The 288,358-nt window shown below is 38.9% G+C and overlaps 1 protein-coding gene across 1 annotated transcript; it reads left to right on the top strand.

The window, feature by feature from the left end:
* Positions 1 to 53,520: 53,520 nt before the first annotated feature.
* Positions 53,521 to 248,814, top strand: LOC124545801 (RIMS-binding protein 2-like). Its single transcript, XM_047124746.1, has 9 exons — positions 53,521 to 53,590; positions 53,688 to 53,971; positions 83,821 to 84,064; positions 102,255 to 102,386; positions 167,808 to 167,816; positions 208,613 to 208,774; positions 248,265 to 248,410; positions 248,543 to 248,574; positions 248,667 to 248,814. The coding sequence occupies exons 1-9, from the start codon at positions 53,521 to 53,523 to the stop codon at positions 248,812 to 248,814; spliced, it is 1,227 nt and encodes a 408-aa protein (XP_046980702.1).
* The last annotated feature ends 39,544 nt before the right edge of the window (positions 248,815 to 288,358 follow it).

Below are 288,358 nucleotides of genomic sequence, written 5' to 3'. Positions count from 1 at the left end.
GAAAGGGCCTGAAATGTGGCAAGGCAATTCATGGCTCTTGTGTCATGACAATGCACCCACACATTCATCCCTGTTGATGCATGACTATTGCACGAAAAATGAAATCATTGTGCTACCTAATCCTCTATACTCTCCAGACCTCTGTGGAATTTCTTTCTTTCTCTCTGTCTCTCTTTTTCTCTTCTTTTTTTTCTTTTTTTTCCCCCAAAGTTGAAAACCCCATTGAGAGGATGAAGATCTACACTGACAGACAAGACAAAAGAAAATTCAGAAACAGTGCTTTGTGTGATCCAGCAAGAGCCATACCAAGACTGCTTCCAAAAGTCCAAAAGTGGAAACAGCATTGAGAGTGATGTATCAATTGTGGAGGAGAGGATATCGAAGGAGTCTATCTAAAATATATAAAAGATAAGCATAGAAAAGTTTTGTAGACAAAGTCCGATAATGTTTTGAACAGACCTCATATGCAGTAGTATGTATTTACTGTCAAAATATCTATTGAGTGGACAACAGTAGAATGAACTGAATTCTCACGTAATACAGCTCATGGGAAAATACCCTAAAAACAACATAGTCAATGAGTATTGTTCAGGGGTCTCATGCATATTGGAAGGAAGTGTGTGTGTGTGTGGGGTGGGGGGTTAAAACTTGTAGAGGGAGACCAAAAGATGAACTCAATGACCAGATTCATAAGGATGTAAGTTGCAGTAGTTATTTGGAGATACACGGGATACAGTAGCATAGAGAGGTGCATCAGACCAGTATTTGGACAGAAGATCACAGCAGCAGCAGCAACAACAACATGTACAAATGGTACAGGGACATTTAATAACATTTTGTCAAGGTAGTTCGTAAACCAGTTTTGCTATTGAAATGTGTCTACTATTATACTTATCTGTGTATAATTTCACGTTGTATGATGTATTCACAGATCTGAAGATGTTTACCGGAGCCGGTAATCAACAGTAAAGGTTGTTCACAAGTGATATTGGCTAAGAAGTTCACCTTTTCTTGAGTCGGCATGGATTGTTGTAGTATTTTTCTCCTTCAAACACAGAACACAAACTTCCACACAATACTCCATGTTATCAATGCATTACATAATTTTGTTTTGTTTGGTTTAGAAATGTGCTACAATACTATGGCACAGAGATTTCAATGTGTATCAGGACTACAGACATGTACCTGCAAACAAATACAACATTAATTATGTAACTATTTTTTGAGGTGATAATCAGAACTCTGTGACTATCTGTTGAATAAGTATTATCATTTTTTACAAACAACAGAAACACCAAATTAGAATAGCAATAATATGGGGAAAAAGTAGATTGCTGCTCACCATTAAAGTGACACATTGAGTTGCAGAGATGCACAACAAAAAGATTGTTACAATTTAGCTTTCAGCCCAAGCCTTCTTCTGAAGACAGACATGAATGCATGCACGTGTGCGCACGCGTGCGCACACACACACACACACACACACACACACACACATATTCATTTGCACAAGCAAGCACACCTCGTGCACACATGACTGCTGTCTCAGGTAGCTCAGACCTTTGCATACCCCCAGGTCTGGGTTCCGCCCCCTACAAACTATCATAATGGGCACCCTGGCATCCATGATGGTTCACATTCTCATTATCATAAACTAAAACTACTAAATACTGTAGTATCTTTGTACTGTGTTCCAGCATTAAGTCTTTATGAACATATCAGGATTGTCTTCATGTGCACACTCTGTATAAAAAAATATATTTTTCATATTGTATCATATGGTATTTGTTCACTTTATACACTCACTAGGACATCTGTCATCATTATTCAATGACTATATCGTAAATATAGGTCTAACATGAATACAAGGATTAGATTCTGTCTGGCCTAAACTATCAGATATGGTTTTGAGTGATTTATTTGTTTCTCCAAAATGGTAAATGTTGGCTGGAGTCTAATCATTAACCATTGAATGCCTAGTCTGTCTCAAAATGTTCAACTTCACCTTGTTGTCTGAGACTTGTTCATTAACGTTGTTAAATTCCTGCTTAGTTAATTCTTTTAATTGTTTCAATTAATTCACGGAATCGCTCATTGACTTCATTTCGCACCAGCTCACATTGATTGTTCCCATCTGTATGTAACACCATTGTACTTATAGCTGTTCACAGTTCATCTTAACTAGTTTCTATCTTATTGCTTAATTCATTTTTAAGTCTGTATTAGAGTGGTCAGGTTAGTGATGTGGTACTGCTACAAGACTAATCTAATTCTTATTACAAGCACATTGTAGAATTTACTCTATCCCCATCATTACCCATAGAAGCTTTCTAATTTTTCAAATGTTTCCTGTAAATTGCTCTCCATTCTATGGGTAATGATGGGGATACAGTAAATTCTACAGTTACAGTAAATTCTACAGTGTGCTTGTAATAAGAATTAGATTAGTCTTGTAGCCATATTAAAACACTAACATGTAATACCAATTTTAAAAAATCATTCATCATTAAATTGCTCAATGTTGAGTAAGTATCACACAACCACACTCAAAATAATAGAAGAGCAAATCATTTACCACAGATACAGCTCACCCAAGTTGTGCAGCAGTGTATCTTGTTGTGGTGAACCACTGTTGTGAAGGTAACCCATTGGTGTTTACAAGTCATTGCCTGACTTGAACGCGTCACTGAAGCGGGAACAGTGGTGGATTGCAACAAGGCATCACAGTAGGCCATACTGATGTGTCAGAGTGAAGCTTTTGTACTACCCACTTTTCTCAGATGACAACCTGAATGCGTGCATCAAGTCAGTCAGGTAGATGCAGTTATTTCTTGATCTCCAAAAAGCAAGTGACTTGGTATCACACCTATACTTACCATGAAAGTGTGATTGTAATTGTATAAAGCAAAATTTGTGACTGGATTGAGGATTTCTTGGTAGGAAGGGCACAGCATGTTACCTTGCATGGATTAACTTATGGTATGCACCAGACAAGGGATTGGGACCATTGCTGGTCATGTTTTGTGCATTAATGACTTTGCAGACAACATTAGTAGTAACCTCAGACTTTGGTAGATGTGAGAGTTATCTAGAAACAAGTACTGTCTGAAAAAAGTTGCACAGAAATTCAGTCAGATCTTGATAAGATTTTGAAGTAGTGCAAAGATTAACAACTTGCTCTAAATGTTGAGAAATGTGAACATTAGATAACAAAAAAATGTAGTATCATATGACCATAGTATCAACAAGGCACAGCTGGAATGTGTCAATTCATTTATGTATCTGTTTTCCCGCATGGAATATTCATTTATGTATCTGGTGATATGAAACTGATTGATCACATAGACTCAGTTGTAGATAAAGCACCAGGCAGACTTTCCTTTATTAGTAGGATACTAGGAAAATGATGCTATAGAAAGACAGCTAAAAACAGAAACACAGTGTTTGTGCAGTGAATAAACGACATATAAAATTCCTGAAAAGGAACTGTGTAACAATAATGGAATTCGTGGATGGAACGATATGTAAAACAAGGGAAAGTCAATGACTCACCTATACAGGGTGGTCCATTGATCATGACCGGGCCAAATATTTCATGAAATAAGCATCAAATGAAAAAACTACAAACAACGAAACTTGTCTAGCTTGAAGGGGGAAACCAGATGGCACTATGGTTGGCCCGCTAGATCATGCTGCCATAGGTCAAACAGATATCAACTGCATTTTTTTAAATAGGGACCCCCATTTTTTATTAGATATTCATGTAGTACGTAAAGAAATATGAATGTTTTAGTTGGACCACTATTTTTCCTTTGTGATGGCTCACAATTTTAGATGAACAGTTGGTAACAGGTAGGTTTTTTAAATTAAAATACAGAACCTAGGTACGTTTGAACATTTTATTTTGGTTGTTCCAATGTGATACATGTACCTTTGTGAACTTATAATTTCTGAGAACGCATTCTGTTACAGCGTGATTACCTGTAAATACCACATTAATGCAATAAATGCTCCAAATGATGTCTGTTAATGTCAATGCATTTGGAAATACGTGTAACGACATTCCTCTCAACAGCGAGTAGTTCGCCTTCCGTAATGTTCGCACTTGAACTGACAATGCGCTGACGCATGTTGTCAAGCGTTGTCGGTGGATCACGATAGCAAATATCCTTCAACTTTCCCCACAGAAAGAAATCCGGGGACATCAGATCCAGTGAACGTGCGGGCCATGGGATGGTGCTTCGACGACCAATCGACCTGTCATGAAATATGCTATTCAATACCATTTCAACCACATGCAAGCTATGTGCCGGACATCCATCATCTTGGAAGTACATTGCCATTCTGTCATGCAGTGAAACATCATGTAGTAACATCGGTAGAACATTATGTAGGAAATCAGCATACATTGCACCATTTAGATTCCCATCGATAAAATGGGGGCCAATTATCCTTCCTCCCACAATGCCACACCATACATTAACCTGCCAAGTTCACTGATGTTCCACTTTTCGCAGCCATCGTGGATTTTCCGTTGCCCAATAGTGCATATTATGCCGGTTTACATTACCGCTGTTGGTGAATGGTGATTTGTCGCTAAATAGAACACATGCAAAAAATCTGTCATCATCCCGTAAGTTCTCTTATGCCCACTGGCAGAACTATACACGACGTTCAAAGTCATCGCCATGCAATTCCTGGTGCATAGAAATATGGTACAGGTGCAATCAATGTTGATTTAGCATTCCCAAGACCAACGTTTTTGAGATTCCCGATTCTCCCGCAATTTGTCTGCTACTGATGTGCGGATTATCCACAATAGCAGGTAAAACACCTACTTGGGCATCATCATTTGTTGCAGGTCATGGTTGACGTTTCACATGTGGCTGAACTCTTCCTGTTTCCTTAAATAAGGTAACTATATGGCAAACGGTCCGGACACTTGGATGATGTCATCCAGGATACTGAGCAGCATACACAGCACACACCCATTCGGCAGTTTGATCACAATAGCCATACATCAAAACGATATCGACCTTTTCTGCAATTGGTAAACGGTCCATTTTAACACGAGTAATGTATCATGAAGCAAATCCTGTCCGCACTGGTGGCATGTTACGTGATACCACGTATTTATATGTTTGTGACTATTACAGTGCCATCTATCACAAAGCGAAAAAAGTGGTCCAACTAAAACATTCATATTTCTTTGCGTACTACACGAATATGTAATAAAAAATGGGGGTTCCTATTTAAAAAAACACAGTTGTTATTTGTTTGACCTATGGCAGCGCTATCTAGCAGGCCAACCATAGTGCCATCTGGTTTCCCCCCTTCAAGCTAGACGAGTTTTGTTTTTTGTAATTTTTTTGTTTAATGCTTATTTCATGAGATATTTGGCCCCGTCACTATCAATGGACCACCCTGTATAGTAGATACGCTATGTCATCAAAAGTATTTGGACACCTGGTTGAAAATGACTTACAAGTTTGTGGTGCCCTCCATTGGTAATGCTGGAATTCAATATGGTGTTGGCCCACCCTTAGCCTTGATGAGAGTTTCCACTCTCGCAGGCATACCTTCAATCAGGTGCTGAAAGATTTATTGGGAAATGGCAGCCCATTCTTCACGGAGTGCTGCACTGAGGAGAGGTATCGATGTCTGTCGGTGAGGCCTGGCACATTCAACATTCCAAAACATCCAAAAGGTGTTCTATAGGATTCAGGTCAGGGCTCTGTTCAGGCCAGTCAATTACAGGGATGTTATTGTCATGTAACCACTTTGCTACGGGATGTGCATTATGAGCAGGTGCTCGATCATGTTGAAAGATGCAATTGCCATCCCCAAATTGCTCTTCAACAGTGGGAAGCAAGAAGGTGGTTAAAACATCAATGTAGGCCTGTGCTGTGATAGTGCCTCACAAAACAACTAGGGGTGCAATCCCCTTCCATAAAAAACATGACCACACCATAACACAACCACCTCCAAATTTTACTGTTGGCATTACACACGCTGGAAGATAACATTCACCAGGCATTCACCATAGCCACACCCTGTCATCAGATGCCACATTGTGTACCAGATTTGTCACTCCACACAATGTTTTTCCACTGTTCAATTTTCCAATGTTTATGCTCCTTACACCAAGTGAGTCGTCATTTGGCATTTACCAGCATGATGTGTGGTTTATGAGCAGCCGCTTGACCATGAAATCCAAGTTTTCTCACCTCCCGCCTAACTGTCATAGTACCTGCAGTGGATCCTGATGCAGTTTGGAATCCTTGTGTGATGGTTTGGTTAGATGCCTGCTATTACACATTACAATCCTCTTCAACTGTCAGCCGACTCTGTCAGTCAACAGACAAGGTTGGCCTGTATGCTTTTGTGCTGTACATCTCCCTTCACATTTCCACTTCATTATTACATCAGAAACAGTGGACCTAGGGATGTTTAGGAGTGTGGAAATCTCATGTACAAACATAGGACACAAGTGAAACCCAATCACCTGACCACGTTCGAAGTCAGTGAATTCTATGGAGCACCCCATTCAGCTCTCTTACAATGTGTAATGCTACTGAGGTAGCTGATATGGAGTACCTGGCAGTAGGTGGCAGCACAATGCACTTAACGTGAAGAAACTGGTGCTTTGGAGGTGTCTGGATTCTTTTGATCACATAGTGTAAATGGGTGAAACACAGCGTAATGTAACAGCAAACATCATTCACACTAGCCTTAAAGCACTAGCTTTTTTTCTTGCAGTAGTAGACACATTCACACAGACAACCACACTGACACCAAATGGACACTCCTGTGACTCAGCATGACTAATTATTGTTAGTTGATTATTGAAGGCATTGTCTGAGTTGATGGAGATGAGGGGGTAGGGATGGACGTAAGGAGGGATAGTGTGAATGAGACAGGTCTTTGAACAATGACTTTGTGGCCATACAACAACTTGAAAAAAGTACATAAGGTACACCAAAAAGAGATGTTAGAAGAGTAAGGGAGGTGGGGGAGGGGGAGACTGAGAAGGTAATGGGGGAGAGAGGAAGGGAGAGAAAGGTGAAGTGAAGAGGGGGGAAATTGATGGAAGAGAGAAGGGAGATGGGTTGAAGAGGTGGAGAAGAGAGAGAGATGCCAAGGGAAAATGCCTGCATGTGAGGAACAGGGGAAGGAAGAATGGTGGAAGAAGGCAGTGCATGATCATGATGGGGAAAGAGTGGTGTGGACAAGAGAAAAGGCAAGGTGAAGCAGTGGTAACAGGTTAGTGGAGGTTTATACCAAGGGCGATTTAGAGACTGCAAGATATGTTGGAGAGATAATTCCCATGTGTGTAGTTCAGAGAAGCTTGTGCTGGAAGGAGAATTGACACTAAAGCACATATGTGTTTTTGCGATACCCCTGGCCTAAAGCCCTGCTAACCTTTTCCCACTGCCTCATCTTGCCTATTTCTGTCTCTCTTCTGTCCACACCACTCCTTCTCCGTCCAGATCATGCTCTGCCTTCTCTCACCCTCTTACTTTCACCTCCCCCACCCCCCTCCATCATGAGCATTATCTCTCTCCATCATCTGCCTCCCTCTCTCCTCTCCCTCCATTTTCAACCCATTTCCCTTTTGCCATTTCAATAGTAATACTAAAAATATGTTAGTGATACTAAAATTATGTGATGTATAGAAACCTGAAACATCTTATGTTTATTTAGTATATTTTTTACTTGACAGTTCATACAATGCTGCTACTTATTTAAACTGGTTCATAAAGATAAGCCACTTAATGTTATACACCAGAGCATCTTTGGTTCACCACTTTAAATTATTTGAATTAATATACATTTTTTATAGATATATATTTATTTTTGTGTTGAAATTATGTCTTTACATGTCTTTTTTAAGTTAATTTTGTGTCAAAATAATTATATTTTATTCTGGTGTTGCAATCATGTACATTCATACATTTATTTGGTTCATTACTGTGTACTTGATGAAAAACAATTTAAACTTCAGGCAAGCTGTGTAATTAAATCAAAACAGTATTCTGCATCACAAAAACTGTATTTGAAAACGGTCTGAAAACAACAATTCTTTGTCCATACAGTATTTGATGAACATACACAATATTGACTACCAGATCATAGACAGCTTCTACATGCAACAAAAACTGATTTTTCATAAAACCGTAATGAAAATGTTGGGATAAAATAATAACAAGTATTTCATATTAATATGTAATTTAATTATCAATTGTTCTCATACAGTGGTTACACATTGTAGTGCAATGATTATGGAACAGACAAATCACAGATATTATTGCATTTAGCAATGGTCTGTGAGCTCATGAACTCAATTAAGTGTATCAAGGGGTGTTTAATGGTCTGCATAGTATCATCCTTAGTGAGATTAGTGTGATCAGCTGAGGCAATAGACAACAGCCTGAAGCAGATCACAAGCATACATAACATGAGTTTAATGGGCTCACCATAATATTGCATGATGATATACCCAGTGGGCCGGCTAAGTAATCACTTTTTGCTATGTTTTCATTTCCTTTTTGATGCTTCTTTAGCTCTCACCTTCGCTCAGCACTGGACTTTTTATACTTTTTGGATTCCTTTTGACATGAGTTTTCATCTGACTTGCATTTTCTATAATGCTGATTATATTTACAAGTCATATGAGACAACAACTTTCATCATTTCATAATTTTGAATTTAATTGCTATTTTCACTTATATTATGATGAATACTTTTTCTGTCTCACTTTTTCTTCTAGTAATACTCCTGCAACCTCTTCTCAATCACACCCAGCTAAACACATTTCATGCTACACCAATTTATAACTGTACACAGAGGTAATTCATAACACTCAAGCTCATGTGTGTAAACTGGTGTGATGAGTCGCAGTTAAAACAAATGCTGCATGACAGACTTTACAGATATGATCTATCCATTGTGTGCTCAATCATCCTTTATGCATTATTAGTCTTGTAGTTATAAGTGATTCAGAGCCCATGGTATTTTGCCACACAAGAAAGTTTGACTGACAAGAGAAAAGATGTTTTCACATCTAAAAGTAAAAGCAAGAAACTAAAGAAAAATAACTGTGACTTCACTGTAGGAAGTGACAAAATACTTCAAGAAGGACAGCCTTAGTATGTTTTGTATGTATTGATCATTGAACAATGGGAAGTTAAGGATGGAATACTGACAGTATTATGAAAAACATAGATTACTATTCGCCATATAGAGGAGATAGTGAGTTACAGACTGGCACAATGAAAAGAGAAGCACAATGAAAAGACTACTATACATTTAAGCTATTGGCCAAAAGGTCTTCTTAAATAGAAAACACACGCACATTCACACAAGCACAACTCAACACACTTGACTGCTATTTACGGGCTGCAACTGTGCCTGATGGGAGCAGCAATCTCATATGGGTGGTGGGGATAAGGAGGAGGCATGAGGTTGGGACGGGGTGGGATAGCAGGCGGGAGGTGGGGATAGGTCTAGTGCTGCTTGTGGATCATGGAAGGACAGACTAGGGCTGCTAGGTGCAGTTGGGAGGTTATAATGTTCCATTCTATATTCACATCTACATTTACATCTGTACTCTGCAAACCACTATGAGCTGAATAGCAGGGTATACATCTCATTGTACCAATTGTTAGGGTTTCTTCCTGTTCCATTATGTAAAGAACATGGGAAGAATGATTGTTTGAATGCATCTGTCCTTGCAGTAATTATTCTATTCTTATCCTCAATGACCCCTATGTGGGCAATACATAGGCGACTGTAGGATATTCCTAGAGTCATCATTTAAAACTGCGTCTTGAAACTATGTTAGTAGACTTTCTTAGGATAGTTTACGTCTATCTTCAATGAGTCTTCCAGTTCAGTTCCTTAAGAAACTCTGTGATACTCTCCCATTGATTAAAGAAACCTGTGATTATTTGTGCTGCCCTTCTCTGTATATGTTCAATATCCCCTGTTAGTCCTATTTGGCACAAGTCCCACACATTTGAGCAATATTCTAGGATGGGTCACATGAGTGATTTGTAAGCTATATCCTGTGTAGACAGACTTAACTTCCCCAGTATTCTACCAATAAACTGAAGTCTGCCACCTGCTTTACCCACGACTGAATGTATTTGATATTTCCATTTCATATCCCTACAGGGCAACTGTATGAGTTGGATGATTCCAACTGCGACTAATTGATAGTATAGTCATAATATACTACATTTTGTTTCCTTTTTGTAAAGTACAGTTTTAAATTTCTGAGCATTTAAAGGAAGTTGCCAATCTTTGCACCACTTTGAAATCTTGTCAAGATCTGACTGAATATTTATGCATCGTCTTTGAGATAGTACTTCCTTATAAATATCTGCAACATCTGCAAAAAGCCTGATGTTACTTTTAATGTTCTCTGCAAAGTCATTAACATACAACATGAACAGCAAGGATCCCAACACACTTCCCTGGGGTACAACCAATGTTACTTCTACATATGACAATGACGTTCCATCCAAGACAACAGGCTGCATCCTGCCCACAAAAAACTCCTCAATACAGTCGCAAATTTCACTTGATACTCCATACAACATACTTTTGGCAATAACCATAGGTAGGTACTGAGTCAGATACTTACCAGAAATCGAGAAATACTGCATCTACCTTATTGCCTTATTCCAAAGCTTTCAGTGTGTCATGTGATGAGAGAAGTGATGTTTGGTTTCTCAAGATCAATGTTTTTTGGAATCCATGCTGGTTGGCATTGAGGAGGTCATTCTGTTCAAGATACCTCACTATGTTTGAGTGCAGAATATGTTCTAAGATCCTGCAACAAATCGATGTCAAGGATATTGGATGGTAGTTTTGTGGATCACTTCTACTACCCTTCTTGTAAGTGGGTGTGACTGTGCTTTTTTCCAAGACCTGGGCATAGTTTTTTGTGGGAGGGACCTGCTATAGACTATAATCAGAAGAAGAACAAACTCGGCCATAAATTCAGTGTAGAATCTGTCAGGGATTTCATCGGGCCCTGGATCTTTGATCTATTTTAATGATTTCCACTGTTTCTGAACACCACTGACACTAAAATTTATTTCATACATCTTGTTAGTGATACGAGGATTAAATCAGGGCAATTCTCCTTGGTTTTACTTTGTAAAGGAAAATTTAAAAATGAAGTTAAGCATTTCAACCTTTGCTTCATTACCCTCAAGTTCAGTTCCTGTCTCATTCGCGAGGCACTGGACACTAACTTTGGTGCTGTTAACAGCCGTTACATATGGCCGGAATTTCTTTGGGTTTTTTGAAAGATCATTTGACAATATTTTGCTATGGTAGTCATTGAAGGCATCACACATTGCTCTCTTGACAGCTATATGCATTTCGTTCAGTATCTCTCTGTCTATAGCCCTAAGCTTTGTTTTCCACCCATTATTTTTCTTTGCAAGTTTCTGTACAGTGACTGTATATCATGGGGATTTCATGTCATTATGGAATTTTCTACTGCATACATATCTATCCAGTGCAAGGTCAACTGTTCTTTTAAACTTGAGCCATAGTTCCTCTACGTGCTCCTGCCCTGCCCTGAAGGTTTCAAGTTCCTCATTGAGATATGACACTACTGAATTTTGATGTAGTTTACTGAACATATATATCTTTCTGCTTGTTTTAGTTGTCCTTTGTACTTCAGTAATAATTGTTGCCAAACCATGATATGGTGACTGATACCAGTTTCGATGTTTAGTAATGTTTCACAGGATGTCTATATCATGCCCACTTCTAGCAAAACAGTAGTTTTTGCAATTAATTTTTGGATAATTTACGTCTTCACCAATGATTACAGTATGATTGGGGAACTTATGTATTAGTGATCTGAGGTTTTCTCTAAAGTTTTCAGTTAGATCAGGAGATGAGTCTGGTGGGAAACAGAAGGATCCAATTATCTTTTTGTGTCCAACTCGGATACTGAGTTTTGCTCAAACAATCTCACATGCACATTCAATTTCTGTCTCAGTATATTTAAGTTTCTTATGTATCCATTTGGGATACACTTAAATGTTCCCCAAAAATCTCACTACAATCAATTTCAGGTTTCAACCATCTTTCTGTACCTAACATTATGAGAGCTTCACTGCTTTTCATTTGTGTTTCAATCTCTGATGCTTTTTTGCTAATGCTTCGCCAGTTTACCATAGGGCCTTTAATACTCTCTCTTGTGGGAGGAATTTCTTTCGATCTTACACTGATATTTCTGGGTTTCCTGCAGCTATCATTATCTGAATTAGATGGAGAGTCATCTAATCTTTTTTTTAACACAGTCAGCTATCTGAGTAGCAGCCTCTGCCGCATAGTGCACTCCTAACCTGTTTAGGAGTACCCTTCAGTTCTCAATCCTATGCTACAAGTCCAGGAAGTTGTAGCCTAGCTTGTCTCAGAACCTTCAAAGTCTCTGGTTCATTCCTTCCACTCTACACAGAAATAATTCCAGATGGCAGGTTTCATTTGTTCCATGCACAACAATCTGCAGTTGGTTGCACTGCATTCCCTCAGTAGCTGCTGGAATAGCTTATTTAGCATGTTGAATGAAGTCCCCAGGCACACACACTGAGAGCAGCTGGTGTCCTTTCCTGTTGCTTGCTACCATTTCCATAAGGGGTACCATCAATTGTCATACATTTGAACTGCCGATGATTAATTGGCCCCTATCCTTTTGTGTTTGCGTCCTCTCGACACTGGACAAAACAGGTTTCCCCAAAACAGATGAAGAGAGTCTCATTCCTGTCCTATACCTACCCTCAGCCCTGCAGTTCATGGGGAACTTCCCAACAGATAACTAACATTCAAGACCATCCCTACATATACTAGGGGCATTGGAGAAAACATGATCCAACTGCTGTAAAAATAAGTGTGATCAAGCTGGTGTACAGAAAGGGAAACCAACCTGAAGTCTCAAATTGGAGAGCATTGTCTTTAATTAGTCATTCATTTGGAAGTGTTATCCTGTCTCAGCTTAGTGCCATCTTTATATGACACACTGCTCAAAGAATCACTATCACATCAATTTCACAAAAGTGTATTGTCTGGTGGACTACAAATACAGGTTAGAGGTATATATTTAGCCCAATAAAAGCATTTGACTGAGTGTTACTTCTCAAATGCTGCATCCATAATATAAGATATCCTTCTATACCATCTGCGTGCACAGGATTAAATGTAAGCAAAGTATAAAAATGACATATAAATATAAGCTAAGATAAATTTCCAATCCACCAGTAATATAGTACTTGGTTCTTGGTTACTTTGTATTCTTCCTATATTTTAACGCATTAGCATCTCTTCTCAACTCTCACAAAGAGAGGAAAACCTCAATCGTACACTTTGCAAAAGAGGGTCAGGATTTGAAATCTTTTGCAACTAATTCAACAAATGAAATACAGCAAGTAAATATTCCAGCAGTCAACTAAAACATATTGCTACTCACCATATAGAGGATACAGTGAACCTCAGACAGGCACAACAAACAAACTGCTGCATATTTAATCTTTTGGGCAGCCTTTTTCTGAAAAAAAAACCCCTCACACACACACACACACGCACACACACACACACACACACACACACACTACCACTGTCTCTGGCCACAGTGCCTGAAGTACAGACTGAACTGTGTCTGATGAGAACAACAATGTGGAATGAGTGGTGGTGGCAAGGAGGCAGCATGAGGTGGGGAGGAGGATGGATAGCTGGATAGGGGTGGGGGAAGGTGTAAGCTGCTTGGAATGTACAAGTATGTGGTATGTGGTGGAAACAGAGTAGGCCTGCTAGGTGCAATTGGGAGAGTTTCTTCAGAGGGGGGGGGGGGGGGGGGGGGGGGGAAGGATAGAAGTAGAGAAGGGGTACTGGAGAGCAAGCAGGGAAGGGGATAGGTAGGTGGAGGACAGGGTCTACTGAAGATTGAGAGGCCAAGGCACTTAAGAGAATATAGGGTATTTGCAAGCAGAATTCCCACATATGGAATTCAGAAAAGCTGGTGTCGGTGGGGAAAATCCATATGGCCCCAGGGTCTGAAGCAGTCACTGAATGAAGCAAATTGTTTTGGGCAGCACATTCAGCAACTTGTTGGTGCAGCTGGTTCACTGGTGGCCATTCATGCTATTAGACACCTTGTGAGTTGTCAGGCCCATGTAAAAAGCAGCACAGTGGTTGCAGCTTAGTTTGTAGGTCACATGGCTGCCTCAGCAAGAAGCCCTACCTTTGATAGAGTAGGAGATACCTGTGACTGGATTGTAGTAGGTGATGGTGGGAGGATGTATGGGTCTTGCATCTAGGCCTGTTTCCGGGATATGAGTTGTGAGGCAAGGGGTTGGGAGCAGGGATGGAGTAGGGATAGATAAGGATATTGTATAAGTTCGATGGTATAATTGGAGGTGGTCTGCTTGACATTACAGATGTGAGGACTATGGGTGGCTAGGCCATATGGAATGGACTTCTTGGTATGAAATGGGAAGTGGAAGGATAATGGATGGTGGTACTGATGTAGATTCTTCAAGTGGAGGTCAGTATTGAGGAAGGTGGCTTATTGGATTGAGGAGAACTAGGTGAAGTTGAAAGAGGAGAATTTGTTGAGAAGGTTCTAGAGGAATGCGGATAGTGTGTCCTCACTGTAGTCCAGATCTTGAAGATATCAGTGAATCTAAACCAGGCAGGTAGATGCCACCTCCCTACACACTAACATCCTCAATGCCCATGGTCTTGCCACTATTGAACACTGCCTTTCCCAGTTCCAGACTGACTCCAGACCTACAACCTCCTTCCTGCTCACTAAGACCTACTATATCCTCACCCACAATTACTTCTCCTTTGAAGGCATCACCTGCACACAAATTCATGGTACGTCATAGGTTCCCACAGGGCTCCATCTTATGCCACCCTATTCATGGGCCATCTGGAGGAATCCTTCCTAACTACCCAGAATCCCAAACAACTCAACTGATTCACACCTTCAATCTGAACTGAGGTTGAGGACACACTATCCATCTTCCTCCAGAACCTCAACATGCTCTCCCCCTTCATTTAGCTGATCCTCCTCACCCCAACGAGTCATCTTCCTTGATGCTGACCTTAATCTCAAGGATGGCTACATCAATTTCTTTGTCCATATAAAGCCTACCAACCACCAGCAATACTTGTGCTTCAACAGTGATCACCTGTTCCATAGCAAGAAATTTTTCCATACAGCCTAGCCACCCATATTTGTCACATCTGTAGTGCCCAGCATTCTCTTACCGAATATACCAAAGGTGCCACTGACACCTGCACAGATTGGAATTACGCACCCAACCACAAACAGAAACTAATCTCCCATGCCTTGCCACTCCACTCAGCTGCCACCTCTTTGTCCAGCCACAAAGGAGCACTCTCATGACTCACAGTACCATCCTGGCCTGTGGCAGCTGAATCACAAAGGAGCACTCCTCTCTTGACTCAGTACCACTCTGGTGTGGGGCAACTGAATCACATTCTACTATCCCTTCTTTTGCCCTGAAGTGAGGAATACCCATTATCCTTCCAATCCTTTACACTCTGATATTCTGCCACCTCTAGAACCTACCCAATATCCTTGTCCATCCATAGTTGATCCCTACTCCCAACCCCTTGCCTCATGGCTCATATCCCTGCAATAAACCTAGCTGCAAGACCTGTCCCATACATCCTCCAACCACCAGCTACTCCAGTCGAGTTCAGTCACAGGTATCTCCTATTCCACCATAGGCAGGGCTAGCTGCAGAAGCAGCCATGTGATCTACAAACTAAGCCACAACCGCTGTCTGATTTTTACATGGACATGACAACTAAAAAGGTTTCTATCCACATGAACGACCACCAACAAACTGTGGCCAAGAAACAGCTGTACTACCCAGTTGTCGAACATAGTGTCCAAAATGACTTGCTTCAGTTCACTCTGTGTCATTTGGATCTTTCTTACCAACACAAGCTTTTATGGATTCTGCATGTGAGAACTCTCCCTATAACATATCCTTTGTTTCTGTAACCCCCCTCCTCCCTGACCCCATTTTTCACTAGTTCCTACCTACGACTATCTATTCCCTTCCCTGCTCTTTCTCCAACAGTAGACAGCCTTCCATTTTGCCAAAGTCCCCACTAGTCATTTTCCTCTTCTCTACTTCTCTCCTCTTCCACTTCATCAGATAGTATACTTCTGTGAAATTGCTGTGGCAGTGTGTAGCTCTTTCCTAAAACTTTTCTTGTGATCCTGTGAGCAGTGTGTGTCTTACAAAGATGGCACTAAGCTGAGGCAGGATAACACTTTCAAATATATTACTAAATATTGTGATTAAAGATATTGGTATGTAAGGTGAGGCTTCATCCTTGCTTCCCTTTCTGTACACATTCATTTTTATAGCAGTTGGATATACATTTTCTGTAATGCTGCTGGTACGTGTGGGGATGGTCTTGAATGTTAATCACCTGTTGGGATGTTCCCCATGAGCTGCAGGAGTGAGAGTAGCTACAGTATAGGGATGGAACATTCAATTCCATACATTTGGTAGGTGGTGGAATACTACTTTAGGGGTTGATGGTAGGATTTGGGTACTGGTACAATATCTCTTCTCTCACTGAAATAGGAGATGGCTAAAACATAGCAGACATTGCATGTTTTTGAAGTCTAGGTGATATGAATAGTATTGATCAGAAACTGGTTTACAGCGATGGCTGCTTGGTTGTGTCATAGGACAAAACTGCAGAATAAATGTGATTATGATACATTTTAGACTGTTAAGACTTTGGTAAACAATAATTATTAATTTCTGCTGTTGATGTAGTGTCCATAGGTACAAAGGCTGTAGGGAAGGAACATTTTGATTGAGAATAGATAACAGCTATTAAAATTGTGGTGTTATCAGTGGCTGGTGCTTTTCAAATGGATAGAGGTATTTTTTGAAGCACATGGGAAGTGGAACTGTACATCCAGATAAAGTGTATTTGGGAGCAAAGGTTGAGGTTCTGGAGGGAAGTCCAGTGGTTGACTTTGATTTGGATCCAAGTCTCAAAGTTATTGTCAAAAAATCTGAACAAGACAAGGGCTTCAAGGTGATACATAAATACTGATTCCCCAGAGTAGTCCATGAATAGGCTGGCATACAAAATTGCTCTGTGTGTTTCCAGTTCCACAGATTTATTTGACCAAAGAACAAAGAAGTAGGTAGTTGGGTTTGGATTCAGTAGAAATTTGGTATTAGTGGTGTTCTGCAGTAACAAAACTGTGAGCATGGGAAGTGTAAGTTTTCAGGTAATCAGCATTTCAGCAACAAGCTAGAAATGTAAAGGTAGCTGTACAGACTGAGGGATAAGAACAATTGATGAAGTAATCAGTTTCTTGGGTGCAGGAAGCAGGGACTGCAGAGTATAAGTTGAGGTATTACATCAAGAAAAGCAGAGGATATTTCTATGGCCACATGGACTGACGAGCAGAGCAGAGAAATTTCAGATTTGGTGGTGGGGGGCCTCCATGGTGAGGAGAGAAAATATTAAATGTGAGGGTTTGAATCTTAGTTGTAATGATTGCAAGCAAGGGAAGAATCCTCAGCCACCTGTTCATGACCACAGTGGTGGAGATATTTTTCACAGGAGGAATGATGTGGTTAGTATTCATTTGAAAGTCATATATAGCTGTTTGTAGCTGTGTTACAGAGCTTTGTAAAAAAGGTTTTGGGGAAAAATATCCAGCTGAGGGAGTCCTCAAAAGTTACCTTGCGGTGTGTGGAAAGCTGAGTTCACAGCTGAAGGAAAATTTGAACAGTTTCAAACAAGATTCGGTATAGACTTTGGGTTGACTATGGTCTGTAAGGTGTGGGTGAATAAATGCTTCCACTGAAGAGGCTGAATAAAGGAAAGACAAGGGCTGAAGGGAGGCCTTCTGAGCAAACAGGTTATTGCAGTGGTGAAGTTACAGCTGGAGATATGTGTGTGTGTGTGTGTGTGTGTGTGTGTGTGTGTGTTTGTGTGCGCCTAATTAAACTAAACAATAAAAAGTCCAGGTTGGGCTACCAACAATATTATGAAAGGGATAGAGTGCTACTCAATGTAAAGATGACACATTGAGTTCAGACAGACACAATAAAAATATTGTTACACATTGAGCTTTCAGCCAAAGCCTTCTCAAGAAAGGAAAGGAAATAATCACATACTCACCCAAGCAAGGACACCTATTGCACACATGACCACTACCTCCAGCTGCTCTGGCCAGAATGCAACTGCATCAAGTGGAAGCAGCAACCCAGAGTTCGGTGGGAAAGGAGGAGGGATAGCATGGTACAGGTGGGGGGGGGGGGAGGGGGGAAGGAGGAGAGAAGTAATCACTACCTGGCAGAGCATGCACGGGCTAGATAGTGACAAGACGAGGTTGCAAGGTACAGCGTGAGAGACTGTGAGGATGAGGGAGGGGGGGGGGGGGGGGACAGGAAGCAGAAAGGGGAAGTAGCAGAGAAGGGGAAAAGACTGGTGGGTGTGTTGTCAGAGAGTGGCGCACAGTGAGGATGAGGGGACGTGAACTGGGAAGAGGTGACGGGGCAGAGGAGTTAAAACTGCTGGGTGAAGGATGTGGGATAGTAGGTTATCGTAGGTGTGTTGTAGGTATAGTCTCCATCTGTGCAGTTCAGAAAAGCTGGTAGTATAGGGGAGGATCCAGATGACCTTAGTTGTGAAGCAGCCACTGAAATGAAGCATGTTACAGTTAAGCTGCATGTTGTGCCATTGGGTGATCCACTTTGCTCTTGACCACAGTGTGGCGATGGCTGTTCATCCTACTGGAAAGCTCATTGGTAGTCATGCCATATAAAAAATTGTGCAATGATCACAGCAAAGCTGTTATATGACATGGCTGCTTTTGCAGGGGATCCAGCCATTGCTATGGTAGAACTGGAATAGGAAGTTCTGGGTGGGTGGGTTGGGCAGGTCTTGCACATGGGTGTTTACAGGGATATGGTCCCAGTGGCAAGTGGTTTGGATTGGGAGTGGTGTAGGGATGAACTAGGATGTTGAGGATATTGGGTGAGCAATGGAAGACCACTTTTGGAGGGATGGAAGGATCTAGGGTAAGATATCCCTTAATTCAGGCATTATGATAGATAGTCAAAGCCCTGGTGAAGGATGTAATTCAATTGTTCCAGTCTGGTGTGATATTGGGTAATGAAGGGGGCACTCCTTTGTAGCTGGTCCGTGCAAGTGGTGGGAAGATTGGGATGTGTGGGGCTGCAGCATGGGAAATCTGTTTATATATTAGGTCTGAGGGATACTGCCTGTTTTTGAAGGCCTTTGCGAGACCTTCAGCATACTAGGTGAGGGACTCCTTGATACTACAAATATGATAAGCAAGGCTGTATGTGAGGGGTTTTTTGGTGTGGAAGGGATGGCAACTGTCAAAATGCAGACACTTTTGGTGGCTAGTGGGTTTAATGTGGACAGATGTGAGGATGGAGCCATCAGAGAGAAGGAGGTTGGTATCCAGTAAGGTGGCATGCTGAGTTAAGGAGGACCATGTGAAGTGAATGGGGGAGAAGGTGTTGAAGTTGTGAAGGAATGAGGATAGCATATCTTGGCCCTGAGCCATGATCATGAAGATATAATCAATGAACCTGAACCAGACCAGGGGTTTAGGTTTTTGGGGTGCTAGGAAGATTTCCTCTAGATAGCCTACAAACAGATTGACATAGGAGAGTATCATGCAGGTGCGCATTGCCACACCACACATTTGTTTGTATAATTCTCTTCAAAGGGAAGTAGTTGTGTGTTAGTATATAGTTAGTGAGGTGTATGAGGAATGAGGTAGTGGGTCTGAAGCTTGAAGGTAATTGGTAGAGGTAACATTCAACAGCAACAAGACTATAGGCATGAGGGATGTTCGTGCATGGGGAAGTGGTGTCACCAGTGACAAGTATTGATCTTGTAGGTAAAGGGGTGTGTATGGTGGAAAGTCAGTAAAGGAAGTCGTGGGTGTCTTTGACGAGAGAGGCTAGATTGATCAGTGAGGGTCAATATTCTTTCAGTGGGAGCACAACAGCCAGCTACAATGGGATGTCCAATATTGTTGTGTTTGTGAATTTGGAGAGCTTGTAGACAGAACGTGTGCAGGGTGTCATAGGAGTAAGGAGGCAAATGGGTTCAGCGGAGAGGTTGTGGTATGGCCTAAAGCTTTAAGCAGGGACTGAAGGTTATGTTGCACTTCAGGTATTTGATGTCTGTGGCAGAGTCAGATAATAGGCAGAGGCCTTCCACCATGTAGTCTCTGTGACACATAATAACAGTGGTGGAACCTTTGTCTGCAGATGGGATGATTAGGTGAAGATCTGTTTATTTCTGTTCTTTCTTCTACTGAAAGGCTGGTAAGCTCACGAAGCAACATGGTGAAGGTAGATGAAGCCAAGATGGAGGTAAGGAATTCCTGGAAGGTGACAAGGGTTTGGTTAGGTTGGGGAGGAGGAGGAGGAGGATGACAGTTGGATGGTGGTGTTAATTGGGAGAGACAGGGTATAATATTTGGATAAGGTTGGGTTTGGTTGGAAGGATTAGTGGCAAAGAAGTGTTTTCATTGAATGGATGAGGAAAAGGAGAGGAGGTCTTTGATATGCCCAATACAGTTAAGTTTTGGTGTTGGGCTGAAGGTGAGACCTTTGGATAGGACTGAGACCTCTGTGGGGCTGAGGATTTTGGTGTAAAGATTAACCCAGTGTTCTGTGATTGTTTCATTTCTGAAATACCCCCTTTTTACCCAATACCATCCTGGCCTATAACAACAAAATCCCATTTGGGCTATGATTATCTCTCACCATGCCCTGAAGTGAGGGACATCCTAGCCATTATCTTTCCCTCCACTCTGAGACTGGTGTTCTGTCACTCACCTAACTTCTTCAACATCCTAGTCCATCCATTTGCCATTCCCAATCCCAACCCTTGCCCTGTGGAATAGCCAGGGGCAAGACCTGTACATACCGTCCACACGACACTTCCTATTCCAGTCCTGTCTCAGACGTATCCTATCCCATCAGAGGCCAAATCACCTGTCAAAGCAGTCAAGCAGTATGCTGAGTAGCTATTTATCCTATTCCTAACTAAATTAAAGACACAGTTAAAGTTTTACCTTCCAAAATGTTTAAAAATACCAACAACAGAAGGTAGGAGAAGATAGTGTTTTGTCATCCAGATTGCATTAAATTAAAAATACAGAAGTGTGTGTTCGCTACCACTATCATCGATAAGTTGCACACTGTTACTGGTTTCGACAATGCAGTAGCCATCTTCAGAACATAGAATATTGCAGCAATTTATTCAACATGTCATTCCAGTTTGATGGTTTATATGTTTTTTGAACATACTACTGCAACATTTTATGGTCTTGATGATGACCATAGCACAAATAACACTATGAAATTAATTAATAATTTTGATGATGAATAAAGACTTTCGAATAGTCATGGGTCCTAATATTCTCACATTTGAGTCTGTTTCATACCTCACTTTATTTACTTAAGTTTCTCCTTTCTTTACTTAAGTTTCTCTTTTCTTTACTTTTTCCAGTTCTTGCTAAAAACTTTCCTACATGTCTTTTTTAATTTGAGTTTTAGATTTTTTTCTGTCTCTCTCTACATGTCTGTCTTCTTTTCCATTATTGTATTATTCAATATCTTTCTCATTTGTTCTTTTTGCTCCTTTCCCTGCCCATTTTCTATCTGTTTAATTTCTGTTTACTTCATGGGACTTAAGTTAATTTCGGCACTAGTTTGTATTTATCAGTTACTGGTAAGTCATTATTTCTGCTCTGGGTTTTCAAACTTTGCTGTTAATTCATTACCTGTGTCTTATCCTTCTCAGATCAACATTTTGCTTAACTTATTCTTAATTCCAAATCCTGTAAATCTTAAGATTTTCTTCCACCTTCCTCTGTTTCATTTAATTTCTTTTCTTCTTGCAAAGAATATACTATACAGTTTTAGGGTGCGGTGTTTGATCTCTGTGTCCCTCCAATGATATCTGGAACTATGTAATGAAGTGAATACAAGAGAACTGGTGCATATGATGATCTAGTCAGTTCAGACAACAGTTTCCAGATGGAGTGTAGCAGTAACATGATTTCATAAAAAACATTCTCTTTTGAGAGTGTTGCAAGTAGCAGATGGTAGGGACTAGCAGGCCCAGTCTATTTTATTTTATTATTTATTTATTTTTTACCATTCTATGTAAATGATTTACCATATAATATCAGCTCCCCATTAGTTCTGTTTGCAGATGATACTTCTGTAACTGGTGAAAATTAGAATGCAGAAAAGAATCCCAAATCATTGATCAGTACCTCCATTATCATATAAATGTTTTTCAGCTAGATGGGTTTAATCTAAACATATCTAAGGCTCACCTGATGCAATTCAAAAGCAAACCATCAAGCAGATTAAGATTATTCACAACAACCAATATTGAAGAAATTGACTCTGTCATATCCTTAGGATTGGATTTGAACTATGCGGCACACATTGAGTACCTAGCTAACAAACTGAGGAGCTTTGCAGCTGATACTGACATGGACACAAAAAGTAGAATATGTAAGTTACCTTGACTCTGTTATTAAATATAGTTTTGCTTTCCGGGGGAACTGCTGAGATAGTGTAGATACTACGTATACAGAAAATTACCATTTGTAACAGGTCCACTGTATGTCATAAACAAGCTGTTGTCAGTTAATTAAAACGCTTCACCTATTAACCCCCCTAACACTATATGTTTATGAGATTATGTCAAGCACATCAATAAACGGGAATGAAAATTTATAATAAGTTAAAAGAGAACAAGTAAATTGAGATGAATTTAGATTGAATGAAAAGAAAACTCTATGAGACACTGATACTGAATTGATGGATTCATGCAGGACAAACATGTAATTTGAGCAGGATGCAACCTGTTACATATCCTACTAACTATAGAACTGTTCATGGAAACATCATTTTAGTGTTATATTATTATTCATTAATGAAAAATTATTGTAACTTTGATGTACCTGTCCAACATGCCTCATTATGCAAACCAAATGGGATGCAGATGTCATCGTGAGATTAATGAGCCACAATCATTCTACCACTATTTCAGGACTGTTTTACTATTAAAGGCAGTTTATCAAGCATATCAGATCTTCATTATAAAATCAGTGCAGTATTACAAATTACAATTAATGTCTCCAGATAATCTGTTCTTTAGTTTTCCTCGTCATCATCATCTTCTTCTTCTTCCTTTTAGACCCTGCAGGACCTATAGCACTTTCTATTCGACACATTTAATGATAAACCAAGTCCCATCCATAAATAATTCTTCATAACTTACTGTAGTAAAATTGAAGAGAACAGAAATGTGAAATGAATCTGAATTCAAATTAGTCATCTGGTAAGAGCAGTAAAGTAAGAAGGTTTAGGCAAGCAGTTATTCAGAGAGTGGAAATAGTATAAATATTGTTGAGTGACAATGATGTGTTTGTTAAAGACTGAATCCAAGTTGCGTGCCAGATGACTTTTGTCTGTATGTGCACAGTGTGCAATGTATACATTTTACACTGAGCATGTGTACTGTCATTCTGGCAGTAATGGACACCTTCATTTCAGTCAGCCATTCCGATTGGTGGGAATGCATATTGGGCATGCAATATTGTGTGTGTGTGTGTGTGTGTGTGTGTGTGTGTGTGTTTTAAGAAACAAAAATACTGAAGATTACAACCATGAAATAAAAGATCATCATGTTGTTGTTGTTGTTGTTGTTGTAGTCTTCAGTCCTGAGACTGGTTTGATGCAGCTCTCCATGCTATTCTATCCTGTGCAAGCTTCTTCACCTCCCAGTACCTACTGCAACCTGAATCTGCTTAAATGTATTCATCTCTTGGTCTCCCTCTACGATTTTTACCCTCCACGCTGCTCTCCAATACTAAATTGGTGATCCCTTGATGCCTCAGAACAGGTCCTACCAACTGATCCCTTCTTCTAGTCAAGTCATGCCACAAACTCCTCTTCTCCACGATTCTGATCATTACCTCCTCATTAGTTCTGTGATCTACCCATCTAATCTTTAGCATTCTTCTGTAACACCACATTTCGAAAGCTTCTAGTCTCTTCTTGTCCAAACTATTTATCATCCATGTTTCACTTCCGTACATGGTTACACTCCATACCAGTAGTTTCAGAAATGACTTCCTGACACTTAAATCTATACTCGATGTTAAAAAATTTCTCTTCTTCAGAAGTGATTTCCTTGCCATTGCCAGTCTACATTTTATATCCTCTCTACTTCGACCATCATCAGTTACTTTGCTCCCCAAATAGCAAATCTCCTTTACTACTTTAAGTATCTCATTTCCTAATCTAATTCCCTCACCATCACCCGACTTAATTCAACTACATTCCATTATCCTTGTTTTGCCTTTGTTGATGTTCATCTTATATCCTCCTTTCAAGACACTGTCCATTCCGTTCAACTGCTCTTCCAAGTCCTTTGCTGTCTCTGACAGAATTACAATGTCATCAGCATACCTCAAAGTTTTTATTTCTTCTCCATGAACTTTAATACTTACTTCGAATTTTTCTTTTGTTTCCTTTACTGCTTGCTCAATATACAGATTGAATAACATCAGGGAGAGGCTTCAACCCTGTCTCACTTCCTTCCCAACCACTGCTCCCCTTTCATGTCCCTTGACTCTTGTAACTGCCATCCTGTTTCTGTACAAATTGTAAATAACCTTTCGCTCCCTGTATTTTACCCCTGCCACCTTCAGAATTTGAAAGAGAGTATTCCAGTCAACATTGTCAAAAGCTTTCTTTAAGCCTACAAATGCTAGAAATGTACGTTTGACTTTCCTTAACTTATCTTCTAAGATAAGTTGTAGGGTCAGTATTGCCTCACATGTTCCAATATTTCTACAGAATCCAAACTGATCTTCCCCGAGGTCAGCTTCTACCAGTTTATCCATTCGTCTATAAAGAATTCGCATTAGTATATTTTATTAAACTGATAGTTCGGTAATTTTCACATCTGTCAACACCTGCCTTCTTTGGGATTGGAATTATAATATTCTTCTTGAAGTCTGAGGGTATTTCACCTGTCTCATACATCTTGCTCACCAGATGGTAGAGTTTTCTCATTATTGGCTCTCCCAAGGCCGTCAGTAGTTCTAATGGAATGTTGTCTACTCCCAGGGCCTTGTTTCGACTCAGGCCTTTCAGTGCTCTGTCAAACTCTTCACGCAGTATTGTATCTCCCATTTCATCTTCATCTACATCCTTTTCCATTTCCAAAATATTGTCCTCAAGTACATCGCCCTTGTATACACCCTCTATATACTCCTTCCACCTTTCTGCTTTCCCTTCTTTGCTTAGACTTGGGTTTCCATCTGAGCTCTTGATATTCATACAAGTGGGTCTCTTATCTCCATAGGTCTCTTTAATTTTCCTGTAGGCAGTATCTATCTTACCCCTAGTGAGACAAGGCTCTACATCCTTACATTTGTCCTCTAGCCATCCCTGCTTAGCCATTTTGCACTTCCTGTCAATCTCATTTTTGAGACATTTGGATTCCTTTTTGTCTACTTCATTTACTGCATTTTTATATTTTCTCCTTTCATCAATTAAATTCAATATTTCTTCTGTTTCCCAAGGATTTCTACTAGCCCTCGTCTTTATATCTACTTGATCGTGTGCTGCCTTCACTACTTCATCCCTCAGAGCTACCCATTCTTCTTCTACTGTATTTCTTTCCCCCAATTCCTGTCAATTGTTCCCTTATGCTCTCCCTGAAACTCCCTACAACCTCTGGTTTAGTGAGTTTATCAAGGTCCCATCTCCTTAATTTCCCACCTTTTTGCAATTTCTTCAATTTTAATCTACAGTTCATAACCAATAGATTGTCGTCAGAGTCCACATATGCCCCTGGCAATGTCTTACAATTTAAAACCTGGTTCCTAAATCTCTGTCTTACCATTATATAGCCTATCTGATACCTTTTAGTATCTCCAGGGTTCTTCCATGTATACAACCTTCTTTCATGATTCTTGAAACAAGTGTTAGCTATCATTAATGTATGCTCTGTGCAAAATTCTACCAGACGGCTTCCTCTTTCATTTCTTACCCCCAATCCATATTCACCTACTAAGTTTCCTTCTCTCTCTTTTCCTACTCTCGAATTCCAGTCACCCATGACTATTAAATTTTCCTCTCCCTTCACTACCTGAATAATTTCTTTTATCTCATCATACATCTCATCAATTTCTTCATCATCTGCAGAGCTAGTTGGCATATAAACTTGTACTACTGTAGTAGGCGTGGGCTTCGTGTCTATTTTGGCCACAATAATGCGTTCACTATGCTGTTTGTAGTAGCTTACCCATGTTTCTAATTTTTTATTCATTGTTAAACCTACCCCTGAATTACCCCTATTTGATTTTGTATTTATAACCCTATATTCACCTGGCCAAAAGTCTTGTTCCTCCTGCCACCAAACTTCACCAATTCCCACTATATCTAACTTTAACCTATCCATTTCCCTTTTTAAATTTTCTAACCTACCTGCCCGATTAAGGTATCTGACACTCCATGCTCCGATCCGTTGAACGCCAGTTTTCTTTCTCCTGATAACGATGTCCTCCTGAGTAGTCCCCGCCCGGAGATCCAAATGGAGGACTATTTTACCTCCGGAATATCATCATTTAACCATACAGTAAAGGCGCATGCCCTCGGGAAAAATTACGGCTGTAGTTTCCCCTTGCTTTCAGCCGTTCACCGTACCAGCACAGCAAGGCCGTTTTGGTTAGTGTTACAAGGCCAGATCAGTCAATCATCCAGACTGTTGCCCCTGCAACTACTGAAAAGGCTGCTGCCCATCTTCAGGAACCATTTGTTTGTCTGGCCACTCAACAGATACCCATCCGTTGTGGTAGCACCTATGGTACGGCCACCTGTATCGCTGGGGCACGCAAGCCTCCCCACCAACGGCAAGGTCCATGGTTCATGGTCTGATAAATGGTATAATTCTTACTACATATAGATTTAGTGTCATGGAGAATTGTTTGTGATTCACATGAGCTAAAAATGTTCATGTAGAGACTCACTGCTCCTTTCCAATATTTACACACATGCATAAAAAAACTAGGTTCTTGTACCAGTCCCATTTACTGTATTTTGTATGAAAGGAAAATTTAGTCAAGAAAATTAATAAATTATGATACAACGGTGCTGGGTAGTACTTATCTTCTGGAGGCAAAGTGTATAATTCTGCCAGTAGACTCAAATAAAAGTAACAGAGAGACACAACTCCACTTTCAGAACTAATAGCTTCCATACTGCAAAGGAAACAGGGATAGGTTGGGGAAGGTTAAAAAGGAGGGGCAAGTCACTCAGATTGCGGGATGAGAGAGACCTAACTGTAGTAGGGACAGGGGTAGATGAAGATGAAGGCAGAAGCATCAGAGACCGTAAATCAGAGGTGGTACTTAATAACCTGACAGCTTCTGTCCAAAGGAGGAGGGGTAATATGTTAATGCAAATTATGTCCATGAAGTTGCCAAGATATTGTAGTGCAAGTTCTCATCACTAGATTTCAAGGAAACTGCCATCAGGATAGAGAATCCAAATAGCCCATGTGATGTAGCAAACACTCAGGTTCCTTCAGTTGTGTTGTAGAGCATGCTGAGGAACCAATGCTGGGTGTTCCCAGAAGTGGGTGGACAGTTCTTCTATGCCCATTTTGTGCAAGAAATAATTATAATGAGCAGTAAATAAAATAATGGAAAGCAGCCACTCACCTACAGTGGATCAATGCATGGAGCACAGAAACATGTAACAGAAAAAAATCATTCACACTAGCTTTAGGGCAGTAGCTGTTCTTCTAGCTTTAGTACACACTCTCAACCACACAACCACACACAGACCCACATGCACCCACACATCCAGTTTGCATTTGGGTTTCTGTGTGGTTGTGTATGTGAATTTGTGTACATTTTGCTAGAAAGAGCTAGTGCTCAAAAACTAGTGAGAATACCATTTTTTGTTATGTCTTTCTGTCCTCCATGCATCAATCTGCTATAGTTGAGTGGTTGTCTTTCCCTTATTTTATGCACTGCACCAGTCAGGAATTTCAGATATTGATATTCATTGTGAGTAATGTTAAGCAAAGGCTTTAATAATATTAGAACTTGTCTTAAAGATCAGATGTTTTACAATTGCTGTCTAGACTTTATTTCTTTACTTTCTGAGTGATGACAGTATGTTATTCTTGATTAAAACTGAAGTTATCAAAAGTTGTCACCAAAGGCCTTTGTGGTGTAAGTGGTGTTAGCAAATACCAAAGTTAAACTATAAACAGGGCTGATTTGTCTTGTTTAAAGACCTAGAAATACTCATGGGAGTATCTTCCCCTCTCCTTTCTTAAATTTTTCAAGCTGTTATCGACCTAACAATTTATTTCATTCCATATAAATAACACAAACAATTCTAGTTCAGTAAACCTCATGGTTTATGTTTGTGTGAGAGATTAATCAAAGCAGCTATTTGCAGTGCTTTGCTTTTTGTGAAATACTGTTTTACTAGGGAAAAAACAAATTCATGAAATTTTTGTCAGTGCAAGTTATGTTTAAAAATACAGCCACTTAATTTTTTTAAAAATTATTATTATTAATGAAAGATCACCACTGACGATCCAGTTAATATTTGTGGTACAGCTTCTGAAGTGCTATATCAAGCTTTGATATACTTATAATATAGAGTTTTTTGTAGCTTATATTCATTATTATGTTATCCAGTGTTGATTTTTCTAGCCACCAGCATGTCTGTTGATGACATTATATCAGAACATTTTTGTAACTGTTAAATATGGTTGCTTTTGTTATTTTATGTAGAAGCTTGCATGTGCCTTCAAAGTTATCATATAAAAAAGTCTTGAGATACTAATCAAATACTAATTTGAATCAGAGAGTTCTCCAAATTTCACTTAGATTTATTTTCATTATTCAGAATTTGCTATCAACTATTTAGCAGTTTGAAAATTTTATTGTTTTTAGAAAGCTGCTTTTCAAATATGAAGTATCTCAGGGAGGAACAAGAAAAGGAAGGGAAAAGCTTCTTAATAACCTACTGTTTAGGATGTATATTACAAATAACTGTATAATGAAGGCATTGCAACTTTACATTATACTTATCACCTCTGAAAGTAATGCAGAAATTTAGAGGCCAGTCAAATATTGTGCATCTGTTAGGTTTTATGTATGAGTAGATTAACATATACTTTGACTATAAACACTGTTTTAGTTTAATTGTATTACTTAATTTTTTTATTAGTTGCTTACACAGTATGAAACAATCTTTACCATACATGAGAACAGTAAGTATTGTCCAGTTCATTCTCTGAGTTCTTTATAATTTGCAGACTTTCTGTTATGTGCTGTAATTTTCTTTTTAATATGGACCAAAGTGGTGCACCAAAATTTGAGATAAATGAACTTATTTGGGTCAGAATCAGTGAGACAAATTGGTACCATATTATGATAAGTATATTGTTAATAACTGCAGTTTCTTTCCTCTTTCCGTATGGACATACTTTTTGCATGAGCCTTGTATACAAGCAACTTCCATTACATCTTTTAACACTGTGTTTAAATGGTTCTGAGCATGGAAGATACAATATTTGGGTAGAACTTTTGTATACAAATATTTCTGTTCAGTTGTAGCTTTTGTCCAGTGCTATGATAGAGACAGTCTGGTCTCTGCTGCACACAATTTTGCATTATTATATTCAGTACTATCTCACTGGTTACAGAGAGTTGATTATTTTCACCCCAGTTCTTTGTACCTCTGTAGGTACCAGAAGGTGACTGTAGGAAATATATTTATTTAACAGTATTGTGACAATGAGGAAGAAAAATAAAGGGAAAAAACCCAGCAAGACAGGAGCAGCACACACAAAAATTATAAACTCAACAATTCATGTACACACAAAACTAGGTGATATATAAGTACACCAAAAGTTTAGATACTTGATAGATTTTGAACTATTATTCTTTTTCTTTTCTCCAGAACCACACCACCTACTCCCAAAACTCTTTCACCTGCTTCTTTTCAGCTCAGTTGTGAGCCTTCCCAAATGTTGTTTTTCACTTCTTGTTATGTACCACAAAATAATCTGTTCATTTGAAAACCACTAACAATACCTAAATTTTGCAACAGCTGTAGCTCTTTCCTTATCATAAAGCATTTCCCATAAGGACTGGGCACCTCTGAACAACATATCACTTGCCCACTGCAGATGCGATGGCCATGGATACAGAAAGGACTTCTTGGTGTGGAATGAGTGTCAGCTGTCGAAGTTGAGGTATTGCTGGTGCTTGGTAGGTTTGATAATGATAGATGTAGCCATCTTTGAGATGGAGATCAACACTGAAGAAGGTGGCTTGTTGGATTGACTTGGACCAGGTGAGGTGAATGGAGGAGGAAGTATTGAGGTTCTGGAGGAATGTGGGTAGGGTGTCCTCACCCTCCATCCAGAGTATGAAGTTGTGATCTATGAATCTGAACCATATGAGGGGTTTTGGCTTCTGGGTGTTTAGGAAGAATTCCTCTAGATGTCCTATGAAAAATTTGGCATAAGATAGTGCCCACAGCTGTATTCCAAACTTGTCTGTAGGAGATGCTTTCAAAGGAGTAGTAATTGTGGGTGAGGATATAGTTGTTCATGGTGGCTAGAAAGGAGGTTGTTGGTTTGGAATCCATTGGGCATTGGAAAAGGTAGTGTTCAATAGCAGTAAGGCCATGGGCATTAGGGATGTTAGTGTAAATGGTGATGGCATCAATAGTGATGTAGTAAAGGAACAGGGACTGTGGAGTGTCAGTGGAGGAAATGGTTGGTGTCTTTTATAGTGGAGGGTAACTTGCGGGTAGTGGGCTGAAGGACTTGGTCTATAAGAGAAAAGGTTTTGTCAGTGAGGGCACAGTACCTGGCCACAGTGGAGCATCCTGGGTGATTGGGTTTATGGACTTAATGAAGCATGTAGAAAGTAGGAGTGTAGGGAGTGATAGGTGTGAAGAAAGAGATGGACTCCAGGGAGAGGTTCTGGGATAGGCCTAAGGATTTGAGGAGCGACTGGAGATCCTGCTGGATATCTGGAACTGGGTCACTGTGGCAGGATTTATACGTGGATGAATCTGACAGCTGGCAGAGTCGCTCTGTCAGGTAATCCTTGCAGTTCAAGACAACTGTGGTAGAGCCTTCATCAGCAGATAGGTTTATAAGGTTGGAATCAGTTTTTAGATGGTGTTTGCAGTTCTTTCTGTAGATGTAAGGTTAGTTTCCATGTTGAGGGATTTGGGGAATGATGTTGAGGCAAGGTTCAAGGTTAACAGGGTGTGATTTCGGGGGCAGTGGAGGTGGGTTATGGTAGGTGCCCATCTGCAACACAACACCACTGCTGTGTGGTGGATAGCAACTACCCTATTCATAATATTTTCTTCTGACATCTTTATTTCAATAGGCTCCACAGTTATGTTGCCCAAGAAAGGTATTGCTGGTGCTTGGTAGGTTTGCAAGGTCTTTGCACCAAGGTACTGGGGTCATCGTATTTTGTTTCATGGTTATATTTGAGGCAGTGCTTGGTGAAGGTCAATTCTACCTGCAGGTAAGTGGTGAGTGTCTTCTATGACTGCTGTGCAATTGTTCATCAACATGAAGCACTTCTATACACAAAGTAATTCATGCATCAAAATTGGAGATTATGGCTGAATGCACCTCAAGAGCACAGCCTAATTTGCAACCATCAGCTTTGCACCTACTGCAAAGTAATGTGTATCCTTACATCGTGTTAACCAATGGTTATTGAAGAAGAGTGTTGACTGTGTGGCCTCGATACAACTTAGGATATTTCCCCCTAATTTTTTTCTAACTCTTGATTTGCAAACAGAAATGCACTGATGTGCCTGAACAAACTTATCATTGTCATAGCTACATGAAGTGTTTTAAATCATCCTAGGCCATTATGAAGTAGATAAAGATAACCTGGGTGTAGTATATAATCTAGCATTGGGAGACATGTTGGCTTCCTGCCTATGTCTAAATGGGGAGTACTTTGACAGACAAGTTAATCCAGTTACACAAGCTATTTTATCAATATGAAATTTATTCTCTCTGTACTGCCTCATCTGCATAATTTTCATATGTAGGGGGGAAAGCCATGATCTCCTAAAAGCTTGCAGTTCTTCAGTGATCAACAAGAATATACTCCATTGCTCTGTTTTGTGCCAATGGACGTCACAGACAGATTATTTGAATGTTTTATTAACATACCATAACTCTGGATCCCTTTAATGTGGGGTTTGGGACAAGGCTTTGTGTTCTGTTATTACGTTTCTCTGGAAAAAAAAAAAACTGCCTTAATTTTTGCATTACTTTCAAAGATGGTTCAATGAAGATGCCTTCATTTGTCTCATTGTAGTATTTATTTATGACAAAATTAATTGCTACTTGCAAGACAGCTATATTTAATTTACCCAAGCTCTTTACTTGATGAACATTAACCAAAAAAATTAATCACTACTCACAGTTCTATCAGTATACAGTTAGGTTATTGACTTTTGATGCTCTAGTATTTGCTTTCTTTCAAAATTTTCAACTTGAGCTGAAGGCCATTCTTATTTGTTGTGAATAATTTTTATTTCCAGCCATGGTTTACTCTGTAGTTAGTGGTCATACAAGTGATCTTGAAATATTCTGCATTAGGAAGCAGACAGCATGGTGATGAATTGAAAATACTTTTTTTTTTAATTTCTAGAAATTACAACATGTATGCTGACTAATTTTTGTAGAATAGATACTAGTCAGCAAGTGACTTCTTTCCAATTCTGAAGTAATATATTATAAGACATCTTGTAAATTCTATAAGTAGTGACAACAATTACTTCCCTCAGTAAATTGCTCTGAATAATCTGGTTTTATTGTTGTGGCAGTTAACTTGCTGTGCCTGTTAGAATCAATTGTACAGTTGTGCAGTTTAAATTGCATTTCATGTTGTCATTCACATTGCAGTAAAGAAATTTTCAGGCATTATTTATGTTCTGAATGCTGCAAACATAGTGTCCCATTTTTTGCTGTTTTTGCCTGTATTGTGATTGCTCTGTGAATTGCTCTGTGCCCATTGATTGTACAGGAATAAATTTGTTCGTATTAGACTTACAATTACAATTTTTTTTGCAGTGATAGTGTTCCAAGTGGCAGTTTTAAGTCTGCAAACCTTAGAGATTACTAGAAATAAATGTTAATTCAGAAGTTTGATAGAGAATAGATATTTGATTAACATAGTTTGTTGTTCTATTGTTCAAATAATGGAATGCCTTATTAGTCCAGATATTTCGAACCCATGAATGAAGCAAAAGTTTTTAATGATAAAAGAATGTGTATTCTATTATTATATTCCTGCAATCCAGTATTATTTCATTTGTCCAAATTCTATGCTCGTTGCAATCTGTTAATATTGTATGCTTCAGAATTTTACATATTTGTTGATTATTCCACACCATCTTTAAACAATTAGAATACTGTGAATGACAAGATCTTGAAACTCTTTCTAAAATTAAAATAAAGTTGTTAATGTGCAATAAAATGTCCTAAAAACTTTTTGAACTAATTGAAGCTGTATGTTAATTTGTTTTAAGGTAGAATCCGCCTTGAGCAAACAATTTTTTTTTCTTTTCTACCTTGACATGTTTTTCTGAAGTTACAGTGTCAGTGGTGTTGTTATTATTATTATTACTATTATTTTAAATTTTTTCTTGTTGACACATGCTGTGGCTTTTGTGGCTTTCTGTATTTTCCATTATAGCTATTTTTCTTTCACAGTTTGTCATTTTTTCAGGTTTCCCCATTATCTTCACTGTGAATCTGCACTTTCAGACTTGCACTGTTCGTAGAAAAGAAGAAAACAAATGTGTGTGCTCAAGGTGGAACCTATCCAAAAACAAATTAATTTGTAAGCCAACAGAGACACAAGAAGGAGCTCCACACCCATGATAACTAAAACTATTATGATTCATAAATTTTGTGGCAGTAATATTTTTATAGATGTATCCTGGGAAGAGTTTGGGAATAGTAAGAAAACAAGTTATGCAAAGCAGATATTTGTATTGTGATGCATTATTTGAATGAAGACATGCCAGTTTACACAGGAATCCATAGTATTATGGAATATAATTCTGTTTCTCCTCATCTGTGATGTCTCAAAGTCCACAAGCTTTTGGATCAGTTCCTTTCACCCACTATCAAGTATTGTACGCTGATTGCATTTGTTGGCACAAGCCTGATGTGCTTGTACTACTAGTTTGCTGCCATGAAGACACAGTAGGTTCCTGGCTGTCATAATTCTATATGATGTGCGTGAGCTTACATTTTCAGCTAGAAATGTACAAAAATATTCATGTATCAAAGACTTTATATGCTTCTGCCTGTATTGACACATCTATCTATGATTAAAAATGTCAAATTTATGATGATGCTATGTCAGAATACATTTGTCCATGGGACCACAAGGATTTTTTTCTTCATCTCAACAGATATTTCACATTAACGTACTTTCATGCCCATTTTCTGAGGAGCGAACTACGGATGAAGACATCATAATACATTCATCTTATATTATTCGTGAAGTTATTTTATGATGTCCTGTGCCAGCCTCATGCAACAGTGTCTATATTCACATGGTAATTTGCAAAGACCATATGTTTTGAATCCTGTATCATTTTAACCAGCACTGAGAGAGTTGGCACATTTTTTTGTATGGTTGCCTGAAGACAAGTATAATATGCTGTCTCTTGAAAAATGTGCTGCGTTTACTCAAAACTAAAACTTCATATGGAAGAAAAGTGAACTTCATGTCTTTCTTCTCATCATTGCTGTATGTGAATGCATGTCCTGAAAGTCCTAAAACTTGTTTTACCCATTACTTATGAAAACTTTATGTAGATTCTTGGTATAGCATTACACAGAAAATCAGATGAGAGTCTTTATCATCTTATCATGTATAAAAAATCTATTTATGGGGGACCACATCTGTTACCCATAATCAGCTGTCACTGATGTACAGTTCAGAGAACTTAACATAACAAGTTAGATTGTTATTTGAACTACCTACAACAAATACAAAGATGTAATGGAAACCAAGGCATGGCAATTAAATAATGAGACTGCGCACCTCCTTTCCCACGGCCACATGGTGGGAGGTTGGTATTGGAATGCAGCACCTTCAAGAACAGCCAACATTAGTTTCGTCTTCCTTTATACTTTAGTTTACTTTTGGGTCTTGATTGTAGAGAGATACTAGCGCCATGAGAATGATGAACGAAAAATCGAGCAGCATATTAATCTCAAATTCCTCATATGCTTTAAAAAAAGTCATCAGTGGTATGTTTTCATTTGTTAAATGAGGTGTCTGGTGATAATTTTATATAATATGTGTTAGGTTTTGAATGGCATAAATGATTTTCGGGAGATCAGGAAGAGATTGAAGATGATGAATGTCCCGACCACTCTGTGAGTTCAAGAACTAAAGCAAATATTCAGAAAATTTGTGAAATTGAGTAGAATGATCTATGTTTGAGCATTTGAATTAATGAAGACATGAACATAAAAAAAGTGACAGTAAGAAAAATTTACACAAAACTGGATCCGAAAATTCTGTGCCATATCTGTGACACAGGTTGTAGGAGACAAGCGCATCCTGTGTCCAAACATCCTCCATATTCAACAGATCTGGCTCTGAATGACTTTTATCTGTTCCCAGAAGTGAAAAATGCCCTGAAGGGAATACATTTTCAGTCTGTTGAAGAGGTAAAAGTAAAATGGCAAAGTTGTTAAACAGAGTGAGGATGGATGACATACAGTGTTGGTCTGAACAATGTAAGATATATGCAACAGTGTGTTGTTAGGGGAGGTGAGTATGCTGAGGGGATAGAAGTTAGTTGTAACTTTGTTTGCAGTAAATCTACTTGTCTCATTATTTAATTGCCGCACCTTATATATCCCAGAGAAATGATGAATCTCCACTCACTTTCATAAGTGTATGAGAATTCTGTAATGAGCAAAAACTCTGTACTGCATATTTCAGAGGAAGGCTGCTGCTGTTTAAGGGTTAATTTGATCAAACATGTAAGAACATCAATTTCTTATTCACTCTCCAGGAAGCAAACAGTATACCCCATTTGCCTATGTCTAGAGTAAGTCATATGGGCAAATGTGATTTCGTTTTCTGAATGTTTGCGTAGCATGCATCTGGTATGGGACTTGAGTGCCAGCCAGTTATTTACATAGTTGAATGTGGAAAATTTCCTAAAAATGAATCTAGTATAGCCGGCTCACCACCCTTATTGAAATCTTCTAAGTGGATTCAATTTGGGGTTGAGCTCACTGTAATTGTCCCAGAACAAGCATGTTAATATGCTCAACTGTCTGAGCAGGTTTAATGGTATTCCCTCTTGCCCCACTTATAAATGCTTGTGGTAGCCATAAACTTAATAATATAATAGGAAATGCAAGTGTGGTAGGATGGTGCTAACGGCTGAACTTGACAATACCTGTAGCGAACTCAGTCAGAATTTTGTGCATACTTAATGTCCTGATATAGTTATAAACCAGAACAACATTAGCTGTTTCATAGTTTCAAGATTTAGTACTTATGAATTGAAAATCAAAATAAGAGGAAAGAAACTGAATCTTACAGAGATGAGAAGTAATCAAATTGAAATTAATTTGAAATTAAAGTAAATTTTATAGAACTAAAGATGACTGGAGGTACTTTTCCCTGTTATTCCACTGTAAACAGATATTCATGTCCGTATTTTTATGACCCCTCAATTTCTTCTTCTTAATCTCAGCGCATTCTCCTATACCTTACCCATTCCATCCTCTTTCTCACAATTTTTGAACATATACTACATACCTGTTCACATTTTTTTATATTATTACATATTTGTGCACATTTTTAGATATCTCTACTTATTTTTGTGTCTTTTCCAGTTATCCGGCTCCCTCATAACCACCTAACACCTTTGTTTCACACTCCCTACACCATTTCCTGTCTCCCCAACACCATTCCTGCCACGATGGATCCCTGCTCATCTTTCTATGCCAGTTCAGAAAAGTTTCCTTTATCTGGCTAAAACCCAGACCACATTCTTTTCCTTAAATGCTAGCTAAACCATGGAATCTCACCCAAAGACCTAAGTTCTAAAATTCCTTCCTCTGGAGTCCCCCTCCTTTCACAATGACTTCCACCTTTTCAGATTTCACTAGTCCCTGTCCCTCACAAACCTGTTTCAGCAAAAACACATCTCCAGGGCTCAGGCATCCAAGAGCCTCCTCTGTTCCCTCTGTAAGATACTGCTGTTGTGCAATTCTCACTTTGTACATCATATCTCTGAAATCAAATCCCTTGCACACCATGATGTAGAAGAGCATTCCAGGTACCACCTCCATAAGTTGTCCAATCTGCTGACTTCCTACTGCCACCTTGAAGCACCACTAACCAACACCTATCCTACCCAGAGTGTTCCTCCTTGTCAACCCCTCGCAGCACCCATACCCTGCCTAGCTGACCTTTCCAACTTGCTACTTCCCTTCCAACACTCCACTAAATCCAGAGCCAAAACAATTCCAGAATTCTGTCATTGATGTTCACACCAAAACCCAAGGCCTCACCTTCTGCCATACATCCAAATTTAACCATGTTGATCATGTCAAAAATCTAATCTGGTTCTCCTGATCCCGCAATGGGAACACTTCTTTGCCACAAATCCCTGCAACCAAAGCCAACCTAATCCCAACATTGATCCCTGCCTCTACCAGTTCACACCATCATCCTATCCTGACCCTCCCCTCCTCCCATCTAATCTCCCCCAGTAATTTCTTACCTCCAACTTGAGATCATCATCCTACCCCAGGTCTGTTCCTAAGAACACTGACCTTTCAGCAGAAGAAAGGACAGCCATACACACCCTCAAAAGAGATCCTGACCTTATCATCCTACCAGCAGACAAAGTTTCCACCACCATCATTATGAATTGCAGTGACTACCTGGCAGGAAGTATCTGCCAATTGTCTGACACCTCCACCTATAAACTGTTCCAGAGCGATCCATCCCAGAAGTCCAACATAATCTCCAGTACCTGCTTAAAACCTTAGGCCTTTATCAGAACCTTTCCACTGAATCCATTTCCCCCCTCACTCCTATGACACCCCACCTTCTACATGCTCCAAAACCCCACAAACCCACTTCCCTCGATACACTATTGTAACTGGTTGTTGTGCTCCCACTGAAAAAATTGTGCCCTTCATTTACTAACACCTCCAACTTGTTACCTGAAATCTTGTCTTCCACATCAAAGATACTAACCACTTCCTTCGCCAACACTCCACCATCCTCCCCCCTTTACTACCTGGATCCCTGCTTGTTACTGTTGACACCACTTCTCTATACACCAACATCCCTCATGCTCATAGTCTTAGTGCCATTGAACACTATCTTTCCCAAAGTCCTTCAGAATCCAAACCTACTACCTCATTCTCCATACCACTTTTATTATAATTCACAACTACTTCTCCTTTTAAGGGAAGGCATACAAACAAATGTGCACCACAGCCATGGGCACCAGCTTTTCACTCTCTGATGCCAGAAAGTGTGGTTCATTTGTAACCAAAATGGATTATAGAACACTAGTGGAACCCATTGTTGAGTAATGTTCAAGTGTTTGGGATTAAAGGAAGACATTGAAGCATTTCAGAGAGGAGCTGCTAGATTTGTTACCAGTAGGTTCAAGCAACACACAGGTATTATGGAGATGTTTCAGTATCTGAAATTGGAATCACAGGAGGGAAACTGACATTCTTTTTGAGGACCACTATTGAGAAAATTTAGGGAACTGGCATTTGAGGAAGGTTGTAGAATGATTATATTGCTGTGAACGTACATTTCATCTAAGGATCAACGAGATTTGATTAGAGAGATCAGAGCTCATACAGAGGCATATAGACGGTTATTTTTCTGATGCTGAATTAGTGAGTGGAACAGAAAAGGAAATGACTAGTAATGATACAGGGTACCATCTGCCATGTACCATATAGTGGCTTGTATGTAGATGTAGATTTAGATCTGAACTCAAGGGTAGGTCTTTCCTTCACAATCTCAACACCTTCTTTCCCATCCATTTCACTTGGTTTTTGTCAACCCAGTGTGCCACCTGCTGGAAATTAGGGTACTCCTTTCTGATGGCTCTGTCTGCACATCTGTCCACATCAAATTCACCAACCACCAACAGTGCCTGCATTTCAGCAGCTGCCATCCCTTCCAAACCAAAAAAAATCCCTCCCCTACCCACCTGGGAAGGCATATCTGCAGTGACAGAGCTCCCTTGTCTAGTATGCTGAAGGTCTCACTAAGACCTTCACAGAAATACACTATCCTAACTGCAAACAGGTTTCCCATTCCATATCTCCAAACACACCCAATCCTCCCACATTCCTCAGGAACTATCTACATAGGAGTACCCCATTCGTTATCTAGTATCACCCATGGCTGTTACAACTAACCACATGCTTCATCAGGGTTTGATTATCTGTTGGCCGTCCGAAGTGGCCGTGCACTTCTAGGCACTACAGTCTGGAGCCGAGCGACCACTACGGTCACAGGTTCGAATCCTGCTTTGGGCATGGGTGTGTGTGATGTCCTTAGGTTAGTTAGGTTTAATTAGTTCTAAGTTCTAGGCAACTGATGACCTCAGAAGTTAAGTCGCATAGTGCTCAGAGCCATTTGAACCATTTGATTATCTGTCATCATACACTGAACTTACAGACATCCTACTCAAGATCCTTACCATCCCTCCTAAAGTGGTGTTTTGTCGCTAACCCAACCTCCAAAACATCCTAGTCCCTCCTTATGCCACTCCCAATCCCAAATCCTTGCCACAGAGGCCATATCCCTGTGGAAGACCCTGTTGCAAGACCTGCCCAATTCACCTCAACATGTAGCTGTACACAAATTTCTTGATTTCAAAGTCTTCTTCACAGCCCTTGCCATCTGGATCCTCCCCTCCACCTCCAACTTTTCTGAACTGTTCAGATGCGAGTTTTTGTTACAACACATTCTCCTATCCCAAAATGATCCCAGCCTCTAGCTACAGTAACCTAGTGTCCCAACACCCCCCACCCAACTTTTCCCCTAGTTACTCTCATAACATTACAATTTGTCTCTCATCATTCTTATTGTGTGTTGCTCTCTGCCGACACATTTACCAGTCTTTCCCCATCTCTCCTCCTCTCCTGTCCACTTCCTGTTACCCTCATCCCCCATCCTCTCCCTCCATCATAGCCTCCCGTCGCTGTGCCCTGTCCTGCTACATCTAGGCCCTGCAAGCTCCACCAGCACTGCTGATTCTTCTTCCCCCACCCGTACCCCTCTATTCCTCCCTCTTATTTCCCCCTTTCCAAATTGTTGCTCCCATTTACCATGTTTGTGTTGCAATCTGGCTGGAGATAGTGGTCATGTATGTGTGTGAGGTGTGCTTGTTTGTCTGAATGTGCATGTGTTTCTGTGTTCTGAAGAAGGTTTTGGCTGAGAGCTTATATGGAGTAGTCTTTTCTTCATGCCTGTCTGCAACTCAACTTGTTATCTTTTTGGTAAATAGCAATCTATTGTTTGCATAATATTGTTGATATTCTAACCTGTATTTTTCATTGTTTTATTTTCTCTTTTATTTTCTATTGATGTACCGTCACTCATGAGGCATGCAATTTCAGAGATTGCATGTCCATACAGTTCACAGGCTCACTCGCATAGGCCACTTGCGTTGGCCCCATGACGTGCTCTGGTGAGCCACCAAAGAAATAGTATTATTTAAGTGATTGTTTGTTCTTGCTATAACCCCTTGGAAACACACGTGTCATGAGTGAAGGTACATCAGTTATGACAACCATCCAAAATCAACACAGCAAATAGATGCTGTGTTCTTGAGGATACTAATTCCGATAACAGTCTAGACATCATGGCTCATACATCCCACAATTTTTAACTGATGTGTGTGCATTTTTTGTTGAATGACACTTCCCAAGATGATTTCTGAGCTTTTTTCTAGTGGTAATGGCTACAGTTTTTCACAGGATAGTTAGCTTCTATTACCAGTTCATCATTTTTTTTTTTTTTACATTAATAAATACTTTTGGAGAAAAATGAAATGTCAGTAAGTTGATAATGTCTTATTTATCCTGTAAAAGTTAAAGTAATGTAATTTGAAAGCATTTATGATTACCATACTGCTGAAAACTTATCTGGAGTAATTTCAGTAAATTGCTGAAACTCTGATAATGAATGTCTGGAATGAAATTCAGAGCTTATTTTATCTTACACATATTATAATTTTTGCATAACAAATATTTATACGAGCCTATATCCATGAAAAGTTATTACAACAGTGTTGAGATAGTGCTGAACTAGTTTATTTCTGATTGTGCTACATCTGGAGTAGTACTTCCAGTAGCCAATAGTAACAATGTTTGACTGGAACAGAACACAATCACTGTCATTTTTAGCATTTTGGAATTAATTCGCTAACTGCAGATCCGTGACACCAGCTGTATTAGATACAGATTTATTGTCCAATAGTGACAAATGAACATTTCATCCAGACTAGGACTCAAACCCGGATTTCCTGCTTATCACAAGTGGTCACCATAACCACTTCGGCTCTCCTTCATGTCCCCCATACTGACCCAAACCTCCATATGTACCCTGTCTACATTCTTATATTGTAAAAAAAGTCCACTAAGTTCATTGCATGCTCACAACAGGGAGAATCAGACAACAAGGTGAATCAAGACAAATGTTGTTGATGTCACGTGCCCTCCTAGGCTTGTAGTACAACTGAAAGAACAGATGTGTTGAGGATCCATAGTTATTTGAGAGACTTTGAAATTAATTCCCTGGCTGTTAATTCCATGACATCAGCTGTATTAGGTGTGGGTTTACTATCCAATAGTGACATATGAAAATTTATGGCAGACTGAGACTCAAAACCGGATTTCCTGCTTATCACAAGTGGTTGCCTGAACTACTTTGCCTACCCATTCACACTCCTCAGACCGACCTAAACGTCCAAATGTCACACTGTCTACATCCTGATGTCATAGCCAAAGTAGTTCAGGCAACAACTTGCAGTAAGTGGAAAATCCATGTTCAAATACCACTCTGGCACAAATTTTCGTATGTCACTATTGAGTGTTAAATCTGTACCTAATAGAGTTTATAAATTACCTTTCATGTTGGTTAACTGACAATAATAAAAAAAATGTGCATTTTGCATTTTAGTAAATCTTTGCATTTTAACAAAATATAAGTAGCTTGTTCAAAAGTAGTTATTTGAATGCAAGCATAATACTTGTTACAATTTTCATCACATTTTACTTGTTACATTCACATAGTTATTAAAATTAGATTTGTATTTTTAATAAATGACATAACTTCACAGAACAGAGACAAAATAAGACTTAACCAAGCAGAGCCATAGCCATGATAGCAATGTAACACAGAGTGCTTCACATGGTATCAATTTTCAACCATAGATCTCATGCGCCAGAAGTAATTTTCAAAAAAATTACATTATCTATATTTTGATATCAGTTTTGAACTCTAGTAAAATTGAGGTTCATGAATGATGGATTAACATTAATAATTATATTCATCCAGTGTTGTTTAACTTGAATGTAAAAATGCCTGGATGAATAGATTTTTAGACTGCACATGCTTTTGTATAAAAAGCATACTGAACATTTTAATAACTACCCATTCGGATAAAGAATATTACGAAAAGGGTGGATTGTTACTCACTATGAAGATGACATAGTGTGACTCAATATATTGCAAACAGGTACAACAAAAAGACTGTTTCATATTTAGCTTTCAATCAAAGCCTTCATCAGAAAAGGAAAGGAAACAAAGAAAAACAACACACACACATTCACACAAGTGAGCAAACATCACACATACATGACTGCTCTCTCCAACCACTGTGTGCATGAGGTGTGCTTCCATGTGTGAGTGTGTGTGTGTGTGTGTGTGTGTGTGTGTGTGTGTGTGTGTGTTTCTTTTTCTTCTCTGAAGAAGGCACTGGCCGAAAACTAAGTGTGCAACAGTTTTCTCCTTGTGCCTGTCTACAACTCAGTGTGACATGTTTATGATGAGCAGCAAGCTATCCTTCCCTTAATATTATTGATACTCTAAACTGGGATTTCCATTGTTCAGCAGGATAAATAAATAGAAGTAGTGGGGAAAAATCATCGCCAGCAAAAGCCAAAAATTATGCAAGTGTCGACCAAAGGTGGTATCAGGCAATTTAATAACAGTTGGACTGACATTGTTAGTGTCAGTTTGGAAGAGAAAATATTACCCCTGGGTTGTTACAAGCTGATGCAAGGAATTCACAGACAGTGAATTAGTTTTAAGGTATTTCATATATCTGTGGATTGTCAACAGTGTCTGTTCTTTCAGATTTGTGTGTAAGTATTTTTAACATTATTCACTGATGATGTAAACACAAAAAGCAACATTCCAAGAAACACAAAGAGGAACAGTAAGAGTTATTGGGGGGGGGGGGGGGGGGGGGGGTTGTATGGAATAGTGTAAAACTGGAAACACCAAATTTTGTATTTGAAAACATTTAACACTGCAAATATTATTTTCATTCCTTAGAGTAATATGTACCAATAACTTTTGAGAATACATGATGTTCTCTCCTGTAGAGAATATCTGTTTTGGTTCCAGAGAAGTCTGTTAAACAGCTCTATAACTCTTGGCAGCAAAGTTCATGTCAAGTTAAAGAATTATATCAACTACATGTCCAAATGGGCTGCTGTAGGCACTGCTAGGCATAGGAAGAACTGATGGGCCATTCGGAGTGTCTCAGCCATTCTTCGATTTCAAAAATGTTGAAAAAAAAAAACTCGAAGTTAGCTGGCTAATGCTTAAAAATTATGCAAACAAGGCAACATCCATCAATATGACATCTTTAATTGTATACAGGGTGGTCCACTGATAGCCAGATATCTCACAAAATAAGCATCGAATGAAAAAGCTACAAAGAAAGAAACTTGTCTAGCTTGAAGGGGGAAACCAGATGGCGCTATGGTTGGTCCACTAGATGGCACTGCCATAAGTCAAATGGATGTGAACTCCATTTTTTAAAATAGGAATGCCCCATTTTTTATTACATATTCATGTAGCACGTAAAGTTATTTAAGAAAACAGGAAGTGTTCAGCCACATGTGAAACGTCAACCACGACCTGCAACAAATGATCATGCCCAAGTAGGACACACTTATAAAATTGCAATTTAATTATGTATCCTCTCCACTACACACTTATAAAATTGCAGTACACACATTAAAACTAAAATTTCTACATGCTAGTGAACATCATCAAATAATCATCCAAACAGAAGGTAACACAAACACTATATTTTGAGATTAAAGGTTTCAGTATAAGCAAAATAGACAAAGATATAGAAAAAGTAAGCATATTGAGGGACTAAATATGTATGTATACTTGAATATTTCTGGCATCTCAACTGCAGATTTTTCAGTGCTCTTATAACCATTGGACTGTGCATCTCAGAATGAACAAAAATGGACTTGTACCACTATTGAAATAAGCCCTTCATATAAGAGTCATGCATGGCCCTGGATGAGGGGAGAATAGTACAAGACTAAGGAAATCACCAGTGAAATACCAGCACCAGCTGGGATTAATACTTAGAAGTTAGATATAAAATAGAGCAAACTCAGTAATACAGAGACAATGAAAGACAAATTAAATTTAGAAGAAATAAGAAGGAAGATTGAGTTTTGTGTTCAATGGACAACAAGGCCATTCAGAGATGGAACAGAATATCAGTTTGGTCTAGGATGAGGAAGGAAGTCAGTCATCTGTTTAATCAGTTTAGATATATTACAGAAAACCAAAATCAGGATGGTTAGCCTGGGATTTGAGCCCTACTATGTTGTTCAGTCTTGCTTGGTGTGTGTGTGTGTGTGTGTGTGTGTGTGTGTGTGTGTGTGATAAATCTGGGCTGCAGCAGTGCATGAGGGCCAGGCGTGTAAATGGGATAGATGGAGCAAATAGTGGAGAAGAAACTAAAGGGACGAGAATAGAAACTACTAAATATAAAAGGAGGTTAGGTAAACAAGTATAAAAATTAGTAGAGGACAAAAAGAAAGGGACATGGTAAAGAACAATTAGAGAGACACCATACTTTTACATCAGTGTGACTGATGGGAAACAAGCATTTGCTGTAAAGCAAGTTCATATGTGCTGTGTTCCGAGCCACCACTACTAGAATGAAAAATGCAAATTAACTTCTTGCAAAAGCAGCTTCAACGTCATGTTTATGATGTTGCAGAACATGCTCTGTGACAGAAAAACATATGTTACAAGTATAGATACTTTGAATGTCTGTATTTAATCACACTCACAGCTTAGTGATTCCTGTGCCAGCATAGAAGCCAAGATGGCCATCTTATGTACCAGCTATTGTACAATCATTGTTCAGCTTTTTGTATAAGCATGGTGACCACATAGCTGCCAGGAAGAACAGACACTGATTAAAGATTTATTCTGATTGCATTATATCTCACAAATAAAGCACCTTAATCCAATAACCATGAGGTAGGAATGTGATTCAGCACACAGCGACCTTACATTCTTCCTATCAGAAACAGTGCTTAAGATTACCACAGATGGTAACATGGTTTGTAGCAATGCTTGGTTCCTTAGTCTGCATTAACTCAAACTATATGTGTGTCGTGTAGTACTCTACATTCCTTTGAAGCCTTGTGAGCAAAAACAATAAGAAGGATTTCGCCACACCATCAGTAACAAGCAAAAATAATCAATGGAAACATTTTCTTTGCAAAAATGACAAACATTCCGTCACACACATTTACATTGTTGTACAGGTTCTCCATAGCTGATGTCAGGAGGACTTGACAAAACTGTGACCACTGTTGGTGTAATGAAAGTAAACTTAGGACCACCATATTTATTTTTTGATTGTGAGTTTCTATCTGATGAATATTAAACCACTGTTAAATCCTCAGGCATGACACTCTTTTGGACTGGCTACACTTTTCAGCATTACATCTGTTTATTTGATTGAAACCAGTAACAAAGATTTAAAAATAATAACAAAAATAATATACTGATCCAGAAGGTGTTTCCTTCCATCCTGTAGGTTGTACTTCATTGTTGGACAAGAAGCTTACTCGTACTTCACATACATTAAGGAGATTACAAGTTAGCAACAGATATAGCCTAAGAAATGTAGGCTTACAAATGTGGTTTACTTGTTTGTAGAAATTTTTTCTCCAATTGGTTGGTTTAATTTCATTTTCTGAATTACAACCTCAATTGCTGCCTAGATTATGTCCATTACTAGAGCCAATTGATCTCATAACAATTGTGCTCATTGGGACTTTAGCATGTCTGATCTGAAGAATGTTTTTTTTTTTTTTTTTGTATTGGTCTGTGGGGCATGGGGCGTTATGAATGGTAGTTGCTGGCTTTCTGAAAGTTAGATGATTATGCTTTTGGCTGTACTAGAGATTTTTAAGTCACGATAGTTCTACAGCTAACAGAATTTTGTGGTGTTGCCGATGATGTTCTTCTGTCAGAATTTCTATTTCTTGTGTTGTTCCATTAATGAAAATAAGTTTGTTATTGTGGAATAGGTTATCTTTCAGTTGTTAATTGTTGTAATGGATAAAATGTCTTCAGTTTTAAATCCATGTCAATTGAGACAACTTCTGAATGTTGGGATAGGCAAGAGGTCTGCAGATAAAGCCTTCCCGACAGTGATAAATTTTAACCCCTGAAGATGATGGCAGTTACAGATCTACTGTACATCTACATATATACTATGCAAATCAATATAGAGTGCATGGCAGAGGGCAGTTATTGTGGCAACACATGCTGGGGTTTCTTCTCACTCCAATCACATATTAAACATAGAAAGATTGATTGCTTAAAAGCCTCTGGGCATGATGTAATTGTGCTAATCCTTTCTTCATAGTCCTTATGGGAGCAGTCCATAGGGGGCTGAAGAATATCAATAGATTTTTTACAAAATTATTTAATGGAATAGTTAAAAAATCTACTCACCAAATGGTGGTAGAAAACACACAAAAAGACTGTTGTGATAGGCAAGCTTTCAGAGCTTTCCTTCTCATCCTGTACAGTAAGTCTTCCCTGACCTGCAGTTCTGGGTGACTTTCCCAAAATCTACCCCTTTTCCTAGACCTCTCCAGTCCATTTCCTTCACCCTTCTTCCTTTCCCTTTATTTATCCAATTAAATAATTTTATCAATAATTGATTGTTTTCATTTTTAGATTTCTTACATAATACTGATTTATGAAACATTATTAGTAAGCTTTAGCAGAACAATTGGTACCTATCTTGAAGTGTCTAACAGTTCAGGTTTTACAGCATTTCATGACACTCTCCTGTGGGTCAAACAGACCTGTGACTGTTCATGCTGCCCTCATTTGTATACTTGTAATCCTTTCGGCTAGTCCAATTTGGTATGGGTTGCAAACACTTGAGCAGTATTCTAAGGTGAAACTTACAACGGATTGATAAGCAGTCTCATTTGTAGATGATTGCATATTTCCATTATCCTGCCAGTGAACTGAAGTCTGCCACCATCCTTACATGTTACTGAACCCAAGCGACCATCACATTTAATTTCCCTAACATTGTTGTACCTAGGAATTGTATGTGTTGACTGATTCCATTAGTGACTCCATGATCTTGTATTCAGAGTATAATACTTTTCTGCATTTTTGAAGGTCATTCGTTTTAGATTTCTGAACATTTAAAACAAGTTATGCATATTTGGATTACTTTGAAATCTTCACAAGTTGTAACTCAGTTAGTGATAAAAACTATGATTCAGGAAGTGTAGAACTGTTTCTCTTATTCCAGTCTGTGACTGCAAAAATTTTTGTGAGATTTTATTAGCCTGAAATCAAAAGTCTGACAACAATTTTTGTGACCGTAGACTGGAATAAGAGAGACAAATTTTACTTTGGAATCTTCTCACGTTCTGACAAATAAATTTGCAGTTCTTAGAAGTTGTATTTCATCATAAATAGCTGCATCATCTCCAAAATGTCTTAGGTTACTAGTAATAATGTCTAACAGGTTATTATTGTTTCCTTGGACACTCCCTTTCCCTTGGGATGGGAAAATATCCCTGAAGGTGGATGAGCTACCATGGCCAGTGCATGGAGATGTGGAACGCAATTGGAAACTATTTCATTAAAGATCCATTTGGATATTCCATGTGTAACAACCATGGCAGAATCTAACAATATATGTATCTGTGCTAATCATAGGTTTTGGATCCCAAGGCCTGGCAGGAGCAATGATGCGGTTTCTCAGGTCATCATTCCTCAGAATCTTCACGAAGTAGAAGCAGGTAGTCTACAAAAAGAAATAAATGATAGGTCTAATATTCACACATGGAATTTGTGAACATTGTTAAATCTTGGAAAACTGGATGAAGTTAAAAAGGCTATGACTAAGTGTCATCTGGATATTTTAGGATTAGGTGAGACAAGATGGACTGGAAGAGACAACTTTAGATCAGATGATAAGTATAATTCATAGTGGAAACCAATAGTTGGGGAATACTGGAGTAGCTGTTATATTAATAAAGAATAGTATGTAGTGAATATCACCATATGAGGGTAGGGTATTAAGGATTAAGCTAAAATTGAGCCCAGTTGAAATAATAATAATATATCAAGAACAAGTAGTAGTAAGGAATAAATGCAAAACATTTACGAGTCCATTGAAAAATTGATGGAAATGATAAACACCAAGACCATGTTGTGTTCATGGGAGATTTTAATGTGTCACTAGGCATACAAGAATACCACAGGTGTGCTGGTAAGTTCAGGTTGGGACGGATGAACCCATGAGTTGCGAAATTATTGGATTTTTATGACTATGACAAACAGTTGTTAGGTAGCTACAAAGATAAGATACTACATGTGGAAGATACTTATGACTAATGGGATATATATATTGACTAGCTTAGTGCCCACTGCTTCACTTGTGGAGATTGTATAGTCTGCACAGTTTTTTTAAACAAATTTTTGTGTTGTAAACAAATTTTAACATATTCCAAACTTTTCATGCTAGTTAATGCCACAGAAGCATGATCTTTTCTGAATGTGCTTCTGAGCTTCTGACCTAAAAGCAATTCTGGTAGCTGGAATCAGAGATCTTTGTTAATCATGCCTTTTGAGTTGTTGTGGTGATATTTCCATGAAAACTTCCATCTCGTGAAATGTATTTCCTTAGAAGTCAAATGCCAATTTTCATGGATTCAGGTTTAAATGTTTTAATATAATAAAATATTTTCATGAAATTTTCATCTCCTATTTCACCATCTTAGGGTTTGCATTTCAGAAATACACTGAAACACATCTTTCTTTTATTTCTAGCCAAGAAGCCAAATACATATTTTCAGAGATTTAGTTTCAAACATACTATGAATAATTCTGAGTATATACAAAAGTCGGATTACTGAATTGGATATTAATGCTAGCAAAAAAACAAAAATCAGGTGAATGGGATAGGATTGCCTTCTGTCTCCTTATTTATTTATTTTGTTCATCGAGGAGACAATAATAATAATAATGAAAGTAAAAGTAATCATATGTATATTCATTTCATCAGATTTATCATGACTTTCCAGTAATGGAATACTCAGGGAAGGAACTAAATAGAATGCTTGAAGGTTTAAATCAAGAAATAACAAAACCAAAACTAAAAATAAATACCAAGAAGACAAAAGTTATGATTGTAGACAAGGAAGAAGGTGGAGACAAGACTGACATAAGAATTGGCAGTGACCAACCCAAGGCTGTAAGCATTTCCACTATCTTAGTAACATTATGGAGAAAAACAATAGAAATCAAAATAAGAATAGCACTAGCCTAGAACACCTTCCACATTAAGAAGAACGTCCTGCTAACAAGCACCTCAGCTTCCTAATCAAGGAAAGATTTGTGAAGAGATTTGTGTGGAGTGTCCTGACATAAGGATGCAAAACCTGGACTTAAGCAGAGCAGGAGTAAGCTGACTTTGAACCTTCAGACATGTGGTTCTGTAGGAGAATTCCAAGAATTAGTTGGATTGGCAGAAAAATGAATGAGATGATTCCACAAGAAATAGGAGAGAAGCAAGAACTTCTGAGAGTTATAGGCCTGTGCAAAACAAAGGTCATTGGACACATAATTAGATATGATATTTTTGTACAAAATATTTTTGAAGCCACAGGGAAGAAAACTAGGGGATGACTGAGACCAACCGATTTAAAAAATATTGTTGGTGAGATGAGATATTCTTCAACGTATGGATGACAAAGACTACTGGAGAGAGGAAGCTGTGGTTGAAGAGATGAGACTTAGACTTTTGAAAGAAAGAGGAGATCATTAACATACAACATGTGCAAGATGGATCCCAACATGTTTCCCTGACACTCATGTGACTTCCCATCCAAGGTATGCTGTGGCCTCCTTACCAATAAATCTTCTGTCAAATCACACACATTTTAATTGAAACACCATATGATCATATTTTTGGTAATAAACATTTGTGTGGTACCAAGACAAAATGAATTTTGGCCATACTGAATCAGCATGATTACCTCAATCCATGGTGTTCAGGATGTCACTTGAAAAAAGCGAAAGTTGAGTTTTGGATTATCAGTGTTTCCAAAATCCATAAGTTTCCATGGAAGAGCACATTTTGCTTGAGATCCCTCTTTAAATTTGAGCTCAAATGTCAAAAGCTCAAGAATTTTATGCCAATTTATATGGCTTGAAATTCGAGAACACTTATTATATTGATTGTTCCTTTGATAGGTGTGTTGGTATACAAGTATGTCAAGAAATGAAAATTTAGCTATGGTTAGGGTAGAAATGTATTAAATGTTATTGATGAGCTCACAACTGTTCTTTACAGAGAAGTTATCTTCAGATTCATATAATTTCAGATTATATCATTAAGTTATTGATGAGCTGACAGTTGTTCTTTACAGATAAGTTATCTTCAGATTCACATAGTTTCAGATTATATCACTAAGTTGATGGTAATTTCATAAAATGGGCTATTGATGTTTTGTGTAAGGATATATTTTGGATAGTGTGGTTTGTAGATTTTTGACTGTGCTCATAATTTTGCTGCTGCCCTTTCATCACCGAGCAATACTTAATGTTATTAGGGACAAAAGTAAGTTTCAGTGTTGTCTCAGAACTTGTTCTGTTTATTTTATTGTATTATATCCAGGAATCTTTCTAATTTAAACTATGGAAGGTCCAGGTTACAATATTAACAGTGTTATGAAAAGAATAGATTGCCTTGTTCAGGAAAGAAAGAAAAACACACACACACACACACACACACACACACACATATGCACTAGCAAGCATGCCTCATGCACACATGACTGCTGTCTCCGGCCATTCCAACATTCTGTGTGACTTTTTTCTTTTCTTTTTTGAAGAAGGCTTTTATTGAAAGATCAATGTGTAACACTCTTTTCACTGTGCCTATCTGCAACTCAGCATGTCATCTTTATAGTGAGTAGCAATCTATCCTTTTCATAATACTTAATTTTCCTAGTTTTGTTTATTTAATCTGATTCAAAGACAATAACAACTGTGTATCCCTTGTCTGCTTTACTAGTGAGAGCATTGTCCTTTGAAAGTTCTCTATTGGTGTTTTACAGTGTTCATGTTCATCATTTATGATGTTGTCCACTGTGTTTTAGTGTATAATCCTCATGATAATTTTCTTTGACTTATGGGCTACAGCATTTTGTTCATTGTGTCTTAACATGGCAGTCGAACATACTGTTTTTGTACTCTTTATTAGAACTATAATGGTACGTGTATTTAGTTTGGGAGCAATATTGGACTTAAGGCACTTACTCAGCAACTTGAATTCATTATTGTTGATACATATTTTAGTTGGACTGTTTGGTTCCCAGCCCCTACTGATTTCTGTTGAGTCATTTGCTCTCCATTCCCTGAAATTTGCTGGTACTGAAATTGAACATATCACTGACAATCTATTGACAAACAGCAGTCCCTTTTCCTTAGTTGCTAAATGTTTTAACCAGCATAACTATAATTTCAGAATTATAATCACATCTCAGTTGCATTTGGAGATCCTGTAAGTCTCATCCTGCAAGTGTTGGATGCAAGTTTGTGGACTATACACTTGAAAAAGCCTCCATCTTGTTAAACTGTGCTATCTGTACTTCCTATGTATTGGGCAGATTGTAAATCCAGACTGCAAGTTTCTGAAGACATGCTCAAAGATGAAGTTCAACTTTATAGAGCAAACGCAATAATTCAGAGACAATGAAAGACAAATTAAATTTAGAGGAAATAAGAAGGAAGATTGAGCTTTGTGTTCAGTCGACAACAAGGTCACGTAGAGATGGAACAGAATATCAGTTGCATTTTATGCCAATTTATATGGGTTGAAATTCGAAAACACTTATTATTTTTATGTTTCTTTGATAAGTGTGTTGGTATACAAGTATGTCAAGAAATGAAAATTTAGCTATGGTTAGAGTGGGAATGTATTATATGTTATTGATGAGCTCACAACTGTTCTTTACTGAGAAGTTATCTTCAGATTCATATAGTTTCAGATTATATCATTAAGTTATTGATGACTCTTCCTACCTTTTCCAGAGTAACCATTCATTGTACATCACCTCATTTGCACAACAAGCAAAAATTAATGAAGGAAACCACTCAAAGTAGCAGCTGCAACAGCAAGGTCTGACTGGTGCATTTGGATGTGTGTGTGGTTGAGAGTGTGTTCTTGCACTAGAAAAAAATGAGATAACTGAAAAACTACCACAACCTCACCAACAGATATAATAACTTATATTGTTTTTCTTATAGACTCTCAGTAGCACACTTGCTAAATAAGTGTCAACAATTTTGCTGTAGCCAATCCATCAAGGACCATTTATTAGTGGAAATTTTGTATAATTACAATGAGCATTAGGTAAAGTCTTTTCTTTCCACCACTGAACATATCCAGTTGAAGGTTTTTCTAAGAATTTATAATTATTTTCTGAAATTATTTGCAGATACATGTCAGTCCCACAATATGATTTATACTAATTTTCAGTTATTTTCTCACTATTTTTGTAAACAGTTTTTCAAACAACTCTGAGTTCTGCATCATCAATTATACCAATTAGTTATAAACCATATGTAAATCCACATTTTACATGAAAACTTCCTTATTTTGTTTTCACTCTCTCTCTCATTTTTCTTTGAATACATAGACAGTGAGGGTCACTAAAATGCTACAAATGCAAACTCAAAAGTTTCACATCATTCTACGAATGCAGGGATCTACAGTTATTTGTCATTGTAAATTAGCTGTCTTCAGTTCATGAAGAGAAATATCAATACAATGAGTGCATTCCACTATTTGCAACAAACAGCAGGTGTCTGTGAATTCTGATAGCCGTGGTGCTGCAGCTGCCCCCTTACAATGCTGTTCTCTTGCCCTGGCCCCTCTGCTTGGTTGAAACTGCAGCCCTGTTCTTCTCGGTGCTAGTCCCAGCCCCCAAGCAGCTCACGCTGGAGCGACAGCTGAACAAGAGCGTGCTCATCGGCTGGAATCCTCCAGACAATTGCCCACCATCTGCTATAGAGAGCTACCACGTCTACGTTGATGGTGTTCTCAAGACCACAGTTAAGGCAACAGAGCGGACGCGGGCACTCGTCGAGGGAGTTGACTCCACCAGGGTAAGGAATAATTACATGAATTGTAGTATCTGACTGGACTGTTTTTGATTATTGCTAAGTATGTTGTTGTTGCTGTGCAGATGGTTAAGTGTTTATTAGACTACATAATGATTATCAAGCTATAACTTACTGTAGAAATAATGTTATTCAGTAAAACTTGGTTTATATGTTTTTCAACGGACTACAGAAAAAAAAGTATAAGTGTGAGAAATGTATATATGAAAATAGCACCATATTATCAAATTAATTGATAAACGCAAATGTAAAATCCAATAAATAAAAATGTACATTCTAAAAAACGTTATATAGGCTTACTAGGTACCATACTTAACAGATATATAAAGAAAAATGGAAGCCTCTACATAGAAGAAAATGTCATTTCATACAAAAGTCATTAATTTTTGCTAGTTTTTTATTTGACACAGCAATAGTGTACATCAAAATGTGATAACTCTGTCATTACTTCATCAGAAACATTGTGGTGCGTCACAAATTGTTTAATTATTTCTAACGCATTTACTGCATCGTTAAATGTCACAGAGGACTGCTGAGGCACTTCTGTATCATCCTCATTGTCAGTTACTTCCTCATCCAGGTCCCACAATGCACATTGAACTATCTCAGTCATAGCCATGTGTTCTGTAGTGACGAGGTTCTCATCAACATTCACATAACCCTCAAGTGATGCCTGCTCTTCAAGTCGATTCCATTCTTCATTAATAGGTGAAATATCATCAGTATGATCATTTCCACCATGATCATGGAGTTCATTTCCAAATCTGGCTTTTAAGAAACATTTCTGAATGGTATTGTCTGAAACTCTGTGCCTTGAAGCTGTAATGTAGTGTATTGCCTATCAGAAGAAACAAATTCATTAATAATTTCTCAATGTGTTCTACGTCTCTGGTAGCACAACATGAAATAAATGTCAAATAATAATCTTACCTGTAAATTGTTTATTTTCATTGCTTCCTTTTTTCTTTTTTTTTCAATGTTTACGCACTTGATGCTATGCTGCATGAGCATTTTGCGATAATGCAACTTGAAATTACGTGTTACTCCAACGTCAAGGTGCTGGAGCTCACTTGTGCAATTCGCTGGAAAGAATTCTGCAGTCACATTTCTCAAATAGGAAGTAAGGGGAGGATGTGCTGCACACCTGTCTATGTCAGACAGCTGCAGTGATGCTAGTGCTCCAAGCAGTTGATTTCTCCATGCAGTAAACAGAAGATGAACGCTTCCTTTGATCGAATCTAAGATGAGGCACTACATTTGATCAAAGAAAATTTGACCAATGCCTAACTTTGACAAAGTTCCTTATTACATTATCAAATTTTATTATAGTCTAATATTGGCCTTACCAATCCAGTTCCCGGCAACCCACTCTGAAACACTGCATCCTAACTTGTGCATACTGTGGATATTTCGTTGCGGGGGACGCGGGTGGGGGGGGGGGGGGACGCGGGTGGGGGGGGGGGGTGGGGGTGGGGGGAGTGAGTATAAATGAGAAAAACGTATAAGTGAAAAATGTATAAATGAAGTTTTACTGTAATTCACATTAATTAGCTTGATATGTAATGGCTTGTTGATATTTACATCACATGGAGTGGAGTTTTATTTTGTTTTGAAGAGATGCTGCCCTAAAGTTTATTCTGGCATTAGGAAGAAAGATAATTGACGTTATCTTTCTACCCACATTGTGAAAGTATATATGGGACTTACTTTTAATTTAAAAAAAAATAGATTTTGTGTGACTTGAATACCTTCTTACTTGTCTGTTGTGGTAGTATCTCTGAAGATTAACCACACATTGTTTGTAAAGGGAGATGGATGTTTATTCACATTTAACAAAATGTTTAGAACTTAACTTTCATACCTTTTTTATGTAACATGTTGGCAAAAATCTGTCAGCTTTGTTACTTACCTGGTTTGACGTATACCTTAAATGTTGTACAAACAAAATGTGATTTAATATCTTCACCAACAATTTTAGTTGGAGAGGGAGTACACTTCACCAAAATTGTGATCAGTTTCAGTTTTGAGGAATTAAATGTGAATCATCCTGAAAAGAATCTTGATTCAATGGACAAGAAATCCTTTGAAACCTTTTATGAAATTTTTTGTTGAACAAATATTTATAACATTTAATATCTATTTTGTACCTTTTTTATGTGGCAGCTTGGCAAAAATTTATCAGCTTCATTGCATACCTGATTTGACTCGTATAATACTTCACTACAATTTTTGTTGGAGACGGACTGCATCTTTTCAACTTTGAGTAATTAAATATCAGTCATCCAGAAAAGAACCTTGATTCAATCGAAAGAAATCTTTTCAAACATTTTATGAAATTTTCTGAAAAACAATCCCATGAGAATAACTCACAGGTGACAAGTAAGAAGAGAAAAGCTGGATGTAAATTGTGGTTTATGAGACTCTTCAAGTACATTTACAAAACGTTACATATGGATGCAGGGATGTAAACAATTTTTTGGGGATAAAGGCTTCACCTTTTACAAAGTGTAGTATTTTATAGTGTGCTATTAAAATTAATCTAACACTAATGTAGTTTTATAATGGAGAAACAGTTACCTAATAAATTTGATATCAAGTTACAAACAGGGTAAAGTCCAGGATGGAATATCAACAATTATGAAAAGAGTAAGCTGCTACTCACTGTGAAGATGACACACTGCATTGCAGATACTGCAAGAGATAGTGGTTCTCTCTCTCTCTGTCTGTCTGTCTGTCTGTGTGTGTGTGTGTGTGTGTGTGTGTGTGAGAGAGAGAGAGAGAGAGAGAGAGAGAGAGAGAGAGAGAGAGAGAGAGAGGTGTACTTGCTTATGTGAATGTTTGTGTGTGTTTTTTCTTTTCTTTTCTGAAAAAAGTTTTGGCTGAAAGCTCAATGTGTAACAGTCTTTTTGTTGTGTCTGTCTGCAACTCAGTGTCTCATCTGTATGGTGAGTGGCAATCTATACATTTCATAACTGTTGATGTGAAGTTACACTCTGCTCAAATTATACATTTATTCTATTTAAATTTTTCCACTGAACAGTAGCACTTCTACCAACACTATATGCTATAATCTTCTCTAAACCAAGCAATGTTAAACATTGGTTAGCAAACTGGGCTTGCATTTGAAAAGAGCATGGTTTGAATTTGCTTCTGGCCATCCATGTGTTTCATGGTTTCCCTAAATCTATTAATACAAATCTCAGAATAGTTTGTAACAGATGCAGCCAATCAGCTTCCAGGTGACATATTAAATCCAAGCTTGTGTTCTGTCATTGAAAGGGTGTTGAACCCTAACTTTGCTTCCTGCCTTCTTCCCTATCATTTTGGTGTATCTGACTTCATGTTGAGTATTTTTTGGAAGGTCTTCATCCCAGTACTCTGCAGAGTTTGAGCATATAACTCTAATTGGTGTGTGTGGGAAGCATAAAATGTTCTTCCTTCTGTGTGTTACCTATTGTTTAAATTATATTCCTAGAGTAATTTTAGTCAATTGTGTGAAATGACTGTAATTTCATAAATGTTCTCAGTGGAGGAAGCCACTCAGCAGCATTGTTACAGTTTCGCAAATAATTGACAACAACATAGTTTTGGCTATGAAGGAAACATGTAGCTAATAATGAATATGCCATTTAAGCTTTCCAAGAAAGAATACCATACCTAATGATACATTCAGAAGTATGTAGGAGCACTACATAAAATCCAAATCATATTATAACTATAGAATGTGCTTGAAACTATAGATATTTTACTTCATTCACACAGACTCATGCAACTATTCAGAGAAGCACCTTTGCGTTCAAGAGCTCTCTCTTTTCCTTATCTAAGTATTCCCTCCCCCCCTTCCTTCCCTCTCTCCCTCTCACTCTTTCCCTCTCCCTCCCTCCCTCTCTCTCTCTCTCTCTCTCTCTCTCTCTCTCTCTCTCTCACACTCACTCTCTCTCTGACATGAGCACACACACACACACACACACACACACACACACACACACACACACAAACAAACAAACAAACAAACCATCAAAATGCTAAACTCTATGGCCACAGATGTGTGCATTTTGCTGTGTGGTGTTTGTGTGTATGTGCTCGTATTTTAGAGAAAAAGAAAGAGAGAAGAAGGATAGGGTACTTAGACTGCAAAAGGACAAAGTCTAGAAATAACGTTGGACTTACTGAAATGTTATAAGATTGATATTGGCAACAGCATAACAGAAGAAACAGTAACATTAATCAATGATTTTGCTTTGAAATTGATGCACTATAAGAGCAGAATCTATATTAATATTCCATGTAGTTCATGTCTGCTACTTTGTACTTTGAGAAATGTAAAAATACAAGGAATCAGAATGGCTGTCTAGACCTTGTGTGAGGCAGACATAATCCATACTACCAACAAACATATTTAAAAGCAGAAAATACTACCTAAGAGTTCAGAACTGTTAGTTCCTTCCTCAGGGGGAAAAGAGTAATAAGCTGAGGAAGGATGGAAAGGTGGAGCAGGTCAGTCTGGCCCAAAGATGAAATGGGGCAAAGGGAGAGAAAGATTTTGGAGCAAAGCCATTAGAGAGAGTGTGAGGTCAAAGATTAAGCACTGCGCCAACTGTGTCATTTCACAAATGATAGAAAGAACAGACAAAATGTGTACTACATGATATAGAAAATGGGGAGAGTGGTCATTTAGGCAAGGAGGCCTAAATAAAAATAGGAATCTTGTTTTGTAGTTCCATAAAGCTGTTCGCTAGATACCTGAAAGTTTTTTTTAATTTCTGAGGTCTCATTATGATTTATTTCACACAACTTATTGACCCTCTGTATCTTTCATGTGTAATTGTGTGACCAATTTCTCAGTGAGGAACTGGGGGTATCATGACGGATTCAGGCATTATTTACCACAAGTTTGCTGTAGCAAAACTGCATGCTGAAACATCTGGATGCACCTAAAATAAATGCAGAATGTATCTATTTAAGAAAACAGATAAATCTTGAGGGATTTCTAAGAGACAGTCTCCACTCCTTTCAAACTAACTATGTGAGTGTAGGCCAGATGTGGCTTAAATTCAAAGAAATGTTATTGGTGGCTTAAATTCAAAGAAATATTATTCACAGCAGTTGAGAATATTATACCAAATGAATTAATAAGAGATGGAACTGATACATGAAACTGGTCACAGCACTGTTGCAGAAGGAATGCAAAAAACATGCCAAATTCAAAGGAACACATCATCTCCAAGATTCGTGATGTTTTACTGAGGCCTTAAACTTAGCATGGACTTCAAAGTGATTTGCTTTTACCAATTCCTACAACAAAATTCTGTCTTGAAATGTGGCAGTAAATTCAAAGATATTCTGGTTGTATGTAAAGTATACCAGTGGCAAAACACAATCAAGGTCTTCACTGCATGAGAGCAATAATAATGTTACCAATGACAGAGCCATTAAACCAGAGTTACTAAACCTGATTTTCTGAAATTCCTTAAGCAAAGAATATGAATTAAATATTCCAAAACTTGAATCACAACATGAGTAACTTAGAAATAGATATACTCGGTCTAGTTAAGCAACTTAAATCGTACAATATAGGCAAGTCTTCTGGTCCCAATTCCTATCAGAGCATGTTGACACTGTTTGTTGTTGTTGTGGTCTTCAGTCCTGAGACTGGTTTGATGCAGCTCTCCATGCTACTCTATCCTGTGCAAGCTTTTTCATCTCCCAGTACCTACTGCAACCTACATCCTTCTGAATCTGCTTAGTGTATTCATCTCTTGGTCTCCCTCTACGATTTTTACCCTCCACGCTGCCCTCCAATACTAAATTGGTGATCCCTTGATGCCTCAGAACATGTCCTACCAACCGATCCCTTCTTCTGGTCAAGTTGTGCCACAAACTTCTCTTCTCCCCAATCCTATTCAATACTTCCCCATTAGTTATGTGATCTACCCATCTAATCTTCAGCATTCTTCTGTAGCACCACATTTCGAAAGCTTCTATTCTCTTCTTGTCCAAATTATTTATCGTCCATGTTTCACTTCCATACATGGCTACACTCCATACGAATACTTTCAGAAATGACTTCCTGACACTTAAATCTATACTGGATGTTAACAAATTTCTCTTCTTCAGAAACGCTTTCCTTGCCATTGCCAGCCTACATTTTATATCCTCTCTACTTCGACCATCATTAGTTATTTTGCTCCCCAAATAGCAAAACTCCTTTACTACTTTAAGTGCCTCATTTCCTAATCTAATTCCATCAGCATCACCCGACTTAATTAGACTACATTCCATTATCCTTGTTTTGCTTTTGTTGATGTTCATCTTATATCCTCCTTTCAAGACACTGTCCATTCCATTCAACTGCTCTTCCAAGTCCTTTGCTGTCTCTGACAGAATTACAATGTCATCGGCGAACCTCAAAGTTTTTATTTCTTCACCATGAATTTTAATACCTACTCCGAATTTTTCTTTTGTTTCCTTTACTGCTTGCTCAATATACAGATTGAACAACATCGGGGAGAGGCTACAACCCTGTCTTACTCCCTTCCCAACCACTGCTTCCCTTTCATGTCCCTCGACTCTTATAACTGCCATCTGGTTTCTGTACAAATTGTAAATAGCCTTTCGCTCCCTGTATTTTACCCCTGCCACCTTTAGAATTTGAAAGAGAGTATTCCAGTCAACATTGTCAAAAGCTTTCTCTAAGTCTACAAATGCTAGAAACGTAGGTTTGCCTTTCCTTAATCTTTCTTCTAAGATAAGTCGTAAGGTCAGTATTGCCTCACGTGTTCCAGTGTTTCTACGGAATCCAAACTGATCTTCCCCGAGGTTGGCTTCTACTAGTTTTTCCATTCGTCTGTAAAGAATTCGTGTTAGTATTTTGCAGCTGTGACTTATTAAGCTGATAGTTCGGTAATTTTCACATCTGTCAACACCTGCTTTCTTTGGGATTGGAATTATTATATTCTTCTTGAAATCTGAGGGTATTTCGCCTGTTTCATACATCTTGCTCACCAGATGATAGAGTTTTGTCAGGACTGGCTCTCCCACGGCCGCCAGTAGTTCCAATGGAATATTGTCTACTCCGGGGGCCTTGTTTCGACTCAGGTCTTTCAGTGCTCTGTCAAACTCTTCACGCAGTATCATATCTCCCATTTCATCTTCATCTACATCCTCCTCCATTTCCATAATATTGTCCTTAAGTACATCGCACTTGTATAGACCCTCTATATACTCCTTCCACCTTTCTGCTTTCCCTTCTTTGCTTACAACTGGGTTTCCATCTGAGCTCTTGATATTCATACAAGTCGTTCTCTTATCTCCAAAGGTCTCTTTAATTTTCCTGTAGGCGATATCTATCTTACCCCTAGTGAGATAGGCCTCTACATCCTTACATTTGTCCTCTAGCCATCCCTGCTTAGCCATTTTGCACTTCCTGTCGATCTCATTTTTGAGACGTTTGTATTCCTTTTTGCCTGTTTCACTTACTGCATTTTTATATTTTCTCCTTTCATCAATTAAATTCAATATTTCCTCTGTTACCCAAGGATTTCTACTAGCCCTCGTCTTTTTACCTACTTGATCCTCTGCTGCCTTCACTACTTCATCCCTCAAAGCTACCCATTCTTCTTCTACTGTATTTATTTCCCCCATTCCTGTCAATTGCTCCCTTATGCTCTCCCTGAATCTCTGTACAACCTCTGGTTCTTTTAGTTTATCCAGGTCCCATCTCCTTAAATTCCCACCTTTTTGCAGTTTCTTCAGTTTTAATCTACAGGTCATAACCAATAGATTGTGGTCAGAGTCCACATCTGCCCCTGGAAATGTCTTACAATTTAAAACCTGGTTCCTAAATCTCTGTCTTACCATTATATAATCTATCTGATACCTTTTAGTATCTTTAGTATCAAAGACTTGTTGACACTATAGCTTCATATTTAGCAGGCATTTACAACTGCTTACTCAGTGAAAGATCTGTACCTAAAGACTGGAAAAGTTGCACGGATCATACCAGTAATCAGAAACAGAATTAGGAGAAATCCACTTAATTACAGACCCATATTACTGACATCAGTTTGCAGTAGGATGGTTCAGACAGTAAAAATTACCTCAAAAATAATGATCTACTGACACATAGCATGGTTTCAGAAAATATCATTCTTGTGAAGAACAAATAACTGGGTGCTACCAACAGGGACTCTTGATTTGATTCCACACTTCTAGATTTTGCTGAGGGTTTTGATGTTCTTCCTCACAAGTGGATTCTACAGAAGCTGCATGCCTACGGAGTGTTGTCTCATTTGTGCATAAATTTGTGTGTAAATTTTGTTTACATGATGAAGTACTCTAATCTAAAGGCTGTTAATTCAGTTAAATACATAGAAACTAAAATTATGAACAATTTAAAATTGGAACAATCACGTAGGTAATGTTGTAAGGAAGGCAAACCAAAGACTGTGTTTTATTGAAAGAACACTTAGAAGTTGCAACAGGTCTATTACAGAGACAGTCAGTGACAGGCCTGTCCATACTGCTATGGAGTAATCCATGTGTTTTTTGGGATCCTTACCAAATAGTAGTGCAGAGGACGTTGAAAAAGTTCAAAGAAGGGCAGCTCATTTTGTATTATCATGAAATTGGGTGTAGAGTGTCACAGATATGATACTTGAGCTGGGGTGGCAATCATTAAAACAAAGGCATTTTTCAGTGTAGCCAAATCTTATCACAAAATTTTGATCACAAACTTTCTCCTCAAAATACAAAAATATTTTGTTAATGGCAACCTACATAGGAAGAAATTATAATTAATAAAATAAGAGAAATCAGATCTTGCATGTAAAGACTTAAATGTTTGTTTTCCCCATGCACTGTTCAAGAGTGTAATGACAGAGAAATAATCTGAAGGTGTTTTGATGAACCCTTTGCAAGTTATTTAAGTGTGAATAGCAGTGAAGTTTTGTAATAGATGTAATAAAGACACCAGATGTTGACTGACCAGTTTTGTTGCACTCTCCAAAGCTCACATCACTGTAGTAATCCAATATTTTACTGAACTAATATGTATGATAGGTTATACCTAGGTCACATGAAACTGCTTCAAAATGTTACACATTATTACAGCAGGCCAAAAATATTCTATTGAATGCTCCACTATGCCTCAGAGTGACACAGATATGTGAAGCTATTTTTCAACATTGTCATTAGGTCTGTAAACAGTGCTTGAAATGTTCTACCAATTGTTCAGCTCATTGACAATATAAATCCTCTCCTTGGTCATGGAGCCATACAGGAACTGCTGTGTGGAATTCCTTATCGTTGAAAAATCTGTGATTGTTGCAAATCAGTTCCTAAGTTGACCAGATATTATCATCTGCTGTTGATATTGATGTCCCCTCCTTCCCATTTAGTATCATCCATGTCTGTGACATTGTGCCAATATTTCATGGTGAATATGTGCGCAGTTTGAAGTTCTATCCACAAGAACCTTACTGTCCTGCCTACTTCAAATGTGGAATACATTTTCATTGCTGTGCCATTTAGCTTACACAGTATCTCACCTCTCCTCCATCCAAATAGGCCTGGGAAGGTTCATTGGTAACAACCAACCTACCTGTCATCCTCAGCTGACAGGTGTCACTGGATGTGAATGTGGAGGACATTTGGTCAGCACACTGCTCTCTGATCTGCTGTCAGTTTTCATAACTGGAGCTGTTGCTTCTCAGTCAAGTAATTCCTCAATCAACCTCTCAAGGGCTGAGTGCACCACCGCACTTGCCAACAGTGTTTGGCAGGCCCAAGTGCTAGCCAAACCTGACAGCAATTAACTTTGGTGATCTGATGGGAACCAATGTTACCATTGCGACAAGGTAGTTGGTTGCTTCCACCTTATGATACACCAATTATCCATACTGCAGCAGAACTGTGTGTGCAGGAAATGAAGAACATTTAATATTTTCTGACAGCACACCACTCTTGTTTTACACTGGTCTTCTCAGCTGCAGTAACCCTTTACATTGAATGGATTGTGTCAGCTTATCTCCTGGACAGAAAATTTCACTGTAGTCTACACCTAGTGTTTATTAAACCTCCTGATGACAATTCTTGGTTCATATTCCTCAACACTTCCACTGGGAGTGATACTTACATGAAAAGTCCACTTAAATGATATAGCTCTTGGTCATTTTGGTACAATAGTTAATTCCCATGTCTTATTCTTTTGTAGTGACTTCATTTCCTTTTTCATAGCTTCTGAATTTCCTTTTGTTTCATGAAATGTTTCTTTAGTGATCACTTCAAATCATTCAGCCATGAAGGCTTCATTAATGTTGAATAGTTGCGCAGTTGTTGATGAGGTGAGATAAAAATTCCTCTTATCAGTTACCAGCAATATGCTCTCCAATCCTCGATTCGTCAGACTCTTGTTTGACTGAGTTCATCTCACCGTGTCTTCTTGAGGTGGATACTTTCCCTGGTTATTTTCCTCAACATACTGCAATGGTAATTTGATTCATTATTCAACTTCCAGGCCCTTCAGGGCTACTGGAGTCGCTCTTTTCTTCTTGAACCCAAACTCTGTAAAACTCATCTCCATCATGCCCCACAAGATCCCAGGATAGAGGTCTTATACATTGTCTGTTTTATTTGAACAGGGATGTTGTCATCTTATGTAGAACCTATTGTACATAAATGTTTTGTTTTTGGCTGCTTATGCAACTGACAGTGAGAAAGGCTAATTTCATCCACAGATAATTTTGAAGTTCAGTGTAGAATGTACAGTTATGCTCCATCTAGTTCTGCCCACATCACCGCAGGATGACCAGATTCTTTATTTGAATACTTGAAAGTTATTGCTACTTCAACTATAGTTAGCATTTCATGCTCCCCTCAACCATGCCTTTGGCGTGTGTAGGGTACTTTTAGCCTCTGAATGACACCTGCTACATGCTGCAATTTCTGAACTTCCTTACTATACAACTTTTTGATGGACTGATCTACTGTCTTTGAAAAATTGTTCAGTTGCGGTAAGCGTGTGTGGTGCTCATGCTCAGTATACAAGTCCTCCACAGTCCCAATGGTCAGTCAGTATGTTGGGACATGCCATATATAGACAACCAAGTCACAATGACTTGTGTCAACAGGCAGATAGTTGTCATGATCTGATTCTACAAGAAGGAGTACTTCATACCTTGGTTCACAGGGCCCATGTTATTCCATATCCTGAGAGTTTGTCAGCTGAGCTAGTCCATCTTGAGGTCATCTTCCATAAGAATCAACCAACCATGCAGCATGTGACATGGCACCAAAGTCTATGGCCTTTTTGCCTTGCACAGAATTGGTCATATTTCGTAGAAATGTGTTGTGAAATATATTTTTTGACCATATCTAAGATTCCGTAATCCTTTATGATCCATAAAAGATGATCTTTTTTTGCGTAAAGCAAATGCTTAGAATGCCAAGCAAATCTGCTATTGCAGAGCATTGGTTTGGTACAGCTCATCATAATAACAAAATGGGGAGTCTGGTGTGCACTTCCAGTGTTACTAGGTTACTAGGGAGGCAGATTAAATTAAAGTGGGATCTGACCTTGTAAATAAAGATAAAGATTTTTGCTCAAATTCTACATACAATCATGCTCTATCCCTCACATTAGTTTTCACTATTGATGTTGGCAAGCCTTGGTTTTGTGTGGCACCAGTGTTTAGAGAGTGTGTGTGTGTGTGTGTGTGTGTGTGTGTGTGTGTGTGTGTGTGTGTGTGTGTGTGTGTGTGTGTGTCTTATCTTTCCAGAAATGCTCTGCATGTGAAGGTTTTAAATCCCTTGTACAGAGCTTCCCTGATGTATTTGTGCCTTTTAAATGACAGGACATACACCTGTTGAAATATTGGCAGTTGTTGAAGACGTCACAGCTGCACTCCATAAGTTATTTGAACATTGTATATGCCAGTAGAGACTCAGATTTTATTAAAGAACGTGTCTCAATACATCTTTAACTTCATATTTTGTCTTAGGCAATAGCAATATTGAATTTTGTGTAGCTGTCCTTGATCACAACCATATAGTTCTTCTTTTTAAAATATTCATTATATAGTTCACAGACATCCACTAACATCACATCACCAGGCTTGATTGTCTTCTTTATTTGACCAAATACTCTACAACATGCTTTGTCATAAACGCATTGTCCACAACATTCCTCTTCCAAAGGAAACTCTTATGCTTAATCCTCTTTATACCATTTCTTTCACATAGTGTTTATCCTAATGTCCCGTGTTTCATGATGCAGGTGCAATAATGGATTTTCTTCAATGGTGTTGAAATAAACATGTTTTTGTATAAAGTAGGTTGAATGTCTGCCTTGTAAAATGTTTGAAATGGTTTCCAAGTTACATGCAACACTTATTTTGTCACCAATTTTAAGCCAACTGTTAGATTTTAGAATCTGTACCTTTATACTAAAGAATCTTTTGTGTTGCTATGGCATGACTATGGATGCTCTCTGTCTTTGCTCCTGGTAATATATTCTAAAAGAGTTGGTGTTACAGTTTTACAATGTTAATGTGTATGCAGTGAATGTATTTGTTCCAATCGGATAACAACAGGAAATTATTCTGCCGAAAGGTTATGGGCCCAGGCTGCATAATTCAGTGTAATATTGTTAAAAAGTAGAAGATTATTGGGTAATAGAAATTAGCAGTTATGCACATTGATTTGGAATTATGTAATTACTAATACAATGGTTTATCTAAATACCAAATCATTTCCCTGATTGAAAAACTGATGGGGAGAGAAAACTATAATATGTGGCAGTTTGCTATGTAAATCTATCTAGGACACTAGCAGTTCTAGGACTGTGTCAGTTGTAAAATAAAGGATGTAACTAAGTGTGCATAGCAAGTGCCAAAATTTGTCTTTTCATCCATCTGTTGATAAATGTCCATTTGCAAAATATCTCAACAGCAAAAGAGGTGTGGATCAAGCTAAAGCAAGTCTCCAAAGAGTCTGGTCTCTTCCAACAGGTACAGTTATTAAAGATACTATTGACAACCAGACCAGAAAATTGTTCATTAATAGAAAATCACCTGTCAAAGATAATTGCCAATTCACATAAATTAAATGGCTTGAGGTTTGATATTAAAGGAGATTGCACTGGGTGTACTCTACTTGTGTGGCTATCAGATGAATGTAGACCATTGATTATGAGCTTAGAAAATTCAGTTTTGCCAGTCTTGGAAGAGATACACAGGATGTCCATGGATAAAGTTCCAGATTCAAAATACGAAAGAAAGAGAAACATTGCCCAGAATTACATCAAATTTGAGTGGATTATTGTTAATGCATAGGGAAGAAATAGACAACAATGATTGTAATAAACCACCAACATCTGACATTGCTCTGAAAGTCAACAAGAAAAAGAATGATATTATTATGTTTAACAAAGGACTGAGGTACTGTAACTGCAAAGAGGGTGGGCATCTGGCAAAAGAACTGTCAGAGCAGGGTCAAACTGATGGAAAATATACAGCTAATGCAGCAAGCTACCACATGTTTTTTTAAACACAGCTGTACGTAAAGATACATGGATGGAATGGTACAGACTCAGATGTGTAGGCATACATCTCCAAATGTCCATGTGGTGGAAATAATGTTAATACAGTGATAGGCTTGCAACTTGTAATAGCAAGTAATGACAACTTACTTATAAATGGAATAGGATCTTTACAAATTGCCATAATCAATAAAAGCACATTCTGGGGATCCATTTATAACTAAATTAAAAACTTTTCTTACAAATAAATGGCACATGCCATATACAGGATGTCCATAAATAAAGTTTCAGTTTCAAAATGCTGAAAAAGAGAACCACTGCCCTGAATTAACATCAAATTTGAATAGATTATTATTGATACACAAGGAAACATCATGGAGCAAATTTAATGGCAATTTTACCAATAGATGGCACTGTAAGCTTTTTAATGTAATTGGGATTGGCTACAAATGACAGATGAATCATAATATGATGGCTATGGCATGAGAGGCACATGATACCACCCATGTTGTTCAATGTGCATTACACACAAGTTTGGTAGTCAACAGCTGTAACACTATTATTTAAGTAAGCCTATCCACCATAGCAAGGTCTTACCAAATCATATGGAAAATTTTCATTGCCCTGAAGCCAGAAACTACATAAAATGCAAAATGGTATCATTTTTAATTGCCCTGGGGCAAGAAACTGCATAAAAAGCATATAAATTATGTATGTTTTTAACTGTTCTGAGAGAAAAACCAAATAAAAAACAAAAAGGCATCCTTTTTTTTCATGATACTGGCACAAGACATTTTTAGTATGCTGCCCACTGTTTTCTGCCACAAATTGAAACTGCAAAACAACATGATCCACAACAGATTGGGGTGCCTCCAATTCAGCTGTGTTTGTAATAGTAGCACTGAGCACAACATCTTTCTGGTAACACCACTGCCAGAGTAACACATTTTAATTTCAGATGATCTGGATAGCCAGGCTCTAGGGAAATGCCAGCTGATCTAGCATTTCTGAAATGTCCCTGCAGCAGATGCTTCACAGGCTCTGCAATGAGCAGTGGAGTGGGGAAAAGAAACATCAATGCAGAGCACATAGTCACCTTGACAGAATGAAGTGTTACTAATTCATGTGCATCCAGACTTTCCGATGCAATTATGTATACTGATATATCCTTGGAGATGGAAGTGGGCTTTGCTTGTCTACAGAATTTTCCAGGAGCATTCATTGTCCACTTTCAAAACAGCAAGCAATTTCAGAGCAAATGTTTGTCTTGCTAGCAGGTCATCAGGAAACAACTGCTGAACATGGGTGATTTTTGTATGGATAGTAATGCACCATGCTCACAGGAATGTCCATCATTTGGACAATTTCCTGTGCACTGCATGTTTGCACACCACTGCTCGATCCTTCCTGCACTGTTGTGGCCACATCATCAACAGATGTTTTTTCATCTCGCTCTGCCACTCTGCACCTCAGAAGAATATCTCTTTTTGAATTTTGTCATCATTTTCTCCAGATGCTTTGCAGACTTTGGACCAATGCCTTTTTTCAATGTCTTGAGTGTCCTGAACTTCTGCAGGGCTACTAGCACACAGTCACTCTTCTAGTAAAAGTACTTTACCAGAAACCATTGGTGTTGCATAGCTTTGTCCTTTGTTCAGAACTGAAGATGTCTTCCTCACTGATGCTATTCTGTGGCACTGAGGACTTGTCTGGTAGTCGTAGTTGAAAATTTCTCATGTGTTCCATATGATGCTGTAAGATACAGCACTATGTCTTCTGATATATTCCATCCTATATTCGCACTCTGTACTGTAAACACTTGTCATCTGATGTCCTGACCAGTCTCTGGTTGAGCCAAGCATGGCCTGCCTATAGAAGTGCTCACCAGTCCAGTGGCTATAAAGATATGCAGAATGTGGAATACCTATACTTCAGCTGAAGGTAGTGGGTATGAAACTTATTGAAACATTGTGACAAGATGACGTGCACCACTCAACACATCACCTGAGAAGACCTGATCTTTGGAATATGAGGAGACCTGATATAAAACTGAGCACTTGGTTACACGTCTTGTAGCTCCATTGCTCATCCAACGTGTTGCTGTATCTGCTTCAAACTAATAGGCCTATTCACCACAGTATAGCACTGGTAACATCTTGACAACTATCATTACTTCTGTTTAAACAATGGAAATTCCGGGTTGGAATATCAGCAATACGAGATTGCTACTTACAGTAAAATGGCACGTTGAATTGCAGACAGGCACAGCAAAAAATGGTTACACATTTATCATTCTGGTCAGAACTGCTAGGGATGGTGGTCTTGTGATGTGTGTGTGAGGTGGTCTTGCTTGTGTGAATGAATGTGTGGGTGTTTCCTTTTCTGAAGAAGGCTTTGGCTGAAAACTAAATGACTAACAGTGTTTTCATTGTGTCTGTCTGCAACTCAACATGTCATCTTTACTGTGAATAGCAATCTTTCCTTTTATTGATGATTATTTCTGTTCAGATTTTTTTCTTGGCTATCCGTTCCATTTATTCAGGCCTTCATCTAGTGGCCCCTTCTTTTATAGCAGTTGCAAATGTCACTTTTCCTTGACTCCTTAACAAATTTTCTTTTGCATCTTTATTTTGCTTCCTTGTATTTACCATTAATGCATCTGTTGGTGTTTCTTCACTGTTTGAATTCTTCATTAAATTCCCTTCAAACACACACACCTGGACTGTTAATGCATTAAGCATTCTCTCTCAATCCTGTCTTATTAAAAACCAACTTGACTGAAAGGCTTCGAACTCACTTGGCAGAATATACAAGGTTTTGCAAACTAAAATGAGATCTGACAAAATATTTACGTTTTTAGGAGCAAATCTATTGTTCACCTTGTTCCATGAGAATTCAGTCGTGCTATATTGGTTGAAATATCTTCATCCATAGGCATCCCATGTATCACTAGCTGTTTGCTTTTCCATTACCACTGATTCATTTCATAAATAATACCATATGTTATCGTACACATTGCATAACTGTTTGCCTTACAAAACAAATCAAACTGTTCTTTGTGCTTTTAGACTTGTTTTTGTGTAGCACCTTCTTCGAGTGGCTGGATCTTCAGCAATGCCTTGTCAGTTACATCCAAAACACCTTCATGATAATCCAATAAGTCATTTACTTTCCTTTTCCCACTTGGTCAATCAAGTTCCTCACTTAGTAATTTTAGTGCAGTATCATTTCAAGTACCCATTTCTGCAAATTTTTGTCTAAATATACACTACAAGATCAAAAGTTATTTTCTGAATGCAAATATTTTAACCTAAAACTCAGCTGTTAGTGTTTCTAATCTCAAAACTCAAGTGACTGTGCTCATTTGACTACACTGTAACCTCAGCTTGCAGCTGTATTTGCTAGCATGCTTGACATTTTTTTCTTTTTAATTGCAATAAATACAGTTCATAAGAAGATTCACCAACAACAGTTTATCAAAACAAGACACACAAACTGTTAAATTTAATAGATTGCTAATTAACTGTAATTAGCAGTTTGTAGTTTTACACTGAAAATTTATTCTCAGTCACACATTGTCCTAGAAAAAATATAAATGGATATGTTTTTCTTATCAGTAACTGCTACTGACCTTCCTTGATATATAATTAATTACAAATACATTTACAAAGTAACAGTTATGTAACTTCTTTATGTCCTCCACAAGTTATTTAGCTGTGGTTTGCATTGATGATATTTACAATAAACATTGCCTGTAATTGTTATAACCTTTAATCACCAATAATTGCATGGATATTCAAACACACTCACTTAGAAACAATAGCTGGTTACATGATAACAACTCAGTATCTCTCATTCGACTGCTGTGCCGTGACATGTGGCTGGCGCCGTTTGTAGCTAGGTGGCGCTCCCGCGCTCAGCCGAGTTGCGGAGTGCCTCTATCGCTGTTTGCGCGTACTGTCGTGGCGGCACTGTTAAATGTCGTGGCACTGTCACAACACTTTTCCCCCCCCTTGAAAAAAAAAAAAAACACTCACTTCCCTGGAGACATGGACAGTGCGGAGACATCCATGGCCTCTTGTGAGGCCCCGAGAAGATCCCGCGGAGCGACAAGAGAGTATGGTCGAAAATGTCCAGGACGGAAGCTTGTGCATGGAACGTGCCTCCTGGATGAGATGATGGGTGAAAACTCCGGATCAGCATCCATAGGTGTCGTGGACCTGGGGGTGTGCTCCAGCGAGATGGGTCCCGGAGAAGGCGGCGTCGCAACTGGGGCCGGTTCCGGTGTACTCGGAAGCGGTAGCGACGTCGGCTGCACCAACAGATACGGTTGATCGGCAGCAGCGACAGGACTGGCTTCTTGGGCTGGTGGAGGTGAAGGAAGGGGCGGTGGCACCGGCATGGCCACCACTCGTGGGTGCATCTGGTCGTAATGGCGAACAACCATGCCGTCGTCCATACGTATTTCACAAAGCCGGCAGCCGCAAAGAGCCTTGACCACCCCTGGAATCCATTTAGGGCGAGATCCATACCCTCATGCCCACACGTCGGCGCCCACCGAGTACTTTCCCGCACTAGGGGACACAGCACAAGGCCTGACAGGGTGAAGCAGGTGCAGTAGAGTGCGCGGTTGGCGGCCATGCAAGAGTTCAGCAGGGCTGCGTTCACTCAGAGGCATGAAGCGATAAGAACTCAGAAATTGCAGCAGAGCGTCATCTGTGGAAAAATCACTAAGGAATTTTTTCATCTGGATTTTGAAAGTGCGGACAAGGCGCTCGAACCTCCCCATTCGATTGCGGATGGAAGGGCGGTGCTGTAACATGATGAATCCCTTGTCCAGTACAAAAATCACGGAAGGCCTGCGAAGAGAACTGAGAGCCATTGTCCATGACGATCGTGGATCGAAGACCTTCTAGCACAAAGATTTTTGACAAAGCCAGCGTCGTCACCGCGGTGGTGGGCGACGGACATTAAACAACAAACGGAAACTTCGAGAAGACGTCAATCAACAGTAGCCAATAAGTGCCGAGGAAGGGGCCGGCAAAGTCAGTGTGCACCCGTTCCTATGGCTGCGCCAGATCAGGCCACAGAGAGGGCATTGTACGAGGTGCAGCCAGTTGTTGAGCACACTGACCACACGCAGCAACCGTGTGGGCGATGTCCGAATCAATACCGGGCCAATAAACGTGCCTGCGGGCCAGGGACTTAGTCCAAGAAATCCCCCAATTGCCTTCATGCAACAGTTTGAGAACATCTTTGCGAAGAGAGGCTGGCACCACAACCCGTGGCGATGCGCCATCCGTGGCCAGAAGAACAACACCATCACGAACAGACAGACGAAGGCACAAGGCTTGGTAGTTGCGAAGGGGATCCGATGCCCGGCCCGTGGTCCTGTCCAGCCAACCCCATTGAACAAAACCGATCACCTGACACAGGACCGGGTCCCGCGCAGTAGCCGACGCGACCTGCGAACCTGTAAGTGGAAAACCCTCGACCACGCGACGTTCTTCCTCATCAATGTGGAAACAGAGTAGTTCATCATGATCGAAAACCGGGTCGGGGCCCATCGGCAATCGCGACAATGCGTCAGCGTTGGCGTACTGGGCCATGGGGCGATAGTGAAAACGAGGCAAGTATAAGGCCCAACATTGCAGGCGGTGAGCTGCCTTATCTGGAAGCGACACCGATGAGCTGAACAGAGAGACCAGCGGCTTGTGGTCGGTGATGAGGTGAAACTTAGAACCATACAAAAAAACGCTGAACCTTTTTAGAGCATAAATGATAGCGAGTGCCTCCTTTTCGATTTGAGAGTAACGCCGTTGCGCATCGTTGAGGGTCTTGGAAGCTTAGGCGATGGGTCGTTCCAACCCATCCTCATACCGATGGGCGAGAACAGCCCCTAGGCCATACTGTGACGCGTCAGTCACCTGAACCAAGTGCTGACCTGGACAGAATGTGGCAAGACAAGGCGCCGACTGCAAATGAGCCTTCAGGCAGACAAAAGCCTGCTCACACTCGTCGGACCAACAGAAAGGGACGTTTTTGCGTAAAAGCTGATGCAGAGGATGAGCTACCGCCGCCGCGGATGGAATGAATTTGTGATAGTAAGCAATCTTGCCTAGAAACTCCTGAAGTTTTTTGACCATAGACAGCCGCGGTAGAGCATTAATGGCCGCAACGTGCTGACATAGAGGACGTATACCCTCACGGGACAAGTGGAAACCAAGATACACAATGGAGGGTTGGAAGAACTGTGACTTGTCCAGATTGCACTTCAACCCAGCCGAATGCAAAACCCAAAATAGTGAACGCAAATTGCGAAGGTGCTCCTCAGTGGAGGCCCCCGCGACAACAATGTCATCCAGATAGTTTATGTAGCTGGGAACGGAAGCCGTGAGCTGTTCCAAAAACCGCTGAAAAATGGCCGGCGCGCTAGCGACGCCAAATGGTAACCACTGGTACTGATACAACCCACAAGGAGTGTTGATGATGAGAAATTCCTTGGAAAAAGCATCCAACGTCAACTGATGGTACACCTCCGATAAGTCAAGTTTGGAAAAGAACTGGCCCCCAGCGAGCTTGGTAAATAACTCCTCAGGACGGGGAAGAGAGATAAGTGTCAATGAGGCTCTGAGCGTTGATGGTGGCTTTAAAATCACCACACAATCGCAGACTCCCGTTTGGTTTAGAAACCACCACGATTGGCGATGCCCATTCGATGGAGGTAACAGGAAGGAGAATCGCTGAAGCTGTTAACCTGTTTATCTCAGCCTTGACAGGTGCACGCAACGCCACCGGAATAGGGCGTGCCTGGAAAAACTTAGGGCGAGTTGTAGGTTTAAGAGTAATGTGGGCTTCAAAATCCTTGGCACAACCCAGACCAGCAGAGAACATGGACGAAAATTCAGAACACAATCCATCCAGCTGATGATACGGAATATCCTCAGATATGAGGTGCACATCACCATCAATGGAGAACCCGAACAACTGGAAAGCATCGTAACCGAACAGGTTTTCAGTGCCCGCATGATCCACCACATAAAACGTGATGGGCCTAACAACAGACTTGTAGGCAGTGGAAGCATCAAACTGACCAATGATAGGAATTTTCTGTTTATTATAAGTCCTCAGATTTCGCGTAACTGGAGACAAGGGAGGGGAGCCCAACTCCAAATACGTGCGAGAATTAATGAGAGTTACTTCAGAGCCAGTGTCCACTTGCATGTGAATGTCTTTATCCAGAACACGGACAGTAACAAACAACTTATTTGTTTGAGAAAGCACACAGTTAACATCCATGTCCGATGCCTCGTCCTCGTCGACAGGAACTTTAGGGGACTGACACACAGAAGCAATGTGGCCTTTTTTCCTACATGAATTACACATGGCCCAAAGTTTTGGACATGCGGCCCTGTCATGCTGTACGAAACAACGTGGACAAGAAGGAAGTGTGGAATGAACCTGCTTTTGTGGTTGCTGTTTACACTGCGAGCGTTGCGGCCCAACGCGACGTTGTTTACACGAGTGAACCGCCGCCACATCTTCGTTCTCCTGTGAAACAGGCAAATTGTCCTTGTCGAAAGTTGACTGTACAGCGCCTACATCACACCATGCATCTATTTGCGCGCCAGCAGCGTGAGACACTTCAAAGGATTGAGAGATGCTTAGAACTTTCGACAACGATGGGTTTGGCAGTTGTAGGGCACGTTGCTGAACTTCTTTATCAGGAGCAAGCCATAGAATGGCATCCCTAACCATTGAATCAGCATAAGACTCATGATGAGTGTCCATGACAAACTGACATTTCCTACTGAGACCGTGTAGTTCCACCACCCAAGCCCGGTAAGATTGATGGGGCTGTTTATGACACCGGTAGAACGCCACACGGGCGGCAACAATGTGGGTGTTTTTGTGGTAATAGTTAGACAATAAGTCACACATTTCTTGGAAGGACAGGGAGGCAGGTTCCCGCAGAGGGGCTAACTGAAATAGCAGCTGATAGATCCGTGGAGAAATCCAAGATAGAAATAACGACTTACACATAGGAGCGTTGACAACGCCAAAAGCCAAGAAGTGTTGCCGCAAACGCTTCTCATAATCCTCCCAGTCTTCAGCGGCCTCGTCGTAAGGAGGGAATGGAGGCGGAGAAGAGGAAGATAGACGATGAGTAAGCGACGTCGACAACGCCTGAATAGCAGCCGTCAGCTGTGTTTGTTGTGCCTGAATAGCAGCCGTCAGCTGTGTTTGTTATTCAATGAGCGGTTGCATAAGCTGTTCGATGTCTACCCCGTCACGAACACACAAATCCACAACACAGTGAAAATATCCCATCCTCGTTGCCAAAAAGTGTTATAACCTTTAATCACCAATAATTGCATGGATATTCAAACACACTCACTTAGAAACAATAGCTGGTTACATGATAACAACTCAGTATCTCTCATTCGACTGCCATGCCGTGACATGCAGTTGGCGCTGTTCGCAGCTAGGTGGCGCTCCCGCACTCAGCCGAGTTGTGGAGCGCCTCTATCGCCGTTTGCGTGTACTGTTGTGGCGGCACTGTTAAATGTCGTGGCACTGTCACAACAGTAATTACCCTTTTCTGCAGAAGAAAAATAACCAGAATAGTGTTTAAATACATACAAGTTCAGTTATAAAGAAAAAATCACACCATTTATAAGTTGCTGACAGCTCCATTACACTGTGAATATTCCTATGATGGGATGTAAAATTTTTTAAAAAATTATTTTTATATTGTGTTACTGTTGGTAAACTTTATCAGAGTGTTATAATTACAAACTATATCCTTAACGTTGACACATGACCTTGCTGTTTGCACCGATAACCTCGCTGTTTGTTCCCCTCCCCCAGATCAACCAACGAACATACCCTTGACATTGATGTGCTACAGAATTCTTGAACACATTCTGAGGTCAGATGTAATAAATTTCCTTGAAACAGAAAAGCTTCTGTTCACGAATCAGTATAGATTTAGAAAGCATCACTCATGCTAAACTCAGCTTGCCCTTTTCGCACACGGTATCCTACAAATCATGAATGGAGAAAAATAGGCTTATTCCTTATTCCCAGATTTCCAGAAAGTGTTTGACACAGCACCCCATTGCAGACTGTTGACAAAGGTCAGAGCATATGGATTATGTCCCCAATATATGAGTGGCTTGAAGACTTCTTAGATAATAGCTGCCAGAATGTTGCCCTTGACAGCGAGTGTTCACCAGAGACAAAGGTAGCGCCAGAAGTGCCATAAGGAAGTACGGTAGGAACACTGTTATTCTCTTTGTACATAAATGATTTGACAAAGTGAACAGCAATTTACAGCTGTTTGCTGATGACATTGTGTTGTATGGGAAGCTGTCATTATTGAGTGACTGTAGGAGGACACAATGTGACTTAGACAGAATTTCTGTTCAGTCTGATGAATTACAGCTTGCTCTAAATGTAGAAAAATGTAAGTTAATAAGGATGGGTAGGAAAAACAGTCCTGCAACATTCAAATACAGCATCAGTAATATGTTGCTCGACACAGTCATTTTGATTAAATATCTAGACTTAACCCTGGAAAGCAATATTAAATGGAATGACCATATCAAGTTTGTAGTAGGGAAGGTGAATGCTCGAATTTGTTTGAGTGGAAGACTTTTGGGGAAGTGTAGCTCATCTATAAAGGGGATTGCATACAGAATGTTAGTGTCACCCATTCTTGTGTACTGCTCAAGTGTTTCGGATCTCCAACAGCTCAAAATAAAGGGAGACATTAAAGCATTTCAGAAGTGTGCTTCTAGACTTGCTACCAGAAGGTTCGATCAGCACAGATGTATTACAGAGATGCTTCATGAACTCAAATGAGAATCTCTGGAGGTAAAATGACATCCTTTTCATGAGGCACTGTTTGGAAATTTAGAGAACCAGCAGATCAATTCTACTGCTGCCAATGTATGCTTTGTGTAAGGACCAGAAAGATAAGGTGTAAGGAATTTGGGCTCATACAGAGGCTTACAGACAGCTGCTTTTCCATCACTTGTTTGTGAGCACAACAGAGAGGGAAATGACTAATAGTGGTATGTGGTCCCCTCTGCCATGCACTGTACAGTGGCTTGTGGAGTATATATGTACATATAAATGTAGATGTAGTAAGACAGGTGGACTTGCTCAGAGTACAGCTGGTGGTGCTGAGATCAATGTAAATTTATATGCTCAGAAACCCCAGTATATGAGAATGAATGTTTACAACAAACTAAACAGCTAGAACAGACTGGGTATGAAGTTAGGTTCACCAACGAAAAGCTACATGATATTCCTCTTCAGAGGTGCTAATACTCAGTTGAAGAGGCCATGAAAAAAATGAACTGTTCTTGAGCAGCACATAATTTTGAAAATTTTGAAGGAAAATTTACATTAGTATTAAAATACTGAAGTCTCTCATGAACTGTAGGTTTATGTCACTGCTGATGTTTTACCCATTTTTTGAAGTTTCTCCTTAACTCTAGTTAAATGAGTAGTATCTGTACATTATAAGACAAATAGATTACAATTCATTGGTAAAAGGTATGTTGTCTACCAAGTTGAACAGGCATGTGTGGAAAATTAGACTAATAACATGACAGTAAGCAGTGGCCTTCTTGCCTTTTTGACAGATGTGCCAGTGGGATGGATTGGTGGCTTGCTGGTGTTAGCAGCTGGTGTGAATGCTGAAGTGTCTGTGGCCACAGCAAGTCTTTGAGGGGAGCACACTTAAGCTGCTCTGCAATTGGTTGTTGTTATGTATGGAACAACAAACAAAATATAAGAGTCAATCTAGCATGTCACTGAGGAGAAAAGTTCCAGTCATTATCCAGCAGCAACATTCTGTGAGCATGCTTCAGTGGGACATTTGTGCTTTGAACCATGGAATATTCATAAAAAACACTTTCATTATCATGGAAAATCCAGAATGGAATACAACATTATTATGAGAAGGATAGTTGCTACCCACCATATAGTGGAAAAGTTGCAGGTAGGTACGACAGAAAGGCTGTCAGAAAGTGAACCTTTGTCAAAAATAGACAACACACATAATCACTCAGGCAAACGCAACTCACACACACATGACCACAATCTATGGCAGCTCAAGCCAGACTGCACGATGAGAGAGTCAACCGTGTGGGGATAAAGTTGAGGGTGTGCCGGGAGGCGTTGGGGGGGGGGGGGGGGGGGGGAGGCTAACATGCTAGGGATGGGGTGTGGTAAAGCACTTTAAGTGCTGCCAGTGCGAGCGTACAGGGATGAGATGGAGAGAGGAGAGGGTAGGGCAGTTGGGAGGTTAGATAAAGGGGGGATAAGAGAAGATGGGAAGAGGAAAGGGATAGCAGAAAAGTGAGAAGCAAAAAGACTGGGTGCATGGGTGGAACAGAGGGCTGCATAGTGCTGGATGGGAGAAGAAAAGGGGCTAGATGAGTAAGGATAATGGCTAACAAAAACCAGAAGGCTTGTGGAAACACAGTGTATATTGCAGGGAGAGTTCCCACCTGCACAGTTCAGATAATGAAAGATCCAAGTGGCACAGGCTGTGAAGCAGTCATTGAAATGAAGAATGTTGTGTTGGACAGAATGCTCAGCGAAAGGGTGATCCAGTTGTTTCTTGGCCATAGTTTGTCAGGGACCATTCTTGTGTATAGATGGCTTGTTAGGTGTCAAGTCCAGTTGAATGCAGCTTAACTTGTAGATCATACGACTATTTTCACAGGTAGCTCTGCCTTCGATGGGATAAGTGATGTTTGTGACCGGACTGAAGTAGGTGGTGGTGAGAGAATGTATGGGACAGGTCTCCAATCTAGGTCTATTACAGGGATATGAGCCAGCTGGGGGTTGGGAGCAGGGGTTATGTAGGGATGGACGAGTATATTGTGCAGGTTCAGTGGGCAATGGAGTGCCACTGTGGGAGGGGCATAAGAATTGTGGATAGGACATTTCTCATTTCAAAGCACAATGAGAGTAGTTGAAACCCTGGGGAGAATGTAATTCAGTTGCTTCAGTCCTGGATGGTACTGAATCATGAGGGTAATGCTCCTCGTTGGCCAGATCGTGGGACCTTGGGAGGTGGTGGGTGACTGGAAGGATAAGGCATGGGAGACTTATTTTTGTACAAGGTTGGGAGGGTAATTATGGTCTGTAAGGGCCTCAGTGAGGCCGTAAGTATATTTTGTGAGGGACTGTTCATCACTATATATATGCGATGGCCATGAGTGGCTAGGCTATATGGAAGAGACCTCTTGGTATGAAATGTATGGCAGCTGTCGAATTGGAGTGGAGGTATTGCTAGTGGTTGGTGGGTTCGATATGGACAGAAACACTGACGTAGCCATCTTTGAGGTGGAGGTCAACATTGAGGAAAGTGGCGTGTTGGTTTGTTTAGGACCAAGTGAAGCGAATGGGGGAGAAAATGTTGAGGTTCTGGAGGAATGTGGATAGTGTGTCCTCACCCTCAATCCACATCATGAAGATGTGAGCAATGAATCTAAAGCAGATGAGGGGTTTTGGGATTCTGGGTGTTTAGGAAAGATTCCTCTAAGTGGCCCATAAGTAAGTTGGCAGAGGATGGTGCCATGTGGGTGTCTATAGGCCTATCCCAGATTTGTTTGTAGATGATGTCTTCAAAGGAGAAGTAATTGTGAGTTAGGATATAGTTGTTCATTGTGACTAGGAAGGAGGTTGTTGGTTTGGAATCTGTTGGGTATTGGGAAAGGTAGTGTTCAGTGGTGGTAAGGCCATGGGCATTAGCGATGCTAGTGTAAAGGGAAGTGCATCAGTAGTGATGAGCAGGGCACTGTGTGGTAAAGGAACAGGAACAGTGGAGGAAATGGTTTGTATCTTTTATATAGGAAGGTAGGTTGCAGGTAATAGGCTGAAGTTGTTGGTCTATGAGAGCAGAGATTATCTCCGTTGGGACTCAGTATCCGCCCACAAGGAGGCTTCCTGGATGGTTGGTTATATGGAGTTTAGGAAGCATGTAGAAGGTAGGAGTGCGGCAATTGATAGGGGTGAAAAGAGAGATGGGCTCTGGGAAGAGGTTTTGGGATAGGACTGGAGATCCTGCTAGATTTCTGGAACAGGGTCAGTGTGGCAGGGTTTATAGGTGGATGAATCTGGCAGCTGGCAGAGTTGTTCTGCCAGGTAATCCTTGCAGTTCAAGACAGCTGTGGTGGAGCCTTCATCAGCAGGTAGGATTATAAGGTTGGGATCAGTTTTTAGATGGTGGATTGCAGTTCTTTCTGAAGATGTAAAGTTAGTTTGCATGTTGAGGTATTTGGGGAATCATGTTGAGGCAAGGGACAAGGTTAAGAAATTCTGGAATGTTAACAGGAGTTGTGATTTGGGGGCAGTGGAGGTGGATCAGGTTTGCATGGAGGAGTGAATGGAGCCAGGCAAGGTTCAACATTGGTCTTTGGTTGAGTCTGATTGATAGGGTTATTTGCAAAACTGTGTTATCACTGTAGCTACCGAAATAAGAAGAGACAATTTTTAATAAGATCTACATGACTGAATTTGGTAATTGGGCAAAAGGTGAGACCTTTGGAAAGGAGTGATACTTCTGTGAAGGTAAGGCTTTTGGAGGAAAGGTTCATAACTGTGTTTTGGGTCTGTTTAGGTTCTGGATTCCAGTTTAGTGGTGGGAGGGAGTTTTGGAGGGTGGTGTAAATGTAGGAGGTCTGCAAGACAGGGTTTGTTAACTATGAGGGCCCGAGGGGAAAGTTTGGATGTTGTTGTAGACGTAGTGGGAAGTGATATTCCAAGACAGGAGTAGGAAGTGAGCAGGGTGGAGAGTTTTTTAGGGTGACATTGAGCATGTTGCTCTAGTTCCTGGAGGGCAAGAATTGTAATGTGTGTTATGGGACCCAGGAATTTGGGATTGCATAGAATGAGATTTTTACAGTTGGAGAGAAGGTATTGCTAGGAGCTTTGGGCTTGATTGATAAGATTTTGCAGGACTATGTTGGTGAGCGCTATAGATTGGCAGAATCTGAACAGATAGAGGTCATTGTGGAAGGAAGGGTGGAAGCCAGAGATGGATGACTTGATGGTAAGGCCAATTGTGGGGATTCCATGAGCCAACCAACAATGCAGAAACAGTATGTAGGACTGGTTACTGGCCAGCCAGAACCTAGTCTCACGTTCCATGAGCCACGTAACATCTTAGGAATACTGTGTGGGTCTTGGTTCTGGATAGCTATAACCTAGTCTCACATATTGTTCCTGCATTGTTGCTTGGCTCATGGCATTCCCCTGATTGGCCTTACCATTGATTTACCCATCCCTGGCTGCCACCCTGCCTTCCATAATGACCTCAATCAGTTCAGATTCTGCCAGAGTTTAACCCTCATCAACATAGTCCTGCAAAACACAATCAGTCAAGCCCAAACCTCCCAGCAATACCTTCTCTCCATCCATAAAATTCTCCTACTATGCAATCCAGAATTCTTGTATCCCGCAACAAACACTGAAACTCTTGCTCTCCAGGAACTAGAGTAACATGCACAATGCCACCCCAAAAACTCTCCACCCTCCACCCCTAACATGCTATCTCTCCCCTCCACACGCCAGGCTCTTCCTTACCACCACTTGGTTGCCTCTTGCATCATGCGATGATGCTCACAGTCTGGCTTCAGCTGCAACTGCAAGAGGATGAGGTCATGTGTGTGTGAGTTGTGTTTGCTTGAGTGTGTGTGTGTATGGTGCCTATTTTCAACAAAGGCCTTGTTGAATGAAAGTTCACTTTCTCATAGTCTTTTTGTTGTGCCTATCTGCAACTCAGCTATGCTTTTCATAATACTTCAACCACAGCGGTAATTGAAATGCCACTGGCTATAATCGCCCCATCAGTCACCCACATTGTTAACAGTGATAAGGAACCCATACATTCCACTGGCAAATCAACCACTTCTGTGACAAGGACTACAAGCCACAAATTGCAGCTATGCCAGAAGCTCCAATTTCCATGACTTTATTTCTTTTCAATGCTCTTTCCACCTCACAATCAATGGGGCTGTTTCTATAATTTAGTTCAGACAGTTCCAAGTACCATTAAGTGCCATCTCTGAGCAGCATTGGATTGTAATTAAAATGCAGGAATGCTATTGTTCAAGCTGCTCTGTCCCTCCCTCTCCCACTGCCAATCCAACCATGGTGGTTAAGGATTTACCTGGTTTTCTGTAATCACATCAGATAATGGCTGGTATGAACTTGGTATGTAAGATATTTTTCTCTTTGCTCTTTTCAACTGAGTGAACTTGTGTTCTGTCTTTTAGGACCTTAGTGTTGACAAGAAGTTAGACTTATTTTTCCTCTTTAAAACAAAGAACAACATATTCTTAGTGATTATGGGCATTCCACAAAGGAGACTGGAACTGTGAATGAAGCTGATGCACAGCACAATCACCCAGTGAAGGAGAAAATGTTGGACATCTCTGCCATACCTCTAATGACCTCACTGTTGACACAGTATTAGAATTTTTCCTTTCTTTCAGCGTCTACCAACTGTTCCTTTTTTTAGATGAAGTATCACCACTTGACATATATTTGAAATAAAAATCAGTAGAGGAAGAATCAAGGCATCAGCATCCTTAATTTCAGTAACAGGCAGTTATCCTTGTCAAAACACTGCAGGTGACTAGAGTCTGAAAGTGGTTAAATATAACTCATAATCTGATGATACAGGATGAAAAGTCACCTGCCTGATGTAAAGAATGTTGAATGACTTTAACACGCTTAACTGTCTGTCCTTCATGTAACAAGATGTAGAGAAAAATTGAAAAAGTGAGGCCTCAGCATGGACTTCACACTGTGTGAGTAAAAGAAGAGTAGGCTACTGCCCACCCACTGCAGTGTAGTGCTACCACATACACACTGGAGGATTCCCTTGGAGCAAAAGCAGAGGAATTTTACGTGGCCAAGTTTTGACCCAAAAAAACTTAGTTTAAGCTGAAATTAATTAATTTCTTTGTTCATCTCGTATAGATGACACATACAGGTTATTTAGAAACTAATGAAAGAAATTACATAGTATGTATACTGTTACAGCACTGTTTTTGAGGAAGATTGTTGGGGGGCATGTTTTGTGAAATTCAGGAATTTCATCTTTGTGAAATTATTTTGTAGCACTGTTCTTGAGTTATCTGAAACTGTATATGGAATGTTACATCTGCAGTCTAATAGGTTATACGTATTTGTAAAGTAGACTTCTCTGATCTTTAGCAAAAGATAGGTTAGTATGGCACTGTGTGTTTTGTTTCTCATCATATAGCCCCATCGCATCAGTGTTCGTTCAGTCACACCAAATCGCCGTACTTCACGGGATGCAGCATGTACAATGGTCATAGGGAAAGATGTACCTCTTGGTCCAACTAGTGTGCGTGCAAGCCGTGTCACCAGTTCATCAGCTGTCATCTCTTGGCTACCAAGCAACAGTAATTATCAACATGTTGTATGTGTCAACAATGTGGAGGTTCGCACTGTAAAACCTGGAGTTTACCGGCACACAATTACTGGTGAGTAAGGTTAATGTACCTGGGATATAGACCTGTTTGTGAACAAGATTACTGGAATTCTTGTTTGTAATATGGACTTCCTACCATATATTTATAATTAATTATCATGTTCTGTGAAGTTATACTTATAATCAATTCATATGTTATGTAATATAAGTTACAATGCTTCTTGCAATTCTTCTCATTAGCAGCTTCAATTATTTTCCAGAAAAGACTGCTAACTTGTAAACCAATATACATCTTCGATCTTCGACCTGAATTGTGATGCCTTTTCTTTCATCACCATTACATAAAGAATACAGTTTTTTGTTGTTGTTGTTGTTGGTGTTTTTTTTTTTTTTTTTAAATATGAATATATTCTCTGTATTAAAGTTACACTACTCAATGGAGCTAATTATAAATTTCAATCAATGCTTCCCAAGAAAACCAATAACAATTAACAGATAATTATTGTTGTGTTATCGGTCCAGAGACTGGCTGGTTTAATGCAGCTCTCCATGCTACTCTATCCTCTGCAAGCTCCTTCATCCCCAAGTACCTACTGCAACATACATCCTTCTGAATCTGCTTAGTGTATTCATCTCTTGGTCTCCCTCTATGATTTTTACCCTCCACCCTTCCCTCCAACACTAAACTGATGATCCCTTGATGCCTCAGAAAGTGTCCTACCAACTGATTCATTCTTCTAGGCAAGTTGTGCCACAAATTAATCTTCTCCTCAATTTTATTCAGAACCTCCTCATTAGTTAAGTGATATATCAATCTAATCTTCAGCATTCTTCTGTAGCACCACATTTCAAAAGCTTCTATTCTCTTCTTGTCCAAACTATTTATCATCCATGTTTCACTTTCATACTTCAATACACTCCATACAAATACTTTCAGAAAAGTCTTCCTGACACTTTCAGAAATGACTTCCTGACACTTAAATCAAGACTCGATGTCAACAAATTTCTCGTCTTCAGAAACGCTTCCCTTGCCATTGCCAGTCTACATTTTATATCCTCTCTACTTTGACCATCATCAGCTATTTGGCTCCTCAAATACCAAAACTCACCTACTACTTTAAGTGTCTCGTTTCCTAATCTGATTCCCTCACCATCACCTGATTTTATTTGAATTCATTCCATTATCCTCATTTTGCTTTTGTTTATGTTCATCTTATATCCTCCTTTCAAGACACTGTCTGTTCCATTAAACTGCTCTTCCAGGTCCTATACCGTCTCTGACAGAATTACTATGTCATCGGCAAACCTCAAAGTTTTTATTTCTTCACCATGGATTTTAATTCCTACTCGAAATTTTTCTTTTGTTTCCTTTACTGCTTGCTCAATATACAGATTGAATAACATCAGGGATAGGCTACAGCCCTGTCTCACTCCTTTTCCAACCACTGCTTCCCTTTCATGCCCCTTGACTCTTATAACCGCAATTTGGTTTCTGTACAAATTGTAAATAACCTTTTGCTCCCTGTATTTTACCACCACCACCTTCAGAATTTGAAAGAGACTATTCCAGTCAACATTGTCAGAAGCTTTCTCTAGGTCTACAAATGCTAGAAATGTAGTGGGTTAATCTATTTTCTAAGATAAGTCATAGGATTAGTATTTCCTCACGTGTTCCAACATTTCTATGTAATCCAAACTGATCTTCTCCGAGGTTGGCTACTACCAGTTTTTCCATTTATCTGTAAAGAATTCGTGTTAGTATTTTGCAGCCGTGACTTATTAAACTGATAGTTCAGTAATTTTCACACCTGTCAACACCTGCTTTCTTTGGGATTGGAGTTATTATATTCTTCTTGAAGTCTGAGGGTATTTCGCTTGTCTCATACATCTTGCTCACCAGGTGGTAGAGTTTTGTCAGGCCTGGCTCTCCCGAGGCTATCAGTAGTTCTTATGTAATGTTGTCTACTCCCGGAGCCTTGTTTTGACTTACATCTTTCAGTGCTCTGTCAAACTCTTCACGTGGTATCATATCACCCATTTCATCTTCATCTACGTCCTCTTCCATTTCCATAATATTTCCCTCAAGTACATCACCCTTGTATAGACCCTCTATATACTCCTTTCACCTTTCTGCTTTTCCTTCTTTGCTTAGAACTGGTTTCCATCTAAGCTCTTGATATTCATACAAGTGGTTCTCTTTTCTCCAAAGGTCTCTTTAATTTTCCTGTAGACAGTATATATCTTACCCTTACTGATACGTGACTCTACATCCTTACATTTGTCCTTTAGCCATCCCTGCTTAGCCATTTTGCACTTTCTGTTGATCTCATTTTTGAGATGCTTGTATTCCTTTTTGCCTGCTTCATTTGCTACGTTTTTATATTTTCGCCTTTCATCAATTAAGTTCAATATCTCTTCTGTTACCCAAGGATTTCTACTAGCCCTTGTCTTTATACCTACTTGATCCTTTGCTGCCTTCATTATTTCATCTCTCAGAGCTATCCATTCCTCTTCTAATGTATTTTTTACCCCCATTGTTGTCACCCTTAATGCTCTCTTTGAAACTCTCTACATCCTCTGGTTCTTACAGTTGATCCAGGTTCCATCTACTTAAATTCCCACCTTTTTGCACTTTCTTCAGTTTTTATCTACAGTTCATAACCAACAGATTGTGGTCAGATGCCACATCTGCCGTGGAAATGTCTTACAATTTAAAACCTGGTTCCTAAATCTCTGTCTTACCATTATATAATCTGTCTGAAACCGTCCAGTGTCTCCAGACCTCTTCCAAATATACAACCTTCTTTCTCGATTCTTGTACCAAGTGTTGGCTATGATTAAGTTATGCTCTGTGCAAAATTCTACCAGGCAGCTTTCTCTTTCATTCCTTACCCTCATTCCATATTCACCTAGCACTTTTCCTTCTCTTCCTTTTCCTACTATTGAATTCCATTCCCCCATGATTATTAAATTTTTGTTTCCCTCTAAATAATTTCTTTTATCTCCTCATACATTTCTTCAATCTTTTCATCACCCATGGAGCTAGTTGGCATATAAACTTGGTTTACTGTGGTAGGCCTGGGCTTCATTCTATCTTGGCTACAATAATGTGTTCACTATGCTGTTTGTAGTAGATTACCAGCACTCCCTTCTTTTTTTTAATTCATTATTAAACCTACTCCTACATTACCCCTATTTGATTTTGTATTTATAGCCCTGCATTCTCCTGACCAGAAGTCCTGTTCCTCCTGCCACCGAACTTCACAATTCCCACTATATCTAACTTTAACCTATCCATTTTCCTTTTTCATTTTCTAATGTACATGCTTGATTAAGGGATCTGATATTCCATGCTTCGAGCCGTAGAACACATTTTGTTTTTTCTAATAATAACATTCGCTTTAGTAGTCCCCGCACAGAGATCCGAATGGGGCAGTTTTTTACCTCCAGAATATTTACCCAAGAGGACACCACCATCAAGTAACCATACAGTAAAGCTGCATGCCCTCAGGAAGATTTACGGCTGTAGTTTCCACTTGCTTTCAGCCATTCACACTACCAGCACGACAAGGCCGTTTTGGTTAATGTTATAAGGCCAGATCAGTCAATCATCTAGACTGTTGCCCCTGGAACTACTGAAAAGTCTGCTGCCCCTCTTCAGGAACCACATGTTTGTCTGGTCTCTCAACAGAAACTCCCCCCCCCCCCCCCCCCCCAATTGTGGTTGTACCTACGATATGGCTATCTGTACTGCTGAGGCACACAAGCCTCCCCACCAAAAGCAAGGTCCATGTTTCATTGGGGGGGGGGGGGGGGGTGGAATAGATAAACAGATAATTGTAGATTAAAAAAAACAGTGACATGGTGTAGTCGAGCTACGAGCTAGACCTTTTAACATGCACTACAGCAGTCATTTTGTGATATGCAGCAGAAAAACCCCTGTTGGCCATGGCTCTACTCATCTCACATGAAGTACTATTACTGCTACTACTACTACTACTACTACTACTACTAATAATAATAATAATAATAATAGCAATAGCAATAATAAACAGAATCAAACTTTTAAACATATACCGTTAAAGGAATAGCAGAAGTAGACATTACCCATGATTTCGCTAGTGGCAGGAGTGTGAATGCTAACACAACAATTTTGTGACAATACAAAGGATCCTTGAAGATATAGACAGCAGGTTCTTTGATGCTCCTACCTATGGTAGCAACATTGTTTTACTATTCATATCTTCAAGTTTTCTGTAATGTAGAAGGTATGGATATACTTTTGAAAACTTTTCTTCCAAGTACGTATCTGACTGTCTATAAACACTTACACCTGTCCAAAAGCCCAAAAGTATTTATGTCCAAATATGGAAAAGTATTCTTGTTTCACTGGGCAGTTATTTTTGTGGTTTAAAATAATATTGAATAGTCACTCAAAATAGGATCCAACTCTTCTAAATTTCGTCTTTGATTTATTGATAGTATATGTACTAAAACAGAAGTATTCACTCACTGTATGATATTTGATTTCACCAGAAACTAGAAAATCATTCTTCATTTCACTTCACCGCAAGAGGTTAATCACTGAATGTACAGGGTGTTCAAAAAGAAGTGTCACATATTCCTATAGGAGGTAGACTCACAAAAACCTTTGACCATTTGTGCTGCCTCTTTGTATATATTCAAAATCCCCTGATAGTGTTATGTGGTTTTGGGCTGACACATTTGTGTAATATTATAAGGTGGGTCACATAACTGTTTTACATACAATCTTCTTTGTAAACTGATTGCATTTCCTTAGCATTCTACCAATGGACACTGTTGAGAATATGTGATTGTCCCACTTCATATCCCTACAAATTGTTATGCCCTGGCATTTGTAAAGTTGACCAATTCCAACTGTCACTCATGGATACTATAGTCATTGGACACAACATATTTTTCATTTCATGAACTGTGCAGTTTTACACTTCTGAACTTTTAAAGTGATTTGCCAGTGTTTGTACCACTTTGAAATCCTATCAGTATCTGAATGAATATTTGTTTGACTTTTTTCAGACTGTACTTCAATCAATCAGAGTGTTTGCAGAGAATTTACTGGCACAAGTATAATCAGAGATGTATAAAATTAACAGTTTAAATGAGAAATGTAGCTACTTGTTAAGTATAGGCCTACAGCATTGTTCCATAAGACAAATGAGATGATTGAACTGAAGTAGCAGAAAATGATGGGTACAATTGCAGTTAGCACATCTCATGCCTGAAAAAGATAACTTTATTAAATTCTCCATTGTGAAATACAGGGGTTGCCCAGAAAGTGAAGCACCACATTTTTTTTCTTCAACAATTCTTTATTGAACATAACAAGAATTACACACATAAAAGAATGATGTTTTATCTTCACACCCTATTTTTCCATGTAATCTCCTTTCTGCTCTAGTGGCCTTGCACTGGTGCAAAACAAGGGCATATATGCCCTGTTGCTACCAATCCTTGTCCTGGTGGTCGAGCCAATGCTTCACTGTGTGAACTTCCTTTGCTGATTGACCTGGTGGTTGAGCCAATGCTTCACTGTTTGAACTTCCTTTGCTGATTGACAGATGCAGTGCCAATTGCTGAGTCGCAATGCATCTGTCCTCATGATTGACAACATCAGCTCACTGCAACATGTCAGGTGTGACAGCCACAGATGGTCTCCCTGATGGCTGCAAATTGTGGAGCTCCGCCAAACTGCCTTCTGATGACCTCACCCTCTGTGCCCAGTGACTAATTGTACTACTGTTGACAGCAGATGCTCCACAGACTTTGCACAAGCATTTGTGAATATTCCCCACAGTTTCTTTCTCTGCAGTGAGAAATTCAGTGATAGCTCATAGCTTGTAATACGCAACACTTACAGGTGCCATTTTGAACACAGCTACTCTATGTGTCGGAAGTGATGGAAACTTGGCGCTCTCACTCAGGAGACTTCAAATAATACATACATAACATTTTGGAAAAAATGCAGTGCATTCCTTTCTGGACAACCCTCTTATCTATACTCTCTCATCAAAAGTATGTGGACACCAATTAGTGGACATTAATATAGGGCATGTGCAACTTTCATCTGCAACTGGTGCTATGTTCTGGGATATGCATTTAGTAATGTAGATTATTTACTTCATTGCAAACAGCATATTCTTTGGTATCCTCATAACATAATTTTCTTCCTCTAAGGTGATTGTTACCTGCAAGTATAATTTCTCGAACTTCCTGTTTGTGTGCTACATTTTTACTGGCAAATTTTGTTGATTATGATGTAAGTTTTCTCTGTGTAGCTGTACTGCTTTCATTGAGGCTTTTAATTTTATCCCTGAATAGGACTCATTTGGAACTGTTCCTTTTCCTCCTGCACTCTCATTTTCCAGTATTCCTTTGGCCAAATTCATGTTAAATTACTTCTTTAAAATATATTTTAATGTTTTAGCACTGGACTTATTGTTATTCACCTTCTTGCTTCCCAACAGAATGTTATTCAGTCTGGATTACAATCACTTAATTTTGTACACTGTTTTAAATATTCTTTGCGCATGATCAAATCAATTTTGTGACACAGAACACATTCTGGTGATGTAAAGATGAAGGTTTTATGCAGGGAGAATGCCAAACTGTCATGTCCAGTAGTGTACATCGAACAGACTTGGCAAATATTCTCTGGTGCAATAAGGGCACGACTTCTCATGAGCCACGAATAATACACTACTGGCCATTAAAATTGCTACACCACGAAGATGACGTGCTACAGACGCAAAATTTAACCAACAGGAAAAAGATGCTGTGATATGCAAATGATTAGCTTTTCAGAGCATTTACACAAGGTTGACACCGGTAGTGACACCTACAACATGCTGACATGAGGATCGTTTCCAACCAATTTCTCATACACAAACAGCAGTTGACCAGCGTTGCCTGGTGAAACGTTGTTGTGGTGCCTCATGTAAGGAGGAGAAATGCATACCATCACATTTCTGACTTTGATAAAGGTCGGATTATAGCCTATCACAATTGTGGTTTATCGTATCACGACATTGCTGCTCGCGTTGGTCGAGATCCAATGACTGTTAGCAGAATATGGAATCAGTGGGTTCAGAAGGGTAATACAGAATGCCATGATGGATCCCAACCACTTCATATCACTAGCAGTTGAGATGACAGGCATCTTATCTGCATGGCCATAATGGATTGTGTAGCCACATCTCGATTCCTGAGTCAACAGATGGGGACATTTGCAAGACAACAACCATTTGCACGAACAGTTCGACAAGGTTTGCAGCAGCATGGACTATCAGCTCGGAGACCATGGCTGCGGTTAGCCTTGACACTGCATCACAGACAGGAGCGCCTGCGATGGTGTACTCAATGATGAACCTGGGTGCACAAATGGCAAAACATTAGTTTTTCGGATGAATCCAGGTTCTGTTTACTGCATCATGATGGTCGCATCCATGTTTGGCGACATTACGGTGAACGCACATTGGAAGTGTGTGTTTGTCATAGCGATACTGGCGTATCACCAGGCGTGACGGTATGGGGTGCTATTGGTTACACATCTCGGTCACCTCTTTTTCGCATTGATGGCACTTTGAACAGTGGGCGTTACATTTCATATGCGTTACAACCCGTGGCTCTACCCTTCATTTGATCCCTGCGAAACCCTACATTTCAGCAGGATAATGCAGGACCGCATGTTGCAGGTCCTGTACAGGCCTTTCTGGATACAGAAAATGTTCGCCTGCTGCCCTGTGCATACTTTCTTCAGATCTGTCACCAATTGAAAACATCTGGTCAATGGTGGCCGAGCAGCTGGCTCGTCACAATATGCCAGTCACTACTCTTGATGAACTGTGGTATCGTGCTGAAACTGCATGGGCAGCTGTACCTGTACACATCATCCAAGCTCTGTTTGACTCAATGCCCAGGCATATCAAGGCTGTTATTACAGCCAGAGGTGGTTGTTCTGGGTACTGATTTCTCAGGATCTATGCACCAGAATTGCGTGAAAGTGTAATCACATGTCAGTTCTAGTATAATATATTTGTCCAATGATTACCCATTTATCATCTTCATTTCTTCTTGGTGTAGCCATTTTAATGGGCAGTAGTGTATATAGTGAGCTGATGAAGCCAGAAGAAAGTGTGCAAAATTATAATGGCAATCTCGCCTAATGGATCAAAGCTAATGCTAAAGCAAGGAAATGTCTAATTCTATTGCTTGGAGTCAAGCCTTTACTTTGTGTTGGATATTGCAAGCTTGCTAAAGAAATTAAATGATCGTATGGCATTTATAGGTCGGGATATCCCTTTTCGGGGTTCGGCCACCGTCTTTTAGTCGACGCCACTTTGGCAACTTGCGTGTCAGTGATGATAGAAATGATGATGTATGACATATACACCCAGTCCCTTGCTTGGTAGGTGGTAATGCTATCACTGCGCTACAGAGGTGAACATTGCTAAAGAGATTTGAGATAATGAATATTTTGTCAATAAGGGACATAATGTTGAGGGCTGTAACTGTTGATAAATACAAATAAAACAGTTTTTTGCATCAATCACTTGTTTATTGTGCAGCTAAGTATTTAAGTGGTTCGCACCATAATCTTCAGGTGGATAATTGTTTTTTCACATGGTTGGTATTGTGAAGATTACAGAAGTCTTTTCACAGAAAAACACTCGTCAGCTTTGATGCAGGTTTTCAAAACATTGTGTGGGACTCCCCACACACATGGACACAAGGCAATATAGCCAAATGAATGAGTTGCAAAACAACAGTGCAAAACAACAGTGTTTAAATTATGAACTGAGAACAGCAAGTCGTGTTGACAGAAGTGTAGCTACAGCAGTGATAGTGAAAATGAAGATTAACAAACAGCAATGAAGCCACAAACTTCATCTGAAACAGATGCATTGAAAACATCTCATTATAAAAGAAATTAAGTTAGAAAATGCTTTTCATATGGGAAAGTAGGTCACCTATCAAAATGATGCTAAATGGATTGTTGTGTTTTATATGTAAGAAAAAGGGCCATCGATCAAATGAATGTATTGTCACAGGCAAATAGTGTTGTAGTCTCACAAATACTTCATAAACTGAGCAGAAAATTTCAATAGGTAGAGTCAGTAATTTTTCGGTAGATATAAATACACTTGGCTGCGATGAGTGGTATATTGACAGTGATGCGACACATCACGTAACGAGTCGGCATAATTGGTACACTATGTATGAACCATTTGAATCTCCAAGGAAGGTGGATAGTGCCAAGAATGGTGTGCATATTGAAGAATTTGGTACAGGTCAAATTGATGTTCAGATTTTCAATCGACAGAAATGGGCAGAGGGATATTTTGAAGATGAAAGTTGCGCAAAAAGAAATAAATTACACAATTCGAAATGATGGAAAAATTGTTAATATTTTTCAAATACAGTATTCAGTTGCCATTGCTACATCTGTTGGCAAAAATGAGGTTATTTTCTAGATGTGAAGGTTGTTAATCAAGAAAAGTCTTGTGTTGTTGCAGATACTGATAACACATTATAGTGATGGCAGAAAAAAATTGGTCATAAAAATAAATGATTTATGCAGCAGTTTTCAAAAGATTGTGGTATACAGACAAAAATTGATGGTATCACTTCTGAGGAATGCATCTACAGTAAACATCATCAGCTGGCATTTGGTGAAAGAGTGCAGAAACCCTTTACACCTGGAGAATTAGTTTATGCAGATGTTTGTAGACCAGTGGAAAAAATGCTTTGCACTTTCGTCAGTACTTTGTTGTTTTTAAGAATGGTTTTTGCAGCTATAGGGTAACAAAACTATTGCAACACAAAAAAAGAAAAACAAAAGAAATTTATCACTGTTCATTAAAATGATAAAGACTCAAGCTGATATTTTACTGTGAAAGAATTACATGCAGGCAGTGACAAGGAGTTCTCTAATAAAAATGCACATAAGTCTGCTGACTCAATTGGACTGAAACGTTCAGTTACTGCACCATACACTCATCAGCAGAATGGAGTTGATGAGCCGGAAACTTGAATCCTTCATGAGATGGCACATTCTTGGCTCTGCTCTGTTGAATGCCTACCAGAAGCATTGTGGGGTGAGGCTGTTCTGGCTACAACTTAGTTCGAATTGAACTGGTCCCATGAAAATTAAATTTTAAACTTAAATATTTATGGAGAAAGAAGGTCATTTTGATAAGTTGGTAATATTTGAAATGGAATGGTTTGCTTGGATTCCTACACAAAAATGGAAAAAGTTTGATGCTAAATCCTAAAAGTGATATGTGGTTGGCTATGATGATTGTGGATACTATGTTTATTTTCCTGAAAAAAGTTGTATGTGCATATGAAGAGATGTAAAATTCAGCTGCAAACAATTATAGAAACAACTTACTCAAGAGACTAAAAGTGTTGATATATAGATGTGGCTGAAAATTTTACAGGAAGTGAACATGAAAATATTGAATTTGGAGAGGATAGTCAGTGGGATCGTATGAAACGAAATGTAGCAATAAGTGACAAAAGGATTGCAACCAGTTGTATGACATTTAGAGTTGAGAGAAACTTGGCAGCAAGAATGAAGACAAAGAAAGCCACAATTTATGTGAATCACAAAATTTGAAGAAACCATCATCTTACAGTGAAGATTCAGCCCATCAACCAAGAATGATGCTTCTTTGCAGGACACCAAGGAACTGTAAAGAAGCAGTGTAGTCAGAAAATCCTGAAAAGTGGAAGAAAGCAATGGAGGAATAAATGAATGCTCTGGAAACAAGTAAAAGAAAGAAATTTGTTTACAAAACTAAAACAAACAAGGTCATAGAAAATCAGTTAGTCTTTACTATAAAATTTGTTGCAAATAATGAACTGGCTCAAGATTGATGAAAAAAATACGTATTCAATGTTTTGGAATATATTATGTTGACATGTTTAGCCTTTTTACAAATTTAAGATGATGAGAGCTCTGTTGAGCATTGCAACTCAATATGATTTAAGACAATTTGATGTGATGACAGCATTTCTGATTGATATTTTGAAGAAGGAACTATATATGTGTCAAGCAGAGGGATTTGATGATGGTAAAAGAAGTGTATGTAATTTACTAAACAGTCTATACAGTTTAAAGCAAGATTCAAAGTGGTGGGTATGAATGTGTTGTTAAATTTACTACTGAAAATAATTTGCAGAAGAGCTGTTCAGATCCATGTGTGTTCTATGGTGAAAACCTGGTACTGCTGTTTTATGTTGGTGATGGATTGGCTGTGGGCTCCATTGATGCATTAGCTATGTTTATCAAGCATTGGGTAAATGTTTTCAGATCACTGTAGAAAAGATTGATTCCTTCTTGGGGTTATGAATCAAGGAATTGGGACAAAAGTTTTCTAATAAATCGGTCTGCATATGTGAAGAGAATTTTAGAGAAATATGGTATCTTTACCCACTGAACCAGAATGGATCCCAGGTGAATCACCTCCTTTTAATAACACTTGGACCTTGTCTTTATTGTCCTTGTCATCAGTGGGATCTCCATCTTACTACCTTCCACATTAAAAATAAAATGCAGCATAATAATCTTATAAAGTTTTGATTTCTGCACAAAACTAAATTTTGCAACAAAGTTTGTGTAACTCTGCTACACAGTAAAACATCATGATGTACCAATTAGGAAAGCCTAATCTATGTTGTTCTTAACAGTGGAAGCTTGAAACCTGTCTCTGGGGCATTCAGTGAGGGAGAATGAGCACATTGGCATATCTGAAAGTGTTAAACATTAAAGCTTATGTGAAACATACACAGAAATGCATTGAAGCATGGTAGATAAACAATTCGTAAAGTCATGCTTTGGCTGAACTTAAAATTAATGGAAAGGACAAGAACCAGGATTGCAAAACCAGCAATAAGTGAATTAAATTGTCAGTAATCTTAATTGACATTAATAGGTGTCAGATGTTGAGAATATTCTGGTTGTCTGACTCCTTAGCTTGGGAGCTGCATCATTTTTTCTAAGGGCATATCAGTAAACAAACTGTAATAATGCACAGCAAACCAGAGTAGGACAAAATGTGTAAATTTGGATCGTGTGCTGGTTAGAATTACATGAAATGTGGTTAAATAATGCATTTGTAAAACATTCAAAAACATATACAATTTTATATCATTGTTCCATTATTTCAAATACTTTAAGAATACTGCACCTTCGTGCACACATACTCCTAAACAGAGTTACTATAATTCAAAATTTCTAACAGCTAACTTTACTCTGAAAAACTGGTCCTGCATCTGCTGTTACCCTGACAGTGCAGGACAGGTAGCATATTCTGTATGGGTACACCTCCTGTGTGTCCAGTTAATGACACCATGGAAAGCAGCTGTTATTAAAGCTCATGATTTTTTCATGGATATGGAATAAAGGTGACTGATGTATTTTCTGTTGAATTTAATTTATTTAAAGCTCTAGATTTATGTATGCTGTTAATATTATTCACAATGGAACTTAAAGTGAATGTCAGTATTTGTTTGAAGAAGGAAAAGTAATTGTCAATGCTATATATTGCATCTGAAGAAAATTTTGGATTAACTGGCCATTGTTGCAGCATTTGGTTTCCAGTATCGTCTCTTTACTTTCTATTGATAGTTTTGGAAGCTTTAAAACTCTATGGTTATTTTTCAGTAATTTAAGGATTATCATTTACAGTGAGGGAGTGGTTGAAAGGTATATCGAAGCTTGAGATGGTTGCTTGTTGAGCTGTTGAATCTTTATTTACGTTTAGAGAAAATGGATTATTAGAAAGGGAATAAATACATTCCTCCAAGGTCATGGCATTACTGGCAGCTTAAGGAGCATACTTTGTGTTTGTGTCCCCACAAATAATTTATCTCAAAGTTGATGGTCATATGTCCTCATATTTTGACATAATTTTCTATTGCACATGTTCATGTCTTGTAAGTATGTAATGTGCATGTAAAATTTTATGTCTTATGTGTTAAAAGCCCAGTATGCACTTGTAAAGTAAATTAAATGAGTTAAACTGCACTGCAGTGCCTTTAATTTATGATGATATAATTAGACAGTTAAAATAACAAACATCGGTAGTGGGTAATTATAATTGTTTACACTTGTGTCTAAATACATCATTTCCTTGCAAAATTGAGAAATTATATCAACACTGTGTGAATTCTCTTCCATACTCCCAAAATAAAGCTCCACTAAATAACCTGCCTAATAGACCATTTAGCTACGTCACATTGCTGTCATGCAACATTAATATTTAGCTTTGTGCTCCCCATTGTAAGAGTTCAGGGTTGCTAGAAGAGAAGTTCTCGAAATCAGGGAATATCAGGAAATTTCAAATGTGTCAGGATAATCAAGGAAATATCAGGGAAATTTGAAAAAAGAAACACTGGAAAAATCTCATTTTTGTCCCAGTAGATGAAATGGTTTGTTTACTGAGATGTCATGCATCGTCGCTGGCTGGGCAGAGTGGAGTACATGAGCTGCTCCCCTACTGCCTCGTTCTTTCTTCTTCTCTTATTTCTACCACTGCCCTGAGCTTACGATCAGTGCTGTCACCTCTTCTTACTGCTAGCCTAGCAGCTGCTGACAAGAGGCAGGGTGGCAGGAGGAGTGGTTTGTTTTGATCTGATACTCAGAGACTGGTGATGCAGCGACCGGATACAGCGGTCATGTGTGCATGAGTTGTGTCTGAGTGATTGTGTGAATGTGTGTCTGCTATCATTTTCTGACAAAGGCTATGGCCAAAAATTTAGTTGTGAGAGTGTGATTGTCTTTTCTATGCGCATGTCTGCAGCACAGCTATCATCTTTACAGTGAGTGGCTACCTATCCTCATTAGTATTGATTCTTAGAGTATTTGCTCAAGTTATCTGTTGCATGGATTGGTCTCCATGGTCTCATGTCATCGACATGGTGTCTGTGACATGTGAATAGCTGGCCACACCAGATAACCTCCATGATAGGCCAAAACTGCAGGCTAGTTCTGTGGGTATCTCTAAAGATCAGGCCTGCCAATCTGAAGCCCATCATTTGCCTTTCAGATCTGGTTTCACCGACATGCCCGCAGGCCAGGTCTGATGTGTGTGATGTAATGCAGCAGATTTTCATGGTTTATCCATAGACCTAGCACTGCAGTACTCCTCAGCAGGTCAGAGACCATGGGCGATGGACTTCAGGAATTGCAACTATCTCACTGAAAATTCATTGTAAATTGCGGTATTTTATTGATGTTTTATTTATTCTCGTACATTTTGCCACTTTGAAAGTAGTTTATATTTTAGAAAGTATGGATGATAAGAAGGAGAAAATTGTGGCAGTCACTGGCAGCTTGTATGCCATGTACACATGTATTTCTTGTAAGAAAAACCACACAGTACTGTGAAATAAAAGACATAACACATTGGGTAATAACCAGCAATAGCAAACATAATAGAACCAACATTTTATTGGCAGTCACCTACAGTGTCGATTTACATTCTTCCCTGCCTTATACACTTCTTTCAAGAGACTTACTTTCTTCTGAGGGTATTTCTGAAATCAGTGATGTTATTTTAAATCTGTCTTGCAACTCCAATGAAATACATGTTTTTGTCACCAAATGTGTTTCATTTTATAGAAATAACATAACATCAGTGGTCTTAATGAAATATGTATACCATTTGGCTTGCTTTCTCAATCTAAAAAAAGTTCACTGCAAAAGATGTTGATGTTAGTAATTAAGACTTTTGCTCACACATTTAGAAATACTTAAGTTTTTGTCAACTGATATCTTTACTTACCCCTTGAGATCTCAAAATTTGTCATGGAAAAATGCTAAAACTTGTCTGGAAGTCAGGGAAATATAAGGGAATTTCACTTGGGGTAACATGTGGCAACCCTAAAGCTGCCATAAGTGTATGGCAGTGCCATAGACTCCATCCTCTCCAGTGTCACAACAAACATACTCAAGGGGTCTGTGGGCTGGGAAACAACATATGTGAGCTGTCAACTGATCCACTAGGTTTCTTCAACTTGTTTTCATGTCCTCTGCTAAATCTTTATGGAGAATGCACAAGTATATTCAAATCTCTATTGAGAATGCTTGAGTGTATACAAAGTATTTGTACCAAAAGAATTAAACCTTGTTGTTAGGTGCCCTATGTGAGTTAAGAACAAGAACCTAGATATTTATTTCACCCCTTGAATAAGTTGGAATCTTCATTATCAGTCTTTTGATTGACTGGAAGCGCACCACTTGGTTCTATTAAAAGCTGAGTTCTTCATTTCTGCATAATTATGTATAGCTTGTTTTAAAAATGCCAGTTGCATCTTGCTTGGGCTATCTTTCCTTCTAAAATTTCTTCTAGGTCATTTACGAGGAACTGGTTGTGTCATATTGTGTGACTGACCAATCCACTCTTCTTCTCTCTGTTGTTCTCCTGAATGACCTTCCTTTGCCAGTTCTTTGCAGGCTACCCTGGTTGATGATTTTATCTGACCACTTTAATTGATATCTTCAGCAAGATACCTCTATTGCTTCAAGAGATTTTATTTTGGTATGATGTTTTCCCGACATATTTCTAATTTGTAGAATTCTTGGGTATCTGGCCAGATCATGTAGTAATTACTCCATGATATTTCAGCAAACAGATTTGTTGCCATATTCAGCCAATTCCTGGCAACAGTCATCAGGGACCAACTGAAGATGGCAACAAGTCTGTTTGTCAGAATACCATGGATTAATTATGATGTGACTCAGCTGCACCCTCAAGAAATCTAAAAATTATATTTTATTTCATTTCTGCGTATAGTCTGTGTTCCACAGCTATACAATGCTATGTTCCAAATGCAGCTCTTAATTACCTTTTTCCTCACTTCAGTATTTATGGGGTATGAACAGAGCATTTTTCTTTTATTCATGAACATTGCTCAAGACACATAGGGCTCTTGTTGCTAACATGTTAGTAATGGATGCAAGTCTATATTTAAATTTCCCATCATTGATGGAACGTACATATATGATAAGTAGAGGTTAAGAATAAATTTTCCATTGACTGCAAAACTGATGTTCAGGTTCTATTTATTGTGCCATGATCAATGCACGAGGTATACAGGGTGTATAAAAAAGAAGACCTGATTTTGGATGGTAATAATTACAAAACATGGGACATGCCAGCAAGGAAATGTATGTTGTTTGAATGGGTGTGGCCTAAGGTTTCATAAAATCACCGTTAGATGTCAGTCAATGCATCTTCTCATTTTGCAGTCGCTGAGAAGTAAGATGGCATCCACTCTATAGAAGACATTTTGTGTGTTGCAATTTGCAAAGAGTGAGTCAGTGATTTCAGTCTAGTGTGCTTTTCGTTGTCATTTTCTCATTGATTTGCTTGCACTGAAAAACATTAATTATTGGTACCACCAATTTGAAGAGATAGGATGCTTGTGCAGAGATAAGAGTCAAGGTTGACCTGATGACATGGTGGAAAGAACTCGGCAAGCAGTGCCTCATATGGCTGTCTGGCAAGTGCTAAGACATCGTTTGGTCTGTAAACTGTACAGATTACAATTAGTGCAAGCTCTTCAGGTTGGTCATAAAAGGAACAGGTTGACTTCAGCAATGATCTGCTACAGGACATGGAAGATGATACATTTTTATCATGGTTAATTTTCAATGGTGAAGCAACATTTAATTTTGTTGATAAAGTAGACCAACATAATGTGCACATGTGGGGACCCAAGAACATTCATGACTTCTTTGAGCATGAAAGAGACTCACCTAAAGTGAAATTTTTTTGCTCCATTTCCTGTTAAAACATGTATAGTTCCTTCTTCTTTGAGGAAAACACAATGACTGGAGTGAGCTATCTTCAAATGCTGCAGTATTGGCTTTTTCCACAACTTTGGGAGGACTCTGTTTATTTCATTTTCCAACAGGGTGGAGCTCCACCACAATGATACAGTAATTTACATAAGTTTTTCAACAACACTCTGTCTCAATGCTGGATTGGGCACGTGGGAGCTCCAGACACTGCCCTACATTCTCGACATCCAAGATTGTTTTCTTGTGGGGATGTATGAAATAAAATGTGTTCCTCTCCTCTTTACCTCGTGACATAAAAGAAGTAAAGAACAGAATAACAGCTGCCATAAGTTCTTTAAAAGCAGATAAGTTGTGTAAAGTTTATGATGAATTTAGCTATTTCTAGATGTTGTTCATGCTGCTCCTGGTGGACAGACAGAGCATTTGTAATAGCATAACTACAACATTTTGGTTTTGTGAGTATTTTGCAAGCCATCCCATATTTTTAGTATTTTTTATCAATAAATATGGAGTTATGAAGTCACCTCATTCTTTTTGAAACACCATGTGTATGCATCTAATCAGTATGAGTGCTTCCCAAATGGTGCTGTGGACACAGGTTTTACAGTGCTGCTACTGCTTGACAGGACTAACAGAAAACTGAGAACCTAGGAAAAACATCCCTCATTTCAGTTAGATGTATATATACCAGTTACATCTGAGGATAGGACTGGTAGCTATGAAACCAATAATGGCACAACAGAAATAAATTGAAAATAAGTTTTGCATCCAGGACAAAATTTATTTTTAATCTCAACTTTTGCAAGTCCCTGTGTCATTAATTTATGCCTGCTGTTCTATAGTCTTCCTTTCCTTCTCCTTGTAGTTACACTGTACAGTATCATTAGTCTCTGTGTCTCACGTTTCTTCAATATTTCCTTTCCGTTCAGCTTTTTCTGAATCTTTCCCCCTCCAAACTCTCTTCTCATTTTTTTTTATCTGTCCATGGCTTTGTTTAACATTTATATGCCCTGTTTTTTAATATAATTTAGATCCTTCATCTAATTAATCCGCTTTTTCTTGGTCTTTAGTTTAAAGTGATGTCTTTTGTTTAGTACCAGCATTTTTTACAATTTCTTTCTCTTTTGTATAATTTCTTTCTTTCTTCTTCTCCTGAGAAATTATGTGTGTGTTCTTGAATCTAGTGGTTTGCCAAGTCATTAAAAACAGATTTATATACCTGCTAGCCTTGCTGAAGCCCATTTGCGTGTTTTGACTCCAGTGTTGCATAGATTCATTTTGGACATTCATTATGTGACACTATTTATCTGGAGTATCTTATCTTTGATATCAGAATTGTTGTGCTACAACTGGATTTCACAAATGCTACTACATTTTATTCTCCATGTAGGCTTGGCTCCCAACACAGTTTACCGAGTGACAGTGAGGGCAAAAAACATAAGAGCCCCACACTTTGATGAGAAGAATACTCAGCAAATGGAACGGCTGTCTGCACACATTGATTTTCGCACACTACCAAAAGGTAAGATGTCAAAACACCTTAATGTCATAAATAGCAATAATGATGCCCTGCCCATGAAGCTGTGTCATAAGTACATATGTATTTTATTTGTTTAAGGGAGTCAAAGACTTGTGTTAGATTTAGTTACTGCTGTGTAATCACAGAATTAGTTTTTGAAACTCTAAATTGGACAGATAATGCATTCTCCATTTTATTGTAAAAGTTCTTCAAATTTATTCATGGTCAGTTCTTCCTGTACCAGTACTGTGGTCTCTAGGTTACTTGGAGCTGCATTAACAATTGTCTCCTTTCTCAGTTGCATTTTCATGCTGCCTGTTTATTTTATTGTAAATCAATAAAAATTCATAGGTGGATGAAACTAAATTATATCCAGAATCTGGTGAGGGATTTAATAACGCTAACATTGTATACTTACAACACCTCAACAACAGTGTATGAGCATTGTCCTGAATGGAACTTCATATTTATTTACTTTTATTTCCACTGTGTCACAACCTACTAGAGCTGATAAACAGGCATGTCATTTCCATCTTAAAGAGAATAAAATTGTTGATAAAAGAAGATCTTAGGGTATTGTTTGGACTGTTTTTTTGCAGACTCACACTGGTATAATTTCCTGATTTTTGAAAGAAAAAGGTTGCTTTAAGTGAGGTTTTGTAGTCATCCAAACCTTTATAATCATGTGGCTAAAAATAGTTTTCATCCAGAAAGTGCAGTACAAGAAGATTGTATACTACTTGTAATCATTAATTTGTGTGTTGAGAAAACTTAGAAAACCAGTAATTGCATTAGGAATTTAGGCAGAACCACATCTGTCTACATACCATATATTTTTTCCCACAAGCAGCTGGATATTGTATTGGAGGGGATACTTTGTGCCAATTTAAGGTCCCGTACCACTCAGGAATCAGATGGTGGAGACATGTTGTAATAGCTCGAGAAAGTACTCCATGTGACACTGCATCCCATAGCAGCAGCTCACCATGTCTATCTGTTACACACATTGCTGGGAGCACTTAGAGTGTTTTGTGGTGATTTTTGCTTTAGTACATGTTTGCTAAACGCTATATTGGTCTTTTTGTATACATAATGGCTGATAAAAAGAATAGTGTCAAGTTTACACAAACAGTTAAGAACTTTAGTGTTCTGTGCTTATATTTTATTCAAAAGAGAGCTGGAAGAAGATGATGTGTTCCTATGCATTGCCTGCTATACCATTGCCAATTTCCAGACAAGAGCTACTGACCTGTGCAATGTAGGGCTGAGAACCATGTATTGAATATGTAGTAAAGTGAGCACATCTTTTAAAGCTGACAGGTTGTCATGTTTCAGCACCTTCATGTAGAAACACCTGCATACAATAATTACAGCAACTGTTGACTTACTGCATTTCTAGTGAAACTAATTTTTACAGTACAATCAGAACAATACATTAGACTTTGGCCAAAGCCTTTGTCAGCTCACACTCACACACACACACACACACACACACACACACACACACACACACACACACACACACACACTGATTCGCCATATGAAAACTTATGTAAAAGGATTCTGTGTCCAACTAAATGTTAATTGAAGGGGGAGGGGGAAGAAATGAAAGGAAAGAGAAGGGAGTAATAACATTAGCTGCACTGGGACTTTGTATAGAAACAGTGGTGACGAGTGAAAATGTTTAGTGAGCCATGGCTCGAACCTGGATTCTCCTGCTTACAAGTCAGTTGTGTTATCCACTGTGTCATCCAGACACAGTGTTTATTGCAAATGTGTCGACTATCTCAGCATACTCCACAACTGCCTAATGTTCCCACCTACCCCACCTACCCACAGTCACTGCCCATGTCCTCCATTTTTGCTAATTTTTAGATTTCTACTGGAGGTTGAACATATATGTTCATCCATACTGAAGGTTGTGGATTCATTGCCCATTGAGGTGAATCAATCATATGAATGCGGGGTGTTTATTCTTTTGGACATGTCTGAAAGGACAGTCATCACGCAGATTGAGCAACTGTAATACATATGATACATGTATCGCAACTGCAGATTCATATAGACATTCATATAGTCCAACTAAATTAAAAATCAGACAGTTGCTTTATAGTTTCAGACAGAAAATTCTTCCCATTTTTATTTATGTCACTGATTTCCTATGAGCAATGACCAGGTCTCAAACAGTGTAAATGTTTCTAACAAGTAAGGGAATCAGACGTTCTCAAACCACACAAAAGAACATTAAATGTCATGTTTTCTGCTAGTCTTTATGCAAGTGACTATTAAAAATCCTTATTAGTAGTGGCAGTAGCAGTTCATTGACAACCATTTAAGCAGTTCTGAAATATATTACAGTTTCACAAAATATTAATAATCTCCCAAAACATTCAGTGGCAATAATTTCACGTATAGTCAATGAGTTTTACTCTTATTCTAACAACAGATACTGCTGCTTACATTCAGACGAGTTCACATGGTATTGCTTATGTTGCATGATATAAATAATCACAAGCGTGAGACACATTGTATACTTTTTTGGAACCAAAACATGGCACCAAAGGAATAAGAAATGTTATCCAGTGATTTGATTGATATAAAGCTGAGACTTGTGAAAGTATCATTTAGACTCAACACTTAATGAGTGAAATGAGTCAAAGCTAAGGCTGAATGTAGAGTTACTGAAATGGTGCAAGTGATGGTGTTAAAAGCAGTTTTGGTTATTAAGTTATAGTTTCAAAATCCTGCAGGTAAAAATGTTCATACCTAACTGGCAGTTAAAACTGTGGAAAAGTTTGGTTTAACAAGTACTGGATATGGGCAGTAGGTATTAAAATGTGCAGATCCAAACTATGTATATGCACTGGGATTCATTAAATTATAAGTATGGAATCTGTACTGAATGATGATGTTTAATTATTGAAGAATATTATATAAATATATAAGATTATAAATATATAAATTTTAAATTATAAATATATAAATTTTAAATATATAAATTCTTAATTAGTGAAGGTTGTCCCATGATATGGATTTCATTAGATGCAGAAACTTCAGATTAACAAAAGTATGTAACTAAATCCTGGAATGGTGGGCTCCATGTGGTTCCCAAGTTGTGCAGCGACCGTAAACCATAAAATTACCAAATATGCAGCAACCAGTCGCAAAATCATGTTTTATTTATTCACTTTTGCAAATCAATTTCAACTGATTAACAGCCATCATCAGTGCTTTCAGCCAATATGTGCCCTGAATAGTAATACTGTCTTAAGCAGAGGTCAAACATAAAGTTTATGTTTGACCTCTGCTTAAGACAGTATTACTACTCAGGGCACATATTGATTGAAAGCACTGATGATGGCTGTTAATCAGACATAAAGTTTATGTTTGACCTCTGCTTAAGACTGTATTACTAGTCAGGGCACATACTGGTTGAAAGCACTGATGATGGCTGTTAATCAGTTGAAATAAATTTGCAAAAGTGAATAAATAAAACATGATTTTGCAACTGGTTACTGCACATTTGGTAAATCCTGGAATGTTACAGTACTTTGGTCATAATCTGTTCTAAAAGTTTGGGTTATTTGAAATTTTTAACTAACAATATCTGACAAACTGATTAAATTTGGGGGAATATAATTATGTTACTGAAATCATGGGAAATTGCTCATCGTAGTGAATGGGGATTTTTCCTTTAGATTTAATTTATTAGCTCACAGTGCTATTATGGACGGCTGGTAGTACAAAATTTTATAATTACAGCAACTGTTGACTTTCTGCATTTCTAGTGAAACTAATTTTTACAGTACAATCAGAACAATAAATAGCATTACATGAATAATAAAGTTTTGTAAGGAGTTTCTGTTTATGCAAAATCGGCATTTTGTATATTATGTGCTCACTAATTAATATTTGAATAACAGCATTAGGGAAAAAAATTATATATGCTTTACCTTATAAATTAGGAATGTAGATAAATTAGAGTACTGTGGGCCAATCCTGCTTTGTCAGAAGATGTACATCTTTTTAATCACATGGGAAATGATACAGTTAAAAGAAAAAGATAGGCCATTTAGAAAAGTTTGGTAAAAATGTCTGACACCCTCTTACAACAATCTATGAAAAGAATACATTTGCTACTCGCAATGTAGAGGCGGTGTCAAGACACAGACAGACACACTGAAAAGATTGCAAAACATTTAAACATTTGGACAAAAAAGTCCTTATCAGAACTCACACACAAATGGGCACTGTCTCTGGCTGCTATGGCCCCACTCGTCATCTTATGTTGTGTGAGTGACTTCATGTATTCTAAAAGTGAATATCCAACTGCAGAAAATTTAGTTCTACATATGAAACAAGCCATGAATATTAACAACAGTCAGCAGATGAAGATACAAATGTTAAAGTACATGGGTTCAGGTATAATAAAATGACTGATGGAAGGATATTTCTTTCAAAGAATAGCAGTATTGTGACTGCAAGAAGCAATGCAAGGAATCTGGGACAGTGGAATATCTGTTATTTTATGATGACAAAACATTTTAACCAGAACTGCACATGGTCTGTGTGATGTTATGTAATTTCCTGTAGAATCACCAGTCATAGATTTTATTCTTCAGAGTGATCTTATATATAAGGCACTGATTCCAAGAATCAATGGTTTATGTATCAGTAATTGCTGCCCCCCTCCCTCATTTTGGTTATTGTCATGGACGCTGCGAGCATTCGCTCATTGCAAACCAACATAGCTTCAGCTATGCATATCACAATATTTAATGTACATGTTTATCAAACTATGGGTCCCCCACAGACAGACTTAAACCAGAGTGGAATTTATGTTGCTTGTCAGTGCCCACAAACCTGTATACTGTACTTAAAAAATAGATGAGACTGTAAAACAACATGAATACCAAATTATTAGACAGCCGTGATACAAATGCCATTACAACCCCATAAAGTTGATATGGACCCAAGTAAAAGCATTTGCTCTGGGAAAAAAATGGTATGATTAAAATTCCTGGATGGAACAATATGTAAAATAAAGGAAAGGCAATCACTCACCTGTAGTGGACTGATGTGTGGTACATAGATACATGTAACAGAAAACAATATTCTCACTAGCTTTCAAGCTCTTTCTTGTTTTCTAGCAAAAATGTACACCCAAACATACACTCCTGCAGCCACATTGAGACTGATTATTGAGAGCAGTTGCTTGGGTTGATGGAGGTGAGGAGAAGGTACGGAAGGGCAACTAAGGCAAGGAGGGAGTAGCAGGATCATAGAAAGCAGACATTGTGATAGATGACTCAGCAGCTACACTAGACGAAAGGAGTTCAGATGGTAGAGCACATAAAGGTAAAGAGAGAAGGGTAGGAGGGGTGAAAGGACAAGAAGGTGAAGATGACTAGGGAGTCAGTGAGGGGAGAGAGAAAGGGAGAGGGGTGGGAAAGAGGGGGGTGGGAAGATAATGAGAGAGAGAGAGAGAGAGAGAGAGAGAGAGCTGTTGGTTGGGGGGGGGGGGGGGGGGGGGGGGGAGAAGAGTGGCGGAAGAAGGCAATAGAGAATCTGGACAAGAAATGAGTGGCATGAACAGAAGAGAGAAGAGAAAAGATGAGATGAGGCAGTTTAGTGGATAGGCAGTTCCCACTTGCATAGTTCAAAGAAACTTGTGATGGCAGAAAGTATCACAATGACCTGCAGAGTGAAGAAGCTGCTGTTGAAGTCATTTGTGTTGTGGTGCACAGCATCCCCTTCAGCAGTTGGATGATGATCAAGTTTCAGTTTGCCACAATTTGGTGGTGCCCATTCATGTGATTAGACAATACGTTACTTGTCATGCTGCATACCTGATGTATAAAATTGCTGCTCTCATACATGGTCCTAACATTTATTGGGTAGGAAATACCTGTGAATGGACTGCTGCAGGAAGTGTTCGGTGTCTGTATGGGACAGGTCTTCCACTGGGTTGACCACAAGGTAATGGCCCACGGGCTGCAAGATTAGGAGCGGGATTGAAATAGCAACAGAAAAGGATATTCTGTAGGCAGGGTGATGGCAGAACACAACTTCTGGGTGATGTGGGTTAGGTTTTGGGGAGGATATCCGTTTTCTCAAGACACAAGAGATAGTCAAAGCCCTGGTGACGAATTTGGTTGAGATATTTAAGGGCTGGATCATATTGGGTGTTGAGAGGAGTACTGGTTGATGTCAGGTTAACAGGAGATGTTTATGGATGGACTGGATAGAATATTGTTTGTCAATAAAGGCTCCGGTAAGATTATCCATGTATTTTGCCAACACCTGATTTTTACTGCATTTGTTGCTTCGACAGGCGACAAGGTAATAAGGAAGAGACTTTTTGACATGGAATGAGTGTCAGCTGTCAGAATGAAAGTGCTGTTGATAGTTGGTGCATTTGATGTGAACTGATATATTTATCAAGCCATCTGACTGGTGGAGATCGACATCTAGGAAGGTAGCTCTGAAGTGTTCTGTAGTTAATGAAATGCATATGTTCAGACTGTGAGCATTATTGCCCTAAAATTTGGATCTGGTGTTTCCTGAATAAATGCTCAGATAAACTATTTATAATGCATTAATGTGCACTACTTCTCCATTGCAGCTGTATGCTGGGATCTGGAAGCTCTGATAAATTTTTGACTATCTGAGCTTGGTGTCTCATTGGTAAAATGCCTGACTGCAAATCCAAAAGGCTTGGAGTTGACCCCCAATCAGTCCTGGGATTTTCATTTATTGCTTATCACTTCTTTCCCCTCTTTTCATATTTGTTGGTGTAAAAAATGCTGAGTTACATAATGGTTCAGAATCGACACTGAATTGTAGGTCCCCCTGTAAATGGCTGTATAAGTCAGTTCCAAGCTTGTAAGAAGTCAATTGCATACCACCTCCAAAAAGAATATGCCTGGTAAAACACTGTGGTATTCAAAACAATCTTTGGATTGATGACTACTTTGCTTTTTACTAAACATTAGAAAGCACTTTTCTGAAGACAGTTATATCCCAACTAAACACATACATAGTTTTTTCCTCTTCTCTACTTCTCTCCCATATCATCTACCTTTCCTCCTCCTCCTCCTTATACCTCCAGCACAGCCACCCAATGCTACACCTGGCAGCCCTATCCTGTCCCCACCATGTCCCTGCATGCTTCCACAGGCTGCACTAGCATCTACTCCACCTCTACCCTACTGTTCCTCTCTCTCCCCACCCCATGCTTCTTCCTTACTCCAGCTGTCCACATTAGCTAGATTTCTGCCTTCATCAGATGCTGTCACAGTTGGATCTTAGTGCCCTGAGACAGAGGCCCTGTGTGTGGGGGTTATTGTTGTGTGAATGTGAATGAATATTCTGCTTCTGAACAAAGACTTTTCCGAAAGCTTTAATATTTCCAGCATTCCTTTTCATTGCATCTGTCTGCAACTAAATGACTACTCTATGTGGTGAGTAGTGTGGAGATCCAGGGAACTGTGGTCTCTGCATGTGCAGGATGTGAAACTCAGAGTGTGCAAGTGTGTCCAATGCCATGTCTGAGGGCATCAGTGAGTTTTTGCTTTAATACATTTATTGGCAGGATTTATACAATGAAAAATAGCTTTTCTATAGTGGTGACAATCTCCACGCTGGTGACCAGTGGTGACTGAGTGGCCCACATGACTGGGTGTTACAAACTTTACCTAATCAGTAGGTGTCAATGTTGCATGACATGGTCAGGGACTACGCACTCAGTAGAGGTGGCATTTTGCAGGGTGCTGGCTCATAGGTCTGCAGGGCTGCTAATAGCTTGATGAACTATTTCATCAAGTTGCTCTCATAGTCACCGTAGCTTACGCCCCCATCAGTGGCCGACAACTCCAGACGGGATGATGGTAGGCATGCAGAAGTATGTCCTGGCCTCCCAACAAAAGTCAACCAAAAAACCGGTGGCTGCTCACAGGCACATCCAGGGGACAACATGAAGGCACATTTCTGAGAAGGTTTGAGGTTGGCAGTTTACATTTCAACCCTTGATTGACCCCCAGTGGATTGTTGGTCAAAGGTGGTCAAGTCTTCATTTCAGGGACAACAAGGATGGCAGCAGTGGCAGTTCATGGGAGTGGAGTACATCAAGCTGGCTGGCCCATGTCTTGCAACTGAAGACATCAGATTAACAATAGTTGGCACATCACACAACAACTTCAACACCGAGTCACTGTAACTTACAAGACTGTCATACTGACTGATCTTGTGCTTTAGGATTCCAAGTATTTATACTGGTTGGCACATGCCTGTGATGGTACCATGCCTTGATGATAAGCAAATATGGCCCCTATTTTCTAGGCATTTCAGTGCTCTATACCACATCATGGTATCCAAACTATTGCTTTCAGATCTTCAGCTTGACACTTTATGCAACATCTAGATGTTGTAGGGGCACTCTTGTATGTGGGTAATGGGTCTTACTTCACCATGTGGTGCTGTCAGAATAATGTTATAAATAATCATTTTGCTGTGGTCTTGTTCTGCACACTCTGCTTGAATGTTGTTTGGCAGCATTGGCTTTCATTTCTGGTTTACATGCTGAGCGGGAGACTGTGTTTGAACTTGTGTTAGCTTGGCTCTGTGCATACTGGAGAACAACTTTAAAAACTTTTTAAGTTCACACAGAATTTCAGTCTATGGTGCAACATTCTACTCCCCATCAGAAAATTTGCCCTGAATTTTTCTCATGTGTGTTCTGAAACAATCTCATAACACATACTCTACACCAAAAATTATACATTGTACAGTATTTATTATTTGGATGCCTATGACACCTGAACCATAAGGTTCATGTTTTTTGTGTTGATTTTATGATGCCACTTTCTATGTTTAGTTCATTGAGTTCATCTGGTTTAATCCTGCCTACTCTTTATTTATTAATACAGATTCACAATTTCATTACGATATACTTCCTGTCTATAAGTATATATGTAAGCTTCTCCACAGGTATCTAATATACTAACAACTCAGGGGAATGGACAGTTTTACATTTAAAACAAAGGTACAGCATAAAAACTGCTATTAGGGGTGGGGAGTGAGAGGGATAACAAGGCAGGCGTAGGGGATGGTAAAATGCTACTTGTGGGAGCATACAGGTATGTGATGGATAGGGCAGCTAAGTACAGTTGGATGGTTAGACGGGGATCAGGGGGGATAGCAGAAGAGGAAAGAATAAAAAGACTGTTGGTGTGTTGTGGAATAGAGGGCTGTGTAATGCTTAAATGGGGACAGCGAAGCAGCTAGATGGGTAAGGACAATGACTAACGAATGTTGAGGTAAGGAAAGTTATGGGAATGTAGGATATATGTGCAGGAAGAGTTCCCACCTGCACAAAGCTGGTGTTCATGGGAAGGATCCAGGTGGCACAGAGCGTGAAGCAGACTTTGAAATGAAGAATGTTTTGTTGGGCAGCGTGTTCAGGAACTGAGTGGTCCAACTGTTTCTTGGCCATTCATGTAGACAGACAGTTTGTTGGCTGTCATTCTCATATTGAATGCAGCACAGAGATTGCAGCCTAGCTTGTACATCACTTGACTGGTTTCACAGTTGCCTTTGATGAAATAGGTGATTCTTGTGACCGGACTGTTTGTAGGTAATGATGGGAGGATGTATGGGACAGGTCTTGCAACAATGCCTGTTACAGGGATATGAGCCATGAGGCAAGGGACTGGAAGCAGGGGTTGTGTATGGATGGATAGGGTGTTGTGTAGGTTTGGTGGGAGATGGAACACCACTGTGGGAGGTGTGAGAAGGATAATGGGTAGTACATTCCTCATTTCAGGACACCATGAGAGGTAATCCAAACTCTGCGTGGTACAGGGTCCTGTGTGGTATGGAGTCACAAGGGGAATGCCACTCTATGGCTGGGCAGTGGAACATTGGGAGGTGATGGGTGACTGGAGAGATAAGGCATGGGAGATCTGTTTTTGTACAAGGTTGGGAGGGTAATTGTGGTCTTCAAGACCTCAGTGAGAAACTCTGTATATTTCAAGAACGACCACTCATCACCTCAGATGCAATGGCCATGAGTGGCTAGGCTGTATGGAAGGGACTTCTTGGTATGGAATGGGTGATAGCTGTCAAAGTGGAGGTGTTGCTGGTGGTTGATAGGTTTGATATGGACAGAAGTACTGATGTAGCCATCTTTAAGGTTTAGGTCAACATCAAGGAAGGTGGCTTGCTGGGTTGAGCAAGAACATGTGAGTGAATGGGGGAGAAGGTGTTGTGGTCCTAGAGAAATGTGGATAAGGTGTCCTCACCCTCGAGCCAGATCAGGAAGTTGTCACCAATGAACCTAAACCAGGTGAGGGTTTTTATGACACTGGGCATTTAGGAAGGATTCCTCTAGATGACCCATGAATAGGTTGGCATAGGATGGTGCCATGTTGGTGTCTATAGACCTAGCCTAAATTTGTTTGTAGACAGGAGAAGTAATTGTGGGTGAGGATATAGTTGTTCATGGTGACTAGGAAGGAGGTTGTAGGTTTGTAATCCATACAGCACTTTGAAAGATGTCACATGCATCTGCCTGCTGACCCTTTCACAGTGACCCCACTCCAGAAATCCATCAGGATCTCCAGTTTCTCCTCAAATCCTTAGGTCCATCCTAGAACCTCTTCCTGAAGTCCATCTCTCTCCTCACCCTCACCACACCCTGCACACCTACCTTCTACTTGCTTCAAAAAGGCTGTATACCTTACCACCCAGGACGTTACACTGTGGATGGCTACTGTGCCCCTACTGAGAGAATTGCAGCTGTTGTAGACCAACACCTTCAGCCTAGTACCTGCAACCTACCATCCTATATAAATGATACCAATCACTTCCTGGACCGACTCTTCACAGTTCCTGTTCCTTTACCATATTGTAGCCTTCTTCTCACTATTGATGCCACCTCCCTTTACACTAATACTCTTAATGCCCATGGCCGTACCACTATTGGACACTATCTTTCCCAGCACCCTATGGATTCCATACCTACAACCTCCTTCCTAGTCACCATGACCAACTATATCCTCATGCACAAGTACTTCTCCTTTGAAGACATTATCTACAAACAAATTTGGGCTAGGTCTATAGACACCCACATGGCACCATCCTATGCCAACCTATTCATGGGTCATCTAGAGGAATCCTTCCTAAATGCCCAGTGTGATAAAACCCCTTACCTGGTTCAGGTTCATTGGTGACATCTTCCTGATCTGGCTCGAGGGTGAGGACACCCTATCCATATTCCTCCAGGGCGTCAGCTGCTTCTCTCCCATTCACTTCATCTGGTCCTACTCAACTCAACAAGCCCCCTTCCTCAATGTTGACCTCCACCTCAAAGATGGCTACATCAGTACTTCTGTCAGTATCAAATCTACCAACCACCAGCAACATCTCACTTTGACTGCTGTCACCCATTCCACACCAAGAAATCCCTTCCATACAGCCTAACCACTCAGGCCATTGCATCTGTGGTGATGAATGGTTAGTCTTGAAATATACCAAGTGTCTCAATGAGGCCTTCATAGATTGTACTTACCCTCCCAGTCTCGTACAAAAACTGATCTCCCATGTCTTATCTCTCCAGTCATTCATCACCTCCCAAGGTCCCACGGCCCAGTCACAGAGAAGGATTCCCCTTGTGACTTCGTGCCATGCAGGACTGGAACAACTGAATCATTTTCTCCACCAGAGTTTCGGCTACCTCTTGTCGTGCCCTGAAATGAGGAATATCCTACCCATTATCCTTCCCACACCTCCCACAGTGGTGTTCTGTCTCTGACCAAACCTACACAATACTCTCATCCATCCCTACACAACCCCTGCTCCCAATGTCCTACCTCATATTCCTGTAATAGACCTAGATGTGAGACCTGTCTCATACATCCTCTCACCACTACCTGATCCGGTCCAGTCACAAACATCACTTAACCCATTGAAGGCAGAGCAACCTGTGAAAGAGTTCATGTGATCTACAAGCTAAGCTGCAGCCTCTGTGCTGCGTTCGATGTGGGCATGACAACCAACAAGCTGTCTGTTTACATGAATGGCCACCAGAAAACTGTGACCAAGAAACAGTTGGACCACCCAATTCCTGCGCGCACTCCCCAATACAACATTCTTCATTCCAGTGACTGCTTAACAGTCCGTGCACCCTGGATCCTTCCTTCCAACACCAGCTTTTTCTGAATTGTGCAGGTGGAAACTCTTCCTACAAATATATCCTACATTTCCGTAACTCTTCTTGCCTCAAACTTCGTTAATCATTGTCCTTACCCACCTAGCCATTTTCCTGTCCCCATTCCAGCACTACACAGCTCTCTATTCCACCAACACACCCTCAGTCTTTCTACTATCTCCTTATGCTAACCCCCCTGCCCTCAGTCTATCCCCCTGACTGCACCTAGCTGCTCTAACCTCTCTCCTCTCTTCCCTGTATGCACCCACTATCAGCACTGTACCATCTCCACCCTTATCTTACTATCCTTCTCCCTCTCCAGCCCAGCCTCTTGCTTACCCCCATCACCTGGTTGCTTCTCCCATCATGCACTGCTGTTCGCAGTCTGGCCTCCAGGAAAGAGGGAAGGAGAGGGAAAGACGAAAGAATGTGGGTTTTAAGGGAGAGGGTAAGGAGTCATTCCAATCCCGGGAGCGGAAAGACTTACCTTAGGGGGAAAAAAGGACGGGTATACACTCGCACACACACACATATCCATCCACACATATACAGACACAAGCAGACATATTTAAAGACAATTTATCTTACAGACAAATGGATAAACTGGTAGAAGCCGACCTCGGGGAAGATCAGTTTGGATTCCGTAGAAATGTTGGAACACGTGAGGCAATACTGACCTTACGCCTTATCTTAGAAGAAAGATTAAGGAAAGGCAAACCTACGTTTCTAGCATTTGTGGACTTAGAGAAAGCTTTTGACAATGTTGACTGGAATACTCTCTTTCAAATTCTAAAGGTGGCAGGGGTAAAATACACGGAGTGAAAGGCTATTTCCAATTTGTACAGAAACCAGATGGCAGTTATAAGAGTCGGGGGGCATGATAGGGAAGCAGTGGTTGGGAAGGGAGTGAGACAGGGTTGTAGCCTCTCCCCGATGTTATTCAATCTGTATATTGAGCAAGCAGTAAAGGAAACAAAAGAAAAGTTTAGAGTAGATATTAAAATCCATGGAGAAGAAATTAAAACTTTGAGGTTCACCAATGACATTGTAATTCTGTCAGAGACAGCAAAGGACTTGGAAGAGCAGTTGAATGGAATGGACAGTGTCTTGAAAGGAGGATATAAGATGAACATCAACAAAAGCAAAACGAGGATAAAGGAATGTAGTCGAATTAAGTCGGGTGATGCTGAGGGAATTAGATTAGGAAATGAGACACTTAAATTAGTTGATGAGTTTTGCTATTTGGAGAGCAAAAAAACTGATGATTGTCGAAGTAGAGAGGATATAAAATGTAGACTGGCAATGGCAAGGAAAGTGTTTCTGAAGAAGAGAAATTTGATAACATCGAGTATAGATTTAAGTGTCAGGAAGTCGTTTCTGAAAGTATTTGTATGGAGTGTAGCCATGTATGGAAGTGAAACATGGACGATAAATAGTTTGCACAAGAAGAGAATAGAAGCTTTCAAAATGTGGTGCTACAGAAGAATGCTAAAGGTTAGATGGGTAGATCACGTAACTAATGAGGAGGTATTGAATAGAATAGGGGAGAAGAGGAGTTTGTGGCACAACTTGACAAGAAGAAGGGACCAGATGGTAGGACACATTCTGATCCATCAAGAGATCACAAATTTGGCATTGTAGGGCAGCGTGGAGGGTAAAAATCATAGAGGGAGACCAAGAGATGAATACACTAAGCAGATTCAGAAGGATGTAGGTTGCAGTAAGTACTGGGAGATGAAGAAGCTTGCACAGGATAGAGTAGCATGGAGAGCTGCATCAAACCAGTCTCAGGACTGAAGACCACAACAACAACTTTGTTTGTTTCACAAAGCACCTAGCATCCAGCGTACCTTACTGTATCGATTATTAATATGATTTTGGAATGTACCCCTGTTGGTTTCTGAACATTTTCTAAGTTGATTTCTGAATGAATAAGTTGATTTTTGAATGTGTGAGTAGTGTACATGATGTCTCTGCCAGAGGAATCCCCATTGCATCTATAAATAAACTTTCCTGCAGACAGAAGGGGACGGAGCTATACGAGCTGAGCATAAAAAGAAGAATGGGTGACTGCCAATCATTTTTTATGTGGTTGTCTGGGCTTGCGAATGATCAGCTTTGTTATAATTACTAGTGAAATCCATAAATTCAGACTACCAGAGTGGAAATAAACAACCAACAGGAAAACATTTAAAAAAATTGCATAACCTATTATCTTCTTTTCACGTACAGGAAAATGAAGTTTTGACAGAAAATCTTTGGCCAGATCAGTACACTAGTAAGGGCAAGTTGTCCAATCACCAGCTAGCAGCTGCTGAAGTTCTATTCTCGGAGTAGTGCGGAAAATGCATTGCATGAACATGTAATAACGCCTAACCTGGGAATAAACATGGGATAACTCAACTGGTGATTGTGGTAGGGTTAGTGAAGTTAACCGGAGAATAAGTTTTGACACTGACAGGAAGAGTTACAGAATTAGTGATGGCAAGATTGTTTGTTAGTTGTTAGAACAAGGAAGAAGAAGAAGAAGAAGAAGATACGAGCTTGTAGTAGGCTAATAGTCATTTGATATTGCTACTTCAGGAATTCTATTCGTCGTGTTATAAAAATGACCATTTGTGCCAAAAAAGTCTCGTTTATTGGGTGTATGTGAAACTGTAGCAAGAATAGAGAGAAAAATGCTAGGACTTAAGGACTGAAGAAATGTATACTTTCTTGCTTGTCTCTCGTCTTCACTGGTTTTATGTATCCTATATTTAATTTTATGTTTACCCAAAACAGCAAGTTATTAGATAATAGGCAATAAAGAGTATAAATTTTATGAAGAGTTCTTGTTCTCCCAGTTATAAACAATGCCATCCATTATTAATTGTGAGGGGTTTTTTTACGTAAAAATAGAAAAGGATGGTCAGCATGTCAAACTGGCTGACTGGGAGCAGGAAATTCGCAACAGGACATTTTAATTTCGAATCTCCTGAATATAGTTTGATGGCATCCAGTACAAAATATTACACATTTGAACTCCACAGAGTGAAATACAGTGACGCGCGATAGAAGAATGCTGTATTAATAGGCGTGGCACTGCACTTTGACACACTTGAGATGAAATAACATGTCCTACCTGAAACGCTTGATGGAGGGGGAGGCACTATCTAGTATTGTCCCAGTTCTGAAACATAGTAGATCTGGGGCTGTTTCACAGAGCAGTCTGAGTTGTAGGTGAGGAAGTGGGTAGTCTCCATGTGACCCGTGCTTATGTTTAGTGATTTTGCTGTTTCCTCTTCGTTTATTGCTCTCACGTCAAATGAAAACTAAATGGATTTCAGTGGCCAGAAGTTATCAAGTGAATTAAAATACATTCATATAATTATGGAACTCTAAAATATGTTATTAGTTTCATATTTTATTTTATTTGCACCTTTGTGACAGTCAAGCAATAATCACCTTGCAGAAGAACAAAGTTATTTTTGTTGGTTTGCTTAAGAAATTTGGCTTTTATTAATATTTTCCCCTGAGGCAGTCAATATTTTTGAAACAAAATGTTAAATCCACACTACTGACTAACTCCAACAGTTCATCGCATTTCACGTGCATGTTTTCGTCTTCCGGCATGCATTGTATTGCCATAATAAAGAACCGAACATGCGATAATACAGTACTGGTACTCCAAGAAAATTTACATCCAAATCTGGACCTACAAATGTGCACTTCAAGCCGAATGATGTGTTTTAGTATGGTTAACTAAATTACAATGCTCTTGAAGTATTCTCTAATGTCTTGTTTCTTTCATGATATCATGTAAGACCTTTTAATGTTTTACGCGTATGAACATAAGGGCTTTCTATATCATCGAAGGCATGGTGACGACTTTTATCTGGCGCTCTCTGGAAACTGCTGAAATGAACCTCTTTCTAACAGGTCATGGGAAAATACTGTGAATGGTTGTTTGAAAAGTGTTACTTTCAAATTAAATTGCCTTTTACTCAAGATGAACTATGTACGAGAATGTATGATTAATTTCTTAAACCACAGAGTGTTTGACTCTCATTTAAAAATCAACACTTTGAGGACAACCATTTCGAATAATTTTGAGCCCAGAAGATCAGTCACTTATGTCATTGTTAAAAATTTTACTGGCACATTTGCGTGATGTATCTTAACATGTAACAAGCGCAAAAAAGATCAACATTATATGTAGAAGCTTTGCTTCTCTTGATTCATATTAATCTTTGAGACTAATATTGTACGTGAAAGCTTTTCTTTTCTTGTAGCAACACTATGTATGTTAATTTAAACTGTTAACTTTTTCTGTTTGTTTTTTGTGCTACTTATCAGTGATGTTGCTATTGGCTGACTACGTACCATGTCCTATGCCCTGAATATCTGCTGTCATTGGCTGGCGAGATCATGTGACATGAACTAAGACGAACAAAAGCGCATTGCAATATCGATTTCAGTGCCTCGGAAAGTAACATGTGTTTGGTGGAATTCAAATTTATACTTTCGTAATACGAAAATATGCAGTGTACATGTTGCCGCACATCGAATGTCTTTCCAAAAAGTGTTTTTTTACCCTGAGTTTCCTTTTCCATTGTGCCAGAAAATTCTACACTGGTGTATAAAACCATAACCATCCAAAGGATTGATAACTTTTACAGTTCCCAGGAAAAGTATACTGTCACTAAACCCGGAAAAAAATGTGTTTTCATCTGGTACAAATTGTATTTTTAACTGGGAAATCCGGGAAAAATTCAGGATTTTTTTTCCTCTTTCGTGTATACTTCCTGTACTTCTTTTTTAGGAATTGATTTTAATGCATACCATGCATATGCATTGCATGAAAAATTGGAGTGGAAAGTTGATGATGTTGCTTCCGTACAGCTGTGCAATTTCCACTGGGTTTTCAAAAGCACACTGCAATTTTGATACCTCCAAATAAAGCTCTGCACTGTGTCTTGCTGTAAGCAAGCATTGTGTGCATGGCTGTTTGTGGTTCCTCATTGCAAATTCACATGGGTATTACTTGAAACTGTTTTTATATGAGGCTTAAAATTTTAATTCTTTATTTATTCAAATAGATTGAGAAATTTATTTGCCTGTCTTGTTATTATTTCTTATGTGTAGATTATGTTATTATCCTTCCAATTCCCAACAATTTCAATAATAAAAGAATACAGAGACTTACAGAATGCAATTGAGAAACTCCACTCCACAGCCATATGCCTTGGTTGCTACACCAGCAGTGTTTTTGTTGAATGGTGTTTGTTTAATAGGTACATAAGCGGCAGTCATAACAGTTTCTTTCCTCAATTTCCAGGAAAATGTGCATTTGTGAACACCTTGTATGATGATGAAAATGCTCAATTTTCAATAATCGGTAATTTACAAGAATGATTGCCTATCAAAGTCGTGGGGTCAAATGATACATATCGAACATGTAATCATAAATTGATCATGTGACTCTGGTGGTGGGCATTGTGATCAATTATTTGTGATCGTCATTTTTCTCTTTTTCCCTGTTGTTCCCATAGTTGCTCTAAATTACATACACCCACGAATTATTTGTGAGTTGGTAGGGAAACCGAGACGGTAGTGATTGGGATGTCTGGTATTTTTGATGTTTCTTTGGCGGGTTTTCTCACATGGAAAAATCTAATTCCATGTTTATCCAGCGTAGAAAATTGTTTGATTTTTGTCGCAAATAAGGAGTACTACCAGATGAGGAAAGAAGGGACTGTGTAGATTGTGGTGGTGCCAAGTGTGTAAAACTTCATAGGACGGTTTTGTTGCTGAAATACCATTACAATTTCATTGCGGAAAGTGCGGAAAATAAACAAGTTTCAGGAAGAATACACGATTCGACTCTTCCAAATTTTCCATCCAGGCCACCATAATGGACTTTAAAATGACGACAACACTGATGACGAGTAATGTAAGTTGTCTCCTTTGTAATTAGAAGTATTTTTGTAACGCTCTTCATTTGTCATTGCTGTAGTAACCACCATAAATATACTCATAACACCCGCCACCAGAGTTGCATAATCGATTTATGATCGCACATTCGATATGTGTTATTTGGACCCCGGGACTTTGATAGGCAATCATTCTTGGAAATTACCCAATAATCTATCGAACCTGCCAATTCTGCGTCAATTAGGCATCATAAATTTAAGAGGAGGTTTTCTCAAAATAGGAAGGATGTTGAGCCAAAATGTCTTTGAGTTTTTCATTTTAAGATATATGCAAGCAACCTGCTAAATATGAGCTGAACTGGGGTGCCTTCCTCTTGTGAGCAGTATAGTTTATCATACGGTTCGGGCAGAACCTAGTGTCAACAGAAAACATTGATTTGTTTCTCATTAAAAATTTTTTTGATTTTGTGTACCAGTGTGGTAGAGTGCTTTCAAATTAATCTTGTATGATAGTTAGCATAATGATAAGAGTGCTTCAACACTTGTCATATTGGTAAATACTTATGTATATTCTCCTTGCCTGACATGCCATTTGCTGTCACATGCTCACTGTTCTGCATGTTATTGCCAGCCAGCAGTACAACTTAGTCACTGCAGGAATATTATTTTTTACAGTTTGCTATTCCTTTTAATACTTATTTGTGTACTGAATATCACCCTAATTTGGGACTGCTCTATCAAATGGGTGCATAAAATACCACTTTAAAAAACATGTAATTCTCTATGAGGAAGCAACTGGTGTTTGCCAAACAAATTCCTGGGTGGAATAAAAAAATAACAGTATGGAGCTGTTTGTTTATTTTTCGCACTTCTTCATTTCACAGGATGAGTTTGGTAGGTCATAATGATGTGCAGCTGAAAAACACAATCACATTGTGTTTCTGAATTCATGCAATCTTCCTTAAGAGAAACCATGAGTTCCTTTGAACTCACCACATAGAGCAAACACTGAGTCACAGACAGGCACAGTGAAAAAAATGCTGGACATATTTTGGCTTTCAGACTAAGTCCTTCTATAGAAGCAGGAAACCCACACAATTTCCCACAAGCATATGACACTGTATTCTTTGGGCACTAAGGTTTGACAGATAGCTGTCTGTGTCTAAACATCTTCTCTGTATGGTGAGCAGCAACCTATCCTTTCCATAACTGATGTTTTCCTTAGGATTAGATAGAGGTAATTTTTGTTCCATGCATCCATTGTGAGGTGATTGTCAAGAATATAGAACATGACATAAAACAAGAATACACAGCACATACACTACTGGACATTAAAATTGCTACACCACGAAGATGACGTGCTACAGATACAAAATTTAACCAACAGGAAAAAGATGCTGTGATATGCAAATGATTAGCTTTTCAGAGCATTCACACAAGGATGGTGCCGGTGGCGACACCTACAATGTGCTGACATGAGGAAAGATTCCAACCGATTTCTCATACACAAACAGCAGTTAACCAGCGTTGCCTGGTGAAACGTTGTTGTGATGCCTCCTGTAAATAGGAGAAATGCGTACCATCACATTTATGACTTTGATAAAGGTTGGATTGTAGCCTATCGCGATTTCGGTTTATCGTATCGCAACATTGCTGCTCACGTTGGTCGAGATCCAATGACTGTTAGCAGAATATGGAATCCGTGGGTTCAAGAGGGTAATACGGAATGCTGTGCTGGATCCCAACTGCCTCGTATCACTAGCATTCGAGATGACAGGCATCTTATCTGCATGGCTGTAACGGTTCCTGCAGCCACGTCACAATCCTTGAGCCAACAGATGGGGACGTTTGTTAGACAACAACCATCTGCACGAACAGTTGGACGTTTGCAGCAGCATGGACTATCAGCTAGGAGACCATGACTGTGGTTACCCTTGATGCTGCATCACAGACAGGAGCGCCTGCGATGGTGTACTCATCGACAAACCTGAGTGCACGAATGGCAAAATGTCATTTTTTTGGATGAATCCAGGTTCTGTTTACAGCATCATCATGGCCACATCCGTGTTTGGCAATATCGCGGTGAACGCACATTGGAAGCGTGTATTCGTCATCACCATACTGGCGTATCACCCGGCCTGATGGTATGGGGTGCCATTGATTACATTTCAGATGTGTTACGACCCAAGGCTCTACCCTTCATTCAATCCCTGCGAAACCCTACATTTCAGCAGGATAATGCACGAACGCATGTTGCAGGTCCTGTAAGGGGCTTTCTGGATACAGAAAATGTTCAACTGCTGCCCTGGCCAGCACATTCTCCAGATCTCTCACCAAGTGAAAACGTCAGGTCAATGGTGGCCGAGCAACTGGCCTCGTCACAATACGCCAGTCACTACTCTTGATGAACTGTGGTATTGTGTTGAAGCTGTACCTGTACATGCCATCCAAGTTCTTTTTGACTCAATGCCCAGGCATATCAAGGCCATTATTTCGGCCAGAGGTGGTTGTTCTGGGTACTTATTTCTCAGGATCTATGTACCCAAATTGCGTGAAAATGTGATCACATGTCAGTTCTCGTATAATATACTTGTCCAATGAATACCCCCTTTATCATCTGCATTTCTTCTTTGTGTAGCAATTTTACTGGCCAGTAGTGTATTTATAACTCCATGTCTAATGTGTCACCCTGATGCTTGTTTGTCAACATCACCTTGTAAATAATTTCTGGTCACTGTTCTTGAAATTAATCACTTTTGTGGTTCTGCTATGTAGTGCCATGGACTCATCGAGCTCCAAACTGTACAAACTAACAAATGACTTAAACAGATTAACATCAACTCTTCTGTATTTTACGCACCATGTTTTTCTTGTGCAGCTTTAGTTGCAATAATGGTCGAACAATTCTATCTCACTTTGTACCTCATAATAGATTACATTAAATATGTGTATTGCTTTGACATTAGTAACTGAGGGAATAACAGTTTTTATAACATTTTCTCAGTTGTTTATGATCGTTTACATTCTTGCACATGTCTTTTTGCTCCTTGGCCTCCATCACACTGAGATGCTGTGATATTCAAAGAACAAGCACTCTGCCACAACCAGTGGAAAGGTTTATTTGTCTTTGTGCCTTGCCATTGTCTGGACCTGACATGACTTATACTTCATCTGCACGTACATAAAACAGGAATGTGAGATACTGTACACTTAACAACTACCTAAACTACATTTTCATTTCTCACAAACATCTTTCATTGGCCTAAGAGGATAATACTGGGATATGTTACTCCTAAGAATCTCACGTTACACCACAGATCCTCCCACTTATACTAAAGATGTCATGTAACCCAACATACGTAACTAATGACAGCATTGCATGGCAACAAAATGTCCTTCAACGAATGGTAGTTTTATTTTTAATTCTGTTATCATGATTTTCTGTGCATAAATTCTTTTAAAACTAAATGTATTTCTGTTGTTGATGAATCCCCATCAGTTAATCCATTTGTTCAGACAAAGGATCAAGTCATATCTAACATACATTGTCAGGAAAATTCCTGCTTGTTCTGCTGACTATTCCTTCATTCATCACACCTGGTATCTGGTAAATAATTTCTGCCTTTTGCATTTTATTGCTCTCCTTATATGGGATTTCAATGTACATTATTTCATTTTATGCAGGAAAGAATATGAGAAATGGTAGGTGTGCTTATCCAGAATATATCCTATTTACTGAGGTGTAACTGTCCATTTGTGTTGTTACATTATTGATTATAAGAGCATAAGTTTCTCAAATTTATTGAAGGTTGGGAGGGAGAGAGGAAAGAGAGAGAGAGAGAGAGAGAGAGAGAGAGAGAGAGAGAGAGAGAGTTTAGTTACATCTTTACCATAAGGAGTTACATGCTAACATTTTAAACTACCACTCTCGTTACAACTTCAGATCACAGATTTGTGGTAAGTCAACATATGTGAAAATGTGAATACAAATAATCACCAGCATCCAGGTATGTCTATTATATTTCAGTTATTTTGGAGAACACTCTGATAGCATGACTAACCATCACTGTGCAGTTTTATACCTCTGTAAGAGCTGCACTCACACCTTCATCTATGGATGGATACTGTGTAAATAATTTTTAAACTCTTCAATGTGAGTACATCTCTCCTCTCCCCTCCACACAAATGAAATAGAACAGATCATTCCTTCTATGGATTCACCTGACCTAGGCGTAGCCCATACAGTCCATGGTTTCGGCTACCCTTTAATCTCCACTATCTACTCGGAATCAGGCCCATCCCATATTAAGTCTTTAATAATATGCACAGCTTCTGACCCCTTTTCTTTATAGATTCCAATGATAAAGTTTCTCCGTAGTATCTTGACTGCACCTGGTTATTCCAAACATGTATTTCCTAGCTCCTTCTTTTACGACTTTTACCTGTTCTCCTAGTAATGTTGTAATTAATGCATAAAAACCACATGTTAATTACTGATTTTCCTACATTGCTACAAACTTTCGGTAGATGACCTGCATTAAAAAGTCATAGAAACCCAACCATAATATTTTGTAGTATAGGAAAAGTAAAATATTCTCCTTACCCATAATATTCATTGAAAGTCATGTATATGCCAACTCTGCCTCATCATGTACAATCTGTGATATGTCATTTGACAACTAAAACAGGATAGTACCATGAGAGATACATTCAAGTTAAAGATCACAGGATGGCAAGAGTAAGACAACCTGCATCAGAGAAAACAAAATGTGAAATACTAAAACAGTTAACTTGGACAGTCAATGCACATCAACCGGCTGTATATCCAAAGACCGCCAAATCTCCTGGAGATTTGAAGTGCTTTAATGTATCAGTTTTGTGTAATCCTTTTTCTTGATCCATTCTGAGGCCTGCAAGAAACAAAGCTTTAAAAAAAATTGCTTGCATTTTTCTTTATATTTATATTATGAAAATACTATGTAATCAGTATACTTCAGAAAATACCTAGTACTCATGAGTTGTGCTTGCAGCTTCAGAAATTGTCTTTAACTACTCATTGATGTTCATACCTGCTACAATAATGTTTCAAACCAATACACGTTTTAGTATCTCCCCTAGTTGTCAATTGCCCTTGACACACATTGCATTCTAAGCTAAAATCTTCATCTGCAAACTCTGTACCGATCAAATATTTTTCAAAATTAGGTTTCCTGTTATCATATACTATAATAAGCTCACTAGGACACAGAAATTCTACTTGGTGCTGTACTACATTGCTAAAAGACTTTGTTGTAGCACTTGTGGATTCAACTTTCTCTTGTACTTTTTGTTGAACTATGCCTTGTAGACACCCCTCAAAACTCTTCAAAGCATTTGGTCCACCAATTACTTTGCCAGAATTTCTACTTTGTTTTAACATTTCTACACATCCCTGTGTATCTGAGATTTGATCATTTAAGGTCTTCAACCCATTGTGTTCCTCTTCAAACTGCTCTTCACTTCCTTCCTTACTAAGTCTCATTTTTGTTTCTATTCCAGACCAAAACTCCTTAAGTAATTTTACTAAGGTCACATATTATACTGTGGAGAAAAATTGTGCCGAGAAATTTTAAGCCTGGATAGTTGATACCAGTAGGAACAAAAATTACGAATGTTGTGTATGTTGACAACCCACAATTTTCAAACTATGGAAACTTGGCACCATTTGCTTTGATTGGCCATGGGATTGCCCTGTTGCCAGATGCTCTGGACAATGCGTGACTACAAATGCTTTGCCTGCTGGAGATTGCGATGTATCCAAGGGGCAGTTCGCACACTCGGTGGTAGTGCACAGTTTTTCACTCTGGGGGCCTGGGGTCAAATCTGCTGTGGCCCCGACATATCCATTGTAGTTTCATGATAATATGTACCGGGAACAAACCCATCTACAGCTGTTAGTTTGCATACAGAAAGTCTTTTCCAAATTGTGTTGGCCCTGAAAAGGGCCTTTTTTGTAGCTGGGTCACTGTTTACTTTAAAGCAGATGCTCAAACTAGTGGCCCTCTGACATGACACAAGCTCGTTAACATCGAAAAGCATTTTGCCAAACTCTCTCAAAGATTCCTGGCATTGCCCTGATGTGATGTGATCCATTAATTCCTCTTCATTTCTAGGTGGTTCGCATCTGGGTGGGTGAACTAGAACCTTGAAGAATCCCCACAGGAAAAAGTCCGGCGGCATGAGGTCTGGTGATCACAGGAGCCATGTCCTATGAGCACCTCTGCCAATTACTCAATCGTCAAAAGAGTTCTTTTAAGTATTTATGTACAGCATGACTGTTATATGTGGGCACCCTATCATGCTGCAGCCACATGCATAGCTGTATGTCCAGGGAACACCTTCCAGCAGGCTGAGTAGAGTTTCTTGCAAAAAATGAAGGTAATTTGCCACAGTAAGTCGAGTTGGTAGACAGACCAGCCCAATCAGATGGTCACCCACAATGCTTGCCTGAATGTTGATTCTAGTGTTGTAAAGGCCATCCTGATGGAAGGTGCACTCGTCAGTAAACAACGCATGGCAGGGAAGTCAGGATCTCATGCAACACATTACAGAAACCACCGTTAAAAACCTAGCCTGTGTTCATAGTCTGCTACAGGATTTTGCTCTTTGACAGGATGTAAACTAAATGGATGCTGGCCATCATCCCTCAGATCCTCCCAGACTAACTGATGAGTGACCCCCATGTCATGTCCAACTGCTGAATACTTGTCGTAGGTGCTTTCTCGAAGCACTTGAGAACAGTTTTTTCAAATACAGCATCCTGTCATGTTCGAGGTCTTCCAGCATCACCATGATATCCTGCTAACAAGTCTGTTTTGCCAAGTCGCCGGTGAATTGCTGTAAATGTTTGCAGGTATGGGTGGTGTCTTACTGGGCACTGTTTCTCACACATCCATCGAGTTTTACGTGCATTACTGTAGGCTAGTCAATAAACAAAAACCATACATTGTTGTTTTTGAAACGAATACTGTACCGCCATGCTTCCTATATGATTAAATCACAGGTCATGTGTGTGTGCTACAAAGCGAAACTTACTTGTAAATGTCTCTGATGTTAGGTGGAAATAAACAGCAAGAGCTATTCAACACGTGTGCGTATCGTGTTGGGGCAGTGACAGAGTGAAGGGTGTTTCTGTGTGTGAACCGACAACCATAGCACTGCCCATCAACCAACGAACAGCAACAGGGCAGCCTCACAGCTAATCGGGGCACTTGGTGCCAAGTTTCCATAGTTTAAAAATGGTGCATTGTAGACCTACACAACAGTAGTTCCTACTGGCATCAGCTACCCATGGTTAAAATTTCATTATACAATTTTTCTCTGCCCTGTGTATTGGAAATGCTACCATTTGAAAATTCTACTTTCATAGGTACATCCTCTACAGCCGATCCTTGTATTGTAATACTATTTTTAATTACTCTCATTGTCTTTTTAAACTGTCTAACTGTGCTATTTTTTTTTAATTTCTCCACATGAGCTGTACTACTGTATGACAGTTTCTCCAACTTCTTTAATTTTTCTAAGATAGTGGCATCCATTTTACATAATGGGCAAACAGTAATAAAAAGCAGTATATATAAACAATAACAGTGAAACATATTTCTAAAACTCTTCACAACAGATAACTAACAGCTCACCCACTTAGGCACACAGCAACGTGCTCTACATTGCCGATGTGTTACGCTCAGGGTCGATGAAACAGAAAGTGGTTGCTGAGTATTCATTGTGACGTCAGCTGACCATCTGCTTCATTGCGAAGTGTAGATCCACTGTTGTCATGCTGGTCAGCTGCTGCAAGGCATCCTCAGAGATCAGTGCTACCCCCGTGGTCTTGAACTCACTACATGAATTCTTCCACATCCTCTATGAGATTTTTCTTCACCCTTGTGCCAAAGATTGCTTAAGCAGACAAATATCTATCGCTGCTGTCGTCACTGTTATGGTCAAATAATATTATTTTCTTGCTCTTGAAACCACTTATTAGTTCTTCAGTCATAACTAAACTAAATTTATTTCTCCTCAGTTATTCAATTTAATTTAGGCAACACTATGGCATGTGCCAGCTTGTATCTTCTCAGTTGTGGACTTAGATTGCTCTGGGCAATGTTGTATTTTCTTCTATTGTTCTTATAAAAGCTATTGAAAAACCACAAATGCTTTCTACTTTTCACACCATTAATTCATTTCCTGTTCTAGGGAACCAAAATGGGGTATTATATGCTGAATTTTCAACTCCATGTACAATCTGTCACCCTGAGCACACATGCCAACTTTATCTCATGAATAACTTCCAGTCACCTTTCTCAAATTTAATTACTTTCGTGGTTTTGCTGGACAGTGCCACAGTGCTGTGCTGTTGGATGTCTTCACCTTATTGTGATGTGCAAATGTTGTAAAAGAGCTCCAACTTTCTAAGATACTAAATAATGTAAACAATTTTGTGTCAGCTCTTCTGTATTTTATGTACACTGTTTTCTTGTACAGCTTTAGCTACAATAACAGGTGAGGAGATCTGTCTTACTTTGTAGCTTGTGACAGATTATAACATATATGTGTATTGCTTTGACATTAGCAATTGAGAGAATGACGTTCTTGCATGCTTCTTTTTGCTCCTTGACCTACAAAGCATCACCATGCTGTGATATCCAAAGAAAAAGTGATCCATCACAGTTTGGTCATGTAGGAACTTACCACAAATTTCCAATTTCCAATTTGATCCACTACAGTGGATGGAGAGGTTTATTTGCCACTGTGCCTTGCCGATGTCCAGTGCTGGCGAAACTTACACTGCATCTGCATGTACATAAAATGAAAGAGCACGCAGTGGAATGTTCTACACTTAACGATTACCTAAACTATGTTTACACATGCCATGAAAATCTTTTGTTGGCCTAAGGTGGTAGAAGTGGAACATGTTATTCCTAAGAATCCCAGGTTACACTACAATATTTACAAAAAAGAGATTTGATAATGTCCTTTCCACAAATCTTAGGTTAAACAGTTCTCATGGATGTGTAACAAGTCAAAAAAATCTTAAACATATTTTCATGTAACAGGTAATAACAATACACTCAAGTGCATATGATCATTCTTTGGCAGTTGTATCCATATCTCAGCAAAGAGAAAATCAGTTTACAAAACTTATTTACATTCATCATGTTACTGCAATGAAGGTGTACAGAAGTCAGCTTTTACATAATGCTCACGTTATTTTATACTACTAATAAAATGTACACATCAGTTGGCTCTATAAAGAAAATCTTCAATGGAGTGGAAGGAGCTGGCCTCCAATAAACTGTTTAGGTTGCTCTTTGAATGAACTTTATTAGTAGTTAAACTCTGTATGGCTGCTTGTATGGCTCTGTATGGACCATAGTAAGGGACTTTAAATCTTTGGCAGAGGCACTAAATACTATGCCACCTTGGCATAGTGGCTTTGCACAACTGCATGGACTACTCTATCACAGATGGTAAGTGGGCTGACGTGTGAATGGGAATTGGGATAGAAATGAGAGATCATGAGCTTATCTTTTTCAAAATATACTTAATATGCTAGTTATTATAAAATTTGTTTCATCAGCAAACAAATTTGACATCTGGTAATGTTAGCGCTGAAAGATGATTAAAACACAGCAGAAAAGCTAAGGGTCCTAAGATGGAACCAAGTGGGATGCTACTTGTAATTATTTCCAAATTGAATGATGATTGATAGCTTAGTACAGGACTATTTCCTATTTACACCTTTTGTTTCCTAGCAGAGATATATTACTTGAACTATTTTGTAACATCTCTGTCTCGTGGGCCCCTACCACCATGGCACAGCACGTCCCCAGATTGCGGACAGGGGATACGGCCTTCAGACATAAAGGATAGCTGTGAATACAAAAAATAAGCAGTTGCGGACAGCCAGTGGGGAGCAGGTGATGGTGTCATGAACCATCCCTGTTTCTTCTTCTCTTACTATCAAATCTATTCATCAAGAATCAGCAACATTAATGGGCATGGGTCCCTTTGAAGTAAAATATTCTGGAGGTAAACTAGGTTCCCATTTGGATCTCCGGGCGGAACCTACTTCGAAGAGATTCAGGCTGAAAGGAACATGGAACAAGGTTGGGAACATGGAATGTTGAAAGTTTGACCAGGAACGTTCGAGACATTATTAGACAAATAGATAGATATGATGTAGACATTACAGCTATTCAAGAAACTCAGTGGCAGGGGGAGGGTAGCATAAAGAGGGGTAACTATACATTTTTCTATGGAGGTGCGGAAGCTCACAGTTTCAGAATAGGTTTCACAGTACAGAGAAAAGTGCTTCGTGCAATCAGAGATATAAGGTTCATTAGTGACCGACTATCAGTTATAGTGTTGTCCAGCAGGTGGAATAGACTAGTAGTAATTAATGTACATGCACCAACTGAGGACACTAAAGAGGTTTTTAAGGCGGCTTTTATGAAGAACTAGATCAACTATGGGATGAGTTCTCCTCGTACGGCACAAAATTAATCATAGGTGATTTTAACGCAAAGATAGGGAAGGAGGAAGCTTTCCGGCCTACAATTGGGAAAGAAAGTCTACATAACATTTCGAATGATAATGGCACAAGGGTGGTTAGTTTTGCTGTTTCAAAAGACATGATTGTTGAGAGCACAGGACATTCATAAAGCAACTTGGGTCTCTCCAGACGGACACACCCGAAACCAAATTGATCATGTTCTTGTAGATCAGAGATGACACACTAGTATAGAAAATGTTAGGACTTTCAAGGAAGCAGACTGTGATTCTGATCATTTTCTTGTAGTTGCCACAGTTCACCAACAGCTATCTACAGCAACATCAATGTGTCACAATGCAGAACTTGTTAGGTTCAACACTGACAAGCTAAATTATGAAAACTTTAGAAGAAGGTACATAATAGAAATTTCAAATAGGTTTGATGTTCTGAGGACACACAAAGATCAAGACGAGGATGTAAATAAACAGTGGATCGCTGTGAGGAATAATATCAAAGAGGCAGTGAAGGTCACAATAGGTACAATTAAGAAGAACAGGAGGAAACCGTGGTTTGATGAGGAATGCAAGAAATTGGTAGAGGAAAGGAGAAAAGCGTGATTAGATTGGGATAGAATGGGAGACAGAAAACGAGAGGAGTTCTTGAACATGAGAAGGGAAGTTGGTTGTAGGATACGAGCAAAGAAGATGGATTATTTGAACAATCAGATTTTAAAAAATGGAAAGAAACAGTAAAACAAAAAACATTAGGGAACTTTACCTAGACTTAAATGGGTATAGGAAGGGGTTCAAGGCTAAGACAAATGCACTTCGAGAGGATGCCACAGGAATACTGACAGACCCCAGTGCTCTATTAAGTAAATGGGGGGGCATATTTGGGCATCTATTAAATGTACACCAAGAAGCAGGAAATGAGCAGGCGTACGAAATACATACAGCAGAACCCCAGATACCTGAGCCAATGTTAAAGAAAGTAAAAGATGCAATCAACAAATTGAAAAACCATAAAGCACCAGGATCAGATTGCATAACTGCAGAATTAGTTAAAAATGGGGGGGCAGAAATTGGTGGAAGTAGTTCACAAAGTTATAACTTCAGTATGGAACTCAGAGATGATACCTGAAGAGTGGCAGGAGTCAATTCTGATCCCAATTTTTAAGAAGAGCGACAAAATGGATTGTAGTAATTATAGAGGGACATTGCTATTAGCAGTATGTTCCAAAATTTTCTTGAATATTCTGCCAAGCAGGCTTATACCATATGCAGATCGAATTGTGGGGGATTACCAAGCTGACTTACGGAGGAACAGATCAACTATAGACCAAATATTCACCCTGCATCAAATTTTGGAAAAGATATGGGAATACAATAAACCAGTTTATAATCTTTTCATAGATTTTACAAAAGCATATGATTCAGTATTGCAATCAAAATTGTACAGAATTCTTTTGGGACTTGGAATATCAAAGAAGTATGTTAGACTTATAGAAGCGAGTTTGAAAAACACAAAAGGTAGAGTACACGTGGGGAAATTGGAGTCAGAAGAATTTGTAATAAAGAACGGACTTAAGCAGGGAGATGCCCTGTCTCCACTACTTTTTAATTTAGTCCTAGAATATATTATATGAATGGCAGCAGGTAATTCAGAGGGTGTGGAGTTAAATGGAAATATTAAGATATTAGGGTATGCAGATGATCTAAACATCATTAGCGATAGGAAAGAATCTGTAACAGCAAATGCGAATGCGTTAATCAAGGCTAGTGAAGATGTAGGTCTAAGGATAAGTGAAGACAAAACTAAATACCTGGTTACTACTATAATGCCAACAGCAGTAGATCAGGTAACGTTAAGAGTTGGAGACATGCAGTTTGAAAAAGTGAACACCTTTAAGTATCTAGGTGTGGACATCACTTCTAGAAATGAGATTGAATCCGAACTGAAGAAGTGATTACGGGTGGGAAATGCGTGCTACTTCTCACTGAATAGATTACTTTCATCACGGATATTGTCTAGGAATTTAAAGATTAGAATATATAAAGCTATTATTCTACCAGTTATGCTGTATGGGTGTGAGACTTGGTCTCTCACTGTGCAAAATGAAAATCCATTTTGAGTATTTGAAAACAAAATTTTGAGGAAAATTTTTGGAGCAAAAAGGGATGATATTAGTGGAGAGTGGCGAAAACTGCATAACGAAGAGGTTCATGAACTCTATTCAAGCCCTGACATAATCAGTATTATTAAATGATGTAGGCTGTGATGGGCAGGGCAGCGTGCAGAATACTGGTAGGGCATGTAGAGGGAAAACGACCTGTGGGGAGACCGAGGTATAGATGGGAGGACAGTGTGAAGGCTGATTTGAGGAGCCTAGGTATTGAAGGTGAATGGAAGGAAATAGCCCAAGACAAGGACAGATGGCGAAAATACGTTACTGCGGTAAAGGACTCTTGAGTCCGGTATGACCAGTGAGTGTGTGTGTATGTGTATTTTGTAGCATTTGCGGTTAAATCATAATATTCTAATTTACTTAAAAAGATGAGTTACATTGCCAAATGCCTTTGACAGATATCAGAATATACAAGTAGTCTGTAATTTATTGTCTGATGAATTAAGTACATTCTTATTATACAAGATGTTTCTGTAAGAGCATGCAAAAATGTAATAGGACATAAAGAATGCTCCACTGAACAATTTGAGGTAGGGAACCTGGAGTTGGAGAAGCCAGCTTAAGGGGATATGGATGTAAACTTGTGTGACTTTTGTCTTGCATTACTGTTTTCAGCTTATTTACAACTCACATCAGTACAAGTTTACACATATTCCAGCAAGGAAACAAGGAGGATGTGCCTGATTACTGGGAAGTTATGATGCAGGTTTTGTTTACTTTACTTGTCCATAAGGTGGTGTAGTTGTATCATACTTACATTGTTCCCTCATGAGAGAATGTGGATACAACATGTTGCACTGCCTCACTTTGGTGTGGATGTCTGCAACCATCTTAGTGCTGTATGTCTCGGTCACTGGATTGGAAGGGGAAGTCCTATTGCATGGCCTGCGAGGTCACCTGACCTGAATCCACTTGATTATTTCCTATGGGGATATCTAAAGTCACTCATGTATGAGACCCCAGTGGATATGGAGATGGAATTAATTGCCAGAGCTGTAGCTGGCTGTGGTGTTATTCGAAACACAAAAGGGACATTTGTCAGGGTGCATCAGAATCTTGTTCCTCAATGTCATGCTTGCATTGAGGTTATGGCTGCCATTTACAACATATTTTGGAAGATACAGTACAGATTGTACAGTCAATGATAGTATTTGCAGTTAAAGGTAACTAATGTAAATAAGAAATCACAAAGGTATATGATTTTATTCCTGTTACCTCCTTAAGCTGGCTTCTCGACCCCGGGTTTACTACTTCAAATTGTTAGTGGAGTATCCTCTATATCCTGTTAAGTTTTTGCACACTCTTACAGAACCACCCTGTATGTGTAAATAGCCCTCCCAGTGTGGAACCCTTTAGAGATCCAGACAGTGAATTTCACGACACGGTATTTACACTCAGAATGTTAAGAAGGTGCTTGTATATTGCTGTTGCCATCTTCAGTCTGAAGACCAGTTTACTGCTGACCTCATTGCTAGTCTATCCTGTGCTAGCCTCGTAACCTATGGATAACTACTGAAAACTAAATCCGTTTGAATCTGATTGCTGTATTAATACCTTGGTCTCCCTCCACAATTTTTACTTCCCACATTTCCCTCCACTATGAAATTCATGATTCGTTGTTGTCTCAGAATGTGTCCTCTCAAATGATCCCTTCTTTTAGTCAGATTGTGCCATAAATTTCTGTTTTCCCTAGTTCAGTTCAGTACCTCTTCAATAGATGAATATTGTAACCCAAAAATCCTTCAAAAATAAATGAAAAATTACCTATTCAAAAAAGCAGTTAAAAATTCACGTGATGCCTTCCTGAGGGACAATCTCCACTCTTTCCAAATTAACAATGTAACTGTAGACCAGATGTGGCTTGAATTCAAAGAAATAGTATCGACAGCAGTTGAGAGATTTATACCAAATAAATTAACAAATGACAAATCCCTCATGGTACATAAAATGGGCCAGAACATTGTTCCAGAAACAACAAAAAAAATCACACCAAATTTAAACAGATGCTCAATCTCCAAGATTGGCAATCTTTTAGAGAAGCTTGAAATTTAGTATAGACGTCAATGTGAGATGCTTATAATAGTATCCACAGTGAAACTTTGCCTTGACACCTGGCAGAAAATCCAAAGAGATTCTGGTCATATGTGAAGTGTGCTAGTGGCAAGACATAATCAATGCCTTCTCTGCATGATAGCAATGGAGATACTATCAAAGACAGTGCTGCCAAAGCAGAGGTACTAAACACAGCCTTCTGAAATTCCGTCACCAAAGAAGTGAAGTAAATATTTCAGAACTCAAATCAAGAACAGCTGCCAACATGAGTAACGTAGAAGTAGATAACCTCAGAGTAGTGGAGCAACTCAAATCACTTAACAAAATCAAGTCTTCTGGTCCAGACTGTATACCAGTTAGGTTCCTTTCAGAGTATGCTGATGCAATAGCTCCATACTTAACAATCACATACAACCACTCACTTGACAAAAGATCCGTACCCAAAGACTGGAAAGTTGCACAAGTCACACCAATATTCAAGAAAGGTACAGTAGGAGTAATCCACTCAATAACAGGTCCATATCATTAACATTGATATGCAACAGGATTTTGGAACATTGTGTCCAAACAAAATGAATTACTTCAAAGAAAATGGTCTCTTGATACACAGTCAACACAGATTAGGTAACATCATTCTTGTGAAACACAACTTGTTATTTATTCGCACGAGGTGCAGAGTGCTATTGTGAAGGAATTTCAAATGGGTTCTATACTTCTGGATTTCCAGAAGACTTTTGACACTGTTCCACACAAGTGGCTTGTAGTGAAATTGCATGCTTATGGAATATTGTCTCAGTTATGTGGCTGGTTCATGATTTTCTGTTAGAGAGGTCACAATTTGTAGTAACTGATGGAAAATCATCGAGTAAAACAGAAGTGATTTCTGGGACTTCCCCAAGGTAGTGTTATGGGCCATTTGCTGTTCTTTATCTGTATAAACAATTTGGGAGACAATCGGAGCAACTGTCTTAAGTTATTTGCAGATGATGCTGTTGTTTATCAACTAGTAAAGACATCAGAAGATCAAAACAAATTGCAAAATGATTTAGAAAAGATATCTGTATGGTGCAAAAATTGACAATTGACACAAAATAAAGAAAAAATTGTAGTCATTCACATGAGAGCTAAAAGAAGTCTGTTAAACTTCAGTTACACGTTGAATCAGTCAAATCTAAAGGCCAGAAATTCAACTAATTACCTAGGAATTACAATTATGAACAACTTAAATTGGAAGGAACACATTGAAAATTTTCTGGGGAAGGCTAACCAAAGACTGCATTTTATTGGAGGACACCTAGAAAATGTAACAGATCTACTAAAGAGACTGCCTACACTATGCTTGTTCATCCTCTTTTAGAATACTGCTGTTCAGCATGGCATCCTTGCCAGATAGGATTCATGGAGTACATTGAAAAAGTTCAAAGAAGGGCAGCACATTTTGTATTGTTGTGTCTCTGAAATGATACAGGATTTGAGAGTGACATGATTAAAACAAAAGCGTTTTTCATTACGGAGGAATCTTCTCACAAAATTCTAATGACCAACTTTCTCCTCCGAATGTGAAAATATTTTGTTGACACTGATCTACATAGGGAGAAATGATCACCTTGATAAAATAAGGGAAATCAGAGCTCACACAGAAAGATATATATATTTGTTCTTTCCGCGCACTATATGAGATTGGAATAATAGCGAATTGTGAAGGTGGCTCAATGAACCATCTGCAAGGCACTATAATGTGATTTGCAGAGTATCCCTGTAGATATATATATGTAGAATAGTTACTCAGTGTACATTCCGTTGAACTGCTCTTCCATGTACTTTACTGTCTGTGATGGAATTACAATGATGTCGCTGAACATTGAAGTTTTTCTTTCCCCCTCCATAAGCTTTAATTTTGTTTCCTTTTTAACTTCCTGTATTTGATGATGGCTGCTGTCTTGGGGTATTTGAAGAGTGTGTTCTACTCAACATTGTCAAAAGATTTCTGAAAATCAACAAATGCGGTAAACGTTTTGTTTGCCTTTCTATAACCTATCTAATAAGATAAGTGATGGGTTCAGTGTCATCATGTGCAATCTTACATTTCTCTGGAACTTAAACTGATCTTCTCCAAAGCCATTTTCTACCAGTCTACCTATTCTTATATGTAAATAATATCTGTCAGTATTTTTCTACCGTGAATTGTTAAACTGATGTTTTGGTAGTATTTGCACCTGTCAACATCCGCCTTCTTGGAATTGGAATTATTACATTCTTCTTGAAGTCTGTCTGCTGTATCTTGCACATCAGGTGGAATAGTCTTGTCATGGCTGACACCCCAAGGAGCTCAGGAATTCTGAGGAAATTTCACCTGTTCCAGGAGTTTGTTTTGACTTAGGTCTTTCGGTGTTCTGTCAAATTCTTCTCACAGTATTTTACCTCCCATATTGTCTTCATTTACTTCCTATTCCCTTTCTATTATATTGCTTCAAGTTTATTTCCATTGTACACCCATTCTGTATATTCCATCCACCTTCCAGCCTTCCCTTCTTTGCTTAGTACTTCATACAGGTCCTTTTCTTTACTACAAAGGTCTCTTTAATTTGCCTATCAATGGTATCTACCTTTCCCGAGGCTAAAGAGCTTCTGCATTCTTGCATTTGTCCTCTAGCCAATCCTGCTTAGTCATTTTACACTATTTTGTGAACTTATCTGCTTCATTTGCCACATTTTTATATTTTCTCCTGCTGTTAATTAAATTTAGTAACAGCAATTAGTATTGGTTTTTCCATCTTCAGCCTATTGCAGTTAATTGAGGAGAAATTTACACCACATGCATTTTGCTTTTATTTACAAAGCATATTCTTTGGTCATGACAGAAAAATGGATACACAATATGTTTGTACATTTTCGTTGCTATAGATTAAGAACAGTATTTCTTTATAAAGTTGGAGTGCATTATACTTACTGCATTTCTACCCCTGATATGCACATTCAGCAAACCACTACTTTTTCCTTTGTTGTTAGTGGGCATTGAGTATTTCCTGTATCATGCTAGGGTTTCTACTAGACTTTGTGCTTTTACCTACTTCAACCTCTGCTGCCTTCACTACTACTTCATCTTTCAAAGTTACCTGTTCATCTTCTATTATATCCCTCCCTCTCTTTCTGTCAATCATTGCTTAATGCTCCTTCTGAAACTCTCAACAACAGTTGGTTCCTTCAATTTATTTTGGTCCCATCTCCTTAATTTCCTACTCGTAGCAGTCTCTTCAGTTTTAATCTGCAGTAAATTGTCATCAAAGTCAACATCTGCCTCTGGAAGTGCCTTAATGGTGTAAAGTCTGGTTCCAAAATCTCTGTCTTACTCTTGTATAACCAGTCTGAAACCTTCTCCAGGTCTCTTCCATGTGTACAGTTATGTTACATGGATCTTAAACCAAGTATTAGCAGTGACAAAATTATGCTCTGTGAAAAATACTGCATCTTTCATTCCTTTCCACCAGTCCATGTTTCCCTGCTATTTTTCTTCTCTTCCTTCTGAAACTGCTGGCAAAAGTGAAGTTGGATGGAAGTTTGATGTTATTTCTTTACCTCCTTTCTTGTGCAGAGATTTAATGTCAGCATGTTTCATCCAATTATGAAATATTTCAGCAATAGTTGGCTGGTTACAGAAATAACTTACTATGCGACTCAACTCAGAATAGCACTCTTTAATTAACTTTGTTGATATGTTATCATATCCAGTCAAATATTTTGATTTTACAGATTTTATGGTGGATGGTACTGCTGTTGTAGTGGAGATCCTATTCACATGATTGACATTATCGTATTTGTAATATTCACTTTATTTGTAATAGCTAGTGTGAGACATTCCCATAGCAGCATCTACTGAACCTGACAACCTCACATTTTCAGAAATGGTTTTGATCTGCTTGTTAAAAAATTTTGCAATACTGCACACATTTGTTATTCATTGTAACACTTACCCTGAATACCATCTGCTCCTCTTCATCTCTGGTTCTATCAGTCTCTTCCTTCGTTGTATCCCATATTGTCTCCATTTTGTTACCCAATGTGTCTATCTTTTTCTCACAATGCACTTGTTTTGAAGTCAATACTACAGATTTCACTATGTGACAGCATATCTTGTAATGTGCTATAGTATCAACATTGGTCTGTTTCGGACAGGTAAAGTTTTCTTTTTATCTCAGAAGATACCACTATTGTTTCTGTTATCCATAACTTTTTATAGAATTCTATCTTCTCTGGTTTACTTTAGGAAGGGAAAACGGCTCTCAGATAAGGTAAGAACTTTTGTTAATAAATGTTTAGTATTTTTCATTTGTACCATGATTGCTTTATATATCACACCACTTCGTGTCACTGAGATATTTTCTAAAATCTGACAGCTCCTAGGAGAGATGACCAGTATGTGTCATTGTTGCTGGATGTGACTACTTGATGTGTGGAAGATAATTTGGATCTTTTAATTTACAGCAACCCGTCACATATTGTGAAAGAAATTTATTTTGTGAAATTATAATTAGTATCAAGTTTTCCAGTGATATCTATAGTTCACAATGTGATTTTTCCATGTGCCATTGCATGTCAGTGTAGCAGGTAAGTTAGATAAAATTATTTTCATATAAGTCGCTATTGAGCTACTGCTATACAATTTTATAGTGTTTCTCATGACTTCTTACTTTCAAGGGGATCACAGAAGTGTATCCACCACTCCAGAGTCAAAGTCATTCATAAAAAAGAATGTTATCGTGAAAATCCATCTTGATATTAATATCATTTAATTGGATAGTTAAAAAATTTATCCATGAAGTGGCAGCAGAACACTCACATATGAGGTTTGTAATTAGGCCATCTTTCAGAGTCAGTGGTTCCTTCTTCAGGCAGAAGGGTTGAAAGGGAAGGAAGAGGGGTGAAAGAAAAGGACTGGAGAGGTCTAGGAAATGGGGTAGATTTTGGGAAAGTCGCACAAAACCACATGTCAGAGCAGACTTACGACACGGGATGAGAACCTTCTCACCCTGTGCAGTAAGTCTCCCCTGACTCACGGCTCTCTGTGACTTTCCTGAAATCCATCCCATTTCCTAGACATCTCCAGTCCTTTTCCTTCACCCCTCTTCCTTCCCCTTCAACCCTTCTGCCTGAAGAAGGGGCCACTGGCTCTGAAAGCTTGCCTAATTACAACCCTCTTTTATGTGTGTGTTCTGCTGCCACTTGATGAGTAGATTTTTTATGTATCCAATTACATTATTTTGTCAAAAATTGTTTGTTTTGTTGACATTAATATAATTCTAGGAAATTGAAAATTCAATTAATTTGGAACTTTGCTAAAATTATAACATCACAGAAAATCTGGCTAGTACGTACTTCAGGAGACGTAGTTCCCTGTACTGTTGATAGAAATACTTAAGAGTAAAATTAAAAAAAAAAAAAAAAAAAAAAACCTCATAGTTTTCAAAAAATATATCCCTTCTTCAAAGAGGAAAGATCAATTTTTGATGAAAGTTGAAAAGGGAGGGCTAGCTGCAGGTACTGAATGATGCACTCCTCCCCCCTAATACCACCTCACCTCAGCTATCCTCCCTACAAATGAGAGTACTGTGTTTTGCAACTGCGGTCAAAGTTTTAAATGGGTATATGCTGGAAGTAGAGAAGAGGGAGGGAGGGGAAATAGAATGAAGCTGATTGGGGAGGGGAAAGGAAGGAGGGAGGAGGTGGTGGGGACATCATGAGTCTAACGAAGAGTCATGTTCAAATTATAGAATGTATAATTGTGTAAAACTTCTTGTTCAGTTGCAAATATTGTTGAACAGTGGATATGTAAAATGTAAATGGCTTAAAGTAATGAAATTATAAAATTGAGTGAGGGGGGGATTCAGAGCATGCAAGGGAAAGGGGAAGAGAGGGGGAAGGACATTGGCAGGGATGCTATAGGTTTAACAAGAGAGGATGTTACACAAAAATTGCAAAAAGTCAATTACCCTCAAAACCTCCTGTTAAAATACGAGAATGGATGCGTTAAACTGTAAAAGAGGGATAAAATAGTATGTAATAAAAATGGAAATAAAGTACCAAAAACTGAATTATATCTTAAGATATTCAAAGTATGCAACTCTAAAAGTATAAAGTCTTAAGGTCGTACTCTGGAAGTGTAAAAATAAAAATTGTGTAAAAATTTTTTGTTAAAATAATGAAAGTATAGGCCTCATAACAATGGATGTATAAAAAGTGAAAGATGTAAAGATTGTAAAATTACAGAAGTGGAATTATGTAGAGGACTTAGAGCTGCGTAGAGTGTCACTAAATATTATGAATTTTAAAAACATTGAGAGTGTAAAATCGTAGAAATTATTAAGCAATAAATTATAAAAGTGAAACTATGTGCAGCAACTGACATTATAGGGACAGGGTGTGACAATTGTGTACATTTGCTTCTGCTTGATGGCACTGTACAAGGCGCAGTTTTGCATTATGTATGGAAGCCAGTCTGCATTCTGGCCTGCTGCTAGAATGGTGTGAGCCAATGTCCTTCTGTTGCCACTTCTCGGTGAGTGGGGCTGTTGATCATACGTGTGCTATGGTGAAGTGGAAGATTGGGAGAGGCTTCAAAGTTCCTAAAAATGCACTCTTAATAAGATCATTCTTCTGATTTAATGCATTGCCTGGCTTGTGCAGAATGTGCGTAAAAATCTCAGTTTTCTCCAACATTGTCAGGAGGTGTCCATTAGGTTCATTGTACAGCATTTCCACATGAATATCAGTAGTTCAAATGGCATGTTTTGACATTAAAGATGCTCTCCAAATGCTGTTTTATTACTGTGAATTGGGCCTTGCTCTTTGAAGCATACTTCAGATGCCCGACTGTTTGACTTACATAATCTTTTGGACAGTTTCAACATTTTAGTTTATACAGACCTGCTGCTATGAATTTCGAGGCTTTTCTGTTCGCACAATTCCCAGTCTGAAGCGAATAATGTCATTAGTCTTAAACACTATATGCAAATTGTTATTGTAAAATTGTCTAACAGTAATTTCTGAAACCCATCCATTATAACTCATGGGTATATATTCTGTAGTTTTAACCCAACTCCCTCTTGTTAGACTCATGACATCCCCACAATCCGTTTCCCCTTCCAATTCTCCCCTACTCCCAACATATACCTGTTTAAAACATTGACTGCAGTTGCAAAACACAATACTCTGATATGTGGTTCTGAGTAGACAAGACAGGTTGCTGATGCCACTACTTAAGAGGTAAATTCTACATTTGATTACAATTCTTTTCTTTTCTACTTATTGTAAAATATGAGATGGTATATATTTAGTTTTATTTTGTTTTGGATCTGAAGATGATCCAGAGTGAGCAAAACATGCAATCTATTTAAAAATGTACACCTGAGATGAACAATAAATGTTAATTATCTTAAATATCAATAGAGTTGCTAAATCTTTCATGGAGACAATTTTGTGAGCTATAGTGATGAACAAAAAAGTTTTTAGATAAATTTTAAATTGAAGATAAAGCTATTTCTATGTGAACAGTGGCAGTTAAAATTCATTTGCTATGTTGAAGCATATGAGGAATATCTCCCAATCAGAGGACACGGAAGTTTTCTGCTTGTGATCCAAAACAGGGTTTCTCTTATAAAACTGTTTTTACGGTGTCCATCAAAATAACATCACCTAATGCTAAGATTCAGTCAGTATTGTTGATAATGAAGAGTCTGATCTTGAGTGGAAGTAGACCACTATCATCAGAATGGCAAATGTAGGCAGTAGGACATACATATAGGGAATGCAGAAAACATACACAAGCACTGTCCATGGTGTTTACGCTGTGTGCCAAGTTGGGAAGTGTGGTAACTAGTAGGATACAGAGGAAAAAATTGACTTTTTCCCATTTTAACACTATGAAACATTTGTGAATACATTATACTTCTTCAATAAAACCTGGTCTTGTTAAATGTATCATGGGAAGGGGACACAAATGCACTATAAGTTTCAAGAATTGTTTTTGTCCCCTCTGTCGTAGTCAGGAGACTGATCACAACCTGCTGCAAAACAGTTCCTATTTAAAAAGATTACAAGTTAGTGAGTTCTTAGCAGACTTGTTAACTGCAATATAAAATGAATGAGTTGGTTACAGCAAATGAGCTAGGCTACACTGTCTTCGAAATTAAGTTTACTCAATAAATCTTAATTTATGTAGTGGTGTTATATATCTTGGTAAACTCCAGCTAGTAGCCAAATTCATAAAAAGCAGACTCAAAGTTACCCTTATAATTCATGACCAATAGATTAAACTGGAAATTCCACAATGTATATTAACACATTTCCCTATGAAAACTGTTAAAATTCCCAAATGGTCTCACTTGCAGAAAAATTCTGAGACATAATGTGAACTAACCCATGAAAATTCAAAGTCCCAATCATTGTGCTATAGTTCCACTTGCTGCCCAGAAGGCTGTCACAAAAACATGACTAATTCTCAGTATTATTATTGAGAATTTTATGCCACCAGTTGTCAAATGCGTGATATTTCTAGCACAACATGTTTCAGGACTATGTTATCCCATTATCAAAACAAGGAAACCAATTAGTAAATTGCAATAGTACACATATTGACAACCATACAAACTGTTTTAATGTGTTTTATATTATAACATATCTTAAAGCAACTAAGCCATTATGCACCATCAGAAGTAAAAACCCAGCAGCAAACATGCATTGTCAAACATAGAATGCTTAGCACAAGGCTAATGCTGTCTCACTAAGATCTTAAAATAAGGAGAGTGAATAGCATTTGTTGGGTAACATCAAAGAGAGCACAATGCTATTGCAGTTCGAGGATAAAGCATGGGTGTTGTCAAATTTAGAGGAAGTGGAGATTTCTTGCACTTTAAGGAGGAAATGTATCAACATGTTAATTGAGAGGAGTGAAGTGTCCAAGGGGCATTCCTGGGCCCAATTTAGCAATGTAATACTTGGGAAGTAGCCACCAATTCATTCAAATTACCAGTGTCATGTTTTCTATTGCCCATTCTAGATGGACGCACACATTGCAACACAGGTGTAGTGCTGGTTTTTAATTTACTAGGACTTGACATATAATGTCATAGATTTTATGATAGACAGTAGTATCATTGGAGGCTGTGATATATCCACTGCAGGAAAGTACTGTCTTTGGTATGATGTGAAAGAGACCGCCTTTTGTTTACAACTGTGCCTTAAGAGGGTAACATGCCAACATGAGATGTTCTAAGAAGAATTTTATCATTTAAAATTCAGATTTGCTACTGGGTTTTGACTTTTGACAGTGCCTAATGACACAGAAGCTTGAAGGTATGTTATACTAACGGACATTATAAGTAGTTTTGTGTGGTTGTCAGTGCGTATTGTATTACAATCTATTTATTAGTTTTCCATTGTTTTATACTGTACGATAATAGGATAATGTATTCCCAAAACATGTTATGCTAAATATGAGGTGGAATCCAAAATTTTTGGGACTGGTGCTGCCATCTGGAAAATAGGAGTAGTATATCTTTGTACGACTAGGTGGTGAGAGCTGCATATCTAAGTCAGTGTGCAGAGTGGCATTCAGCTGGGAGGATGTGTTGCGTGTCCACAGTGCTTTCCGTAATACTCTGTGTTTGGTGTGTGGCAATATTACGATGGATCCACGAACAAAACAGCGCATGTGTATCAAATTCTGTGCGAATCTCAGGAAAAGTGCTACAGAGACCCTTGCAATGATTCAACAAGTTTTTGGGGAACAGAGCATGAGTTGTATGTGTGTGTTTGACTAACTACCTAACTAACTAGCATGCTCGCTTCAGGGCTGATTGAACAGACGTCTAAGAAGATGCTCACACTGGAAGGCCCATTAGCCGCACAACTCCACACACCGTTGCCAAGCTGCAACAATTGGTTCGCACAGATCTATGTCGAACCATTCAAGACCTTGCGGATGAAATGGGTATTGGTTATGCGACATGTCAACGAATGTTGACTGATGAATTGGGCATGCATCGTGTCGTCACAAAATTTGTGCCAAGGATTTGACTGCCGATCAGAAGGCACAGCATGTTGAAGTGCACATGGACCTTCATCAGACCGCAGAACTGATGGTCCAACCTTCTTGTCATGGGTTATCACCAGTGACGAGAGCTTGATTTTCAGTTATGACCCAGGGACAAAGCAACAATCATACCATTGGAAGAAGCCGGGCTCTCCAAGACCCAAAAAAGTGAGACAGGTGAAGAACATGATCTTCGTTTTCTTTGATACCAAGGAAATTACGCACAAAGAATTAATCCCACCAACCAAAAAGTGAATTCCTTGTGCTACTGTGACACTTTGCGATGGCTCCAAGAAAACGTGCGGCAATGACGGCCCGAACTGTGGCATCAAGGGAACTGGCTGCTGCATCACGACAATGCACCCTGTCACACGTCCTTGTTCACCAGGACCTTTTTGGCAAAAAACAACATGGCAGTTGTACCCCACCCATCATACATGCCAGATATCCCACCTTGTGACTTCTCCCTATTCCCAAAACTGAAACTCAAATTGAAAGGCCATTGGTTCGACACTCTAGAGAGGATTCAAGAAGCATTGCTGGTGGTGATAAACACCCTCAAAGAACCAGACTTCCAGAAAATGTTTGACCAGTAGAAGAAGCGCAGAGTCCAGTGTGTATGTGCAGATGGGAACTACTTCGAGGGTGATGGCAACCATTAGTCCAAAGGTAAGGTTTTCAACAGATGGAAGCACCAGCCCCGAAAATTTTGGATAGCACCTCTTACATCACACATTTGGCAACTGATGGTGTAAAATTCTCAGTATCAATTCATGAGACAGTTGTATGATGGCTTCACAATGTGTTACCAACTCTTGTCATGGAGGCAGAGCTGTTCACTCTTTCAACATTGAAAACAAAGTTCCTCTCCTGGCTTGACACCCTAGCCTTGCTCCCACTACTTCTTTTAGTTTGATTCCTATGGGCTGCTGCTGTCATCTCTTCCCTACCATGCCACTCTGTCCTATTTACATGCATTATATTACAAGTTTGTACAGCTTTTGAATGATTGGCCAACATTAGTTAAAAGAGTTTTATAATTAATCACACTCAAACACTGATCAAAATGACTCCAAACACTATATGCTTCAAATTAATATCTTGTCATAAAATATTATGTTAACATGAATATTTTGTTTCTCACCTAAGACATACATAATCTGCACATTTTAATATTAAGTACAAGTATTTTATTGGAAATTATATGATCTCATTTTGCATGCTCTGGTGTGTTCATTAAATATATGTAAGAATGATTTGTTGAGAATTCCTACTCATTTGTTCCTGGGGAGAGTTTCATGTGAAGACATGCCAGAGCCTGCTGGCTAAGCCTCATGAGCTGTACCAGATTATCTGCCCATATACTTGCACCATCCATTAAGCATCTCAACCACACCTAATTGTACATCAGATCATGCCTGGTACAATAACACCCATTTCAGCTTTCCAAACTCGAAAATACTGCAGTCCCATTAACACATAGAGTTGCCCTATCCTGCAATATTTCTACAAGCATTGTTACAAATGTTTTCTAATCTTGAGCTGTGGGCTAATGGTTTAAAATTTCTATTATTAATTTCTTTATACTCAGTGTTCCTTGCCAGAATTTTGTGACATGTGGAAACTCACACTCAGGAGGAGTTCTCCAGTGATTATTTACATTGCTTGAAAAGTCTGTCCAAGCAATTCACAAATTTTATTCCCCACAATTTAGTTAAGGTCCACTCAAACCAAAATGCAGTTGTACACACTGCAATTTTTCCAACTGCTCTACAGCCATTACTGTACTGTTATCTTTTAAATAAATGTTATATTGCCATGTGTAAAAAGAAAAGGCTTCTTTTTTGTTTTATATGATTTTATAAATTCTACATTTCCATCTATACTCCACAAGCCGTCTGACAGTGTATGGTAGAAGGTACTTCTGGTATCACTAACTGATCCTCCCTTCCCTGTGGGAAGAATTGTCATTAGTGAACCTCTGTATTAGCTCTATTTTCTCAGATTTTCTCATTGTAGCATTTTTGCAAGATGTATGGGGAGGAAGTAATGTGTTGTCCTATTCTTCCCAAAATGTACTCTCTTGGAATGCACTGAGCCCCTCTCGTAGCATCTACCACTGGAGTTTGGTGAGCATCTCCATAATACTTTCAGGCTGACTAAACAATCCCATGATGAAATGCATCACTCTACAATGTCTTGTCTCACTCTTCTATTAATCCAACCTGGTAAGGGTCCTAGACTGACAAGCAACACTCAAGAATTGGCTGAACAGTTGGTTTGTAAGGCACTTCTGGATGAGTTATATTTCCTTAAATCCTGGTGGAGGTAAAGCTGTGAGGACAGGTTGTGTGTCGTGCTTGGGTAGCTCAGTTGGTAGAGCATTTGCACAAATTCGATTCTCGGTCTGGCACACAGTTTTAATCTGCCAGGAAGTTTCATATCCCGTATATATATATATATATATATATATATTTTTTTCACTTTCTTTCTTTCTTCCCCCCCCCCCCTCCCCCTCATGTAGCTATTTGCTTCTCATAGTGCGTTTCTTATATATCTGTATTACTCTTCTTAATATTCTGCAGTAATCCTTGTAATGAGCTAAATCATTAATATCGGAGCTCATCGAGGTTACCAGATACAGTTGCCTTTTCATCCTACAAGATACCTTCATTCCTCAATAATCCATGATTTTTCTGTAGACTTCTGTTTAATGTGAAGTACTTTTGGAGGAAAACAGTTTTGAGCCCAGGTCATGACATTATTAATGGAAGAATTGTATTTTTCATTCATATCACAAGCTCTGTATATATCTCTCCAGTTAATATCTTTGAGCAATTTCCTAAAATATTCAAGTTTCAATAGATTAACTCTTCTCCCATACTTGGATTTAGTACACTTTTAAGCAGCTTAGTATTTGCTCATAGAACAATGAGAAGCATGTTATGGTGTGAAAGGCTGTTGATTATTGGTTTTGCCATATGATTTTATTCCTTTGATGTGCCTAGAAAAATGTTGTCAATGACTGTTTTAGAGCATCTAAATATCCCAGTTAAACATCTTACTGTAGAAATTATATTAAATGACCATGTTACTTATTGTAATAAACATTTATTGGAAGAAGTTTTAAGAAAAACTACGTTAATATCATCATGAAACACAAACTCTTTGGTCTTTACAAAGGCCAATAGAGCTTATGGATGATTTATGAGCTGGTTACAATTTCCTGCAGCTACCCAGTATATAGTTACTATAGTATATGGAATGATATGAAAATTTTATATAATATGAATGGATAAAAAAATCAACTCACCAGGGACAGAAGGAAACATATATAAAAAATATGAAACTCCAGAAGCATTTGCAGTCAGTGGGTTCTTTTACTGGTGGAAGTGTTGAAGGAATGGAAGGAAAGGATTGGTGAGATTTAGGAAATGGGGAGAGTTACAGAAACGTTACCCAGAACCCCGAGCCAGTGGAGACATATTGGACAGGATGAGAAGGGAAGACTGGTATTTAGTGTTTGCACTGGACAGGAATTGAAAACATGAGAACTTAGAGGTGAAAAGTAGGGTATAAGCAAGACACATGTTACTTGAAAAGTATCACGCATGAGTCAATAATAGCAGAAAGCTAAAGGTAGACAGGTAAGGACAGTGGAGGAAAAGAGACAGGTTGGAAAATAAAAGATATAGAAAAGTAGAAGGGAGCAAAGAAGAGAAATAGATACTGAAAGGAAATGCTGAGACCACATAAATTAACATAAATTTAGACCAGGTGTGTGGCAAGAACCAAGCACATGTTGTAATGCCAGTTCCCACCTGCAGATTGCTGAGAAACTAGTGCCTACAGAGAGAACCCAGATGGCACATGCTGAAAAGACACAGAAGTCATGACTATCATGTTACAGGGTGTATTTTGCAACAGGATATTATGTATTACCAGTATACACCCTCTGCCTATGACCATTCATCCTAAACAACAACTTGGTAGTAGTTATACCAATGTAGAGGGCTGAACAGTGTTTACATAACAGCTTGTAGACTGCATATACCATTTTACAGGTGGCTCTCCCTTTGATAGTGTATGTGTTGCCATTCACAGAGTTAGTGTAGATGGTGTTAGGAGGGTGCATTGGGTAAGTTGTACAGTGTGGGCAGTCACAAAGATAGGAGACATAGGGTAGGGAAATGTGTGCAGAGGGAGAATAGGGCCTGACCACGGTACTGCAGAGATTGTGTGGGGGGACTGGGTTACAAAAATTTATTCTAGATGTGGTGGGCAAAATGTCAGACTCAATGGACCTCGTTTTAGTTCATGATTTTTGAAAGCCATAGCCTTGTCAAAGTAGCTGATTAATACCCTCAAGATGAGGATATAATGGGTCACAAGAGGTTTACTGCTAAGGTTTGTTTTTTTATTTTTTTATTTGTATTTTTTTAAGGTTTAATGTGAATAGAAGTGTGTAGCTTACCCTTAGTGAGGATGACTTCATCATCAAGAAAAGTGGCATGAGATTCAGATTAGGCCCATGCGAAATTTAATTTTGAGAATGTATTTAGATATACCAAAAATACAATAGGTCAACCTCACCATGAGTCCATATGGTAAAGATGTCATCAGTGAATCTAAATCAAAACCAAAGGCTGAAGACTTATAAATCCCTGCTAAGCCCCCTCAAAGTGACCGATGAAAAGGTTGATACAGGAAGGAACCATCCTACTCCCCCTGGACATACCCCTGATCTGTTTGTATGTCTGCCCCTCAGAGGTAAAGTAATTGTTCGTAAAGTACGAAGTTGATGAAGGAGAGCAGGAAAGCTGTCACAGTTTCGGAATCAGGTGGGCATTGGTTGAAGTTCTCTGTGCTGTCTGTTCTGTGTAATCCTCTTCATCTCTGTGTACTAGCCAAGTTGTAAATTTCTTTTTTCCCTATTTGATTCAGTACTTCCTCATTTGTAATTCAATCCACCCAGGTAATCTTCAGCATTTTTCTATAGCACCACATTTCGAATGCTTCTTTTTCTTCTTATCCGAACTGCTTATCATCCACAACAACACTTTCTTTCTCTTAGCAGATTTTTCTACCTTCTTATTTCTCAAATTTTTGTTGTAAGTTTGCCGTGCCCTTTGTACAGCTACATCTATGTGATGTTGCTGAAAAGTATATCTCAAAATTTTTTATGTGAAACCTCTTGAAGCTTTTTAAATAAAACAAATGTTATTAACATTTGACATCTTTATTCTTCATATCTACATATTTACAGCTCTCTGACACAAGAGAGCTCCAAATTGTACCCTGTAACAGGGCAGTATGTAATGTAATTATGTTGGTGCATGAGAAATGGGATTCTGTTATCGAATTTCACATTCAAAGAATGCACCCTCACATGAAGTCTTGCTCTCCTTCAGCATGACAATGCCAGACCAAACACAAGTGCTGTGACATCTGCAGCAATTCGATGCATTGGGTTCACTGTCATCTACGTCTTACATACAGTACCAACTTGGCCCCATCTGATTTTCATCTGTTTTCAGAACTTAAAGAACACATTCAAAGACTTCATTTCACAGTCTTATAAATCCCTGCTAAGCCCCCACAAAGTGACCTATGAAAAGGTTCATATAGGTAGGAGTCATCCTAGTTCCCCTGGACATACCCCTGATCTGTTTGTATGTCTGCCCCTCAGAGGTAAATTGGTGCAAGCGGAGGTGAGAGTGTGGCTTCTTCAGCAGAGTCAGGCATTCTACAGTAACAGTATCAACAAACTGGTGTCTCATTGGGAGAAGTGATTCATCACCATAGTGACTATGTTGAGAAATAAATATCTAGAGATGAAGAATAAAGATATTTATTTATGAAGCTTTCTAAGTTTTCGTCTAAAAAATTCAGAGGCATTACTTTTCAGCACGCCTTCATACATGTGGCTGATGTGTTTCTCACTGGAGCCACAAGTCAAATATATTTGCCACGTTAATCACAACACTGTCTGAGGAAGTCCTATGTCTCTTTCCTCTATTACTTGTGGCTGTTTCCCACTTCTCTGTAACATTCTCCCTCCTTAATCAATTCTAAAATTGCAAACAGTATTTTGCTATTGTACTCCAAACAACCTTGATGTAAACTACAAATTTATCATCTCAGATGATAGTGATTATAGTAAACAATCTGACAAAGATATACTCAAAGTTTATTGTTTAGCAAACGTACAAATGCAATACATTCATTACTGCCACTTACAATATTTCAAGAATTACATAATGAAATGCCATATGTCATTTTGGGAGAAGTGGTTTGTCCATTGACAGAAAATATGAGGAGGCATTTTTATCACGGATGGAAAAAGATTTTACAGTTATATGTGTGCCAGAGCAAGAAGATTTGCTGAATGTTCATTTGGGTAATGACGAGACAATATGGCCTACTGAGGTTATGAAGTGGGATCTTCTATTGATGTGGCTGGTTGTTTAATTACATTCATTTGCATACATAATAAGTATTGGCATTGACTGGGAAGGATACAATTTTTATGCTGACTATTTTATTAACAATACTGATACACAAACATTTTGTATCACATGCAAAGCCAGCCAGAAATTCTTTTGGTTGTATTGTTTGTTTGAAACACAACATAAAATTTTTTGGTAATCTTTAAAAACTTTGAAACCTCTTCACAGATTGAAATTATGTGCGAGACCAGGACTCAGACCTGAAATGTAACCTTCCATGGACAGTGCTCTTATCAGAATGAAATTTTCACTCAACAGTGGAGAGTGCAATGATGTGAAACTTACTGGCAGGTTAAAACAATGTGCCAGACTGAACTTTGAACTTGGGATCTTTGCCATTTATGGGCAACTGCTCACAAACTGAACAACACAAACTTAGCTCATGACCTATCTTTACAGCTTCACTTCCACCAGAGCCTCATCTCCTACTTTCCAAAGTTCACATAAGCTCTGTGAAGCATCCTCTTGGTTGTGTCAAAGCCTTGTCTCTGGAGTATCCTTTCTTCCAGGACTGCTAGTCCTGCAAGTTTCGTAGGAGGGATTCTGGAAAGTTTGGAAAGTAGGAAATGAGATACTGGCAGGAGCAAAGCTGTAAGGACAGATCGTGTGTCATGCCTGGGTAGCTCAGAAAGGTGAGCACTTGCTCACGAAAGGCAAAGTTCAAGTTCAAGTTCATGACTTAGTCTGGTACACAGTTTTAATGTGCCTGGAAGTTCCATATCAGCCTACACTCAGCTGCACAATGAAAATTTCATTCTGGGAACATGCCCCAGACTGTGGCTAAGTCATGTTTCCGCAATATTTTTCTTCCAGAAGTGCTAGTCTTGTAAGTTTCACAGGGGAGCTTCTGTGAAGTATGGAAAGTGAGCGATGAGGTACTGGCAGAAGAAAAATATGAGAACAGTCCATGAGTTATATTTGTGTAGCTCAGAGCTCTTGCTTACAGAAGGACAAGTTCCCAAATTAGGGTCTCAGTACAGTACACAGTTTTCAGCAGTCAGAAAGTTTTAAAGACCTTATCAACTGAGCAGTTAAGGAATGACTTACAATCCAGCCTCTCACTTCTACTTTCTAAACTTCATAGAAGCACTCTCACATACCTAGCAGGGCTAGCACTCCAGGGAAAAAGGCTATTGTGGAGCAGTGGCTTAGACACAGACTAGGGTAATGTATCCTGAATGAATTTTTCACTCTGCGGCAGAATATTTTCGATTTTGAAACTTTTTGGCAAATTAAAACTGTATGCCAGACTGAGACTCGACCTGGAATCTTAATTTATTGTGGCAATGCTCTGTTACAGTGGTTGTGCATACATGACATAACTGCATGGGAGTAGAAAGAGGCAATCAGTGACAAACTCTAAAAATAAGACTTCCACTCCAAAGGCATCTGCTGAAGTTATCATTTTCCGAAAGATCATAGTGTCACTGAAAACAGTGCAATGGGAAATGCTTGAATAAAATATTCATCATAGCTCAGCTACTGTCAAACAAGAGGAACATTTAAGAGGCATCAGGATCAACTCCAAGTACTATGACAGTTAGGTGGGAGGTGAGAAAATGAGGATTTCATGGTCGAGCGGCTGCTCATAAGCCACACATCATGCCGGTAAATGCCAAATGATGCCTCACTTGGTGTAAGGAGCATAAATATTGGACTATTGAACAGTGGAAAAACATTGTGTGGAGTAACGAATCACAGTACACAATGTGGCAATCCATTGGTAGGGTGTGGTTATGGTGAATGCCAGTGAACATCATCTGCCAGCGTGTGTAGTGCCAACAGTAAAATTCGGAGGTGGTCGTGTTATGGTGTTGTTGTGTTTTTCATGGAGGGGCCTTGCACCCTTGTTGTTTTGCATGTCACTATCACAGCACAGGCCTACATTGATGTCTTAAGCACCTTCTTGCTACCCACTGTTGAAGAGCAATTCGGGGATGGTGATTGCATCTTTCAACATGATCAACCACCTGTTCATAATGCACGGCCTGTGACAGAGTGGTTACATGGTGATAACATCCCTATAATGGACGGACCTGCACAGAGTCCTGAGCTGAATGCTGTAGAACACCTTTGCGATGTTTCTGAAGCCGACTTCATGCCAGGCCTCACTGACCAACTGCGATACCTCTCTTCAGTGCAGCACTCTGTGAAGAATGGGCTTCCATTCCCCAAGAAACCTTCCAGCACCTGATTGAACATATGCTTGGGAGAGTGGAAGCTGTTATCAAGGCTAAGGGTGGGCCAACACCACATTGAATTCCAGCATTATCGATGGAGCGTGCCACGAACTTGTATGTCATTTTCTGCCAGGTGTCTGCATACTTTTGATCACATACTGTAACTCACATGAACAAAAATCGACATTCTGTTGTGGAGATTTATTTTCAAAAACCTTCTACATAAATGTGTTGTTTGGTATGGTAACCTATCAGTAGACATGGCCCGTTGTGTTATCTCACTGCCTTATGAGGCACCATTGTCTAGAATTCCTTGAAAATGAGCTTCAAGCATTATTGGAATAGATTCCTTTGGCTGCTAGGAAGAGTTTATTCTTCTGCATGACAGAGCCCCCTCACATAATAGTCATCAGGTGACATCATTTACGTAATAATTACTGGACGATAGGCAGACGGAAATAGTCTGGTTCCTTGGCCATAGAGGTCAATGGATTTGGAGCATATGTGACTTAGAGAAAGCTTTCGACAGTGCTGACTGGAACACTATCTTTCAAATTCTGAAAGTGGCAGGCATCAAATACAGGGAACGAAAGACTATTTACAATTTGTACAGATACCAGGTGGCAGTTATAAGAGTCAAGGGCATGAAAGGGAAGCAGTGGTTGGGAAGGGAGTGAGACAGGGTTGTAGCCTATCCCCGATGTTATTCAATCTGTATATTGTGCAAGCAGTAAAGGAAACAAAAGAAAAGTTTGGAGTAGAAATTAAAATCCATGGAGAAGAAATTAAAACTCTGAGATTTGCCAGTGACATTGTAATTCTGTCAGAAACAGCAAAGGACCTGGCAGAGCAGTTGAACAGAATGGACAGTGTCTTGAAAGGAGGATGTAAGATGAACATCAACAAAAGCAAATTGAGGATAATGGAATGTAGTCAAATTAAATCAGGTGATGGTGAGGGAATTAGATTAGGAAATGAGACACTTAAATTAGTAGATGAGTTTTGCTATTTGGGGAGCAAAATAACTGATGATTGTCGAAGTAGAGAGGATATAAAATGTAGACTGGCAATGGCAAGGAAAGTGTTTCTGAAGAAGAGAAATCTCTTGACATTGAATATAGATTTAAGTGTCAGGAAGTCTTTTCTGAAAGTATTTGTATGGAGTGTAGCCATGTATGGAAGTGAAACATGTGCAATAAATAGTTAAGACAAGAAGAGAATAGCAGCTTCTCAAATGTGATGCTACAGAAGAATGCTGTAGATTAGATGGAGAGATCATGTAACTAATGAGGAGGTACTGAATAGAATTGGGGTGAAGAGGAATTTGTGGCAGAACTTGACTGGAAGAAGAGATTGGTTGGTACGCCATGTTGTGAGGCATCAAGGGATCATCAATTTAGTATTGTAGGGCAACATGGAGAGTAAAAATCTTAGAGGGAGACCAAGAGATGAATGCACTAAGCAGATTCAGAAGGATGTAGGTTGCAGTAGGTACGTCAAGATGAAGAAGCTTGCACTGGATAGGGTAGCATGGAGAGCTGCAGCAAACCAGTATCTGGACTGATCACCAGAACAACAACGACATAGAGAGATGGACAGTGGGGGGAGTAAAGGTAACTGATCAACATTTAGTTGACCCATTGATTTGTAGACAAGACTCGTAAACAGGACTGAACTCATAGCTAAGTTCTTTCTCAGAGGTACCACATCAACCAGACCAAGCATGTTTGCATGTGCATAGCCTGACTGGGATGAGGATGTGTGTTTGGCAGAGATGGTGAGAAGATCAGGGAATGTTAGGGTGACTAAGGAGGAAGAGGTTAAAGGGAACAGGGTAAGAACCTTGCATTCATTGCAGGCATGAGAAGTTGAATGTACTTCATGAAGATATAGGAGGCAAGAAGCATTGGCGTGTTGATGTGATTAGATGATTACTGTGTGTGTGTGTGTGTGTGTGTGTGTGTGTGTGTGTGTGGGAAAAGGGGGGGGGGGGGAGCAGCAGGACAGTGGATGAGGGAGACTGGAGTGAAAAGTGTAGGTGTAGATTAATGGATATGAAGATCAAAGTCTAAGACGAGTGAGGTCCTTAGAGATAACAGTGGCTGTGAGGCAGTGGCTATTGGAAATTGAGGCTGGGGTGATTGCAGAATTGTGTATAAAGAAATACAAGTTGAGAAACAGAAGGAAAGATATGGATCAACGAGAGAGAATTACATCACAACTATTATTTCACACAAAACTTTCTAGTGTCATGTTAATGTCTTTAAAGAGATAACATTTAACTAATGTTTAATGTGCAGTCACACTCCATAAAAAGAGTTTTTTTCCCCTCCATGCCAGATGCATGCAGGGCTAAATGAGAAAGTGAGGACAGTAATGATAAGTGTTACAGAATTAGGGAAATAGGAAATTAATATGGAAACAAAGACTGCTTATCACAGTATGAGCATAAGGATAAGAGTATGAGCATAAGGATAAGAGTATGAGAGACATTCAAAGAAATCTAATGTAAAATTCTGTCCATCATTTCCATGAAAAAGTCCAAGATTTGATATCACAAGAAGATGATAAATTGGTCAAAGTTTCTCATACTGGCACTGAAAAGGAAGATGACATGTTGTTGTTGTTGTGGTCTTCAGTCCTGAGACTGGTTTGATGCAGCTCTCCATGCTACTCTATCCTGTGCAAGCTTCTTCATCTCCCAGTACCTACTGCAACCTACATCCTTCTGAATCTGCTTAGTGTATTCATCTCTTGGTCTCCCCCTACGATTTTTACCCTCCACGCTGCCCTCCACTACTAAATTGGTGATCCCTTGATGCCTCAGAACATGTCCTACCAACCGATCCCTTCTTCTGGTCAAGTTGTGCCACAAACTCCTCTTCTCCCCAATCCTATTTAGTACCTCCTCATTAGTTATGTGATCTACCCATCTAATCTTCAGCATTCTTCTGTAGCACCACATTTCGAAAGCTTCTATTCTCTTCTTGTCCAAACTATTTACCGTCCATGTTTCACTTCCATACATGGCTACACTCCATACAAATACTTTCAGAAATGACTTCCTGACACTTAAATCTATACTCGATGTTAACAAATTTCTCTTCTTCAGAAACGCTTTCCTTGCCATTGCCAGTCTACATTTTATATCCTCTCTACTTCGACCATCATCAGTTATTTTGCTCCCCAAATAGCAAAACTCCTTTACTACTTTAAGTGTCTCATTTCCTAATCTAATACCCTCAACATCACCCGACTTAATTCGACTACATTCCATTATCCTCGTTTTGCTTTTGTTGATGTTCATCTTATATCCTCCTTTCAAGACACCATCCATTCCGTTCAACTGCTCTTCCAAGGATGACATGAGAAAGCTGAAATACAAAAGTCCTTCAGGAAAGCTGCACAGAATTGTCTCTTTTCAATTAATGTATGAACACTCGACAGAGGAAAGGAAATTGGACCTACCAGAGTACAAGTTGAATTCTTTACATGGTGAATCTCATAAAACTTGCACCACAAAAATTGTGGAAGTGGAAAGTGCCATTGGCGTGCAGTTTTCACAGATTGGAGCAGTAGTCCGGGGCTCATATCATTAGACAATAAAGAGATTCAATGTGAATATGCCCGAGGACAACAGGAAAAAGCATAGGATGTGTTGTTTTTTTTTCATTTTTTTAGTTTTCATTTAAATTTTTATAATTGATGCTCTAACAAAGAATTTTACTGTAGCCTGCTGCATTGGAACTATACTACAGCAATAAAACATAAGCAAGAGAATAACACCAAAGTTACTAAAATAAAACTTTAGTTCCAAAGAAAATGCACCATTCACAACAACAAAACAGAGTCCACAAACAAGCATGTGTTAACAGCAAAGTGTGTCAAAAGTTTTAGGACTTTAGGATGACTGTGCATTGCTTTGTAACATCAACCTACTTTTGATGAGAGTGACATTGTAACTGTTTACATTTCTAACAGAATATTGTGGATGGTGGTTTGAGAAGTGTTACTTTCAAGGTACATTTCATTTTATGCAAGATGAACTGTTATGTGTGAGAATGTGTGATGAATTTCTTAAATCACAGAGCATTTGATTCTCATTTGAAATTTAACACTTGGAGGAGCAGCTGCCTAAAAATATTTTGGTCCCAGGAGACCAACCATTTATGCCATTATTTAAAATTTTAGTGGCATATTTGTGTTTGATATATCTTGAAGAGTAACACATGCTAAAAGAGACCAAGCTTCAAGGTTATTTTTTCATATTTACTTTAGTTTTTTCATAGATTATAAATTATACTATAATGGTGACCAAACAAAGGTGTGAGGAGACTTCTTGAGCAGTTCCACTTGTAATTATTTTTTCTATACATAACTGGCTTTTCTATGGAAAAGTCAAAGTGCTTGATGGAATATGTATTCTGCCAGGTAACCACTAAATGTTCGCTGCACAGCAGTGATATTTGTAATTGTGCTTGTCAGAAATATTTAGCTGCTGCAATGTAATCTGTGCTCTTAGGATCCTGCCGTACAACACCCTCTTAAAAAAAAAAAGAAAAAAAAGAAAAAAAAACAGCAAAAAATGTTTTATATCCACTGTTATATATGAAAGCTTATCTGTTCCCTTAGCTATACTGTATGTGTATTAATTTAAACCATTAACTTTTCATATTTGTATTGCTTTTTGATACTTAACAGTGATCTTGCTATTGGATCACTATATCAAGCATTCCATGCTCTGAATATCTCCAGTCATTGACTGGCAAGATCATGTGAAATGGGCTATGATTGGCTGACAAATGCAATCTCATTTTCAGTACTTCGGAAGCAACTTCACTGTATTTGGTGTAATTTGTATTTATACTTTTGTAATATGGAAATATGCAGGGTACATATTGCCATGCATCAAAGATCTTCCAACACATGTTATTTTTTTCTGGGATTCATTACCTAAAGTGCTGGGTAGCTCCACACAAATGCATAATACTTTCTCCATTCAAAGGATTGAGAAGTTTTATAGCTCCGATGGGAAGCACATTGTCACTTAACAAGGAAAAAATGTACTTTCACTTAGGTATAAGTGTATTTTTAACCGGAAAATTCAGGATTTTTTTCCTTGTCAGCTTATAGACCCTGACATTGTAGTAATGCTTATAAAGTGTATTTTTTGTGTAACATACACTTTTTTAAATGGAACAATGCCTATTCTTCACAATAAAATTCTATCCTGCAACTGTTTTTGGCTGCCATCCTTTATTGTGAAGAATTTTAACAGTTGCTGCTGCAGCCATGTTTAAAATCTTGAAACAATGCCTATTGACATTTACAGTCTAAAAGTAGGGCAAATTAGAATGTCAGTGGTGTAAGTTGCAGGATTATAGGGTTAATCATTTATGAGATATTGTATTTTGAAAAGTTTCCACACCAACACTTGTACAGTACCTGTGGTAGTACACGCTAAAGAACAACACAAGTGCATATGCTACTTAGGTGGATTCTGACCAGTAGTGAGACAACTGACCATCATAGATTGTGTTCATAATGACCATCAGCAATGGCACTACTTATTTCCAGTCTGGTATGGAATGACTTCTGCACACATGCTAGCATTTCAGTGGGGATATCTGAGCAGGCTGCAGTAATATGTCATTGCACATCATCTGATGTTGGTACTTGCTTGCAGACAGTGTCATTCAACTTTCCCCACAGATAAAAGTCTACAGGTGTCAAACCCGGGAATGGGGCAGCCCAGGTGCAGGTGCTATACATACAGACAAATCATTTGGAAACAATTCATGAAGAAATGCTGTAGTACTTCTTGCACTATGGGTTGGACAGGCATCATGTTTGGTACCATAGGTCCCTCCTGGACTGCAGAGGAATGTGTTCTAGCATCCATGGAAGATAGTGTGTTAGGAGGCAGCAATACTTGTATACGTTCAGTGTTCAATCTATGAAAGATGGGCCTATGAGCTGATGGTTTACTATCCCACACCACATGTTTATACTCCATAGATCCTGATGTTCCACCTAATGAAGACAATGCAAATTGTCTAGAGACCAATAGTGCATGTTTTTGCGGCTTACCTGGCTTTGATTCGTAAAAGTATATTCTGCAGAAATGATCAGCATTTGAACCATGTCAGCCTATGGGTTCAAGGTCAACATGTATATTGTGGTGGAACGCCACCCGCTGCTAAAATGTGCCTCCAGCTCTCTTTGTTGCTATAAATCAAAGGTAATGGACCACTGTGACATGAGCAGTCATGCAGGATGCCTCGAAGATGTATGCGCAAACTGTGCCGTCAAATCCATGTGAGGGCGCATTATTGGCATGAGAGATTGTGAGAGATCTATCCAGAAAATTACTGCTCAAGTGTTTCGGCAGTGCAGTGCGTGTGTGTAGAATGATTCAAGGAAGGCCGTAGAACACAATGTGATGGATCAGGTCTCGCCACTCAGAACACCTCCCAAGAAGATCGACATCTCATGCTAATGGCATTGCAGGACAGATCTGTATCCTCCTTGGCTCTTGCGCAACAGTGGAGCAGTGCACAACAATGGAGCAGTGTAACACATTGTACACTATCAGGGGTGACAGTCCATTGCTGTTTATTACAGTATGGGTTATGTGCATGTCATCCACTTGTCTGCCTACCTTTGGCAGATGTGCAGTAACATGCTAGAAGGAGATGGTGTATGGAACAGGAAAGACATCAAATAGTGTTTTATATAAACCCAGGTCCTGTGACTGAAAATGAGGGCTGCATTTTGGTTTGTCGCAGACAGGGGGAGTGGTATCACAGTGACTGCATGCAAGACACACAGCACCAAGTCGAGACCTTATGTTGTGGGGTGCTATTGGGTACAACCACAAAGCACAGTAGGTGTGTGTCCAGGGCACTTTGGCCAGTGTGACCTATGTGAATGACATCCTGTGACCCGTAGCTTTACCCTTTGTGCACAACACCCCAGATGTGATTTTTCGGCAAGCCATTGCCTGAATATGTGCCTTCTTGGAGTCACGTGATATCAGCCTTTTGCTCTGGCCTGCCATATCAGCAAACTTATCGCCAATTGAAAATGTGTGCTATATAGTGAAATGATGGGTGCAGCACTGTGATCCAGTGCCAATCACCACGGATGGACTTTGGAACCAGATGAATACAGCATGGATGGCTATACAACAGGATGCAATTTGTGCCTTATATGCATTGATGCCATCATGGGAAAATAAAGGAAATCAGAGCTTGTACAGAAAGATATAGGTGTTCATTCTTTCTGAGCATTATACGAGATTGGAATAATAGAGAATTGTGAAGGTGGTTCAATGAATCCCTTGCCAGGCACTTAAATGTGATTTGCAGAGTATCCATGTAGATGTAAATGTAGATGTGTGTAACAAGCTATCAGGGTCCATGGCAGACCCTGTGCCTACTAGGCTGTGGGACACATGCTGAACTGAGGTGACTGGAATGCTAATCATTTTGCAGAACATACTAATGTACATGTCCTGTGAATATGACTGTCCTATCTCTAGTCATTCAGGGTGTTCCTTTTTTTCTGAACATGAGTGTACATGATGTATGTGGAGTATCCTGTCTTAATGCCCATGTGGAGAAGTTAACATGATTCTCATAATAGCTTCCTTGCAGCTCTTGAGGGAATGAGGTGTGATATGGATGGAACCTATGTTGATGGAGAATGTGTAGGAAATTTGCCTGACTGATAAGAACATTAATTTCCTCCCTTTTCTGTCATTACTTGTTTTCTTCTGTTACATTTTCTAGGTTTTACTCTGCCACTTTTGAGTAATTGGTTAAAAAGTTTGATAAATAATTGCCAAGATGGTTGATGTCTATTGGGATATCATGCCACATACACCACACAAGGACCAACTGCGATAAACCATGAGCATGTCGGCTTTCCCTACATTGGTAAATACCATCATCCACTCATGACCTGCTGCTTTGAGTCTCACACACTAATTGACTAACTAATTGCAGTGCACTTAGGGAATGCTCAAACACACTGTAAGCAAACATAACAACATCATACCTAGCAAATATGTAGGTTGAATGGCACAAACAGATGTCGATGTGAAAACTTTTCAGTACATGATATCTTGTAAACAGCTTGCATTTTAGCTTGCATTTGAATCCTACAACAAACACCACTGTCATTCTCAGGTATGCTTCTTTTAGTTTTTTAATGTCAATAGGCTTTGTTCCATTTAAAAAATGTGTTTACACAAAAAATCGACTTTTTAATTATTATTACAGTCTGTTTATTGACTAACAATATGAGCCCCTGACAAGCAATCCATTGTGTGAAAACTACACATCAGTAGCACTTTCCATTTCCACAGTATTTGAGAGCTCAAGTTTTAGGTAACTCACCATGTATAAACAATGTAAAAGAACTTGCTCTCTTTTAGCATTAACTTTTTGTAGGTTGTTGGAGCAGCAGAGTATTTAAAGTGATTGAAAAATGACCAGCACCTACTTCCCAGAATGGTCACTGGACATGCCTGTCACTGAGGCATAATGATTGTAAAATTATGGAACAAAATTCATGCTTCTACATAATGACCTTTTTGAAAACTGGAAGTCTTCCCTTTTGGGATCAGTCCTTTTTTCCCTTAAGGTCTGGGAGGCAATAGGCCTGATTGATGATGTGGTTCTTGACTTCAAAAAGCCATTAAATTGCTTTCACACTTTCGCCTAGTGAACAAAATATGAGTTTACAGAATGTTGGACCAGCTTTTTGATGGGAATGAAGACTTGTTAGCTAGTAGAACAGACAATGTCATTCTCAATAGGGAAATACTGTCAGATGTGGAAGTTGTTGTAGGTTTACCCAGGGGAGTCTTGTTCATGATATATGTATATGACTTGGTGGATGACTTTGGAAGTCCCAAGAAGTTTTTCTTGGACAAAGCAGTTTTATATAATGAAGTCATAGCATCAGAAGAATGAGAAACTGAGCGATACTTGGTGCAGTGTATTTAAAAAGCGCAATTCCTGGAAAGACTTTTCAGAAGCACAGATGCCAAACAACCACTGAGCCTGACCAACAGTGAGATGCTTTTTACTTAACAATTCCATGAGAAGAAAAACTGAAAATACACAATTACAAAACTTCTCTTATACTGGTATCTGTATGAGTTTTTAATTCCATAATATACGATGCTGTAATTTTCCATTTTGTATGAGTGAGTGTGTGTGTGCGTGTGCGTGTGTGCACATGTGTGTGTGAGAGAGAGACAGAGAGAGCAGGGGAGGGGGGGGGGGGTGATGGGGGGGGGCACATTTGTACTCCGTTATGGGCACCAGCAGCAACATATATTGAACTTAGAGCATAGCATTTTTGTAGCCTACATCCAGTTCCACTATGCAAGGTCTGTTCAGTCAGTTCCAGAATTTAGTCCACAAAACTCATCTATGCTTACCTTTTACTAATTGTGCATGGTCTCCATAATACTCTCCTCCACAATTGATACACCGCTCCCAGTGCTGTTTGCACTTCCAGAAGCAGTCTTAGTATGCCTCTTGCTGGATCGCATGAAGCACTGTCTGCAGATTTTCTTTTATCTCGTCTGCCATTATAAATCTTCCTCCTTTCAATATAATTTTCAACTTTGTAAATAAAAAAAGTCCACAGTGGCCGGGTCTAGAAAGCATGGAGGATGAGAAAGCACAGTGATTTAATTTTTTGGTGCAATAGGCATGCACCAACAGAGATGAATGTGTGGGTGCCTTATAATGATGCTAGAACCATGAATTTTCTTGCCACGTTTCAGGCCATTTCCTTCTCGCATTTTCTTGCAGGCATTGGAACACATCCCAATAGTACCATTGATTAACAGTTTGTCACTGTGGCATGAATTCATAAAGAACTAATCCTTCAAAGTCAAAGAAACTATCAGCATGGCTTTGACATTCAATCTGACCTGGTGAGTTTATTTTGGTCGGGGAGAACCTTTTCCAATTTTGGTCTCAATATCATAGCCATAGACCTACATCTAATCACTGGTTATGATTCTCTTAAGGAAGTTCTTGTTCTCATTTGTGTGACCCTAAAGCTCTCCTCAGATTGTGAGGCGAAGGTCTTTCTGGTCTGGAGTCATGAGCCATGGAACAAACGTGGCACCAACACAAAGCATTCCAAGATGCTGTGTCAGGATTCCTTGACATGATCTAACTGAAATGGTACATTCTTCTGAAATCTCTCAGTCAGTCAGTCTTCGATTGGCATGCACAGTTTCATTGATGTTTCTGACATGAGCATTGTTGATAGATGTTGAAAGGCTTCATGAATGAGGGTCATCTTTAACTTCTCTCCAGCCATTTTCAAACCACGAGAACATTTGTAATACTGAGTATGGCTTGAGCATTCATCACTGTAGGGTTCCTGCATCATTTGGTGTGTCTCTGGAAAGGCTTCCTTGAGTTCCACACAAAATTGAATGATGATGTGTTGCTCCTATAACTCTGATATCTCGAAATCCGCAAACTGTGTGACACAACGTTCTACTGAATACAGCACTGAACAATAAGTAACCAACATAAAACAATGAAACTTCATATAGTTACACACTAAACACAGGTGTGTCCAGGAATGCCAACTGCACTTTGCTCCAGCACACCATTGGCATGAAATTATGGATGTTCCGGAAGTTTTTGAGCAGACATCGTAATTTGTATCTGTCAAACCCCGTAGCACAAATTTGTTAATCTGTTAATTACACTGGAAGTATGTCTTTTTCATCATCAATCATCTGCTCTGTTGCATTACATTCTACAATATTTCAGCAGCTTCAATATTCTAGGGAAAAAAATAATGCTTGATGTCAATGTGTTATTAAAAAGTCTTGAAACCATTTGTGTGTAGTTTTTTCTTTTTCTTTTCTTTTTTTTAATTGATTATTTCATTGCTCTTATTAGTCTTAGCCATGTTGATTCAGACAAGCAGTATCCATCAGTTTATTTGCAATACCCTACAACTAAACATTTGGGGATTCTCCTTTTTCTAATGTGGACAGTCACTTTACTACTGAATACTCAACATTTGCTTCTAGGAGGATGAAGTCAGCCTTAGTTGCTTTGCTGTGATTGACATCATACATGCAGCCTTCATTCTGAATGCATGCATTTTTAGCAATGTGCAGCCCATAACAGGCACTTTGTACTTAAATTTTAATGCAGTAGTGGTTTACTTTTTTTGCTTCTCAGTGCCATTCATGTGTACATCTTTAGAGAAGATGGTTATGATGTTCTTTTCCAACACAAAATCTATCAAAATCTCAAAACCTAATTCTCAACATTTGCCCTGATATAAAGAGAAAAATTCAATTCGAAAGCCTTTGCCTTCACCCCAGTTATCACTAATATTTTTCTCCACTGGCAGGGTTGAAATGTATTTTTATGGTTTTCATTGCAAGGTGTCGGCATCTCTTCTTCCCAAATGATCAAGTGAACATCACTGGATGTATATTTTTTCTTGCAGGGATAAAAATAGTGTACTATTTGTTCCAAATTATGCTTCCAGTGTAGGCACACAGTGGCATAACACAAGTGCTTCTGCAGAGCCACAAAAATTTATTACTTACAAAGCTGAACAGTTTGGTTTAGTTTGTACTAACCTGTTTTTTGCTGGTTAAATTCGAAATTCAGTTTATGACATTCACTGTGTGGTAACGAAATCTTGTGTCTCAGAATTGTACTCTTTGAAATCTTTCATTACCACACACAAATTTTTTATGTTTTCTTCAGAATCTTGTGCAGAATTTTGCTCATATAATTATTTTGCTTCTCTTTCAGGTGCACTAAATGGCCTCCAATTTCATTTAGATTAATGTAACATTGCTTTTTCATTTGAGCGCTTTTGAAATTATTCACTATAGTGATTGGCTAGGTTCATACTTGCACAGTTGTTCCACACTTCTTTTTTTCTTAAGAGTGAACATATTTTTTGTGTTCAAGTTTGTACTTCCTTGATTGTTATGAGTAGTTTTCTTCCCTTTGATGATATCTATTCACTACCCTTGATATTAAATTAAATTTTATACATGGATGAACATAGTAAGGTTTGTTTCTGGCCAAACATAATCACAACACTAGCTGAAAGTTGAATTTATTCTATAATCAACATTAATTCTCACTTATGACAGGATCCCAAGAACCCCAAAGTGAGTTTCCACAACAATATTACTTTATTTACTTCAAATAATTCTCAGTAAGAGAGTCTGTGGATTTTTGTATTGTACAGAGTTGAATGCCATTCTTATTACTGTGTTTCCTTTCATTTTTCCAAGCTTTTGTTTAATTTCCAACATCGTACAACTTGCCATAGCTCTGGAAACTGTAGTTTAATATATTCATGTAAAATGCGAACCAACTGGAAGCAGATCAATTTTTATTTTTATTAAATGTAATCTCGCTCCAATAAACAGATTCAAAACATCAACAAATGCCAGAAAAAGGCTGCAGATTGCAATATCAACAGTGTTCCTTTCTGTTATATAGTCTCTGTCAGGTATAACCTGTAACAGAGTTCACCATTTGTATGACACTTGATTTGAGATTTTTGTGATACAAAGAAATCTCTGTTTAGTGTATTGATGAACTATGAAACACATTAAAGGCTGTAGTGTGGGCAAAATGACCTGATTTTCTTTCTTACTCCAAGAGGCTGTAAATTTTGAGAATACTACAGTTGTAAATAATTTATTGTTATTTTGTAATTGTTTATTTAGTTAGTTATACCATCTGTCATTAATGTATGTAGTGATGTATTTCATAACAAATCAGCTTAGTCTCAAGTAATTTAAGAAAACAAATCAATCAATATAAATATTAGTGGTTGAAAACATATGTTGGAGACATAAAATTAATATGCTTGGAGAAATTTAAACCTCAAGTAAGAGACCATTTACTTCTTTGCAATTACAAGCTGTCCATTTATAGTTTCAGAAAAAATAAATGTGTTTGATGGCAGTGAATACTTTATTTTATGATAACAAATGCAGTGTTTTTCAGAACTATACTCTCAGTAAGCTTTCATTTTGTTGCTAATGACACTGCTTTCTGTGGCGCAAAAAAAGTGACAGAAATAGCTTGTCTTTTATATATAATGGTACTGACAAATAAAAAAATGTTCTGTCTTCAAGCAGAGTTATATACTTCATTTTGCAACTTACTGAATGGAAAGGGCCATTTGATGCAGCAATATTTTGATAATAGCTTCCTGTTGTGCAGTTGTTGCAGCAACACTTGTAATATTTTTGTACAGACCAGCAGTCTCTTTAATATCTGTCCACCTTTTCTATAGTGAAACTACAATAGCAACTGCTGTAGATTCAGCTCACTAGAATTCCATTTAGTGTTGTTGTTAGTTTCGTAACCTCTTAGTTTTACCATACAACACAGAAAGAGTTTATCATGACTAACCTGTACTTTAAATAACCCATCAGAATGGGTTCTTGTGATGTATGCCTCATGCCTTTAGTGAATAGATATATTTAGATACTGTTAACATTTGTACTATTTTCAATTTTATTTCTGAAATATTTCTGTTTTAGATGTCTTAAAGTATAGTGACAAAACTGATTGTATTCTCACATGATAAACTCTGTCCTTCAATGTGAGAGCATCATTATCAGCTTTTTTAGCTAATAAATGTGTATAACTGTTGCCTTTATAATTTACTGATTTTTCTTTTCTTGTATTTGTCTGCTTGCATGGATAAAAAAGGCTGCAAAGGTGATTTGATCATTCTAATTTCTTTATTTTTTCCATTTTAAATATTATTTTTACATCCTTTTGACCATTTTCAGCACAGAATTGTGTTTGTACTGTGCTCATTTTAGTGACTCTGCTTAGTGTCATCATACTAACCATGATCATCATGACAGTTACAACTGCATGCCACACACAATTTAAAAGGAGTGAAAAGACATTTACTTATAAGCTACTGTATCTGTACAATTATCTTTGAGCATCCAGTGTTGCATTTGCAAGTCCCAAATTCCTTCCAGCCAAGTGCCATTAGCTTTTGTTAGAAAAAGCCTGTGCTTATTTTGCCATGATGAAGACTTATATTTTTATTATACCTTTGGCTCAGAGTACTATTTTTGTTGTATATGTAGTCATAAGAAAGTTTAATTTTGTTACAGTTTTATAACTATTAATGACATGTCCCTTGTACCAGGCAGTGACAGAAAAATTATGGACAAAAGGTGATTCAGTACTAATCTTAGGAGTCAGAGGTATGTTCATTTTACAACAAGGAAGTAGTTGGAAGGTATAACACACTTCAAGTATTTACTTCAAAAATCAACCATAATTACAAGTCATTGGTAGCAAAATAAGACAGAATGAGAGGCAAATGGAGCATGAAATGCTACTGGAAGACAAGTTTCAAAAATCAGATTATTCAAAAGTTATGGAAAGGGCAGTTAACAAGTCAAGGTTATTCTAAGAGCACACTGATGCTAGAAACACAGATAAGACAAATGTAGAAAATATTCCTTTTCTTTGCACATACCCATATTCATGTATGCTACAGATTTCAATCTGATCTTATGTTACCTCTGAACTAATTGGCTGCTCTCTTGTAACTTCTAACTTCTCAGTATTTCAAATGTTGTTTTCATGCCAAAATTTCATAGATGAATTTCCTCTTATCCCCTCTGGCTTGCAACCTCGGATGAATTTTTACTCAAGCCCTGAATGGATAGATTACTTCCTCCACTGTTTGTAGAGGAAACTTTGGTGTGAAAATATAATCTATATGCCACATTTTTCATGTGTTTATCTGCTATTGCCTGGTAAATACAATTTTTTTGTGTTTATTTGTGGTCCTTTGTTTTGGATGATATCTTTTTAGATGTAATAATAAACTGTCTTTGCTTAGGATAAGAAATACAACATCAAAAATCTGTCAGAGCAGCAGTGTTCAAACACTTAATTTTATTGTTTACCTTTTGATGAAAGACTGTTGTGTAACTTGCTGGGTACTGGTAATCAATCAGTTTTCCTCAAAGCTTTTGTTCTTCCGAACAGAAGGAAAACAATTAAAAATTATGGTATAAAGTAGTCTTTTGGCATTTGTGTTATCTATTTTTCAAATGTTGGTCTAGGTCTATCAGTTGTGTATGTCAGTTTACCAGACTGGTAGTCAAGGTGTATTACTTGTATTAACAAGTAAATCTGTGTTCTAAAAGCTTAGCCATTGTCTTATTACTGGGATCAGACTTTAGATTCTGAGATTAACTGGATTTTGGTCCATTTTCTCACATGCCAGAAATGTATGTAACAATTTCAACAATGTGTAAGCAGTGGAAGTGCTTCAAACAGATCATTCATGAAGTTAAAATCAGAGTATTTTCATGTTGTGATTTACCATTTCAATTGCATCTGAGTTTAAATCTCAGTGGCATGAAGCTACATCTGCCACTTTAAGATTCTTTTCCCTTCATAGCCATGTTTACTGCAACAAGAAAGGAATTTTCACAAAGATAATAGTCATTCCAGGTACACAGTAATAGTCCTTATAAACGTATGTACATATCATGTTCTTTCTTAACTGCCAAGTACCTTTTCATTTGTTCTGGTCTTTCCTGTCTTTCCTCATCTCATCTATATAATTCTGGGTCAGTCATACAGTGTATACCGTCTCTCTATTTCATCCACCAAGAAAATAAAGACTTTGTGAATGATGCGAATTATATATTTTTTGATGGTCATGTATAATTGAAAAGTAGATTATTACATCACCACAACCACTCTTGAAGAAGGCAGTACAGTAATTATAAATGAAGTAGCCTCTGGCTGCAAGGATGGCTTAATGACTTTATTGTAGTACGTAATTGATACTGGGAATTTCATTCGTATGTTGAGAGGCATCTGAGCATGTGACAAAATTTTCCAATCATTACATTCCATCACTGCATTATACAAAATAGCAGCATTTCTTGTAAAGTATATGCTGCAAGTTGTTAAGCTTATTGAACATAAGAACAGGTTAAGTATTTTTTGCTTTTGTTGGAATATGCAAGGAATTATAATGACTCATAGCCCAGACCAGATACTAAGCCAATAACGTTTTCTGCCTTTGTAATGTTAATATCATTACATGTTATTGGTAACAAATTTACAATTCTGTTTAAACCTGTTTTAGTAGTATTGTGTATTCACACAGTAGGCAATAACCATTTATGGCATTGACAGCAAAGCTCTCTACTGAACATAAGTGAAAATATATATAAAAATTGGTATATAATGAAAAATATTTTATGCTCCATAGGCTACAGAGTCAGAGCATGAAATCAGATGAGTGTTTACCTATAAGAAAGTCATATGATAAATTAGAAGTTGCTAAAATTGCTAGAATTATCTTGTTTGACCCATGGTGTAATTATGCATAGTCATAGAAAACAGTATTAATACTTAAAATTAAGGTACATTTACTGTGGGAATATCATCTGTAAAAACACAAACCAGTTATGTAGTTGAAAACCATTACAATAAAATTAAGTGAACATTATTCTGGAGGAGCTCTGAGACACAATCAAATACCACCAAATAGTTGTATGTTAAAGAGTATGTAATTGTAAGAACCTCAGAGGTAGAATAATAGATATTAGAAAAGTACATATACGGTGTACCAGCATTGTCATAAAATGTATGTCACTAGTTCTCAAGCCTAATGGCTGTAAGATCAGATTAAAGTTTGTGTACTTAAATCAGATTATACATGAAATTACAATTATTGTTAGCCAAGACCAAATATTAAGTCAATAGTATCTTCTATTTTTGGAATGTTAATGTTATTACATATTGTTGGTAACCCATTTACTGTTGAATTAAAACCATTTAAATTGGAAGTGTGTAACCAGTCTCTACACCTTATAAACATTTATGACATTACTGAACACAAGTAAATATTAATCTGAAAGGCCACTGAAATTAGTAAAATACCATTTCATGTCGCGCAGTTACAGCATGAAATTAGGTGAATAATCACCTGTAAGACATCAAATGATAAAAAACTGCTACAACTAGTTTTAATTCAGTTGTAAATTTGTTAATAAGTAATCACATTAACATTGCGAAGACAGAAAATATTCTTGGCTATGAGTTATTGTAATTCCTTGTACGGTGTGTGTTCAAAAAGTGAGGTGACTTTGTATTTTTAAGAAAATTTTTTATTTATTCATCAATACTCTTGTTGTCCCCTTCAAAGTAATTCCACTTAGATAGAATACACTTGTGTCAGTGCTTCTTCCAATCCTCGAAACACTTCTCATAAGCGCTTTTTGGAACTGCATTCAGTACTTCCAGCAATGCAGTTTTTATTTCCTCAGTCATTGAAAATCTTCATCCTTACATAGGTCTCTTCAGTTTTGGGAACAGTTAAAAGTCACAGAGGACCAAATCCAGTGAATATTGTGGCTGAGGCATGATTGTCATGTTGTTTTTGTGCAAAACAACCTCTCATAAGCACCAATGAATGAGCAGGTGCATTGTTGTGATGCAAAAGCCGAGAATTGTTTTTCCACAATTCCAGACATCTTTTGTGTATTGCTTATGGAAACAGTGCATAACGTTAAGGTAATACTCCTTATTGACCATATGACATTGAGCCAAAGGTTTATGATGCATTAAATCATGGTAAATGGAACAAAAAAAAATGTGAGCACAACTTTGAAATTTGATCGAAATTGGCGGGCTTTTTCAGTATTAATTCTCCGGGATGCTTCCATTGGAACAACTGGGCTTTAGTTTCAGTGACATGTTTTGTCACCAGTGATGATTCTTTTGAGCAAATCAGGATCATCATTCACGTCATTCAAGAGCTCTTGAGCAATGCTCATGCGACAGTTTTTCTGATCAAAATTCAGAAGTTTTGGAACAATCTTCATTTACACACCTCTCATGCCCAAAACATCTGAAACATTTGCATGACATGAGCCAACCAATATGCCAACATCCTCAGTAACTTCTCTAATGGTAATTCGACAATTTTTGAAAACAATTTTCTTCACAGCTTTTATGTTATCATCTGTCGTTGATGTGCTGGGGTGTCAAGAGTGAGGTTCATCATTGGCATCTTCGCAGCCATCTTAGAAGAGCTTGTACCACTTGTAAACATTTTTTTTTTTTTTTTTACTCAGAGTAGACTCACCATATGCCACTGTCAATATTTCAAGTATTTTAGAGCACTTGATTCCATTTTTCAAACAAAATTTGATGCAAATTCTTTGCTCCATTTTTTATAATAATCTAAAATTGCCAAGCACACTAAAACATGTCTAACCTTTCTATCTGTCAAAAGAAAAACTCTGAACATACATTCAGGACAAGTGTACCAACATAACAGGAAAAAAGATCGATAATCAAATGTACATTGCCAACGCAATTTGAAAAGTCACTTTACTTTTTGAACACTCCTCATACATTCTGATTTCTGGCATAAGAACTTTAACCTGATCTTATGTCCTATGGGATTGACAACTTGTACCAAATACATCAAGAGGAATTTGAAAAGTCACCTCACTTTTTGAACACTCCTCATACATTCTGACTTCCGGCATAAGAACTTTGACCTGATCTTATGTCCTATGGCCTTGACAACTTGTAACAAATACATCAAGAGGAATGTTGTTGTGTTGTATATGCAGTTACAGAAAGAAATTTTTGAAAAATTTGTTACGTGCACAGGTACACCTGAGGATGAGAAAATGAATTCCCCAAATTGATCATGTAATAACAAAAGTTATAAAACCATCCTTGCAGCCAGAGTCTTTTTCATTTATAACTGCTAATCATATACAGCAAAACTGATCATATAATAAAAAATGCTATAAAACCATCCTTGCAGACCGAGATTATTTTATTTATAATTGCTAATCATATACAGCTGATTTTCGTCATCCATTACGGAGGATAGTCAAGATATTACAGTAACTTCAGCATAGTATGCTGCAGGAATACTTTCTAAAACTCTTACAAAAAGGTCACAAATGTACTCCCATTCTCTCTCTCATTCACAGTCTCTGTTCCCCTCTCTCTTCTGTAAGAAGATCTGTGGGCTTAATTTTGAATCTCCTGACATGGCCTTACCTCGTTGTGAGTTGCCCTGCTGTCATTCCCAAGGAGTATATCATGGGGACTTCAGTAAGCTGATTGAGAGAGCACTCTAATCCATCCGATCTGAAGGAGAACCTTTTGAGAAGATGTAACAGTAAGTTTTCAGAAATGCAGTAATTTGCATTACTTTCCCAAAGCATTTAAAGTATCCCCATTAGTATAATTTAACAGGATATATTCTGTGTGACATTACATGATACCTTAAGAAAGTATAGCTTATCTACATAGTCAAATGGCTTGTAGCCAATGTCTAATTTTCACTTGCTGTGAGAATGCAGTCCTACCCACAAGAAGTGTTTTTTGAAGTAGCATGATAATTTGGTATCATACCAAGAAGTCACTAGCAGGCATTCTGATGGGGTGAGGTGGTTCCATGTTCTCTCTTTCTGTGAGCAGACATTGTGACATTAATGTAATGCATTAGAATACTGAACAATGGCAGCTATGTCTGTTGCCAAAGTAAAGAGGCACTTTGAGACTACCATGTGCTGAGATATCCTAGAATTCTTTCTTTTGCCTAGTGCCATACCAATTCCTACACTTACAAATCACATGCTTCAACTGTATTTGGGAGAAATGTAAAGGAATAGTCCACAAATCAGACAGCTGTCCACTTATGTGCACCCCAGTTAAAAAGAAACTACAATCAAGGAACAGTAACTCAGTTTCTGGATGGTGGCAGATATATGAGAGTTGAATGAAAAGTAATGCCTCCACCTTTATTAATTGGGTTTGGATGCGAATATTTTAATAAAGTAAATGCAGAAATAATCCTTAGAATGTGATTTTTAATTAGCAATCTCCACTTTTCCTTATAATCACCAGCCAATTGGATACATTTGTGCCAACAGTGAACAAGTTTTCTGAAGCCATCACGGAAGAGGTCAACACTCTGTTTCCATGTCCACAGTCTCACAGTTCCCTCAATGTTTTCGTAAGAAGCATAATGATGTCTCCTCAGGTCGTCTTTCATTATTGGGAACAGATGGAAGTCAGATGGTGCTACATCTGGATTGTATGGAGGATGCCGTAAGGTGGTGAGATTCAGTCTCTGAAGTTCTGCTTTGGTGGCATGTGAAGTGTGTGGTTTGGCATTGTCATGCTGCAAGAAAACATTTACCTTTTCCTTTTGGAGCCTTGTTAGCCGGCGTTGCAGAGTTCACAGCGTTGTGACGTAACACTCAGAATTTATTGTTGTTTCACGATCAAGGAAATCAACAGGGATAACACAATATGCATCCCAGAGCACTGTAGACATGATTTTCCCAGCTGAAGGCTGCATGTTGAATTCCTTTTTCTGGGGCAAGTCTTTGTGTCGATATTCGATAGACTGACGTTTCGTCTCCAGGTCGTAATGGTGTACCCATGTTTTGTGTCCTGTCACAATTGAATGGAGAAAGTCATCACCTTCATTCTCATAATGCGAGAGAAGTTCCTGGCAAATTTCAAGTTTGTGTGCTTTCATTTCAGGAGTCAGAATCTGGGGTACCCATCGTGCACAGATCTTCTGATAGCCAAGCAAAGCAATAATGTGACCCACATGTTTTTGTGGAATGCCGATTGTGCTTGCAGTTTCTCTCTGAGTGACACGACAATCCTCCTGAATCAGTCTGTCAACATTTTGCTTGTGAAACTCGGTGGTTGCTGTCACAGGCCGTCCAACTCTTTCTTTGTCACGCAGGTCAGATGAACCGCCTCAATATCTTTAAACTTAATTGCCGAACGACACAGACTACTTACATCAACACAATCACCAAAAACTGCTTTCATTCTCTGGTGAATCTACTTTGGGGTGACACCTTTTGCTGTCAAGAATTCAATGACTGCACGTTGCTTAAATCGCATTGACCGACTGTCTCTGCAGGAATTCATACTTTATACTGTAACAACACAACTGTTCAGTGCTAAGGCTTCCTGCCAACTGGAGCTGTAGAGAAGAGGTTGCAAAACAATCCAGTACCTGTCACATACCAATGCTGCCAACTGTTGAATAGTTAAAAAGGTGGAGGCATTACTTTTCAGTCAATCTTCGTACAAGCATGGGTTGATAGGGACACCAGCTTTCAGAGTAAAAAAATTTCTTCGGTTGTAGAAGAGAATGTATTATGGGTTTAAGCAGAAGTATTCACAAAGTAGGTGGAGGCATTACTTTTCAGTCAATCTTCGTACAAGCATGGGTTGATAGGGACACCAGCTTTCAGAGGAAAAAAAATTTCTTCGGTTGTAGAAGAGAATGTATTATGGGTTTAAGCAGAAGTATTCACAAAGTAAGAAGGAAAATACAAGGTTCTTCATCAATAGGATCATAGCAAGATAAAAAATGGGCTAATCAGAACAAAAATCCCTGAAGTATTAAAAAAAAAAAAAAAAAAAAAGCTGAGAAGTTGGAAATAGTGAGAAACAGCATTTGACGTAGGAAAAGACAGGCTGGAATTGTAATGCAGACAAGCACTGTGACCGAAAAACTAAAATTTGAGACACTCAAAAAGTAGTTTTTAATTATATTGTATATCTCAGTGTTTATAAACTTTGTAAATAAAATTTGCACAATGAAGAGAATCTGCAAAATATAGGAGCATGGGAACAAGAAAACACATAAATGAATTCATAGATTGAAATGGAGATAGAAATTGAGGAAGAGTGACAGTAGACAATGACAGGATTTAAAAATTTGTTTGGCCTATTTATGTTGCAGCTATCAAGAACGTGGAATAGAGTAAATCCGAACCTGAAAATGTGTGTGGTTATGAATGTGTAATTGAGGCACCAAATCATCTGAGAAGTGAAGCAGAGATGCAAGTCATGATGGTTGTATTGTGGAGAGTTGTCTGCTGTCTGTGTTTAATTTGCCCTTTGTGAATCCTTATTGGATGACCCAAATACATGTTGGAAATTAGCTGGTAAATGACATGAGAATTTGACCGGTACATCTCCTTTCCGTAGGGATAGTACTTGGGTGAGGTGACAAAAGCAAGTAGTACTAGGAGGGTGATTTGGATAAAATTTGTTGTGTAGGGAATAGGTAGTCACCAGTAGATCAACAGTACAACAAAGTGATAAGGTGAGGAACTGCATAATATCATCATTAGGATGTTGTAGAGACAGATTTTGACAAAAAGTTCCTCTATCCAACACAGAAAAAAATATTTTATTATCCACCTCATATTGCAGTATAATCTATGAAATTCATAGCTCAAATCAAGAAGTCAGGTGGTATACACCAAGAGAGTGAAGCAAAAGCCAATTAAGACACACATTCCTTTTATATTATTGAAGAAAGAAAGGAAGGGTAGAGTTTATTATCTCATTGATGACATAAGTATTAGACAAAGCTTTTGTTCATTTGAACAAGGATGGGAAAGCAAATGTTTCAACATGCCTGTGGTTGGGGGCTCTCTAAGGAATCTAGGAGAACCTTGTGAATGAAGCTGTCAGGGTAATTCGCAATTCATTGTTATGAAGGAGAGGGTGCGTATTGAGGAAAGGATGGAGACCATCAGAGTAAAATTGCTGTGTTTGTTACTGGCATTTCACATGCAAAATATGTACACTCTTTAGGTATCAGTGAGGTGAAGGTTGATAACAACAAAATGACAACAGATTAAAAATTGACCCATACAAATCATATTTGTGGAAATGGAATTCAGATGTTACAGCAAATAAGACAGTTAAACTTCACCATTGATCAAAACAAAAATCCTAGCAATGTCACCAATTTACTAGAGGAAAGGGAATAATTAATAAAGAAAGCATGAGCACCATCAAAGTTAAATTGTTGTTGTTTGTTGCTGATATTTGTGCATACAAGATGTGAATATAGTTGTCCATAAGGTGAAGGTTGACAACAAAGAAAATGACACAGGATTAAAATATGATGCACATCAGTCTTATCTGTGGAAATGAATTCAGCTGTTCTGTAAAATTTAGCAGCCAACCTTCATCATGGATTGAGATACTTATAATGTCACCAATTCACTACAACCATCCAGCTGACATCCAGCATGACCCACAAGTGCACCAATCAATCCACATCAGACCAGTGCTCAGAAAGGATGGGCTAAATACAGTTAGCAGTGGCATGTTTGTTGCTGTTAGAAGTAGTTTATTATGCAGTGAAATTTAAGTAGATAATTCCTGTGAGTTAGAATGGGTAGATGTCATTCATTATAATCGGAATAATAATTAGATCCTTTTACTGACCTCCCAGTTCAGATGATACAATTGCTGAAAGATTCAAAGAAAACCTGACTCATACAATTATAGTTGGTGGTGACTTCAATTTACCCCCAATATGTTTGTGAAAATCTGGAGGTATGTATAAAACATCATCCAAAGTTGTGCCAAACTCATTCTCTGAAACTTTTTTTGAGCATTTAGCACATGAGCCCACTTAATTGTAAACACACTTCAACTCTTATCAATAAATAATCCTGAGCTTATAACAAGCATCAAAATGGATACAGGGAATAGTGAGCACAGAGTTGTAGTAATGAGACTGAATACCATAACTCCCAAACCCACCAAAAATAAATGAAAAATATATGTATTCAATAGAGGCAATCACTGTTCCTTCCAAATTAACAATGTAAGTGTAGATCAGATCTGGCCTGAATTCAAAGAAATAATGTCAACATCAATTGAGAGATTTATACCAAACAAATTAACAAAACATGGAGCTCATCCCCTGCCTCCAAGGTTGGTGATCTTTTACAGAGCCTTGAAATTTAGTGCAGACCTCAGTGCAAGATGCTTATAATATTTTTCACACTTAAACTTCCCTCAAAAACTGGAAGAAGATTCAAAGAGATTCAGCTTGTGTATGTAAAGTATGATAGTGGCAAGACACAATCAATGCCTTCAATTAATAAAATATTCCAGGCTATTATGCCATGGTCTAAGGGATTTAACTTCAAAACCTGATGTTTTGTCTTCATCTGCAAAGGACATTTTCAAGGGGGATCATAACTTTGTTGAATGTCCAATTCATTCCCTGGCTCACTACTGACTACAGCAAAATTCTGCTTCCGCGCAGTGGCATGATTTCATATGTTTTGAATATGTGAGTGCAGCTGGCCATTGTTGACTGCTGTCATCCGCTGTTACTACTATCATGCCCTGGTGGAAGATTGGTACACGTCTTCTTCAGCACCGGAACCCAAATTCTGTTAATTTCATGTCCTCCTCCTTCCTATTAAAATTCCTGGGGAATTTCACAATCTCTATGGCCTCTCTGTATAGCCTTTCATGGTACACATTTGTGGCTGCCAATACTTGAATCCAGTCAAAATGAATGTGGTGGTCTCCGGGCTGAAAAACATGTTCCGCAACACCTGATCTGCCAGTCTCCCGTCTTTTGCAATTGCCCTTGTGCTCTTTGAATCGTTTTTTGACAGTTATTTTTGTAGTATCCACATACACCTCCCAACAGCTACATGGAATCCTATAAATTACAGCTTTTTTCATCAGCTGGCGAGCATCCTTGGCTGATTTTAGGTGATGTATCTTCCATGTGGGTGTATAATTACTGCTATGTTCCACTTGTTCAAGATTTTTCCTATGCGGTCAGTCACATTCTTGATGGATGGCAGGAAAACATTCAGTTTCACTGGCACTTGAACATCACTATGATTTCTACACGGTGGTCTTAACGCTCTTTTCACCTCAGCAAATGAACAACCATTCTTGAGCAATACAGTGGTGAGATGTTTTAATTCTGCATCAAGCAGCTTTGGTTCACAGATTTTCCTTGCGTTATCCACCAACATTTTTATTATGCCTAGCTTTCACGTGGGTGATAGTTTGAATCCCGTTGTAGGTAACAGTCTGTGTGCATGGGTTTTCGGTAAATTGTGTGGCCCAAGCTAGCATCTTCTTTCTTGAAAACTAATACATCAAGAAAATTTAATCTTCTGCCTGCCTCCTTCTCCTTTGTAAACAGAATCTTTGAAATGATCCTTTCAAATGATTGTGAAAATGATCCAGTTCCTCTTGCAAAACAAATGTATGATCCACATAATGGAACCAAATATTCGATTGCTTCCAGAATGAGATTTTCACTCTGCAGCGGAGTGTGCGGTGATATGAAACTTCCTGGCAGATTAAAACTGTGTGCCCGACCGAGACTCGAACTCGAGTCTCGGTCGGGCACACAGTTTTAATCTGCCAGGAAGTTTCATTCGATTGCTTGTTCACAGTTTCCAATGCCTGCTCTTCGAATATTTAAAGAAGTTCGCTTCCCCCCCCCCCCCCCCCCTTTCCCCCAAAATGACACCATCTATGTTCATAAAACTCTTCCTTCCATTTGAAATACATGGTTTTGAGGCAATATTTAAACAGTTCTGCAACATCAGGAACCATTGTGAATAGTGAAACCACATCAAAACTAACTAATATGTCCTCCAGCTGTACCACTATGCCATTTAATTTAGCGAAACCACAGCAAAACTAACTAATATGTCCTCTGGCTGTACCACTATGCCATTTAATTTACTGATAAAATGTGCCAAATTCTTGTTATACGAATCTGATCAGCCCACATACAGTTGTGATAATGTTGTCAAGAGCTTGTCAATTGAATAGGTGGGGGAACCAATAGCACTCACTTTAGGCCTTAGAGGAAGATTTTCTTTGTGCACATTCGGCAATCCATAAAGTCTTGGTGCAAACGCAACTGAATTGAACAGACTTTTCTGAATGCTCTGTTTGACAGAGGACTTCTTTATCAGTTGCATCTAAGAACTTTGTCAGTGGGGTCTTTACTTCGTATCCTATATCTTATGAATCTAATAAGTCGTTAATCATACTATGATAGTCAGTCATATTCAAAACAACTGATGCATTTCCCTTGTCGACAGGGAGAATGATAAAGCTATCGTCCTCATTTAGACATTTTAAGGCATTCCTCTTACCTACAGTAAAATTACTTTCTTGAGGGTTTGCACGAGACAGTACTCTTACAGTTCTATACAGATTTCTTCAGCCATAACCTTGTCCACACTACTATCTGACTGGATTTGTGAATTCCTGTCAGAGAGGTCACAGTTTATAGTAACTGACAGAAAGTCATCAGATAAAACAGAAGTAATTTCTGGCAATCCCCAAGGTAGTGTTATAAGCCCTCTGCTGTTCCGTATCTATTTAAATGATTTAGGAGACAATTTAAATGATTTAGGAGACATTCTGAGCAGCCATCTTAATTGTAGATGTTGCTATCATTTATTGTTAATTAAAGTCATCAGAAGATAAAAACCAATTTCAAAACAATTTATATAAGATATCTATATGGTGCAAAAGTGAGTGATTGACTCTACATCATGAAAAGTATGAAGTCATCCACATGAATGCTAAAAGGAATCCAATAAACTTCAGTTACATAATAAATCACTCACATCTAAAAGACCATAAATACAACAAAATCCTGGGAATTACAACTATGAACAACTTGAACTGGAAAGAACAAATAGAAAATGTTGTGGGAAAGGCAAACCAAAGACTGCGTGTTATGGGCAAAACACATAGAATATGCAACATTTCTGACATAGAGACTGGCCACACTACATACACCCATACTCTTTTGGAGTACTGCTGTGTGGTGTGAGATCCTTACCAGATAGGATTAGCAGAGTGTGGTGAGATAGTTCAAAGAAACGCAGCAAGTTTGTTACTATCGAGAAATAGGGGAGAGAGTGTTACCGATCCGATACTGGATCTGGGGTGGAAAACATTACCCCAAAGGCATTTCTCATTGCGGTGGAATCTTCTCATGAACTTTCGCTTACCAAATTTGTCCTCCAAATGCAAAAATATTTTTTTAACACTGGCCTACACAGTGCAAAACAGGCATCACAATAAAATAAAGGAAATTAGGTTTTGCACAGAGAGATATAGGTGTTTGTTTTTCCCACCGGCACTTTGAGAGTGAAATATTGGAGAATTAGTGTGAAGGTGGTTTGATGAACCCTCTGCTGGGCACTTAAATGTGATTTGCAGAGTAGCCATGTAGATGTAGATATAGATGTAGAAAGTCATTGACAAATATGGAAATGCCATCAGGCAAACTTCAGGGAAGTGTGTTCAGCATCTTACTGTCTGTATTGTATGTTAATAACCTGGAACACAATATTAATAGTGGCCTCTGAAATTATTTTGATGATGCAATTATCTATAATGAAACTCAATTTGCAGAAAAGCTACTCAAATATTCATTCAGATGTTAATACAATTTCAAAGAAGTGCAAAGGTTGGCATTTGTCTTAAACGCTCAGAAATATAATATTGTGCAATTCACAAAATACAAATACACTGTAGTCTACAACAACAATATCAATGAATTGCAGTTGGAATCAGCCAGATCATACAAATATCTAAGAGCAACATTTTGTGGGGATGTGAAATGAAATGGAAACAAATGTAAACATTGGCTAATCGTAGGTAAAATGGATTGTACACTTTGATTCCTTGGTGAGATACTGAGAAAACACAGTCAGTTTACAAAGAAGATTGCTTTCAAAACACGGATGTGATGCATTCTGTAATATTGGTGAACTATGTGAGACCTATACAAAATAGGACTAAAAGAAAATGTTTATTGCAGGCAAGGAAGGGCAGAACAAAATGTCATATGTTTGTTTCACTTGTGGAACAGCATAATTGAAATGCTAAAAACGTGAATTCACCATATAGCGGAGATGCTGAGTCATGATAGGCACAATAAAAAGATTCACACACTATAGCTTTCGGCCATTAAGGCCTTTGTCAGCAGTAGACACACATACACAAACGCACACACACACTCACGCAAATGCAACTTGCACACACACCTGCAGTCTCAGAGAGCTGAAACTACACTGTGAGCAGCAGCACCAGTGCATGATGGGAGTGCCGACCAGGTGGTGGTAAGGAGGAGGCTGGGGCGGGGAGGGGGAGGGATAGTATGGTGGGAGTGGCAGACAGTGAAGTGTTGCAGTTTAGATGGAGGGCAGGAGAGAAGGTGCGGAGGGAGGAGGGAGTAAGTAGCGGAAAGGAGAGAAATAAAAATAAAAAGAAATTAAAAGACAGGGTGTGGCGGTGAAATGATGGCTGTATAGTGCTGGAATGGGAACAGAGAGGGGGCTGGATGGGTGAGAACAGTAACTAACTAAGGTTAGTTACGGGAACATAGGATGTATTGCAGGGAAAGTTCCCACCTGAGCAATTCAGAAGAGCTGGTGTTGGTGGGAAGGATCCATATGGCACAGGCTGCGAAGCAGTCATTGAGATGAGGGGTATCATGTTTGGCAGCATGTTCAGCAACAGTGTGGTCCACTTCTTTTTTGGCCACAGTTTGTCATTGGCTGTTCATGCAGACAGACAGCTTGTTGGTTGTCATGCCCACATAGAATGCAGCACAGTGGTTGCAACTCAGCTTGTAAATCACATGACTGGTTTCATAGGTAGCCCTGCCTTTGATGGGATAGGTGATGTTAGTGATCGGAGTGGAGTAGGTGGTGGTAGGAGGATGTATGGGACAGGTATTGCATCTAGGTCTATTACAGGGATATGAGCAATGAGGTAAGGGATTGGGAGCAGGGGTTGTGTAAGGATGGACGAGTATATTGTGTAGGTTTGGTGGACAGCAGAATATCACGGTAGAGGGGTGAGAAGGATAGTGCTTAGGATATTTCTCATTTCAGGGTATGATGAGGGAATCAAAACCCTGGCGGAGAATGTAATTCAGTTACTCCAGTCCTGGATGGTTACGAGGGGAATGCTCCTCTGTGGCTGGACTGTGGGACTTTGGGAGGTGGTGGGAGACTGGAAAGATAGGGCGAGGGAGATTTGTTTTTGTACAAGGATGGGAGTATAATTACAGTTAGTGTCGGCTTCAGTGAGAACCTCGGTATATTTAGAGAAGGACCGCTCGTCACTGTAGATGCGATGGCCACGGGTGGCTATGCTGTATGGAAGAGACTTCTTGGTATGGAATGGGTGGCAGCTGTCGAAGTGGAGGTATTGCTGGTGGTTAGGTAGGTTTGATATGGACAGAGGTACTGATGTAGCCATCTCTGAGGTGGAGGTCAACATCTAGGAAGGTGGCTTGTTGGGTTGAGTAGGACAAGGTGAAGCAAATGGGGGAGAAGTTGTTGAGGTTCTGGAGGAATGTGAATAAGGTGTCCTCACCTTCAATCCAGATAGCAAAGTTGTCATCATTGAATCTGAACCAGGTGAGGGGTTTAGGATTCTTGGTTTTTAGGAAGGATTCCTCTAGATGACCCAAGAATAGGTTGACATAGGATGGTGCAATGCGGGTGCCCATAGTCATACTGCAGATTTGTTTGTAAGTAATACCTTCAAAGGAGAAGTAATTGTGGCTGAGGATATAGTTGGTCATGGAGACTAGGAAGGAGGTTGTTGGTTTGGAATCCATAGGGCATCTGGAAAGGTAGTGTTTGACAGCAGTAAGGCCATGGGCATTAGGAAAGTTAGTGTACAGGGAGGTGACATCAACAGTGATTCAAATCCTTAGGCCCATTCCAGAACCTCTCCCCAGTCCACCTCTGTACTTACCCCTACCACTCCCACCTTCTACATGCTTCCTAAAGTCCATAAACCCAACCACCCAGGATGCCCCATTGTGGCCTGTTACTGTGCCCCCACTGAGAGAATCTCTGTTCTTGTAGATCAACACCTTCAGTCTATTACCCGGAACCTATTGTCCTATATAAAAGATACCAACCAATTCCTCAACCGACTCTCCACAGTTCCTGTCCCTTTACCGCACGGTGCCCTGCTCATCACTATTGATGCCACCTCCCTGTACACTAACTTTCCTAATGCCCATGGCCTTACTGCTATCAAACACTACCTTTCCAGATGCCCTATGGATTCCAAACCAAAACCTCCTTCCTAGTCTCCATGACCAACAATATACTCACCCACAATTACTTCTCCTTTGAGGGCATTATCTACAAACAAATCCGCAGTACGGCTATGGGCACCCACATGGCACCATCCTATGGTGACATACTCATGGGCCATCTAGAGGAATCCTTCCTAAAAACCTAAAATCCTACTAACCCCCCCCACCTGGTTCAGATTCATTGATGACATCTTTGCTATCTGGATTGAAGGTGAGGACACCTTATTCACATTCCTCCAGAACCTCAACAACTTCTCCCCCATTTGTTTCACCTTGTCCTACTCAACTCAACAAGCCACCTTCCTAGATGTTGACCTCCACCTCAGAGATGGCTACACCAGTACCTCTGTCCATATCAAACCTACCTAACCACCAGCAATACCTCCACTTCGACAGCTGCCACCCATTCCATACCAAGAAGTCCCTTCCATATAGCATAGCCACCCGTGGTCATCGCATCTGCAGTGACGAGCGGTCCTTCTCTAAATATACCGAGGTTCTCACTGAAGCCGACACTAACTGTAATTATACTCCCATCCTTGTACAAAAACAAATCTCCCTCGCCCTATCTTTCCAGTCTCCCACCACCTCCCAAAGTCCCACAGTCCAGCCACAGAGGAGCATTCCCCTCGTAACCATCCAGGACTGGAGTAACTGAATTACATTCTCCGCCAGGGTTTTGATTCCCTCATAATACCCTGAAATGAGAAATATCCTAAGCACTATCCTTCTCACCCCTCTACCGTGATATTCTGCTGTCCACCAAACCTACACAATATACTCGTCCATCCTTACACAACCCCTGCTCCCAATCCCTTACCTCATTGCTCATACCCCTGTAATAGACCTAGATGCAATACCTGTCCCATACATCCTCCTACCACCACCTACTCCACTCCGATCACTAACATCACCTATCCCATCAAAGGCAGGGCTACCTATGAAACCAGTCATGTGATTTACAAGCTGAGTTGCAACCACTGTGCTGCATTCTATGTGGGCATGACAACCAACAAGCTGTCTGTCTGCATGAACAGCCAATGACAAACTGTGGCCAAAAAAGAAGTGGACCACACTGTTGCTGAACATGCTGCCAAACATGATACCCCTCATCTCAATGACTGCTTCGCAGCCTGTGCCATATGGATCCTTCCCACCAACACCAGCTCTTCTGAATTGCTCAGGTGGGAACTTTCCCTGCAATACATCCTATGTTCCCGTAACCCTCCTGGCCTCAACCTTAGTTAGTTACTGTTCTCACCCATCCAGCCCCCTCTCTGTTCCCATTCCAGCACTATACAGCCATCATTTCACCGCCACACCCTGTCTTTTAATTTATTTTTATTTTTATTTCTCTCCTTTCCGCTACTTACTCCCTCCTCCCTCCGCACCTTCTCTCCTGCCCTCCATCTAAACTGCAACACTTCACTGTCTGCCACTCCCACCATACTATCCCTCCCCCTCCCCGCCCCAGCCTCCTCCTTACCACCACCTGGTCGGCACTCCCATCATGCACTGGTGCTGCTGCTCACAGTGTAGTTTCAGCTCTCTGAGACTGCAGATGTGTGTGCAAGTTGCATTTGCGTGAGTGTGTGTGTGCGTTTGTGTATGTGTGTCTACTGCTGACAAAGGCCTTAATGGCCGAAAGCTATAGTGTGTGAATCTTTTTATTGTGCCTATCATGACTCAGCATCTCCGCTATATAGTGAGTAGCAACTTTCATTCTCTGGTATTGTTACATTCCATCCTGGATTTTCCATTTTTTGATTAAAAACATGATTTGGCAGACCCTTGGGGATAGATACCATCTTGGGAAAGCCTGCTGTCAAAGTTTTAAGAACCAATAGTAACTGAGGAACCTACATGTATACTGCTGCTTCCTATATATTACATTTGCAGGGTTCTTGATGACAAGATTAGACTAATTACCACTTGCTCAAAGGTATGTAACTAGTCATTCTGCCGGCACTCTATACACAAATTTAATGAGGGAAAAGTCTAATATGTATTGCAATGGAAAGCATCCTCTGCCATGCACACTGCTAACCATGGTATTATGCAGGATATGGATGTAGAGGTCACTCTAAATGTAGATGTAGGAGTTATATTCCCAAGTGCCTTACTCGTGAGGTGCAATAACTGATAACCAAACACAATTTACTTGCATCCCCATCAAATATTTGAATGGTCAGAACCTAGAATGAATCAAAACAAACACATGCAGTGAAATATCACTGCAAGAATCAGTATTATTTGATAATAACTCTATTTATGTAAGAAATTAGCATTTGTATTAGCTGAAAAGAATTGTGAACTGTGTGACGAGTGTGTAGATGATTATTAAGGATATACTTGCATGAAACAGTCTGCACAAGGCTGCAATTCTTACCACTATCACTGCAACACCAGTTCACTACAAATACACTAACATGTAAAGCCATAGTAACTGCTTCGTGCTATTCAGGAAAGGTTACTTTTTATGCTGCCAATCAAGGTTTATTTCTCTGTTCAAATCACAAAGAGTAAGAAAAATGACTGCTTGTATCATGTTAAAGTGCAGATTAAATTGAGACTCTGATGAATATTGCACCTATAGGCGGCTTGATCGTAGGTGGCGTGTCCGCCATGGTGACATCCAGAATGATGCAGCTAGTGCAGTTGTTTCATGTACATCAGTTGTTCAAAACAGCACAGCACGGTTACTTCCTATCACAAAACATATTCCAGTCACGTCGGGGTCTCCAGTAATGTTACATATTTGTGCTACATTGTGGCAGCAGCACAGATAATGCAATGTATCCAGATAGCATACAATATTTATTAATAACTAACTGCTACATACCCAAAGACTACATAAATATCACTGAACAGAAATACTCCACACGCTGTTTGCTCTCACTGCAACACTCTACATCACTGCCCACAAGTGTCAACAATATTTGATATTGAAGTGAACGTGGCATCCCTTTCACGAGATCACTTGTGTTGTGGAACCAGGCATGGTATTTTGTGAACTGCCATTCATTGTGCGTTGTGGCAGAGTCACACCTACAGCAGTATCTGTGAGTTTGTTGTTCCTTGATTGTTCTACTGGTTCATAACAGGCTGGTTGCTGATAGCTAAGGGTGTGGTATTTCGAGTAGGCAGAGTATCTGCATCACATGTGCCAATGGTGAGGTGCAAAATCTGGGCTTCAGATGATCTACAGTGACTGGGGTGGGAATAACCTCAGTGTTGATCTTGAACATCTTTTCATCTGTGTCGAGGACTGTGCAAGGCTGCACTTGGAGAGTTTGTGTACCATGTCATGCTGAATAAAGTCTTGGGTCACATGTTGCTAGGTTCTTGAAAATGGAAAGACAATGTCTAAGTTGTCCCTCAATGCAACAGGGCAGAGTTGCCAGATTTGCGCACGTAGCTTGGATACAAAGTCCAACACATCAACATCATCATTAGGTGTATTCTCAAGGAATTCACCTGGTGGTCATATTGCTGGCCATGTAAGTTCAGTTGATGTAACCTTGAGTTCTTCTTTAATTGATGCACTAAGGCCAGAAAGCTTGTGGGTAATGTTTCTGTACAGTGATGATAGTTGTTGTATCTTTGTGCTGTGTTCAGTTGACAGTGCAGTCATCCCACAAGTCCACTGGCTGCATTGTGGTAAACTGTAGTGCCATACATTTCATGTCTAATTGAATAGTGAGTGTAGTGAGTGCCTTAAACAAATGTAACTCAAATAGGTGGCCTTGATCTGTGGTGACAAAGAGGAACACTGAAATGGGCAATCCATCATCAAAATAACATGATGTCCAGTATTTCAGCAGTTATATTATCCATAGGGCAGGCTTCTGTAAAAAGTGGTCTGTGACCATGAGACAGTAATTGAAATCTTCAGATGGTGATAATGGTCTGATTATATCTAAATGGATATACTCAAATCAATTAAGCAGGATAAATGTGCCAAGAGGTGCTTTGACATGCCGAGTGGTTTTATTGCTCTGGCAGGCAATGCACTGTCACACAAACAGCTTGCAATCTTTGTTCATACTCAGCCACACGAAAGTGCACTTCACAAGATTCACCTTGTTGCAGGCTGCTGGAGGCCCCAAGTTGTGCAATAACCCTACGGCTTGATGGTGAACCTGAAGGGCAACAGTCATGTCTTTGCTGGGATCTGTTGGAGGGCCAGACTGGTTGGTTGCTTCTGTAGTGCACATAGCTTTGGAAACAAGATGTTGTGACGATACAACGGCTTCATAGTTGGTTGGGGTTGTTACTGTTTCGATGCTACAGAGAATGTCCGCTGGAATATTCAACTCATCCTGAACTTGGATAGCATAATTGTCACAATTCCTGGACAGTGACCAGCTGTGGGTATTTGAGTGTGGCTTCCACTTTCACTTGTAGTGGCTTGATTCCTCGGATATCAATGGTGTATGTGAGGAACTGCACTTCTGTTGCTGTGAATGCACACTTCAAACGATTAATAATCAGTCCCTGTGAATGAAAGCGGTTGAAGATTTTGCATAACTGCTCCACATGCTATGATTCCAAAACAGACATCACCAAGAAATCATCAATGTACATATAACAGAAATCAAGGTCACACATTATTTCATCCATGAAATGTTGGAAAATTTGTGTGGTGTAGCATAGTCTGAATGGCATTTTCATAAATCTGAAGAAGCCAAACAGAGTAATAATGGCAGTTTTGTCTATATTCTTGGGTGTGACCAGTATCTGATGACATGATGTACTAAATCAGTGGTGAAAAAGATGCATTTCCACATAAGCTGTGTGCAAAGTCCTCAGTGTGTGACACCAGATACCCATCTGGGACTGCCCTCATGTTGAGTTGTCCATAGTCTGTGCTTGGATGCCAACCAATGTTCTTCTTTGTTATGACATGTAATGGCACAGCCCAGCTACTGCTTGAGGGTTTACGAATTGCTTGTCAACACATACGAAAAGTCTTGCTTCACTACTGTTAACTTCTCAGGTATTAATCGATGATGCCACATGTGGTTGGAGGTCCAGGGCTACTGAATATATAGATCAAAGTAGTAAGTTGCATAGGCTTTAGCATGGGCTTATGTCTGGTAAGTTCTGGGAACTTCTTGAGAAGCTCTATGTATGACGATTCACCTGTGCTAGTATGCACACTAGTACCAGTGACAAAGCATAATCTTCCATGGCTGGTTAAACTGTTAGTTGTATCAGGGAGATGGTAATGCCAGAGGTCCGGTAAAAGACTATAAAATGACAAGTTATTGGCCACAGGAATGGGGTGTCCCATGTCTGCCATTATGAACTGCCACTTGAATGTACGTCATAGGTCTAAACTGAGAAGCAATGTCACCAAACCATATATTTGAACTGAAGATCCGTTGGCAGCAGCATGGCTGTGGCATGGCAGACAAGAACTGTACACACTGACGCCTCTGCTCCTGTGTGTACTGGAAACTGCTGCTTCATGTATCACTCTGTGACAAATAAGTGACAGCTGCCATTGATGGAGCCAGTTTCCATCATCACTGATTCCCAGCCGCATTGCCCATGTCATACATGGGTTGTATTTTTGTGCTTCCAAACCAAATTTATTACAGTGCCAACAGATTTTTGTTGCTGATGGTGATTGACTGAGTCTCCTTACCAAGTGGAGACATTGTGTGTGTCGAGAAGGGCATGATTGCAAAGCGGTAACTTGTGCTGTAATCTCAGTGATTTGCACTTATATAGATGTGAGCGTTGCATGCTGTCCATCTGTGGGATTACAGAAGTGGTAGGACACATCTCGGAAATTTGTCCATAGTCTGCACCACTGCATCTCAATATCCAGTGCAAGCTGCTAATACTTTCTGTGCATAAGGTGCTATGTGTGACAGCCAGATGTTCCATAGTTTATCATTGTTGACAGCATTGCTCCCGAACGTCTGCAGGAATGAAGCACCTGCGAGGGTGTGCAATCTCCCTGTTCACATGTAAGCAACAATTTCTAAGTCTTTCACCTTGGAATGTGACAGGCTCTCTTGATTGTTGCTTACTGGCTAGCATTCAGTGGCACATCCAGAATATCTTGCACCTCTGTAGCCATGTTCTCATTCAATGCTGCAACAATGTAGCTATATTTAGTCTTGTCCAATGTCACCTACAGCAACATAAACTCACTCTATAACTGCTTGAACCATAAAATAGGGCTTTGCTGCCTGAATGAAGGGGGTTTAAGAGAGACTCTTCTAATTATTGTACCTGTAGGTGGCTTATTGTAGGTGGTGTGTGAGTCATGGGGATAGGACAATGGGAACTGTAAGAGACATGCACATGACGTGGATGGTGCACATGTTTCACGTATGTTCGGTGGTTGAAATGGCATGGTGCTGTTGCTTTCAATTATTCGATGATGTGATCATTGTGGCTTTTCATGCTGGAGTGCTGCAGTGTGGATTCACTGAAAGTGATGTAGCATGTCCGCATGTTCCCCCTGTGAGTGTTTTGATTACTTCATTAGATCTTCATATTTTCACTGCAGCTGTGAATGTGAAAAAAAATGCAACACAGCAACAGATATGTTGAAAAATGTCAGTCATTAAATACTGTATGTGTTTACGTAGAGCTTTTTCCCTAATATTCTTGTGAATGTACAAGTCACACTTGTCTGTTACATGGTGTTGTTCCTTCAAAAACTTGTGTTCTGTGGTCAGGATTTGTTAATGCTCAAGCATTAATTCTACACATATGCAGAGATTTACATGTAAATGACTTCAACAGATGGTAGAACAAACACTATCTAAATTCTGAAGTCACTTTTATTTCACTTCAACTTTTTGTGTTGGGATACTATCCTTCTGAGATGCAGCTGTATTATACAGGGTGGAAAAAGAAGCCACACCTGACAGTTGCCTTGCGATTCTTCATCCCAATTAAAAAGTGTATCTAGCAAACCCTAGCCCAACCATTAGGCTGTGGCAATGCTGTAACTGCATGTAGGGTGGTCAAGAGGAGGTAACATGAGCTCTGCACTGTGGCAGAGCTATCCCATTAGCTCAGTGAGATGATGCAGCGTAGTGGGTAATCGATATTCAGACTCATTGATGTTCAAGTCAGTTTTTTGCCAAACTTTCTTCTTTTCTTTATTTTTTTCAGTTACAACATCAAATTTTTCCAATTTACACCTCCACAATGTGGTATCTTGTGTATTTCATTCTATTAGTCTTAACTTTATTTAAACATTAAGACATAATATTAACTTCTTACAGACAGAAATGACTACTTTTTTTTGTCCATGACACAAATGAAAATAATAGCACATACAGTAACATCATCTGTATCCAGTGAGGTACAGAAACACAATAGGTAGACTACACTAGATTGCACACTATGCTGTGCCCAGTAATTACATTCTGTATGTTTGAGATCCAGGCTTACCTTCAGGATGGTACCTACCCATATGAGGAATGTTCTCTTTAAAGATGTTCAAAGCAGCCACCTTTTATTTGCTTGCAATTCACCTCTCACTTTATCATACTGTACTGGACCTTATGCAACACATCTGCATCCACCATTGCTGAAGTGGCATACATGGCAGCTATTAGATTGTGTAAATCCACAGATAGAGTACTATAAAGCTGTTCCTTTAAGTGTACCCACAGACAAAAATCTAGTGGATTAAGGTCAGGGGAATGTGGAGACTAGAACACTGAACCTCCATGACCAATCCATTTCCCTGGAAACATTTCATTCAAATAGTTAGATACATTCATTCCAAAATATGGTGCTGCACCATCCTGTTGAAACCATAGCTGTCACTGAAACCAAGTGGAGCATTTTCTAACATGTCAGGCAAAGTATTGCAAAGAAACATATGATACAGGGGCATATTCAATTCATCTGAGAATAGGAAAGGGCCCCTAAAGCACTCCTCCCATGATTCCAGCCCGCAGATTAATGTCAAAGTTCGCCTGAAAGCCACATTCATGGGTGACATATGGGGTGTGTTCAGACCAATAATGGCTGTTGTGGAGGTTGAAAATACCTGCACAAATGAAGCTAGGTATGACAGTCCATACCACATTATTTTTAAAATGTTTGTATCTTCAACTTAGTGCAAGAGTCATTCACTCAACTGCGGTCTTTTGGCCACTGGTGTTGAGTTAATGTGTAGTGATATGGATACAGTTCTTCATCGTGCAACACTTCAACAACCAGTCTTTGACATATTTGGAACTGCCATGTGTTATCATGGATACTGTACCAAGGTGATTGGTGGATAGTTTAAGGGAAAGCATCCTCTGTATGCCTAGTTCGTGGACTACATCTATCTATTACTTGTGGATGTAGATTAGTGGTTTCCTGAAGGCTCCAGGAGATGAAAAACATTCTTATTGGAAAAGTGCCTCAAGGATACCAAGCAGCACATGCACATGCAACAGCAGCAGCAGCAGCCTTGTTATTGGATGCACCCAGCACAAAAAGCTTATCGATGTATTCATCATTTGTGTTCTCTGTCAGGAAGCTGCCCTACGTGAACCTGTCAGGCTCAGGCGCGGTTATGCATTGCATGGTTTTTAGATGCATGCATGCAGTTTAATGGATCCCACTGTCATATAATAAGCTATTGTCATGTGACAAAATGATGTCCTGCTTACGAACAATGAGAACTAGGGAACACACATGTAAAAAATGAAAAAGGACTCTGATGAGGATTTTAACCATAGCTCCATGGCAGTTATGGGTTTGATGTCCCATCAGTCAAATAAGGAAGATACAATGGCTGGTACTCTAGTGTGGAGTGATACACATTCCTCTGAACATTTAGATGTGTTGCACAATGTGATAGTGTTGCCAGCTGCTTGTTTTCATACAAGTGTTTTCAAAATGCATCTGATCTGATTTTGCTAGATAAACTTTTGGCTTGAATCTGGATGAGGAATCGCATGCCAATGTCCAAATGCAGCATTTTTTCCTTCACTTTGTAGATTGTACAATGACAGCCTTTTCCACAGACAAACTGCAGTTTTTCTGTTAGCAATGCATCAAAGGCTGGTATTTGCTCTATCCAACTTCCAAATGATGTTACTGTTGTATTCAGCATTTTCATCCATTGTTTACACCCCTCTGTGTCACATGATTAAGACTACTAGTGTATTTTATGAATGACACAACTTCAAACTTTTGGACATTTAGAACCAGCTCCAAACATTCTTTCGTGTTACAATGATGTCAGGAGTTGACTTGATGTTTCTGCAATTTCTTGAAACATATTATCATATACGCTGTCCACTCACATTAATCTGACCACCTGTTAAAAGTTTTAATGAGCACCTTTTGCAGCACAGGCTGCTGCAGGACTTGCAGGCAGAGAGTCAGTGAAGTTCTGGAAGATACCAACAGGAGGATTGTGAAGTCTTGCTGACTACAGTGGAGTGGCCACCTGTGCTAGGTTTCATGGTTGAGGATCCACAGTGCAAACAGCCCAATCATGAAGGTGCCACAGATTCTAAATTGGGTTTAAATTGAGGAGTTTAGTTGCCAGGGAAGTACGGTAAACGCATCCTGGTGCTCCTCAAACCACACGTGTATACTGTGAGCTGTCTGATATGTTGCAGTGTCCTGCTGGTAGGTACCATCACACTGAGGGGAACAAACTGCATTTAGGGATGGACATGGTCCCCAACAGATTCATTGTGCCTTCCAGAATTGGGAGGACAATGGTTCAAACTTGCTTATGGCCATCCAGATTTATGTTTTCCACGATTTCCCTAAATTGCTACAGGGAAATGCCGGGATGGTTCCTTTGACAATGCACGGCCGATTTCCTTCCCCATCCTTGACATAATCTGGGTATGTGCTCTGTCTCTAATGACCTCAATGTCGATGGGACATTAAACCCAATCTTTCTTCCTTTCTTCCAGAATGACGAGACCACTCAGGGAATGCCACGAAAACATTCTCAAGACCGTAACTCTCCCCCCCCCCCCCCCCCCCCCCGCTCCCCCCCCCCCCCCCCCCCCCCTCCAGCTTGGACCCTTCTGATGATTGTTACAGTATGTATAGTTTCAGATGTTTCATGCCATCATCTGAAAAGGCCACCTGTCACCACTCACTGTTTATCCAGTTGCAGTACTGGCAAGCAAATTCTAGCCTCAACCACTGATGAACAACAGTCACTGTGGGTGCATGAGTCAAGCATCTACTGTGGAGATCCATGTGCAGCAATGTTTGCTGGATGGTCATTGAGGAGACACTGTCAGTGGTCTCTTGGTTCACCTGAGTGGTCAGTGGCTCATCAGTTGCATGTCTCTTCACCAATACGCATCTCCACAGCCATCATTTCACCTGTTGTTTGGGTACATGAGTCAAGCATCTACCGTGGAGATCCATGTGCAGCAATGTTTGCTGGATGTTCATTGAGGAGACACTGTCAGTGGTCTCTTGGTTCACCTGGGTGGTCAGTGGCTCATCAGTTGCATGTCTATTCACCAATACACATCTCCACAGCCATCATTTCACCTGTTGTTTGGTTCCCATGGTGCACCACAGTTGCCTTGGCACCAGTTTCTGATACTGCTATTTTGCCATGGACAGTGCTGGCCACTGTGGCCAAGCAGTTCTAGTCGCTTCAGTCTAGAACCACGCTGCTGCTATGATCACAGGTTCAAATCCTGCCCTGGGCATGGATGTGTGTGATGTCCTTAGGTTAGTTAGGTTTCAGTAGTTCTAAGTCTAAGGAACTGATGACCTAGATGTTAAGTCCCATAGTGCTTAGTGCCATTTGATCCATTTTTGCCATGCACAGTATAATTTAACCACAATGGAAAGCAAACAGTTTACAAACTTAGCTGTTTCTGGAAATGCTTCCATCCTTGTTCCAAAAGCCAGTGATCATGTCCTTTTGGACATCAGATTAATCACTCGGTTTCCACATTACGACAATGACTGCACTATTTCCTGCATTCCCCCAACATGCTTTATGTACCCTCCACTGCTAGTGCTTCCACCTGCCATCTGTGTATGATTATTGCAGGATGATGTTGAGCATAGGTGGTGGTTACATTAAAGTGGCATGACCCTGTACGTACAGTATGTTGTATCCTATGACACTTCCCAGAGACAGCCTCAGATTGCTTCTGTTTAGAATGCATGTGTGACTGATTGCTCTTGGCCCAGGATACCATCATGTGTTCTGACAGTTCAGAAATTTTTAACATAGTCACTATAATAGTAAATGTTTCATGTAAGCAGATTGCCTGTAAGCCACAATGCTGTGGAACAAAATCGGTTACTTTTCTTTGTACAGTATCTGCTGAGAAAGTGTGGTTGAACACATCACTTGGTGAATTTAAAATCTATGCTCTTTGCCATGATCCAGAATGTTTTGTACATGATACACCATTATGTTTGAATCCAGAATGTCTTGTACAATTCTGCTACCAACATTTCGTGATATACAGTGAGACAGTTCTGCTACACTTCTAGTAGACAGATGTGACATATGTTGTCTTACACTCAGAACAGTTTTCTTTGCAAGGGGAGTCTGTGAAGAGTTGTGCTTCCAAGTATTTATGATTCGACCTGTTTTTCAAAAATTCTGTGAGGTTAATGTTTGTGACACTGTCCACCTCAACGTAAGACCAAAAATGTCTTTTGTTTTGGTGTGACATTTTGTGATACAAGTCATCGGCAGAGTAACTGAAATATTCAGAAACTGTGATTGTAATAATGAAGGACATTTCAGTTAACTTCTGCCCATCTACAGACCTGTGCCTTACTTTGTAGCCTTCTAACAATATCAGTTATTCAGCTGGACACAAATCGTAATTTCATTTTTCATCATATGTGCTTTCCAAAATTACTTGTGCAAAGCAGCTTTCAGGAGTAGCTTTAGGAATGGTTCTGCAGAAGTTTTCTTCTTGTCTATCACTTACTGAAATTATAATTTTGACAGTCTGTTTTCAAATATATATCTCTTTAAGTTATTTCAGAGGAATAAGGAAACATTGGAACTTCTTAACCATGGTTATTGCTCTCTATTGTTCAGTTATCTCAGTAGACACATAGTGGCTGCTAGTAAAATGTAACTAAAAGTCTGATATGGTCCTTATGAATCTAGGTTGTTGGTCTCTATTATTCATTTATCTCAGCAGATGCATAGTGGCTGCTAGTAAAATGCAGCTTAAAGTCTTAAATGGTCGGTGATAGGCATTCAAATAACAGCAAATGTAGGCTCAGTTTGTATTTCAGTGAGCCAAAGTTGCCCATCTCTTGGAAGAAACATATCCGATAACTACATGTAACTTATCTTTTTTGCAACACTTATTATTCCTTTTGACAGTTTCACCACTGTTAATTTCAAGTGTCTGCCAGCAGTTGGTACCATGTATTATTTACACCATGTTGCTTTCAGAAACATCTCATACTCTGACACTGTCTTGCAAATATCTTAAAATTTTGACTTATTAGAAACATTTTTCAGAATCTCATGAAAGTGTTCTGGCCCTTCTGCATCCATTTTTTATTCCTGCTGGTATGAGCATCACATATCCCAAAGATAGAGTTTTCTGCCATTTCACTCACAGTCAGCTGCACAGTTAGTGATCTGTGATCAGTGAAGACATTCATAAAGATCCTGCACTCTGGTGGAAGTGTAAAATCTCACAATTAATAAAATGTTCTGAGCTATTATGCTGTGGTTGAATGGATTTCACCTTAAAACCCAACATTTCCGCCCCTTCTCTGGAGGACATTTTCAAGGGGGATCATAGCATCTTTGAATGTCTGATTCACACCCTGGCTCGTTACTGACTCCAGCAAAATTCCGCTTCTGTGTAATGGTGTGATATCACATGTTTTGAATATGCGAGGACACTGTTGACTGCCAGCATCCACTGTTGCTATTGTCCCATGGTGGGAACTGGTACACATCTTCAGCACTGGAATCCCAATGCCATTCAATTTCATGTCCTCCTCCTTCCTACTGAAATTCCTGCAGTGTTTTCAATCTCTATGGCCTCTCTGTATAGCAATTCATGGTATCTGCTTCTGACTGCCAGTGCTTGAGTCCTATCAAAATGACTGTGGTGGTTTCCTGGCTGCAAAGCATGTTCTGCAACAGCTGATCTGTCAATCTCCCTACTTCTGCAATTTGCCCTTGTGCCCTACAAGTCGCTTCTTGACTGCTGTTTTTCTAGTACCCACATACACTTCCCCACAACTACATGGAATCCTATGAATTCCAGCTTTTTCCAGCACTTGGTGAACATCGTTGCCGGCCGTGGTGGCCAAGCGGTTCTAGGCGCTACAGTGTGGAACCATGCGACCGCTACGGACGCAGGTTCAAATCCTGCCTCGGGCATGGATGTGTGTGATGTCCTTAGGTTAGTTAGGTTTAATTAGTTCTAAGTTATAGGGGACTGATGAACTTAGAAGTTAAGTCCCATAGTGCTCAGAGCCATTTGAACCATTTTGGACATTGTTGGCCAGTTTTAGGTGATGTTGTATCTTCCATGTGGGTGTGTAGATTGCCATGATCTGCTTTGTCAAGATTTTTCCTATGTGGTCAGTCACTTCCTTATTAAATGGCAGGAAAACTTTCAATTTCACTGGCAATTGAGCACTGCTATGAGTTCTTTTTTCACCTCAATGAACGAATAACCATTCTTGAGTAGTGCATTGGTGAGATGCTTTAATCCTGTGTCAAGCAGCTCTGGTTCATGGATTTTTCTTGCTCTATCAGCCAATGTTTTTATGATGCCTCACTTTCGTTGTGGGAGGTGGTTCGAATCCTAGTGGGTGGCTTGTGGAAAACTAGCATATCAAGAAAATTTGATTTTCCACCTATCTCCTCCATGGTAAACTGAATCTTCGGATTGACACTGTTCAGATGTTTGTGAAAATGGTCCAGTTCCTCCCTGCCATGCTGCCGCATAATAAATGTATCATCCACATACTAGAACAATATAATCGGTTTGTTGTCCACAGTTTCCAATGCCTGCTCCTCAAATTTTTCAAGAAGTTCTCTGTAACTGGGCTTAAGGGGCTCGCCATAGTGACACCATCTGTCACTTCCTAGAACTCACCGTTCAGTTTCAAATAAATGATTGTGAGGCAAGTTTACATTTTACAAGTGTAAAATCTATCAACCTGATGATTGCTAAAATTTCTCATTCTGTACCACAAAAAGTATTTTCAGGTCACTTGTTTCTGGAAACATTGATCATTTTAAATGTGTCTCATACTCATCATAAATTATGTATTAAAGTCATGGTTAGGTATAATTAGGTGAGTTCTGTGTCTCTGAAGTTCAAAAAGCTTTTGATTTAGTACCACATCAAGGACTACTAAAAACGAAGACATCCATACTGGATATCTAACCTGGCTTCCTACTGGATCAAAAAAATTTCTGACAGGCAGAACACTCCTAATTATCCTGAATGGAGATTCATCTACTGGCAAATAAGCAGTGTCAGACACTTTCCTAGGTGATATAACAGGGCCTTTACTGAAAAATTATCCTCTTATGCTGTGCAAGTATGTGCTACATTGACTGTATAGAAAAAAGATATAGCTGGGGCTCTGGCTAAACTAAATTCGCTGCTAAATCTGTTCTCTCATAGGTACTACTCTCACAGCACCACTGAAAAGCCCCTTCAGAATATGGAAGGAAAGGGAAGAAATCCCTGATTAGTTGAAGTTTTGGATCAATTATTGAGGCATGTTCTGATGGCACAATTGGTAGCACACATTCCCTTGAAATTCAAGGGTCTGAATTGTAGTACCAGTCAAACAGAGAATTAATCAACAGTCACAACTTGTGGCAGAATGCCATGCAAATACTTGTTTATAAAAAGTTCTGTCTTTCAAGGCAACAACTCTGAATACCCTTCAGTTGCCAACTTGTTTATCCCTTAGAAATTGTGCAGATGAACTTAGCCTAATAACAGGATGCACAGAGGTGCATAATTAATTGTTCTCTCTCAGAAAAGTAAAAAGAAGAAAGCTTAGTACACCCAAGAGCCAAAGAAACTGGTACAGCTGCCTAATATCATGTAGGGCCCCCATCAGCATGTAGAAGTGCCACAACACTGTGTGCCATGGACTCAAGTAATGTCTGAAGTAGTGCTGGCGGGAACTGACACCGTGAATCCTGCAGGGCTGTTCCATAAATCCATAAAAGTATGAGAGGTTGGAGATCTCTTCTGAACATCACATTGCAAGGCATCCCAGATATGCTCAAAAATGTTCATGTCTGGGGAGCAGATGTGTTTTAACTCAGAACAGTGTTCCTGGAAACATTCTGTAGCAATTCTGTATGTTGCATTGTCCTGCTGGAATTGCCCAAGTCCGTCGGAATTCACAATGGACATAAATGGATACAGGTGATCAGACAGGATGCTTACGTACATATCACCTGTCAGAGTTGTATCTGAACATAGCAGGGGTCCTGTATTTCTCCAACTGCACATGCTCCACATCATTACAGAGCCTCCACCAGCTCAAACAGCCCCTGCTGACATGCAATGTCCATGGATTCATTAGGTTGTCTCCATACCCATACATGTTCATCCCCTCAATATAATTTGAAATGAGACTCGGCCAAGCAGGCAATATGTTTGCAGTCATCAACTGTCCAATGCCGGTGTTGACGTGCCCAGGCAAGGCATAAAGCTTTGTGTTGTCAAGTCATCAAGGGTACACAAGGGGGCCTTCATCTCTGAAAGTCCATTTCAATAATGTTTTGTTGAATGGTTCACACACTGAGACTTGTTGATGGTCCAGCATTGAAATCTGCAGCAATTTCTGGAAGGGGTGCACGTCTGTCTCATTGAATGATTCTCTTCAGTCGTCTTTTGTCCCACTCTTGCAGGATCTTTTTCCAGCCACATCGATGTTGAGATCTGATGTTTTACCAGATTCCTGGTATTCACAGTACACTTGTGAAGTGGTCGTATGGGAAAATCCCCACTTCATCAGTATCTCGGAGATGGTGTGTCCCATCACTCATGCTGTGGCTATAACACCATTTTCAAACTCACTTATATCTTGACAGCCTTCCATTTTAGCAGCAGTAAATGATCTAACAACTGTGCCAGACACTTGTGGTATTACCTAGACATTGCTGACTGCAGTGCCATATTCTGCCTGTTTACACATCTCTGTATTTGAATATGCATGCTTATACCAGTTTCTTTGGTGCTTCAGTGGTTATGGTACAAAGAAATGTATCCTTGTGCGACACATGTTATGGTGATGCTATAATAGATGTGTAACCAAAACTGTTAAAAAAGTAATAAGATAAAGTAGTAAATACAGTGTATTAGGGAGATAATCATTCTACATCAAAGTTTCAAGTGTTTCACAAGTGATGAAAGAGTGACAATAAAAATAACATTGCAAGCAAACCTTTGAACTGACTGACTCTCTTTTCTATGTTCTGTCATGGGGCACAATTGATCAGAACAACACAGAAACACCATGCATCAAGGAATAATGTTCAAATTAGTATTTGTGAGGATAATATTAGTGTTATTTATAGGAAAAGCCCAGTCACATATAATGAAGCTGCAGAAAAGTAAATGGGCACACACATATTTAACAAAGAATGCTTTTGTGTCTTCAGAGTATGAATATATCTGTCATACATACTATGATACCTAACTGTGATCTAATCTTTGTGCTGCTCTCTTTCAGTATTTCATATTCTCGACAATTCCTTTATTCTTATATTTCTTTCTGTGTTTGTTCATTCATTTTTAGACATTTCTATACAAAGTTGTATTCCTGACAAAACTATTACGTCCTATTCATCTGTAATTTGTTGTCTGTATGCCTTTTTGAAACACATTTTGGATCAAGTGTTCCCATCATTATTTTCCATAACCTACAGGATCCATTAGGTACTTTTTTAATCAACTTTTGACTGTTATTGGTAATAGTCAGTATGTGTGTTCTGTATATGCTGTTACTAAATAAAGTTGTCCTCAACCCTGAGATTGATTTGAATATTACAGTGCTTTACTATGCATTGTGTCATTGGAGATGATATGTCCTTGCCTTTCTCCAAACTCTTAACTATATTACCCAGTCAGTTTTAGGGAATCCCACATTGTAACGTGGGCTCCAAACAGTTGTGCAACATGACTGTTTGCACTTTTATTGATAACTTCCAAAGCTAAAAGAAGCAATGGATGGCTGAAAAACTGTGGGTCTGAACTAGGATTGTAGAAACTAGGATTTGTAGGTACTTTACTCAGTCACTGAGAGCCACTATGATTCATTATAGACACAATTATTGGCAGCCTCTGATCAGACTGTACCATAGTACCCATCTGTTCATTTCAAATAGATATGCCCATTCAGCTCAACTTAGCCTGAAGAAGTATCATTGCATGCGTGTAAACTTACAGCGGATAATTTTCTCATATCTAACTTTTTTTACCACTTTGCTGTTTACAAATCTTTGTGCTCATGTTTTGTTTACAAGTCTTTGTGCTCATGTTTTGATTACATTTGCTACTGAATTATGCTTAAGTCACGTAATGTGGTAAAAATTCAACCTCATCGTCAACAGTAGCAGTGATCATTTCTTTCATTAAGTAATGTGACCTCCCTAAGTATTGAGCTCGACCACGTCTTCCATGGGCAAGAGGCTTAGGCAATATTTAGCTATCTGAGTCGAGCAACGTTCCACAGGTCTTTATTCTGTTGGTCTGGTGGTCTTCCTCTTGTTCCTACTCTGTCTCTTGTACCATCAGCCATAATTTCTTCTGGCATCATTGCTGGCCCATTGCCATTTCATAATGGCTGTTCTCCCCAGGATGTCCTTGAGGTCAGTAATTGATATACTGCACAGTTCTAAGTTTCTGTCTTGTATTCATGAAGCATCTAGGTCTGACAGGTGCGATCAAAACTTGGAGGACACACTTAACAAAACCTATTGTTTTAAGTTTTACTGCCATGTCTGACCTGAAGATAGATGAATGTCTTCCATATGCTTTCCAGCTTAGCTTGGTGCACCAAGATTTCCATTATTACGTCTCCTGTATATTGACAAACTAGCCAGAATGGATGTATTCTCTCACAGTGTCCAGTAGTGTATTTTTTAATTGTAAATTATCATCTCAAAACAGAAGTCCATTGAGTTTTGTTAGAGCATCAGTTTTTCATCTTGTATGATAAATATAATCCAAGCTTCATGTTAGTGGAGTAGCTTTTTCTAAAGAAATTTCACACTGGATTCCTTAGTTACCAGTGGGTTAGCATTTGGATGGATGGAAAAATTGAGATGAGTCAATTGAAGCTATTTATTGTTTACATATGGTGCATAGCTGTATTAAATTTCAACATAAACTCCAGTACAAACAATGCAAGTTCAGAAGTGCTTACAAAGTGCCTATTTGTTAGGAAATCTGCGTGTAGGTCACACACAGTATGACATACATCATAATTGAAACAAAACCACATAGGTTAAGTCTTAGAGGGTATGTTAGAAGACATTTTTCGCTTGAAGATGGTAAGTATGAGACTTATCAAAATGTTGTGACAAGATGACGCCATCAGTCAGATGATCACCTGAGAAGACTTCATCACCAGCAGACATTCAAACTTCGTGTCTCAGATTGCCCTAACTGTTGGCTATCTGTGACTATGCTTTGTTATGTTGCTACAGGAAACCCATTGACAATGATACACATTATTTCAGTTTGAGTTCAGGACAAAAATTATTTGTAGGTTGTCTGAGTAGGACAAATTAGTGTTGGTGGCCTTTCATGTGGATGATATTCCAAGACAACATGATTTTCATTTGAAAGAAGGTCTGCATAACATTTTCCTCTGATGGCTGATGGCTGCATTAGAAACTTACTTGGTTTGGGTCCAGAGGTATGGTACCATACTTACTACCTCTCTTAGTTTTTGTTTGGTGCTAGTGGAACCATGATTTCTCCTGAGGAATGCTTCTTGCAAGGAAAGTGTCACATTATTTTTTAATTTTGTTTGGACATCAATCTTACTGGCACTTTATGAAATTGGAGCTCTTCATGCACAATGCAGTGTTTTGAACCATGACTAAGGATTATGGTTGATAACAGTGTCATCCAGAGACTTTCCAGAGGTTTTCTGTTAAGATGGCTGCAATTGGGCAGTGTTTTCTAAAGCAACAATTCTGTACATCTGATCTGGTTGAGGAGCATTAGCCAAAGGCATCATACATGTTGCAACTTTCTGTTAAAATCATAGGTTTTCTTCTGAAACAAACATGCCTTATCATACTTGGATGATCATTTTGCAATGAATTTTGATAGGTTTCACAACTTCAGCACACAGAAAAAAAACTGAAAACCATTAAATTTGATATTAGCTGCACATGGAGCAGCATGTTTACACAGTTCTGGTTTCAGTGTGTGTATGATTCTGCCACCTGGAGACAAACTGGCATACTTTCAGGAATATTCTTACTAACTTACTGGCTGCTAATACTGCATTTGCTTTTTTAAGTGTAAAATTATGTTTTCTTTTGACTCAGTCTCATATCTGATATTTTACAGCACAGCAAAATATACATTGTATATTTTCTGCCTGGAGGCTACTTGTTTAATTATTCATTAAGCACCAGAGTAGTGAAACAAATGCCTGAAAACTTCTGCACAAGAGTAATCCATTTCAGTTGGAAATTAAGTGTATCACACTGTAGCAGTAATTTTGGATGTATTAGGCACTGAGTAGCAGTGAGGATTTGTACCACAGTTGCAATACAATGTTTTTTCAGTCTATAACTAATCTATATTTCAGATTGTTACCAGTTTCAGTTACATACTATCATAGATCATATACCTCATCGATCACTCACTCGATCAAGATCATCCTTAGTACTGAGTTTGCTGTCATTGCGGATGGCATAAACACTATAGTAAGAACAATGTCCAATAACATTTTAGGGATATGGATGTCTGATGATGGCTATGTAAGCAAAACCAGTTACTACTGTATTAGGAAAAGGACGGTTTGCTACTCAGCATAAAGATGACACCTTGAGGTGGAGACAGTCAGAATGGAAAGAGTCTTACACATTTAGCTTGCAGCCAAAGCTGCCTTCAGAGAAGACAATTCCCACACATTCACCCTGCACATGACCACAATCGCTGGCTGCTTGGGTTGGAATGCAACTGTCAAGTTGAACAAAAGCAGCAATCAAGAAATGAGCAGGGAAGAGGGAGGGAGAGCGGGAGGAGAGAGGAGGACCTGGTCTTGCTCAGCCCAGATTCTTTTCTGAACTTTGACCTCCTCTCCTCCGATAGTTGTAATGCACACCTCTGTCCACATTAAACCCACTAACCAGCAACAGCACCTGCATTTCAACTGGTGTCATCCCTTCCACACAAAGAATTCTCTCTCATATAGCCTGGCCACCCAGGAATGGCGTATCTGCAGTGACACAGTGACAAGAACACCATTACCTGACTGTTGAAGGCCTTCATGGACATGTACTAACCGAAGCCTAGGCTACAAACAGATTTCTTTTGCCATTTCGCCACACAACCCTAATCCTTCTACCATCTCCAAGAACCATTTACAAATGAATGCTACTACCTCACACGTTACCATGCCAGACTGGAAAAACTGACTCACATCCTTTGTTAGGGCTTCGATTCTCTATCATTGCACACTGAAATGAGGAACATCCTAAGCTAGATCCTTCCCACTCCTCCTAAAATGGTGTTCTGTCACCTACCCAAACTCTACAACATCCTATTACATCTCTATATCATTCCAAATTCCAATCTCTTGCCATAGAAATCATTTCCCTGTTGAAGACCTAGGTGCAAGAACTGTCCAGTCCACACACCCTGTCTTGTTTTAGGCTTATTCTATCTCAGTCATGTACCGACTTTGCTGCAATCATTGCACAGCTTTTTATATTGGTGTGACTACCTATGAACAGTCAACCAGGGTGACTGGCCACAACCAAACTGCAGCCAAGAGCAAAGTAGATCACCCCTGTGCCACAACATGCAGCTGAACTTAACATACTTGATTTCAATGACTGCTTCACAACCCAGGCCATGTGGATCCTCCTCAGCACCACCAGCTTTTCAGAACTGGGCAGATGGACATTATCCTTACAACACATTCTCCACTCTCAAAATTATTCCAGCCAACCTACAGTAACCTATTGTCCCCACACCCTCTGCTCAAGAGTTTCTGTTCCCTCTGTCATATCGCCTTCACCTTTTCACATGTCCCACCATCCTCATCATGTGCTAGTTTCTGCCAATGCATCCACCCTTCTTTTGCCCTCCCTTCAACTCTCTTTTTCCACTCGCCCCCCTCCCCCCCCCCTCCCAATCCCCCCTCCACCCCATCCCCCATAACCTCCCAACACTGTGCCTGGCATTCTGGTCATGCCACCATCTAGTCCCTGCACTCTCTACCAGACAGCATTGTTCTCTCACCTCACCTGCACTCTGATGTTCCACCCCCGTCTCTGCCTCACTGTATATAGCTATGCTCATTGATTGTGACAGTTGCATTGGGGTCAAGTTGCAAGAGAGAGTAGTCATGTGTGTGTGAGGTATGCTTGCTAGTGTGAATGTGAGTGTTTCTGCCTTTCTGAAGAAGGCTTTAGCTGAAAGCCAAATGTGTAACAATCTTATCATCGTACCTGTCTGCACCTTGACATGTCGTCTTTACAGTGGGTAATAATCTATCCTATTCCTAATACTGTTAATACTCCAACCTGAACTTCCAATGTTTACAAAACCAATTACAGCATGAAATACAATTGTGTGGTGGGCTGAATAAACATTCTATTACAACAAATGTAATCTGTAGCATGTGTAAAATGATCATGAAAGGAGATTAACAGAAATGCAGTGAAACTTTGCATCTGATCTTTTATTTCTAAATGTGGTGGTGATGGAGGAGAAGGTTAGTGCCATAGAGCACATGATATACATATATGATGACAGCCACTAACTAAATATATGTGACAGTTCATATGATTGCGAATGCAATTCACTTTCCATACTGCTTCTGGCTTATTTTTCTTGCCTCTTTCATATTAAATAAGTAATTTTCCTCTTATACATTGGTATCTCTTGAAATGCAGTGTACCACTCTCCTTTATAACTGTGTTCTTTCTGTAGGTAAAAACACAAAAATCACTGTGATGAAATATTTCTTTGATGATGATCCTCTTGTTTCATTGTTATCTAATGCAAAGCGACAGGTTAAAACAATGTACTGTATCAGGACTCACACCTGTAACCACCCATTTTGTGGTCATTGCATTTCCAACTGAAACACTTGAGTGCATCTTAGGAACCAACTTGAAACATTCAAAGACTCAATGATAAACTGAAGCTTTGAATGTGCTCAAAAGGTGTGTATTAATGGCCCATTTTGTATAGCAGTGTTCATGAAAGGCAGGTGTCTAGAGCGTATTCCTGTCCCAGCACACCGTTTTAACGTGTCACAGATAACGACAAGCATATATTGTCAAATGAATTTAATATGGCAACATCCCACATGACATGCTTGGTTGTAATTTCTTTCTGAGACATTAATACAATTATTTCATTTATTAGTAGATAAGTTGTAGCAGTGGTGGTTGTCAGTCAGTGCCCAGTATTGATAATTTAAAAATACAATGTTCCATTCAAATTGCCCCTAAAAACAAGTTCTGATTGAGCCAGAATGCCCATGTGTTTTAGAAGAGTAGGTTTTTAATTTTTTTCTTCATCTCATATTTATTGAAAGTGCATGTTTCCTTTGTAAATGTTCTTTTATTATTTCTATTGCAGCACTGGTATTCATCAGTATCATGTTTTACATATGATTACAAAGTTGTACACCAGTGTTATTTCCAAGTTTATAAATGAGTGCTGGTTGATTGTTTGATTCACCTTGAATGAGAATGAGAAGTCAGAAGCTGTTCTAGTGCACTTACACCTTTTAGAAAATGCACATTGTTGATCTATTCTTCTGTAAGACACACGTGGTCTTGTATTACACTGTGTAGAGGTCTCTTTAATAATCCCACGTGAAATGCTTGGTTGTTGTTTAATACTGCACAATAATCAACTTGTAAAAAGTTCTGTAAGAATGAAATTTAATTACTGTAATGGAAGTCATTGAAAGTTTTTATTGGCAGTTATTAATTCTGTGCTATAAATATAACTTTTTAAAAAATGAAAGAAAATCATTTTAAAATAATTTTTTGCTGCAGTTTGTAAACTTCTTGTGGTGACAAGAACTTCCTAGAGCATCCTGACAAAACATTAAAACATATATCATTAATTACCAAATAAAATCATGCCCTAACAGTGGTTTGAATAAAGAAATATTTTGCAGTTGTAAATATTTCTGCCAGTGCAGAACAATTTACTTCTTTTATTGATGCTCAGCTGGTTTCTTCAAAATACATAAAGCTTACTCAGAATGCTTGAAAGCTAATTAACAACTGTATGGAAAAGATAGGTTGCAGTTCACCACATAGAGGGGTATTGAGTTGCTGACATTCACAATGGGAAAGAATCTTAGAAATATTCAACTTTTGGACTAAGTCCTTCATCAGACATAGAAAATTCACATTCGTTCACACAAGCAGAACTCACACTACACAGCCACTGTCTCCAGGCACTAAGGCCAAATCAGGTAATCAGACCTCAGCATCAGGGGCAACAGTGGCCTTGTGCATATGAGCTGTGCTTGTGTGAGTGTGCGTGATTTTGGTATATTCAATGAAGGATGTAGTCCAGAAGCTGAGTATTTCCAGCGTTCTTTTCATTGTTCCTGATTGCAACTAAATGCCTCCTCTACATATTTGGTGAATTGCCATGTGGTTGTAATTGCATCCTGGATTTTCCATTGTTTGACACATAAATAAGGGTTTTAGTTAATAATGTATGTTCCTAACACACTAATTTTGAAAGAGAGGGTTCAGTAACATAACTGCTTGAACAGAAACTTTGGAGGAAAGTAAACATGATGTATTCTATCACTTGCACGATGAACTGAGTAATTACTCATGTTCCTCTGACCATTGAGATGTGAAAAAAGAGAATGAAGATTTCTTTCTCTCATTCATCTTCAGACATCACATGCCAGCCCTTTAAATTGGAATTCTGTGAATTCATTTTTATTGAAAATAGTGACTTCAAACTAACAAATTAAAAGGCAATTAAACTTTTTTGACCTGTATAGCACAGTTGCATAAGCATAACTTGAACTTGCAAAACACTGTTATTTAAGCTAAAATCATTTGGAGTTCTGCACCTGTAGATTCAAACACAAACTGCACCTTTGTGTGTGATGACAGTTAGACACACTGCATGCTAGATGATTTTACTCACTGGCACAATATTTACAAGATTACAGAACTTGTTTCGTGAGTGGGTGATAAGCGTGCTAGGCAGTGGCTAACAATTCACCCATACATTTCTGTGGGAACCGTGCTACACTGAAGTGTTTGTCATTGGTGAGCCAGCAGAGCGCGGATCCTTGCTCTCCTCAGGTCTGCCCGACCCTCCGGTTGACATCCAAGTGGAGCCAGGCCCTCAGGATGGAACCCTGCTAGTCACCTGGCTCCCTGTTACGATCAACACAACAGCTCCGGTCACAGGCTATGCAGTCTATGCCGATGGCAAGAAGGTCACTGATGTTGACAGCCCAACAGGTCAGTATTGTTCAGAGCTTTTATGTGTTAAATAAAATTATTATTGAGGCTTACTATATATATATTCTGCTCATGCATATACTAGAAGTTTCATTATGAAAAAGGACATCCTGTTAGAAGTATATTACTTCATTATTTGTGGGCCAGAGCCTTTTTCAAAGTCCATCAGGTTTGTTAACATAAAACTTTCAGTATTACTTATTTCTTATACTGTGTTATGTATGTTTCAACAGCAAGACTACAATAATTAATTTTATAGTAATTATATTTAAATAGTTGCTTCTTATGGTTTTGTTTTCCTTTCATATGTCTATTAATTATAGAAACAATAGTGTCAAATTTAGACCTTTCTGCTCCATTCATTGTGAAACAAATAACATTTCTTATATGCAACATCTGTGTCACTAATGTGAAGGTTTGCTGTAATACAGCTTCAAAGTGATAACTTTGCTTGCTTTCTGCCCCTCCACCCTGTTCTCCCCAATCTCACTAGTATGTTACTTCATTTATGCTCATTACTGCATAATTAGAATATTCAATAAAATTTCACCTTAATCATATACACTGATTAGCCCAAACATTATGACCACCTGTGTGAAGCTTGTTTGTCCATCTTTGGAATGAAATACATCACTGATTCTGCATATCAGGGATCCGACAGTTTATTTCATAGATGTCTACACACAGGTCATGTAATTCATGCAAATAATGGGCCATTGTTTTGTGTATGCAGTGATTGTGCCCAATAGCTACCCAGGTGGGTTCCATTGGATGTATATCAAGCAAATTTGGTTGCTGAGACATCAAAGTGAGTTCATTGCCATGCTCCACAAATCACTGTATTATAGTTCTGGCTCTGAGATATTGACAGTTATACTGCTGAAAGATGACATCACTGTCAAGGAAGACAGCAAACATGAAGGGATGCAGGTGGTTCCAAGCTGTCAGCATGTCTTCATTTACTACCGCAGCTCCCATGTAAGCACAGGAGAATGTCTCCTCCCATGCAAGCACAGGAGAATGTCTCCCATAGCATAAGAGTGGTCTCACCAGCCTGTATCTGTTGCAAACTCACACATTGATCTGCTGCTGACCTTGATGATGGCCTTTGCGAAGACGACAAGATGACCTAGTGTGATTCACATGAAGAACCAAAACATTTCCATTTATTAATGGTTGAATCCCAATGGTCCTCTGCTCACTGCAGTTGGTGATGTTGTTGGGTCAACAAGTGAACATGTAGAAGTGGCCTGCTGCAGAGCTCAGTGTTCAACAGTGTACAATGAACAGTGCACTCCAAAACACTTGTGTGTGAATCAACGTTGTTCTCTTTTGGCAGATACGCCATGGCACCATCTATCCTACTTTACAAAGCAGACAAGCCTCTGAACCCCACATTCTGTGAAGAGTTGTGGACATCCAACTGTTTAGTGCCTAATGGTAGTTTCACTGCCCTACCTTTTTCCATAGATGCTCATAACAGTAACATGTGAATGTTTGACCAGCTTCGCCATTTTCAAGATACTCGCTCACAGGCTCTGTGTAATAAAAATCTGCCCTTTGCCAAAGTCACTTATGTCAATGGGTTTCTCCCTTTGCAGCCCATGTCTTCACTATGGTGATCCCACATATGTATCTGCTCTGCTTGAATACTTTTGTTATTGCATCATGTGCCCACAATGCCACCAGGCACCATCCAACTTCATGGAGGGCAGTGGTCATAACGTTTTGGCTAGTTAAATAGTTACATGTCTTGTTGCTCTGTTTCTGCCACTTGTATCTCAGGTTCATATTCTGGTTATTACCTTCCATTGAGTACTTCTACTTGAGACAGTCTCTTTGTGTAAGTACATATTTGTAACTTCTATAAATATTCAAAATGAAATTAAAAATAAATTATCATAATATTTGCAACAAAAGATAAGTGTGTACTTACTAGGCAACAAGACAGGGATAAGTAAACCAAAGTGAAAAACTCAGAATTTAAAAATACAACTGAATCTGGTGCTTCTTGCATTTTCTGTATTCCTTCGCCCTAATAAATGTATGCAGCATGTTAGAAAAACAATTAGATACAGATACTGAAAGAGAGGAAAAATCACTCTTTACTCTCAGTTTTTCTAAGAGATAGAGTACAGGAAACTTGTACCATGTTTCCTCTGTGGCCCCGCTCATATATTTCCAAGATTTTCCCATGTACACTGTGATTATTCAAACCCACAACTAGCCATCCTGATTTATGTTTTCTGTGATTTCCCTAAATCACTTCAGGTAATTACTGGGATGGTTCCTTTGTAAGGTCATGGCAGACTTCCTTCCCCCTCCTTCCCTAATCCAATGTGGCTGTTTGATCCCCTCCCCCAAATCAATGAACAACCCATGGACACTGCAAAAGTCTTGCTGGGAAGGCCTTACACACCCTGTATACAGTCCCACTATCACCCCATGCATTTTCCATATTTTTGGATCCATGAAGAAATACATTCAAAATACATTCTTGCTTATGAGATGAAGGCAGAGCTCACCATCTGTAGCTTCATTGACAGCACTGATTGTGAACTTGTGATACAGAGCCGAGTGGAGGGTCTGAATCAGAGGTGCAGATGGTTCTGCAACCACATAGGCTGTAGATTCCTTGACATGTGCCATGGAGTGATGCGGTATCGGGTCTCGTGTAATAGGTCAGGGGTCCTCTGCACTGCATAGTGGGTCAGGGGCCCTCCACACACAGTAGGTGACTACATATGAAGCAGAGGCTGCATGGAGTGGACTTGGCAGTTTTTTGTGTCAGAGGGTCTTGTGAAATAACAAAAACAGTTTCAATCTCAGGGGGGGTTCAGGCCAAACACAGGATGAGTATTGATGTAGGAACCATTTGTAATATAGTAGTTATCTGTTGTAGCTATGTTGGGAAAGAACTAGAGCTCCGGGCATTATGAGAAAGTCCTGAAGCTCAGATTGTTGTAAGTACTGAAAGCTGGCTAAAGCCAGAGATAAGTTCAACAGGAATTTTTGCTACAAACCTTATGATGTTCAGGAAGGATAGATTAAATACAGTTGGTGATGACAAATTTGTTGCTGTTTTAAGTAGTCTATCTTGTATAAAAACAGAGAGTGATAGGTCTATTGAGTAATTAATGATGGAAGCTGTACTGAAAAACCAAAATTAATAATTGTTTCCTTTTACTAACTTCCCGAATCAGATAATACAGTTGCCAAACAATTCAAAGAAGATTTGAGTCTCATTTCAAATAGCATCCCACTCATACAGTTATATTTGGTGGTGCCTTTTATCTACCCTTGATATGTTGGCAAAAATAGACTTTCAAAGTCTGTGGTAGCATAAAAAGTCATTCGAAAGCATATGAAATGCTTTCTCCAAAAAATATTTGGAACAATTAGTTCAGGAATCCACTAGCTGTGAAAATGTAATTGACCTCTCAGCAACAAATAGTCCCAAGCAAATTGGGGGCTTCATGATGGATACAGTAATTAGTGAGCACAATGTCATTGTAGCAAGACTGAATACTGTAACATCTAAAACCACAAAAAAATAAACAAAATGTGTATATATTTCAAAAATCAGATAAAAATCCACATGACACCTTCTATGAAACTGCTTCCACTCCTTGCAAACTAACTGTGCAATCATAGGTCAGATGTGGCTTGAATTCAGAGAAATGGTGTCAACAGTAATGGAAAGATTTATACCAAATAAATGAATAAGAGAAAGAGCTGACCCAAGCAGGTAAAACACTGTTGCAGAAGTAATGAGAAAAGCGTGTCAAATTTAAAGACCACAAAGCCCCCAAAGTTAGCAAATTTTTGCAAAGCATGAAATGTAGCACGAATTTCAATGCAAGATGTTTTTAATAGTTTCCTCATCGAAACTCAGTTTCAAAATCTCATAGAAAATCCAAAGATATTCTGACTGTATGTGAAGTACATCGGTGGCAAGACACAACCAACACCTTAGCTTTGTGATAACCAATTAGTGCCACTATAACAGAACTACTAAGAAGGTTTTCTGAAATTCCTTCACCAAAGAAAACAAAGTAAATATTCCACAATTCAAATCAAAAGCATCTACCAATGTAAGTAATTTGGAACTAGATATTCTCAGAGTAGCTAAAATGATACCCTTAAATGTGTGAGAGGAGGGAAGCATTTTAATTACCACTGGCGCTGAGTGAAAATAAAATATACAATTTCTGTAGTTCTTCCTATAATTGGACAGTGGTAGTAGTGAATTCTCAATCATAACATCAGAGCAACTGAATAGTTTGGGCCTCCACCATTCACAAGTACGAAGACGAGTAAAAACTTAAAAATTTTAACCACAGTTAATGAAAGTTCAGATAATAACTTAGCTGCTCCATATGATGAGGTACTCAACTTTGATATCCTCAGGGGTTGTTGCTTCAGAAAATCCGAGTGTTTGGCGATGCTGATGTACTAATTTTTAAATAAAACACAGAGTATATCACTTTTCTTGTCTTATATTGTGACCGATTAGCATGTACATTGTTGGAATATACATTTCTCATCTGACAGCCTCTGAAAGAGACTCACACAAACAACTTCTGAAAGACAATAATGCAGACTCGATGACTGGCTGACAGACTAACTCTCTCTCTCCCTCTCTTTTTATATAAAACTAAACAGTTGAATACATTCTTAAATGTAAGATTTACAAAAGAAAAGTTAAATGTCATGAGATTTTTGTAGTTAATTACATTAAAAAAATGGGCCACATATTGCCCTACATGTTCTGATATACAGTTTGCAAAAGTTTACTTAATTTCATATACAATTTCAATGAATTTCACAGTACAACAATTTAAATCACATTTTAGCTAGTTGTAAACAAATCACTTTCAATAAGATATAGTTCACAGCATTTTTGGTGTACTCTCAAGTAGAGCTATCGTTTTACATAATCATATGAATAAACATGGTAACTTTTCAGAAATAGAGGAGAAATAAATTTTCAAGAGTATGTGGTGCAGTGTGGCTGCACAGTTCATATCACAAAACTTCAAAGTTGAATTATTAACAAATGGCCCAGTCCCCTTTGTTGCTAATATAAATCAGGTAGCATATTAATGTGAATATTAATCTGAGATAGTGAACTCATTTGTGCTAATTTTTCAAAGGACAGTTTACTGTTGGATTTGGGTAGAGACATAACAAAATAAAGTCCTTAAAGTTAAAAAAACTTGAGCTAAAATGACCTCTTCAGAATATGTTGACATGAGGAAGGAATTTCAAATAAGGACAGAGAGGTAGTCCTATTTTATAGCAAAGCAACTTAAATTACTACTAATTAGTTTCCTTTCAGAGTCTGCTGATATAATAGATCTGTTCTTAACAGTAATGTTACAATCTCTGGTTTGATGATAGATCCTCAACTAAACACTGTAACATTGTGCAGGTCACACCAGTATTCAGGGAAGGAATTAGGAGTAATACGATGAATTACAGACTCATATCACTGATGTCGATTGGCAGTAAAATTTTGAAACATACACTGTGTTTGAATATTATGAATTACCTCAATGAAAATAATCTATTGACACATAGCACGGATTCAAAAAATATTGTTTTTGTGAAATACCCTTAGCTCTTTATTCACACAAAGTAAAAAATACTATCAACAGAGGATCTCAGCGTGGTTCCGTATTTCTGGATACCCAAAGGGCTTTTGGTACCATTCCTCACAAGCAACTTCTAATTAGATTGTGTGCCTATGGAGTATCTTCTGATTTGTGCAACTGGGATCATGATTTCCTGTCAGAAAGGTCACACTTTGTAGTAGTTGATGGGAAGTCATCAGGTCAAACAGAGGTGATAACCGGCATTCCCGAAGGAAGTGTTATAGCCCCTCTATTGTTTATAATCTATATAAGTGAATTAGGATACAATCTGAGCAGCCATCATAGAGTTTTGCAATTGATTCTGTTGTTGTGGCTGTGCCCTCTTGTAATGTTTTGTGGCTCGTGGTTGGATGAGGAGATGGTGGTATGATAGGTGGATGGCCAGCTTCCCCTCACTTCAACACAAAATGCGCACATGGTGAAAATAAACTTTATTACAGGAACCAATTGAGTACTTAACTTCAGTGCTGTCCAGTCTGAAGTTCTGTGGTTAACAACAATCAGATAACATTTACTAATTCTTAAATCTTGGACGTGTCCATATCACAACCATGTACAGTGATCAACATTCCCTCACACTAAGGTGCAAGACGATGACTGTCACTGCAGAAGATTAGAGCACAGTGCAACGTATTGAGGTGCAATGTGATCTACTGAGGTACTGAGATTGAGACAGCTCAGTCGGTGGCAGCGGCCTTTATGCACGCTGCCCAGGGGGCATTATCGGCACATAGCCTGGGGGCTTGTCTTGGTTTTATCTTGTCACATACGCACTTAGTTCAACACCTACTATAGAATGTTTCCTGTTGCTGACTGGTGTGGTGGCAAAGGCATACACCAGCACATTCCTCTCCCCCAAAACGCCACACTCTTGTCGTGTACTAGAGGTGCAAATGACAATGAGGGGAGAGGCAGGAACCTGGACATAGAGATGAGCTGGGAACCGTAACTGTGGAGAACCATACCCTGATATCTGGCTTGCGAGAGCAGAGGAACATCCTCCTGAAAACACTGCTCAGGATACACTTCCAGTCCCTAGGCAGCTCCTGGGGAAATGACGGTGACGACAATGGAGGGTCCATGTCCATTGAGTTGAAGAGCAGCGACAGTGGAGACAAGGGCGCTCTCTCCATTGGATCATCCTGGGGTGCCGTGGCGGCACTAGCAGGCAGATGTGAAGGCCACATGGGCCCATGAGACTGTAAATCTGGGAGAAGAAAGGCAGCAGAATCCTGGGGCAAATGACAAAGTGAATTTGATTCTAGAGACAGCGCTGCAAACCATCGGGACCTACGATTAGATACATGTATGTGCCATTGTGTTTCTGGATCTGGCCTCGCTCCCAGTGCCGACATCGGCCAAAAACCATGTAAAGAACAAGATCACATGGTACAAAGTGGCAAAGCGATATTTGTGTTCCATCAGTGGTGCTGGACACTGCAGTGACTGGAATAAATGAAGGAGTTTCTCATGGTGGTCGCCATGCAGAAGTTGTGCCGGTGATGGTCTGTTGTATGGATGGGAGCATTAGGAGGCAAGAAAGAGTTGCGCTGCCTGTTCCCATGTGTGGGAGGCGTGATGCTTGGCGATCTGTTGTTTAAAAGTGCATACAAAGTGTTATGCTTCTCCGTTGGACTAAGGGTAAAACAGGGTGCTTGTTAAATGACAAATTCCATTTCATTCACAAAGCTGTTCAAAGTCATGTGATGTGAACTGAGGTCTGTTGCCCATAACAATGACTTCAGGTAATCCCTCAATGCAAAAAAATTGAGATCAATACTTGAATGGTGCTACGTGACATGGTAGCATTCATAGGCACCCCAAATGGGAACTTGCTAAAAGACTCTACACTATGAGCCAACGAGTGCAAAATGATTCTGCCAAGTCTATGTGCACTTGTTGCTTTGGGTATTGAGCCTTAGCCTAAGCTGAGAATATCTGTGGATTGACTGTAGTTTTGAAGTACATTGTCATGGATGCTAAGGCCAAACAAGCCAAACAAACCTAAGCCAAAAATATTTGCACGTCTCTTGGTTGCAATACAGTAGATTTCACTGACCGAGTGTGAGATTTGTAAGTGGCAGGTAAACTAAACTGTCCAAGTACAGGGATTTCCTGTCCATTGTATGTAGTGAAGAGCATGGCGAGCCTAACTGTTCATACATGGAACGATTAAGCAAAGTTACAGAAGCACCTGTGTCCGATTGAAAGTCAACATGATGTCCAGCAACTTTTAGTGTTACAAATAGTTTGTTGGTGGTGACATGCTGCACTAAGGTGAGATGAGGTCACAACCCTTTTAGAACCTGTAGTCGATTTTGAAAACACTGCATTCATAGAATGTGCATGAGACCTGGTGTCGTGAGAGCAGGCAGAATTTACGTTCTTTTGCCATTGCGAGCAAGCTGCCTGGATATGGCCTATCTTTTCATGTGAGTAAACATGTCGCATTATGCAACAGGCTGTCTTGCTGCTTATGGTGAGCAAACCATTGTGGGTTAGACTGCACTAGATTTACAGGCCTGGCTACTTGTTTATTAAGCTGTCTGCGCATCTCTGTGCATGCTAATTGTGACAGCTGAGGGGGCAGTTGCAGGCAAGATGCAACTTGACCCAACAAATTAGGACCTGATCAAATTTATCAGTGGCTATGCCACTGGATCGGAAATTTTCTAATATTTGCAGCTCTTGATAGAGTGAAGTACATGAGTACTTGAGAATCTCTTCTCTAATTCTGCTATCAGGGACATTGTAGGTGATCACATTGTGGATCATCATGTCACTATAAACGTTGCCACAGTTACACTGGAATTTACACTTCCTAGTAAGACCCTGTAAGTCAGTATACCACTGACGGTATGCCTATTCTGGCTTTTTCTTAAGGCAAAAGAACTGAAATCTGGCTGCTGTGACCTGAATCTGCTGTTCGTAATACTAACTTAATGCACCTACTACTTCATCATAGGAGAGTGCGTTGGGAGATTACCTAGGGAAGAGTTTTTGAATTAATCAAAACACAGGGGTTCCTGCGATGGACAGGAAGTAATGAGATTTCACAGTACCTTGAATTAGATGTACTTGACAGTGGGTCTGTAACTGGGTGAGATATTCGAGACATTCCTCCTCTTTTTCATAGAAGTGCAGAAATGGTGGTATGTTGTTTGGTGGCACTTATTGGGTCGGTTGGGTGGTCAGTTGGGCAGCCAATACTGCTTGTGCAGCAAACAGTTGGTGTACAGTAGACAGCAATGTAGTGGTTTGCTGGTTCTGAAACTGAAAAATCTGATTTAGTTCCAGAGCAGGAGCAGTCTGCAGCTGAGGGGCAGAGGGTGGAGGGGGTAAGACAGCAATTCTAATGCAAACAAATTACAGCAAAATATGAAAAGACAAATAGAAAACCAATATGAAAAGGCTCTGAAAAGAGAAATAGATTAGTTCTGCAGCTCCCCTTATGTAATACGTGCACCAACAAAAACGAATGAGCAAATAGTATCACTATAACAACAGCTCCCCTGTAGCAAGCGAGAACACCTGAAAAGCAAACAAAACTTGTTGATCAGACTCATTGTCACTTATTGTGGCTGTGCCCTCTTGCAATGTTTTCTGTTTCCTGGCAGGATGAGGAGGGGGTGATATGATAGGTGGGTGGCCAGTTTCCTCTCACTACAGCACAAAATGTACACTTAAAATACACTTTGTTACAGGAACCAATTGAGTACTTAACTTTAATTATGTCCAATCTGAATTTCTGTAGTTAACAACAATCAAATAACATATGCTAATATTTGAATCTTGTACATGTTCATATCACAACTATATACAATGACTAATGTTCCCTCACAGCTAGATAAGGTGTGAGGTGATGACTATCACTGTGGAAGACTAGAGCACAGTGCAACATATTGAGTGCAATGAGAACTGAGTCCTGATGTGACTTACTGAGGTACTGAGATTGAGACAGCTTCGTCAGTGGCAGTGACCTGTGAACACGGTGCCCTGGAGCGTTTTTGGCATGTAGTCTTGGGGCATGTCTTGGTCTTCTCTTGTCATAGGCTTGTTTAGTTCAGTGCCTACTATACAGTGTTTCCTAGTGCTAACTGGTGTTCTTGTGAAAGTGTATGCCAGTGCAGCTGTCATTTACCATCTAGTAAAGTCTTCAGAAGATCAAAACTGATTGCAAAATGATTTAGAGAAGATATCTGTATGGTGTGAGGAGTGGCAGTTGACCCTAAATGATGAAAAGTTTTAGGTCATCTACATGAGTAGTAGAAGGAATCCGTTAAATTGGGGTTCCACAATAAATCTCACGAAATTAAGTTCTATCAATTCAGCAAAATATCTAGGAATTATAATAATGTAAAACTTAAATTTGAACAGTCACATAGATAATTTACAGAGGAGGCAAAACAAATACTGCTTTTTATGAGCAGAACACTGAGAAGATGCAACAGGTCTACCATACTTGTCCATCGTTTGTTAGAGTGTTGCAGTGCAGTATTGGATCCATACTAGATAGGATTGACTGAGGACTACAAGAAAGTTCAAAGAAGAACAGCTTGTTTTGTATTATTATGAAATAAGGGACAGTTTGTCACAAATATATGTCAGTTGGGGAGACAATCATTATAACATAGTTGTTTTTTATTGGAGCAAGATCTTTTTTGCAACATTTCAGTCTTTCTTCGCCAACTGGGTAAATATTTTGCTACAGGTTGCAATTTTTTAAATAAGCAATCGTTTACAGAGTAGAAGTGTTATCTCAGATAAATTATTTTAGGTTAGATGTAAAACTTGCTTTGCTAACTGTTAGACATTTAATGTTTAATGGAAACTCCAGATAGGAATATCAACAATGCAGAAAAGACAGATTGCCTCTTACCATAAAGAAGAGACATCAAGTTGCAGACAGGCACAATTAAAAGACACTTATGTGAAGTTTATTACGGTATATTGATAATTTTTACTTATGGACCGTCTGACAGCAACTGAATAAAACACAATTTTAGTGCCATACACGTTTTGCCTTTATTTTCTGCAAGGCATCATCAGTGGCAGGTTGCGTGGACAATTTCTTACATATTACGCTCGTGTTGCATTTTATGTTTCTTCTTCTTATGAATGCCAATTTGTGGTTTTTTTCCACATTCGACAGCACTGTGAACTGAACGCTTGTTTTAATGCAATGTTTTCATTGCATTAAAACAAGCGTTCAATGTTTTCATTGCATTAAAACAAGCGTTCAGTTCACAGTGCTGTCGAATGTGGAAAAAAAACGCAAATTGGCATTCATAAGAAGAAGAACAACACATAAAATGCAACAGGAGCATAATATGTAAGAAATTGTCATGCAACCTGCCACTGATGATGCCTTGCAGAAAATAAAGGCGAAACGCGTATGGCACTAAAATTGTGTTTTATTCAGTTGCTGTCAGATGGTCCATAAGTAAGAATTATCAATATACCGTGATATTACATGCAACTGAGGAAGACAGGACTAAAAAAAGTTGATTTATGTGAAGCTTTTGGCCACAGTCTTCATCAGTAAAAGAGAGACACATACCATTCACACACACACACAAACAAGCATACCTCACGCACACATGATTGCCAATTCCAGTATTCTGGCCCTAGATGATGGAGTTGGTGGTTGTGTGCTTGCTTGTGTGTTTGAATAGTGTGTGACTCTCTTTTACTGATGAAGGCTGTGGCCAAAGCTTTATGTAAGTGTGTTTTAATTGTGCCTGCCTGCAGCTTGACATGTCTTCTTTATGGTTTTATGGTAAATGGCAATCAGTCTTTTCCTACATTGTAGACATTTAACATCATCATTGGGTAAATGATGAAAATTTTTTGTTGCTGCATGTAGAATAGTGGGAAATAAATGTCATTTTTTCTCTAGTGTTGTAGGTACGGATATATCTATTCTTATAAAATTGTGCTGGATTATTCATGATGGATTTTGTTAACAAATATGTGTATTGTCACAATGATGTTGAATCCCTAGCTTCTTATAGAGGTACCTACATGACAACTGCAGGTGAACACCGCACATTATTCATACTGTTCAGCTTTGTGCTGGCAATATTTTCTTTCTAAGTGATGAGTTAGTCCAGAAAATTACTCCTTAAGGAATTATTGTGTGGAAATATGAAAAATATGTCAGGAGGCTGATTTGTTTGTTTTCAAGAGTACCAATTGTACCAAGAGCAAAAATAGCTGAACATAATTGTTTGAGAAGCACAGTAATGCAATGGTCATTCAATAAGTATTGCAACACTTTTTTTAAGCAAGTTTATTTTATTTGGGATTCCATTACACCATATTGTTCCCCATTCTTTTGGATACAAAACCCTGTTTTCAACATAGTCTCCATTCACTTGATAAACACACACCACTTTATTGGGAGAGCCTGTATGCCTGCATGGCACCACTCTATCAGTTAACATTGGAGGCAATGTCTTCCTGCATCAATAACCTCCTCATCATCTACATTCTGCTTCCAGTGGAGTGCATCCTTCATTGGACCAAACAGATGGAAGTCAGAAGTTGCAAGATCTTGGCTGTAGGGTGGATGAGGAAGAACAGTACAATGAAGTTTTGTGAGCCCCTCTTGGGTGTGCAGACTAGTGTGAGGCTTTGCATTGTGATGGAGAAGCAGTGAGGTATTTGATTGTGATCTGTCGATCATCTCGAATAAGAATGTCTGCCCCACTGGCCAGAGACAGTGGGTCATCTTGTGTGAGCTGTGCTTGCATGACTAGGTGTCTGTTTTCTATGTTAGAAGAAGGCGTTTGGCTAAAAGCTCACCTCTGTAGCAGTCTTTTGGTTGTGCCTGTCTGCAACTCAACTTCTCCTCTGTGTGGTGAGTAGAAGTCTACCCTTTTCATAATATTAACTATTTCCTCTTGTTGACAAGTAGCTCAATAAAGCATATAGATTTCTCATAAATGGCTGGAAGTTTCTAGATGGAAATTGTAAACTGTTACAGATTTATTACAAGAGAAGTATTCTGTAGTAACAGCTCAAAACTATAGGCTTCTAGGTAACAATCTACATAACAACTGCTTGTTTCAATGTTTTTACTTAGTGTGCAACTCCTACATATGTTGCAACGCTTCCTTTTTCTGCATTAACTCTGCAATACAACCAGTATCTTCAAGAGGTATTTAAACGTCTGGAGCAGTTTGATGTGGTATTAAATATGGCAAATTGGATGTTTGGGCAACCTGAGATAACATTTCTAGGCCATGGAATATCATCAGCAGGCTCTCTATAGCCAACTGATGAAGTCAAAGCAGTTCTACAGATCCCATAACTGACCACAATCAAGGAGTTCTGCCAGTTTCTAGGAATGTTAAATTTTTACCACCGACATCTACTACTGTAGCTGTAAAATACATTGAACACAGTACATACTGGTCCAAAGGCTTGAATGGAGTTCCATTGTAGTGGAATGACCCAATGTACTCTGCTTTTGAGGCCTTCTGACAGTGTACGTCAAACACGGCACCTCTTGCACAGCCTAAGCTGGATGTGCCTTTGGCATTAGATGTAGATGCAAGTCAAACTGCTGTTGACATGTTACTGCAATAGTGGTCAGATGATTCATGGCAACCACTTGTGTACTTCTCATGCAAATTGTCACCATTGCAACAGAGTTGGAGTGCATATGACCACAAGCCCCTGGCTGTGTATGAGACAGTTAAGTACTTGCAGCTGCAAATATCAACAAAGATATAATAAATTTGTGTAACCAGCTGTGGTGCTATGAGTACTATTTTTTCTATGCAGCCATCATCAGGCTATCTATAACTGAACATTTTATAAATTTTTATACATTTGTTGTATTACATGTGAGTTACTTATGAATTATATGATTTAACATATGTTTTTCATGTCCTGACTTTTATGCAGTATTGTTGTTTGTGTTGCTGTTTATTTTCCACACAAGACATTATCCACATTTAATCCTCAGTGAATAAATTGACCTAAAATATAAACAATTAATTGAAACTTCATCCACCTTGATTCTGGATAAACCATATTACAACCAGAAAAAAATTTTACTTAAATAACACAACACCACTGATATCCATTCAGAATAACCCAACAACACCGCTGATGGAATTGTCAGGCAGCAGATTGAACCACACAATACTGCAGATAATCTTACATAACTACTGTCACAAAATGTAAACTGGAAATTAAGTTTATTTCTGACCATTATTAATGAAAAGTCAGAACATAACACACAACTAGTTACTACACTGAAGAGCCAAAGAAAATGGTACACTTGCCTAATATCACGTAGGGCCCCCGAGAGCATGCAGAAGTGCCGAAACATGACGTGGCATGGCCTCGAGTAATGTCTGAAGTAGTGTTGGCAGAAATTGACACCAAGAAACCTGCAGGGCTGTCCATAAATTCATAGAGTAGTAGGGGATGGTGATCTCTTCTGAACAGCACCTTGCTTGGCATCCCAGGTATGCTCAATAATGTTCATTTCTGGGGAGATTGGTGGCCAGTGGAAGTGTTTTAAACTCAGAAGTGTGTTCCTGGAGCCAGTATTTAGCAATTCTGAGCATGTGGGGTGTCGCATTGTCCAGCTGGAGTTGCCCAAGTCTGTTGGAATGCACAATGGACATGAATGGATACAGGTGATCAGACGGGATGCTTTCTTACATGTCACCTTTCAGTGTCATATTTAGACGTATCAGTGGTCCCATATCACTCCAGCTGCATAACCCCACAACATTACAGAACCTCCACCAGCTTGAACAGTCCCCTGCTGACATGCAGGGTCCATGGATTAATGAGGTTGTCTCTGTAACTGTACACATCCATCCGCTCGATACTACACATCCATCCGCTCGATACAATCTGAAATGAGACTTGTCTGACCAGGAAACATGTTTCCAGTCATCAACAGTCCAATGTCAACACTGACAACCCCAGGCAAGGCGTAAAGCTTTGTGTCATGCAGTCATCAAGAGTACACGAGTAGGCCTTCAGCTATGAAAGCCCATATCAATGATGTTTCATTGAATGGTTCACATGCTGACACTTGTTGATGGCCCAGCATTGAAATCTGCAGCAATTTGTGGAAGGGTTGCACTTCTGTCATGTTGAACAATTCTCTTCATCGTCATTGGCCCCAACCTTTTTCCAACCGCAGTGATGTCAGAGATTTGATGTTTTACCAGATTCCTGATATTCATGGTATACTCTTGAAATGGTTGTATTGAAAACCCCTACTTCACCGCTACCTCGGAGATGCCATGTCCCATCACTTGTGTGCTGAATATAACACCACATTCAGATTCACTTAAATATTGATAACCTGCCATTGTAACATCATTAACCAATCTAACAGCTGTGCCATATACTTGTTGTGTTATTTAGGCATTGCCAACTGCAGCACCGTATTCTGCCTGTTTATACATCTCGGTATTTGAATACACATGCCTATACCAGGGTTTCTGTAGTACTTCAGTATATTAGAGTAACAGTGAAACAACTGTCACTAAATATCAACTACAGTATGAGATTTATTTCTAACCACTACTAAATGAATGTCAGAATGTACTACAACTGATTATTGTCTCTACATCAGTGTTAAACATAATCAGTTACAAATAGACAGCAACAGAAACAACAATATTACATGGAAGACAGAACTGTAAAACATATGTAAAATCATATTACTCATAAGTAACTCAGATGAAATATGACAAATGTACCAAAATTTATCATATTATTCATAAGCAACTCAGATGAAATGCACCAAATGTACCAAAATTTATAAAATTTCCTATTACAGCTAGCTTGTTAATGGCTGTACAGGGTATTCCAAAAAGGACTTTACAACTTTAAAAATTCATATAAATTTAGTGATAGAAGACATAGAGCTGGTTTTTTTTTTTTTTTTTTTTTTTTTTTTTTTTTTTTTTTAAAAAAAAGAAAGACTAAAGGTGTTGTGGTGTGGCTTCTATTGGTTCTCCTGACTCACTGGAAGTCAGTTTCTTCCCAAACTTGCTGTAGCATTACAGTTGTAATTTGATCAGTGGCAGTGTAAATTCTTGCTTTTAAGTTCATGTAGAGAAGCCGGTACAGGAGGTGCAAATCCTCATTAAAAAAATCTAGTGGTGTCAGGTCCGGGGAGTGTAGAGGCCCTGCAATTGGCACATCACAGCCAATCCATTGACCTGGAAAGCTGTCACTGAGAAAATCTCAGACATCAGACAGATATTGGGGTGGTGCACCATCTTGCATGAAGTAAACATTTCATTCTTGGTTGTTCTCATCAGTCTGTGGTATCAAGAATTACTGTAACATATTCAGGTACACTATCCCGTTGATGCTTCTCTCTCAGAAAAAAGGTGCCATACACTTTGTTCTTTCTCAATGCCCAAAAAGCACTAAGTTTAGGGCTATCATGAACATGTTGCAATGTTTGATGTGGATTTTCACTGCCCCCAATCCAACAGTTACGTGTGTTAACCATGACACTTAAGTGAAAAGTCGACTTGTCAGAAAAGATGATTTTTTCCTGCAAGCAATTTTATCAGTGTCTTTTATTGCTTTTAGAGTTGTCAATCTATATGGCTTCAAATGTGAACAGTTTCCCAACACATGCCAAACAGTCATATGTGAGACTCGCAGTTAGCGAGATGCACAACGGGTCGATTTTGTACGGCTGTTGACAAAACATTATTTCACTCACTCAAAGACATCAGATGTGCTTGGATGACCTGATGATTTCCCAAGCACCCTGTTTCTACAAGACATTTATGCCACTCATGAATTTTAGGCTTTAGCATACTTGGTATGGAAATTACTCTGAAGTGTTGTCACTGACGTCGATTCTTCAGACCATAACACACAGTTAGCATGCTCAGGTCCAGTGAAGGCACCCATCTTTAATGGAACTGCTGCTAGAGCTCCTTATGGTGTGATTCAGCACTCATGAACTATGTGGAACAAAACTTTAAGTATCTGCCTACAAACTGACACTACAATCACCTCTGTAGGCACTATGAATTAATTCATATGAATTTTCAAAATCGTAAAGTCCTTTTTGAAACACCCTGTATTGCTCAAATAGGTCTATTGTTCAAGTAAAAACAATAATACTCATCGCAGCGTAACTGATTGTACAAATTTAGTATGCCCTTGAAAGACATTTATTACACAGCAGGCCCAGAGGATTACAGAAGCAAAGATGTTCACTGATCTACTCGAATCACAAGCTGCTAATCTATGCTTTCAAACAGAATAACATCAACTGCTCTCCCTGCCAGTATAACCATCTGAAATTTATAAGTTAATGTAGCACATACATAAGCACATTTCTGGCATTGACGGTGTGCTGACAGACTCTGTTCATGCATCAGCAGCGTGTCGTGACCAATAGATTTTTCAGAACTGGCCAGGCACAGCTGAGAGCTTCCGACCTTCATCAACAACACCACTTTAGCATTTAAGTTGCAACAGGTCAACATTCCTGATGAGGAGGCTCAATTGTGTAATCACGTTTCACTGGGAAGAGCAGGACCATTCTTACCAACTGCATTATGGCCGCAAATCAACAGTTTTGCAGTCTGTGCTGCCCTGTAGCATACTCAACTTTTCACCTTGTGTCCTAACATTTCATCTGGCCAGGGATGGAGAGAGATTCCGTAAGTGTACACGGATATGCTCCAGTGTCAATGCTGTGAAGTGTCCCATCATGTTCACTTGCACACCGGTGGTTTTCCAGATGCAGCCTCTCATTTTTCTCATGTGCACCTTGACATGGAAGGGCTGTGTTTCCTCCATTGAATGGCCAGTGATATCTGCTCACAGTGACTGATTGTTTTACATGCTTGCTGGAGGCAACACCAGAGGACAACATCACTGCAGAAACTTTAGCCTCTGCGTTCACATCAACTTGGCTAGCGAGGTAAGGCTGCCTGCTAAACATAACTATGATCATGTCAGCAGTTTGAATCGGGTTTGTTCAGCTAGCTGGCAAAGTTCTGTAGATACATGCATCACAAGACTACCAGCTACTTACCTGCCAGTAATGGAATGATCAAAAGATGGTATCATTCCCTGATGGCAGTGATAAAGTGTCACGGAATGTCCTGGACTTCTGCCCTCCCGATAGTTCTCAGTTCCCTATGAATGACACATAAGCAGGGCTTGGATTCCTTGGCTATGGAATTTGTATGTGGTAAAACGTTGCATATTCCTGGACAATTTAATGCGGCCAGCTCACTCCACTCAGCAATCCAAGATCAATCAGAATTACTTCAGTAAGTAAGAGAGCGCATCACTCAAGTATGGTGTCCACAGCCTACAGAAATGGAACACTGATCACTTGCATGCTCCAGGAGTTGGAAAGCTGCATGCACTGATGCTCTGAATGGTCAGTGTCAAGCCACTACTGCAACTGGCATTGTTAGGCCCCTGCCATGTTGTATGAAAAAGCGTACAGGCACTGGACATCATAGTAAGCAGAAATCCATAACCGTTGGCATCAAGTGAATCAAGCCTGCATACATTTTCAAGGAAGAGCCACCATCCAGAGCACAAAGACTTCAGCATCCTCCTGTTCCAATCTTTACTATGTGGGCAACAACTAGACATCACAAACCAACATTATGTGCGAATATCCTGTTCTGGCCACCACACGCATTTTTCTTCCCGATTCCATGATGATGGTCTACTTCCACTTCGGTGGCTGATGTAATGTCTGCCACATGGTTGCATGCCATTGCTGCAGTCAACAGTCAAGTTTGTGCCATCCAGTGATTCTCATGTGTTTAATGGTGTAATGTCACATGTGCACAATTACAAGTGAAACACAGCTGTAAAACAGCTTCCGCACCAGCCACCAGGGGTGCTGTGTTTTCTAATAAGTTTTTACATCTCTATGTATTGTTTATTCCTTGCTGTGTAGTTGTATATGTTTTGTATGTTCTATGTTTTGTGTTCTGTTCTTGATCCTGTCACTCTGGGTTATAATAGTAATTGCTTACTGACTTCCTGTTGAGTAGTCATACATTTGAGAGGGATTTGCTTCAGAATTTATGTTCCGATCAGACCTCAAAGATAGTAATAATTTTCAAAGACCCTGTTCAGCTTTTTCACAAAATGAAGTGATTGCAATAAAGTATTTTACTCAAATAAACCTCCAGTCTCTGTCTATTCATGTTTTGCAAATGTCAGATAGCCTGAGGGAATCATAGTTACATCTTCCAATTCAGTGTCTTTTTTTTTTTCCCCCTGGTCTCTCCTAGCAGTTTACAACTTGTATCTCTCAGCAGCCCTCAGTCTTTGAATGTTCTTCATATTAAAAGTCTGTCTCAATGTTTTAAGTCATAACTGGTGACATACAATGATTGTAAGTTTTCATTTTCAAACTCATTGAACAGTTACTCTTAAAATCCATATTTAGTGTGACTCGGTGTCATTTTTACTTTTATGTTTATTTATTTTCCTGACTTTGTCTTCAACTGTCCTAAATATCAAATTGCATCAACTGGTACCATGACTTTGTTGTTAATGCCTGCTACTTTATTTTTATGATACACAATGTTATGTCACCTTACTGCATGAAAACCATAAGTGCTTTATTCAGAAAGTAAATGTCCTTAGTGTGTTCTTTGGTTGAAAACGTGGTTTGATGCAGATCGCCATGATAGTCTGCCTTGTACAAGCCTCTTCATCTATGCATAGCTGTTGTAAACTACTTTGACTTGAACCTGCTGACTGTAGGCATGCCTTGACCTCTTATGATTTTTACCCTCCACACTTCACAGCTTTACCAAATTGCTTTTCCTTAATATCTCACGATGCATCTTACCAACTGATCCCCTCTTTTTTGGCAAGTTGTACCATAAACTTTATTATGTCTGCAGTTTGATTCAGTGCTTCTCGATTATTTATGTGATGTACCAATGTTGTTGTTGTTGTGGTCTTCAGTCCTGAGATTGGTCTGATGCAGCTCTCCATGCTGCTCTATCCTGTGCAAGATTCTTCATCTCCCAGTACCTTCTGCAACCTACATCCTTCTGAATCCGCTTAGTATATTCATCTCTTGGTCTCCCTCTACGATTTTTACCCTTCACGCTGCCCTCCAATACTAAATTGGTGATCCCTTGATGCCTCAGAACATGTCCTACCAAGCGATCCCTTCTTCTAATCAAATTGTGCCATAAACTCCTCTTCTCCCCAATTCTATTCAATACCTCCACATTAGTTATGTGATCTACCCATCTAATCTTCAGCATTCTTTTGTAGCACCACATTTCGAAAGGTTCTATTCCCTTCTTGTCTGAACTATTTATCATCCATGTTTCACTTCCATACATTGCTACAGTCCATACAAATACTTCCAGAAAAGACTTCCTGACACTTAAATCTATACTTGATGTTAACAAATTTCTCTTTTTCAGAAATGCTTTCCTTGCCATTGCCAGTCTACATTTTGTATCCTCTCTACTTCAACCATCATCAGTTATTTTGCTCCCCAAATAGCAAAATTGATTTACTACTTTAAGCATCTCATTTCCTAATCTAATACCCTCAATATCACCTGATTTAATTCGACTACATTCCATTATCCTCATTTTGCTTTTGTTGATGTTCATCTTGTATCCTCCTTTCAAGACACTGTCCATTCAGTTCAGCTGCTCTTCCAGGTCCTTTGCTTTCTCTGACATAATTAGAAAGTCATCAGCAAACCTCAAATTTTTTTATTTCTGCTCCATGGATTTAAATTTCTACTCCAAATTTTTCTTTTGTTTCCTTCACTGCTTGCTCAATATACAGATAGAATAACATTGTGGATAGGCTACAACCCTGTCTCGCTCCCTTCCCAACCACTGCTTCCCTTTCATGCCCCTCGACTCTTATAACTGCCATCTGTTTTCTGTACAAATTGTAAATAGCCTTTCACTCCCTGTATTTTACCCCTGCCACCTTCAGAATTTGAAAGAGAGCATTCCAGTCAAATTGTCAAAAGCTTTCTCTAACTCTACAAATGCTAGAAATGTAGGTTTGCCTTTCCTTAATCTATTTTCTAAGATAAGGCTTTTTTATTTTTTTAAGCATTCTGTCTTTAGGCCATGAGTGGCCTACCAGGACCATCCAACCGCTGTGTCATCCTTGGTAGAGGATGCGGATAGGAGGGCCGTGGGGTCAGCACATCGCTCTCCCAGTCGTGACCGAAGCCGCTATTATTTGGTCAAGTAGCTCCTCAATTGGTATCACAAGGCTGAGTGCATCCCGAAAAATGGCAACAGCGCACAGCAGCCTGGATGGTCACCCATTCAAGTGCCTACCATGCCCGACAGCGCTTAGCTTCGGTGATCTCACAGGAACTGGTGTATCCACTGCAGCAAGGCCGTTGCTCCTTCTTGTTTTTGGAATTTTTTTTTTTTTCACAATTGCCATTCTGCATTTCATATCCTCTACTTCTGCCATTGTCAAATATATTGTACCTATACTACTTTCAGTATCTAGTGCCTACAGCATTACCAGATTTAATCTGAGTACATTGCATTACCCCTCTTTTTCTTTTGTTAATGCCCATCCTATAACCTTTTTTAGGATATTACTTATTCCATTTTGAACTTACCTGTCAAGTCCTTTGTTGACTCTCACTGAATTATAGTGTCACTAGTAAACCTTAAAAATTGATTGTTCTCACTGAACCTCGATTTACATTCCAAATCTGTTTGTGGATTCTTTCACTGCTTACTAAATGTTGCGGTTTTTGTAATATAATGTGTTGAAAAATGATTTTTGTGTGGTGAAGTTTGGGATGTGTATCATTGCATAACACAAGAAAACAGAATACCACATCACATTACTCCTGAATGTTGCCATAGGTCCATCTTGATGTTACTGCATCACCACTGAGGAATCATGCAATGGTAGAAATAAGCTCCAGGAATTCATGTTCACAAAGAGTTTTATTTCACCCGCTAGATGTTTGGCTGCAAAATACATGTAAAATTGACTTAACATTGTCTAGTCACTGACATCAAACTGAACTCCATCCAACTGAGATATGATGGGGTACAAATCACCTCCATTTATATGATTTTAAACAATTAGTGACACTGTAACATTTTAAATTTTTAGGTTTAACAATAAAAATTTTACATACATCTTCCCAAACTACATAGAAATTTACATGAAACAAAAGTAAATAATTTCACACAAAGACAGGAAAGAATTTGTTTCTAAGACTAAAAATTACATGTTTTATCATTTCAACGTCATTTTACTTACTTAAAGGATAATTGTCCTATCATTTTCAGGTGAACAGAGGGACTAGGTTTTTTTATGAAAGTTTTTTTTAATTGTTAACTACTCCATAGTTTCAATAGCAGTTTTTTCCTACTATGTGCCTGAAGTCTGTGTAATGTACAAATTGTGATGGTACATCAATTTCTAGTCCAACATGTTTCCTTCATTCTGCATATTGGTGAGCCCAAATATAAACAATGTGAAAACAATAGCTTAAATTAATGGAAGATATTAACTTGCTGCAAAAGAAAATCTTCAGTGTATTTAAATCCAGATAACCAGAAAAAAAATCAAAGTAGCATACTGATATTACACATATGCCCTCTTTTGGAGAGTGAGGATGAGACTGGTAAAAGGATATAGTGTGCCAAAGGGTTGTGGTATTACCTTTACTTTTTTGTGTTCACTTTATTACAAATATTGCAAGACACATGCAACATTCTGGATGCAACATACAGCGAACATTTTGTTTTATCAGCTCTTCAGTTCTTTCAACATCAACATCTTTAAATATGAATTGATCTGAGTTCACCTGAATCAGTCCTTATATTTATTTTGTTAATTGGTCAGAGGTTTATACCATCTGAATGGAGCTTGTGTAAGTACATACAGAGCTTTCTTCAAAACAGATTTTTCCAGCTTTTTTATAGCCTTCAAGTATCTTCATGAAAATCTCTTAATCCAGTTACCCATAGAGAATGGCTGTTTTTAAATCAAGCACTGCCATATCAAAATTTTTCTCTGCTGCTAGAGCAAACAACAGTCATAGTGAATGGATATTTGCAACTGGGCTGAACAATGCCTTAAAATCTATATCCTTTTCTTGTTAAAACCTCTGTCAGTTAACCTCGCCTTATATTGGTCATATCTTAAACTTTAAAGATCCATTTTCCTGTCAAGATGTGCTTTCCTATTGTCATTGTTGGAGTCACTAACTCTGTTCAAGTGATTTCTTTTCTTCATCTCTTGCATTTACATAGTTCTCTTTATCTAGGCCATTAATACATTCTTCTATGAAAGTAATGTGTATTATAATCTTCATATTTTAAATATTTCTTCAAATTAGTATTGTCCCTAAAATTTTAGTTCCTTCTTTCTTCATTGTATCCTCTTCTTTTGCCATTCAGTACCTCTTGACACAATAATATTTCTTCTTCCTGCATCAAAAAGTCTGTGGCTATTTGAAGCATCAGAAGTAATAAAAATATATGGATTATATTAAATAAAAACATATTTGTGAGCACTGCTTCTCTCCACAGCTCTTTCTTCGATTTGCTATCAAAGGTCATGTCTCTTGCCTTGTTCATTATTGTCAGATTTCATCTGTCTGCTTTCCCATTGTTTTAAGGACTATAAGGAATACTATAGCCTAGCACAATTCATTTTACTTCACACAATTTCTTTAACCTCACCCTACTTTTATCACATCTTATTTTTGACGCTTTCAGGTTGAAGTGATTTTCACTTTCTTACACACATTTTCTTATGAATCTTGCAGCCTTTGACTTATAAGTAACACAAAAATGAATGAAGTCATCTAATATTGTCATTTAGTATCTGATCCATCAAATTTTGTAGGATCTGTCTCTCCACAAATATCAGCCTGTATTATATCATGTGGCCTTGTTGCTCTGTCTCTCACAATAGAAAATCTCTTTCTTGTAAGCTTAGCAATCACATAAGGTTCACACGATATATCTTCTGAGCATAAAATATTAGGAACTCTGTTGCACATTCTTTTGATCGGTGAAGTACCGCTTATGCCTGTGTGATCTGGCTTCTTAAAGCATTTTTGTTTTCTTCTTTTGTCAGCAATGACTGCATTTCTGATTTAATATTTTCTTGATACAATCCATATCTTGTTTTTTTGTCCTTTAACAATGAGTGCAATTTTTTTCAGTGATAGCATTTATGGACATCAGATTTCTATTCACTTCAGGAACGTACATAACATCCTTGAGAATACAGTTTTCACCACAAAGTTTCCTGTTGCTACTATATTCATTGATCCACATTATTTGACAACTGTCACAATGCTGTTGTGGTCTTTCACGTTTGTTAACTTGTCAGCTTCATTAAATATTTGTGTTACACATGCACTTTTGAGAACCATAACCATTTATACTTTCTCATTATCTTCTTCTGAAATCTTTTCTGGTTGCATTCACATACAATAAAAGCGTTGCCTCCTATATTAATTTATTGATGAAGGTCTTCTTTCTTATTTTCTTGACTGAGGTCTTCTGTCTTGTTTTCTTCAATTACTGGCTTTTCTTTTATGTCTGCTAATGTGAAAAATCACATTTTTGTTTTGTTTTTGTTATGAAAATAATAATTGTTACAAAGAAGATTATTTCTTTTATTTCTTGTTAAAATGAACATTAAATGCAGTCCTTTCTTCTTTATTATTACTTTTCAATCATTTATCTTCTATTATGGGCCTTAAAATTATGTTTCCCATGGGCACTGGGTGATATAATCCATACTGAAAAAAAGTGTTTGAATTCATCTGGCAAAATAGACAGTATCTCAGTACAAGCGTATTTGTTTTTTTCTTTTTTTTTTTCCCCAGAAGCTATAAAATTCTGAGTTATTTGTGAAGCATCTCTTTGCATCATACGTAACCTTGGAAGTTTCACCTTTTTGGCATTCATCCTCAATATACAGGGTGATTCAAAAAGAATACCACAACTTTAGGAATTTAAAACTCTGCAACGACAAAAGGTAGAGCTAAGCACTATCTGTCGGCGAATTAAGGGAGCTATAAAGTTTCATTTAGCTGTACATTTGTTCGCTTGAGGCGCTGTTGACTAGGCGTCAGCATCAGTTGATGCTAAGATGGCGACCGCTCAACAGAAAGCTTTTCGTGTTATTGAGTACGGCAGAAGTGAATCGACGACAGTTGTTCAGCGTGCATTTCGAACGAAGTATGGTGTTAAACCTCCTGATGGGTGGTGTATTAAACATTGGTATAAACAGTTTACAGAGAATGGGTGTTTGTGCAAAGGGAAAAGTTCTGGACGGCCGAGAACGAGTGATGAAAATGTAGCACGCATCCAGCAAGCATTTGTTCGCAGCCCAGGAAAATTGACTCGCAGAGCTAGCAGAGAGCTGCAAATTCCACAATCAACTGTATGGAGAGTCCTACGAAAAAGGTTAGTTATGAAACCTTATCGTCTGAACTATCTGAACGTCAACTACCCGAGGCGATGGATCGGCCGCCAGGCAGCCCGTGACAGAGCACTTCATCACTGGCCTCCAAGAAGCCCTGATCTTACCCCATGCGATTTTTTCTTATGGGGGTATGTTAAGGATATGGTGTTTCGGCCACCTCTCCCAGCCACCATTGATGATTTGAAATGAGAAATAACAGCAGCTATCCAAACTGTTACGCCTGATATGCTACAGAGAGTGTGGAATGAGTTGGAGTATCGGGTTGATATTGCTCGAGTGTCTGGAGGGGGCCATATTGAACATCTCTGAACTTGTTTTTGAGTGAAAAAAAACCTTTTTAAATACTCTTTGTAATGATGTATAACAGAAGGTTATATTATGTTTCTTTCATTAAATACACATTTTTAAAGTTGTGGTATTCTTTTTGAATCACCCTGTATAACAGTTCACCTTGGTTTCTGATGCTGCTATTTCTTCTTCCTTTCTTTAAAGTGATCCAGTTCCATCCACAATGTCATACAGATCTTTTACATAAAAAAAATATTCCAATTTTGATGTCCCATATGCCAAAAGAACAGCTGCCTTTGTGTACTTGTATATCATGCAATTATTCGTTTTCTTGAGACAGCTTTAAGTGAATTTTTCCCCACAATATAGATTGTTATTATGATTTCCCTCCCCTTATTTCCTTTTTATCACATCCTCTTGTTTTACCTTTTTATTTTGTACAGCACAGGACCCATAACCTGTTATTTTTTTACTTTTATGTGCTGACTTTATTGTGAATATTATATCACACGTGCTGATTAAACTACATAAGTTATTTTACTGACATCTTGCTACAACACAGAACGAGGGTATTATATCACCCACAACCTCAGAGAACTCCCATTCTGCTTCTCATTCTGGATGCCAACTTTAAAAAGAAACATATAGTAAACATGGTGTCTTCCCAGCTCAACACTTTCAATATTAAAGTGCTTTTCATACTCTTCTACTCTTATAACTACAGTTATGTTTCCTGGTTGAGAACCTTTCGCTTTTTGTATTCTATTGCATAACTCAGAGTCTTACTGTAATTCCAGTTCCAAAAAAATGTAGTTGGTGTGCACAGGATGGAATATTACCAAATCATCACCTGAATCAGTCAGTGTTGTAAAATACTGACATGAATTATTTACAGAAGAGTGTAATAACTTGTAGAAGCCAACATCCAGAAAGAAACGTAGAAATAGGCAAGGCAGTATTGATGCTAAGACTTGTTTGAGAAGATAGTGTGAATTAAGAAAAACATACATTTATAGTGTTTATTGAAAGAAGAAGCTGGGAAAACAGTCAAAGATGAAATGTTATAGCTAGTAACAATTGGTTTAGCTGATTCAAAAATCATTGTAATGTGCATTTCATCAAGGAAACAGCAGTGGCAACAAGTGCTGATAAGGAGACTGCACTGATCTATCCAGTGAATCTCAAAGCGGTGATAAAAGTAAGTGGCTGCAGCAGACAAACCATAATCAGTGTAAATGAAACTGATCTGCTCTGAAAAAAGATGCCTAAAGGAACTTTTATCATTTATGAAGAGAAAATCTTTGTGAGTTTGAAGGCTTCCAAAGCTTGATGGACAGTAATGGTCGGCGTCAATGTAGCTGCTGATAGTAAATTAGAATTTCTCATATTTTACCACTCAGAAAATCCAAGAGCTTTAAAAAATACATCTAAACTTCGGTTCCCACAATTTAAAAGTTGAAAGCTAAAGCTTGGGTGACAACTTCCCTTTTTGAGGACAGGTTTGGGCATCACTTTGTACCTGAAGTTGAACACTATGGCCAATTAAAACAAATCCCATTTAAAGTGAAGCTATTAATAGATAACACACCAGGTCATCCTCCTGTTGCTCTAATTAATTTTGATCCACACATGAAAGCTGCATTTTTGCCACAGAATAAAAGCAGCTCAACTGATGGATGAGGGATTCAGTAAAACATTTAAAACTTTTGTACATGTCCTGAGAATTATTCAACAATCTTGGAATGAACTTTAAATGGCATCTTGAAGTAACTGTGTCCATCTTCTTGCACCACTAAAACTGATAGGGAATCAGTACCAGACCCTGAGCAAATTGATGGTATGATTGAAGAAGCAGTCAATCTTGCCAGACAAATTTAGAAGTGGATGGTGACGATTTTCAAGAACTGCTAGATTCACGCCATCAGGAGCTGACAATTGATGAGCTAATAAAAAATGCATGAGCAAGAACAAAACATGAAACAACCTAATGCCTTAGACACAGCTCAATCAGAAGACAAAATGATGTTTGCAAACTTGACAGAAGACCTCAGTCCCATTGAAAAAGTGTTAGAAATTTTAGGAAAAATATACTCCTATGAAATGTGCATTTCTGCTACAAAATGGGGAGTAAAAAATTTATTAGCATGCTTAGAAGAAGTTTTGCATGAAAAGAAAAAGAAATTGACTCCTCAGATGACATTGTTTGATTTCATGAAGCCTTCTGCAACACAATAATTTAGGTTTGCATGGTTGCAGTGCATATTACTGTACTGTAATGTAATTCATTGAATTGTTTAACATCTTATTAAACATTTTTCTTCTAAATTACATTGTTTTCTTTAGTCACTGGTCCCAACTGAAATAATTTATATGTATTTATATGCAAAATTGGAACCCAACTTAACTGAATTTGCCTTACATCGTTATCACTCGGTCCCAAGTTATTACTGTATTATGTTTGTATTCTAGTTTGAGGGCATTTTGTGTGTCTCATACATCTTACATACTAGGTTATGCCATGGTGGGTTCTCCCAAGGACCTCAGTAATATAGCTACTCTGTGTACTTTTTCCGTCTGTGCTCAACATTGGCATGTCATCTGAACTCTTGATATTCTCAATGTTGCATTTCTTTTCTTCAAAGATTTCTGTAATTTTCTTGTACATGACATTTATCTTTCCCATAATCATGTATGATTCCACAACTTTGCATTTTCTTTCTATCCATTCCTGTTTTGTCTATTTGAATTTCCTATTAATCTCTTTTTTGAAGCATCTTATTGCCTTTTGCATGTGTCATTTGCTTCATTCTCCTATTGTCTTATTTTGCCAGTTAAAGTCAATATCTAAAGTTCTGTCCAAGAATTTCCGTCATGTTTTGTCTTTTTACTTAATTGTGCCTCTGTAGCCTTCACTATTTTATTTTTCAGATCTTCCTGTTCATCTTCTTTTGTTTTTGTTTCATGTATTTGTGTCAGTCGTTGCCCGATGCTCCCCTTGAAACTTTCAATAATGTCTGGTTCATTCAGCACACTGATGTTCTGTTTTATTAATTTCCTAACTTTCTGCAGTTTCTTCACTTTTAATCTGTAGTTCGTAACCCACAAATTATGGTCAGAGTTCATATCAGCCCATGGAAACACATTGCAATTTGTAATCTGGAAAAGCCTGTGCATTAAGAATTTTTTATTATATAAAAAAAAAAAAAAAAAAAAAAAAAAAAAAATCTTCATGCACAGGTTTTTCCAGATTTCAATTTGCAATATGTTTCCATGGTCTGATATGAACTCTGACCATAATTTATGGCATATGAACTATAGATTGAAAGTAAGAAACTGCAGAAAGTTAGGAAATTAATAAAACAGAACCTCAGTGTGCTGAATAAACCAGACATTATTAAGAGTTATTATATACAATTTCCCCTCCCCAATGAACCATGTACTTTGCTGTTGGTGGGGAGGCTTGCATGCCTCAGCGATACAGATAGCCATACCGTACGTGCAACCACAATGGAGGGTTATCTGTTGAGAGGTCAGACAAATGGGTGGTTCCTGAAAAGAGGCAACAGCCTTTTCAGTAGTTGCAGGGGCAACAGTCTGGATGATTGACTGATCTGGCCTTGTAACACTAACCAAAACGGCCTTTCTGTGCTGGTACTGCAAACGGCTGAAAGCAAGGGTAAACTACAGCCGTGATTTTTCCCGAGGGCGTGCAGCTCTACTGTATGGTTAAATGATAATGGTGTCCTCTAGGGTAAAATATTTCGGAGGTAAAATAGTCCCCCATTCGGATATCCAGGCGGGGACTACTTAGGAGGATGTTGTTATCAGGAGAAAGGAAACTGGCATTCTTCCGGTTGGAGCGTGGAATGTCAGATCCCTTAATCGGGCAGGTGGGTTAGAAAATTTAAAAAGAGAAATGGATAAGTTAAAGTTAGATATAGTGGGAATTAGTGAAGTTCGGTGGCAGGAGGAACAAGACTTTTGGTTAGGTGAATACAGAGTTATAAATACAAAATCAAATAGGGGTAATGCAGGAGTAGGTTTAATAATGAATAAAAAAAAAAAGGAATGCGGGTAAGCTACTACAAACAGCATAGTGAACGCATTATTGTGGCCAAGATAGATACAAAGCCCAGCCCTACCACAGTAGTACAAGTTTATATGTCAACTAGCTATGCAGATGGCGAAGAGATTGATGAAATGTATGATGAGATAAAAGAAATTATTCAGATAGTGAAGGGAGATGAAAATTTAGTAGTCATGGGTGACTGGAATTCGGTGGTAGGAAAAGGAAGAGAAGGAACCGTAGTAGGTGAATATGGAATGGGGGTAAAGAATGAAAGAGGAAGCCACCTGGTAGAATTTTGCTCAGAGCATAACATAATCATAGCTAACACAAGGTTCAAGAATCATGAAAGAAGATTGTGTACATGGAAGAAGCCCACAGATACTGGAAGGTATCAGATAGATTATATAATGGTAAGACAGAGATTTAGGAACCAGGTTTTAAATTGTAAGACATTTCCAGGGGCAGATTTGGACCACAATCTATTGGTTATGAACTGTAGATTAAAACTGAAGAAACTGCAAAAAGGTGGGAATTTAAGGAGATGGGACCTGATAAACTGGCAGAACCAGAGGTTGTAGAGAGTTTCAGGGAGAGCATTAGGGAAGAACTGACAAATACAGGGGGGAAGAAATACAGTAGAAGAAGAATGGGTAGCTGTGAGAGATGAAATAGTGAAGGCAGCAGAGGATCAAGTAGGTAAAAAGACAAGGGCCAGTAGAAATCCTTGGGTAACAGAAGAAATTTTGAATTTAATTGATGAAAGGAGAAAATATAAAAATGCAGTAATGGAGCAGGCAAAAAGGAATACAAACGTCTCAAAAATGAGATCGACAGGAAGTGCAAAATTGCTAAGCAGGGATGGCTAGAGGACAAACGTACGGATGTAGAAGTGAGTATCACTAGGGGTAAGATAGATACTGCCTACAAAAATTAAAGAGACCTATGGAGATAAGAGAACCACTTGCATGAATATCAAGAGCTCAGATGGAAACCCAGTTCTAAGCAAAGAAGGGAAAGCAGAAAGGTGGAAGGAGTATATAGAGGGTCTATACAAGGTCAATGTTCTTGAGGACAGTATTATGGAAATGGAGGAGGATGTAGATGAAGATGAAATGGGAGATATGCTACTGCGTGAAGAGTTTGACAGAGCCTTGGGAGTGCCTGCCCTGACAAAACTCTACCATCTGGTGACCAAGATGTATGAGACAGGCAAAACATCCTCAGACTTAAAGCAGAATGTAATAATTCTAATCCCGAAGAAAGCAGGTGTTGACAGATGTGAAAATTACCGAACTATCCGTTTAATAAGCCACATGTGCAAAATACTGACACGAATTCTTTATAGACGAATGGAAAAACTGGTAGAAGCCGACCTTTGGGAAGATGAGTTTGGATTCCGTAAAAATGTTGGAACACGAGAGGTGATACTGACCCTTCGACTTATCTTAGAAAATAGGTTAAGGAAAGGCAAACCTACCTCTCTAGCATTTGTAGACTTAGAGAAAGCTTTTGACAATGTTGACTTGATTATTCTGTTTCAAATTCTGAAGGTGGCAGGGGTAAAATACAGGGAACGAAAGGGTATTTAAAATTTTCACAGAAAACGGATGGCAGTTATAAGAGTTGAGGGGCATGAAAGGGAAGCAGTGGTTGGGAATGGAGTGAGACAGGGTTGTATCCTATCCCTGATGTTATTCAATCTGTATATCGAGCAAGCAGTAAAGGAAACAAAAGTAAAATTCAGAGTAGGTATTAAAATCCATGGAGAAGAAATAAAAACTTTGAGGTTCGGTGATGACATTGTAATTCTGTCAGAGACAGCACAGGACCTGAAAGAGCAGCTGAATGGAATGGACACTGTCTTGAGAGGAGGATATAAGATGAACATCAACAAAAGAAAAATGAGGAGAATGGAATGTAGTCAAATTAAATCAAGTGATGGTGAGGGAATTAGATTAGGAAACAAGACACTTAAAGTTGTAAGCGAGTTTTGCTATTTGGGGAGCAAAATAACTAATGATGGTCAAAGTAGAGAGGATATAAAATGTAGACTGGCAATGGCCACTAAAGCGTTTCTGAAGAAGAGAAATTTGTTAACATCGAGTATAGATTTAAGTGTCGGGAAATTGTTTCTGAAAGTGTTTGTATGGAGTGTAGCCATGTAGGGAAGTGAAATGTGGATGATAAATAGTTTAGACAAGAAGAGAATAGAAGCTATTGAAATGTGGTGCTACAGAAGAATGCTGAAGATTAGATGGTTAGATAACATAACTAATAAGGAGGTATTGAATAGAATTGGGGAGAAGAGAAATAGACTAGAAGAAGGGATCGGTTCGTAGGACATATTCTGAGGCATCAAGGGATCACCAATTTAGTATTGGAGGGCATCGTGGAGTGTAAAAATCGTAGAGGGTGACCCAGAGATGAATACACTAAGCGGATTCTGAAGGACGTAGGTTGCAGTAGTTACTGGGAGATGAAGAAGCTTGCACAGAATAGAGTAGCATGGAAAGCTGCATCAAACCAGTCTCTGGACTGAAGACCACAACAACAACAACAACAACAATTTACACCTAAAACTGCAAGCTATTTTTGTACAGTACCACTTCCTATATTAAAGCATTTGTCATACTGAGGAACTAGTCCTTGTAGAATTTTGCTTCTTGTGAGCTAAGCGATGCTTTGACACACCTTTAAATTATCATCATTTTCAATCCACTGTAATCGTAGCTTTTTATATCTTCACCAACCAGTGAAAAATCAAAGCTGCAAAAAGGATGATCAAATGATTCGAAGTTGATGCAGTTAAGCAATGTTTGTGTGCCTGTAGCAGTATGTGACCTAGTGTTAATCTGCACAAAAGCTCAACATTGCATGCATTTTCTTCTGGACACCACTTCTGCACTTGTTTAGAGGTTCACAATAAATCTCAGAGTTCATTCTAGTACATATTTACATAAAATAAACAAGGAGCTCCTTTCTGTCCAAAAAATTAATTTTGTGCAAAAAAAGTTTGGTGTTTTCTCTCCATGTTTATGTTTGTAACCGTGTTTCTGCCTCTGTCATAACGTGACTGAGAAATTTGTCTCCATCTTTACCATACCACTTCAGAAACATTACTGCAGCTCCCAAGTCTTTGTTTTGCAGACATGAATCAAAAGCTTTGAGATCTATCATGCGCAAAATTTTTGATAATCAAATTATCAATCATACGTTCATATAACACTATCCATGATATCTGAGAGAAACTGACTAATGATTCTGTAATTGGGAACCAACAATTTTCTCTGATCCTCTCATTAACCTATTTAACAAGTTAATTTTCACAAAAAATGGTGATCCTCTTTGTTCTTCATCGTGGTCTTTTGTCTAACTTTTACTGAAACAAATGGCACAATTTCTTTGCAATCCTATCATTCATAGTGTTCCTTCCATTAATTGCACAAAGTTCACTATGTAGCATACAAACTTCAGGTTTTTCACACATGAAAAACATTTCGCAGTTGTTGTGATGTTCAGTCTGAAGAATGGTTTAATGCAGCTACAGGCTTGGCTGTCCTTCATCTCTGCATAACTACCACAGCCGTCATCTAGTTTAACCTGCTGTGTTCAAGGCTTGGACTCTACAAATTTTTACCCCCAACACTTCCCTCCAATATAAAATCGACAGATCCTTGATGCCTCACAATGTGTCCTATGAACTGATCCTTTATTTAAGACTCAAAAAAATTACAGACATTGGCTGAAAGTGGGCACTGATTTAAATCAATAGGAAAGATTGAAAAAGGTACTCTGTAGCATTGGTGCCTTTCTTTGCTTCCATTTATTGTGTCCCAAGCAACTGAAAAAAAGTACTGGTGGTTGTTATGAAAAGGGTAGAGGAACTGACCCACAAAATGACCGAACAATAAGCTTAACATTGGTTTGCTGCAGAATTCTTGAACATATTCCATATTTGAGTATATTAAATTTTGTTGACACTGGAAAGCTTCTGTTCACAAATCAGCTCAGTTTTAGAAAGTATTGCTCTTGCAAAACTCAACTGGCCCTTTTCTCATGTGATATCCTGTAAAGTAAGGACGAAGGGCAACAGGCTGATTCCATATTCCTAGATTTCTAAAAAGCATTTGACTTGGTGCCCGACTTGGTTCCCAGATATATGAGTCGTCTTGTCCTCAATGGCGAGTGTTACTTAGAGACAAGGATATCATCAGGAAGTGTGCTAGGACCACTGTTATTTTCTACATACATAAATGATCTGACAGATAGGGTGAATAACAGTCTCCAGCTCTTTGCTGGTGATGGTGTGGTCTATGGGAATGACTGTCGAAGGATATGTGATGACTGAGACAGAATTTTTAGGTGGTTGATTAATGGCAGCTGGCTCTAAATACAGAAAAGTGTAAAATATTCAGATGACTAAGGAGAAACAATCTCATAATGTTTGATTACAGCATTAGTAGTGTGCTGCTTGACATAGGCATAACACTGCAAAGTGATATGAAATGGAATGAGCACGTAAGGATTGTAGTAAGGAAGTCTAGTGGCTGACTTTGATGTATGGGAGAATTGGGGAAGTGTGATTCATCTGTAAAGGAGACCACATGCAGAACACAGGAGATGTTTCAGGAACTCAAATGGGAATCCCTGGAGGGAAGGCAACATTCTCATTGAAGAACACTATTGAGAAAATTTAGAGAACTAGCATTTGAAGCTGACTGCAGAACGTTACCAATGTATGTTTCATGTAAAGACCACAAATGTGAGGTAAGAGAAACTAGAGCTCATACAGAGGTGTACAGATGGTCGTTTTTCTCTTGCTCTTTTTGAGCATAACAGGAAAGGAAACAACTAGTATTCGTACAACCTGTCTTCTGACACACAACATATGATGCCTTCCAGAGTATGTATGTAGATATAGCTGTAGATGTAGATATAACTGTTCTGAAAGATGTGTGTTTAGTTCATGCTTTAGAGTTCTATCTCACATAGTTTCCTTGAGATTTTCCTTAATAGTTTTTCCTTCAGAGTTTTCTTCAAATATTCATCTGACAACTTGCTTTTCAAATTTTTATGTTCTTCAATCAACTGTTTTATCTTTATCTTTTCCACCTGCTTTACCAACTTCTTTTCTTTCATCTGTGTCAGAGACAAGTTAAAAAATGTTAGCCGCGAACAAAATACTGCTCCCATAATTTATGTAATTAAAATGAACAGGACAATCATCAGGTGGCCAATAGACCTATATCCAAAAATAATAAATTGTTTCTAAACATGAAATTCCAAATAAAGAAACGAAGCAGATACAGAAATGAAATAGTCAAATAGAAAAACATAACAGCTTGCATTATTTTACCTTGCTCCACTCTCATGACTCCTCACCCTACCAATATAAGTTTGCAAAGATACCATTATAGAGGTTTAATAGAGAAACAATTATTTGTCCTCCTCTCCCATGCATGTAACATGGCCCCACCATCTAAGCCTGTTCGCACTGACTGCTACATCTATAGAGTTCATTCCCAGTTTTTCTTTGATTTCCTCATTGTGGACATCCTCCTGCCATTGTTCCCATCTACTAGTACCTGCAATCATCCTAGCTACTTTCATATCCGTAGCTTCAACCTTATTGATAAGGTAACCTGAATCCACCCAGCTTTCGCTCCCATACAACAAAGTTGGTTGAGAGATTGAACGGTGCACAGATAACTTAGTCTTCGTACTGACTTCCTTCTTGCAGAAGAGAGCAGATTGTAGCTGAGCACTCACTGCGTTATCTTTGCTACACCTCACTTCCAGTTCTTTCACTATGTTGCCATCCTGTGAGTATATGCATCCTAAGTACTTGAAACCGTCTACCTGTTCTAACTTTGTTCCTCCTATTTGGCACTCAATCTGTTTATATCTCTTTCCCACTGACATTACTTTCGTTTTGGAGATGCTAGTCTTCATACCATATAGTCCTTACATTTCTGATCTAGCTCTGAAATATTACTTTGCAAACCTTCAATCGAATCTGCCATCACAACTAAGTCATCCGCATATGCGAGACTGCTTATTTTGTGTTCACATATCTTAATCTCCTCCAGCCAGTCTATTGTTTTCAACATATGATCCATAAATAATATGAACAACAGTGGAGAGAGGTTGCAGCCTTGTCTTACCCCTGAAACTACTCTGAACCATGAACTCAATTTACCGTCAACTCTAACTGCTACCTGACTATTTATTTATAGACCTTTAACTGCTTGCAAAAGTTTGCCTCCTATTCCATAATCTCGTAGAACAGACAGTAACTTCCTCTTAGGAACCCGGTCATATGCCTTTTCTAGATCTATAAAGCATAGATACAATTCCCTGTTCCACTCGTAACACTTCTCCATTATTTGCCGTAAGCTAAAGATCTGGTCCTGACAACCTCTAAGAGGCCTAAACCCACACTGATTTTCATCCATTACTCGCACTTTCCTTTTGACAATACCTGAGAAGATTTTACCCACAACGCTGATTAAAGAGATACCTCTGTAGTTGTTACAATCTTTTCTGTTTCCATGTTTAAAGATTGGTGTGATTACTGCTTTCGTCCAGTCAGATGGAACCTGTCTCAACTCCCATGTCATTTCAATTATCCTGTGTAGCTATTTAAATCCTAACATTCCACTGTATTCGATGAGTTCCGACTTAATTTCATCCACCCCAGCCTATTTATTGCACTGTAATCTATTGACCATTTTCTCCACTTCCTCAAATGTAATCCTATTTCCATCATCATTCCTATCCCATTGTACATCGAAATCTGAAACATTACTGATTGTATTTTCACCTACATTGAGCAACTCTTCAAAATATTCCCTCCATCTGCCCAAGCCATCAACAGGATTCACCAGCAGTTTTCCTGACCTGTCCAAAATACTTGTCATGTCCTTCTTACCTCCCTTTCAAAGATTGATAATTACACTCCAGAATGGTTTTCCAGCAGCTTGACCCAAAGTCTCCAACCTGTTTCCAAAGTCTTCCCAAGATTTGTTCTTGGATGCTGCAATTATCTGTTTGGCTTTGTTTCTTTCTATGTCTACCTGAGTTCTAGTATGTAGCCATTTTTGATATGCCTTCTTTTTCCTTTTACAGGCTGCCTTGACTGTGTCATTCCATCAAGCTGTTTGCTTCATCCTACCTACTATGTCCCTGTACCTTGTCCATTCCTTTTCCAATGACTATAATTGACTACATTCAACTAACTGGTACCTTTCTGAGATCACTATTACATTCTTGTGCCTGATTTCCTTATCCTGAAGTTTCTCCACTCTTATCCTCCTACATATGGACCTGACCTCCTGCACTTTCGCCCTCACAATACCAATTTCACTGCAGATTAAATAGTGATCAGTGTCATCAAAGAATCCCCTGAATACACGTGTGTCCCTCACAGCCTTCCTGAATTCCTGATCTGTTATTATATAGTCAATGACAGATTTGGTTCCCCTGCCTTCCCAGGTATACCAGTGAATGTTCTTATGTTTAAAAAAGGAGTTTGTAATTACTAAGCCCATAATGGCACAGAAATCCAAAAGTTGTTTCCTGTTCCTGTTGGCCTCCATATCCTCTCCAAATTTACCCATAATCTTTTCGTACCCTTCTGTTCAATTTCCAATCCTGGCATTAAAATCACCCATGAGCAGAACACTGTCCTTGCCCTTTACTCTAACTGCTATGTCACTGAATGTGTCAAAAAACTATCCACCTTATCTTGATCTGCCCCTTCACAATGCGAATATACTGACACAATCCTAATTTTCTTGCGAGACACTGTCAAATCTATCCACATCAGTCGTTTGCTTGCATACCTTAATGCAACTACGCTGGGTTCCATTTCTTTCCTGATGTGCTATTCCTGCTTTGACTCCTGAAAGGTACATTGTATTCTCCCACTTCCTCTTCTTTCTTACCCCTTACCTGAACGTCACTAACAGCTAAAATGTCCAACCCCATCTTACTTGCAGCCTCTGGTAGCTCTACCTTCTTCCCAGAGTAGCCCCCATTGATATTAATAGCTCCCCATCTTATTACCATTCGTTTGCCAAGTCGTATCTTAGGAGTCCCTGGTTTGTCAATTAGAGGTGGGACTCCGTCACCTCCAAAGATCCGAGGCATTTTGCTCTGATTGTTTCCAGCATCATATTTAAAGTACCAGGGAAGCAGGTTGCCAGCCTTACTTGCCCCGGGTCCCATTGAGTTTTACCTCTAATGCTAGAGGGACTATCTGGTGGATTTGGTAGTCTTTGCCATCTGAGCACAAAGGTGACCACGACTCAGAATATGTCTGAGATACCCAGCCTTATTCCAAAGTAACTGGTATCCCAACATTCAGGACCACTTACTTGGCCACTCATACGTTGCCTGTGGTTCATGAACTAGGACATGACAACAGGAACCCACAGCATGAACCACATATAATTATTGAAAAATGAAAAAAGTTGTCAGAAAAATTACAAAAGCTCTTCTAGAAGCCTGGACAGTTGTTATTTCTTAGATAATTATTTCTCTTTCTGGTAAGTATGGTGTTGTGCTATATCTTCAGTTTTTAATATCTGTAAAAGGGCCAGAAAAGCTATGGAATACACAAGCAGACCCACTGTTACAATCAGCCAAAAAAGAACGAGATAAACTCACAGAGAAGGAAGTGTTATTCTTCAGTATCCAGAACCATACGCTTTTGGTAATGAACAGCAGAATACTGGTGATGCACACCAAGTCAAAGGTGTTATCATCTGGCAAAAAAGGATACAAAAAAAGCGTGTGAAATCTTATGGGATTTAACTGCTAAGGTCATCAGCCCCTAAGCTTACACACTACTTAACGTAAATGATCCTAAGGACAAAGACACACACCTATGCCCGAGGGAGGACTCAAACCTCTGCCAGGACCAGCCACACAGTCCATGACTGCAGCACCTCAGACCGCTGGGCTAATCCCGTGCGGCAAAAAAGGATACACAGTAACATGATCAGAAATTTATGGAAAGGACGCTGTTTACTAGATGAAGACATTTCTTCATTACTACCTCATATGTATAAAGATTGGTTGGAAAATAATGTCACATTATTCATTTGACTTTTAATTTAAAAAATAAATATAAATGTAGACAACATATAGTCAATTTTTTAAAATAATTATTGGCTTTTCCTTATAATATCTGTCCTTTCCAGCAGCTTTTATAGGCCTTGGAAGAAGGGAATGTTTTACTGTACAGTAAATATCTATTATCAAGTAATAGCCTCTGATGATGATGAATCAAATAGCAATTAATCTGTGCTGCATGTTACATCAGCAAAACTTCCCATTGTTCATTTTCAGTATCAGCACTGGTTTTCAAACTCATGTTTGGTATTTCTTTGCCATGTGAAAGAACCAAAGTTTTTTATAGATTAAGTTGGTGAAGATATGTTTCAGGTTCCTTTGTGTTGCTGATGTATTGCACGGATCTGATTGTTTGCCTTTTTCCTTGCATCAATTGCAATTCTTGACTGTTAGCTTCATTTCTGAGCAGCTATAAGTGTTTTCGCAACAATTTAAGTACAAACGCAAACCTAAATGTATTGATACACACCTCACCATTCCAAAAGAAACATTCATCTGCCTTTCATGAATGCAAATAGGGATTTCACCTTCAGTGTTCAGGAATGCAATTACAGCTTCTTGTAAAATACACACATTAATGTCAACCATTTTTTAAAACTGTAGTGCTGCTATCTGTTCATGGAACACCCTGATATTTATAAACAATGTAGAAGAAAATTTGGCATCAATCTCAGTGTTACATTTGTTATATTGCTCCAGTGTTTTGTGAAATAAAGAAAAAGAGGGCATTACTGTCTGACCACCCCTAGTAGTTGTGTTGTAACATTTTGTTGTGCTGTTACTTTTTATGGTTTTGGACACTTTATTGCTTGACTTCATCCTTATGATTCAGTAGTGTAACTGTAACTGATTACTTTTGCAGGAGATCATGCCTTAATAGATGTAAATAAGCTGCTTGGATTAAACCCAAAGCAAGTGACTGTACGGACAAAATCCCGAGACAGCCAGTCAACTGACAGTGTTCCCACTCCCATACCCTCCAGTGCTCTGAAGGGCAAAACAGCAAAGGTACAAACATTGCATCCAGTTATCTTCCTATGGCATGCTAAGATATTTTCTGTAGTTTGAGTAATTCACAGGAGAAATAATGCCTGTGCTTAAAATTTTCTCATTAAGTTTCCATTATCCATTCATTTCTAGTTAGTGAAACACTATTTATGTGCATTTATTTTGTAGGTTTGTTATTGACTGCAGAATAATAACCTATGTTAGTAGAATGCCTACCTTCATTCTCCTTATAATCATTTTTTCTCAAAATGTTTAGTTACATTTATTTGTTTCCTGATCCTTGTCAGTATGTGATTGCTTTATGTTTGACAGTGTATGAAGAATATGTAAATGGTTTTTTTAATCTTTATTTTTATTTTTACATTGGAATTAAAGAGCAACAGTCCCAAAATAATTGCTGTTAATGAGATAGTGTTATATTTTGTTAATCACTGTGTTTGAGGCAAAGTATGCCTCTGTTCACATATGAATTGAAATTAATACATAGAGATGTTAAAGCTGTAGGTGAGAATTCATTATGTATGTCTTACAATAACTATGCTAAATGAAATGTACGTTATCCAGCTAATCTTATCCACTTGAAAGATTAGAAGGTTGTTCCATCATCCCAAAAATCTCGCCATTTTTTTTAAACTTGCTATGATTCTGCTTTCAGTCCGAAACTTATTTGGGAGAATAAGTGTTGTCCATTTCTGTACATAAGTTTATACCAGTAGTTGTGGTAGATATTTTAAAACTACATTCGAGGCAATGGGGAGAAAAATTGAGTTTGTTAAAAGACGTCAATTTAAAAGCATTGCTTATGGGATAACTGTTGTAAGGGACCTACGCTACAAATTAACAAGGACATTGTAATATTAAAGTATTGGAGCTCCAGGTAGCTCCTGTTTCGTCAGTGCTTCAGAATAAGGTTGATAGTATGTGTTATTTGATAATGAGTCAGAGAATTCTAGTAACCTACCCTGTGAACAATTATACAGTGCTTTTTATATACCGTAGTGTAATTTTTCTGGCTTAATGAAGCCAGAAGATGATGAAACTCATTGAAACATAGCAGTATCTCAACACTATTGCATGTGAAAACCCAAGAGCTTTTTGTCTGCTGTATTGTAACTTTAATTGGCTAAATATTTTGGTGAAAGTGCTGCTGAGACTCTGTAAATTCCTCTGCATTTGCTCTCTTCTTGTTAGTAAACAAGTGTATGTGAAGTTGTAGAAGAACGGATAAATGTGTATTTTTGGAATTGTAGTTCTCATTTCTCATTGTAAAGTTGGAATATGTGTTGTGAGTCTGTTTAGTAGTATGTGGTGCTCTAGAAAATAGAATGGTGCTTATTACACCATAATTAAGTTAATAGTACAAATACACATTTGAAATATATATCTGTGTTGCTCAGGGAATTAGGCTACACCAATGTACAACATTACTAAATAACTACAAAAGAAAACCTCAGCAGAAAAGCCTGTAGCAACCACCTGAAGAATTATATTGAAATCTAAGACAAATTATGGTGACATTTTCATATTTTTTTATATCTTAGTTGCAGTTGGTTGCTGTTTTTAAATTGTAATGCTTTTATATGTCTCTCAGAGAATAGGTAGTTGCTTGTTCAATGCAAAAGGCAAACAACCAGCCATCACAAAAAGTAGGGTTTATAAAATCACATGCCACAGGTGTAACTCATGCTACATTGCCTGGACAGTGAGGTCAATCTGTACCAGGCTTAAAGAACATCATAGAGGCTGCAAATTGAGGAAGCCTGATTCAGCCTTTTGCGTAACATTGCTTTAAGAATAACCATAAATACATTATGGATGTACAAGTCTTACACAAAGAGGAAAAGGTGGTCAAACACAGCCAGTTTGAAATTTTTGAAATTAAAAAACAGGTGTGTACATCTCCACACTTATTATTAAACTAGCAAACCCAATTCAGTTATACACCTGTTTTAGATGATATCACAACTCAAGGATAGAAATGAAACTTTGGAACTCAGCCCATCAGTAGATAAAAAGGTCTTGGCTGATGCACAACTTTAGTCCTTGCCATGTTTAATCATGTTAGTATAATTGCTGAATTGTTTTGTTCCTTATGTAATTTGCCAAATAATGGTAATTGAAGTAATTACACATTAAGCCAAGAATTGAAACATTAAGAAGTTAAGATGGCTATCTTTGCATTATCATCAAGTTTATCTTTGCATTATCATCTTTGAGAATCAGTAACATACATGAAAATAGGTTTAAAACCGGAAACTTAGGTTGTGCAGTAACAATAACAAAATTTGTGAAACAAGGGAGAAAATAGTGTTTGTTTAGGTAATTTACAATGTTTCACCAAGAACCCCCAGTTGATTCAATTAAAATCATTACAAGAGCATTATATTTGTAACTGAAATCATGTTAAAAATATCCCTTAACTCACGAGGTGAGTTTTCTGTAACGTATACTATGAGGTGTGGTCTCTGAGACCCCTATCTTTAAAGCAAGATTGAAGCTGTAAATCATTTGAAAATTTTATTTATGTTATGTAACATTTATGGTTACAACTATATAAGTGTTGTTTAAATACTCCTTGTTGATTTTATTGCACTAAATACAGCCAACTTTTTTTATTTTTATTTAAATCAAGCAAAAATCAGATACTTTTGTGAAGCTCATTCAATAGTACACAAAACAGACTGTTAGAGAACTGAATCTTACATTCTGAAAAATTATACTATCTCTGTAGAAAATAAATTTTCATATAAAACTAATTTCTGGGGTTTGCACATAAAAACTGAACTCAATAGCCAGAGAAAGATTGGCTGCAATATTAATATTTAGTTCTGAGATCTACATCTTTCTTTACCATTACTCAGAACACATGTAATTTTGACTAACACTATGTATTTTGTTAGAGAAACAGAAATGTCCTCCTCACAACTGTCTTGAAGTGCTTCCTCTGTAATCACTGGCTATTGAAACATCATTGTCTTCTTCGTCTATTTCTTGTTCTATATCATTGACATCATTCTCCATCCACTGACTAAAACTTTCTTCAAACTTAAAATGTATAAAATTGTTACATTCTTGCTAACATATTTTGTACTGAACTGATGAAAGCAGGTTCGTAGTGCACGAGCTGGGGTCTACAAGACCCCATCACATGTCAACAACAATCAATAATGCAACTGACAATAATAATTTGTAGGGTTGGTGATTAAAAAAGGGCAGGTGGTGTATAAAAATGTTCCACAACAATTGACCACGAGAGCGACTTGGGAAATTCTGGTATGGTCTGAGAGACCACATCATGTGAGTTAAGGGATACAAAATGTGGGTAGGATGTTAAGAGACAGTCAGTCGTAAAGCTATATCTTGAGAACAGAAGTGCAGAAGTATGTCATTATAAAATTTCTTATACAGTTTGACAACCAAAATTGTGAAAACTAGTTCAGAAGAAAAATGAAGTGGAATGAAATAAAAATGCATGTTAGTTGTGCTGTTGTACGAGGGTCGAATGAAAAGAAATGCCTCCACCTTCGTTAATTGGGTTTGCATGGGAATATTTTAATAAATCAAATGCAGAAATAATTCTTAGAATGTGATCTTTAATTACCAATATTCACTTTTCCACATGATCACCAGACAATTGGATACATTTCTGCCAATGATGAACAAGTTTTTTCAAGCCATTACAAAAGAAGTCAACACTCTGTTCCCAGAACCACAGTCTCACAGTTCTCTCATCGCCTTCACCAGAAGCATAATGATGTCCCTGCAGATCATATTTCATTATTGGGAACAGATGGAAGTCAGACAGTGCTAAATCTGGACAGTATGGAGGATGCCGTATGGTGGTGAGATTCAGTCTCTGAAGTTCTGCTGTGGTGGCATGTGAAGTGTGTGGTTTGGCATTTCATTCTGCATGAAATCATTTCCCTTTTCCTTTCAGATCCTTGTTAGCTGGCGTTTCAGAGTTTGCATCATTGTGATGTAATGCTCTGAATTTATTGTTGTTCCATGACCACGGAAACTGACGTGGATAACACCATCTGCATCCCAGAACACTTTGGCCAGGATTTTTCCAGCTCAGGGCTGTGTCTTGAATTTCTTTTTCTGGGACAAGTCTTTGTGTCGATATTCCATAGACTGATGTTTCATCTCTGGGTCGTAATGGTGTACCCACATTTCGTCTCCTGTCACAGTTGAATGGAGAAAGGCGTCACCATCACTCTCATAATGCGAGAAGAGTTCCTGGCAAATTTCAAGTCTGTGTGCTTTCATTTCAGGAGTCAGCATGCGAGGAACCCATCATGCACAGATCTTCCAATAGCCAAGCAAAGCAATAATGTGACGCACACATTCTTGTGAAATGCCGATTGTGCTTGCAGTTTCTCTCTGAGTGATATGACGATCATCCTGAATCAATCTGTAAACATTTTGCTTATGAAACTTGGTAGTTGCTTTTACAGGACATCCAACTCTGTTTTTCACACATGTCAGATGTTCCCGGCTCAACATCTTCAAACTTACTTGCCCAATGAAGCAGAGTACTCACATCAACATAATCAGCATAAACTGGTTTCATTCTCTGATGGATCTCCTTTGAGGTGACACCTTCTGCTGTGAAGAATTCAATGGCTGCACATTGCTTAAATCGCATTGACTGACTGTCTGCGCAGGGTTCCATACTTTACACTGAAACAACACAACTGTTCAATGATAAGGCTTCCTGCCAACTGGAGTTGTAGAGAAGAGGGTATGGAAAAAGCCAGAACCTGCCACATACCAGTGCTGCCAACAGTTGAAAAGCTATAAAGGTGGAGGCATTACTTTTCAGTCAACCCATGTACTTTTCTACTTCAGATGGCACTTAAGAGATGCAAAAAGTTTTTCTTTGTGAACTTAAGCTGTGCCTGAACGATTGTAATCATATTTATCATGTTTTCTGCTTATTCCATCACTTCTTGGTACAACAACATTATAATTATAAATGAAAAGCACAGTATTGTGTATGTTCTAATGTATTAATTTATTTCATTAGGCAGTTTTTGGCTTACAAGACCACCATCAGACTTTAACTCATGGTCATTGATAGGATGTGTGACTGCTCTGTACGGACACAGGAGGAGCTGGCCATTGTTCGCGAACAGCTGAACGTGTTGAGGGCCACAGTCAGCCGTCTTCAGGCTGCTGACTAGGAGTGTAGCGGCAGTGAGGAGTCTGGTGCGTCGCATGGTACATCCCAGGTGTTACATGCTTCACCCACTGTCCCTGCTGTCGAGACATCTTCGTGGGTACCGGGCGCGGTTGGGTCACCCTCTCCCCAAGGGGAGTGGCGGGTTCTGCGGCGTTCGCGGCACACGAGGCGGAGGGTGAATGTGGAGGCTGGCCGTGTGGCATCGCCCACTCTGCCTGTGAGTGGACATGTGGCCGCTCCTTCAGCAAGGTCCGAGCAGGCACATGGGGGGAGGGGTTTATTAGTTATTGGGAGCTCCAACGTTAGGCGGGTGATGGAGCCCCTTAGGGAAATAGTGGAAAGGTCAGGGAAGAAGGCCAGTGTTCACTCTGTCTGCTTGCCGGGGGTCTCATCCAAGAGGTGGAGGAGGCCCTGCCGGCGGTGATAGAGAGCACTGGGTGCACCCGACTGCAAATTGTTGCTCATGTCGGCACCAATGACGCCTGCCGTCTGGGTTCAGAGGTCATCCTCAGTTCCTACAGGTGGTTGGCGGAATTGATGAAGGCGAAAAGCCTCACTCGCGGAGTGGAATCAGAGCTAACTATTTGTAGTATTGTTCCCAGAACCGATTGCGGTCCTCTGTTTTGGAGCTGAGTGGAAGGCTTAAACCAGAGGCTCAGACGATTCAGCGGAGATCTGGGGTGCAAATTTCTCGACCTCCGCTATCGGGTGGAGTAATGTAGGGTCCCTCTGAATAGGTCAGGCGTGCACTACACGCTGGAAGTGGCTACAAGGGTAGCGGAGTACGGGTGGAGTGCACATGTGGGTTTTTTAGGTTAGAGAATTCCCTCCCTAGGCCCGACAAGATACCTCCTGAGACGCGGCTAGGTAGGAGTAGGCAAAATGCAACAGGAAATAACAATATTAATGTGCTAATAGTAAACTGCAGGAGCGTCTATAGAAAGGTCCCAGAACTGCTCTCATTAATAAACAGTCACAACGCCCATATAGTACTAGGGACAGAAAGTTGGCTGAAACCAGACGTAAACAGTAATGAAATCCTAAACTCAGATTGGAATGTATACCGCAGAGACGGGCTTATAGTGATAAGAAGTGCAATAATATGGAAGGAAATTGACAGAGATCCGAAATGTGAAATAATTTGGGTGAAGGTCACGGTTAAAGCAGGCTCAGACATGGTAATTGGATGTCTCTATAGGCCACCTGGCTCAGCAGCTGTTGTGGCTGAGCACCTGAAGGATAATTTGGAAAATATAGACTGGGAGACTCAAACGTTCATAATGGGTGGCAGGGACAAAGAATCCAGTGAAATTTTTTTTAAGTGCTTTATCTGAAAAGTACCTTGAGCAGTTAAACAGAGAACCGACTTGTGGCGATAACATATTAGACCTTCTGGTGACAAACAGACCTGAACTATTTGAAACAGTTAACACAGAACAGGGAATCAGCGATCATAAAGCAGTTACTGCATCGATGATTTCAGCCATAAATAGAAATTTTAAAAAAGGTAGGAAGATTTTTCTGTTTAGCAAAATTGACAAAAAGCAGATTACAGAGTACCCGACGGCTCAACACAGAAGTTTTGATCAAGTACAGATAGTGTTGAGGATCAGTTCAAAAGCATCGTACAATATGCGTTAGATGAATATGTGCCAAGCAAGATCGTAAGAGATGGAAAAGAGCCACCGTGTTACAACAACCGAGATAGAAAACTCCTTTGGAAGCAAAGGGAACTTCATGGCAAACATAAACACAGCCAAAGCCTTGCAGACAAACAAAAATTAGGCAAAGCGAAATGTAGTGTGAGGGGGGGCTACGCAAGAGGCGTTCAATGAATTTGAAAGTAAAGTTCTATGTACTGACTTGGCATAAAATCCTAAGAAATTTTGATCTTATGTCGAAGCGGTAGGTGGATCAAAACAAAATGTCCAGACACTCTGTGACCGAAATGGTACTGAAACAGAGGATGACAGACTAAAGGCCGAAATACTAAATGTCTTTTTCCAAAGCAGTTTCACAGAGGAAGACTGCACTGTAATTCCTTCTCTAGATTGTCGCACAGATGACAAAATGGTTGTTGTTGTTGTGGTCTTCAGTCCTGAGACTGGTTTGATGCAGCTCTCCATGCTACTCTATCCCGTGCAAGCTTCTTCATCTCCCAGTACCTACCGCAACCTACATCCTTCTGAATCTGCTTAGTGTATTCATCTCTTGGTCTCCCTCTACGATTTTTACCCTCCACGCTGCCCTCCAATACTAAATTGGTGATCCCTTGATGCCTCAGAACATGTCCTACCAACCAATACCCTCTTCTAGTCAAGTTGTGCCACAAACTTCTCTTCTCCACAATCCTATTCAATACTTCCTCATTACCGAGCGAGGTGGCGCAGTGGTTAGACACTGGACTCGCATTCGGAAGGACGACGGTTCAATCCCGCGTCCGGCCATCCTGATTTAGGTTTTCCGTGATTTCCCTAAATCAATCCAGGCAAATGCTGAGATGGTTCCTCTGAAAGGGCACGGCCGACTTCCTTCCCCATCCTTCCCTAATCCGATGAGACCGATGACCACGCTGTCTGGTCTCCTTCCCCAAACCAACCAACCAATACTTCCTCATTAGTTATGTGATCTACCCATCTAATCTTCAGCATTCTTCTGTAGCACCACATTTCAAAAGCTTCTATTCTCTTAGTGTCCAAAACTATTTATCGTCCATGTTTCACTTCCATACATGGCTACACTCCATACAAATACTTTCAAAAATGACTTCCTGACACTTAAATCTATACTCAATGTTAACAAATTTCCCTTCTTCAGAAATGCTTTCCTTGCCATTGCCAGTCTGCATTTTATATTCTCTCTACTTCGACCATCATCAGTTATTTTGATCCCCAAATAGCAAAACCCCCTTACTACTTTAAGTGTCTCATTTCCTAATCTAATTCCCTCAGCATCACCCGACTAAATTCGACTACATTCCATTATCCTCGTTTTGCTTTTGTTGATGTTCGTCTCATATCCTCCTTTCAAGACACTATCCATTCCGTTCAACTGCTCTTCCAAGTCCTTTGCTGTCTCTGACAGAATTACAATGTCATTGGTGAACCTCAAAGTTTTTATTTCTTCTCCATGGCTTTTAATACCTACTCTGAATTTTTCTTTTGTTTCCTTCACTGCTTGCTCAATATACAGATTGAATAACATCGGGGAGAGGCTACAACCCTGTCTCACTCCCTTTCCAACTACTGCTTCGCTTTCATGCCCCTCAACTCTTATAACTGCCATCTGGTTTCTGTACAAATTGTAAATAGCCTTCTGCTCCTTGTATTTTACCCCTGCCACCTTCAGAATTGGAAAGAGAGTATTCCAGTCAACATTGTCAAAAGCTTTCTCTAAGTCTACAAATGCTAGAAACGTAGGTTTGCCCTTCCTTACTCTAGCTTCTAAGATAAGTCGTAGGGTCAGTATTGCCTCACGTGTTCCAACATTTCTACAGAATACAGACTGAACTTCCACGAGGTCGGCTTCTACTAGTTTTTCCACTCGTCTGTAAAGAATTCGTGTTAGTATTTTGCAGCTGTGACTTATTAAACTGATAGTTCGGTAATTTTCACATCTGTCAACACCTGCTTTCTTTGGGATTGGAATTATTATATTCTTCTGAAGTCTGAGGGTATTTTGCCTGTTTCATACATCTTGCTCACCAGATGGTAGAGTTTTGTCTGAGCAGGCTCTCCCAAGGCTGTCAGTAGTTCTAATGTAATGTTGTCTACTCCGGGGGTCTTGTTTTGACTCAGGTCTTTCAGTGCTCTGTCAAACTCTTCACGCAGTATCGTATCTCCCATTTCATATTCATCTACATTCTCTTCCATTTCCATAATATTGTCCTCAAGTATATCGCCCTTGAATAGAGCCTCTATATACTCCTTCCACCTTTCTGCTTTCCCTTCTTTGCTTAGAACTGGGTTTCCATCTGAGCTCTTGATATTCATGCAAGTGGTTCTCTTATCTCCATAGGTCTCTTTAATTTTTGTAGGCAGTATCTATCTTACCCCTAGTGATACTCACTTCTACATCCGTACGTTTGTCCTCTAGCCATCCCTGCTTAGCAATTTTGCACTTCCTGTCGATCTCATTTTTGAGACGTTTGTATTCCTTTTTGCCTGCTCCATTACTGCATTTTTATATTTTCTCCTTTCATCAATTAAATTCAAAATTTCTTCTGTTACCCAAGGATTTCTACTGGCCCTTGTCTTTTTACCTACTTGATCCTCTGCTGCCTTCACTACTTCATCCCTCAGAGCTACCCATTCTTCTCCTATTGTAATTCTTTCCCCCATTCCTGTCAATTGTTCCCTTATGCTCTCCCCGAAACTCTGTACAACCTCTGGTTTAGTCAGTTTATCCAGGTCCCATCTCTTTAAATTCCCACCTTTTTGCAGTTTCTTCAGTTTTAATCTACAGATCATAACCAATAGATTGTCGTCAGAGTCCACATATGCCCCTGGCAATGTCTTGCAATTTAAAACCTGGTTCCTAAATCTCTGTCTTACCATTATATAATCTATCTGATACCTTTTAGTATCGCCAGGATTCTTCCATGTATACAACCTTCTTTTATGATTCTTGAACCAAGTGGTAGCTATGATTAACTTATGCTCTGTTCAAAATTCTACCAGGCGGCTTCCTCTTTCATTTCTTAGCCCCAATCCATATTCACCTACTACATTTCCTTCTCTCCCTTTTCCTACTACCGAATTCCAGTCACCCATGACTATTAAATTTTCATCATCCTTCACTATCTGAATAATTTCTTTTATTTCATCATACATTTCTTCAATTTATTCATCATCTGCAGAGCTAGTTGGCATATAAACTTGTATTACTGTAGTAAGCGTGGGCTTCATATCTATCTTTGCCACAATAATGCGTTCACTATGCTGTTTGTAGTAGTTTACCCGCATTCCTATTTTTCTATTCATTATTAAACCTACTCCTGCATTACCCCTATTTAATTTTGTGTTTATAACCCTGTAGTCACCTGACCAGAGGTCTTGTTCCTCCTGCCACCAAACTTCACTAATTCCCACTATATCTAATTTCAACCTATCCATTTCCCTTTTTGAATTTTCTAACCTACCTGCCTGATTAAGGGATCTGACATTCTATGCTCTGATCAGTAGAACGCCAGTTTTCTTTCTCGTGATAACGACATCCTCTTGAGTAGTCCCCGCCCGGAGATCCGAATGGGGGACTATTTTACCTCCGGAATATTTTACCCTAGAGGACGCCATCATCATTTAACCATCCAGTAAAGCTGCATGCCCTCGGGAAAAATTACGGCCATAGTTTCCCCTTGCTTTCAGCCGTTCGCAGTACCAGCACAGCAAGGCTGTTTTGGTTAGTGTTATAGTGTTACAAGGCCAGATCAGTCAGTCATCCAGACTGTTGCCCTTGCGACTACTGAAAAGGCTGCTGCCCCTCTTCAGGAACCTTACGTTTGTCTGGCCTCTCAACAGATACCCCTCCGTTGTGGTTGCACCTACAGCTATCTGTATCGCTGAGGCACGCAAGCCTCCCCACCAACGGCAAGGTCCATGGTTCATTGGGGGGGGGGGACAAAATGGTAGATATCGAAATAGACGACAGAGGGATAGAGAAACAATTAAAATCACTCAAAAGAGGAAAGGCCGCTGGATCTGATGGGATACCAGTTCTATTTTACACAGAGTACGCGAAGGAACTTGCCCCCTTCTTGCAGCGGTGTACCGTAGGTCTCTAGAAGAGCGTAGCGTTCCAAAGGATTGGAAAAGGGCACAGGTCATCCCCGTTTTCAAGAAGGGACGTCGGACAGATTTGCAGAACTATAGACCTATATCTCTAACGTCGATCAGTTGTAGAATTTTGGAACACGTATTATGTTTGAGTATAATGACTTTTCTGGAGACTAGAAATCTGCTCTATAAGAATCAGCATGGGTTTTGAAAAAGACGGTCGTGTGAAACCCAGCTCGCACTATTCGTCCACGAGACTCAGAGGGCCATAGACACGGGTTCACAGGTAGATGCCATGTTTCTTGACTTCCGCAAGGCGTTCGATACAGTTCCCCACAGTCGTTTAATGAGCAAAGTAAGAGCATAAGGACTATCAGATCAATTGTGTGATTTGATTGAAGAGTTCCTAGATAACAGGATGTAGCATGTCATTCTCAATGGAGAGAAGTCTTCCGAAGTAAGAGTAATTTCAGGTGTGCCACAGGGGAGTGTCATAGGACCGTTGCTATTCACAATATACATAAATGACCTTGTGGATGACATCGGAAGTTCACTGAGGCTTTTTGCAGATGATGCGGTGTTGTATCGAAAGGTTGTAACAATGGAAAATTGTACTGAAATGCAGGAGGATCTGCAGCGAATTGACGCATGTTGCAGGGAATGGCAATTAAATCTCAATGTAGACAAGTGTAATGTGCTACGAATACATAGAAAGATAGATCCCTTATCATTTAGCTACAAAATAGCAGGTCAGCAACTGGAAGCAGTTAATTCCATAAATTATCTGGGAGTATGCATTAGGAGTGATTTAAAATGGAATTCTCATATAAAGTTGATCGTCGGTAAATCAGATGCCAGACTGAGATTCATTGGAAGAATCCTAAGGAAATGCAATCCGAAAACAAAGGAAGTAGGTTACAGTACATTTGTTCGCCCACTGCTGGGATCCGTACCAGATAGGGTTGATAGAAGAGATAGAGAAGATCCAACGGAGAGCAGCGCACTTAGTTACAGGATCATTTAGTAATCGCAAAACCGTTATGGAGATGATAGATAAACTCCAGTGGAAGACTCTGCAGGAGAGATGCTCAGTAGCTCGGTATGGGCTTTTGTTAAAGTTTCAAGAACACACCTTCACCGAGGCGTCAAGCAGTATATTGCTCCCTCCTACATATATCTCGCAAAGAGACCATGAGGATAAAATCAGAGAGATTAGAGCCTACACAGAGGCATACCAACAATCCTTCTTTCCACGAACAATACGAGACTGGAATAGAAGGGAGAACCGATAGAGGTACTCAGGGTACCCTCCGCCACACACCGTCAGGTGGCTTGCGGAGTATGAATGTAGATGTAGATGTAGAAAGAGGATACAATATTCATGAACAACATTGAGAAAGAGAGTGGGGCACAAACATGTAAAATTTATCTTTGACATTGCATTGGTAATGCAATTAAATGCATTAAACAATAAACAGATTTAATGAAAACATGCCAGCAAACCATTACTGCAAAACTTGAAAAACCAGTGTTTCTTTAATAATTCAGATTAAATCAATAATTGCAATAAAATAAAATTACTACTTGATGAGAATGCTAAAGAATAATCTGAAGATGTATTACGTACGAAAGATGATACAAAACCAGAGTATAAGATAGAACTGACAACCATAACAACAGAATATATGGAGTAAATAATGGAAACCCCAGGACGGAATGTAATAATATTACGAAAAGGGTTGTTGCTACTCACTATATAGCAAAGATGCTGAGTCTGTGACTGTCCTTTTCATAATATTGAATATATGGAGTACATAGACAACCACAATAAAATAAATAAATACAGGTAAAATATAGGAATAGAATGGAATTTAGTGTGGGAAGCATTGGGAAACTTTGACGATTAAGTGAAGTTCACAAGACAAGAAATATCTAATTGTGTTTGGTCATTTAATATTAAACCAGAAGTTTGAGACAGATGTTTTTTAATATCCAGGGCTTCTAACAGATTTAAGTTTTTGGCCTTTGCTCGCTAAGCAGAGAACATAGGACTGTGGTTAGAAGCTGTGTCTCTCACTCAATACATGCTCAGCAAATGTGGTGTCATTACCTGCTACCTCCATCTGCATTCATCTTCAGGCACCTAGCTGCTACATCTCTGCCTGATTGACCGGTATAATTGAAAATAATACCCCTCCTCTGTGATTACTTTGTTGTTCCTTTCAGTGTTTGCAGTAACTGGTGTGCAAGCAGATATCCAGGACAGGTATAACAGAGTGTAGCCAAAACAATTAAATCTTGCAACGATAAGATTTTCTAGTACATGAGGAACATCATAGCCCATTGTATTTTCAGTAATAAAGTAAAGGCCCAATTGCTAGCCAACAGTGAAGTACACAAGTGATAAGTGTTATTTTGGTCAGTCAGGCAAAGACTTATCAGTTAAGCTGGCTAAGCACAAATGCAGCTGGGGTTTGTTGAATTATGACTCCACATTTGCTGAGTATGAACTGCGTGGAGCTATAGCTATCAGCTACAGGTGAAAAGGAGAAACTTTGGTTGAAAACAAAAATAATTCTTATAGAATTAACAATATAGCAGAGATGCTGAGTCACAATAGGCACAACAAAAAAATTCACACGAGTATAGCTTTCGGTCATTAAGGCCTATGTCAGCGAGCACACACACATTCACACAAACGAAACTTGCACACCCGTCTGCAGTCTCAGACAACTGAAACCACACTGCGAGCAGCTGCACCAGTGCATGATGGGAGTGGCGACTGGGTGAGAGTAAGGAGGAGGCTGGGGTGGGACGGGGAGGGATAGTATGGTGGGGGTGGTGTACAGTGAAATGCTGCAGTTTAAATGGAGGGCAGGAGAAATGGTGGGGTGGGGAGGGGGGAGGAAGTAGTGGAAAGGAGAGAAATAAATAGAAATTAAAATACTGGGTGTGGTGGTGGAATGATGGCTGTGTAGTGCTGGAATGGTAACAGGGAGGGGGCTGGGTGGGTGAGGACAGTGACTAACGAAGGTTGAAGCCAGGAGGGTTATGGGAACATAGGATATGTTGCAGGGAAAGTTCCCACCAGCGCATTTCAGAGAAGCTGGTGTTGGTGGGTAGGATCCATATGGCATAGACTGTGAAGCAGTCATTGAGATGAGGGATATCATGTTTGGCAGCTTGTTCAGCAACAGGGTGGTCCACTTGTTTTTTGACCACAGTTCGTCAGTGGCCATTCATGCAGAGAAACAGCTTGTTGGTTGTCATGCCTACATAGAATGCAGCACAGTGCTTGCAGCTTAGCTTGTAAATCATGACTGGTTTCACAGGTAGCCCTGCCTTTAATGGCATAGGTGATGTTAGTGACTGGACTGGGGAGGTGGTGGTAGGAGGATGTATGGGGACAGGTCTCGCACCTAGGTCTATTACAGGGGTATGAACCATGGGGTATGGGATTGGGAGCAGGGGTTGTGTAAGGATGGACGAGTATATTGTGTAGGTTTGGTGAGCATGGAATACCACTTTAGGAGTGGTGGGAAGGATAGTGCTTAGGATATTTCTCATTTCAGGCCACGATGAGAGGTAATCAAAACCCTGGCGGAGAATGTAATTCACTTGCTTCAGTTCCGGATGATACTGAGGTACGAGGAGAATGCTGCTCTGTGGCCGGACTTTGGGACTTTTGAGGGAGACTGGAAACATAAGGCACAGGAGATTTGTTTTTGTACATGGTTGGGAGGATAATTACGGTCAGTGAAGGCTTCAGTGAGACCCTCGGTATATTTTTAGAGGGACTGCTTATCACTGCAGATGCCATGACCGTGGATGGCTGTGCTGTACAGAAGGGACTTCTTGGTATGAGATGCGTGACAGCTGTCAAAGAGGAGGTATTGCTGGTGGTTAGTAAGTTTGATATGAACGGAGGTACATTCCATCCTGGATTTTCCATTTTTTGATTTTTGTTTTATAGAATTAAGAAAGAGATTCTCCAAGTGTTTTGTTTGGAGTGTAGTGTTGTAAGCAAAGATAGAAGAAAATATTAGGACAGTTATGAAATATGGTTGTAGAGAAAATTGGCTGTTTGAATGACAAATGAAGAAGTAATTCTAGTAGTGGGAGAAGAAAGAAACCTAGTGGAAATGTAAAGAATGAGGAAAACGTCCTCACTGGAACATGTAGTATGAGGAAACGAAGAGTCCTCAAAGGAAGTATTGCGCAGGTGGTGGATCTCATTAAAAATGGACAAAGTCACCAGGAGTTGAAAGGAGAAGCACAGTGGAGAGCATCCAGTCAATAACTGCTGTAAGACAGATACACTAAAGAAGAAGAATTGATTATATTGCCAATTCTGTAATTTAATAGTCACATATACCCAAATTATTTTATATCTCCCCCCTTTCCCCCTCCCATGAGGATTGTATTTGTTGGAATTTGCAACAATGGAGCATGCAAATGTGTCTCAATGAGTAGGAATAGTTACTTGCTTCAAATGCAATACTTTTGTGCTCCTTGCACAACTGCGTAAAGAGATAATATTTTGCCAACAACTATTTGACGTTGTAGCCATCTTTGTGATTGTTCTAAGAGTAATGACAGTTCAGTCTCTCTCCCATCACTTTATCACTGCCATATTTTCAGGAATGCTACAGTTTACTTATTCACTTGTTTGTAATTTCTCATTTCATTACACCTCAAGTTAAAACTGCATGCATTTCTCTAAAAATCTGAAAAAAATATCTTGTGGCTAGCACTTCATTCAACAGCCTGGCAGTTTCGAATAATTTTCCATATGGTATAATAAACTAGACAAATTGCAAGTACACCCCACCTCATCTGGCACACAGTTTTAAACTGTAAGGAAGTTTCTTAACACTGTCTAGTCCTCTGTAGAGTGAAAGATTAATTCTGGAAAACAAGCCGTAGGTTGTGGCTAAGCCATTCTTTGTAATATTAGTTATTTCTTTTCTGCTAGTTCAGCAAAGTGTACAGAAGAATCTCCTTGAATTTCAGAAATTAGGAAAGAAGTACTGGAAGATTGAAGTTAAGAGCTAAGCTGTCGGTAACACTTGGATAGAGCATCATTAATGATAGGCAAGGATGCTCGATAAAATCCTGGTACTGCGCAAAGTTTCAGTATGTTAGAATCTTAAAAGTATCCATTTAGTTATTTAAGGTACATATTTGAAGATAAGCAGAAAATAAACAGCATTACTGGCATAGTATTAGTTCATATTACTCCCCACCCATTTCCTATACACAAGAAAGCATGTAACGATTCATGTTGAATGTTACTTAAGTTTCTTCTGCCTGGCACATTGATGAATGAATGCGAAATTTCATGCGTCACAAAATTTATTCACATTAATTGACCTCCAAACTGCACACTCATCATGTAAACAAAACGTGGGCGGATTCCACTGATCTATTTGACTTCCATAAGTAACTTCAAAACTGACTTGTACAGTATTGATGCATCACTTTATATATAATTTTAACTGTAGCTTCCAAAATAAAGCATTATTAATTTTGTACAATTCTGATGTTACAATTAAAATTTACAAAACATAAAGAAACTGATGTTACAGCCAAATAGGGTATAAAATACAATATTGAATGACAATCTTTTATAGTAATATCTTTAGTTTTCCATAAGAAAATCATCCTGAACTTTAATTACAATAATGTCTCTTGTATTGTTTTAGTTATGTAATTAATTACAGTTCAGATTTGTTTACTAACATTCAGTACAGAGCTCATGCTTTATCCGATTACATATATAAAATCCACAAATACGGCCTCAAGTTCCTGAAATTGGAAAACTGTGATATGTAAACAATTGGAGAGTTAATTAGAAATGTAACAGCAAAGAATATTAATTACAGAGGAAGACATAAAAATTAATAACAAATGAAAATACATTGCTTGGTAATAACTTTTAAGCTGTTTCTCAAGATAGTGAGGTCTTCTGTTACTGGACTTTTAGATTACCATTTTGTTAATTAGAAGCATTGATTTTGCATTCTAGCATCTCTACAGTCTCTAGTTATTTATTTCTAAGGACTTATTACTTCAGTTTCTTGATTAGTTAGTTAATTTAGTATATGTACATAATTTTATCAGTGACAACAATCCACCAATAATTATGGCAATGCATGTCCTTCCAGAACATTCCACATGCCTTCACAATGAATATCAAGCTTTTTATCAAATAGGAGAGACTGATACATATAAAGAGACACATACGAGTCCTTAAGAAGCACTGAATTGTCCAATAACTATCTGGATGCATAAAGGTGGTATCGGACATTTCATATGAGTCCTGGCGAAGGCTGTACCATTATAATCTATTTGATAAAATTTCCATTGGTGATCTATAGCTTCAGATTTATATTCACTAAATGAAATCCATTCGATAAATTTTGCATGGATAATCATTGTGTTCAAATAACTGTTGTAAATTGCATTCTATCCAAAATATGTGTAGAAAGAAGAATACTCCAAAATTAAATTTCAGCTATTTAAAAACTAGAAGTATATCTGCCCACTACATAGCAAAATTTCAGATGCACTTAAACTATGCAGAAATATTGACATTTTTTCATAGTACAGAATCTGTTTGTGCAGGGGAAGGAAATGGTTGAAGGAAATAGGAATTTTCTGCAATCGAACAATAAAATTATACAGAACCCTGGATCAAGAAAAACTTCACAAAACTTGGTTAAGATGAGTAATGACACACCAACAAAGATAAGATATGAACATGTGAGAGATTTTGGTAAGCACTAACAAAAAACCTCACATAAACAAAGGAGAGTCTAAGAAAAGGAATGTAGAGACAGCAATTGGAAGAAAGGGTGGTAATGGCAAAAAAGATATAGTCCAACAAGCAAAGAACAAAAACTAAGAAATGGGATAGCAGGAGCTGCAGTTGGCATGACCTATAATCAAATAGATGGGGAGAGGGTTTGGAGAGATAAGGATTGTGTTTGCAAGGTCGAACTTCAACACATCATATTTGTACCAGTTCTCATCCTTTATTTTTGTCATCTTTCCCATCTTTGTCTCATCTGAACTTTTTATTGGAGAGCCTCCTTTGCTTATCTCTGATGTGTTGTTCTCTCCCTCTCGTCATTTGTTGTCCCTTCTCAGCTCCCGCTATTGTTAGTATTTCATTATTAGTGATCATCTTAACTTTTCCAGTCATGTTTCCCATGAACCCTTATCATGTTTGACTTTTCCATCTAATCACTAAATTTCTTGAAACTTTCTGACAAATTAAAACTGTGTACCAGACTTTAACTTGAACCCTTGCCTTTCATTGACAAAACCATTGCACACAGGTGAGCACAATCCACACATGACTCATAGCTGGCCTTCACAGATCAATTCTCTAGGTACCTCTCACCTCCATTCCAGACTTCACAGAAGTTCTCAGGCATGGTCTCATACCAGTTTTAATTTATCAAAATGTTTCATAACAACATATACTCCACTGCAGAGTGAAATACTCATGCTGCAAATAACTGTCCCCAAGCCATGTTGCCACTGTGGTGTTTCTCCCAAGAATGCTAGTCCAAGGTAGGTAAGGTCTTTACAGTGGAATTAAGATTTTGGAAGAAGTAAAACTCTGAAGGTGGGTCATAAGTTAATCCTCTGTGGTTCAGCCTCTATGATCATTATGTATGAAAAGCAGTGGGCCACTTTAGATTTTTGGCATAGAGCACAGTGTTAAACTGTAATGAGATTCCATAACAGAGCACACCACATTGCAGAGTGGAAGATTTGTCCTGGATTGAACTTTATTTATTTATTTAATTTTTTTGCATGGAATCATCAATATGATGGCTTTTTCAAACATCAAGTACAGTTACACACATAAAATGCATTTAGATCTTAGCCTTATAGGTAGTAATTAAACAGTAAATTGATGCTTGTCAAAATGCATGACATCTTACACACATTAATAAAGCCAACTATTTTTATACATTATTTTAGAGCTCTTAAACTTAACCATTTAAAATTCATTGAGTGAATAGAGACACTTTTAATTAAGAATTCTTTTAGTTTTTATTACTGTTTTTCATGGACTCTGGCTGTTTATTATACCATATCAGTCCATTAGTATATGGGCTCTGCTCCGTCATTTTTAATATTTTTCTTTTCCAGTAGTAATTCTCTTTGGACCTGATGTTGTGGTCATATATATCAGTACATTCTGTTAATTCAGTTTTCTGTGAGACAAAATAAGTAATTAATTTATAAAGATACAAAGAGTGTGTGGTGAAGTAATTATGTTGTCCGAAAACATCATCGCAAGTGTCTTTATATCCTAGTCATGTATAATCCTTAACCCTCATTCTTGTAGCAGTAGTACTCTGTTAAAGTGAATTTCTGCAGCACAACCCCGTATTTCTATACAGTAGCTAAGTCGGGGATAGATTGTCCCATAATACACAGTTTTAAACATGTGGGTGAACACTATTTTTGTACAGTTGACTGAGAAGATACAGCCCATTGCTGACTTTTCTACAAACAGCATTAATCCACTGGAGGTTTGAGTCCAAATGGACCCCTAGAATTTTACAGTCGTTTGTTTCCTCTGCCACTATGCCACATACTTCATTTATGCATGAGTGGTGTGAGATACCAGTTGTAAATATTAGCATCAGGGATTTATTTACATTGACCTTTAATCCTTGTGCATGTGAATGTGAACTTAATTGTAGTATCCAGTTACTTGCTGAAATTTGAGTTCCTCACAATCTTTACCATGAAATAGCACTGAGGTGTCATCAGCATAATTTACAATGTGCGAATTAATGGGGTGTAAGTCATTAATATATGGTAAAAAGAGGAAAGGTCCAAGAATTGAGCCTTGAGGGACTCCCTGTGTCACTGTTTCACTTGTGGATTTTAAAGTTAAGATCTTATTGTCAATTTGATGTGTAAGTTTTGTAAACTTTTTTCCAATTCACTAGCTAGGTGGATAGAAGTTACATTCATGCATCACTGATAGTGTACGCCCACAGTTTTTTTAAGAGAAGCTCATGGTTTACTACATCAAAAGCTTTGCTCAGGTCAAGGAATATTCAAGCATTTTGTGTCTTGAGAAAAATGTTGTGAGTTGTGATAGGATAACTGTTTCAAATATCTTACTGAAGGCAGGTTAGTGATATTGGTCTATAATTTGAAACTTCTTCTTTACTTCCCTTCTTATGGATTGGCTGAATTACACTTATTTTTAGGCATTTTGGTATATGTTTTCATTAATACTACAGTTGATAAGATAGGTATGGGGATTAGTTATTTCATTGTCACATGTCTTTAACACAACACTTGAGATACCATCCCATCCAGATGAATGCTTGTCCTTTAGCTTTTGTATTGTGTTAAATATTTCCTGTTGATTCACCTCCATAAATTCAAGCTCTATATCATCCATGACATCATTTGGTGTGCCAGCTTATAATAGGGGCTGGTTGGCCAAAACAAGAGATAAAAGCCTTAAACATTCTAACACCTGAAAATAGTGATCTGAGTAACAAAAATCAACTCTTTGAAAGTTAAGACTGTCTTTTACATTTTTGTTGGCTATTACATAATCTATCTAACTGGAGCTTGACTCTGTTACTCTAGTGTCACAGTTTACTATATTTGTGAGATTATGTGAGTTTAATGTATGTGTCATTTTCAGATAGATTATACTACAGGAGTTTGCATCAATATTTAAGTCTCCAACTATGCTACGGTCAGCGGGGACTGTTTATCTAATTGCCCTGTTAAGTTTTTCAAGATAGTACAACACATCTGTATTTGGTGGGCAGTACATACCAATATCTTTATGTTGAGGTAATCTGCTTGAATGAATGTTTATTTGGACCTCAACACCAGCCATTTCAATTGTTCCTTCTTTGCAGTATTGTTCAACAAATGAGATTTTCTTAAATGGAAGATCTTCATTTACAAATATTACCACCCCACTCCCTTTGCATTATTGCCTCAGGTAACTATCTGCTAACACATAACCGTCTAATTTGTAATACTCAGTTTCATTGTCTTTTAGTCCATTTTCTGTAATTACTAAAAGGTGTGGTGAATTTTCATCCACAAATACTTGCATCAAATTGAGTTTATTCCTAAGATACTGCACATTTAGATGCATTATCCTAAAGGGCACCAATATTTTACAACACTTTGTGACATGGTAAGATGCTTGGGTCCATGGTTTTATGCAGGTCGTTACAAAGTTCCGTTATCTGGTCCACTAACTTGAGCTTTCCATTTCTGTTTGAGTGAAGTCTTTGCCTGGTATGTTCTTCACATTTCAGTTTGCTTATGTCTAGTAAGTGCACAAGATTTAGTTTTTTTACATAGTTTCTGCAGGTCTAAATTATAGTGCTCAATTTCTCTATTAACACATGACCACTGAGGGAAATCGTGTCGCACAGGTAGGTTTATTAGGGTAACATTTATGTCGTACAGTTTTGGCAATAACTTTCCATAGACTGTGAGTGGTGAGTTGCTCTCATTTTTCTAAATATCGTTGGTGCCACCAGTGACTATAACATGGTCATCTTTTTTCAGATTGTTTGTTTCTGATAAATTCTTGACTACAGCACTTAATGTAGCTCCAGATTTAACTTTTGTGAATACAGAATTTTTATTGTGTAAAGCTTCATCAAGGGGAGCTGAAAGGTTTTTTCTGTGGCTGTCCGCATACACTAATAACTTTTTTGTGCTTCCAGGCATTAGAATTTTTCTGTTTCAGTCTTTATCGGAGGATTCGTTAGACTTGCTTCCGCTTACATTAGTCATTGTTTCCCAGACTGAATCTAGTGCTGAAAACTTATTCAATGTAAGTGGTGCGTCATTTCTAGTGCTTTGTTTTTGTTTTTCACTTTCTTGATGGATTTGTGTTCTGTATTTGGACTCTACTGGAGTCTACATAAATTTATTAGTAGTTTTGACATATTCTGAGTTCAATAGTGTTATATCCTAACCAGTAATGCCACCCGAGCCCACTGCCAAAAGGTTGGCAGCATCAAAGTCCAGACGCCGTCCGCATAAGCAGCGCCAGCGATACAGAAAATCGCCGCAAGTCTGCGCGTGCCACCACTGGCTTCTGGGTTCTTAAGCGCTGGAGTCGCGAGCGCTAGGACAGTCCTGTATTCGCCGCTCAGTTGTATACTCGCCACCGATTTGTGTACTTGCTAGTCAGTTGTGTGTTCATCGCAGCAGAGTTGTTGTTTGTCGTCAGCCGACGCTGACCTAGCAGCTCCGACTCGAACTAGACAGATCTCTGTAGACACGGAGTTTTGCTACTGTGTTTCTGTATCTTCGTTAATAAAGATAAGTACCGACTTTTATTTAATCAGAGTGTTTGGGTTTTCATCTTTCTGTTCACTGTTCCAGCGGACCGGTCGGCCCGCTATTAAAAGTGTGGCGGTGACTTCGTAAGCCGTTTCTACAGCGAATTGCTTGTCGCTACGAACGCCGCCACAAAAAATATCACATTTATTTTGTTGTAACTAATACTTTATTTGGTTTCCACATCACGTTTAACAATATCAATACAACCGTTTTTGTGGCTATTTTCCACTGCTGTTTCTCTGTATTCACTAGACCACAAACATTTTACACTTAAGACTTTATGTTTTCTTGTTTCAGGAACGCTATTTCTTTCTTGAGGGTTTCAATATCACTATTTAATAACTTGATAATTTCGTTTTTTGTGTGTACAACACTGAGAAGATCTTCATGTACATCACGCATACAATCACCACGTTGTTGTTGTGGTCTTCAGCCCAGAGAATGGTTTGATGCAGCTCTCCATGCTACTCTATTCTGTGCAAGCTTCTTCATCTCCCAGTACCTGCTGCAACCTACATCCTTCTGAATCTGTTTACGGTATTCATCTGTTTCATCTCCCTCTACGATTTTTACCATGCACGCTGCCTTCCAGTACTAAATTGGTGATCCCTTGATGCCTCAGAATATGTCCTATCAACCGATCCCTCCTTCTAATCCAGTTGTGCCACAAATTTCTCTTCTCCCCAATTCTATTCAATACCTCCTCATTAGTTATGTGATCTACCCATCTAATCTTCAGCATTCTTCTGTAGCACCACATTTCGAAAGCTTCTATTCTCTTTTTGTCTAAACTATTTGTTTTCCATGTTTCACTTCCATACATTGCTACAGTCCATACAAATACTTCCAGAAAAGACTTCCTGACACTTAAATCTATACTTGATGTTAACAAATTTCTCTTTTTCAGAAATGCTTTCCTTGCCATTGCCAGTCTACATTTTGTATCCTCTCTACTTCAACCATCATCAGTTATTTTGCTCCCCAAATAGCAAAATTGATTTACTACTTTAAGCATCTCATTTCCTAATCTAATACCCTCAATATCACCCGATTTAATTCGACTACATTCCATTATCCTCATTTTGCTTTTGTTGATGTTCATCTTGTATCCTCCTTTCAAGACACTGTCCATTCAGTTCAGCTGCTCTTCCAGGTCCTTTGCTTTCTCTGACATAATTAGAAAGTCATCAGCAAACCTCAAATTTTTTATTTCTGCTCCATGGATTTAAATTTCTACTCCAAATTTTTCTTTTGTTTCCTTCACTGCTTGCTCAATATACAGATAGAATAACATTGTGGATAGGCTACAACCCTGTCTCGCTCCCTTCCCAACCACTGCTTCCCTTTCATGCCCCTCGACTCTTATAACTGCCATCTGTTTTCTGTACAAATTGTAAATAGCCTTTTGCTCTGTGTATTTTATCCCTGCAACCTTCAGAATTTGAAAGAGAGTATTCCAGTCAACATTGTTGAAAGCTTTCTCTAAGTCTACAAATGCTAGAAATGTAGCTTTGCCGTTCCTTAATCTATTTTCTAAGATAAGTCGTAGGGACAGTATTGCCTCAAGTGTTCCAACATTTCTGCAGATTCCCTGAGGTCGGTTTCTACCAGTTTTTCCATTCGTCTGTAAGGAATTCATGTTGGTATTTTGCAGCCATGGCTTATTAAACTAGTAGTTCGGTAATTTTCACATCTGTCAACCTCTTCTTTCTTTGGGATTGGAATTATTATATTCTTCTTGAAGTCTGAGGGTATTTTGCCTGTCTCATACATCTTGCTCACCAGATGATAGAGTTTTGTCTGAGTAGGCTCTCCCAAGGCTATCAGTAGTTCTAATGTGATGTTGTCTACTCCCGGGGACTTGTTTCGACGTAGGTCTTTCAGTGCTCTGTCAAACTCTTCACACAGTATCATATGTCCCATTTCAGCTTCATCTACATCCTCTTCCATTTCCATAATATTGTCCTCAAGAACATTGACCATGTATAGATGCTCTATATAGTCCATCCACCTTCTTTGCTTAGAACTTGGTTTCTATCTGAGCTCTTCATATTCATGCAAGTGGTTCTATTTCCTCCAAAGGTCTCTTTAGTTTTCCTGTAGGCAGTTTCTATCTTACCCCCTAGTGATATACGCCTCTACATCCTTACATTTGTCCTCTAGCCATCCCTGCTTAGCCATTTTGCACTTCTTGTGGATCTCATTTTTGAGACGTTTGTAGTCCTTTTTGCCTGCTTCATGTACTGGATTTTTGTATTTTCTCCTTTCATCAATTCAATTCAGTATCTCTTCTGTTACTCAAGGATTTATAGTAGCCCTCATCTTTTTACCTACTTGATCCTCTGCTGCCTTCACTATTTCATATCTCAAAGTTACCCATTCTTCTTCTTCTTCTGTATCTCTTTCCCCCATTCTTGTCAATTTCTAATGCTCTCCCTGAAACTTTCTACAATGTCTGCTTCTGTAAATTTATCTAGGTCCCATCTCCTTAAATTCCCCACCTTTTTGCAGTTTCTTCAGTTTTAATCTACAGTTCATAACCAATAGATTGTGGTCCAAATCTGCCCCTGGAAATGTCTTACAATTTAAAACCTGGTTCCTAAATCTCTGTCTTACCATTATATAATCTATCTGAAACCTGTCAGTATCTTCAGGCTTCTTCTATGTATAAAGCCTTCTTTTATTATTCATGAACCAAGTGTTAGCTATGATTAAGTTATGCTCTCCCCAAAATTCTACCAGACGGCTTCCTCTTTCATTCCTTACCCCCATTCCATATTCACCTACTACTTTTCCTTCTCTTCCTTTTCCTACTATCAAATTCCAGTCACCAGTGACTATTAAATTTTCATCTCCCTTCACTATCTGGATAGTTTCTTTTATCTCATCATTCATTTCATCAATCTCTTCCTCACCTGCGAAGCTAGTCGGCATATAAAGTTGTACTACTGAGGTAGGCATGTGCTTCGTATCTGTCTTGGCCACAATAATGCATTCACTACGCTGGTTGTAGTAGTGTACCCACATTCCTATTTTGTTTTATTCATTATTAAACCTACTCCTGCATTACCCCTATTTGATTTTGTATTTATAACTGTGTATTCACCTGACCGGAAGTCTTATTCCTCCTGTCACCGAACTCCACGAATTTCCACTATATCTAACTTTAACCTATCCATTTCCCTTTTTAAATTTTCTAACCTAACTACCCGATTAAGGGATCTGACATTCCAAGCTCTGACCCATAGAACGCCAGTTTTCTTTTTCCTGATAGCAATGTCCTCCTGAGTAGTTCCCACCTGGAGATCTGAATGGGGGACTATTTTACCTCCGGAATATTTTACCCAAGAGGACCCCATCATCATTTAACCATACAGTAAAGCTGTATGCCCTTGGGAAAAATTACAGCTGTAGTTTACCTTGCTTTCAGCGATTCACAGTATCAGCACAGAAAGGCTGTTTTGGTTAGTGTTACAAGGCCAGATCAGTCAATCATCCAGACTGTTGCCCCTGCAACTACTGAAAAGGCTGTTGCCCCTCTTCAGGAACCACCCATTTGTCTGGCCTCTCACCAGATACACCTCCATTGTGGTTGCACCTACAGTATGGCTATCTGTATCCTTGAGGCACACAATCCTCCCCACCAACAGCAAGGTCCATGGTTCATGTGGGGGATAATCACCACAGGTCCAACAAATGTCGTAATTTATGTTCGCATACCTGTCATGTAACCAGAAGTTGCACTTGACACGCAGGATGCATTTCACCATTTTTTTTTTTTTTTTTTTTTTACATTTTTCACACGACAAGTTATTATAAAATTGCTTTACTACTGAGACTGATGCAGCACTGCACTGGCCTACCGGCACCTTCTTCTTTACTGCTAGGTCCTCATCTGTATGTGATGATGGAAGTGATATGTGTCTAAGGGTTTCTGATTGTTTGAGCTTTACAGTCAGTTTATTAATTAGCTTCCAGCTGTTAAATGAAGTTGGAAGTGTCACACTATACTGAGTCAGTAAGCTGAATTTTATTTACATGTCGTCTTCTTTGTTTTTCAGCCTCTTTGTTTCCACAGCTGCAGATACACAAGTTGTATAGGTTAGTTACCATCTTTTGCAACTGAAATGAAAGTCTTATTAAGACCATACATCTTATACTTTATTCTAAAGCAACCTCAATGATCACTGCAATAACATTGTTTTTTTCTCTTACAGGTTTGTTTACTAGGATCATGAAGAGGTTGAATGCTTTACTTACTACTACAAACAGTTTTAATTCTTATCATTACTCATAATTTTTTTGTTTGCTTCTTTCTTCCTGTTCTTCCACATGTGTGTGTTGGGTTTTAAGACACAGCACTTTCATTGCATTAAATATCTTCCTGTTTGTGTTGAGAAGAAGCACAGTCATTGTGCTATTCCAAGTGTTTTGTTTCGCTGTTGCAGGATGTCTTCATGTTCTTCCGCATGTATGTGTTGGGTTTTAACACACAGCACTTTCACTGCATTAAATATATTCATGTTTTTGATGAGAAGAACCACAGTCATCTTGTACTTCATGTGTTTTGTTTTGCTGTTGTGGGTTGTCTTAATCTTTTGTTCATTTTGGTAGTTGTGGGAGTGTCTGTTATTGCCCTTTAACTATTTATATTTTCTGACTACTGTGTGTTTGTGTGTGTGTGTGTGTGTGTGTGTGTGTGTGTGTTTTACCGTGAATGATCAAAATTGGAGAATGTCGACTTTCACCGGTGAATGTCAACAGATACCAAATACATCGGTGAAAGATCAAATATCTCATTACATTTTTGTACATTCGGACCTCTCCAGTGTGTATTGACATTCACTGATGAAAGTCGACATTTGCCAGATTTCTGTGTTTCACTGTAACATGTATATACAATTTTTATTTTTGTAAGTGGTTATAGTGGTGGTGCGGGTGATTGTCCTCATGTGCCTGCGTGCATGCGTGGGTGTGTATGTGTGTGTGTGAGAGAGAGAGAGAGAGAGAGAGAGAGAGAGAAGGAAGCTAACATGTTGAAACTACTGTGTGTGTAAATTATTGCTGTACTGTGGTACAGCAAAGGGTGATATAGGTTGGGGACAGTTAATGATATTATTTTGTGGTGTATAGAGGGGCTGTTCTTTCTTTACAATATGTTTTATTAATGTAAATAACATCTGGTTGCTGATGTTTGTCTTCTCATTTAGTACATGAATCTGTTCTGTTATTTCTGTTTGAATTTGGAATTTCTCTTGCAGGCTCAGGAGATGTTTCTTGTTGCTGAATCTGACTATTTTCAGGCCTTTTTCTATTGTGGTAGGGTGGTGATTTTGTTAACGGTTGTGTACCATGTTTCCATGCTCTTGTGTGTTCTTTATACCTTATTTCAAAGCAATAACTGTATACAGAAACTTTTGAAAAAAAGATGATCACACTGACATGTACCAAAAATTCTGCAATTTACAGACCTCAGGATAACAGCTGAAATGCTTGTTCTTAGAACAGATGCAGAACAGTTTTGAAAAAAAGTATAAGGAACACAATCGAGGATAGAAATATGGCACTAGCCATTCATCATTTGCAGGACACTTCTGACAAGAAAACCACCACTCTACCACAAACAGAAAAGGACATGAAAATATTCAGATTCAGCAAAAAGAAACATCTCCTAAACTTACAAGAGAACTTTCAAATTCAGAAAGGAATAATAGAAAAGAAACACATAATAAATAACAAGACAAACATCAGCAAACAGATGCTATTTAAACTAATAAAACGTATTGTAGAGAAAGATTGACACCCCCCCCCCCTCCCTCCCCCTGCCCCCTTCCCCCCCCCCCCTCCCTCCCCCTGCCCCCTTCCCCCCCCCCCCCCCCCCAGACATTACAAAATAATTTCACAAATGCGAAAGTATCCCCACCCTAGATCGTGTACCAATGTGCCATAGTAAATAAAAAATTGTACTCACACACACACAGAAATCTTGGGAGGGGGGGGGGGGGGTATACAACAATGAAAATAATCAATTATTGACAATGTAAAGTAAATGGAGAGATAAAAAATCTACTCTCCAAGTAGCAGCAGGAGAACACACAAACAAAAATGTTTAACTTTAACATGCTTTTAGAGGGGAAGGAAGAGGAGTGAAGGAAATGGACTGCAGGTTTAGAGAAAGGACTGCAGTTCAAAAAAGTCACTCAGAACTCAGCATCACAGGAGACTTACCAGACAGAATGAGAAGGAAAGAATTAGATGGATACAGAAAGGGGAGGAGGAAATGGGCATAGAGAAGGGAAAGTGGAAATGGATAGAGAGATAAGGGGGGATGAGAAGATGGAGAAAGAGTCCGGTAAGCCTCCCCTAGCCCAGGTTCTGGGTGACTTTTATGAAGTGCAACCTTCTGCCTATATCTCTCCAGTCCATTTCCTTCACCCCTCTTCTTTCACCTTCAATTCTTCTGCCAGAATAAGGAGCTACTGGCTGTGGAAGCATGTAAAAATTAAACATTTTTGTGTGTTTGTTCTCTTGCCCCTGCTTGGTAAGTAGATTTTGTTTATCTAGCAATGTGTGTGTGTGTGTGTGTGTATGTGTGTGTGTGTGTGTGTGTGTGTGTGTGTGTGTGAGCAATAGCAGATGCTCCCACCACTACCAAAAATAACACAAGACAAATGCGTCCTGCAACAACAAAACAAAAAACTTGAAATGGCACTTACAAAATACATAAATCAACCTATACAACTTGAAATTTGAATTTGATGTATGTCCTAGCCTTCATCCCCCACTCTTTTTGTCCATCTCTTCTTCCTTCCCTCTCTCTTTGTCCTTCATCTCATCCGCGTCTGTCCATTATCTCCTTCCACCTCTCTCTGCCCATCTCCTCTTCTTTCTCCTCGCCATCCCCCTTTCTCCATCTCCTCCTCACCCCTCTCTCTTTATCCATCTCCTCTATCCTCATCTCTATGTCTATATCCTCCCCCTCCTTTTCTGTATCCATGTACTTCTCCCTCTCTATCTTATCTTGAATTTTGGTTGCTGTTATTCCAAATTCAGATTCCATAGGAGTATTCTAATCACAAGCTGATAAGCTTTAAATACAACTTTACTGTTTTCTGTGAAAACCAACTGTGAGGAACAAAACAAAATGGCACATTGCTGTGTATACAATTTTTGATATATGAGAAAGAATATGTATGGGAGAAACAATGTTTGTAATGGTTTAAATGCCATACTATGACAGTTAAAACTGATTTCGAGAAAGAACACAAAACCACACATATTCACCCAAAATTTCTTTCTCACAGTTGGTTTTAACAGAAAGCCTGTACATTATTGTTAAAAAATATATGCAGCTTATGTCCAGATGAATATTTACTGCAGTGTCCAGTAAAAATTTGAAGTAAATTGGTTAAGAACTTTTCAGAATTTTTGCTTATGATGTTTCCCTATTGTATATATATTTATATATTTCATATATTTAAAAATACAAATCCCATGTCCATCCAAACATATGTTAGCATAATGTGTGTGTGTTTCTATATATAAAATAAACACACATATATTTGTTCGCAGTGATATGTCAAAATTTCAAAGTAATCAGTGAAGAACTTTTTGAGATTTGAACAACAAACATTTAAATTTTTATTTACATAGATTGCATGTCATACTCGTAGTAGAACTGCTTTGCCATCTTCTGGCCACATAAGGTTAAAAAATATGTCGACCCATTACATTGCAATGTGCCAGTACAAGTACAAGTAGAAAATACAGGAATATGAAATAATCTTTCAGAATAAGGGAATTAATTATATTGGAAAACTTGATTTTTGAACATTTAAACAGCTCCCAAAAAAAAAAAAAAAAAAAAAAAAAAAAAGATTCAAATACAAGTGATGTGATTGATATAACAGTATTGCCCCAGTTGTCCCCACAACTACACTGATGGGTGAGTATTATTCACATCTGTCTGCACATGCCTTCTTTGGAATTTAAATTATTACATTCTTTGCGAAGTGTGAGAGTATCTCACTGTCAATATATTGTGCTTACCAGTTGGAATAGTTCTTCCAGAGATCTCAGTAATTCTGATGGGATCTCATCTATTCCAGTTACCTTGTTTCAATTTTGGTATTTCAGTGCTCTGTCAGTTTCTTCTTGCTGTCTCATATCTCCTATCTCATCTTCATCTGCTTCCTGTTCCCATTCGATAAAATTATCCTCAAGTTTGTTTCTTTCCTTAGAGTAGTTCTTATGTGTATTCCTAATACCTCTCAGGCTTCTCTTCTTTTCTTAGTACTGGCCCGCCACCTCAGCACTTTAAATTTATACAGCTCTTTCTCTATTGTCCAGAAATTGATTAACTTTTATGTGTATGGCATTTATCTTTTCCCTAGTCATGCATGGTTGTACAGCTTTACATTTGTCCTATAGCCATTCCAGTTTTGCCTTTTCCATGTCCTGTGAATCTCATTTTTTTAGACATCTGTATTCTCCTTTGCCTGTCTCCTTTAGTTTATTTTTATATCCTCATCTTTGATATATTACATTCATATCTTGTCTATTATCTGAGGATTTCTACCAGATGTCTTTTTGTCTATTTGATCCTCTGCTGCTTTTGCTATTTCATCTCCCAAAGCTGTGCACTAATTTTCTGATGTGCTCTCTTTGAAACTCTCTGCAGCATCAGTTATTTCAGCATATCCAGGTCCTATCTAGTTTTTCCTACCTTCCAAAAGTATCTAGAGTTTTAATCAGTGCTTCATAAGCAATAAATTATTATCAGAGTCCATATCTGCTCCTGGAAATGTTTTTGCAGTTTAGAATCTGATTTTGATATCTCTTTATGAGCATCATATAATTTGTGTGAAACCTTCCAGTTCTCCAGGTCACTTCCACAGAAATGTAGCATGCTTTTACAATTTTTTAAATGAGTTATTACAATGATTAAATTATGCCCTCTGCAAAATTCTACCAACCCATGTTCTACATTTTTTTTTCCTTTTCTTATTTACCTTTCTATATAATTCCAGTCCCCAATAACAATTAAATTTTCATCTTCCTTAACAGCTTGAATGATTTATTTTATTATATCATACCTTATTTAACAATCTCTTCATCATCTACAGAGCTAGCAGATATGTGATCTTGTACTACTCTGGCAGGAATGCCTTTTTGTATATGTTCATTGTGACATTTTTGGCTGTTCTAACACATTCTTATTTTCTTATCCACTATTGCTCTTACTCCTATGATGCCTTCGTTTGATTGTGTGTTAGTACCCTGTACCATAGGCATCAGCAGGAAGTGAAAGTGGCAGCAAGAGGGGCACTTGCCCCCTCTAGATTCTGGGGACAGACTTTTTATTCACTGGAGAATTCTCATGGACATCTAGAAATGAACATCTGCAATTCTACTACACCACAGATTCACCATTGCTGAGCACAACATTAAACACTATGCCTTTAGCAATCACTATTCAACACAGGTTTGTTTGACTATCACACTGTTCATGGGAAATTATTCCAGCTTTTTGGTTTAGCGGTGGTTTCTGTGGTTTCATGCAGTCAAGGTGGATTTGAAGTTTTCCTGAACAGTAACATCTAGTAAATTCTCCATCCCAAATTCCTTAAAGAATTGAACTCATATGTATAAAACAGCTTCAAATGTCTGATTACTTCACAAATAAAATAATATGATAAATATTTGACTTTAAGCATGTAAGCAAGAAAAAGTTTAAAAAGGTTTGAAATTGTGTAAGTTTGTTGGAAACAGCAAGTGCTCTCATTATCAAACACTGGATGGATATTTTCTGAGTAATTTGTGCTCCTTTTTAAGCAAAATCTAGTTTTTCACGTGACTCTGTGTTTGTGATATCATAAACTATGCTCGAAACTATGTGTCATATAATGATGTAATTTTGCAGGTTCATTCAGTGGTACATGTTGGCACTGTCTGCAAAATGTTTTGCAAATCGAAATAGTAGTAAAGAAGTAATAAATTAAAATGGCATGCTGAATGCTGTAGCTTACTGCATGGATAGCAAAAATGTAGTAAATCATGAACATTTTCCTTTAATTATTTTGTGGAGGGATTCCTGACAAAAGGTTGCAAAAGGGTTTTAAATTACAAGTAAAGTTTCTTTTAAATTCCTAAGTATTTGTATTCTCAAATGCTGGATGAATATATTCAGGACAATTTATGCTGCCTCCGACGTATATACAGTTTCTAACCATAATTGTTGTCTTATTTTATGAAACAACTAATGTGAGATTCTACCTCTTAATTAGTAAATTATAATGGCAATTTAAATTTTGTAATTAATTTTCGTGGGTTTGCCACCAGATCACATTGTGCAAATTCCACAATATTTCCTCGGAGCAACTGTCTGACATCTTCAGGTGGTTCAACCTTGCTGGTGGCTAGGTACAACTGATGGTGTCCACATATCGATGCCCCATTTCTAGAACATTCATGGGAAGAATGGGCAGGTGCGGAAATCTCGCATGTGCAGATGATTTGCAGATAAATGGTGCCATATTCAAATGCCCTATCAAAAATCACAGAGTGGCTCTGTTGCGCGTGCGCTGCATGCTGCGTTTACTAACAGTGTGGCCAGATGTTACTCACCAAGGACCATACTAGACCAATGTTATGATGGGTCTGTTATCGAAAAATCTTGATTTTTGCATTGTGATTCAACAGCAGCCAGTTCCAGGCTGTGCTCAGTCGAAATCCCACATCCCTGTTGATGAGAGTATCAGCTGTACGAATATGTATTTCTTCCTTAATGATGCACTCCCAGAATGATGATTCTGGGAATAAGAATTCCATCTTTTGATAAATTGAGCGATGTCCTGTATTCAGACAGTGTTCCACAATTGCCAACTTTTCCGGTTGGCGAAGGTGTTTAGGATGCTGATGTCCATCGCAGCATTCTTGTACTGCAACATGTCTGGCCTATATATGTTGACCCACATTCACAAGGACTCTTGTACACACCACATTTCCTCAGGCCAAGATCATCCTTAACAAAACGTAACAGGTTTCTCAGTTTTGCAGATGGTTGAAAAACACACTTAATGCCATTTCTTCTGAGGACTCTTCCGATTCTTGATGATGTGGCTCCAAAATACAGCAAAATGGCCAAAGTGGTAGGTGTTTTTGTATCTTCATTTTGCTGCATAGATTGAACTCACCTGGGCCTGAATGCAGTACGTATCTGTCTCTCAGAATAACCGTTTTGTCGGAACACTGTCTTCAAATGTTGCATTTCACTACACAGGCTTTCAGATTCAGATACCATATGTGCTTTATGAACTAATGTACATAATGCACTACCGCATTGTGCAGTATGGTGGCTGCAGTATGCGTTGGCATGCAGTAGACGCTGTGTCCCAAGGTTCCATCTGCTTTCCTTCAAGCATCATAAACACTTTCACCAACCATAAAAGTTGGCAATTGTGGAACACTGTCTGAATACAGGACATCACATGATTTATCAAAATATAGAAGTTTTATCCCGGCATCACTTTTCTGGGATTCTGTCATTAAGGAAGCAATACATATCCACACAGCTGATAATCTCATCAACAAAGATGTGGGATTTCAACTGAGCACAGCTTGGAACCCTGCACTGGTTGCTATTAAATCACAACGTGAAAATCAAGATTTTTTGATAACAGACCTGTCATAACATTGGTTTAGTACGGTCTTAGATGAGTAATGTCTGGCTGCACTATTAGTGAATGCAGCATACAGCGCACATGCAGGAGAGCCGCACTGCGATTTTTGGCAGGGGCGTATAATATGGCACCATCTACGATATGCAAATCATTTGTGCATACACGATTTATGCACCTGTGCATTCTTCATGCACATGTTCTATTATCAGTCATACCTAGCCTTCAGAAAGTGGGGTGTATTTTTCTTTCTTTTACTGCTGTTGTTTATTTAGTAAGATTTGTGATGGGTCTTATATCAGCACTATTGGGCAAATATAACAGGGCAATATTTTGCCAACCCCAATACACCACCAGATGAAAGTAGTATTAACTTTATGCCTCTCTTCTCAAAGTAGTTTTTTGGTGGTCCAGATCTTTCCTTGCCACCTCCCTGTCAATCCAACTGCAGTGAAGATCCCTGGAATTCTCTGCAAGTTCTCTCTAGTTTGCTACTAAATAAATAGCCACACTTCTCACAAACTTGGCCATCATAATGCCTTGCACGAGCTCCACTGGACCCATGGATGCCCTCGTGAATGTTCCTCAGAGTGTAATGGAGCTGCCAACAGCTTGTGTATGTCCCGCAGTACTGGTGTCAAGGAGCTGTTCTCCTGTAAGATGATGGATCTGCATCCTTCCATCAGCATGATGAAGAAGGTAATTGGTATTCGTCATACCATGCGACACTCTACCACTGCGCCAAAGTCCAGTGCCAATGGTAATGTACCCATTTCAGTTGTAGTTGCTGATGTTGTGGTGTTAACATTGGAACATGCATGTGTCACCAATTGTGGAGGCCCATCGTTTGGAGTGTTCAGTGCACTGTGTGTTCAGACACAATTGTGCTCTGCCCATCATTAAACTGTGACATTAATTCTGCCACAGTTCACCACCTGTACTTTTTTACCAGCATTCCTAGCCTATGATGTTTGACATCTGTGATGAAGGGTGGTCACCAAACAACAAACTGGACGTGATTTCACCTTGCTTTTGCCACGTGTTGAAGACACTCACTGCAGCATTCCTGGAATATCCAACAAATGTGCAGTTTCTGAAATGCTCATGCCAAGCCTCCAGGCATCACAGTCTGCCCTTGGTCAAACTCAGCTAGATGGTGTGCCTCCCCCATTCTGCACATTGACTTCACACGGCCTGCTACTGCATGCACTGTACATGCGTCTGACTAGCAGTCATTCCCTTCCAGGTGTCACTGCTATCACCTAAATGGATTTATATTGATAGTAGGAAGGTGGTCATAATGTTCTGGTTGATCAGTGTAGGTGTATATCTACATCTGCATGAACACTCTGCAGTTCACACTTAAGACTTTGCACACAGTCTTCAGAACCACTTTCAGACCGTTTCTCCAATGTTAAATTCAAGTACAGCACCTGGGAAAAATGAACACCTAAAACTTCCCATGCAAGTTCTGATTTCTCTTATTTTATTACAATGCTCATTTCTCCATATGTATCTGGGAGCCAATAAAAGTATTGTGGCATTTGGAGGAGAAAGTTATTGATTGAAATTTCATGAAAAGATCTCAGCACAATCAAAAAGCCTTTGTTATAATGATTGCCACCTCAACTCACTTATTGTATATGTGACACACACTCCACTATTTCATGATAATACATGATGAGTTGCCTTTTTTTGATCTTTTTCGTGTCATCTATCAATCCTCAGTTCTACCAAGTAATTTGAGTGATGTTCTGAGTGCTTCCCATATGCATCTAGCAGAACCAGCTAAGCCTTGGTTTCACATTACACAAAACCCAAAACACAACTTTAAAAAAAAAACATTTGTTTATCTTCGGTTACTCCAGTCAACATTACAAAAATAGGAGATGAATTCAATGCAACACATTCATTAACATCATCAATTGTGAAGTTTTGTAAGCAAGTGGAATATTGGTGTCAGAGTAGAATAAGCACCGTGTGTTTCTTTTTGTCATTCGCACTAGCCCCTATCTTACACACATCTCCTTCCCTGCCCCATTATTCAGACTTCTCTCATACTGCATCTATATCCTATTCCTTTAAGCCTCCTTCTCCCTCTCTTAAATCTCCCCTTCACAATCCACTCTTCATGTCACTGTGTGCTGCACACAACTCGTCTTGCCTGCGTCAGGATTTGTCCACTGTAGACCCATATTCATAACTCATGCACAGTCTACCACTCCCTCCCAGCCATTAGCTACCCTTTCACTATCCTCCCTCGTGTTCCACTGCTTCCTTTCTCCCTTTGCCCACTCCAACTTCACAAGCTCTCACCCAGTTTGAGCTACAATGTGCCTTTACTTTTCAGTGAGTTACTACCTTTACTCCTTAAATTATTTATGTACCTCCAGGACTCTTCATTACTTCAAAATTACTTAGCTATTAGGATTAAAAGTAATATTTCTTTAGAAACATATTGAGCATTGTGTATTTCCTGTGAAAATTAGTTCCTCCATAATGACACTTATTTCAAGCTCACACAGCCAGTTATAAAAAAATTGGAAGTTTTAGAATATTGGAAATTATTCAATAATTTTTCTGCGGATGCCTATGCTCTTTACTCACCTATCCAGAAATCCTACTTGTCATGCTACCATTCTTTACTAATTCCAATTATGTGTGACTTCAACCTATCCATTTTTCTTTTTAAATTCTCTATCGTACCAACCCATTTTAGGGATATAGTATTCAACACTCTAACCTGTAAAGCACTCATTTTAGTTTTCCTGATGACAACCTTCTCTTGAGTGGTCCTGGCTGGAGCTGTGGATGGAGGACTATTTTACCTCAAATATTTTATGCAAGAATGTCTTGTGAACATTAAACCATACAGTAGAGTTCCATGTATCTGGGGAATATAATGGCTGCAGTTACCTTTTCTTTCACTGTTTGCAGTACTGATGTAGCAAGGCCATGTTGACTAATGTTGCAGGGCCACAATCATCCAGACTGTTTCTCCTGCTGCTACTGAATAGTTTGCTACTTCTTATCAATACCCATATCTTAATCTGGCCTCATCTCCACCTATGGTACTGCAATCTGCAGAAAAGCCACCCAACAAGGAGTGGTGCATGGTTTGTGGATGACAGGTTGATTTATGCACAGTAATACAAGAAATGGGACTGTGTGATATAAAATGAGGGTGAACTATGTAAAATTCATAAATTAATGCAGAACTTTCTAGTGTCATTAAATGAATTATCCATCAGAATTATAAGGTGACTGTATGGCTGGGTATTAGTTTCCTTTACGTTCTACTGATAGACACAAGTAAAACTACATGAAACTATTACCTAGCCTTAGAAACCTATGAGTACCTTTGTCGAGGAGTAAAGATGAACAAACTAAATTTCAGAAAACTGAGAAGAATGTAATAGGTCACTCAAACCTCACATTGAGACGAACCCACCTGGTTTGAGGAAAAGTGGTGACAAAATTGAAGCGAGAGATGTAGTGTCACTCAAACCTCATGTTGAGATGAACCCACCTGCTGTGAGGACAAGTGGTGAAGTGGTGACAAAAGTGAAGCAAGAGGTGTAGTAGAGTATAAGAAGTCAAAGATACCACATTAGTAAGCACTGTACTGGCTTCAGTCAAGGGCTCATAAGAGGGCAAAGTGAAAAGTGAAGATGAATTAAGAAGAAGAGAAATGATAAATGGAATGAATAACACAATTAAGAACTAATATCAGCCAAAACATTGTTCTCCAACATATTCTCACATTGGTTGACACACATATTTTGATATAAACCCATCCAGGCGATAGCATCGTCACCTGGCAACCTACCGAGGCCTTATTTTTTCTATACCATGATGCATGGCACTGTTGTCCATGCCAAAGGTGGATGTACCGTCTGTTGGGTAGGTGGTCATAAAGTTCTGATTGATAAGTGTATGAAGATATAAAAGTAAAAAGAAATAGAGCAAATCATTGAGTAAGTAACAAAATTATACTAACAAAATAAAAATATATGGGTCTCAACCAATGTGAGAAAATGTTGGAGAAGAGATTCCCTTTTTCAGAGATCCGGAAACACTTGGTTGATGGGAGGGTCCAAATGGTCCATACAATGTAGCACGAATTTAGATCACTTGAGACATACTGGTTACTTGATGTTACCAAGTTAGACAGTTCTTCTGTGGCCATACTTGCAACCAACCAGTATAGTGGAGTCCATTGTAATATAAAAAGCCACGTGGTGAACACATGTTAGTTGACAAACAATGTCCATTTGCTTCATATATTACTCTAACTGTAATATTGTGAGATTTACTTGTATTGGTGGGACTGGAGTAAGTAGTGAATTACGTAATTACTGACAGCACTTTTAATTTTACTGCCTTAATGTAAGTTCTTGCCAGAGATTCTGCATCCTTGTAATTTTACTGTTAATTCACATGAATTATCTTTTTGGTATAATTCATTAGAATTGCATCTGTACATGCTGCTGTTTACTCACTTTCTTTTGTGATAACAGTGAAGATGTAGTAGGCTGTGGTAGCAGTATGCATACAATACATTTTATTGGGAGGAGAACGGGACAGTGAAATTATGGATATTTTAGTGCCAAACTTATCTGAAAAGTGAATAAAGAGGGAGGGGAGGAATGTTCCACTTCAGAATAATGTGGAGGTTTCACAGTAGAATAATGTGGAGCAAATAGTGGCTTTGGATCACTTGTGATCATTCTTTAAATTCTACAATATTCTTATGAGTCTCTGCAATACTGTATTTTAATTTTGGGAAATCAGTGAAGAGTTGATTTTGGTGTCTGAAACTAAAGTGCATTTTATTGAAATATGAAGGAAAATGGAATGTGAGAAGGGCATCTCACAATCAACAGTGGCATGAAATTAGTTTTCTTAACTTTCTCTTCGCTGTTTCGAAAATTCCCAGCAAATTAAATCGTTATCGATGTTATGTTGTGATCTATGTCAAGGCTGCTGCTGGTTATTAATTAATCAGATCTGCTAATTTACTTTCCATAGTTGCACACTCACATCTTTTGAAGAACTTTATGCTGGAAAGGAAGTCGAAAAGTTTTAACAGATTTGTTGTGCAATAAATATAACACTAAGAAATATAGACCAAAAGGAAACAATGGTAAAATTCCAAAAGACTGTGTGATACAACCAGGTTTATATGAGGCTAAAGTGTCAGTCTCAGCAGCAAGGTCAGAAGTAGAGTCCAAGCCTCTGAAGGTCAATTGTTTCAATCAGTTGCGGGCTTGACAAACAGGGGCAAGAAATGAAATGAAGGCATTCAACAAACACTTAATATTTACAGCTTACATGACAAAATCTTAGACTATCACCAAAATTGGACAGGTCGTGTAGAACAGATGATTGCTGTAAATTTACCAGGGTTGATCTACATGTATAAGGCTTCAAGCTTCTGTAGAGTGGACAGGTCAAAGAGAAAATAGGAAGATGCAAATTTGAAGTTTGCAACAGGTCTAAGGCCATAATACATGAAGAAGAAAAATATGGTGGTGAACTAATACAATTACTAGAACATTATCGAATAAAATTAAATGTCTCACATGTTATTTATATCAATAAATTTTATCCAAAAAAAATTGTAATCAACAGTAGCATTCTTCATATTACATAATGTATGATTATAGCGGCTTTTCCCTGTCTCCAAGCCGTACAGCAGATATATCTTCCCTTTAGTATATCATAAGTGTATATATAATTGTACTGTGTAGTCCAAGCATGTAATCTTCACATTCTAATCATGAAAATTGTTAACAGCGACCGCTACATTTAAAAAACATCAGATTTTTTCCTAGCAAAGGAATAATTTGACACCGAAATAAATACATCACAATGAATCATTTCCAAGTTGTGAAAAAAATATGAAAATGTGCCAGCATCTTTAATTCACAAAGGT

Source organism: Schistocerca americana, chromosome 8 (assembly GCF_021461395.2).
Source record: "Schistocerca americana isolate TAMUIC-IGC-003095 chromosome 8, iqSchAmer2.1, whole genome shotgun sequence".
Taxonomy (NCBI): domain Eukaryota; kingdom Metazoa; phylum Arthropoda; class Insecta; order Orthoptera; family Acrididae; genus Schistocerca; species Schistocerca americana.
This window is presented reverse-complemented; position numbering and strand designations above follow the sequence as displayed.

Bases quoted from the DNA above. Each gene is read 5' to 3' on its own strand.
- LOC124545801 (XM_047124746.1), top strand. From the start codon at position 53,521: ATGCTACAAATGCAAACTCAAAAGTTTCACATCATTCTACGAATGCAG. The intron at 84,065-102,254 runs GTGAGTAAGGTT...TTCTCCATGTAG, and splicing joins TTACCGGCACACAATTACTG to GCTTGGCTCCCAACACAGTT. The intron at 208,775-248,264 runs GTCAGTATTGTT...TTACTTTTGCAG, and splicing joins TGATGTTGACAGCCCAACAG to GAGATCATGCCTTAATAGAT.